Source organism: Leptodactylus fuscus, chromosome 5 (assembly GCF_031893055.1).
Source record: "Leptodactylus fuscus isolate aLepFus1 chromosome 5, aLepFus1.hap2, whole genome shotgun sequence".
Lineage (NCBI taxonomy): Eukaryota > Metazoa > Chordata > Amphibia > Anura > Leptodactylidae > Leptodactylus > Leptodactylus fuscus.
This window is the reverse complement of record NC_134269.1, coordinates 109,582,651-109,856,022: the sequence shown is the minus strand read 5'-3', so window position 1 is coordinate 109,856,022 and position 273,372 is coordinate 109,582,651. Positions and strand designations below refer to the sequence as shown.

The following is a 273,372-nucleotide window of genomic DNA, read 5'->3' as shown; positions in this document are numbered from 1 at the left end:
CAACTGATAGAGAGATTAAAGGCTATAGAATCCTTCAAATCCATTGTTTCACTTTAATTATATTTTTTATGCAGTAAAAAGTTTTTTGTTTTTTTTTATTTTTGATTATTTGCATGTATGTATTTTAAATCATATCAATCTTCAAAATTCCATTCTGTGTTAAATCTGTGTCCCTTCTCTCCTTTTCTGAACCAATATGGAGCAGACATTCTTTTTGAGTTAAGATTATTTTATTGTGTTCTAAGGATGTCAGGCTTGCCTAGATTTGCATTTAGTAGAGTAGAGAGAAGTGCTGGAGTCCAAACCATCAGAGAGCTCATCCAGCAGAACAGCAGCCTGCAGCTTGCAATGGATTGTACTAAATGCAAGTTGTAGAATACAAATGGTCCAAAATTTTAAATAAAAAACAATTACAAAATGTTAGCCCACAATACATGCAATTCCATAAAAATGATTAAATGGTGTCAATAGCCTTTAAGTAGCAGATATTAACACTTTCCATGCTTTTTGATGAACCGATACGCGCTGTGACTTTTACATCCATAAGGAAGAGTGTATCTCTGGATATACAGTAAAATCTTAGTCCTGTCAATATGTGAAGCAGGGTGTGGGCAGTGTCATTCTTTAACTGTAGATTTATTTAAAGGTATATATTTTTTTACCCACATGTCTATAAATAAATAGGTTTTTGTCTGTGACTTTATTCTGACGGTGCTGCTTATTTCATTAGTTTGAGCTAGATAGGTATTATGTAAATTTGAGCACTGGATACAGGACTTGTAGTGAAAATGTGTACAGTAATCTCCCAAACAGTTTGCTTTTCCAGTTGCCACAAATGAATCAAAAATTTTGTCTACATACAATATCTTAGATAAGACATAACTCACAAATGTCCCATAACTCACAAATGTTATAACTCTTGGACATAAAGTACAAGGAGTGGAGCTTGAGAAGAGAAAGGTGTGGTTACTTTAAGTGTGCAAGTGGCAGGTGCATAAGGGTATGCTATGCCTGGTTTCATCTCAGACTGGATGTATGTTCTTGTCCATTCTAGTGTTACAATTGTTATATTTAAGTATTACTATGGTATGTTTTATGTTCTGCTTTAGCGTATATCTAGAATACATCAAATCATTTCCCAGTCTCTGCGCCTAGCTTGCCACTTGTTTTTGTAGGTGGGCAGAGCAGAGGCCCACAAAATGACTATAACTCAAACCAGAAAACATGAATTATATCACAAATCCACACCAAATCCTGGCCAGAGCCCCTTAATTTAGCCTCTTCGTTAGCACCACAGGCCAGAGCCTCATCGTTAGCGCCACACATAATAAATTCCCATGAGTGTCTGTATAAAAAGCATATATTCTATTTATAATCAGAAACTTCAATTCTTTGAATAGCTGGGTAGCCAAATTCAGGCATTAACAATGTTTGTTATGGTATTAGGTACACAAAAACACACTGTACACTTTGTAGTGCTGACCCATAAAAAAAAATCCCAAAAAGAGAGCACATTAAACAGCACTTACACAACAGGACGTCTAAATCATTCTTTACCATGACATATATGCATCAAATCCAGGAGGTAGAAAAGGCCTGTTCAAAGTAAAACATCCACCCCTGAATTCAACTGTATAGGTCCAAAATGTTGTGCTGATTTATTTCTTAATTTATCTTTAGAACTGTCAGAGGTTTTTTTTGTTGTTGTTGTTTTTGTTTTGTTTTTTTATATATATACAGGGCTCCCTATGTCCTGTGTAGACATTAAAAAATACCTCAAGTGGAAATTTTGTCCAGCTTGTACTTCTTCTGTGCTGTGGCATCAATCCCATGGTGTCTTAACACAGCCTGACAAGAGCAGCTAGAGAAAGTACCGCCTCTGTCTGCTGGGGGGACCATGTAATTATCCTCCCCTCACATAAACTATCTTAGAGACCATAATGTTACATAAGACTGTGAGCTCGTTCATAATAACTGTGACCAGACCTATCTACACATGATCAGTAGTTGTGATAGTAGATCCTATATAGAACAATCCATGTACTTTTAACATACAAATTGCTCTGGTGGCTATATGAATGATACATAGAACCCTATAGATTCAAGTAGAGAGTGTCAGTGCAGACGTATTCACACAGTTGTAATGCAACCTTCTCAGTGTGATAGTTAAAAGCAGCAAGAAAATGAACAGGTAACACATGGAGTTACATAACATGAGAAATGTTAGTTTTGGCAGAATTGTTTCTTTTAAAGATAAAATATGAAAAACCCTTTGGATCTTATTTAACGTCACTGCAATTAGGGTTCATCTGAAACAAGATAGTTATTTTTTTTTTAATTAAAGGGTCTACACTTTCTGAATCATCTGGTAAAGATGACCTCTCACCACCTCCACAAGCTCCAACTTTTTGAATTCTTCAATAGATGCAATTTCACTAGATTTGACAGAGTTGGAATTTTTTTTCTCTAGCCTACAATCTTACTGAATAATCAGTTCTGTTAGTTTCAGCACCCAATATGCTAATACAGCTCTCTAAAGTCAGGTGGGTGGTCCTAGGCTGGAGAAGACAGACAGGGACCATCTATCTGACAGTACAATACATATTGTGTATAAATAAAATGTATTATTATTGTGGAGAAATGATTACTCAGGAATAGGTGGGGTAGAGAAAAAATCCAACTTTACTGGAATCGGTGCAATTGAACCCATTGAAGGATACAAAGAGTTGGAGTTGATAAGGTTGTGAAAGGTCCTCTATAAGGGGGTTTTCTGCACTAAAAATATTGATGGCCTATCCTAATTAGAGGTCACCAATATCCTAATTTGTCCCGTTGTTTGATGAATTTCTACATAAGGGATAATGCACTAGGTGCTGCGTGGTGCTGTTTTGTGTTTTTTCCTAATATCAGATTGGTGGCATCCCATAACCCTCACTGATCAGCTGTTCTCAATAGGTGAATATGGAGTTCCATTCTCTGTACGGTGGCTGAACCAAGCGACTGTAGCTTAGCTCCCATTCAAGTGAAGTAGTTACCTGGCCTGGCCACTATAGTATAAAGTGTAGCTGTCTGCTTCCTGCGTCATTCTCTGTATTCAATAATAAGCTAAACTCCTCTAGAGATATGCGCTGGCAGCCTGTATTTTATCTTTCTGCTTTATGATAATGCAGGAGATTTGGAACTGGAGCTCCATCAACTATAAATAAATATTAGGAAATGAAACAATATTAGGAAATGACCTAAACATGATATGGTGTTAATGGGCATTTACTTCTCAGATACTTATGGCATATCTACAGGATGTGCCTTAAATGTCCTGGATGGGAAAACTCCTATAAAATGGTGAATTTTTTACTTAAGCAAAGAATAAAATGATCAACATTCTTTAATTTAATGTAATACTTTCTGTCAGATCCGGTTAGATTTTATAGACACCACTTGTGCTCCTAGTACATGAAACATCCACATTTGCACTTTTATGTACTGTCTGTACCGTCTAGGTGTTTATGTCAGGTCTTAGTCATCACATTAAAAGGTGATATAAAAAAATATATATATATGACAAACCTGCATCTATGTTGAAAAGACTCTGATTTTCTTTATTGGGCGGATTTAAATTACCAATGACTACTGTTTTGAGTATTTCTTAAAATGCTGCATAAGGATTCTACTTGTTTAGATCATTCCGTATATACAGGGAGATGCTTTCATTTGATTTGTATATACAACTTTATTAATATGTAAATATATATGGATATTTTTAAATTCAGATTTTGTTTTTGGGATTTAGTTTTTTTTATAAAGAATAAACAATGGACATTTGTGACAATTGTGTCTAACACTGTATTGTGTCATAAGGTTACGGGGAGACTTTAATGTTAATTAGAAAACCACAATAATAAAATTTTAATTGAACCTGCATTGTGTTTATTGCTTTATTATATTATCTTAAAAAAGAATGCTGAAGTCTTAAATTAACCGGGTTCATGAATTTCTATACAAACAAAAGATATGATTTCTCTGGCTGTGTGCCCAAGACTAGCACTGCCATTAAGTTCCGAAAAAGGGCGAGAGATTTATTATGAAGGGAATTTAAGTCAGTTTTGCTAGATTCTGTTGCCATAATTTGCTTTAGATTTATCAAATATTGCATGATGTGTGATAAATTTGACACATCTGTATGTCTCTATTATTTACACCATCCTCTTACCCCTTGTTCACATCTGCGTTGATATTCCGTCCGGGGGAGTCCGCATGGGGACCCCCCGAACGGAGTGCCAAATGCAAGTGCTGTGCAGTGAAAGCACACGGACACGATAGACTATAATGGGGTCCGTGTGCTTGCCACGCGCTGAATCATGCCGACAGGAAGGTAGATTGTGAACTACTTTCCTGTCTGCATGTTCCGTTGCGTTTGGTATTCCGTTCGGGGCAGGGGTCCCCCATGCAGAATCCTCTGGACGGAATACAAGGGCAGATGTGAATCAACCCTTACTTCAGTGAACTTGAGACATTTTTTGTGCCTGCTTAAGGCTAAGGCCCCAGGTAGCGAATAACAGCAAGAAACGTTGCGAAAAAACAAACGTGATGGAAACGCAGCATTTTTCTTTGCATTTTTGCAGTTGTCCTCTGCGGGCTTTGTGCCCTTATTATACCTATACTAAAAATGCCAGCTGATTTATTTATTTTTTTCTGCGCGTTCACTTTGCAGGTAATGTAAAACACAGCGTTTTTGCAATGTGGGGCGTTTGCCTTAGACTAAGGCCCCACGTTGTGAAAAAGCTGCTTGTTTTTATACATTTCTTTTGAGTCAAAACCACGAGAGGCCACAAAAGGAATAGGAAATATAAATGAAGCACTTATACTTCTCCATTCTGCTCAATCCACCACAGCAAAATACGCAACAAAAAAATCCGTTTTTCCGCAACGTGGGGCCGTAGCCTTAAAAAAAAGTTGCAATTGATAAATCTGGGGTACATCAGACATGCTGCGATTTCCAACATTGATGTAGTTTTGTAAATCGTAGCATATCAATTATACCTACAGAAATGCCAGTGGTTTCCGTATAGGTATAATTCAAACAGTCCGTAGGGGAAACCTGTGTTGCCGCCGTGGTTTTTCCCGAAGCACTTTATTGCTGCAGCCCGCTATGCGGGGGCCATGCAGAAGATTGAGGCCCCATGTTGTGGAAACTCTTCTTTGTTTGTAACAGTTTTCGCTGTGATTTTTGAGCCAAAGCCAGGAGTGGATTGAGCAGAAGAGAGAAGTATAAGAGCTTCCTTTTATAGTTCTCATTCTTTCTGTAACCACTACTAGGTTTGTTTTAAAAAATGCAGCATTTCTTGGGGTCTTAGCCTTAATGATGTAAAAATGCAAAAAGTAGCCAAATATTTTTTGCAAATAACCTTCAAAAGACACAAAATCCTAATTTGGTGTCAAAATTCTGCAACACAAGTTGATGTGGGATGCCAGTGTCCTAACTGCAGCATGTCAATTTATGCTGTGGATTTTGTAATACAATGGTTGAAAGCACCATAGTACCCATAACAATTACCAGCCAGGGACCTGTGTTGTGTGTACCCATCCTAAGACTGTTTCCACTATACCTTCTAACTATTTTATCCTGCAAAACAAGTACTTTAACCCTCTAGTGATACTAAGTATGATGGACATAGCAAATGCTTTCATTAATTATCAAACTCTTTATGATTATATACAGAACTTTCCGAGATGTGTGTAAGAAGGAAAAATAAGTGGTGTCCTGTGAAAGTAGAAAATGGGATTCGTGTGAGGTCTGCACATATCTATAAATCCGGTAATAACAAATCTGCATTAAGTGCTGGTAGGAAAGGCTGATTTTAATTGAATTAGGTACTTTTATAATCTGCACTTAAAAGGTTAAGCTTTGCTTCTATGGAAACATCACACCAGGAAGACATTCACAATGAAAAGTAACTGCAGCAAAATGTGCTCTGGTAAATTGTTCTTTCAGCCTGTCTCATGTTATTTAATGTTGTAGAATAATGCCTGTGAAAACATGTTCGCAAATCTAATCCTTAATAAATTGCAGTGACCTACTGCAGTGAACCAGCAACTGAACCAAACCACACCTCTGTAGTCACAGGCAGGAGTCTGTGGTATGGAGAGCCGCTGCCAAAATCCTCTTTCATTCGTGTTTGATCGGATCAAATCAAATCTACTGTATTTATTTAAAATATTGAATATATTCCCAGTATCATGTTGACTGTAGCGCAGTTGTAGGATTGTCACGGGATTATGGATACAATCAAATCTTTGATGAAGAAATGGCTTCTTCAGAAAGCCTTTATACTGCGTCAACTAAGTAAAGAATGGGAAGGAGGTAAGACAACGAACATTATGGCCCATCCCCTGCTATAAAGCAAGAATGAATCACTTGATTATTATACGTTATATACCGCACAGTTAGGGGGCATTCACACGGAGTAACGCCTGGCTTGTATCACAGCCGTACACGCCGGCATTACGGCAGACTGCCGAACACTTCCCATTCACTTAAATGGGAGCGCTCGTAAACGCCGCTGTTACAAGCGCTCCCATTGAAGTGAATGGGAAGTGTCTGGCAGTCTGCCGTAACGCCGGCGTGTACGGCTGTGATACACGCCCGGCGTTACTCCATGTGAATGCCCCCTTAGGCCTTATACACACACAACTGTGCGAATGTCAAAGAAAAATCACTGTGTCGGTGCGTTAAAAGGTCTTATTCACATGACCGTCAATAACGGCTGTGTGATGGATGTTTTTGGAACAGTCATCACGGGTGTTTTAAAGGCCATGAATGTCTATGGGTCTATTTGCATGGCTATCTGTATGTTCATGAAAATGGGCAGAGAGTTGAGTTGTGAGTTGAGCCTGAGACTGCCAAGGTAGACGAGCTGAATGCAGGATGGGAGTGCTTAGTGATGACGCAGCTGTGCTCAGTAATAGAAGAAAACTCCTCGTGTTCTCCACGATCCTCTTTTGAATAAAGAATAAAAGTGCTTTTTCTCCACATCTCTGGGGCTCTGAAAAGTAAGAAAGGTATGGTTTCTATACTGCTCACATCTACAGCACTAAGAGAGGTTTAAAGCAGCTGGGGCAGTGATATACTCCCTTTAAGATTCAACCTTTTAATCATATGAATATATCTCATTCCATTTTTTTAATAAATGGTCTATTCCCTGGATTCTTAATGTACAGGTAGCTCGTATGTATCAAAGCAAATATAGCAAAAACTGTCAGTGTTAGAGAGCAAGTCTCCACCACAGAAGGAAGGGCATTAGCGACATCGATATACTCAGTAGACCCACATGCCCTATACATGCCAATCTCCCTTTTTAATATCACAATGTACAGAGTAACCTGAGATAAGGATCAAATACAGGGTTTAAGACCTCAATAAGTAGCATATATGTAAGTACATGGACCTTCAAATAGATGTTAAACATGGTAAGTAATTAAAGGGCAACAGTATCTACCAAAAAAAACAGGCATAATAAATTCCTTGTGGCATATTTTGCAACATTAGCTTTAATCTCATCTGACTAAAACCACACAGTCATTACAATCATTGGACCACCGGACATAAAACGTTATTATATATAAAGAGATATTTTAAAAAATAAATAATCTGGAATCCTTTAGGCATTCTGTGAGTAGTAAATTCCATGTTCAAGCCCTTTGGCCATCATGTGCCGAGGCAATCCACTCCAATTCTCGTATTTTGAGCATTATAGCCCAGTTACTCCCAATGGTGGAATATGGTTCATTATCCAAAACCTCAACTGTCTTTCTGGTGGAAGAACAATGCTGGTTTAACTTAGTCTTAAGGTTTAGGGTGGTCTGTTCTACATAGAGGAGATGACAATTGCATTACAAGATGTATATCTCATATAATCTGTATCACATGTCAGAAAATCACGAATGTCAAAGTTTTCTCATGTATGGGCATGTATGAAATATAAACCCTTATTATTGAGGGAACAGTTATCACTTCTAAAACACAGAAAACATCTGAGCTTGGGTTTGGACAGCTACGTCTGGGTAATTTTTTTATGTGGACCTACATTGGATCTGACCAATTTATAAGCTGATTGATCGTCAATATGAGAAAAGTGGAGGACATTGGAACTCAGGTGCATCTGGAATATAGTGGACTAGCATCGGCCAATACTTCTGAATTATACTGGCAATGTCTTTGCTCTGCTCATTAAAGGTGGAAATGAAAAGAGTGTTTCTCATCTTTTCACTGTGGGGGAAAACAGAGCCTATCTCTTTAGTCTCTACTTCCCTCCTATGTCTCCTTATAAAGTATCTTGGATAGCCTCTAGAGACAAATTTCTGTTCCATCTCGTCAAGTCCTTTATTCACATTACCAGGGTTATTTACTATCCTTTTAACTCTTCTTAATTGACCTACTGGAAAGTTATTTACCATACTCCTGGGAGGTTGCTCTTAAACAGAAGTCAATTATTAACATCAGTTGGCTTTACATATAGTGTCATAGAAAGTGTAGAACTAGTACAATGAACCAATACAACCAAAAAGTGGACATTCTCTTTAGAATGTACTAAAGTGAATTTGACTGTGGGATCAATAGAATTAAGGAATTAAACTAATCATTACATAAGGGAGTTCTCATCCCCCAACCAAATAAGGAAAATGTCGTCTATGTACCGCCACCACCTGAGTATCTGCATATACCAGTGCCATATTAGAACCTGATTGTCTGTATACCTCTTGTATGATCAATGGACATGTAGAGACTTGCCACATTAAAGGAAGCCAGAATTACAGTTCCATCTGTAGGTAATACAACTTCAGAATTTATTAAGGAAATCACTTGTGTCTTTAATGGATAAGGGGTATAATAAAAATGGTCTAAGCATTTTATCTAGAAAAATGGCTATGTTGCGGAAAACAGATATAGAACTCGAAACAATGGGATGACGGTGGATCAATTAATGATTTATGTATTTTTTGGAATACAGTATTTAGTATTGGTCGTGTAACCAAAAGAAAATCAAACAAATCATTGCCATTGATAATTCCAGCATTTCTTGACATATTGAGGAAAGGATGTCAGTTAAATTTTTTATTATCATAAATTTGGGATCTCCTGATATTTTTTTGGTATACTTGATTGTCTGACAGTTGTCAATGAATCTCCTTGATATATGAGCTCATATCCATGATGACAGTAGCTCCACCTTTGTCACTGGGCTTGATGGCTAAACTGTTGTCCCGGATGAGCTCTTTCAAGGCATCACTTTCTTTGGTCATATTTGGGTATATAAAGTCATTCCTTATAGTATTACCCTTCAACCTGTTAATGTCTTGATTAAACTGTCTTAAAGTCAATTCAGAATTCTTAACCCATGTCTCAGTGCATGATCTATAAACCAACATTTTAGCTTCAAATTTCTAAAAAGAACTGTAACAAAATCTCCAGTTTGAGCCAATTCACAGAGGGACAGAAAGATAAACCCCTATTAAGCAATGACAATTGTACAGGTGTTAATTGTTTACAGGAAATACCTACCATTATTTTTTCTTCTGTTTTGTTCCGCTCGTCATTATCGGTTGTTACTGTCTCAATCTGCCCCCTCTCTATGGATATTGATTGTGGACATAGCCTGTACCCTGTGGTTCACACCCATTGCTTGACTGGTGCAGTTTTTTTGTTAACCCTAATGTGGGGGCTATAAAAGTAGGTATTATACTGTGTAGGGTCCATAAAAGAGGGTAAAGTAACATGAAACCATAAAAGGCAGCATTATACTATGTAGGGGCCATAAAAGGGTTTATTTGTTTATTTTGCTTAGGGCGGGTTCATACCAGCGCCCGATCTCCGTTTTGCAGGTTTCCGTTTTCTGTCGGCAGAAGACGGAAACCCAGCATTCAGTGTCCGCTAGTGAGCACCCGTGAGCGTCTTCAGCTCTCTGCACCGAAATTGTTTTTTTTTTTTTTTAATTAACTTAAAATCATGCTGATAGAACCCCACATATGAGTGAACCCTAAAAAAGAATATGTTAAACTTATCTATCGTGCACGGTGGCCGGGCATTCAGGGTCCGACGTCATCTTCAGCCACGCCTCCTCTTCCCGCGATGTCGTCGGGTCTCGTCTTCCTCCAGTGCTCACGAACTGCCATTGATAAAAAATGGCGCGGGTGCATATGCAGTAGCATGCTGCTACTACTACTACTGCTGCTACTGCGCATGCACCCGCGCCATTGTTTATCAATGGCAGTTCATGAGTGCAGGAGGAAGACGGGACCCGAAAACATCACTGGAAGAAGAGTGTGGCAGAAGATGACGTCGGACCCTGAATGCCCACCTACCGTGCACATTAGATAAGTTTAACATATTCTTTTTTAGGGTTTTATTTTAAAATGAGGGGGGGGGGGTAGTTTAATATAACTTTAGCAGTGCCTGAATAGCCATTTTAAAGGCTATTCACACATATGTGGGGCTCGATCAGCATAATTTTTCTGATAGAGCCCCTTTTAGAAAATATAGCGGCAGTATCTATCTCTTTTGCGTGAAGCCAAACATGACAACAGAAACCAAGGGGATTTTGCCATCGTTGTTGGTACATGGTCTCCATACTTGGATAAATTATCTTATGTTATGTAGATTTGCAGAAAAGTAGCTTTTTTCGTTGCAGATTTTGCTGCGGTTTTTGAGCCAAAGCCAGGAGTAGATTTAGCAGAAGGGAAATGTATCAGTGCTTCCTGATATTTCTCATTCCTTTTCAAGCCACTCTTGACTATGGCTCAAAAAAAAAAAAAAAAAAAAGCAGGAAAATCAGCAACACAAAAAAAACTGCTTTTCAGCAACGTGGGGCCTCAGCCTTAGAGTGTATACAGTAAAAGGTCCCAAAATGCCTATCCAGTGACCCTAAGATAATAGCAAGAAGTATCCTTTGGTCTAACCTACTTAGATATATTTCATTGTTCTCTGTGTTAAATTTTTGTCCTCAAAAGAGTCAAAGACATGGCGAGATTAACCCGAGTATTCTCAGCAGGAGATCCTCACATAGCATACCCATACTCCTGCCCTAATGATAGCTTCCGTTACTATCTCTACTATATAATACATTACAGTGTGGAATAACTGGCTACCTACATTATAATAGCTTGTGAAGGTGCTTTATCCCTTTCATTTTTTATTTGTACACATGACCTAACTTTAACTCATTAAACTTTGCTGATGTCGGACCCAGAATTATTTTACCAGTTTGACCACTTTTCCTCAGATGATTCTATGGTTTAGACTTTTCAATAGCCGCTCCCTGTAAGATTATTCACGGTACAGGTATGTTTGATGTCATCAAGCAGTTTGACAAGTGATCACATACAATGTGTAGATACAAAAATACGGGAACTCCTTGCAGGGCATTCTGTAGAACAGGGTGGGGCCACAGCCTCAGTCCCACACCTTTAATCTTCACATTGCAGAAGCATATAAATTCAGTTACCCAGTATTAGAATGCTGATGATCCAGTCTATGGTACTGGATTACTAGTAGATGATGTCATGCTTTATGTTACGAAGCCCCCTAGTGGTTGCCCCCAGAGTAATTATAAATTGTAAAGCTTAATTAGTCTGTGCATTTATGGAGATGCCTGTTAAGTGTTCTCCATCTTTGCCTCACAACATTCTAAGAATTAAAACTTCTTGTACTACAAGGTGACTTTAACTTTTATATCAAATTTATTTTTATTTGATGTATTGAAATACTGATTTTTATTATAAAATATGTTGTTGGGAGCATTAAACAGTACAATAAGGCACAATCATCATATAAGATGATTATTATTATTGCTGGCTACCTAAAATAGCTGTAAAACCATATGGTAACATGTTCGAGGCAAGTAAAGCTGAAGAAAAAAAAAGTAGGAAAGTGGAAACAGAAAAGAAGAGACAGTGGCCAGAATAAGGAGGGGGTGTCAAAGGAATAGGGTGAGACTTACAGAATATGCCCCCTGAAGCCTATCTTAGTCTCATGGTGGTTCTTAAAGGGATCCTATCATTAAAACTAATTTTTTTTTCTGCCTAACATGTAGGAATAGCCTTAAGAAAGGCTAATCTTCTCCTACCTTTAGATGTCTTCTCCGTGCCACCATTCGGTATATAATCCGGTTTTCGGCGGTATGCAAATGAGTTATCTCGCAGCACTGGGGGCGGGCCCCAGCGCTCAAACAGCACTGGGGAAGTCCCCAATTCTGCAAGAGTACTTCAGCGCTGCCACCATCTTCTTCAGGAACGGCTCTTCTTTGCGTCTTCTTCTGGCGGAGGCTTCAAACTTCTAGGCCTCGGGCAGCCAACTGCAAATGCCTGCCAGCCACAAGAAAATGACCGCATACAGTACTGTGAAAGCGGCCATTCTCTTGTGGCCCGCAGGCATGCGCAGCTGGCTTTGCCCTAGGCCTGAGGCCTAGAAGTTTGAAGCCTCCGCCAGAAGAAGACGTGAAGAAGACCCGTTCCTGAAGAAGATGGAGGCGCCCCAGTGCTGCAAAAGAACTAATTTGCATACCAATAAAAACTGGTTTATATACTGAAAGGCGGTGCGGAGAAGACATCTAAAGGTAGGAGAAGAATAGCCTTTCTTAAGGCTATTCCTACGTGTTAGGCAGAAAAAAAATGAGTTATAAAGGGGTTGTCCCATCACAAGGATCCTATCTATACTGCTTGTTAATGTGAATGTAAGACTTTTCCTAAATACATTGCTTCAGCAAAACTGTTTTGTTTGTCCACTATCTTACTTTATTCTTTTTTTTTTTTTTTACACATCCCTTGACTTATCTGGTCATAAGTCAAGTGATGTATCTGCCTGCTGCCAGGGGGGAGGGAGGAGGGGCTAAGTGCACGGGAGCGAGCCTGGAGGGGAGTAGTTTACACTTTGGGAGGAGGGAAGGGGCCACCAATACAGACCTGGCATCCGCTGTAATAGAGAGGCGGATGCCGGGGAGTGTAGACGCCGGCATAGGTGAAGCCAGTAGCGGCAGGAGCGATGCTGCTATTTCTGAGGGGAGGGGGGGGCGGAGGAGCGGAATAGCAGCATCGGTCCTGCCGCTGCTGGCTTCACCTGTGCCGGCGTCTACACTCCCCGGCATCAGCCTCTCTATTACAGCGGATGCCGGGTCTGTATTACATTGTGAAGGCTGTACGTCCGATGCCTAGTGCATCGACAGCGCACACGCAGGGCCAGCGGCATAGAAGTGACGACTTCTCGCCGCTGGCTTTGCATATGTAACCCCGCCCACCAATGACGCAACAAAGCCGGAAGACAGAAGAATTTACTGCAGCGAAGACTAGCGAATATGCGACGTGGGACAACCTCTTTAATGATAGGATCCCTTTAAAGGAATTTACATACTACAGGACCGCTTTTTGTACATCATCCATAACGTACAAGGTGTGCCAATCTAACTGGAAAGAAATGGAAATGTGTCCGAGGTATAGACACTTGGTGTGTCTCCATCCTATTTTACAATGTTTGAGTTTAAATTTGTAAGATGCATTGGAAAAAAACAAGTCTGATCCATGGAAACGCTATCCTACACCTTACAGGACTTAATGGGGTTGTACAATAGAGCAGGGAATAACTTCATGATCAGTGAGGATCCAACCAACCAAGAACAGAGGTCCAGTTTCTCTGTCCTGATGAATCAGCAGGCCGTCCATTCATTCTCTGAGGGAGCCCTCGAAATGGCCGAGAACAGAGCAGAGGACACCTCCAGAGGACTTGCGGAGACCATACCTTGACTGCTCAAGCAGTTTTGGTGGCCCTAGGGGGGGGGCCTATTCATTATTAGGCAGATGTTTTATTGTTATTATTGAGTTGTCAATATCTATAGTAGTAAGCCTTGGAATAGTTGTGTAAACTTCTCTTTGTCTTTTTACTATTGAGTTTTATAACAGTGTTATTGTATTATTTATTTTATGTGACAGACATAGGATCCATATGACATATATGGGATTCAGAAGTAAAAAGCACAGGTAGTCATTGTACAAAAGGGAAGACTAATTTAGCTATATGCTGCCACCTCGTGTGTACAAGTGGCATTGCAGCAACTGTGTTTTTATTTAATGCTTGGTTCACACATCAGTACGCCATCCGTCCATTTGAATTCAGTTTGAGACTAAAAACGGACTGATGCACATACTGATTGTATACTGACACCTTTTTATGCTGATAGCAAACGCTGTGTACTCTAGAGGACAGATAAGGGGATTAAAAGTAGCAATTGTAAACGGATGGCATACTGATGTGTGAACCAAACCTTACCTCTCAAAGTTTGCAAATTAGCCAGGGTCCACAAATATGAATGACATGGCAGAATGGGAACTCAAAGCAAATTTTAACTAAAAGTTAAAATGGATTTCAACAAAAAAAAATCCAGCCAAGCAAAAATAACCAATGGCAGTCAGATATGCTACACTAAGCTATCCCTGGTCATCCTACAGAATGTTAGGGGAGTTCAATCGATCAGATTTATGATAAGATGCATATTGCTGTTCTTAGGACTTCAAAAATGCCATCAACCTGGAAAATATTTTTAAGATATGAAGTCTATAAAGTAATCTTTATTTTCTTTTTGACCTAGCGGCAAAACTACAAAGCAGTGTGATGTTGGATCGCACTGATGTCATAACAGTCTAGTGCTTATACACTGTCTACCAATAAGTATTTGGACACCTGTGGTAGAATAGAAAAACAACATTTCTTCCTATACAATAGATGGTAGAAGCCAGCAGATGCTTCCTTATGGATGGTATTGATAGACACAATACTCCCGGATGCCTGTTGAAACTCTTGGTGTACATGAGCCATCGGTTGGGTGCGGTTTCTCTGGCCAGCACTTGTCGATCTCTATCTACCAGTTTCGGGGGTCTGCCGACTCAGGGCACATTCACTGTTCAACTTCCACTTTGTAATCACATAGGCCACTTTCTCAAAATCGGACAACTCTGCACTTCGTGGCATCTTGCATGCGACTAATGCCAATGCACTAATGCCAATGCTGTTTCCTATTTAACAGAGGAAGTTCTGACGTACATCGTGACCACAGATATCTTCATTTGCACGGGTGTCCAAATACTTATTGGTAGACAGTATAGACTGTAGGCATGTCATCTACAGGGATACAAAGTCCTAATTCTATGGATGAATCATCACTGACCTAGTCTATGCACAGGAATGCAAAAGATTCTTAGTGGGCTAGCATGGGATTTTTAATTATAAGCCTATTACAAAGTTATTTATTGAAGGTATTGTGAAAAAAATGTTAAATAAATATGCTAAATAAAGGGGAAAATGTATTAGTGGCAGAGAGGAGTCCATGAATGGTATTGCCTGATAATCTGTCCACTACTGTAAAGCACAAATTAACTCTTAATATACAAATATTATATTTCTACGTGTTAAAGAAACAACATTCATTATTCGCTTTGAATACACTAGAAATATGTATGGCCGAATCTGTGGACTAAAATTAAAGAATTCCCTGCACTTAGAGGGTCCACGAAAGCTGCCGAATGGATGTGCACACCATACCTATATGAAAGTTGCAGCGTTTACCATTAGGCCGGGTTCACACGGAGTATTGTGGCTCGTCATTTGGTACATACACGCCGCGGGATCTTTTGCGGGCCGTATACGCTCCCATTGAAAATAGCACCGTGTGTACGGTACCAGCTCCCATTGAAAACAATGGGAGTGTATACGGCCCGCAAAAGATCCCGCGGCGTGTATGTACCAAATGACGAGCCACAATACTCCGTGTGAACCCGGCCTTAAATGAAATAGAACACATTTACCAGAAAGCTCCTGCAAGCTTTAATAAATGATCCTGTGTTACATATTTGTCATGGGGCTGCCTGACTATTCTGACAATTTTTTAATATTTGCTTGTACAGGGATGCATAAAATATCTACTTTACATGGACCAAATGTACTTTTGAGTTGTAGCATTGTAATGCATTGCTAATACTGGCACTGGTACTGGTATTACAGGCTGCACAGAGCCATTCATACAAATTAATGAGAGACAAGCCTTCAATAGGCTTCTGGCTGTCAAAGCAACTGATCACTGGGTCGGATCTTGTACAGTGCTGGCAATCTACACAGAAATGGCAGCGCCCATGTGCCTCCACAAAGGGTACATTCAGTGCGAGCACTCTGCAGGCATTAACACAAGATCTTTGCTATACAATACAGCAGAGACCTGGCAGCTATAGTGTCCACTATAGTGGCCGCCATATATAGATACCCGACATCCACTCTAATAGTACGGTGGATGTCAGAACGGGGTGAAACGTTGACTAACAACAAATATAGGAAAAACCGCTCCACCTAGTAATAATGAAAGGTTGCACGGACACTTACTCCGACTGCAGTGGAGTTACTAAGGTGCAACAATGTAAAAAATGTATCCAGCAAACCAAAAATTAAAATATAACTTTGACTTCATTTATAAAAAAAATAAAAAGACACTCTTACATTGTGTGTCCAGGATACAAGAGCATAGTCCAAAGCTTACGCGTTTCGGAACTCCTTTTGTTGTCCCTTACTCATGTAAGGGACAACAAAAGGAGTTCCGAAACGCGTAAGCTTTGGACTATGCTCTTGTATCCTGGACACACAATGTAAGAGTGTATTTTTATTTTTTATAAATGAAGTAAAAGTTATATTTGAATTTTTGGTTTGCTGGATACATTTTTCACATTGTTGAAACGTTGACTACCAGGTAAAAATAGATGCTTATGTGCCATGTACACACAGCAATGTCACTGAGCATTAACCCCACTGAGTATGCTCAGTGCAACATAATATTAAAGCGCTGAGCAGAAGGTTAAAGCATGCTGACTTTATTTGTATAGATCAATAATAGATATAAAATATAAAATAGTCAGCGATTGTTGCTGCTGGATGCTGCTGAGTCACTTTCTAGGATTAGAACACGAGCTTCTTGAGGATCTTGTATAGTGCAGGCAGCATATGGTGATAAAGTGGAGTTGCCCTCATCTGAGGTACAAAGGTGAAGTTGATCCTTGCACAGTAGAAAGCAGTACAAGCTATGTAATACAGGTTGAGAGTAATATTAGACATACAGTATATAGCACTGTTTTACTGCTAGACAGCCAATGAGTGCATGCACTTCAGTAATAGAGCACCCTCTTATTAGATTTGATTGGTTTTCCACTCTGCTCTGACCTCCTAAGACCTCCAGACAATCTCATGTGTCAAGCATTGGCCTTCGCTATGGTACTGTAAGTTGAATGAAATTTTAAGTTGTGATAGCCCTATTAATATTATTATAAGTTCAAAACATTGTGAACACTAAGCTATTTTAACTTGAACTTTTAATGTAGCTGGGGGTCATTGGGCCTGCTCGGACACCAGACATAGGTGTAAGTGCAACATTCACACACAACTGTCTATACATGTTTTCTGAACACACAGCTGAGCTAAATGATGCCACATTTTAATGGAAATCTGCCCAACAAATTGTATAGCCTTGGGTTAAGAATGTTAGTAACACAAATGAAAACATATAGGCACCAGGAATGAATTATCCAGAGCTAGCTATAAACCCCAGAATATATTTCAGTGCTTGAAAGAAATCATAATACAGGGATAGTGGATTCAAGCAGATCTCTGTGAAATTTTCATGCTTTTCTTTCTTTTTTTTCTTCTTTTTTTTTAAAGTAATTTTACAGATTCTCTTGTAACAGCAAGATTTCTTTAGCCAGACAAGCACTTACAGTATTTGCCCTAGGTAGAAGTCTTGAAAATCACTATGAAAGTATAATGCTGGAAATTTACAGCAAAAGCCTGCAAAGCCTGTTCCATGTCAGTTTGGAAACAGATTTTGCACCAAGCATGGCTATGGCTTTCAACCATAGCATTACGATGTTAGCAAGAATGTTATTATTTGTTTTAAATTACCATAAAATAGTCACTATCATTTCAATAAACGTTACACAAGTCAATTGTCCCAACAAATATATCTTCTCAGAGAAAAATGCTTCTTTCTCTACTTATCTGGCAGAGGCCTTTCTCTTTCCACTTAAATTTACTTTCATTCTGAGTTCTTTGCTTTATCTGTGGAGAAAGACTGTAGGTCATATATATCAGATGACAGATCTGGAAGAGATTATGGAGGGGGGGGGGAGAAGCAAGAGCGGAGGGAGCCAGAAGAAGAAACAGAGACTTAAATTGATACTGGAGCAAAAACGAAACATTCTATCTCACACAAGTGCTTTATTCCTGTTCACATCCAAACAGGCCATTACTACATATGTCCTGGGGCTGTTTCTAAGTGAGAAAGAGAATGTTATGGAGCAGAGTTTTCTCTGCTTACTGTGTGCAGTATATAGCAGGTAGTCTTGCAGTTCGCAGAGGAATGCAAACTACAGATGGAGCCTACAGAGGGGAACACAGCTAAATAATGCAAACCATAAGTCATACTATATAATGGCCAGAAATACTGTTACTTCAGTTAAGTTTTAAAACAACTAGCAAGTACAATAAAGCGGCAAAACAAATAAATTCAGACTGCTGACCAAATGACCTGTGCTACGATATACTAGTCATATATTAGTGCTAGTCTGTGCCCCTATAAAACCTTTATAATAATAAAGCAATACATACCCCAGCTATTGTAACATTGGGTCTCACAATCTAGGTCTAATTGAACCTATTAGTATTACAGTACATTACATTGTAGGATACCCAGATGAAACCCAACCAAATAGAGGGAGAGCATACCAACACCATGCATGGGTTTTCCATGGTTGCATTCAAACCCAGAACTGTAGGGTTAAGACAACAGTGTTAGCCACCAAATAAAGAGAAACAAACTATCGTGACATCAACAATATAAAAATACAACCTAGTAATGAAGAGAAATACTATGGTGACATCATAGGAATAGAACAAAGCTTATAAATGAATTCAGTCTATGATGACACTATATGAGCTCCATGCAGGAGAACAAATCCCACCCCATGTATGAGACCTTGACGGCACTTGGCAGCACTGTAAGTGACCGTCTGCTTCACCCCAAGTGTGAGAAGGAGCGCTATCGCAAGTCCTTCCTTCCAACCGCGATCAGGCTGTATAATCTACATCAGCAAAGATCACTCCGCACAGAGAGCTAAATGATCCTGAAGTCTTCCTTCTTTCTTTCTTGTCTTCCTTAGTTGCTATGGACTCCTATTATATCTTCTCTTCTCAGCATATGTGTGTCTACTTCTATAATATATTGCTGTTTATTATCCTGTATCTGTATTACTATGCTGCTTTAACATGCTGAAATTTCCCCACTGTGGGACTAGTAAATGATTATCTTACCTTATAAAACAATGGCCAGAAATAAAGACAAATACTGTTGTGACATCATAAGAAGAGAACAAAGCTTATAAATGAATTCACAGTCTATGGTGACACTATCAATGGAAAACGCAGGTCGTAAATGAGGATACAGACTATTGTGACATAACAGGATAGCTTAGCAAAGAAAATGAATTGTCTTGTGCACAGCCTAAGAATAAAAGCAAACTGTTTTATGCCATCGTATGCCACACAAGGGGAGATTTTATCATGTTCCCTACACAGGTTTTCTGGCATTAAAAAAAACAAAACACGAAGATATCCATTTTTGTGCAGCATGGTTTTCCTTTTTTGTACTAGATGTGGCTTGAAAATGGTTGAATATATATGATCTGAATAGGACTTTGTTTTTTTTTTATTCGGTGGACAGACTATGTAAGAACCTTATCCACAACTCTGACAATGTATTCAAGTTTTGGTACATCATCATTTACATAAACATCTTAATTTACTATAAACAGTGTGTGCCATGGTTAGACTGTCTTGGAAATTGGGTCAGAGAACCCTTCCATGTGCTCCCATTCCCCATACTCCAGTGCCTGCCAGCACAGTACAGTCCTTCCGGACCATTGTTGTCTTCCAATGAATCTGATTGGGTTGCATTATCTGTACAGCTTTCAAAAATATAGTGGTGCAAATATGCATATGTTTTTTTTGACAATGTTTGGATGGGATTAGCCAAAATCTCATTCAGTTTGCAGGTACTGTAAAATTCAGTGTTTTTTTCCAGGGCATTTCCACAATGCTGCTATTTCACAAAGTTGGGCTTTAGCCTTAAGGACCAGACCACATTTTTCAAACTGTACATGTGTCACATAACTGTATATGGCAATAATTTTAAGATGCTTTAACTTACACAAGTGATTTTAAGATAGTTTTTTTTTTTATATGGCACGTTGTCTGAGGACTTGAGAAGCAAAATTGTGAGGAAGCATGAGCAATCTCAAGGCTACAAGTCCATCTCCAAAGACCCGAATGTTCCTGTGTCTACCATGTGCAGTGTCATCAAGAAGTTTAAAGCCCATGGCACTGTGGCTAACCTCCCGAGATGTGAACGGAAAAGAAAAAATGACGAGAGATTTCAACGCAAGATTGTGCGGATGGTAGATAAAGAACCTCGACTAACAACCAAACAAAGTTCAACTGCCCTGCAGTCCGAGGGTACAACAGTGTCAACCCGTACTATCTGTCGGCATCTGAATGAAAAGGGACTGTATGGTAGGATACCCAGGAAGACCCCACTTCTTACCCAGAGACATAAAAAAGCCAGGCTGGAGTTTGCAAAACTTACCTGAGAAAGCCAAAAACGTTTTTGAAGAATGTTCTCTGGTCAGATGAGACAAAAGTAGAGCTTTTTGGAAAAAGGCATCAACATAGAGTTTACAGGGAAAAAAAGAGGCCTTCAAAGAAAAGAACACGGTCCCTACAGTCAAACATGGCGGAGGTACCCTGATGTTTTGGGGTTGCTTTGCTGCCTCTGGCACTGGACTGCTTGACCGTGTGCATGGCATTATGAAGTCTGAAGACTACCAAAAAATTTTGCAGCATAATGTAGGGCCCAGTGTGAGAAAGCTGGGTCTCCCTCAGAGGTCATGGGTCTTCCAGCAGGACAATGACCCAAAACACACTTCAAAAAGCACTAGAAAATGGTTTGAGAGAAAGCACTGGAGACTTCTAAAGTGGCCATCAATGAGTCCAGACCTGAATCCCATAGAACACCTGTGGAGAGATCTCTTGATGGCAGTTTGGAGAAGGCCCCCTTCACATCTCAGGGACATGGAGCAGTTTGTCAAAGAAGAATGGTCTAAAATTCCAGCAGAGCGTTGTAAGAAACTCATTGATGGTTACCGGAAGCGGTTGTTCGCAGTTATTTTGTCTAAAGGTTGTGCTACCAAGTTTTAGGCCGAGGGTGCCAATACTTTTGTTCGGCCCATTTTTGGAGTTTTGTGTAAAATGATCAATGATTTGACTTTTTTTTCATTCTCTTTTGTGTTTTTTCATTGCAAGCAAAATAAATGAAGATATTAATACCAAAGGGTTTGTGCTTGCAATCATTTTCTGGAAGAAAATGAGTATTATCTGACAGAATTGTTGTATATATATATATATATATATATATATATATATATATACACTCACTGGCCACTTTATTAGGTACACCATGCTAGTAACGGGTTGGACCCCCTTTTGCCTTCAGAACTGCCTCAATTCTTCGTGGCATAGATTCAACAAGGTGCTGGAAGCATTCCTCAGAGATTTTGGTCCATATTGACATGATGGCATCACACAGTTGCCGCAGATTTGTCGGCTGCACATCCATGATGCGAATCTCCCATTCTACCACATCCCAAAGATGCTCTATTGGATAGAGATCTGGTGACTTTGGAGGCCATTGGAGTACAGTGAACTCATTGTCATGTTCAAGAAACCAGTCTGAGATGATTCCAGCTTTATGACATGGCGCATTATCCTGCTGAAAGTAGCCATCAGATGTTGGGTACATTGTGGTCATAAAGGGATGGACATGGTCAGCAACAATACTCAGGTAGACTTTGACGTTGCAACGATGATCAATTGGTACCAAGGGGCCCAAAGAGTGCCAAGAAAATATTCCCCACACCATGACACCACCACCACCAGCCTGAACCGTTGATACAAAGCAGGATGGATCCATGCTTTCATGTTGTTGACGCCAAATTCTGACCCTACCATCCGAATGTCGCAGCAGAAATCGAGACTCATCAGACCAGGCAACGTTTTTCCAATCTTCAATTGTCCAATTTCGATGAGCTTGTGCAAATTGTAGCCTCAGTTTCCTTTTCTTAGCTGAAAGGAGTGGCACCCGGTGTGGTCTTCTGCTGCTGTAGCCCATCTGCCTCAAAGTTCGACGTACTGTGCGTTCAGAGATGCTCTTCTGGCTACCTTGGTTGTAACGGGTGGCTATTTGAGTCACTGTTGCCTTTCTATCAGCTCGAACCAGTCTGGCCATTCTCCTCTGACCTCTGGCATCAACAACGCATTTCCGCCCACAGAACTGCCGCTCACTGGATGTTTTTTCTTTTTCGGACCATTCTCTGTAAACCCTAGAGATGGTTGTGGGTGAAAATCCCAGTAGATCAGCAGTTTCTGAAATACTCAGACCAACCCTTCTGGCACCAACAACCATGCCACGTTCAAAGGCACTCAAATCACCTTTCTTCCCCATACTGATGCTCGGTTTGAACTGCAGGAGATTGTCTTGACCATGTCTACATGCCTAAATGCACTGAGTTGCCGCCATGTGATTGGCTGATTAGAAATTAAGTGTTAACGAGCAGTTGGACAGGTGTACCTAATAAAGTGGCCGGTGAGTGTAGGGTCAGGTGCGTGGAGAAGTAAGGAGTCAAAGATGTCTGTGTTGCAAAATTTACAGTCGAGTCACAGCTGGAAGAAGTGGTCATGGTGGTCCAAAGGGAAAAAATGGGAAATGTTGGAAGACGTCTCCTGTAAGTATTACTGCATTGTATTCACTAGCACCCCCCTTCCCCCGCTGCCTGAGGTGAACGATCAAAAGATGACCCCCCCCCCATCTCGTATTCAATTCGGGGGTGGGGGGGAGCAGAGAGGCTAGGCTCACCACTGCTGCAATGCCAACCCATCTAATTTTCACCATCTATAACCTCTTATCCGATGAGAAGGACAACCCTCCACTGATATTTATAGTTGGCTGGGAGAAGGAGTGGGACTACCTTTCCAACTGAAACGTGGCTCTCCTCCTTTTGCTCCTGTCACAAATTTTCTATCTCCTGAAAAGCACAGGAAACCAACTACAAAATCCTTTCAAGCTGGTACAGAGTTCCTTCTGTCCTTCATGAGATTTTTCCTTCCACTTCCATTTAGTGTTGCCACTGCTCTGCTGGTGGATGTATGATGCTACACGTTTGGTGGACCTGCCCAAGACTCCAGCCCTTTTGGCAAGAGATCCACAGAGTCATTAAGACAGTCACTGGTGTTGTAATGGAGGACAACCCAGACCCTCTTCTTCTTCTCATCTTCCCTCACAAAGTTCAGAAACATGTCAGTAGATGAGTTGGCTTCCTGTTGATAGCGGCCAGGTCCGTCATTCCCCGAGTCTTGAAATTTACTTCACCTCCGTCTGTGTCGGATTGACTTCAGGAAATCATGCACATTTCTCGCATTCTCTTAATTTTTTTTATGATACTGTGGTATTTTTCTTCAAAAACCTTAAGAAAGACTTTTATGTTTAATCAAGTTTTATTAAAGGATTTTTCAAATATGGAAAAAGGGATAAACAAGAATAAGAAACAACAAAAGAGCTGAGGCTCGCAGGCCTACCCTGTTTCCCCAAAAATAAGATACCCCCCTTCACCTCCTGGACCGCCTACAACCGGCAGTCATGCCGGCGCTCCGCTAAGGAAGCGCCAGCATGACTGCAGATTGTCCCCCGCTCCAGCCGCTGAATAAGACATCCCCCGAAAATAAGACAGGTCATATATTTCGGAAGAGAATTTAATATAAGACAGTTTTATTTTCGGGGAAACAGGGTAACAGTAGCAAAAGCCAATCGGGAACCCCCAATCGGCCAGGTACATCGCATTACAAAAGTATCTGTATCAGGCGAAACAAATGTGAAGTAAAAACTGAGAGGCAACCAAAAACATTAATGGACGGAAGGGACATAGGGTAAAGGACAACCATGGGGAGACGCAGGGACGAGACAGACAAAGAGTCGAAGACAGAAGAAACACGGGGGGAAAAAAGAGCAGGGGAAGAGGAGGACCAGATGGATGAGATCATGAGAAAGAGGAGGAAAATGCAGAGGATTCTTGAAAAACAACCCAGGGCTGCCAGACACTGTCAAACCAAGAAGGGACCGGGGAGTCCTCAGCAACCAGGACCTCTATTCTCCTAATAAGGAGAAGCTCCTGCAGAAATTCAAGCATAGAAGGCAGGGCAGTACTGCGCCAATGCCTAGGAATGACAGCCCTGGCGGCCGTAAGAAAATGCAGCAAGAGGTCCTGTTTGATCTCAGAAATCTTGACAGGAAGGACCAAGAGGAGGGCCACCTGGGGTGACGAAGCAAAAGGACAATCACATACATTATAATACAGAGAGAAAACCACATCCCAGAAGGCTCAGAGGACATCGCACTCCCACCATATATGGAGCATAGTGCCCCTCTCGGTGCCACAGCGCCAACACCTATCAGAGATGGCAAGAAGATCCTGTGAAGAAGGTCCGGACACCTGTACCAACCGGTGAGAATCTTGAAAATCCTCTCCTTCGCACTGCAGGGCAAGGCCATTTTTTGAGTTAGAAGGAAGGATTTACTCCAATCGGCAAGCGGCAGACTAGTGGCGAGATTAGAGTTCCAAGATGAAGCATAAAGAGGAAGCCCAGGAGTGGCATCGTTTGAGGAGAGCATCATACAAAAAGAGAGCGCACGCATAGTAGGATCCACACAAGAGAGAAGGGACTCCAGGGTGGACAAAAGAGAAGAAAGGAGGAGTGGTAATGAAAACTTCCTCAAAAAGGAGGACAGTTGGCCATATTCCAGCCAAGACAAGTGAAGATCTCGATTGGACAGGCATAGTTGAGCAAATGGAGAAAGGGGAGGGTCCCCAGCGACCTGACAGAGACGGATATCGTCGCCTCTACGCCAGCAAAGAAAGCAATCCACGGAGCAACCTGGGGGGAACAAAGGGTTATCAAAAAGAGGTGACAAAGGCCCGGGCACATGGCCAGCCTCCCGTTGGAACACACCAGTTCCCAGGTCCTAAGGAAATGCAGAGACAATACTGAATGACCCGAGGATTGTGGGTGATAGTGCGACGGGATCCACGGAAGTGTGGGGAGGGAGGACGTGATGAGATCGGACTCAATAGCTGCCCATTGTTTATCGCCGCTCCTATAGTGCCAGTCGAAGAGGCGAAGCAAGACCACCGATCGATAATACAAGTGGATGTCTGGTAAACACACACCCCCCCCCCCCGCGCGATGGCCACAATGGGTAAGAGTACGGAAACTAAGTCTACTCTGTGCCACACCCCAGATGAATTTCCCAAACAGGGACTGAATTCAGGAAAGAAGGCGAAAGGGGACAGCCCTGGCAGGTGCCGTTCTGCACCGGAAAGGTGTCAGATAACACCCCATTGTCCCTAACCCGCACCATTGCGTCGTCATATAGGGAAAACACCTTGTTTAAAAAGGTAGAACCTACCCCAGTCTGACGCAGGGTCTCTCTAAGGAAGCCCCAGTGGACCTGGTTGAACGCCTTTTCGGTGTCCACCGATAGAAGACACATGGGTGTGCAAGTGGAACGAGCTTAGGATATCACCAGGATAGTCTTAGAAAACATTGTTGCGTGCTTCACGCCCTCGAACAAACCTGACCTAGTCGGTATGGACCAAGGCCGGCATCAGGGGGGACAAACGGTTCGCGAGAAGTTTGGTGAACAACTTAACGTCGATATTAATGAGGGATATGGGGCGATAGCTGGTCGATCAAGCAGGGTCCTCACCGGGTTTAGGTAGCACCGTGATAAGAGCCAAGTGGGATTGTGGAGCAAAAGGCGCAGGATCGCCCACCCCATTAAATACCTGCGTCATCGCGGAAGAAAGGAGGGGGCAGAAAATCTTATAGAAGCGGGCGGTAAAACCATCCAGACCCGGTGATTTACCCGAGGGGGATGATTGAATAACTTGTGAAAACTCTTCAGCGGAGAAAGGCGCCTCCAGGGCAGTCCGCGCGGATGCCGTAAGGACAGGGAGGGGGGTGTCAGACACGTATTTCCGAATCTTGTCTGTCAGAGCGGACGGGGCCAAATCAGCATACGGCCCATGCAAGTTGTACAGACTATTATAGAAGGAGCAGAATTTCACAGCAATATCAGTGGGATTATAGACCATACGGCCCGAGCTGTTGCGCAGACAGAGGATATAGAAGCGGGCATCATGTGGGTGGAGACAGCGCGCCAGGGAACGACTGCATTTATCTGCAAATTCGTGATAGTGTTTCCGAACATGATTCCTGGTCCGCAAATACATTTTGTCGAGGAAGGAGCGAAGCTCCTCTCGCGCATTGAGGAGCTCAGTCAAAGCCTCCTGGGACCTGGTGCGTTTGTGAGTCAATTCCAAGGAGTGAATAAGCTCCAAGCATGCAGCAACCCAGGCAGCACGCTCTTTTTTCAGATGTGTACCGTGCTGGATGAGGACGCCACGCAAAACGCATTCAACGCTGAAATGGCAATGTCGACAGCCGCTTTACAGGTAGCATCCTTCAAAAGGTTTTCGTTTAAGCACCATGTAAATGGGTGGCGCGACAAGCCCGGAACCTCAAGAGACAGGTACACAGAGGCGTGATCCGGCCATAGAGCCGAGTCGACATGGACATCGGGAGACCAAGAAAGGGTGTGGTGACTCGTCAAGAAAAAATCTATACAGCTGTAAGAGTTATAAGCAGGTGGATGGAACGTGTAGTCCCTCTCTCGTGTGTGTAGGATACGCCAAATATCTACTATCTGGGAGGAATGGAGAGTAGACGGTAGGCGACGCATTTGTGAGGGGGCATGAGGGGAACGGGGGGGGGGAGTCCACCCCAGGGTCCATAACAAAATTAAAGTCGCCCCCGAGGATCACCACCCCCTTGCCAAAGTCGGACAACCTGCCAAACAGGGATCTACAGTAAGGGAGCTGACCTTGGTTAGGGATGTAGCAGCCAGCAACAGTAAGAATGGTGCCCGCAATGCGCAGTTTAAGAAACAAGAGCCTACCCTCATTCAGAACCTCGTGCTGTAGGAAGCGATGAAGAGCAATCGAGACGCCGTGGAACCAAAGAGGGTAGTAGCGACTGCGGATGTTGGGGACTTGCTCCTTCTTGAAGTGAGTCTCCTGTAAAATAATATGTGAGTGCTGCTTATGGAGCTGGTAAAGAATCTGGCTACACTTCTGAAGCACATTTAGACCACGGACATTCAGCGTACAGAATTTGAGGGAGGTCATGGTCCAAAAAGGAAAGGGAGAAGGGAACACAAGGGAAAAAACGAGTGGAAAAAAGGGGGAGACAAAGACCAGACAGCAAAAACAGAGAAAGACACCAGAGGCAAGGGAAAAAACAATAACAAAAACTAAGTGGGGTGGAGCAGTAAACTCCACTCAACAAAGGCGAAGAAAGGGCAAGAGAAAAATACTTGCCAAAACCCACACTACAACGTAGTGTGGAGGCATGGTGGGAAACAGGCTTTAACAGAGGAGCCATCGCCCCCCCCGGACCCCAAACCACATGAAAAGTAGGCAACAGTATAATAAACAACAACCGACTGAAAAGACCGTCATCGTCCCCCAGCAGCTGCCGGGAGTACGAGGGTGTAGAGGAGATGCAGGCCCGGGGGGTTGAGGGGTCGAAAAGCTGAAGTACGGCAGAAAGGCCGACAGAGCCCCCGGAGGTATACAAGAAAAGCAACAATAAGACAATCAAATGGCAAACACATTAGACAAGTCAAACAGTGTGAGAAGGGGCCACATCCATATGGTCCCGTGATGCAGAGGGAGGCTCTCGACGGCGATGTTTAGGGCGGCGCTGAGACCTGGCAGGGAGAGCAGCTGAAGGCTGAAGGAAGAGAACCAGTAAAGGAAGGCCAAGACAGGGCGGGAACCAATGGGAGTCCCAACGCAGCAGCAAAGGTCAGGAGCTCATCTGGATGGGATAGCGGCACAGTGCGCTCTCCATAGCGAACCTGAAGCCGGAAGGGAAAGCCCCAGGTGTATGGCACTTGGTTTCACAGCCCGCCACTTAGCCAGGGTAAGGTGAGACAGGTTAGGAAGAAGTTGAATGACAGTGTCCCGAAACATGACCTGGGGTGAGTTCCGGGCTTTCCGCATGTTTGCCTCTTTCAACTGAAACCTATGAACCCTGCAGATAACATCTCTAGGGTTTGCAGAATCCAGAGGACACGGGCCCAGAGACCTATGAGCAGTGGCGTAACTAGGAATGGCGGGGCCCCGTGGCGAACTTTTGACATGGGCCCCCCCCCCTTCCTGACCGACACCGAAGACCTTGACCGATCGACCCCCCCCATGCCGCATTCCTGCGTGCTCTATTATGTCCCTCAGTGGCCCCTGCACCCAGTATTATACCCTATTGTGGCCCCTGCACACACCATTATGCCCCATAATGAACACCCATGAACAATTATTATACTCTGGGGTATTTTCAGACCCCAGAGTATAATAATCGGAGACCGAGGGGAGATACAGACATAAAAAAAAAGTTACTTACCTGTCTCTGGCTCCACTGCAGTCTTTGGTGGTGTTGGCCATCTTTAATAACGCATGGATGTCACATGACACAGCAATTGCAGGCAAGTCTGAATACAAACAATGTGTAGATTACTGATCCATCTACTGACATTGACCTCCCCCTCCTCCTAATACACAGATATCAGGACACTGTCCTCTCCCCTCCTCCTAATACACAGATATCAGGATACTGTCCTCTCCCCTCCTCCTAATACACAGATATCAGGACACTGACCTCTCCCTCCTCCACACCACACATACATACACACTCACACACAGACACACACTCTCCATTCTGCATCTCACATTAATCCCTCCCCTTCATTACCTAGCAGCAGTCTCTCCTTCTCTTCATCTCTTCCAGGACTGACTGCACGGGCTATAAAGACACGCCCACCTAGTCATGTGACGGCTGACGTCACACAAGGTCCTACATCCACAGGTCCTGCAAGCTTTCCCTGCTCTTATCGCAGTTACAACAGTTTGTCTGTGATAAGAGCGACGGTAGCAGGGGTTGCTGTCACCAGGCCCCTAATGTCCCAGGCCCTGTGGCCAGGGCCGCCATCAGGAATTTTGGGGCCCCATACAGCCTAAGTGTCTGGGCCCCCCCCCTCCCCCGCCATTTTAAAACTACCTTATTTTGCGTCATACCAATTATGTATTACATTTCCCTTTATTTAGCAGCATTACAAGGCTTAATCAGATTCTATTTGCAGGTAAAATCTGCTACGTGTGACAGCGCCTATAGAGAGCCAACACCATCTATAAGAGCCCTCTTAATAAATCCTCAGGGCTTATTCACATTGCGTTTTTGGCCTCCCTTGCCGGGATATGTTGGTAACCAGTCAGAATCAGCTGTCAACTTATCCCTGCATGAAGAACTGGCCATGAAAAAAAGGGGGACCTGCAGTTCTCCGTGCAGGGATAAGTGGGGAGCTGATTGTGACTGGTTACCAACGTATCCCGTTAAGGGAGGCCAAAAACGCAATGTGAACACTCCTTTAAAGTGAAAGTCCCACCCCCAAACAGGCTGCTATGCTAGTAGCATAGCCTACATCATTATTATTCTCCAGCTAAAAACTTATATATTATTGCCCCAGTTCCCTCACCGCAGTGCCGCACACCCGATGTCCCAACAATCCCCCCCGTCCACCCTCTAACATCTTTCCATTGCCCCCTGTACCCATACCTCCCAACTTTTGAAGAACCAAAAGAGGGACAAAATGTGTGGCGTGGGAAATTTGGCCCCACCCACTGTTATGTTGACTCCGCCCACTCATTCATTTTTCATGTGCCCGCACACTGTATAATCCTCCTACAGTCACCCGTAAATTATATGTCCCCCCTCCGTCTCTCCCCCAGCTTCATATACACCCTTCATCTGCCCACAGATTCATATCCCCACATCTCTGCCCCCAGATTCATGTCCCTCCATCTCTGCCCCCAGATTAATGTCCCCTCCATCTCTGCCCCTAGATTAATGTCCCCTCCATCTCTGCCCTCAGATTCATGTCCCCTCCATCTCTGCCCCTAGATTAATGTCCCCTCCATCTCTGCCTTCAGATTCATGTCCCCTCCATCTCTGCCCCCAGATTAATGTCCCCTCCATCTCTGCCCCCAGATTCATATCCCCCCATCTCTGCCCCCAGATTCATGTCCCCGCATCTCTGCCCCCAGATTCATGTCCCCTCCATCTCTGCCCCCAGATTCATGTCCTCTCCATCTCTGCCCCCAGATCCATGTCCCCTCCATTTCTGCCCCCAGTGTCATGCTGTACCCCCATCTCTGCCCCCAGATTCATGTCCCCTCCATCTCTGCCCCAGATTCATGTCCCCATCTCTGCCCCCAGATTAATGTCCCCTCCATCTCTGCCCCCAGATTCATGTCCCCTCCATCTCTGCCCCCAGATTAATGACCCTCCATCTCTGCCCCCAGATTAATGTCCCCCCATCTCTTCCCCCAGATTCATGTCCCCACATCTCTGCCCCTAGATTCATGTCCCCTCCATCTCTGCCCCCAGATTCATGTCCCTCCATCTCTGCCCCCAGATTCATGTCCCTCCATCTCTGCCCCCAGTGTCATGTCCCTCCATCTCTGCCCCCAGTGTCATGCCGTCCTCTCCATCTCTGCCCCCAGATTCAAGTCCCTCCATCTCTGCCCTCAGTGTCATGCCGTCCTCTTCTTCATCTGCCCCCAGTTTTACATTCCACATTACACTTACCTTCTCCTTCGTTCCCCCGCTGCACTCTGCGCGCCTCTCTCTCTTACTGGCGCACAGTTGTAGACGCGATGTGACGTCATCACATCGCGTCTACATTGCCGGGTAGCCGGCGGCAGCGGCGAATCGAGGAGCTGACACAGGTCAGCTCCTCGCTTCGCCGCTGCCGCCTCTCTCGCTGACACATATATGCGGCTGAAGTGAGGAGCTGACCTGTGTCAGCTCCTTGCTTCAGCCGCATATGTGTTCAACTCAGATCTGCGTCCTCTGGACGCAGATCTGAGTTGAAACAAACAGGACATACAATGACTGCTGCCGGCGCCAGGGGGCCCGGGCCCCCCCATTTTTAAATTTGGCCGGGCCCCTGACGCCAGTAGCAGTAGTACTGGCCTATCGGCGGCCCTGCCTGTGGCAGCTGTCTCTGCTGCTATGGTGTTATGGTGAATTCAGCGCACTATCGGCTTTCCCGATCTGTGCCCGGTGTAAAGCGCTATCAGTCCCGGTGCAGTAGCGCTTTACAGTCAGAAGGGCGTTCCTGACACTTAGCCAGGGACGCCCTTCTGCCCAGAAGCGCCTATCACGCTGTACTGTGTGAGCCCCCTCCCTCTGCTCACACAGCTCGTCCATAGACGAGTATTATCAGGAGGGGGAGGGGGGAGTTCCTCCCCTCACACAGTACAGCGCGATAGGAGCTGCTGGGAAGAAGGACGATCCTGGCTAACTGTCAGAAACGCCCTTCTGACTATAAAGCGCTACGGTACCGGGACCGATAGTGCTTTACCCAGGGCACAGATCGGGAAAGCCGACAGTGCGCTGAATTCAGCGCACTGTCAGCTTTCCAGCAGTATATAGAACTACCTGTGCCCAATCTGGTGAAAGGTCCATTTTCAGATGGGGCCGTGGAGGTAGAGCACACGATGCCACCATAGGAAAGGGGCTCCGATGTAGCAAAGCTAGCCATGTGGAGTCCAGTGCCAGGAGGAACTACCTGTGGGACTTGGGAGCCAGGGACGGAGGTCGAGGATGGAGAAGCAGCAGGAGCAGAGAGCATAGAGGTCCCTGGTGAGAGAGCCAGTCCTGTGTCCCTGGAAATAGTCAGCATGCCAGGAGCACTGACAGTTCTGCCAGGAGAAGCAGTCAGAAGGGTCACCCCCTGAGTCCCAGGAGTAAAAGGAGAGGCAGCAGTTGCCCAAGCAGGGTGCCCAAGCACCCTGAGAGGAGTGAGAAGGCCTACCTCCATTACTGCAGGGTAGCAGGGAAGGGTCCATCTGGGTTACAGGTCCAGGTGAGGCCAGAGGGGCCGCAGGAGTTGGCGGCAGGGACGACCATGCGGTGTCTGAACCCCCAGCCGAGAGAGGGAAGGGGGAGGGAGAGCAGTAATGCAGGCCTCCCTGTGCCCAGGATGTCTGCGGGCTGGGAGCAATGCTGAGCTCACCGGAGGTCCCAGGAGTCACAGGGAGGTAGCCGGAGGCCCCCGGAGGATCGTGCAGGGCTCTCAGTAGAGGAGTCGGATGTCAGGCCGCGTGGAGTAGAAGCGGTGGAGGGTGCCATCTTGGATCCCGCGTCTATGCCGGCCACATCAGCAAGCGGTCCCCGAAGGAACCACTCAATGAAGGAGTCGTGAGAGGCCTCAGAGGGGGTTGAAGAGGAGCGGAGGTGTCAGTCGGTCCGATAAGCTGGCAGTTTTAGAGGCAGGGGAAGAGGCTCAGGCGACGTGCGTCCCTACTCCTCCATAGCCAGGCCACGCCCAAGAAAGACTTTTAATGTTAAAATTACAGTTTTGTCACATAGCAGTGCATAGGACAAGGTTGTAGTTACATTGCATGGCTGCTATGACGTAAATCATTCAATGTGAACAGAGAAGGGGCCACGGTGCTTGCACAAGTGTCGCAGACTTTTCAAACAGCTGATCGGTGTCTCATTCCACTGATTTTTATTGATGACCTGGAGAACCCCTTTATTTAGGAAACACAAGGGGCATTATTAATAAGAGCAATTATTTAAGGAGTCAAACGGACAATATTAATTTAAGCTGCAGGATGGAAAATTTGTGTAGGTGAAGACACTGTGGGTGAGATGGATGGGAAAGTGAGAAGCCATGGCTTCAAGATGTGGTCATGAGTGTCCTAACAGAAGAAACTGTGAATAACTACAGTCAGAGATGTCACCTGTAAATTACTAAATGTTTTCTGTGCTGTAGTCACCTAAATGGTCAGCCCCATGTAGAGCCAGTATCTACCACTATATAGTCACCATATAGTGATAATGTCAAGTCTCAGGTCATAAATCAATATTTTTATACTTTTATATTGTGTATGTTGTGTGTTGCAAATACTAATTTTTTAAACAAAGGAGTCTGGAATCGAAGATGCAGCTTACATCCTGTCTTTCATGCCTCGTGGCAGAAGTCTTCAGGTTACAGCAAGGAACCGGGTGGACAAAGGAAGGCTGGACATCAAAAGTCTGAAACCAATAGAAGCTGGACAACTCAGGATTTTGGACAAGCTTTGTTGAACTATGCATTAACCCCTCCTTTTCTTTGTTGTATAAGTATGTGAACTTTGAATAAACGTCAGCAGTGCTGCTTGGAAGGGCTGAGAGAGAGGAGCATCTAGCTGGTATTGAAACGGAACTTGGTGTCTGTGTCATTATTAGCAATTGTGCACAAACATGCTCATTAATTTGGACTGACTGATTGATCCAAGATATAGTCGATTACGACCACAACAATAATATTGGTGTAACTGAGTTGGGGACCTACTTGGATGTGTTTGGCTCACCTGTGCTGAACCCCTTGTTATGACTCTGGTCATAGTTTTAAGAAAGGGACAGGAAGGCATTATCTTTCTGATCGTTCTAGTACTGAAAACCTTATACAAAAAGTCTCATACATAAAAGCGCTGAAACTAAAGGCCCATTGACCATGGTGCAAAAGGTCAGTTTGGGCCCCATGGACAACTTTTCCTCAGAAATGTCAGCTACTCCTATATGTACACTTCAGGTTACATTTACCGTTCTTTCTCTATCTGAGCCCAGACCCCATAAAAACTTGTTCATAACACGTCTGTGCAAACAAGCTTTCCATCATTCTGATCCCATGTCCGTGCCCCCACACAGAAATTGTGCCACTCCTTGACTATATGCTGCTCATCTATGACTGTATTTGAAATTAAAATTAAAATTTTATCTTTTTTAGAAATTGATAAGTTTTGTATCATAAATCGTCTTCCCCTTTCTCACTTCAGTGCACCAAAGGGCAGGGGAAATACATATACAATGCACAGACTGCCAGCTATCAAAGGTAATCAAAAAGAAGACCAAAAAAGTTGTTTCAATCTTAGGGCCCATTCCCACGGAGTAACGCTGTGCTCATTCTGACACGTAAACACATGTCAGAGTGAGCGCTTCAAAACAGAATCCCATTGACTTCAATGGGTTCCGTCTTACGCACGCTACACATTGAAATCAATGGGACGCTTTTTAACCCATTGATTTCAATGTATTACATGCGTAAGACGGAATCCATTGACGTCCATGAGATTCTGTTTTGAAGCGCTCACTCTGACACGAGTTTACGTGTCAGAATGAGCGCAGCGTTACTCCGTGGGAATGGGCCCTTAGTGTGGTGGGGGTGAAAGGTGGGCCTCCCTGGTTTAAGGGTTCAGTCATAGCTGTGACCACTCCAGTAGTTAATGCAGTACATATAAGGCTCCTGTGCCCAGGTGTGACTTTACCCTCTGCACCCCCTCAAGATACTCCCCTGCCTCTGCCTTACAATATGTACACACATAAGACCTCAGTTATCAAATCTGTCTTCCCATAACAACAAATTTCAGTTCAAATGTTTCCACAGCAGTTTAAGAAATTAAATGTAAGCTTCACTGATTGCATGGGAAAATTGAGTTTTTGAGTTAGGCAGGTATGATAAATAAGGAACTAGTGTTTTACTTGCAGTGGTAATGCACAAGAGGACAGACACAGTATTTCATTGTAGTAAGGCTGGAATCACACATGTCATTTTGTAGGAGTTCTTGAACCAAAAGCAAGGAAGAGATCCAAAGAATATAGTATTAAGGAAATACTGGTTCTCCTCCTCTCTCTTGTTTGCATTCCTTTATTTAGTTCAAACATTTCTGCAAAAGTGTATGTGAATCCTTAAAGCAACCAATGGAAAAACCAACCTGCAGGAATATTTATGGTTTTCCTGCAGCTTTCAACCTTTGCATTCCATACGTTAAAAGTCGCTGGTAAAACCCTGAGCAATATCTGACATGCTGCCTTTTGCATTTTGGTTTTATTTTTCAGTAGCATGTGGTTGAGATTTGGAGAAATTATTATTATTTATTTATATAGCACCATTGATTCCATGGTGCTTTACATTTGGGGGTTACATACAATACACAGAATATACAGGTAGATATAATACTAACAGTGACCGACTGGCACAGTGGGGTAGAGGGCCCTGCCCGCGAGGGCTTACAATCTATGAGGGCTTACAATCTATTAGAGGGCTTCAATGCTGCTACTGTACATTGCAGAGAGTTAGCTGCAGCGAAAAACATGCAATGGTTAACCAATGCAAATACAGTATGCCCAGTGCCTCACTAGCCTGCAAAACACAAATGTGAAGGATAACTATGTGGTAGTGCAGAAAAAAAACATAACAAATAAGCGTGCTTTATTTATTGGTTTTATCCCTATTAGCTTTCATTCATTTGTACTGAGATTTGTTAGATAACTGATTAGAAACATTGTTGCTGTACAGTTTAGCAAATACAAGTGACATTACGTTCACGCTAGCATTTGGGTGTCCGTTCTTTGAGTCCACTTGAGGACTCCAAATACTGAAACCCTATGCACTTATAAAGCGGTTACCCACAGACCCCTTAAACTATAATTGGTCCACCAAGTTGCCACCCAAAATCGGCAGAGAGTAAAATTCTGCTTGCAAGACTTTTCTCTACGCATATTTTAAACGGAATGGGAGACAGAGTGTGACCACAGCCTGAATGAGGTTTTCTGTAAGATATTCGGCATGTGTATACAATGCAGATTTCCTTCACTGTAATGGGCAAAATCTTTGGCAAAACACCCATTACCATTTACAAACAGATTTTACTGGCTCCTGTTGTTTTTTTTTTTTTCTAAAAGAATATAACCATGTTTAGAGGTTGAAACATGTGCCACAAGAACACATTCTAGAATATGCACACCTTCATATGGCATACACCCACAAGTGTGGTGGGCCCTTGATTCAGAGGGCCTAATGGGCTTCTAGGCTCCCAACCCCTGCAAGAGTACATTCACTGCACTACATACAGATAAGTAGTATAAAGTATCTCACACAGTTTATGCTCAAGTATAATATTTAATAATATAACTACCCAGTTTATTACATATAGATATATTAGGTGTCTGAGATGCCTTCTAAGCATAGCGGTAGGTTAACCACTATCCTTCCATCTTGCTCACAGAGCTAAGGGGGGGCCATAGTCTAAGACAGGCATATCCAAAGTTCAGCCCGTGGACCAAATGCATTCCATGTTCAAATTTCCATGGGCCCACCAGCACTGATGCCTTTATGGGGCCCTACCATATTCTCACTGCTTTTTGAATAGGCAGGGGGAGCCCGGTAACTGCCGCTATTAACTTACCTATCCCTTCTCCTGCTTGTGGGCTCCTGTTCCCTCATCAGCCACCAATAGGCCCCCATGTGCGGCACACATTATGTCCTCACGACCTGATGTGCGGTGCACAGAGTCCCATTGAAGGTTGAAGAGGAGGCCGTGAGCAGGAACGGTAAGTGAATACAGCTTGGTTCTCCCCAGTTCTCCCAATCCGATTCTGGTAAAGCTTACAGGTAATACTTACCTATATGCTCTCCAGGACCTCCCACTTCTTTCTGCTTTGGGTACACATTACATCACAAGAGTGCACCCAAGCAGAGAGACAGAGTAATGGGAGCAGACAGGTAAGTAATAGGTAAACTAATACTGCTATAGGGGACACCGGAGAAGGGGCCACTGTATGGCCCATATAGTGACCCCTTCACTATCCCCCCCCCCCCATACAGTGGCCACTTCATTGGTCCGCCTCACACAGTGGCCCACGTAACTAAAACTGCCCCCCTTGGCAAAAAGTAAGGTACAAGCGACTCAGATAGCTACTGAGAGGGCCACAGGCCAGAAACGGTCCAAAGTTTGGGCTGGGCAACTGGCTAATAACGAAACCATGTTTGTCTGTGTAGTTTTATGGATATGTGAATAGGAGGAAGGCGATATTTGCATGTAGCTGTATAGTGGATATAAGTACACCAGTCTGACACTAGACATCAGGACAGTGGTCTGTAATTTGTAAAGCAAAGCCTTAAATGGAACATAAACAGGAAGATATCAGGGAAAGATTTCCATCTCTTCTGTCTCTTCCATATCTGGTGTTGGGCTTCCAACTACTGATACAATATACAGAAAGTGCTGGAAGAACCTCATGTTTAAAGCTAGACTACTGTAACTCAGCCACCAATCCAATCACTTCTTTCATTTTGTAAGGCAGGCTGTAAACCTGAAAGCCGCGATCTGATAGGCTGCCCATTATCAGCTATACAATGTACAGAGTACACGGATTCTCCAGTGCTGGTCAGGGTTGGGGGCCGAGCTCTTACACGTAATGTAAGAAGTGCAGGTACGACATGTTATATACACAGGGTGCCTGGCGGTGCAGCGTTCTGTCACGTCTAAAGTGACTGCTATAATAATAAAGTATAAGAGAGTGCATGTGTGCATGGGATCAGGCGGCGCAGTGCATTGTGGGTGTGCGGGAGCCTGCGGAGGGAGGCGGATGGAGAACCGGTAAGTGAGAGGGAGGGAGGAGGAGCGGAGGAATCACAGGGGAGGGCGCCCGCCACCGCCGCTTAAAGGGGAACCGTTAACTAAAGAATATAGATTTGGTGAGTAGGGTCTTGTCACCCTCACACGTGATCTGTGTGCCTGACCGGTGAGCAGTGGAGGGTGGGGAGCAGGCCGTGCCGCCTTAAGGGACGGGAGGACTGGCAGCGGCGGGGTTAATGGAAGCCAAGTGGCGACATTTTCACTCTCGGCAGCCCGCACCGTAGGCCTGATAGACGGGACGAGACAGTCCGGCCGACTTGGTGTCTCCCTGCGCCTTTAAGGCGGGTGGGGAGGAGGGAGCAGCCCGGGGCCTGGGGCCCTGAGCCATAACAAATGAATAGAGCGTCCAGGATATTGTCTGCATCTGTGTGCTGTCCAGTGTGCCCGGCCTGCGGCATCTGTGTGGCCAGCAGTGGCCTGCACACCTTCCAGCTGCAGGATCTGGCACCCACTGTACATAGACATGGCTGCTGGAGCCCCCTGTATCCATCTCCCCATGTCTGCACTCCTAGTAACCATTGCAGTGCCGGCCTCACATATCTGCAGAGTCCTATTGTGTCACCCTGGCTCTTTATGTCCCCCATTCTAATAATAAGGGGATATAGAAACTTACTGCTTTCATAAACTGTTGTGACCCCTTTACCTGCATCATAGGGCGCTGTATGGGGGTCAGTCGCTGGCTAGTGCTTGCTTTAATATAAGTGTCTGGAAAAGAATCTACTTATTGTGATCTGTACTGCGCCAGGCCTAAGTTTTTATAGCATTTGCACCTGATGAGTCTATAAAGTGTTATAAATACAAGGTTGGGGAGCTAAGTATCTTGTGCTGAGATGTCATGTGTCTGCCTGCTTCATCTTGTGACCTCAGGTAACCTTACTGTTGGGGTTAACATCAGGTCATGATTACTTGGAGGAAATTACCCTGGCGTACTGTTTACTTTGTGGTTATTGTGCAAAATAATGTTTCCTAACTATAGACCCTTTCTATTTTTAGTATGGAGAGGGAGGCGTTTCACTATATTTTGGAGGAAAAAAAAGGACACGAGTTAAAATGTATCTTCTCTCTATGTTACAATGTACTACACTATATTCCTTGTTATCAGCCATTGCATAGGTGTGAGATTTACTGACAGAAAGTCCTGGAAAATGCCAGTCTCATGAGCACTGCTATCTCTCATTCTCCAGGTCTGATAATCTGCTGAAACTCTTCCTTTTATACTACTGTAACTTGACCATTGATAGAAAAGACCTTTGTAGCCTCTTAAGGCTAAGGCCCCACAGGCCATAAACGCAGTGAAAAAGTGCTGCGGGAAGAACCGCTGAATGATCGCATTGCGGTTCTTTCTGCAGCGCTTTGAAGAGAAAGTTCACGGAGTTTTCCTCTGCGGACTTTCTCTTCCCATTATATCTACGGGAAAGCCGCCAGTGTTTCCATAGATATAATTGACATGCTGCGATTTGCAAAGCTGCATCGGCTTTGCAAATCGCAGCGTGTCCGCACTGCGATTTCTTCCGCAAAGTGGGGATGGGATTCGCATGAATCCCATCCACTTTGCCTGCACTGTACAACGCCGCGGGCAAATTGCGGCGTTTACGTCCCATGGGGCCCCGGCCTAAAAGGGTTTTCCCTCTCATCATATTTAAAATTGGAGACAAAAATTAAATGTTTCAAATGTACGATAAATAATTTACCAATTTTTATGGTGTGTTAAAGATTTTCTCTAACCTACTTAGTGATGACAGTTTGTTGTCTTGATGAGTTGCCAGTGTATACGACCATTAAAGGGGTTGTCCAGGCTAAAATGTTATTTTTTAATTAGGTCATGGGAGGTGGGAAAAAAAACTTGCCTGTGCTCTGGTGCCTCCCCATACAGTCCAGTCCTGCAGCTCCGTTGTTGTCTTCTGGCGGAAGTCCCTGTCACATGTGATCGCTGATTGGCCTCAGTGGTCACGTGTGGTGGGTACTTCTGGTGGAAGGGAACTGGGACGACACCGCCAGTGACAAATTCCACAGCAAGAAGCCAACCGAGCTGTAGGACCGGACCATCCTTGGAGGACATCGGAGCACTGGGGACAGATGAGTATGTTTGTTTTTGTTTTTTTTTTGTTTTGTTTTTTCACCTTCCCCTGCCTAATTAGAAAATTACCGTATGTTTAGCCAGGACAACCTCTTTAATGCAGTAACTTTGCTCTGGTATTTTACAGAAACCAAGCCATGATTTCCTTATTGTGGACAGGTTACCATGCAGGAACGCTACATGTATGAGAAGATAACCTGGTCACAATAAGGAAATCCTGGCTGGTGCCAGACCCTAGAAAGGTCCTTCATACATGATCGTATCCATTTGCAACTGATCAAGACAATAAATTGCCATGTAAAAAAGATTTGAGAAAATCTTTAGAACTATATTTTTAACTACCTATATTTGAAAAACTTTCAGTTGTCCCCAAAACTAAACATGGTTAACTTCATGAGAAGATCCCTTTAAGATAAGGCCCCACGTTGTGGAAATACAGCCTTTTTTTGTTGCAGATCTTGTTCCTTTTTTTCTTTTTTGAGCCAAAGCCAAGAATGGCTACAAGAGGAATGGAAAATTTTTAGGAAGTTCTTATAATTCTACCTTTTTCAATCCACTCCTGGCTTTGGCTAAAAAAAAATCGAAACAAAAAAAGCTGCGTTACCGCAATGTGGGGCTTTAGCCTAAAGTACGAAATTACATGCTAAGCAATTATCATGTAATTTATTCTAATTCCGAGTCTTTTTACTTAGTTGGATTAAGTTGGCTAATGGATTGGAGAGCGCCAATGGGCAAAAAGGAATTCTCGAGGGGGGGGGAGGGAGTTGCTCTACATTCTGTTTTGTTTATTGGTGAGTGACCTTGCTCTTACCCAGGCTAAACACTGCTAGTAAGATGAGCTGTTTGGTTGACAGTAGTAAGGAATTGCTTGTAGTGCAATTCCCTCAGTTATTATGGAGGACAGTGATGTCCTCTCTATCTAAAACGAGCGTGTGATTGATAAAGAGCTGCAGGGAGATTGGTAATTTATTATGATTGGTTTGCTATAAACTATTGACAGTGATCAGTACTGGAGTCTTTTCTTGGCGCTGTGCAGTGAGCCCACACTCACACACTTTCTATTTTTTTTTTTTTTTTTTTTGTCGTGCAGCATATGTATTATGATGGGTCCACTTTAAAGTTGCCTGCAGTTAAATTAAATAATAATATATATATTTGTGCTCTTTCCATTTGTGACATCTGGGCATGCAAATGTAGTTGTGTGATAAAATTGTCTTTGTTATGGGCGCAGTGGTATCAGCATGGTCACTAAAGAGTTATTAGCTGTATACCTAGCAGTGAGCAGATGCAGGTACCCGTGTGCTGTAGCTGGTGCACACAAAGCCTGGCACTCACACAATAAAGGCCTGTCTGTGCTGCATTAAAGGCATGGTCTGAAATTTAAGGTGTTCCTGATCCTGTCCACTCTCCTGCGAGCTGTTTCATGGCAGCATACATCCTTCTCTCCTGTCTCTTCTTAGTAATACATCTGAACTCTTTCTCCAAATCTGTTTCTAATCTTTGGTGAGATGGGGAGGGTCTGAGCTGGTATGGTTATCCAGTCAGTATGTGTGGTTTCTGCTTTTAAACTGCTTTTTTTTTGTTGTTTTTTTTTTCATGTAAAGTCCCTTATAGTATATATTTTTCATTTGTGCTGTTTTGAGCAAAGCCAGAGCCGGTTACTGGAATAACTTGGTCACATGTCAGGATCCCTTTCCTCACTTTGTGGGGATGATCAGGATTCAGGTATTGCAGGAAATGGAGGTGATCACATTACAACATACTCGTATTATACTCCACGGAACATCCTGCCATATTTAATTTTTTTCATTTTTTTTTTTGTTGTTGTGGAAGTGCTGCAGTTGTATATTTATTTTTTTATTTTTTTTTTAACAATTGTTCAGGATATTTATTTGATATACATAATTGTACAGTTCTTCAGTGATACTGGAATAAATAGAAAGTGGTTGTGGAATCTTTATACTACTTATGGATTGCATATGGATGTGTGTTAAGAATACAAATATTTCTGTAAACAATATGTATTTGCACTGGGTTTTTGAGCTCAATCAAAGCTGTGCTGGCTGTTAAAATGACAGTGACATATGCAAATTTCTTGGAGTAGAACATTGGTGCACGTTGCGAAGTGTAATGATGAATGCGGCTTTCAGGCAAAAGCCACATGTTGCAGATTTTGCTATGTTATCTGTTCCTTAAAGGGAGCCTGTCATCAGGGTCAAGTGTATTAAACCAGCAATAGTTAGGTAGGTCAGTCTCACCTGCATGTAATGTCATTTTTCCACATGAAAATTGATGTTAAGATATTAATTTATTTCACATTATTAAAATGAGTAGTTTGGAGCACCGTGGGTGGCTCCATTGCTCCAAACTGCTGTGTCCACACTTCTCTTAATATGCTGGCAAGACCAAATGCCAGGGGAGATTTCAGAATAGCTTGAAGGTAAGGAAGGTATACTAGAGCAGTGTGAACCATAGCATTTGGTAGCAATGGAGCCACCCTCACTTGTTTATTGTGAAATCTATGATTCTCAGCAACAGAGGCCTGATTTTTCAAGGGGGTAAAGGTTCTACATTATGATGAGTTTGACCTATTGAACTGTGTTGCTGGTTAAATTTGTTTCACCTTGGTGACTCGCTTTAATTCTGTGTCTCTCACTGGCCGACACATTTTACAGCAGTGATGATGTGAATAAAGCTAGGGTAAAAGCCGAAACTTTATGTATTGAGGCAGATTTATTTAAGATAAATTTGTCAGAATTCTGGATTAAGTGGTTAACGTGGTTTTTTTTTTGCACACCTATTTTGTGGTTTAAACATTTTATTCACCTTGTCTGACAAGGGTTGGGGCATGGCTTGCCAAAAGAGGCAATTTTGGGCCAAAATAGCTCCAAAATTGAGCTGCAAATTAAGCCAACAAATACACCAGATTTATCATGTATCATCTGTAGGTATAATTGACGTGCTTCAATTTCCAAAACCACAACGGTTTTGGAAATCACAATGTGTCCGCCTCACGTACTTTTCCGCAAAAATTTGCTGTGACTTTTTTTGTTTTTGTTTTTTTTTTCCACCACAGGCAAACCGTGACATTTATGCCACATGGAGTCCTGGCCTCAAAGAGAGCCTGTCAGATCCAAATTGTTTCTCAAATCAATAATACTGCCATTTAGGTGCCTTTCAACATATTTTTGCAGAACCATTCCTCTGTGGCCACTAACCAAGGACAAAAACAGGAGGTCGGCTGAATTCAGTGCACTGTCAGCTTTCTAATGGTGTATTACACCGCATGTGCCCAGGTGGTGAAAGGTCCTCTTTAAGGAGGTTGTCCAGGCTTACGTTTTATTTTTCAATTAGGCCAGGGAGGTGGGGTGTGGGGGAGATCATCATACTCTTCTGCCCCCAGTACTCCGGTGTCCTTCTAGTGCTGCTCAGCTGTTTTTTTGCAGTGGAATTCCTCACCGTCTGTGATGTCCCATGCCCTTCACTTAGGCCACTGATTGGCCTTAGCGGTCATCTGCTGCGGGGACTTCTGCCTGATGGGGAAAAGAAGACTGTGATTAATTAAATAAATATATTCGCCTGGACAATCTCTTTAAGTGCACTGGGGATTGGGCCTGATTTGCTTACAGACAGCTGTGATTGAGACAGGGGCCAAAACTGTCGTTCACAGCTAAAAGGAAGAAGTTGAGCACTGATTCTAGAGGAAAGCTACTTCAGCTGTCTGTAGGCAATTTAGGCCCCACCTCTTCTGCACTTCCAGGCACATTTACATATTTCTGCATGGTTTCATTAGTTTTTGGCCATAAAAGTATGTTTCTGCTCCCAGTAAAGGCTCCTATATGGCACAGTTATTAGTTCATTAAGTATTTTTAACCTTTAAAGGGATTGTCCACAGACTGGTAATTTACTTCCTTGTCCCTGGTTATTGCAGGTGATGGTTCTGGTCATGTAATCAAAATTGGCGCTCTACCCCCACATCCACTGATGTCACAAGTAATTTATCACCTTTGTTATGAGGGTTGGCTTTACTATAGTCAGCCCTATAGCACAGCTAATGAATTGCCTGTGAGATCAGGGAAGGCAGAAGAGGGTGAAATGACCTGGGATGCTGAATGCTGCTTCATGTCCATCATCTGCAATAACCCAGGACAGGTGATTAAGTAAATTACCATTCTCTGGACAACCCCTTTAAGCCCCCTAGTCCAATTTTTACACGGTCTTGCACTTCATCTTTCTCACTCAACTCCACCTCTGTAGACTTCTATGGGCCACATACAGGGTGTTCGGACAGTAAGTAGACAAAATGAAAGGGTGGACTTTAGCCGGTATATGAAACGTTTTTTATTAATAAACATGTGACCGGAAATGCACCGTTGTGGCGCTGCAGGTGGACCGTGATGTCGGTTTCCTATCTCTCGCTGCACCATGTGAAAGAAGAAACGAAGAAGAGAAAGCGCTTTAATGGGAAAGCAGTTTAATCACTGTTCCTTATTTACAAGAATTGCTCAGTGCTGGCCTCCCTCCTCAATGCAAGCAGTGCAATGCTGGGAGATGCATTGACGCACCCGTTTACTGACTCCTGGCATAGCCCTCACCGTGACAAATGCAGCCTGGATGCAGTTCACAAGCTCTTTGTGGGTTGGCACGGTTGTTGTGTACACAACGGACTTGACATGCCCCACAAGAATTACTGTTACATTGACAATTACATTTACATTCACAATTACAAGCTTACATTCACTGTGTCGGTCTACCTGCAGCGCCGCCATGGTACATTTCCGGTCACGTGTTCATTAATAAAAAATTAAAAAAAAGCTACATATACCGACTAAAGTCCACCCTTTCATTTTGTGTACTTACTTTCCAGACACCCTGTATAACCTTATCTTTAAAGAGGGAATTGACAGAAGATCCACATTGAATGAACAGTGATGATTGAAGAGAAAAAGAGCTTGATAAGTGGTGAAAGAAACATTTTATACTAAGATATGTATCTACTTATTAATGAAACGTTTGTTTCATATTTACCGTATAAGAAATTCCCCTGCATATGGAAATAAATCACAAAATACAAAGAATAGATACAAAGTCTTTGAGGGGAGAAGAATTAGAGACCTTAGTTGAAAAGGCATCAATATTGACTCAGGATATAAATTAAAAAATAAAAAAAACCTCTTCTCTGTTCTGTCTGCAAAGCATTCCTTATTTATGAGACCCTAGGAATCTGAGTAGAGATGACTAGTGCGGCTGCTATGAATCTTATATCCGTTACTTGTTATAATTCTTCACTGCTGTAAGGGTTAACTAGGACACAGGTCTACTATGCACAGGAAAAGCAATGTCTATTTTGTCCTGTTGCTTGAGTATTATATGCTTAAAACAAAAATTTTCATTAACTTTTCAACAAACTTTCTTTGAAACCTTGCTCTTCTTTGTTCTTCCCCCTTGTTCCTTTATCTGTACTCAACCTTCACTAGGAGTGCGAGTATATTGACCCTTATACTGTCTAATGCTGGGAAGCTGAGAGGAAGGGGTAATCTCAAACTATTGTATCTTGGCTATTATAAGACCTAGAACAGGTTCTCAGCTGTCATATGACAACAAGATTGCTGTCTTACTACTGTATATCATTGACAGCGTTATCACAAATTGAAAACACAGTCATGATTCGGAGTACCTTCAATAAATATGCCAATACCCTCCGCCCCCCCCAACCTTAGCTTCATGCATTATTAGGCTTTAAGGTGACAAGCAAGTGTGCTATCCGAGTATAAACCAACTTTCTAATGGGTCTGCATGTCCTTTCCAACAGATTTGAATAGGACCTGCTCTAAAAATAACAGAACGGAACAGCAGAAGACACTCGAATATCACACTCGGTTGTGTGCAAGAGCCCGTACAGCCCTACTTGAAAGCAGTGTACAGATGTCAGCTCTCAGTAGCAAAACCACGGAAGCAAAAGGAAGGAACCAAAATTTAATAAAGTATATTCCAATCTTTATTAATGACACAAATACAGCTAACGTTGTATTGAAAGTTTATTTAATGAAAACTTTTAACAAGCAGCTCATACAAATAAAAAGTTAAACCTTTCAATTAAAAGGAGTTTTCCAAGCAAAATGTTTTGATGAGTTATCGTTAGGATTGGTCACCACTATCACATTGGTAGGGCCACTGAGTGTCAGAACTCTGCTATTCAACTGATGTCAGCGGTGGTGCTGAAAGCGGACAACTCCATCCACTATGTAATGGCAGTGACACTGCAGCTCATGTCTATTGATAGAAATGGGACTTGAGCTGTCTGATTCCAGCTCTTTGCACTGTGTTTTAACAGTATGACTACTGATGCCCAGCAGCCCTACTGATTAGGTAATATCAGACCTCACCAATCTGATTGGATGGGATATCAATAACTTTTGCCTGGAAAGCCCTTTATTGGTGCAGACGACTTTTGTTGTTTACACCCCCCTCGTTCCTTTTGTGCGACTTAACTACAAGCTCATTTTTACGGCACTCACTGCATAGCAAAAATGAAATGTTACCTGTATTCTGCAGGTCAGCAGTGATTATGACCATAAGAAATCTATAGCTCTTGATTTAACACCTTAACTTGACCATAACTTTTTGTTCCCGTAAATGTTGTGGGTTGTTTTTTTTTTTTTTTTTTTTCCCTCCTGCTACAGAATTTACCATATGGGTAATATTTTTAGAAGTTTTTAGATCAGGGATAGCTAGTGTGTGTGTGTGTGTGTGTGTGTGCTTCCCTTTTACTTCTGATCTAGGGAAAGGGGGATGACTTTATTCTTTTAATACATTTATTTATAATGTATATATTTATCCTTTTTGGACCCCCCTAGTGGTCTTGAACCCCAGGAGGTCTAATCACTAATGCAGTACACCGCAATGCTAGTATAAATACATACACTTCTTGTTCAGGCTGCTTCAGTCGGCTCCCGGCTCCTTGGGACAGTGATCACAGGGAAAACGGCAGCGATCAAAATGGTGCCTCTGTTAGGTTTAACTGAGGCATCAGTAGGATTAATATTGACACAATCAGTGCGGGCCTCTGCTGTGTCATGCAGTGGAGAACTGGCGGCTTTGACAATCTTTCAACTTTTGAGCATGTGCCATGTTTATCCCCTTAAAGACCGGGCCAATTTTCGTTGGTTTTTTTATATGGTTTTTTTTTTTCTTCACACAGATTCACATGATGGCTCATTGTTTTTTGGACTTATACTAAAGTAATGGCACTATATAATATAAATATATATATATATATATTTTAGGGTGCTGGAAAGAAAATTTAGCATGAGGTGGAATTGGGGGGGGGGGGGGGAACACATTTGCGCCAATTTCATATGGATTTAATTTTTACGGTGTTCTCTATGTGGTAAAAAATAGTATGTTATCTGTATTCTGTGGCTCCGTATGATCATGGGGATGCCAAATTTATATAGTATTTGTAATATTTTGATAACATTTAAAAAAAAAAAAAAAAAAAAAAAAAAAAAAAACTCTTGTGTTGCTGTATTCTGACACCTGTAACATTTTCATATTTACAAGTATGGAGCTGGGAAAGTTGTCTTTTTCTGTGGTACAAGATGTAGTTTTTATTGATGCCATTTAGGGAAAGCACGCAGCTAAGAGGGACTTTAAAACTAGAGATTTCATAAATTGTCGATCTGAGGGAGTGGTCTACATCACCACGTGCTCATGCAATATCAATTACGTCGGCAAGACGAAGCGTGAATTCCGCAGGCGTATTTTAGAGCACGTAGGTGATGTAGTTCATAGGAGAGAGACCCCTGTCGCAAACCATATGTGGGCCTTCCATAATGGTGATCCCTTTGCACTAAAATTCCAAGGGATAGAAAAGGTGCCCAAGTCTGTGAGGAGAGGGGACTGGAATAAACTTATTTTGCAGAAAGAGGCCCAGTGGATTTTTAGGTGTAAATCTGTGAAACCACTGGGTCTGAATGACTATATCATTTTTACCTTTTCTGTAGATGCATAGTGGTCTAGTTGGTCCGACCCCCTCTTTTTCCTCTCAATCTAAATCCCCCCCCCCCCCTTCGTTTTTTCCTATGGAGGCTTTCCAATGTAGTGATGTAGAGGGATATTTAGTGGCATGTATAAATAACGTTGGAATGGATTGATGAAATAAGCAACACATTGTAACTGTTTATTCAATTTTATTTTGCTGCAATACTGTAAAATACGCATCAACTTCTTTTCTCAGTAACGCATTGTAAATAAGTTGGAAACCTTGATACTGCACGCGTGCGTTGGTAACTATTTCCACGGTGCGGTTTCATATTCCAGACTTAATGAATCTAGACGTGCCTGCAGGAAAAACCCTGTATCTGTTTCTGTTCAGGGAATAATGATACACAGAAATGGGTGTAAAAAATAGCTCAGCCCAGATAGGGTTAATTGGATGAAGTGGAGCATGTAATCGATACAGTATGCTACATCGGGGCATGATACCGAACTGTCCGGTGTATACAGATTATGACAGTATGAATAAGAGGGCTATTTATCCGAGCTTAGGTTCATCCTGATGCTGGATAAGAGATCTGTAACAATAAGGAAATTAGTTTTGATACTCAGAGTAGCATTGATAATAGATGTATCCATCTCTACTACCCCGGAGGCTACACGGAGGCGAGGAGTTTTTTGGCTGTATTGTATTAATGCTCCAATCTAATGAGTCGTTCATAGTATTGCACGATCCACCAACGATTAAAATTAAAACTAGTATATTGACATGACTTACCTTAGATACTTACCACTTGTCCCATGGTTTTCATCTTTTGTCTTTTGTGCTTTGGCTCCGTCCGTCCATCAGGAATGTAGCCAGCATCTCTCTTAACATAGCGCAGATGCGCTTTTGCTATACTGTATTGGCCCATGTACGACGTGGCCCCGCCTCCAAGAGGCCAGTCCACATTACACTGTGGACTGGTGGAATAGCTGTATGGGCGTGTCGAATGGGTGGAGCTGGGACGGCCTCAACACTATTTAAAGCCCGTCCCTACAACGCTCAGTGTCATACCTACACAAGTACTGGGGTCTACCACTGAGGCCCCAGGAAGTGCGGTTTTCACCGCAATACATCGTTTTTCTAGCAATAATCATCCTCCTGATGAGCCATAGCGGCGAAACGCGTAGAGGAAGTCAACTATTATGTTAAGTTATCGCTGCAGTAATAGGCAGGGCACCAGAGTATAGAAATTACTATACAGCTGAGTACATAGTGTGGTTACTTGGGGGAGTCATAAGATTAGCTATAGGTTGACCTGACTTATTATCTAACCCTAGTCTCCACTACTCACTATACACAATTGTATATACATATATACCTGCCTATTTACAATAAGAATCATTATTTAGTTGCTAGATAAGAGTTTTGCTGGGAAACCATCTGTTGTTATGCCGTTCATTAAAACTCCCCTAACAAACAATATATTGGAAGGGAGTGACACAGAAAGATACGGACGGTACCACCTAGCAATACATGGTGATTGTACCAACCATAAAATAGTATCAGTCATTTGTTTTTAGTCACTTTATTCACTTTATTTATTTTGGAATGATCACTGGGTGTAGATTTTTAACTATAGCCAATAAAAGTTAGGTTTTATTATTTTTGTGTCTAAAATGGAGTACCCTTGTGTGATTAGATGTTGAAATAGGACTCTAAACCCTGTGTATATACATTTAGGGAAAGCTCTGATGGTTTGATCACTTTTTATAAAATATTATTTTAAGAGGCAAAGATTTGGGAAAAAAAAATCGCCCCATTCAGATTTTGCAGTTTTTTGAGCCATAGCTAAAGTTGCTTCAAGAGGAATGGGATATATTAAGGAAGCACTTCTATTTCTATCCCATTTGTTAAATCTGGCTTTGGCTCAAAAAAAGGAAGCAACATCTACAACAAACAGCTTTCTGCAATGTGTGGTCTCAGATTATAGAGCAGTGGTTCTTAACCTTGTTTGAGGTACCAAACCCACCAGTTTCATATGCACATTCACCGAACCCTTCTTTAGTGATAAATCAAATATGATTTTTTTCCAAATTCAAGACATAGGTACAGTATATACTCGAGTATAAGCCGACTTTTTCAGCACCTTTTTCATGCTGAAAAAGCTCTCCTCGGCTTATACTAGAGTCAGGGTCCACGGAGCGCAGAAAACTGGAAGGAGAGGTCCTTTAGTGCTACTGCTCTGTGATTGGCTTGTCATGAGGTCATGTGACTGTGATGTCATCAAAGATCCTGTAGCCACTGGTATGTAACATCTGCAGCTAAGGTTGAGTCTAAATCCTAGTAGCTCCGCCCACACCAGAGTCCGATCACATGGTCATGATGTCATCAGAGGTCCTTTAGCACACTAGGATTTAGCATCTACCCTGCAGATGAGTGGCCAGGATTCATTGTGTCTTATGGAAGATGTCTGTTGTATGGAGGAGAGGAAGCTACAGTAAAGTGACACACACACAGGGACCTTCCTTTAGTTACTCTGCCTAGTAATGTCAGGCATTTGGGGGTATTAATTTAGTTTCAGTAACTCCATGTGCCTCACATTAATAACAGTTAACCCCATCATGTCCCTCATATTAACCCCTGTGTGCCCCATATAAGGGTTACTAATATGTGAGACACATGGGGGTACTAATGAAGGACCTTAATTATGAAGATACCTCATTATTACCTCCATATGTCCCACATATCAGTAACTCTTATGTGAGGCACACAGGGGGTTAATGTGAGGGAAATGATGGGGTTAACTGCTATTACTATGATCCCCATGGAGTTACTAAGCTGTAATGCACATGACCAGACTTTTTATCTGCAATGGTGGATTTCCCCTCCCCCTCGGCTTATACTCGAGTCAGTAAGTTTTCCCAGTTTTTTGTGGTAAAATTAGGGGTCTCGGCTTATATTCGGGTCGGCTTTTACTCGAGTATATACGATATATGTTTTTTACTGGTACACAAAATGAACCGTGCATATGGCCTAGGGTTCGATCGAACCCCGGTTAAGAACCACTGTTATAGAGATATTTCAGTTTTCTTGACTTTATTTGTTTAGAGGGCAGGATATTGCACACTTTTCTGATATACATGCATTTAAGCATTTGCTCATAAATCTTTTATTTCAAAGTTAAAAAAGGTGGTTTGTTCCTTCTTGGTCCTGGGAAATGGATCTGTAGGAGAACTGCATCAGACTAAATGTGGCAAAAATCATGTGACCCCTTACCACCCAGGAATGACGCTAAGCTGTGAGGAACACCCTCCACAGTATAAGACTATGGACGAGTACAGTCAGGAAGGGAGAGGGCGTTCCTTCCAGTTTAGCGTCATGTCTGGGTGGTAAAAACACGCCCTCTCTGACAGTATAGGGCTATGGAGGAGTACTGTCAGGGGGGTTGTTACTCACAGCCAAGCTAGACTGTCAGGAATGCCTTTCTGACAGTGGGCAGAGATCGGTAATTGCACCGATATCTCCAGCTCCAAGGCACATAATGAGAACGTGCACTGAATTCAACACACTGTCTTCTATCTGCTTTCTAGCAGTATATACAACTGCATGTGCTCGAGGACATGAAAGATTCTCTTTAACTGACTGAATATAATTAAAGGGAAACGAGATCCTGTACAACAGTGCCTGAACTAGACATGATGTTCATGGAATATGTACATACCAGAATACATTAAACTTATCAAATTACTTCCATATCACGTAAAGGTAGTACATATTAACCTTTAAAAAAAACAAAAACAGATGGCACACTCCTACCAATCCTTGTGCCAACTGCTTTGTTTTTACTGACCTGTGCACGTTGTGTACATGAAGCCTAACACACTCTTAAGGTGGTCTTAATTTATGTACAACCTAAGAAAACACACTTTGAGGCTGAAGCCCCACATTGTAGAAACTGGGTTTTTTGTTTGATTTTAGATTTTACTGTTTTTGGGGTTTTTTGGTTTTTTGAGCCAAAGCCAGGAGTAGATTGAGCAGAAGGTAAAAGTATAAGAGCTTCCTCGATATTTCCTATTCCTTTTGTAGCTATTCTTGGCATTGGCTCAAAAAAACGCTGTACAACCTGCAAAGAAAAACTGACCGACCTGTTCCTTTTGTCTGAATCCTAATCACTTGGCATGAGGAGTGTGAAAGTCATTTGCTTTATGTAGTTGGAATAATTCACTTTGCTAAAAGGTAGATCCCTCCCAAGTGTGAGGCAGCCCACAGATCCAGAAATCTGAAGAGCAGAGGCTACACTACATTTTTTCAAGAAGAGTAAAATTCCTCTGTCACAGAGGAGAGAAGAAAAGTTTGAAGTAATGAAAATGTGATATGCAGACCTAATAATGCTAAGAGCTCACTATTTAAAGAGGCCCTTTCACCATTTCCAACTCTAATTATTAGTTTCCGTTCAGAGGCGCTGCGCCACCGATTCTGGCACAGTTAACCTTTATCTCTAGCGTCCACCATACCTGAGCAACAAGCACAGTTGGTTTTGGTGCCTGATGTGTTGCTTGGGCTCCATAATGTTAGGTAGGCAAGAGCAGAAAGAAGTGCGAGTCCGTGCTCCAATTGGAGACAGCCAGTTTTACAGCTCAGGATACACCCCCCCCCCCCCCCGCCTTCTAATTGTGCCAGAATCAGTGGAGAAACGCCTATTAAATGATGCAATAGGTTAAACTTGGCAGAGGTAGTTGAAAGGTCCTCTTTAAGCATGGCAACCACTACTATAACTGCCTTCTATGTCTACATAATGAATTTAGAATTTTTTGTTTTACGGTGTATTCTCTGGGCATACGACTATGTGGAATTCTCACGCTCGCTATTCGTGAACTGACGAAATACCAAATTTGTATTGCTTTTGTTGTTTGGTTTTTTTTTATTATTATTTCTATTAAAATCCCAAATTTTGAAAAATGCTATGTTCGAACACCTGTAACTTTTTAATGTTTCCATGTATGGAGCTGTATAAGGCTTTTTTACTGCTATAGTGTTCGCTGTATTGTATAAATATTTTGTAGGAAAATATACAGTATTTTGTTAATTTAAAAAAAAAAAAGAAGACAATCTTAAAGTCTAAAAGTGCTGTGTGAACCTGTCCTTAGGCACTAATGGATCTATAGGTTCACATTTTATAAAGCCCTTGGATAGTGTGGAGACTGTCCTCTTCTAGTTTGATAATGTACACCTATAATCCGAGTGTTTTATTTGTATTAATACTAGAATATATGTGTCCATGACGTTTTTTTTAAATTTATTTATTTATTTTTTACTTTTTTGTTCTCGATTTTATAGTAATTTTATATAAAAATTTCTTCTGAATCTCTCTGCCTAGGTTAATCCACAAAGGAGCCAACAGAATTGTTCACTAAACAGAAACTGTGATTAATCTGTCTGTAAAACATGTCTGTCCGGGAGTCCTTCAATCCAGAGAGTTATGAGCTTGACAAAAACTTCCGCCTGACTCGCTTTGCAGAGCTTAAAGGCACCGGTTGCAAAGTCCCTCAAGATGTTTTGCAAAAACTGCTGGAGTCTTTGCAAGAGAATCACTTCCAGGAAGATGAGCAGTTTCTTGGGGCAGTTATGCCAAGATTGGGTAAGTGGAGATGATGTATTTGTGTTTTCCCTTCAAGTAACTGAAAAACCTATTTCATCTGATTTTGTATATTTTTGCATTATGTTATATGTATTGTATTATATCTTCTGTGTTGCAGTTTTATAGCAATACTCGAGATGAAATGTAAAAAATCAGAACTCTTTATTTTTCCAATCTCTTCCATCTACATGTCACCTTCAGTGGTCCTCGCATGAGACTCTTTTTGCTGCTTTCTCTATTTGGGAAAGGGCATTTATGTATCCAGTAGCTAAAGAAGCTCTCTGTTGTAAGGAACATATTAGCTAATTGGGGGAGATTTATCATCCATTTTACACCAGTGGGTGGGATTTGTAATATGGAATGTGGTGCAAATAATGGCTAAAATATGTTTCAGCCCCTAGGTGGTGGTAGATTTCATGTATCAACCAAGAAGCACCAATATTTTTAAAGAGGACCTTTCACCACCTGGGGCACATACAGTTTTTCGTTCTGTGTCCCTGGTGAAGAGTTATCAGTGCCGGTACCATGGCTCTTCACTGTCAGAAGGGCGTGACTGTCAGAAGCGCCCTTCCTCACAGCAGAGTCTATAGCGCTGTACTGCGAGAGGAGGCGTTGCTTACCACCCAGCGATGATGCTGAACGGTGAGGAACTCCCCCCTAGTGCTCGTCTATGGATGAGTACTATCAGGAGGGGAGGCAGGTGCTCCTCACCGCTCTCACAGTACAGTGCTATAGCCGCTGCTGGGAGGAAGGGTGTTGCTGACTGACTGTCAGAAACACCTTTCTGACCATGAAGAGCTACGGTACCGGCACCAATACCTTTTCACCGGGGGCACAGAACGTGAAAGCCAATAGTACGCTGAATTCAGCGCACTGTCGCCTTTCTAGCGGTTTATGAAACCACATGTGCCCTAGGAGGCAAAAGGTTCTCTTTAAGAGGTGTGCACCTCCTAATAATTTTGGCAAGTACCAGTCTTGATAAAGTCCCATTAGTACATCACATTTTTAGAGTCATAGGTTTATTAATAATTATAACCCTTTGAAGAGGGCCTTTCCCCACCTCCAGTCCAGCTATTTACATCAATTAATAGGTGCTGCTCTGCTGATTCTGGCACATTTCCCAAGTAATCAATGCTGTTAGTTTTGGTGTCTGTTGTGGTATTTAAGTTCTTACCGTCAGGAGGGTGGGGGCAGGCCAGGGGTGTGATTCTGAGCTCTGACCCTGGCTGCCTCTGATTGGAGCACAGCTTTCATATTCTCTTTTCACCTTCTGCTTTGCAGTCTAGTCTGGTAAACTAATGCTTTCTACACTCCATAAATTCTTTGACGGGTGCAGTTTTTGAAATGGGGCCACTTCTTAGGTAATTCCATTTTTCTGGTACCTTAGAGGCTCTGGAAAGATGACATGTCGTTGAGATACCCAACATCTAAATCTGCACTCCCAATGGCACATGGCACTCCTTCACATCTATGCCCGCTATGTTTGGTTTTTGGACGTGATGACACTTTTGCAAAGGTCCTGAAGTGCTAGTTTAGTGGAATTCTCTGACACTTGACCCCATTTTTGAAACTACACCACAGAAGGAATTTATCCACTCAGAATTTTTGACCCCCAAGTGTTGCTTTAATTTATTTTCCAGACATTAATATACAGCTAATGGAAAGAACAAAATGCCAGTTTTTCAAAGAATACGCAATTCCGGTGCTTACTATGTGATGTTGTATCAGAAACGAATGGACCAAAAGCTGTTGTGCCCAGGATACCTGCTTAACAGTTTTTGTAGTTTGTCTCTGCTGACTTAAGCTGGGCACAACGTATCAAGCACTGAAATGGCGAATCTCTGGAAAAATTGCAATTTTCACTTTTCATTATCGATTAGGTGATGCTAGTGTGAATCTAGTGTCAGCTTAGACACGTTTTTATCTGGGAGGTTGAGTATTATATCAGTAAGCTTTCTCACTGTTCTATCTGCGGAGGAGACCAGGCAAGACTTGCCCTTTTATTAAGATAAAACCTTTCCTTTCAATATAATCCTCACCTAAAGAGAAAAGGTATTGGGTTAGAAGGGCTTAATGTTTTGTTATTTTTTGTTCAGAGCTATGCAAGGCTATACATAGGAGTGTCCATAAATTCTTGCAGATTAAGAAACAAAGTGTTTTATTCTTTTTCTGTAAGAGAATAGAGGAATTGCAACCAAAGAACCATACCTCTGTAGTTATGCCTGATGTGCACATCTAAACCAGGAATTTCAGCACGCTTTATTCTGTCATTGTGTTATTGCTGGACTTTTTTTTAAACCATCATGCACTTCAATCTGCAGTCCCACTTCAAAGGAAGGGTAGTATATGCTGATGTTCATACACCAAAAACTACTGAAAGAGTAGCTGTCATTTGAAATATTTTGTAAATGAAAAGTTCAGGTGAATTAAAGCCCTTATGGGCAGGGCCGTCAATCCCGCTGTGCCAGTTGATCACTGTTAGTATTGTACTTGCTCTATAAATAATAATAATAATAATTATTATTGATTAATATTAATCATCACAGGAACGTGCGCCTGTCAACTGTTATCAACTTTTGGCGGCTCATTATGCCTTGAGGGCCATCATGGTAAAAACTGATAACTGATGCAACTGAGGCAGACAGTGTGCTGAATTCAGTACACTCTCAGCTTTCCCGTTATGTGCCTCCAGGCTGGAGATTTTGGTACCCTTAGTTTCAGTATACTGATCTCTGCCCAGTATCAGAAGAGTGTTCCTGACAGTCTAGCTGGACTGTGAGGAAGGCCCCTACTGACAGTACTCGTCCATAGACTTGTACCGCTAGACTGTCAGGAACACTCTTCTGATGGTGGGCAGAGATTGGTGCCAAAACTAAAGGCACCGATATCTCCATCCCAGGGACACATAACGGGAAAGCTGGCTTTCTAGTGGTGTATAAAACCACATGTGCAGGAGGACATCTTAAAGAACTCCTGCTATTTCTGTAGTGCCATAAGACACCTTTTGTGATCTTGTGAAGTCCATGCTTTCTGGGAGTCAAAGCTGTCAGAACAAGGGGGCCTAAACCATATAAAAGGTTATAGCAAGTAGGGGTGTGTGTAAGTATGTACACTGCATATAAATATTTTATGTCATTTGTTTCTAATGATGACATTTTATAATATTTATGTAAAATCAAGTATAGGATTATGATACATTTTTAACCAAGAATATTTTACCAATCTACAATAAAAATGTTTTTGTTTAACGGCTCCATCTTTCTGGTGCTTTTGGAGGATCTCCTTTTGTTTCTGACTGCCATGTTTGTCTTTGTCAGCAGAAATTAGAACCATCTGCCTGTGCAGGCACTTTGCGTGAGCCAGACCTTTCACTGAGGTATTTGCACAGTGATGCAAACAAAGTAAAGATTACTTATAAAGCAGTCTTGAAAAGAAACAGGATATGTGTGGCTTCATGCCAAGAGGTTAGAGCGGCCTGTTCATCCGTGTACAATATGCCCAGTACATAAAGAAGTTTTACAGCTAAATGTATTTTTACATCAATATGGTTACTACAATAGAGATTGGGCATATTTTAAAGGACTTTGAAAACATGGCTGCTTTCTTCTTCTCAGAAAGTGACATCATGTCTGTTGCTTTTCTTCAGCAGAAAAGCAGGCCCAAACCATGGTGATGCCACCACCATGTTTGACAGTGGGGATGGTGTGTTCAGGGTGGTGAGCTGTGTTGCATTTACGCCAAACATATTGTTTTGCATTGTGGCCAAAAAGTTGGATTTTGGTTTCATCTGAACAGAGCACCTTCTTCCACATGTTTGGTGTGTCTCCCAGGTGGCTTGTGGCAAACTTTAACCCCTTAAGGACCAGGCCATTTTTTGGTTTCGCATTTTCGTTTTTCCCTCCTCACATTTCAAGAGCCATAACTTTTTCATTTTTCAGTTCACAGAGTCACATGATGGCTTATTGTTTGCGGGACAAATTGTACTTTGTATTGGCATCATTCAATATGCTGTGCAATGTACTGGGAAGCTGGAAAAAAATTCAGAATGAGGTGCAATTGGAGAAAAAATGCATTTGCGCCATTTTCTTATGGGTTTAATTTTTACAGCGTTCACTGTTTGGTACAAATGACATGTTACCTGTGTTCTACGTGTCAGTACGAACGCGGTGATACCAAATTTATATAGTATTTGAAATGTTTTGATACTTTTAAAAAAATGATAAACTTTGAAAAATAGAAAAAAAATTTTGTGTCATCATGTTCTAACACCTGTAACTTTTTCATATTTCCATGTATGGAGCTGGTTGTGGTGTCTTTTTATGCGGGACAAGATGACGTTTCTATTGATACCATTTGGGGAAAGATCTGATGGTTTGATCACTTTTTATTCAATTTTTTTATAGGAGGCAAAGTGTTGAAAAAAACGCTTTTTGGCTGTTTTTATTTTTTTTGCCGCTACGCCGTTCGCAGTACGGGATAAATGTTTTAATATTCTAATAGTTCGGGCATTTTGGAGCGCGGGGATACCTAATATGTTTATGTTTAATGTTCTTTAATTACTTTTATAGCTAATCTAGGGAAAGGGGGGTGATTTGAACTTTTATATTTTTTTTTATTTTTTTAATACTTTTAAAAACTTTTTTTTTTCTTCTGTTACATTTATGATCAGACCCCTTAGGTACCTTGAAACCTAGGGGGTCTGATCGCCCATACTATTCACTGCAATACTACAGTACTGCAGTGAATAGCAGAATCCCAGCACTTCTATTAGACGATGCCTCTGGCATCGTCTAATAGATCTAGTGCAGAGACAAGCCTGGAAGCCTTCAATAGGCTTCCGGCTGTCATAGCAACCGATCACCGCCCTCATGTGACGTTCAGGAGGGCGGCGATCGGGGAAACATGGCGGCGCCCATGCCGCCTGCGCTGTTTACACGCTGCGGTCGCGTTTGACCGCAGTGTGTAAAGGGTTAACAGCAGCGATCGGCTCGGGCACCGACCGCTGCTGTTATTGGCAGGTCCTGGCTGTATTATACAGCCGGCATCTGCCGTGTATGGAGCGAGCTCAGCGTGTGAGCTCGCTCTATACATCCCCATGCGACCCATGACGTACAGTTACGTCAAGGGTCGCTAAGGGGTTAAAGAGACTTTTTATGGATATATTTGAGAAATGGCTTTCTTCTTGCCATTCTTCCATAAAGGCCAGATTTGTGCAGTGTATGACTGATTGTTGTCTTATGGACAGACTCTCCCACCTCAGCTATAGAACTGCAGTTCATCCAGAGTGATCATGGGCCTCTTGGCTGTATCTCTGATCAGTCTTCTCCTTGTTTGAAATGAAAGTTTAGAGGGACGGCCGGGTCTTGGTAGATTTGCAGTGGTCTGATACTCATTTCGTTTCAATATGATTGCTTGCACAGTGCTCCTTGGGATGTTTAAAGCTTAGGAAATCTTTTTGTATCCAAATCCAGCTTTAAACTTCTTCACAACAGTCTCTCGGACCTACCTGGTGTGTTCCTTGGTCTTCATGATGCTCTATGCACTTTAAACAGAACCCTGAGCCTATCACAGAGCAGGTGCATTTATAAAGAGACTTGGTTACACACAGGTGGATTCTATTTATCATCATCAGTCATTTAGGACAACATTGGATCATTCAGAGATCCTCACTGCAATTCTTAAAGGACATGAATTACAAGGGAATGCCTATCTTAGACATTTGACATATCCACAGGTCACCTCAGCTATTTTCAGAACCCCTGTAAAAAGTCAATGTAGAGCCCACTACCCATGCCGCTTTCCCTTTGGCACAGTTACAAGATGGGATAGATAAGCTATACTACATAATGTGTGGTTTTGGGAAGGGGGGTGGGGTTGTGTCTTTTTTTTGTTTTTTTGTTTTTATTTTAACTTTTGGGGGGGTGTAGATACAGCAATTCTGGTCTAGCATTCATGTATTCTAATTAATGAAAGATGTACAGCATAACAACAGGAAAAAATAGGAAAAGTTGTTTTAAAAGGAATAAAAAATATTTATATAATGTGTTTAAAAATAAATGAATGTAACCTCTTTTTTTCTGTATTTTTGTAGGTATTGGTATGGACACTTGCGTTATCCCCTTAAGACATGGTGGCCTTTCTCTGGTTCAGACTACAGATTACATTTATCCTATTGTAGATGATCCTTATATGATGGTAGGTTAATACATATATGCGTGTGTGTGTGTTAGCTTAAAGTTGGTTCAAAAAAACTGCAGCAAAATTTGCAAACAGTTGCAACATGGGGCTGCAATTCTGCAAGATGAGACCTTAGCCTAAAGAAACATTCTCCTTAGTAAGAGATACATACAGAAAGTCTTACATTTGAATCAGTCTTAAAGTAATTTATTTGTTAAAGGGGTTGTGCGTATTCCATATCCACCAGAGAAGGGATAAGTGTCTGATGACAGGAACCAAAATTCCCCTAAATCCTCCCTGTGAATGGAGTACCAGAGCACTTACGTGGATGGCATTCCATTCACTGCTATTGAGATGCCAGGACAGCAATACCGCATAGAGGTAAATGGAGTGCCAGTCGCAGGGGTGCACTGGCCAGCCATTCCCAAGTCTACTTTGGTGGGGCTTTCATTTCATTCTGATCAGGAAGGGATCTGCCAATCAAACACTTATTCCCTATCCACAGGACAACCCCTTTTAAGTATCCTGAGACTTCCATTTTTATTATAGCATTGAATGGAATTGTGACTGAAGTCTTCTATTTGTATCCATTATTAAGGGAGATATTTCTGTATGTGGCTCTTGTGGATCAAAACTGAGAAGAGGTGATGGCAATGTGAATGTAGCCTTAAATACATACTGCTAAATTTATGTTTGAAAATAATTGCTTTTGTAGTAACCTAACAGATGGAGTGTATTGTAAAGACATTAGGAGGGGAGGCTAATTGTGATGGGACTTTTAATGGCAGTTATGTGCCAAATTATTAAAGCATGCACAATATTTGTACGCCACAAAATGGCTAGTTCACATCTGCATTTGGTGCTCCGTTCGGAGGTGTCCAAACGCATTAAAAAGTGGTTAGCCAACAAACCACACGGACCCCATAGACTATAATAATCAGGTGGAGAGAAAAGTGGTGATGGCAGTACTTTTCTCTCCACATGATTTGTGCAGAAACCACACGGACCCCATTATAGTCTATGGGGTCCGTGTAGTTTCTCAGCTAAACACTTTTTAATGTGTTCAGTATTCCGTTGAGGGGGTCCCCAAGTGGACTCCCCGAACGGAATACCGAACGCAGATGTGAACTGGGCCTAAAAGTCAGACACTCAAAAAATGTTTTTCAACTTTTTGATGCTAGGATTCTGGAGTGCATTTGTTGATACATTTCCTCTATTGTTTTGTGAAATAAACACGCTTGCAAACTATATTTCTCACTAGTTCAGTGGGGTTTTATTCCCTTCCTAGGGAATATGATGTATAATAACTTGAGAAAATGTTTGTTTTGTACTCAATCTATAAATGTGCACAATAATTCCATATACATATATATTTTATTTTTTTAAAGGGACGAATAGCCTGTGCAAATGTATTGAGCGACCTGTATGCAATGGGAGTAACTGAATGTGACAACATGTTGATGCTTCTCGGTGTCAGTAACAAACTGACTGATCGGGTATGTATTATTTTCTTATAAACTAAACTAATGTGCAGCACCAACATTTGTCGCTTATTTTTCCTAAGTGAAATGACTAGGCAATATCAAAGCATCAAACACAGTGTAAGGGAGACCTGCATAAAGAAATTGATTACGTAAAGGGGTATTCCCAACTCGCCCGCTCACCAACCAGCAGGCGGTCTGCTTTATTTCCTGGTTTTCTCAGTAAACTTGTGGGTGGGGTTCCACTTGCTATCTCACAGACAAAGCCAGCTCTGTTATCTCTCTTTATAGCAGTACATGTTTGCAGTCAGTAATAAGGCATAGTTATAAATAAATTAGCACAGTATCACTGGAAGATGCACAAGGTGATGAGAATCCCAAATTTACAAGCTACAGGACCAAGAATCAGCTTGCAATAAACTCTGCTTTAGGTCTGTGTTTACATACAGAGGTAACAGACTTCCTGTCTCAGCCAAATTCAATTAGCAAACCCGATAACAGCTCAGAAATACATGCTGCTCCGGGGTCCCAAGCACTCAGCTCCCGCTCCCTCCTGAAAGCAGGGAGCTATGTCACTTGTCCTGGGTGGAGAGATAAGATCATCCCAGGTCTGTGGTTATGGAAATGCATGGTGTAAACAATAAAGTGAATAATCTCAGATAGCGGCCAAACAAAGCAGTTTTGATAAAAGTCTTAAATCCACATAAGCTAGCAGTATAGATAGGATCCTTGAGATGGGACAACCCCTTTAAGGCCTCCTGCACTCAGGGGAGCATGATCCCTGGCATGTAAAACAGGACAGTACAGCTAGAGGAGCCAGGGACTCGTAGCCTCATAGAGAAATCCAGACTGGGTTCTGGCTGAGAAAACTGACATGTCCCCTTCTGATTTGTCTCAGATGTTGAATATCGTGGGCAGCTAGCAAACCACCAAACACATCAGTATCGGTACAGATAGATTTTACACTCTTCTTTAGTTAGTATGTAAACAGAAACTTGAATCCACATAAGGCCCTTGTGAAAAACTTTGCTTCTGATAGGAAGTGGAAGAGGATGTCTTGCTGTATCTTCATTTGTTATCATATCTGCATTTGGGCTTATTTGTGTAGTTTTTACCAAAGCTGCAGGAGTATTAAACTTTTTGACAAAATTCCCAAAACAATGTTTCTTCGCTCATTTATTCATGCTTCCTCCTGAATGGGGGTTCCCCAAACGCATTAACGTCTGTGAGAGTTTCTAAACTAGCTGAGCATTTTCCTAGAGAGCCCTGCTTTAGCGATATAAAAAATCCCATATGTTGGACATTTATGAAATCTCCTGAGAAAATGCAATAGATATCCAAAATGGAAATACTCAAATTTTCTTTTGTACATCTAGGACACACTTTTCACTTTTGGTACTTTTTATTTTATACATTGTAATTATTTTATTTTGTTTCATTTTAAGGCAAAGTAGTAGTGGATTCTGGGGGGTGGGGGCAGGTAAAGAGGTTTTCAAACCCAATACAATTGGTTAACAAAGGATTGCAAATACTTTAAAAAATGATGCCAATGTGTGGCTATTAATATGTAGTAATTAACATCAGTTAGCAGAACACAACATTGATACATATCATCAGGCGTATATGCAGGCAAGTAATATAGCTAATCAAACATGTACGTAGAATGGCTACTCCAGCTAATGTGAAAATAAGAGGTGTTGGTGCCTGCCAGTGTTTATGTACCATTTCTTGCTGTGTCGTGGAGTGCAGATATCCCTTTCCAGAACTGCAGTTATAAACCTAAATCTATGTGATATCTGTACCCAAATTGATGCAAGAATCTTAAAGGGGCTCTATCACTAGGAAAAGTCATTTTTAACTAATTACATCCTTGCATAGCCTTTAGAAAGTCTATTCCACACCTACCTTTAGTATGTAAATTGCCTCAGTGGTTTCTGGATAAGTCCATATTTATTCATATGCTAATTAGTCTGGTGCATGATACATTGTGCACACCTCTCCCTGTTGTTTTCTATGGGAGACTGCTGCTGCTGCTGATGACTCAGCTTCCTGTTTGCACACACATATAGAAGATAAAAGCAGAGACGAGTGCTGCTGGGAACTTCCTGAGCTGGCTGGAAGCTCATTAGCATATGAATAAAAACAGACTTATTCAGAAACCACTGAGGCAATTTACATACTAAAGGTAGGTGTGAAGTAGCATTTCTAAAGGCTATGCAAGGATGTGTTTAGATAAAAATGACTTTTCCCAGTGATAGAGCCCCTTTAAACAACCATTCTACAAATTAACAAATATAAATTTTATTGTGTACAAATATGAGAAAAAAACAAGACGTATAATAAAATCCTTTAAAAACGCAAAACAAAAAGGAGTGTTGAGGTCGTAGGGCAGCATCAAAAACATGATTGTATATTCATGTACTGGAGCTCTGGATGTGTGAGTATATAGAGAACTGTAAATATCCCATATCAAACTCATGCATATAAGATGAAATAATCATGACTATGAGTAAGATCATGTGATACAAAAATATCAAATGGCATTCAAAAGATTGATAGATAGTGACCAATAGGCAATATTTAATCCTATTGTGAAGATAAATTAACCCATATATCTGCCAAAAAGAATAAAGCTAACACTACACATAAACCTCAATACAGGCATACTCGTGGACAGAAGGAATATAAGTCAGAAGCATAACTCCAATGTGGTAACAATAAATAGATGCTCACCACTGCGACCTCCACTCAGAGCCCCGACGCGCATTTTGCACCCTGCTTCGTCACGAGGCTTCCAAAATTTGTAGTTGGTAATTTGTACAATGGTTGTGTAAGATTATTGCATCAAACTGGGTACTGATATCAGATAGGTAGTTTGTAGGGTTTTGCATGGGTATTGGTACCAGTTATGGTCTAGTGTTTAGGTATTTTTGTAGGTCTAATAAACCTAAATCTACAGAGAGAATGAATATCCAGAGGAGACTTTTATTAAACTCTGGTCTCAATCTGTTTCCTACTGATGTCAGATATGCCAAAGTTGTTGTAAGGCAAATTAATATTTGTGGTGCTTCTAGAGTGTTGTGTGAGCCAGAAACTGAAATGAACACCACTAAGGGATTTGCATATATTTAATTATGTTACTCTTATGTTTTTTATTTGTTAGTCTTGATGGATATTGTATGATTGCTGTGTTTTTATACTAATACTAGAAATCAATTGTAGAAGAAGAGACTTTCTGTTGTATCATGTCATTAAATGGTCCCTTACTTTTCAGACAACTTCATTTAATTTTAGTAGAACTTGTGATTCTGGACCAAATTTAATGCACTTTAAATAAAAATGTTGCTGTTATCTGCCTGAAAAATCTCTCTAAAGTTGATGTCACTAGGTATATCCCTTGTGCCTAATTTACTCCCAGTTAGTAATTGACATGAGCCTCATGGGTTTTTTTTTTTGCCTTCCTCTGGATCAACACTGTAGGGGACTGTGGGGTTATAGGTTGGACTTGATGGTTTTCATCCAACCTCATCTACTATGTATATGTAACTAAGGAAGTTCTATCTTTAGTTATCTTCCAAATTGACTGGTTCACAGTGAGTGTAGGGGGGAGGATCTGGACTCTAATCACACAGTGAATGAAGAGGAGTTGGGCTGTTGCCTTTTCATAGCCTGTACATATCTGCACATGGCATTCTCTGTACACTGCACAGAAATGATTCTGCAGCATCTTATAGCCTGTAATGTGAGAAAAGTCTGTTTACTTCTGACCACTGCACTACCTAAACCAACCACTACATCCTGTATGGCAAGCAGCATAACTCCTGGAATTAACAGTACTTGTAGCTGCACTGTCCTCGAACATCTGATTTACTGAGTTCTTGGCTGTCGGACCACTGCAGATGTAATATTGACCTATCCTTCAATACAAGGAAGATGGATAAAGCTTTTAAAGAGATTGTACAGGAATTGGAGCAACCCATGTGGCAGGCAGAAGGTGTAAAATTAAAAAAATATATATATACATATATGGCGGGACCCCGTGGCGAACGTTTGACATCCCCCCCCCCCCCCCACTGACACTGAAGACCTCGACCGACCTCCGCCGCATTCCTGCGCGCTCTATTATGCCCCATAGTGGCCCCTGCACACACCACACATTATGCCCCATAATGAACACCCATGAACAATTATTATACTCGGAGGGGGTCTTTTCAGACCCCAGAGTATAATAATTGGAGACCCTGAAAGTAACCGCTTTTTAATGCGGTTTCTGTTTGGGGGGTCCCAAGCAGACTCCACGAACGGAAACCTCAACACAGATGTGAACCGGGCCTAAACATCACATTATAAAATACAATTCTAGTATGTATAATGGTAGACATGTATAGAAGCACATAGAGATGGAGAGAGAGATAGACAGACATTGATATGCTGTATATACTTACACATATACACATCTACTCACACACATACATTCATATACAACATATACACACACCTATCTACACACATACTGGACTCACACAATATATAAGACACATGATGTAAACACATATACACATCTATACATATTTTATCCAAAAATATACTTACATGTGGCTGTGCAGCTCTGTCTAGCAGTGAAGAGAGCAGATACATCGCACAGAATGTCTCCCCTCACACTCCGATACTGAGGAGGGGCGGCACAGGAAGCTGCTGTGTGCGGAAGCTTTTACAAAAGGCATCTGCAGCCCTGCATCTACTTATGGTAGGGAAGGTATGGGGCCCTTGAGGGTGTGGGGATATTAAGGAGCCTATTAAGGAAAAAAAAAACGCAGGGGTAGCGGCCCCTAATGTCCCAGGTCCTGTGGCAGCTGCTACCACTGCTGTTACGCCACTGTACATATATATATATTTGCCTGTCCCCATTTCTCAGTTGTCCACCTTCAATGTCCATTCAGTCTGGTGCATGCACCTCATGTGATCGCTGAGACCAATTGGGTACAGGATTTCTAGAAATGAGGTGTTACCAGTAGACTGAATGGACATTGGCAGGGGACAGCTGGATGCTGGCGACAGATAAGTGTTTGGGTTTTTTGTTTTTTGTTTTTTTGTTTTTATACCTTCCTTTCTGACTGATACAGGGTCACTCCAATCTAAGACCAAGCTCTTTAAAGGGGTTGTCAGTCTAATTTTCCCCTCCCCCATTGAGTGGCCCCTTCACTGGTCCAGTGATAAAGCCATTATATTGTGTGGGGAAATAATGGGAGGGGGGATGATATGAACGGGGTGAACTTTAAAGTGTGTGAGGCATTAGATGGGAATATAAAAAGGGCTTTTCCGGGCCTAATTTTCTTTATGGTCTATCCTTTGGCCCCATCAGCTGTACAGAGCTGCATCTGGCTTTTCTGTACACAACACAGGGCTGGAACCAGAAAGCTCCGTCCATTATATAGGGCCCAAGCACCTTCACTGCATCTCATCATTTATTGAAGTTGGTGGGAACTAAAAAAAAAAAAAAAAGCTTGGACAACCCTTTTTAATCCCATCTAATGTCCCATACACACTACTGTCCTCCTCTCACAGAATGTTAGCCCCCACACAATAGTGGCCATTGTACTGGAGGAAAGAACTAGTGAAGGGGCCACTGTATGGGACTGTGGCCTACAAATTGGGGAGTGTACAGGCTTCCTGCTGTACTAGTAGCAGACCCGGGTCGGATTGCCACTTTTTAACAATGGTATTGGCAAAACCAGGGAGAACTGGCTGCATTCACTTACCAATCCCTGCTTCTGCACAGCAGTGGGGCCTACTAGGGGATTCATCGGTACCCTAGTGGGCCAGTCCAGGCCTGGTCACTTCATCTTTTCTCAATCAATTGTGTGCTACTTTACAGGTACTTCTGGCAGAATTACCGTACATGTAAAGAAACCACCACTAGTAGTAGAAGTAATACTGCTCTGTATTATTCATACCCCTGCCTCAGGGAGAAGGGTAAAATGCACTCATAATGGGGCTATTAACGGCACAAAAACTAATAGGACATCATGTATGAAGGCTTACCCAGCATTAAAACGGACTGCCCAGTGAAACCCTGCAGATATTCCAACTAGTAATGAGATAAGATGTAGAAATATCACCTTGGCATTCAAAAAGGTAGTGTAAAAAAATAAATACCGTATATACTCGAGTATAAGCTGAGTTTTTCGGCACAGTTTTTGTGCTGAAAAATCCTCCCTCAGCTTACACTTGGGTCAAGCAAAAAAAAAAAAAAATATTATATATATATTTTGTCAGGGTCTATGACCAGCCGCAATAGTAATGTATAGTGTATAGAATAGAATCTCCCATAAAATAGTGGGAAAACAAGCTTTAAAAAAATAAAATAAAAGTTCTAAATCACGCCTTTCCCTAGAATACATATAAAAGTGGAAAATGACTGTGAAACACAAACACATTAGGTATCCCTGTGTATGAAAGTGCCCGGTCTACTGAATATAGGGTATCTGCAGTGCTCCTTTTCAGTCAGGAAGGGGTTAATAGGAGCACTGCAGATGCCCTATATTCAGCCAGACTGAATTCCAAGTGGGGGAAAAAAAACACAGTCCTCAAGCTCAGGGAAGGGGCAGACAGACAATCAAAACACCCCCTCCCCTTCCCCAGCAACTACTACACTCAAAAACTATGACCATTTTAATTTTTTTAATTTTCCAGTAGCTGCTGCATTTCCCCACTCGGCTTATACTCGAGTCAATAAGTTTTCCCAGGTTTTTGTGGTAAAATTAGGGGTCTCTGCTTATATTCGGGTCGGCTTATACTCGAGTATATACGGTAAATAAAAAAATTTGGTTTAATGATAAATTTTGGGGTAGAGTATAGAACCCAGAGAAGTGCATCAACTGACAAAGGAGAAAATTCTGCACACCGTGAATGTGAATATGCATGCAGTGTCTTAGAAGCTGTATATATTTTAGTAATCTGCATATATATATTTTGTACTTTAGGAAAGAGACAAGGTGATGCCTCTCATCATTCAGGGCTTCAAGGATGCTGCAGAAGAAGCGGGGACTTCTGTTACGGGAGGCCAAACTGTACTAAATCCTTGGGTAGTTCTAGGAGGAGTTGCCACAACTGTATGTCAGCCTAATGAGTTCATCATGTGAGTTGCTAAATGTATGGTATAACAAGACTACATTCACTACCTTGTATCATGAATAAGTCTGTTTTATTACCTGACTAGTAATTTTATAACAAAATACAAATAGGGTCAGGGAATAATCGTACACATCAGGGAGAGTGTGTGCCTACATAGGCAGTACGGAGACTTACAAGTCATTCCTGCTACGCTAGGGATTCTGGGTAAAAAATATTCAAATCTATTCTCCAGGATGTAATTAGGAGAACAGTGCACTCTGTACGCCGCCCTCTAGAGGGCAGCATCCTTAACATCATGCATGACTCAGTTAAAAAGTCTAATTAATCATGATGCGGATTTAACCCTTTCCCGCTGATGGCATTTTTTGATTTTCGTTTTTTGACTCCCCTCTTTCTAAACCCCATAACTTTTTTTTATTTCTCAGCTCCCAGAGCCATATGAGGTCTTAATTTTTGCGGGACAAATTTTTCTTCATGGTGCCACCATTAATTATTCTATATAATGTACTGGGAAGCAGGAAAAAATTCAGAATGGGGGGGATTTGAAGAAAAAATGCATTTCTGCAACTTTCTTACGGGCTTTGGTTTTTATGGCGTTCACTGTGCAACCAAAATGACATGTCCCCTGTATTCTGTGTTTTGGTACGGTTCCAGGGATACCAAGTTTATATGGTTTTATTTACATTTTGACCCCTTAAAAAAAATCCAAAACTGTGTTAATTTTTTTTTTCTAAAAGTCGCCATATTCCGACAGCCGTAACTTTTTTGTAAGTCAGTGTACGGGGATGCGTAGGGCGTCTTTTTTTGCGGGGCCGGGTGTACTTTTTATTTCTACCATTTTCGGGAAATGCTATTGCTTGATCACTTTTTATTCAAATTTTTATCAGAATCAAAACAGTGAAAAAACGGCAGTTTGGCACTTTTGACTATTTTCCCCGCTACGGCGTTTACCAAACAAGAAAAATATTTTTATAGATTTGTAGAGCGGGCGATTTCAGACACAGGGATACCTAACATGTATGTGTTTCACAGTTTTTAACTACTTTTATATGTGTTCTATGGAAAGGGGAGTGATTTGAATTTGTAATACTTTTTATATATTTTTTTTTTTTTTTTTTTTTTGCATTTATTAGACCCCCTAGGGGTGTTGAACCCCAGGGGGTCTGATCACTAATGCAATGCATTACAATGCTAATGCATTGCAAAAAATCATTCTTTCTTTTGCAGGCTGCATAGACCAGCCTGCAAAAGAGAGAATTTGCAGACAAGCCTGTCATGCCAACGTGACGTCGGCCCTGGAGCATGCTCCAGGAGCCGGCGATCACCGGCAAGATGGCGGCGCCCATGCGCCGCCGGGAAAATGGCGCCTCCGGCGCCTTTGAACGTGTCGCCGGAGGGGTTAATGCCTCCGATCAGTCCGGGGACCGATCGCAGGCATTAGAGCCGGTTGTCTACTACTTAAAGCAGTAGACACCCGGCGGCTATGGCGGCCGCCCGGCTCCAGGGCGGTTGCCATAGTTACAGACCCGACATGCGCCGTACTATTACGGCGCATGTCAGGAAGGGGTTAATTGCCAAATTAGTATTTCTATTCCAAAAGGAACAGATTCCCAGCTATGGACAGCACTGTTTCGGCCTATTGGGCCTCCTCAGCATAGCGCAGGGATACTGATTTGGCAGAGTGAGCGACTATAGACCAGGGTATTGCAAAATACAAATAGTAATTCATACCAGTTCTTGTCCTTAATGGGACATAATCTTATTTCTCTACTTTAACACATTGATTCTAGGACTTAGTGGAGGAACAAATAAGCATGTCCATCACCATTGTGTCGAGACCTGAGGTAAAAAGATATCATGATCTACTAGTGATTTTAGCATTTCACTCCCTCAGAATTACCTCATATAGTAGCCAGTAACTATTTTTTTTCCAGTGTTGGATTTTTCAATGTTGCTTTTCAGCATTGGGGCCCCAAGTTTTATGTCCAAATAAGGGCTTATGCATACAAACATGTGTATTGTCAGTGTGCTAGCCCTGTTTATCACAGCTAGCACACACTGACCCATTCATTTCTATGGCACAATACACATGGCTGTTTATTTTCACAGACCCAGGTATGGGTTAGTGAGCCCAGGGCAAAACTCAGGACAGGGTCCTATTCTTGTCCGTTTTTGCACCCGAGCTCAATGAGGTCAGTGATTGGAGCTGTAGTGGCATGCATGGCAAACTGATGTAATCCATGGCGCCATCTGAGCTGTTCAGTCATGCCCGGTTACATGCATATATATGGTCATGTGCATGTAGCCACATCTGCATGGAGTTTTAAGGACTTCCCATGTTTGCATGGGTTTCCACTAGGTAGTCTCCCACAGTCAAATAAGTTAGTGTGTCTTTCAAATGGAAACATTATTATTAGTATGAGCACTACTGGAGACAGGAACTGATGTGAGTTATGGCAATCACAGTGCAGAACAAAAGTGTAAAGTGTTCCCAGTGAGTAAAATAGTTTACAGAAATGTCTGAAAAAAAACATGCAACATTTTGTAATACAGCAATATAAACAGCTGTAAAGATTAGAGTGGAGGACAAAAAAGTTAGTACATTTAAAATGTCTTCAGACCCTTTTGTTTTTTTAACATTTCGTTACTTTAAGGCCTTGTATTTAAAATGTTAATCATACTTACACCATCAATCTTCCCTTTAATGCCCCATAATGAAAATGTGGAAACAGAATTTCTAATTACAAAAATTTCAAACAAAAATGACTAATTTAAAAAGGAAAAACTAAAATTTCACATGGGCATTTATATTCAGACCCTTTGCTATGATACTTGAACTTTAGCTCTGGGGGCCTCTCGTCTCTCTTGGACATCTTTTGGAAAGCAGAAATAAATTCAGTAGGACGTGATTTGGAAACTCACACCCCTTTCTATATAAGGTTGTATATACATGACAAGGAAAACCTGCCTGTAGACCATGGAGGCAAAGATCTGGAGAAGGGGACAAAAAAAAATAGTGTTTGTAACAATCAGCACTGTTCCTAGAACTGGTCACCTCTCCAAACTAAGTAATTGGGGGAGGAGCACCTTGGTAAGAGAGGTGGCAAAAAATCCAACTTCTCCAATATAGACTTTGTGGCAGAGTGACCAGTAAAAGACACTTGAATGGGAAAAAATATTCCTAAAGGACACTTGGACAGTGAGAAATAAAATTTGTCTGATAAAACCAAGATTGAGCTTTGTGGTCTCAATTCTAAGTGTCTAGAGGCAACCAGGCAATTCCCCTCACCTGTCCAATACCATCCCTACAGTGAAGCATGTTGGTGGCAGCCTCATGATGTATGTTTGTTTCAGTTGCTGAGACAGACAGCCTGGTCAAGGTTGCATGAAATGTAAGGGCTAGTTCACACGTGATTACGCGTGTGCATATTCCGTCACGGCTGCCGCGACGCGACCACAGCTTTCTGCTCTGGATTAGGCCCAAATGAATGGGCGTAGTCCAGAGGGTGCTGTCGCGAGGCGGACTGATTCAGCCGCGGAATCCACATGTAGAAAGGGCAGCTCGTTTCTTTGCCGCTAGCATTGTGGGAGGGCGGATTATGACGGGGATTCTGCGCCAAAATCCGCCCCCTCTTGCCCCGTGTGAACAGGGCCTAAGTGAAGCAAAGTATAGAAATATTCGCATTGAAAACCTGGTGAGTGCTCTAGACATCAGACTGGGCCAAAGGTTCAACAAGATTATGCCAAAATAATAATAAAATAAAATGTGTCTTAGGTACAACTCTGTGAATATCCTTGAGGCCCAGCCACAGCCCTGACTTGAACCCAACATCTCTGGAGAGACATAAAAATGACTATGCACAAGTGGCCCCCATCCAACCTGACAGAGCTTGAGAGTATCTGCATAGAAGAATGGTAGAAACTCCCCAGATCCATGTGGCCACAAACACTGGAGGCTGTAATTTCTGCTCAGTAACCTAGCTGAAGAACATTTTGGGAAAGGGTCTGAAAACAAATTCTTTATTTATAAAACACAAGAACAAACAAAAAAGGGAGAACAGTTTGAGGCGATGAACAAGCCAGCAGCAAAACAAGGATGGTCTACAAACAAAATAAGGGCCCAAAAGCTAAAAACAGAACAAGGAGCGCGGGGACCGAGCCTCTACTCCAGCAATAAAGTGAGAGAGGCACCGACACCGCCAAGGAACGCTAAAGAGGTAAAGGAGGGGTAGGAAGGGGAAAGCAGGAAAATAAAAAGGAGAGGCGGGAAAGGGCAGCAGGCACACGAAAGGGATGAGGGGGGGAGGGGGCTCCGGGGCCGAGCTGCCAAGTGGAACGCAGACCTAACCCACAAGATCTCTGTAAGACTGGGACCCCTGAAAAAGGATCCATAGGGTCTGAAAACTTTTATGTCAATAAAATTTTTTAGTTTTTCAAGAAACTAATTCATATTTCCTAAGTTTCTATTTTCACTTTCAGTATGGGGGGAAAACTTGAATTTTTTTTTCAGCACCACATAATGTAAATAGTGAATGCGTTGTAAGTTGTTCCAAAGTAGCTTTAACATGAAGTGATGGATTTAAAGAAATTTTCTCAAAGTTCCCTGTTGGTAGCACTCTGGTTGCAGTGTCAATTCACTTGTCAGCTTTAGTAAACTTGTGCACTGTTCCCACGCTGACTATTCCTACAATGTCTGTTGTCAGGAAGGTGTCTCTCTGAGCTCATATGAGATCCTTTATGTGGTACAAAGAGACTAATTTCTACAGTAGTCTCTACGGCAGCAACTTCAAAAATCTGCAGGTTAGAGTGGGGGTTGGTGGGGGGTATAAAATGGAACAAAGCTCACACTTTCTAAATAAAGTTGGTGGTAAGTGAATTAAGTATACCATCGCTGGCAACAGGGGCATTACCAGTGGAGCGAAGGAAAAAAACATGAGTCCTTGTTTAGGAGCAAATACAACAGTTATTCATTTAACTGCAAGCATATCCACCAACTCACCAGCAGGGGGCAGCCTACCACACAGTATGGAGAAAAAAGAGTTATGTGTTTCTCATGCAGTATACAGTAATTAGAAGTTGTAGATGTGTAATTTATATAATATTGTAAAATATAATCTTTTCTTTTTTTCTTTTATTACCAGTTACATTTTGGGTACAGAATGTAGTTCCTTTATCTTTGTTCCTCATACTTTTTTTTTTTTTTTTTTTTTATCTATTGTAGATGTACAAGGAGCACCCATAGGGCTCGTTCACACAGGGTAAGAGGGGCGGATTTTGGTGCTGAATCCTCCTCAAAATCCGCCCCGTCTATGCAGACCACTAGCATTCTTTTTTCCGCCAGCGGTTTCTTCCCGCTAGCGGAAAAAAGAAGCGAGCTGCCCTTTCTTGAGGCGGATTCCGCGGCTACTTCAGCCGCGGCATCCGCCTCGCGACAGCACCCTCCGGACTAGGCTCATTCATTTGAGCCTACTCCAGAGCGGGAAGCCACGACAGTTGTGGCAGGCACATTTTGATCCCATTATGAAGCGGCTTTCCGCATCAAAATCGGGACCAAAATACGCGGTCCGTGTGAATGGGGCCTTACAATCTGTATTTGTTAGGACTCCAGATAAACTGCAGTTAGAAGAAAATGATTTACTTCTGTGTATAAAGAGGGGAAAATGGTGTTGTGTAAGATGCTCACAAAGTTACCTTTAATATGTTCATATATTTAGATACTGGAGAGAAAGCAACCACTATAGAATATACACTTATAGAATTTTCTTGAAGGATATTCTAAGAATGTGGAATCATTTGTTTTAAATTCTCATTACTTGTCTTTTATGTACCAGTAGTTCTCAATAGAAGTATACAACACATTCTGTCTGTCATATAGTGGGTTAAAGTGCTTATATCTTAATCCCCCACCACTTCTCTTCTCATACTCACTTCTCCCAGCTTGTCTATGCTTCCTGGTCCTGTCTTCATAGATACGAAATGCCACGATCAGTGACTGACAGAGCCCACATTCTTTGTATATTCAGAGGGACCAGGATGTGGGCAGCAGCAGGGATGCTGAAACAAACAGTGGAGGGTTGGTGTGGTGTCTTCTTTCTATTTAACCCATGCTAGACATCTCCTTTCAAATAGGTTTTCCATTTCCAAATAGGGTTTTCACATTGCAAAATGCGGGAGCATGACACCTGAACCTCACACAGGTCAGCTTGAGAAACTGGATCAGTGAAAAGGGAGCTTACATAGGTTGCTTCAATGCAAGTAATAGTACCAGCGCCGTCCACTGTATAGCAGTCATTATTGGGTCTTGCAGCACCACTCCTATTATTTGAATAGGAGTCGCATCCCAACAGATCACATACTGATAACCTATCCTGTGGATAGCTCTTAGGTATGAAAACTCAATTTGGGGTTTGAAAACTTCTCATATTTTAATATATATGGAACCCCTTTAACATTAATAGGAACTTAGAGAGGACCTTTCGCCACCTCTGGTTGTTTGTATTCTTCAAATGGTGCATCTACACTCATTCTGTCTCTCTTGAACTTTTTCCTCTAGACCCCCACCATTCCTGAGCAATTGGTGCTGATAGTTTCAGAACCCAGGCGTTTGTTCTGTCAGGTTGATTGTCCTGAATTCTCTGCTTCAGCTCGGGATACCCCACCTTACACAAAGCTCACTTAGTATAGTAGGTGCTGAAACGCAGTTCTGACTGCTCAGGAATGGTGGGGCTAGAGAAAAAATTCTTACTGCATTGGAATCTTTGGAGCGGGGCTGATTGAATGAATCAAGGATGTGGAAATGGTGATAAGTCTCCTTTTTAATATTGCTTAGCTAAAGAAAGCTATGATTGTGAAAAATATATTTATATATGTGACATACTGTGTGTCCTTGTATCTATACAGGCCAGATAATGCAGTACCTGGGGATGTCCTTGTATTGACCAAGCCTTTGGGAACTCAAGTTGCAGTAGCAGTTCATCAGTGGCTAGATATTGTAAGTAAACTGCTGTATATCCTCATTCTACAGAAAATAACAATTCTTGGTACGGTAGTGAGCCAACAGTGTGTTCATTTCACTGCCCTTCTAGATGGGGGTTATTCTAATTTACATGTATTGTATCCACAGACGGGGTAAGTTTGATATGGGGAAAAGTAATAAACTGGTGTCTTACTAAACAAAAATGCCTAATAATATTCTCTCTACACTTCTGCTCAATGAGCTATGCTAAATTGAATTTAACACTAGATGAATAATGCAAATGCATCATAGCAATATGTCCCCAGACCTGGAGCACTAGTAAGCCCCATATTTAGCATGTAGGATAACACACTGCTGAAAAAAACAAAACAAAACACAAACTGCTAAAGTATCCGATATTTTGTGTAGAATTTCCAAGTAAAACTGAACCTTACAGCTCTTTATGTCGTGGTAAACTGATGAAGATTAAAGTGTGATATGTTTCGGGGTTTTTTAAGCTATAAAAATAAATGTGTATATATTATATACAATAATTTTGTATTTATTTTTTTCTGTCTATAGCCAGAAAAATGGAATAAAATTAAACTGGTGGTCACCCAGGAAGACGTCGAGTTGGCGTATCAGGAGGCAATGATGAACATGGCACGGCTAAACCGAACGGGTACTGTTATGTATGCTCAGAGTGTAGCTAGTTATTTATAACATGCTAAATTGTTAAAGGCTGCAAGTGTTGAACTTCTTAAATATAAAATTGATAGTTTGTTCAAAGTGAAAATACAGTCTTTACACAAGCACAGGAATTTTGTGATTTGCTTACCTCTACTGAAATGAATCTGAATTTTGTGTTACACTGGCCATTGATTTGATTTCTCATGCCATGATTGTATTGCAATTCTATATGAGGAAACTTCAAGTTGGTTGATGTCAAAATTGAAAGTTTAAATTTTTACTTGTCTGATCCTATATTAGAGATCATGTCCACTTAACCCCTTATAGGGGTTGTCCAGGCAAAAAGCTGGGGGAGTGAAAAAAAAAAAAAAAATGTATACTCGTCTGTCCCTCTTACTCCAGCACCTTTTTTTTTTTTTTAAAGGGAGTCAAAAAACCAAAACTCTTTATTGTAGCCATTAGAAAGGCTATTCAAACAGTACCTTTTAGTTTTAGGATGCAGAAGGTAGACTTTGAATAAATCTCTTTTTCCTCTGTATCTAAATCCTCTCTTGATGGCACAGGGAGCGTTTTCTTTATTCATAGAGCAGATCCACGTCCTTGCTGAATCCTGCCTATTTTTCATTAGATGCCATCCTCTACTTAGTTTAGAGCCAGAGCCTTCCCCCTTTGTCTTCATGCTAGCTGTGTCACTAGCATCTCTGAGTCACTCTGACATCCACCTTGCATGAAATCTTACACATGGGCAGTAAGCTCAGCCACTTCAAGTCTTGGTAGACCATACTGTGCTTCGTGCGCCATCTTTGATTTCAGAAGGAAAGTGTGAACTAAGCATGCGGACGAAAAAAGTCAGAGCGGCTCAGAAATGCGAGCGACTCTAGATACTGAGGAAAAGGCTATTTTATTCAAAATCTACCTACTGCATCTGAAAACTAATGGTACTGCGGGAATAATGTTTATAAAGGCTACAATACAGAGTGAATAAAGAGGACCTTTTATGTCCTCATGAAAGTGCGGTTTTAGATGCTGCCAGAAAGCTGACAGTGCGCTGAATTCAGTGGTGGTGATGGAGAGATTGGTACTGTTAGTTTCAGTACCAATATCTCCCCACTGTCAGAAGGGCGTTCCGCATAGATCAGCGTCAGCGCTGTGAGGAACGCCCCCTCTGACTGTACTCTAACATAGCCTTGTACTGTCAGAGGGGGTGTTCCTCACAGCGATGACGCTGATCTATGAGGAACGCCCTTCTGACAGTGGGAGATATTGGTACTGAAACTAACGGGGCCGATATCTCCACCACTGGGGCACATACCGGCAAAGCCGACAGTGCGCTGAATTGCATTTTTGCAATGATAGACTCCCTTTAACGTCTTGCTACTGTCACTTAAAAACTTTAGTACTCTAGTGTACTTTCAATATAAAGTATATATATATAATATATAAATTTTTGGTTAGTCTTAAGGCCTTTTAAAGGGAAAAATGTTTTGGGGCTTTTTTTTTTTTTTTTCCTTCTGAAAACCTATATAATTTTTTTTTGTATACATATTTTTCTGGACCTATAATTCTGTTAATCAGAGTTAGCAGCTGTTTATTTAATGGTTTAGGTATTAAGTCCTTTTATAATATTGTATGTATAAAGATAATTTTAATAGCTGACCTTTACTCTAGTTACGTGATATAATAAAGATACTTAATCTTATCATTGCTTTGGGTTGGGATGATACACGTAGCTGATTCTGTTTCTGAATACAGCTTTTATGCATTTTTTTTTTATTGCATAAGTTAATATAATGTCTTGCTGTAGTGGATGGATGTTTACACATTTGCGTTGCACAGAAAATGGAAATACACACGAAGGGCCGTGTCCATACTTTGGCAGAGGAATTTGAGGTGCACAATTGCCTCCTTTTCATTTTCCACTCCCCAAGTGTGTGTTTTTTGTTTTTTTTTGTTTTTGTTTTTTTTCGTGGATTTTTTTTCCCCCTCAAAATCAGTTCTGCCTGAGGACTCCGAATGAATGGGAAGCAGAAAAACACTGCCTAATCTGCACACAATTTGGCAAACAATTTGCAAATTCCCCTGCACATTCTGTGGTAGATTCTGCTGCGGATTTGGTAAAGCGCTGAAACCTGCAGTGAACCACAGAAAGCTCTACATGTAACATGCAGACTTTCTGTGGATTTGTGGTGAGATCATGGTGGAAAGATTATCTACGTGTGCCCTAATGGCCCTTTCACTCAACTGTTTGGGTCAAGAAATACAGTCTCTGATACAGACGTATTTCCTGGGTTGATCTTGGTGTTCTGATCTGAACTCCAAACATCATACTGAATAATGATGCTGTGAGCCTCAGAACTCGTATTTCTTGAATACTGTGTGACAGGGCTCTTAGGCCCTGGACCCAAATTTTCAATGGTAAACTGCAAGCCAATAGAAGTCAAGCATTTGTTTTTATGTAACAAGGTTTTTCCATGCTAAAAATATGCCCTATGCTAAGGGTAGGTAATTAATATCCAAATAGTGGTGATCCAAAATCAGAGTCAACCAATGAACATTTGTTCTGAGTTCTGATACACAGGGAATGAAGTAAGAAACAGACAACTGTTCACTTTGTAGTGCTTGAAACAAGTCACTGAAGCTTAGCTCCTATTCAAGTGAATGAAAGTCGATCTGAAGCAAGCTGTTCTGGCCACTACTGGCCTGCTTCCAGCTCCATTCTCTGTGTATAAGATTCTGAGAACAGCTGATCAGTGGGGGTGCCTGGTGTTGGAACCTCACTGATCTGATAATGATAACCTATCCTTAAGACGAGTCACTAGTATTTTTAGCCTGGGAAACGCTGGTAATCTTAAAGCCCTGCTGTAGGCTACACTTTAATACATAAATACATTTGGATATGGCTAATCCTTTACCCTTATCACTGTCATGGTTCCGATAGTTGTACATAAAAATGAGCAGATATTGCTGATCTACATTTTAATTGATTTGGCTCTTGATTCACATTTGGTTTAATACAGTGTGTTCCTTCTCTTTCTAGCTGCCGGTCTCATGCACACGTTTAATGCACATGCTGCTACTGATATAACAGGTTTTGGGATTTTAGGACATGCACAAAACTTGGCGAAACAGCAACGGAATGAGGTTTCTTTTGTCATCCATAACCTTCCTGTGTTAGCCAAAATGGCTGCTGTTAGCAAGGCCTGTGGAAATATGTTTGGCCTTATGCATGGATCATGCCCTGAAACCTCCGGTAAGTCCCTGAAAAACTTTCCACTCAATATGAGAACCGTCATCTTTGTATCTATTTGCTTCACCCTGTCTCTTCAACTACAATAATTTGTGTGTGCATGTGTATATAATATCACAAATACCAGGGTTTTAACCCCTTCCTGACATCTGCCGTAATAGTAGGGCAAATGCTGGGTCTTTTAAATGTGGCTGCTCTGAAGCAGAATGGCTGCCATGACAGCTGGATCTCTGCTGTTCTATGCAGTGTATGTGACAAGCACTGTTCTATGCAGAGGCTAATAAAACAGCAGAAATATACATATATATAACATTATATCATTTTGTTAGTAAAATAGTTATTAGCTATTCACTGAGAAATGCTGATCTGTTGTATGTGCCCTTTAAGAACCTACAAACAGGTAAATGGTAAGCTTGCTACATTTACAGTTTCTGGTCTTTGCAGGAGGACTTCTAATTTGTCTACCGCGAGAACAGGCTGCACGGTTTTGTGCTGAAATCAAGTCCCCGAAGTATGGAGAAGGTCATCAAGCATGGATCATTGGAATTGTAGAAAAGGGCAACCGCACTGCCAGAATCATAGATAAGCCACGAATCATAGAAGTTGCCCCCCAAGTTGCTACTCAAAATGTAAACCCAACACCTGGCGCCACCTCTTAATTTAGGCTTACCTATCTTTTTTGTTTTGTTTTTAAATAGACCCTATTCTTTACCATCATGCAATTTAAATAATTGTAAAGAAAATATATATATATAAATATATATCATTGTGTCTGCCCATGTCGTGGCCTTGGGTCAGTTATGCGAATGGGTAGGATTTAAGAAGTAAAAAAAAAAAAAGTCCATTGCCTTTTGTTCTGTTTTATTTTTTTATCTGTCTGTTTTTCCCTCTTTCCTGTTACATTAACTGAAGATGCACCTAATATTGAGGCAGCTTCTAAGTTGAAGAAATGTTATCCGATACAGTTGATTCATTTTGAATCTATAGACACTTATCTCTTGCCGCATAGGCTCTTTTTTTAAAGGTGCTTTCACTCAGCACAGACATTGCCATTAGTAGTGTCAAACAAGCAGTTAGTGTCTTCATTTATATATGTGTATTTATCATTATTGATCTGACAATGTTGGATGACTTTGGAAGTTATTATGGAGAGGCAATAAATAAATTGGCTGTGGATCATGGCAGGAGGGTGCATGATTGTTTGTTTTTATTTTGCCTTTTTTTTTTTTGTTGTTAAAAAATGAAACAGACTAGACTTATTTAGGCTTGTGCTCTTATAGCCTTGTACCCTCCACTCCTTCTCAATGTAGTGTTCTCTTACCATTTCTATGCTAGGTACATATTTTACTGTGGCATTGAAGGGTCCTAAGGGTGCACCATTAGCTTAAAGCACTTCTGTTTAAGAAGATTTTTTTTCTTCCTCTGTAATTCTCATATGTACCATATTAACAAAGCTCTTTCTTACTAGTAGCACATGAAACTGCAGCGTGGTTAGATCTGTTTAAGTACAACGTAATTGCAGGCCACATGCAAATAAATCTAAAGATAAGATAACTTAAGTCACTTCAATTCAGTAATTCTAAATGTGCGCACACATAAGTACAAAACACTTTAAGTATAATCAATAACTTTTCTGTTCTGTGGTTGATAGTGTTTCATACATTTTTATATTTTGTATAGTGATTACATGCCTTTATATTTTTTCTTTATAAATCAGCAGCTGTTAAGTAGTTGGTAGCTCTTTCCTTCTCCAATTTGGTGCATGAGTTTGTGATCTAATAAAGAGAAAATTGACATTGCCAACATTGCAGCTTAAACTCCAAACTTGTTATTCAAATAAATATTTAATTTTTTTTATTGCTCTTGTACATCCTGTATTTGTTTCTTTTATTGCAGTCAATGGTATGTCTGAAGAAATGGAAAAAATAGTCCTGCTCATACTATAATCATGACTTTTGTTCTTAAGGTAGCCGCGACTGGTATGACAGATCTGTTTAAGGCTAAGTAAGGTCCCATGCAGCGAATCATTGCAAAAAAAAGTTGTTTTTTTTCCAAACCATTTTTCGCAGAAAGTCTACAGAGTCTTCCTCTGCAGACTTTCTGCCTCTATTATACTTATACGGAAACCACCAGCATTTCTATAGGTATCACTGACTTACTGTAATTTACAAAAATGTGAGCATTTCTGCAATGATTCTAGCTAATCCCATCCACTCTGGAGGTAATGTAAAATGCAGCATTTTTTTTGCAGCAATTTCCGTGTCGGCCAAAAGATGACTTTTTTGCAATGTGGGGCCCTAGCCTAAAATTATTTATAATGGAAGCTGAGGTTTTAGTATTTTCTAGGCTAGTTTTGCAGACCATACCATTCTTGCTGTCAGGTTCTGGTGATGTTCTCCAGAATTTCTAAGGGTCCTTTTACATGGAAAGCTCTTCTATCCAAAACGAGCGTCAACAATATTGGCAAGTAGATTATGTAGATATTTACATTAGGCAGTGATAGAACCTTCCTATTAACTTTCTTTCAGTCCGTACTTACTGGAAATGGAAAGAATTATTCACATTTGGTGTATCATGGTGATAATTGTTCATATCCATTCACGCTACTTCAGTCACTTAACAAGTGACCCCTCTAATCTCTGTAACAGAAGTGTATTTTGATCATGCTTGATAAACCAGAGCGTAAAATTAATAAGTGCAAAAAGTTACTTTTTAGCTTTGCCTATTATCACTATGATGTTATGTTTTATGTCGGAAGGCATTACATCACTGGCTCTCTTTCTCGTTTCCCCCCACGAACACTCACAAGAGACGCGGCTAAGTGTGCATGTTAATTCTCATCAGGAGAGCGGATTAAACTGCTGACGGACACCTCTGGAGAGAAGCAAAGAACCTCCCCCTACTTGAATTTGTATGGCTGGCTTTAAGCTAATGTTATATATTAAAAGGCTAAGGGCACTTTTTAATTTTTTTTCAGTGTTTTCTAAAATAATTAAAAAAAAAAAACTCAGATAGATAGTACTGACTAAAAGTCACTCACACCCCAACCATTCATGTTTAGATGCTTGGAACAATAATTACACATGATGGCATAAGATGTCAATCATGCTGATTTACAGCCTATTGACCATGGCCATAATTTTACATCTGTGATTTTTGCATTAAATTTTTTTATTGAAGTTTTACAAGAGGAGTGAAACAACATGAACCACAGTTGAAAAGGGGGATACAGAGGAACACCGGGAAGAACAACAACATGGTAGCTGAGGGAGGGCTGAGGGGATGAGTAAATATTCTGACGCAGTGGAATGAAGCAGCAAAATGTAACAAAATAAGCATAACATAAAAAAAAAAAAGTAATAAAAGGTATACCAGAGGAGCCACATCTGCTGATGGGCCCTCTTATTCTGCTTCAGTTCAGGTAGCAGGTTTTCCATACTATGTATATGGAGTAGCTCCTGCAACCAAGACGTCAGAAGGACGGGGACAGCCTGGGTATGAAAGTTTGAGCAACCAGAATGAAGGGAAGTGACCTGTAGGTATGCTTTTTGAACTTCCTGGAGACAATTGGAAGGAAGAGAGGAGCAAGGTCATCCTCCAGTGCGATACCGGTTATTGTCTGAATGACGCAACAGACATTGGTCCAGAATGGGCACAGGAGTAAACTTCCCCCATCAAATGTGTGTCATCGTACCCTGAACAATTTTGCATCGACAGCATCAATCTGAGATGAGGGATAGATCTCATCAAGGACAGAGAGGACTCTGTTCTTGATGAAACGCGAGAGAATTTTAGAATTGGTTACCTGTGCCTTACAAGAAATGGAAAATTTGTGACACGCCTGAAAGGCAGAAGACCGCACATCCAGCAGAAACAAAACCCCCATTCCCCATATATGCTGGCAATTGATCAGTAGAATCCTCCAGTAACATGCTATAGACAAATGCGATGGGAGTAGGGATGAGATACAAAGACTTTCAAAGGGTATACAAATTATGCAGTTTCTTAAGAGAGGTGTAGAATTGGGTGTACTGCCAATGAGTGGTAGTATTGTGAGTGGGGTAGGAGCGAAGAGGTCAAGTTAACCCAGTGGAAGCAGAGAGGCAGCAAGTCCGGAGTACGGTGAAGAAAAGTGGAGCGCTAGGCAGCAGGGAAGTCTGGGTTGTCCCAAGATAGGGGTCATAGGGTCATCATTTTCAAATAAAACTATAGAGTCAACAGCGTGAGACAGGCTGTCCGACTAATGGCGATTATGGAGCCAAGGAGGAGCGGACTCAGTAATTGCAGATTATAGTAATCTGTAATCACTATAATAGCAGTCATTGTCAGTACATATGGATCACAATGTCAATTAAAGTAAACGCATGGACATTCAAGTGCACATTGTAAAGATTCAGTACAAAAGGAAAGTGATGAGTTTGCATATATACTAGGTATGGTTATGTGTCAGGTAATTGTATCCAGTGTAGTATTTCCTATCAATAATGTTGCATCCCCATAGACAGTTACACAGGTCTGCTTTAAAGAGGACCTTTCACCTCGTAGGGCACATGCGGTGTAATACACCGCTAGAAAGCCGACAGTGCGCTAAATTCAGCGTACTATTGGCTTTCACGTTCTGTGCCACCGGTGAAGAGCTATCGGTGCCGGTACCGTAGCTCTTCACTGTCAGAAGGGCGTTTCTGACAGTTAGTCAGGAACACCCTTGCTCACAGTCGCATCTATTGCTCTGTACTGTGAGAGGGGGCGTGGCTTACCGCCCAGCATTGATGCTGAACTGTGAGGAGATATGGATGAGCACTATCAGGAGGTGAGGGAGGCGTTCCTCACCACTCTCACAGTACAGCGCTATAGGCGCTGCTGTGAGGAAGGGCGTTCCTGACTGACTGTGGGATATACATTCTAATTCTCAGGCTATATACGCTTCATCCAGGTTGTCACGGTGTGTACCCACCAAACCATCAAAACCATCTAAAAATGCAGAAGGCTACCGGTAAGGGATGTGGACAAGGCCAGGGGCGTGGAAATGCTGCTGGGGAGCAAGGTCGTGGTGAAGCCACAGCGCATTCCGTGCCTACTCCTCAGGGGCAGCAAGCATTGCGCTTCTCCACAGTCCCCAGCTTGCTGGCCACATTAAGTAGGGTGCAGGGCACAAAACTAACTAGGCCCGAGCACCAGGAACATGTATTACAATGACTGGCGGATAATGATTCCACCACATTATCCACAAGCCAGTCAGCCTCTACCTCAACTCCTCCTCCTACACAACATTCTGGTCAGCCTTCTTCCCAAAATGCCCAATCTTCCCAGCAGAGTAATCCCAACTTTCCCTGCTCCCAGGAGCTGTTCTCTGGTCCTTTAACTATCCCTCTCCCTGTGCCTCCATTTCCCGATTCCACGGAGCTACCAGACGACTTTCTGTGTCCAGACGCCCAAGCACCGGAGTCTCCTCCATCTCCTGTTGATTTTGTGGTGGTTGACCAGCGAACCCACCCTCAGTGACGATGACGAAACACAGTTGCCATCATGACAGCCTGTTGCCATGTGCGGTGTGCAGGAGGAGGAGGCAACAGAGGAATTGGCAGAGGAGGTGGTGGAGGACGAGGACAATTACCCGACCTGGACAGGGGGGATGTCAATCGGGGAAAGCAGTGTCGATGTTGAGAGAGGTGCAGCACCAAAGAGGGTAGCTAGAGGCAGAGGCATGTCCAGAGGCAGAGGTCAGCTGCTTCGCCGAAGCCGGGCCACACCCAGAATGGCCCAAGATGTTCCCCATCATAGCCAGCCCAGAAAAACTCCCCCATCGAAGGCATGTTCCTCGATGGTGTGGAGATTTTTCAAGGAATGCGCGGAGGACAAATATAGTGCGGTTTGCACAATTTGCCACTCAAAACTGAGTAGGGGCTCTGAAAAGAGCAACGTTTCGATCACTTCCTTGCGCTGTCATTTGGAATCCAAGCACTGGGCTCAGTGGGAGAGAGCAAACACAGGACAATCGTCGTCCGGCGTTGCCGCAACTGCCTGTCCCACTGTTGCCAGTGCTGGCGCTGCAATCCAGAGCACCAGCCAGGACACCGCAACATCTGGCTCCGCCACTTTGGGGACTTCTCCCTCATCCTCCCCTGTTCCTGTCTCAGCTCCTTCTCCTGCACCATCATGCGCCTCCTCCAAGCAACCCACCATCTCTCAGACATTTCAGCACAGGGAAAAATACAGCGCTAACCATCCACATGCACAAGCCTTGAACGTGCACATCTCCAAACTCCTGGCCCAGGAGATGTTGCCGTTCCAGCTTATGGAAAATCCGGCCTTCCGGGACCTGATGGCAAGTGCGGTACCTCGCTATGCCGTCCCTACTTCTCCTGGTGTGTCGTCCCTGCCTTGCACCAGCACATGTCACTCAACATCAGGCGGGCCCTAAGTTCCGCGCTTTGCACAAAGGTCCACTTAACCACCGACGTGTGGACAAGTGCATGTGGACAGGGACGCTACATTTCACTGACGGCACACTGGGTGAATGTAGTTGAGGCTGGGACTGGGTCACAAAATGGGTCGGTGTACCTCGTCTCCCTGCCTATCATTCCTTGCAGGGGCTCTGAAACAACACCCTCCGCTAAATTGACTCCAGCTACAAGTTGGAAACGTTGCAGCACTGGCATGGGTAGATGTTAGCAGGCCGTGCTGAAGCTCATCAGCTTGGGGGACAGACAGCACACTGCCTCCGAGGTGAGGGATGCCCTCCTCAATGAGACAGCAATATGGTTTGAACCGCTGCACCTGGGCCCAGGCATGGTCGTGTCTGATAACGGCAGGAACCTGGTAGCAGCTCTGGAGCTTGCCAGCCTCCAACATGTTCCATGCCTGGCCCACGTCTTCAACCTAGTGGTGCAACGTTTTTTAAAGGCATACCCAAATGTGCACGAGCTACTGATAAAAGTCTACAGTGGCCGCAAGTCTACAGTGGCCGCTGCTAGCCTAAAAAAACTCCAGCAACGCCTACATCTGCCAGAACACCGGCTGTTGTACGACGTCCCCACACGCTGAAACTCAACATATCATATGTTGATCAGAGTGGTTGAGCAGCAGAGACGTTTGATGGAGTACCATCTCCAAAAACCTAGGGTGCCACAAAGAAAGCTCCCTCAGTTTCTCAACCATGAGTGGCCATGGATGGGAGACCTATGTGAAATCCTACGGGTGTTTGAGGAGTCCACCAAGAGGGTCAGCTGTGACGACGCACTAGTGTGTGATCCGAGAATCCCTCATTGCCATCAGGGATAACGCAGATCACACTGAGGAGTAAGGGATAGCAGCAGAACCGTCACAGCAGGAGAGTAGTTCCACACACCTGTCCGCTTCACAGCGTTTAATGACGGAGGAGGAGGAGGATGAAGACATGGCAGATGATATGATTGTGACACAGGAGGCTACCAGGGAAGTTCAATGCGTCCCATTCTTGCAACGCAGATGGGGCGAAAGGGAGGAGGAGGAGGAAATGGAGAGTGATCTTTCCAGTGGGGGCAGCTAAGTCATGCCAAGTAACACTCTGGCACACATGGCTGATTTCATGTTGGGGTGCTTTTTAAGTGACAAGCACGTAGTCAAAATAATGGAGAGCAACTAGTACTGGATATTTGCAATCCTTGACTCCCGGTATAAAAATAACATCTCGTCTTTTATTCCGGTAGAGGGGAGGGCCAATCGCATTAATGACTGCCACAAGCAATTGGTGCAGAACATGATGGAGATGTTTCCATCAAGTGTCATTGGTGGCAGAGAGGACAGTTCCTCCATGAGGCGAACAAGTGCCGTCCGGTCCACACTGTCTAAGCTCTGGGACACGTTAATGGCACCCCCTCGCCAAACTCCCGGCACTGAGGGATCTAGTGTCACCTGGCGGGAAAAGTATAGGTGCATGTTGTGTGAATACCTGTCCGACCACAGCCCTGTCCTCTCCTCTGCGCCCTACACGTATTGGGTGTTGAAGTTGTACCTGTGGCTTGAACTTGCCCTATACATCTTGGAGGTGCTGTTCTGTCCTGTCGCCAGCGTGCTATCTGAAAGGGTTTTCAGCGCAGCCAGTGGTATCATCATGGATAAGCGCAGCCGGCTGTCAGCTGAGAGTGCCGACCGGCTGACTTTCATCAAAATGCCACTGGATAGACCCATCATTTTCGTGCCCACCAGTGTCAAGCACCCCAACATGAATTGTCATGTCTGCGCTCTACCTTTAAAATTTCCTCCTCATATTCCTCCACCATCTGCGTTGCACAATTCTGATCCTTCTAGCCTCAATCCACCCTGATTTCCCCAAACTCTGCTGGTTAGAGGCTGAATCCACCATGATTTCACCAAACTCTACTGGTTAGAGGCTGAATCCACCCTGATTTCACCCAACTCTGCTGGTTAGAGGCTGAATCCACCCTGATTTCACCCAACTCTGCTGGTTAGAGGCTAAACTCACTCCAAGGGCCAAAAACACTGCTGGTGCAAGGCTCAACTAAGTTAAAGGGCCTCAATCTCTGCTGGTAACTCAGCTTATGGGCCTCTAACTTAATTTGGAAGGGCTCACGTTAAGGGCCAAGAAAGCGAATTACCACATCGCACACACACACACATTTACAATGACAGTTAAGGGTGGGTACTGTTGGATTTCCCATTGCCTATTCCATCTGTGGTTGTCATGGGCAACGTGATTTAAAGGGGTGCTTGTTAAGGTTTCATTAGAGTAAAATTTGGGTTTCTGTTCATCCAATGGGGAGGAAAAAAGGTTTCCAGGTATTTTTCCACTTTCATAGTGGGTTTTTTTGAGTGTGGAAAGTGTGTAGTTGATGGGCTGTGATGTTGGGGTAAAACTGTGACTTGGGCTTGTTAGATGCCCCCAGACATGCTTCCCCTGCTGTCCCAGTTGCATTGCAGAGGTGTTGGCATCATTTGCTGAGGTATCATAGTGGACTTGGTGACCCTCCTGAGTCGAACATTGGTTTCCCCCTAAACAAGTATTTTTCCCTATAGACTATAATGGGGTTCAATGTTCGATCGAACAGTTGCGTATTGATCGGCTACTCGAATCGAACTTGGAACATTTCACTGTTCGCTCATCTCTAGTGACGTGTCATTTTGGCTGCAGAGTGAACAGCGTAGAAATGAAGCCTGTAAGAAAGTTGCACAAATGTACTTTTTCACCAATTTTACCCCATTTTGAATTGTTTTTCCAAGTGTATTGAATTCTATTGCAAAGTTCCTATGCATCTATTGACGCTTGCTACAGGTAACCTCGATACATACTGTTACTTTGACAGGTCGGGAAGGATTCATAAGACTCCTAGCTGTCATGGAAGTTGGGTAGCTCCTGTGATCTCACCACCAGGGACTTGTCTTACATAATGACAGGAAAGTAACGGGAAAAGCATCCAGGAGGGGGATCAGCTGGGATTTTGGCCCCTCATGAAAAAGATTAATTCCTCTCAAACGGGAGTCACAGCATTACCGCCAGTTCTCTGTTGTATAGGACTAGGACATGATAAATGGTGACCTGGAAATATTTGGATGAAGACAAAATGACTGGGTAACCCTGATCTAAAATAGCGTAGACCTGGGTCGATCTATTTGTGCTTTCAAGTCACAACAAGCTCAAGTCACTGTGCCATTCTGTTACCTTAGTAAATGAGTTGCAGGGAGACACAGCCAACATTGGTCATGTGACAGGAGTCAAAGCCAAACTTACCATAGGCTCTTGCCCAAAGTTTCCAATCACTGCCAACAAGATTTTTTTTTAGGTATCTTGACTTGATGTGAGTAAGGACAAGGGTAATGATGCCAGGTTGTTGGAGGATATGGCCTAGTGTGAGGTAAAGCACAGGGAGGTGACAGCACAGTAATATCTATCATTAGGGCGTGTTGTGATACCTGCAGGGAGCTGGTGCATCCAGGGGCGCCATGTAGTGTCATTGTCAGGCGGCCTACATAACTTCCATATCATGTCTAAGGCCGCCCTGTAAGCACTTTGTCCAGGGCGGCGCAGACTATCTGGGAGGAGGTGAGCCCTGTATGAGCTTTATCAGCCCGGACTCCGAGGCCTTCGGTGCACAGTGACGGCCGGAACCCTCGTAGTGGAAGAAGGCACAGACTCCGCTAGAAGTATGCAGGCCCGGGGCTCTGGTGTTACTGCAGGAGGCCGCCTGTCAGTCCTCCAGCGCCATCTCGTATCCTTTCATTTGTCCGGGCCTGAGGACGTGCAGGCTGGGTGTGCACTAGGAAGTGTCTGGTATACAGGGTTACTGGGAACCGGCGGCATCCCCTGGCACTACAGGGCACTGACGTATACCAGGTGGTAATAGTCACGTCAGGTATACTAGTAGTATATTACCCGCGCTGTAGAGCTCACATATACCGCGGCAACCTGCAGACGTGACCTTCCTATTTACTGTTACACCTACTGTATATGGAACTGTATTTACATGGGTTACATAAGACAATGAATATAGAATTGTATATGGGCTACATAGGACACAGTATATGGAACTGTATGTGGTTTATATAGGGCACAGTATCAAGGACTGTACATAGGACATAGTATATGGAACTGTATTTACATGGGTTACATAAGACAAAGAATATAGAACTGTACATGAGCTACATAGGACACAGTATATGGAACTGTATGTGGTTTATAAAGGGCACAGTATACAGAACTGTACATGGGCTACATAGGACACAGTATATGGAACTGTATGTGGTTTATATAGGGCACAGTATACAGAACTGTACATGGGCTACATAGGACACAGTATATGGAACTGTATGTGGTTTATATAGGGCACAGTATACAGAACTGTACATGGGCTACATAGGACACAGTATATGGAACCGTATTTACATGGGCTACATAAGGAAAAATACGAAAAAACAACTAAAGGCAAACAAATTTTAGATGATAATCCAAAAAAATTAATATAGAACATGGACAATGAAGTCATCATACGTAAAAAAAATGATTTATTTGAAAATATTAAAAAACATTGATACAACACGGTGCAGAGACATAAACATATACATATAAGAGGACCAATGCTACCTGTCAAAGAACATACATGGTAGTTGAAAAAATGTGTAAATATGTAACAAAAATGTAATCCAGCAGTGGAGTATGGTGATAAATGATAGCCTATAGCAGAGAAATCAGCATAAGTGAGTGTTTATATGTAGTGAAGTCATAGTGACAGCTTTCATATGGGAGTGGATATAGTTAGCTCTGCATAAGGAAAAGTGTAAAAAAATACTGTGGATGCTGGAAAACAGTGAAGTAAATAAAGTCAGATCATAAGGGATAGTACATACCACGATAAGAACGCGCCCCATTTCATGGATCAATTAAAAAAACGGACACACTAGCATCAGTTACTGTCAGTTAGTGTCTTTTTTATACTGTCTGTTTTTTTGTCTTGTTTCTGCTTTCTGAGGGCACAGAAAACAACAGACACAAAATAACGGACATTAATTGATGGCTATATTGTTCATAGTTAAAAAAAAATAGCGGACACTTGCCGACCGTCAATAATTCCGTTTTTTTCAAACGAACACAAAAGTCCTACATGTAGGATTTTTTGTCCGCTAGGAAAAAACAGCCTTCTGACACATTGTGTGTAAATGGACAATAATGGACACAATATAAAATTCCATTGAATTGAATGGAATTGCTAAAATCTTGTAACAGACAATAGCTAGACATTGCTCACTGTCACCAACGGTAGTGTGAACACCCCCTTAAGATTATTATTAAATGGGACTGCACAAGTAAAAAATACACAGTTAGGTTTTATATACCTCTAGAAAGCCAACAGTGCGCTGAATTCAGCACATTGTCGTTTATCCCAGTATGTGCCCTGCTGGTGGAGATATTGGTGTCGTTAGGTCCGGCACCGATATTTCCTCACTGTCAGAAGGGCGTTCCTTATAGCTCAGCGTCGTCACTGGGCTGTGAGGAATGCCCCTTCCTGACAGTACTCTAACATAACCTTGTACTGCCAGAGGGGGTGTTTCTTAGCGCTGATGCTGAGCTATGAGGCATGCTCTTCTGACAGTGGGGAGATATCAGTGCCGAAATTAACAACACCGATCTCTCCACCAGCAGGGCACATACTGGGAAAGCCGACAGTTCGAAGGGATTTCATAATTTAGAGCAGTCTACCATATTGACTTTTTGGATTGCTCTTTTGGTGGCGAAGCAGGATGACCAAAATACCAACTATTGATACCAATAAAAACTACAATGTGACCCTGCAAATAAAGAGCTAAACAAACTACCCTATGTCCTTAAAGTGTTATACTGGTTTTCATTTGCTCCAAATGTGCCTTTTTCTACTTTTCATGTTCCTTTGGACATACATATGATGTAGTATGTAAAGAATATGCCATTTATTTCTTCACTATACATCACATCTATATTCTACATCAACATTTCCAAAACAAAGTCTCTCCCCATATACCTTATATCTATTGTCTATGGCCAACTGTATCCAAGAGCCAGAGCATTACCATGGTGAACTCACTATCTTGATGTAAATGGCAGTCTGTCATGTCTTCACAACCAAGTAAATGGAATGGATTGTACAGAAAGTTGATACACAATAGCAATTTCATATTTGTCTGTAATTAGTTTGTATTTCACTGTTTTGAAGCCTTTAGTAACTTTCTTGTAACCACTTTATCTCTGTTACTAAATGTGAAAACAATGAACTTCAGTCGCTGAATGTTCATATTGCACTTTACACAGCCAAGGTTGCAGCTTGTTATTTCCATGTACAGACAGAGCCTGATTTATATTCTTGATAAGATACAGTATGTTGTCTTACAAACAAGTCTGACATCTTAGTCCACAGTACACCAGAGTAAAAATGCACCAAACAAAAGGCCCAGCTCTCTTAAAATTCTGAATTATCTGTCAGGAGAACAGAAATTCAAATCTACACCAGTTTGTGGCATAAATTCTAGTAAACCTACAGGAGACAAGCGTGGTGTAAACTCACAATAATATGCTCTTGTAAAGTGTGGCAGATTCTGGTATGCTTTGTGTAAAGATGACTATGTAAATCCCTAGTAGCCTGCACTATTTTATTTTATTTCCGTCATGATCTTATCTTATATTTGCCTTACATAGAGATTCAGACAGCTGTTCCTGTGTCAGGACAGGTTTCAACAGCCACCTATCTACCAAAATTCCAGTAAGTTTTTTTTTATTACTTTGAATGCAACATTTTATATGTGGATACTCCATTTTTCTCTATTTCTATCCTATTGGTTTTTGCACAGCATTATTATCTTTTGACTTTGTTAGGGTTCGTTCACATCAGCGTTTGGATTCTGTCCAAGGGAGTCTGCATGAGGACCCCCCCACGAACAGAATACCAAACGCAAGTGCAAGCGCTGGTGCAGTAGAAGCACACAGACCCCATAGACTATAATGGGGTCCGTGTGCTTACTGTCAGATCTCCGCAGGAAACATGCGGACAGGAAAGTAATTTATCATCTACTTTCCTGTCCGCATGATTCACGCGGGCAGTGCGTGGCAAGCTCACTGATTCCATTATAGTCTATGGGATTTGTGTGCTTTTACAGCACAGTGCTTGCAATTGCGTTTGTATTCCGGTCGGGGGGGGGGGGGGGGGTCTCCATGCAGACTCTCTCTGGATGGAATACAAAAGCAGATGTGAACAGGGCATTAGGATATGTTCATATGGTGTAATTTGGCACTGATTTTAAGGTGGAATCCATCTCAATATGGGCTAGTTCACACGTGGGCAAAGGGGAGGTTTTTGACAGCGGAATTCGCTTCAAAAACCTCTCCTTTAACATGGTGGTCTATGTAGACCACTAGCTTTTTTTTTCCTCCTAGCGTTTTCCGCCTGAAGAAGCGACATGACCTTTCTTCAGGCGGAAAACGCCTGAAGAATTGCATAGAAGTGAATGGGAGGCGAAAACCGCGCGGTAAAAAACCGCGCGGTTTTTTGCACACAAAACCGCGCGGTTTTTTGCAAAAAAACGCGCGGTTTTCGCCTGCAGTTTCTATAGCACATATAGGAAAAAAAAACCCTAGCGAAAACCGCTAGCGAAAACCGCGTCAAAAACCTCGTCAAAAACCGCGTGGAATGCAAAAAACAGCGTCAAAAAAACTCCTCGAGGTTTTTTACCTCGCACAAATAAGCTAGGCGGTTTTCACGTGTGAACTGACCCTATCAGTGCTAAATTTCACCCTGAATCTTCCTCCTCTTACTGTCTTATCAATTTTGTTAGGGTATTTTCACACAGCATTATTTGGGGATGATTTGGGGCTTATTTACTTCTTAAAGTCAGCACCATGTTTTTTGTTCCTGGATAACCCTTTTAATTCTATATAAAATAGTTTTATTTGCTTTTTAAAATAAGGAAAATAAAAGGAAATATAATAAAGTAAAATGACGAAGACTTATGTAGGTGACAGGTTAATTGGATTAGGACTGGGTCATTGGCAATAAAGTTCCTTACAGTACATGCACATAAACAGAGATAACTTGGATTCATAAACAGGTCAAGTATATGGCCTATTTCTTCTGAGCACAATAACATAACTACAAAGATTATTATAGATAACCTGTTACCTATAAACCTATTACCCATATTTTCTTCTATCTCTGTTTGCATTTTAAAACATCTGACATTGATTTAAGTTCTGTGCTTACTCCCCACAGGTACACCCTGGACAATGATCTCCTGACTACAGAACAGAGACAGTTCTATGAGGAGAATGGATTTCTTGTCATCAAAAACCTGGTGTCGCACAAGGACATAGATGAATTTAGGTACACAGAATCAGTTATTTTTCTTCTGTTTAAGTAGATTTCCCTTCTACACAATTCATCACTTTGCTACTATTTAGACAGAATTTACATCAGTCTTTTTAATTATTAAATGGTGATAATGATTCTTTTCAGAGACGTGTTTGAGAAAGTTTGCAAGAAAGAATTGCCAGTACCACCTGGAATGGTTGTAATGCGAGATGTGGCCATTGCCAAGTCAGAATATGTCCCAGATCAAAAAGCTATCACAAAAGTTCAGGACTTCCAGGAACTTCCTGGACTATTCCGATATTGCAGCCTACCACAGGTACAGTTATAGAGATGAGTGAATTAGATCCCCTGCTTATTATTTAAGTTATATTACATCAGTTCACTCAGGGTGTTTCCACATACATGTACATGATATTGCACTTTTCATGTTTTAAAGACTACGGACATTGTTGCAATTAAATTTTGTGTTATTTTTCATTTCTTTTCTGAATAAATAATGGGAACTCAACTTTTATTTTATTAAGCAACTTTGTTATATTTTATGGTCTCCATGAGGTTGACAGAGAGAGGAGGAGTTGGTGGTCAATAGTGTCAAATGCTGCTGAGAGATCCAGTAGAATAAGAAGAGAATACTCCCCCATTAGATTTAGCCGTCAGAAGATCGTTTATATCCTACTTAGGCGTACCTCAATATTGCAATATTATGATTATTACTGAATGAAGGAATATGTGCCCTTGTTGTCTTTGCAGCCTCAATATCTTCTTTTAAAGATTTATATTTAAGATATTAATATAGCACACACGTATTAAAAGCTCGTTCTTGTCTCTTAGATTCTACAATATGTGGAGTGTTTTACTGGCCCCAACATCATGTCTATGCACACTATGCTGATCAATAAGCCTCCTGATGCAGGCAAGTGTCTTCTCAAATACTAGTAAACTGAGAGCCATAGTGAATGTTTCATGGGTTTCTTAATAATGTTGGTTCTTATCCTTTTTTTCTTTTATGTGCCACATAGTATTCAATAGAATAAGAGGAAGGAGATGACAACTAAGTTGCTTGTTTGTAGCATGGTGTTGATAAATTCACAATTAAAGCAGCTAAATATTCTGGTTAATCTCTTATTCAATAGCTATTGGCAATATACTGATTTTTGATTCCAGTTCATAATATAGCTGTGCCATTTTATGTACTGTTTAAAGACATTTAAAAAGACCTAACATAAATCTTTTGCTGTACATTTGGAATGTGACATAGCCAACATACTATACAGCTTTTTAAAACACACTTAATTATAGGTTAAAAAGCCTTTCTCAAGGATATTATGAATATTTCTAGCAGAACAATAGATAGTAAAGAATAAATTCTCCCCACCGCATCATTTCTGTCTAGAAATAGTTCTTAGGAAAGCTGTATAATAGGCAGTAGTGGCCTGTGTAAGCAATGCTAGGATCAACAGTTTATTGTTTGTTGGTGATCTTTTTCAGCAGTGACAGTGGGCAAATATATGCTGAAGACCTGGTTTAAAGAAAACCTACCACTTGAACAAAATGGAGTTTGCTACTTTTAAAGAGTACACCTAGGTGTAGGTGTTTTGTGTCTACTAAAGATGCTGTTAGAGATACTATTGTTGCATCGGCATCCCGTCGCGGCTAGCTACACAGAAAGTTCAAACAGTGGAAAAGGTTTCCGCGACCTTTTCCTCTGTGTGAACATACTGTAAGAATTTTGGATAAGGAATATGCAGATAAAGACTGCCATTTGGAAGGTAGCTCCCTATAGATTAATGCATGTGTTAATTATTATTATTATTATTATTATTATTATTTTTTTTTTTTAAGAAATACCTGCAGACAGATATTTCAAAGTTAATGGTTCTCTTCAGTGCAGAGTAGTGTACTGTCTGAACAGTGTGTCTCATCAGGGAGAGATGGTAAAAGGACTTATTAGACCCTGCTGAGAATTCTGGGTAAAAAAAGATATGAATAAATGGCAAGCAATACTGGATCTTTTCTCACAAAACTATACATTAGTCTGCTCAGCTCCTCCTCTATAACATGCTGCCTGCAGATTAAACTGCATTTTCATGGGAGACAGGTTCCCTTTAGCACAACAGAGTATCACATGACCGGTCGTTTATTTGAATGGGCTCCATGTAATACTACATTTTTCATGCATTATTATTCACTTGGTTGTTGGAGATTGGAGGAACCAGACTCTTTGCATTCAGCTGATCTAAAGCGACTTAATCCCAGATAGGAATACGACTTTAAATATATTAGGAATTATAATTTGGTGAGTGGAGAAAATAGACCATACACAGAAGTCTTATGGAGATCTAGTCATCAATTATTATTTGCTTTATCACTACTTAAATATTTTAACATTCAAATTTTTGAGTGTGGAAAGATCAGGGGAAGTGATAAATGCAATTTCAGTCTTTCTGTATATCACTTTTATTCCAGGTAAAAAGACCTCTCGGCATCCAATGCATCAGGATCTGCACTATTTCCCATTCAGGCCTGCAGACCGCATTGTTTGTGCTTGGACAGCGATGGAGCGTATTGACCGAAGCAATGGATGCCTTGTGGTTCTTCCGGGAACTCACAAAGGAGAGCTCAAACAGCATGATTATCCAGAATGGGAGGTAAGGGGCACTGTTATTTCTGCAAAATCAAAAAGAAGTATTGTAACATTTACTTAAAAGGTAACTAACTTTTCAACAAACTTTGAATAAATTGATAGTACATGCAAATATGAAAAATTTGCCATACATTTTTTCAGAGAAAAATGCCTCCGCTTCAATTATCTTGCTGTGACTGAATTTTACTCTTAAGAAGCATTCAAACGATGTTACGCTCCGCTCATTCTGAACGTAAAATTCATTCACAATGAGCGCGTAAAAAGCAGCTCCCATTGATTTGAATACGCGTGCTACCCATTCAAATCAACGGGAGCAATTGCTTTCAACGTAATACGCGTGCATCACATTGAAAGCAATAGGGAAAAAAGCCTCCCATTGATTTGAATGGGTAGCGCGCGTATGCCTGCACGCTGGCACCCATTCAAATCAATGGGAGCTGCTTTTTAAGCGCTCATTCTTAACGAATTTTACGTTCAGAATGAGTGGAGTGTAACATCGTGTGAATGCTCCCTTAATGTTAAAGAAGAGATTTCACATGCTACGAACTGGAATTGGTGGAGGTGGTGAAAGGACCTCTTTTCATACCTACTAAAGTCCGTCTTGCTATAGCAAGTTGTACAAAAGATCATCGAGTTGTCATATATTGTTCACAATAAAAGTCTATGGAGAAGGAGAAATCAGTAGGAGCCCAGAATGCAAACAGAGAATGCAAACAGCTAAATAAAAAGTTACTATCTCACCAAAAGTGTTTTATTCCTTCTTATACTTTCCATGTATAAGCCTGCAAAGGGGAAAATTGCTATAAAAAATGAAGAATGCGAGTCATATTATAGCCAGAAATAGTGTTTTTTTTTGATCATGTACTATTATTTTATGCAAAGTTTACTAAAAGATTACATAATACATAAATATATCGAAGTAATGTTTTAGATGGTAGCTATACTGTCATTGGGTCGGATTTATCAAAATTGGCATTTCTAGTAATGAACTTCCCTGTGCCTAATTTAAGAGGCTCATACTTTTTAAAGGGGTTGTCCAGTTTCAGCCAGATATTGAGAGATAAATGTTATTTGTATAAGCTAAACAATTTTTCGATATACTTTCTGTATCAAATCTGTAACTGTATCCTAACAGTTTTCTAGATCTCTGTTTGCTGTCATTCTTTCTGCTTACGTCCTGTGGAAAAATAATCAGTCCATGGTCATGTAATGAACACACAGGTGCACGGCTCGTTATGCTTAGTTCACACGTAAATTACATGTGGCTTATTTTGGCACTGGAAAAAAACGCTTCCTAATGTATCATGCACAGTGTGTAATGAAGTAATATGAGTTTTTAATGTTTTTAGGGTGGGGTCAATAAGATGTACCATGGAGTTCGTGATTATGATCCAAGCATTCCTAGAGTGCATTTGACCATGGAAAAGGGAGATACAGTGTTCTTTCACCCCATTCTTATCCATGGATCTGGAATGAACAAGACAGCTGGGTTCAGGAAGGTAAGAGACTGTACCACATGTTATAAATAATCTTGAAAAGACACCTAACATTACAATAATGTACAGGACCTTGCTTCTGTCTAAAATTGCAAAAGCTATGACATTACTATGTTATATTATTTGTAAAATATTTTTTTACAGAGGCTAATAAAGTGCACAATAAAAACACCCTGGCACAATGCTGTCCTTGAGCAAAGATCTTTAAACCATAAGCATTGGCAATAAAACTCCAGCATGTTAATAGTATTTCATTGTTGTTCATTTGTTATTATGAAAACTGCAGGATTTATTAGGCTGCACAAGTTATAGGGAAAATATGAAGTTCCAACAAGATCAAGTCAGGTGATCCTGTCCTTCCATATGTATTTATTTAGAAAAATAGGTTAATACGGCAAACAAAGTCTTGAAAATAAATTCCAAATATTTTACCTTGCTGACTACAAAAGTGGCATTTGTATTTGGTGTTTTATATTTAATATAATTTTTATTATCCATGTGAAAATTAGTTATTATTTTCATGCTTTATAATTTCAGGCAATTTCTTGCCATTATGCCAGCTCGGATTGCCATTATATAGATGTCAAGGGAACGACTCAGGAAAACATTGAGAAAGAGGTCATAGAGCTTGCAACAAAACGCTATGGGATAGAATCTGAATTTACATTAAAGGTATTACTATACTATTTATAAGATAGATGTTTGATTACAGAGGTTGATAAAGTGCAAAAAAAGGAACAAATATCCTGGCACAATGCTGTCCCCGAGCAAAGATCTTGACAAGGCATATTTACTAATGAAATTGCACTGTAAATTTGGGTGTAATATGGCCTTACTGCACATTGATTAATTATTGTGCCTTGCCTGACAAGATTGGGTCATGCTTAAGTGACAACATTGTGTGCCAAAATGTTGCGACATTTCAGTAATAGAACAATTATACCAATGTAATAGGCTGTCGTCCATGTAATAGTTCAAGGGAATACTACACTGTGTATTGAAAGCTGTCATGTAAGGACATCTGAATGGTCAAAAGTCTCGTGTGAATCACTGTGTGCCAAGATTGAGAGAAAGTTTTTGTCATCATGTTTTTACACAGCATAGTATTAAGTCAGTTCATGTGGAACAAATGCTCCACCTTCAAAATGATCAGTGTAAGAGACACAGGGACTGGGTTTTCCCAGTGCTTGTGAATGCGAATTTATTGGTCACACTGGCCCACTTCACAAACATAGACTTATTAGATTTAGAGAGTAGGCTATTGTCACTGACAAGATATTGAAGATCACCCACTTAGGAGTCAGAGCAATATGGTTTTGAAAAGACACCAACCAAGGCCCAAAATATCTGCATCTGAATACAGCTCTAAAAGTTATCATGAACATCAGAGTTTAACGGCTGACATTTAGCCCATGAAAAAGTAATTTGAGGCAGATGCAAGAAGGTAGTCACGTACACTCACCGGCCACTTTATTAGGTACACCTGTCCAACTGCTCGTTAACACTTAATTTCTAATCAGCCAATCACATGGCGGCAACTCAGTGCATTTAGGCATGTAGACATGGTCAAGACAATCTCCTGCAGTTCAAACCGAGCATCAGTATGGGGAAGAAAGGTGATTTGAGTGCCTTTGAACGTGGCATGGTTGTTGGTGCCAGAAGGGCTGGTCTGAGTATTTCAGAAACTGCTGATCTACTGGGATTTTCACGCACAACCATCTCTAGGGTTTACAGAGAATGGTCCGAAAAAGAAAAAACATCCAGTGAGCGGCAGTTCTGTGGGCGGAAATGCGTTGTTGATGCCAGAGGTCAGAGGAGAATGGCCAGACTGGTTCGAGCTGATAGAAAGGCAACAGTGACTCAAATAGCCACCCGTTACAACCAAGGTAGCCAGAAGAGCATCTCTGAACGCACAGTACGTCAAACTTTGAGGCAGATGGGCTACAGCAGCAGAAGACCACACCGGGTGCCACTCCTTTCAGCTATGAACAGGAAACTGAGGCTACAATGTGCACAAGCTCATCGAAATTGGACAATTGAAGATTGGAAAAACGTTGCCTGGTCTGATGAGTCTCGATTTCTGCTGCGACATTCGGATGGTAGGGTCAGAATTTGGTGTCAACAACATGAAAGCATGGATCCATCCTGCCTTGTATCAACGGTTCAGGCTGGTGGTGGTGTCATGGTGTGGGGAATATTTTCTTGGCACTCTTTGGGCCCCTTGGTACCAATTGAGCATTGTTGCAACGCCAAAGCCTACCTGAGTATTGTTGCTGACCATGTCCATCCCTTTATGACCACAATGTACCCAACATCTGATGGCTACTTTCAGCAGGATAATGCGCCATGTCATAAAGCTGGAATCATCTCAGACTGGTTTCTTGAACATGACAATGAGTTCACTGTACTCCAATGGCCTCCACAGTCACCAGATCTCAATCCAATAGAGCATCTTTGGGATGTGGTGGAACGGGAGATTCGCATCATGGATGTGCAGCCGACAAATCTGCGGCAACTGTGTGATGCCATCATGTCAATATGGACCAAAATCTCTGAGGAATGCTTCCAGCACCTTGTTGAATCTATGCCACGAAGAATTGAGGCAGTTCTGAAGGCAAAAGGGGGTCCAACCCGTTACTAGCATGGTGTACCTAATAAAGTGGCCGGTGAGTGTATGTACTATGAAAAATTAGCCAGGCCGTATCTGTAGATGTACCGACCGGGTGCACTTTTTCAGTCAAAGCGTGGCTTCCAGGATGTCTTTAGTGGTGTGGGTGAAAGTTGAGTTGCCCACCTGGCAGCCCCATCTCCATTACAGTCCAGTTGATACAAGATTGGATGGTTTTATATATGCTGCTTGTGGAGGGTATGAAGGAACGTGACCGTTTAAAAATACAAAGATACAATGCTACGAATCTGCAAATATGGAAACTGTTGTCTATCTTGCAATCCTACAAGGAAATTTAAAACATTGGCCAAAAGATCACTGTCCTGTTGTTGCAGGCGATATAGTGAATGGGGGCTTATGTTTGTTGTAGCAATTTGATGTGCAGACCAAATTCTGCTGAATACCTTCTGTAAAAACCTAATTAATAAAACCAACATAGATCACAGGTCCGGGAGACAGTCATACAACCTAATGTTATACACTTGTCCCATTTTATTGTAATTCAGTCCAGCGATTTACACCTTTTTACAGATAAGACAACACAATAAAAACAATACATTGACCAGATTTTCAAGGTTGTGCAAAGTCTACAGTGGGAAAACCAGAATCGCTAAACTAGAGCTTATTTTAGGGGCAAATTATAAACATTTGGTCTTTCATATAATACTATTGTGTAACCCTTCATTAACACTTGTCTGTAAAAGGGATTTATGGGGAGTAATGGGGTGACAACCTGGTCACCTGTACGCCTTCCTCACTTCGCCCCATCCCTGGATAGTAGTCCACAATAAGAGAATTCTCTCTAACCTCAAGTGGAACATGTTCAGGGCTGAGATAAAGGTAGGGTAGGAGCATTTATAATCCTGCATCATATTAGTGTAATGTGAAGCACACCTAAACCAATCAGCAACCAAGGGTAGATGCGAAGCCAAGGAATAGATCTTTAAATTGGGGAGAGTAACCCCACCATCTGCCATATGAATAGTGCTGCTAGAGCTGAATGTAGAAGACCAATATTAGAATCAAGAAAATAAAGCCTAAGAGACCATAATATGCTTGCTGTGTATGACTAATATCCTATCAACACTTACACATGCAGCAGAATCAGAAATAAATTCTCTCACTTTGACCTGTGAGAAGATGGGAAATCTGTGTGGAAACCTGCAACATTATAGAGGATGAGAAGCGGGACCTGCCCCTCCCCTCTCTATTCACTGTGCGTAGAGAGCCCAGCGCCTTCCTCTTCCAATCATTAAAGGGGTTGGCCGCTTTCAGACCAATATTGACAAACAAATGTACAATATAAAGATATACAATTTTCCAATATACTTTCTGTATCAATCCCTCACAGTTTTCTAGATCTCGGCTTGCTGTCATTCATTCTGTTACTTCTAGTGGATAAAAGTCTGACGATGGTCATGTGATTTACTGTCCATGGTCATGTGATGCGCACACAGGTGCCGCTCGTTACAGTCACAGCACAATAATCAGACATCTGCCTGGTAATCAGCTGTGCACCTGTGTCCTCATCACATGACCATGGACAGTAAATCACATGACCATGGTCAGAGTTTTATCCTCTAGAAGTAACAGAATGAATGACAGCAAGCAGAGATCTAGAAAACCATGAGGAATTGTTACAGAAAGTATACTGGAAAATTGTATATCTTTTTATTGTACATTTGTTTGTCAATATTGGTCTGAAAGTGACCAACCCCTTTAAGGATAGAACTTCCTTACTAACAGGGAGTGATTAACAAATTGAAGAAGGGAGACTCCTAATGGCAGGGGCTTTGCGGAACCACAACGTTATTGGGTTTTTTTTTTGCTATGGTTTTTTTTAGCTCAAGCCAGGAGTGGATTGAGCAGAAGGCAGAATTATAAGTAATATATATATATATATATATATATATATATATATATATATATATATCCCAATCTTTTTCTAGCCATTCTTTACTTTGGCTCAGAAAACCAAAGCAAAATCAGCTTTTATTTCTAATTTGCAGCATTCTTATGAGCTGTTTTTACAACGTTCACTGTGCAGCCAAAATTACATGTTACCTTTATTTTGCGTGTTGGTACAATTATGGCAATATCATTTATATAGTTTTAAAAAAAAATTTCTCTCAGATCTCAGGTTTGTCTGCTATATCAGGTCTCTGCTGTGTAATACAGAAAGCCATCAGTTATGGCAGCTACATATTTCTGGCATCCGTCGTAATAGTACAAGACAAGGTTTCGTGAGACTGCACTATAGGTGCAAATGTATTTCTAGAGTTGTCATTTGTGTTCTATTGTACTGTGTCACACCAGCATTTTGTTTATCTTCATGGTATTTTCTGTGCCATAGGATGCGTGGATTGCAAAAGGGCGTTCTGTACAAGGAGAGAGAACCAACCTGTAACGAATGGTAATGACTTCATTGTGCCTCAGAGAAGAATGCAAGTCCTCCATTGTTCTCCTGCTCCTGCTGTGTGTTATTCAAGAACAGAATTTATTTAGTGATTCGATTAAAATGGCTAATACTCAATGGAAAGAAATACATTGTTCCTCTTAATGGCTGCCTGTGATGTGAGGAGTGGATTTGTTAGAGGACTAAACCTCAGGGCTTAATATTGGGTTTATTAATGTGCAATACAACTGATTCCCTACTAGAGTTATCATTGAATATATTCATATTTAGCATCACTTCACAGTAATTGTATTTACAATGTCTTTTAGAGATTGGTGCCCAGTAAGTTGAACCTAGTAAGGCAAACAATGTAGACATAAACACCATATTACACCATCTCAGTGTTGCACTGTCTTTCATGATCGTCTCCGCTTACTGGTTTTAGTGAGAAGTTGGTGGGATCGTAGTTTGTGTGATGTACAGCCCAGGCCAGCAATTCTTCAATACTACATAGATAATAGATGCACTGATTTTAGCACCATTTTAGCTCTTTTTTGGGCTCAGCAGCTGAGTGTATTTTTCCAGGGCTGTTAGTTGTTAATCAAAGTGTAGAGAAGAGAATACAGGTGGCTGGGAAGAGACTAACGCTAGATTCACACTAGCGTCATGGTCTCCAACGTTTGGGTCGGCTGGGGGACTCGTACCACTAAAACAGCGGTTATGTATGTACACTGGTGGACCCCATTCCACCTTTTTAAAACTGAGAGCAGTGCAGCGAGGTAACTGGATAGTGGTCTGAAACCTAGGCAACAAGCTTTAAACACTGAGAACACATATTAAAGGGGTTGTCCCATCTCAAGGATCCTATCTATACTGGTAGTTTATGTGAATTGAAGCCTTTTCCTAAATATATTGCTTTAAAAATTCTGCTTTGTTTGCCTGGTGTGTGAATGTATTCCCCCTCCCCCCATTGTTTACACAGCATTGCTATAACCACAGACCTGGGAGACAGGACAAGTGATGTCACTTACTCAAGTCACAGCAGGACAATACTTTCAGCTAATTGCAGTTTGCTGATAAAGTCTGTTATCTCTCTAAGTAAACACGTAGATAACGCAGAGTCTGTTCTGTACATGAATCTGCAGATTATCTGACCAGCAGAAGTGTTGTTTGTACCATTCAATGGGAGGGAGGGGAAGAGAGAGAAATACAGGAAGTGAGAAGCAGATACTGCATACAGCCTGGCTGAAAGACTGAGATGGGAGAATCCCTTTAAGCTGTATCTGACAAACAAAGCAAGACATAAAAAGCAATATCCTGAATAAAACACTTCAGTTGGTTTAAGTTACGCTAGGTTTACACTAGCGCCCGGAGTCCATTCTCAGCTTTCTGACTTTTGCATGCAGAAGATGGAAAGCTGTCAGACCGGGTCCAGCCGTGAGCGCCGGTGAGCGTTTTATGCTCTCCGCCGCAAAACTGTTTTTTTAAAAACCGGACACAGAGTACTGCATGTCCGACTTAAAAAAAACGGTTTCGCGGCGGAGAGCATAAAACGCTCACCGGCGCACATCTTTCAAACCCATTCAAATGAATGGGTATGAAAGAGTCCTGCAGGTTTCTGTCTCCTGCTCAGTTTTGTGCAGAAAACGGAAACCTGCAGAACGGAGACCGGGTGCAGATGTGAACGAGCCCTTACAAGTTTAAATATGATCTTGGAGATGGGAATACCCCTTCCCTACTAATATTCTACTTACTTAATATAAACATTTGCTAGAAACTTAAGCACACTTAATATCCTTCACAATTTTATAACCACTGATAATGTCTCTGACATTGCTATGTGACTTGATTAAAGAGAATATGTTGGCAAATAAGCTGATGTTTGTCCTTTGTTGCTCTTTTATAAATATTGCAACCAACATTTCGTATGTTGCATGTTCCCCATGGATGTATGTGGTATTGGACAAGTTTTTCTAAGGTTCTGTTAAAATATGTTTATTTTTTATATTAAATGGTTTATCCAGGAAAAAAAAATCAGTGAATAGTTAATAAGTGCACCAAATACCTTTAGCAGTGTTTTAAGTGATTTCTGGGTTTATCTGGGAGCGCCTAGCATCCTCTGCATTTGTTTACATGAGTAGCTTCCTATTCGTTTTTCCTACAACTACCATAATGCATTGCATTTCACTAAGAGCTGACTCGCACGAGTTCCCCCTCACACTCTCCTCCCTCTTTCTCTAGCCAGCCCGCACAAGTGATGTCCTGTGCCCAGAAAAAGAAAACAGGGAAGTATGATTGGGTGAAGGGGGTACTATGAGGAAATGGTACAGAAAGTATATTAGAAAATCAGATAATTTTTCATTATGAAAACAATAACATTTATTTGCTGAAACTACCCAACCCCTTTAATAAACCTGCCCTATTGTCTTTAAGGCTAAGGCCCCACGTTGCAGTTTTCTTTTTGTTGCAGATTTTGTTGTGGGTTTTTTGAACCAAAGCAAAGCATGGCTACAATAGGAATTGGAAATATATAGGAAGCTCTTATACTTCTCCCTTCTGCTTAATCCGCTCCTTGGTTTGGCTCAAAAAACTGCAACAAAATATGCAACAAAAAAAGCTGCGTTTCTGCAACATGGGGCCTTCTTTCCACAGCGCTTTGAACAGAAAGTTCACAGAGTTTTCCTTTGCGGACTTTCTGCTACAATTATATCTACAGGAAAGCCGCCGACTTTGCAGTTACTGTACATTGCCGCGGGCAAATCACGGCGTTTACAGCCCTTGAGGCTAGTTCTAATGGCAATTAATCCTAACATGAGACTCGACTTAACTCGAGAAGGGAGCACTAAGAAGGCAATAACAAAACAGCACACTTGAATGAAACTTTACTCCAGCAGGGTGTTCAGTGCTCTCTGGCAGACAGACAGCTTAATGGTTGCAGTGTAACAGACCATAAAAGATACAACACCAATATGTCAGGCCAATATGTCACAAACAGTACAGAACCTCTTTTAAGCCTTCCAGTTGAGGGACTCTTCAGGACAAGACCTATTGAGCCACAGTTCATCACTCACAAGGTAACAGGCTCAAGTATTGTGTAACATTCTGCATGTGTTGTTGCTCTCTCGCCTAACAAATGCAGCTACCGGCTTGCCTTGAGTTCACTGCATTCTGACACTTCCACTCCTGTGTATTCAGTTCTGTGTAGCACCTGGTCTAGCCCAAAAGGCCTAACAAATCGCCTGTGTGTACGCCTCACTTAGTTCCAAGCAGCATATGCTTATATTAGTCTGCTCAGCTTTCTGAACCATGTCCAAGCAATATTGAATATGTTGCTTTTGAATCTTACACTTTTGAACTATTTGGCATGAGTCTCATGTTTGTTTGTTTTTTTGCCTTCCTCTGGATCAACACTGTAGGGATTGTAGGGTTATAGGTTGGACTTGATGGACTAATGTCTTTATCCAACCTCATCTACTATCCTGCTGTGGTATTATCATTTCTTGACCTCGGCTTGTATATTGCCTACCTGTATCTCAGTCTATCCTGGACTACTGATCCTGAGCTTCCCACCCTGACCTATTGGCTTATCTAAGACCTTGTTTGTCTGCCACTGAACCTTAGCTTGTTCCCAACTATCCTACCTGTACCCTCGCCCATCAGGTCCCTGGTCAGCAGCCACCTATTCCAGTACCCCTCTGTTACCTGGCACAGCGGATCCACTTCTCATTACATGTTACTCTCTCACTGGATCCAACTCCATTCTCAGACCAGGCTTGTTTTGTACAGGCTGGCTTTGGTTATTCCTGTGCAGCTTTTCTAACACTATATGATATATGCATAAATTAACATAACATAGTATCATGACTGAACTCACATCCTAATGGCTGCATTGAAATCTATACCATCTAGCAGCTGGTGTAATATTCATCCATCATTTATAGAAGTAAAATAGCAAGGGCAACATAAAACCGCTACTTGTAACAAAATTTGTTGCAAGTTGCCTTTGAAAAGTCCTAATCGACTGGTTTGTGACTGTTAATGTCACCAAATTGGCGTCGATGATTAATAACTTTATAATTTGCACAATGGGGGGGGGGGGGGGAGTTATTATTTCATGTATGCCACATCTCCGTGACACTTTTCATTCATTTAAATGGTGATCAGGTGCGTTCTTTTGCACTCCGTGCCTGTCCTTAACTGTCCGTTTGTAGGATGCAAAGGGAAAAAAAAAAGGGAAAGGTGTGTGTGTGTGTGTGTGTGTGTGTGTGTGTGTGTGTGTGTGTGTGTGTGTGACGTAGTAGCATACAGAAATATCAATTAATGGTAGAGCATGAGGGAGGGAAAGGGGGGCAGAAAAGGGCAAATGGGCAAGAAATCAACAAACGCTCTGGCATAGCAGAGCCTACAAACATAACATATACAAAACCCCCGAAACATACGGGTATGAATCGTCATATGAAGTGAAGGAGAAATTGGACAAACAAGACGCATAGAGCGACGTCACACAGGGGACACAGTAGGAAAGAGGGAACGGAAATCGGCGGAATAATAGAAGTGGTTCCAAAGGAGCCACGTCTGTCAATGCCTAACATCATCCTGTCAGAGCTCAGCTACCAGGGTCTCCATAGTGCGCAAGGCAAGAACCTCATTCAACCAGCAAATAAGCGAGGGAGGGGCCGTAGACTTCCATAGCCTGGGAATAACTGAGCGAGCTGCCACTAACAGAAATCCGAGAAGTCTACGGATGGATTTGCGAAACTTCCAGGAAAACAGGGAAAGCAGCAGCGGGGCAGGATCATCTTCTAAATCTATCCCTGTCACTCGTAAGATTACCTGTCAGACCCCAGTCAAAAAGTCGAAAATCTTTAAAAACGGACAGTTAAGGACGGGCACGGAGTGCAAAAGAACGCACCCGATCGCCATTTAAATGAATGAAAAGCGTCACGGACACAGCTAGTGTCCGCTCCTAATGTCCGTGCGAGATTTTGAACGGACACTAGGAGCAGACACTACCTGTCAGACAATGATGGTAGTGTGAACGCTCCCTTAGTGTATATCTGGTACACATGAGAGCGCTTATTTTATTAACAGGCCAGAACTTCTTGATAATTCAGAGTACGAGTTAGACCCTTTTCTCTGCCAGTCTTAGTAAATTCCCCTCATATCTTTCTACGAAATTCTTTACAAAACAGATTACACATGAAGATCTAAGGCAGTGGCTGGTCATAGCATTTTTGATAGATGTCAATATATAAAAGTCCTTGAATTCCCAAGTCACCTGTAGTTAAGTTAACATTACGATATTAGGCTTCCAGATCATGAAATCTGTTTTTGGAACAAGCTTTCTTTATACATATGCACAGTAAAATGGAACAAAAATATGTTCTTCATGTTCTGATTTAGAAACTCCTCAAGTGAACTTTGGGAGATGTAGCTCCTTACAGATATTAATGATTTGTTTTTTATGTTAAGGTCCTGAGACAGAGACGATATGTCCGCTTTCAGATGGATGAGTGATTCTTCAGTCTCACGTTCTTTGCTCAACAGTTCTGCCAACATTTGGAATACAGACCATACATTCAGAGCAGTGAAAGCCGGCCTGGGAGGAGAAGTGCGTACAAATGAAGTATTAAGTCTGTTCATATAAATACACTTATTGATATTCCAATGCTTAACCCTGTGATACGGAACATCACTTTAGCTTTCTTCTTAGAAACTATATTACATAGATTAAAATAAGACTATTGAGTAGGTGTGTTAGTATGTGAAACTTGGAGAAATACAGTACACACTACTAAACAATGCCAGGTTTCATATGCCAAAAAAAGTAGCGCAAGACTTCAATGAATAAAAAGGACTCTATGGCCATTGCGATCGAGGCACCTACACGTCAGCGATGCATGGGTGTGCCTCATTGGTCCCAATCACTGCCCCCAGAAACGTCAGAGTGCAGCAATAGATTGAAGGCCTACCATTGCTGAGGTTTACAATATACTGAATACAGGCTGCGTTCACACAGAGATTTTTTGTTCAGGAATCTGGTCAGGAAACTGACTCAAATTCCTCCTCCAAAAAACGCCTCACCATACAGTCCTATGGTGAGGTGTTTTTAGGAGGAGGAATTTGAGTCAGTATCCTGACCAAAAATCTCCGTGTGAACGCTGCGTTCACACAGAGTTTTTTGGTCAGGAAAAATCCGCTTCAGGAAAATTCATGAGGTGTTTTTTTGAGGTGTTTTTTGAGGTGTTTTTCAGGCATTTCCGCCTGAAAAAAATCAATGCAAGTCAATTGGAGGTGAAAAATATGCCAGGCCTCCCATTGAGTTGTTTTGATTTCCAGAGGCGGAATCCGCCTGAAGAATGGACATGAGGAATATCCACTAGCAGATTTTTTTCTGCTAGTGAAGAATCTGTTAGCAGAAAAAAAAAAAAAAAAAGATTACATAGGACTGTATGGGGAGGTGTTTTTTGGTCAGGATTTTGAGGCAGATTCCTGACCAAAAAACTCAGTGTGAACTTAGCCCTAAGGAAGCTTCTCAGGCACCTTAAGTAATCTGGCAACACGCTACTACAACCAAACTCTGCTTTTTTTTTTTTTTTTTTTTTAATAGGGACCCTAGTAACTAGTGTTCTGTGTAACACACAGGGTCACAATTCTTGCCAGGGTTCTGCATGGGTCAGGGCTGATGCCTGGCAGTGCTATCTAAATTATTTCCAGTGATATTACTGGTTGGAAACAGTTGGGATTGGGATATTTATATCCTATATATGCAGCTACATATAAATATCCCAATCTCAACTGTGTTTTCAACTAGTGATATCTCTGGAAATAATATAAATAGCACTGCAACCTTAGTGTCATATGAAAGAAGAAAATCTCCTCTTTCACATGACACCAAAAGAATTTTATGGGCAGGGCCCCAAGGGCCGTAAACGCCGCGATTTGCCCGCAGCGGACACGCTGCGATTTGCAAAGCCATTGCGGCTTTGCAAATCGCAGCATGTCAATTATATCTATGGAAACGCCGGTAGCTTTCCCGTAGATATAATGGGAAGAGAAAGTCTGCGGAGGAAAACTCTGTGAACTTTCTCTTCAAAGTGCTGCAGAAAGAACTGCAATGCGTTCACGCCGCAGTTCTTTCCGCAGCACTTTAGCGCTGCGATTACGGCCCGTGGGGCCTTAGCCTATAAGTGTTTTAATAGCATTCTCCCCTACCCTGCCCTACCTTCATTTTCTCTACATGTTACACAGACCTTACTCCTTACACAGTAAAATTCAGTAAGGGGCAGGATCAGTTCTCAATACAGAAACAAGGAAAGAGTAAAGAGTTTAAGGAAATCACAGAAAGAAGGAAAAATGTGTTAATAAAGTATATTACAAAATATTAATTACATTATTAATGACACAAATACTGACAGAAAAACAAAAGTCTGAAAGTTTAGTTATGCTTTAAGTACACACAGAGTATGACAAAGGATTATGAATAAAAAAAAAAATAAACTACACAAATGTTATGCTACATACCCAAATCTTTCTTATGCAGACCACTTTAACTGAGATTTAAAGAGGACCTTTCAAGTCCTCATGAACGTAAGGTTTTATATAAGGCAAAAAAGTCAACAGTGCGCTGAATTCAGTTTCCTGGTATGTGCCTTGATGGTGGAGATATCAGTGCTGTTACTTTTGGCACCGATATCTCCCCACTGTCAGAAGGGCATTCCTCATAGTTCAGCGTCATCGCTGGCCGATAAGGAATGCAGTTTTTGACAGTACAAGGCTATGTTACAGTACAATCAGAGGGGGCGTTTCTCACAGTGATGATGCTGATCTATGAAGAACGCCCTTCTGACAGTGGGGAGAGATTGGTGCCAAAACTAACAGCACTGATCTCTCCACCACAGGAGCACATAACGGGAAAGCCAACCGTGCACTGAATTCATGAGGACATGAAAGGTCCTCTTTAAGGCTGAGGCCTCATGTTGCAGAAAACCAGCTTTATTTGTTGCAGATTTTGTTGCGGTTTATTGAGCCAAAGCCAAGAATGGCTACAAAAGGAATTAAACTGCAGCAAAATCTGCAACAAAGAAAAGCTGTATTTCCACAACGTGGGGCTTTAGCCTAAAGAGGACCCTTCATAACTTCCCAGAAGTTTAGTTCTTGACATCATTGAATAAGTGCTGACCCACTGATTCTGGCACAGTTGAAATTTCTCTAGCCCCACTGTTCCTGAGCAATCAATGCTGTTAGTTTTGGTGTTGAATATAGTATTTATACTCTGTAGTGTCAGGAAGGCTGTGTCAGGCAGGAGAATGTGATTTTGAGCTCTGACTATGGCTGTCCCTGATTTAAGCTTTGAATCATTCCCTCTTCCTGACACTGTCCTTCTGATATTATAGAGCCTAAAAAGCATTAGGCACCAAAACTAACTGTACTTGTTGCTCAGGAAAGGTGGGGGCTAGAGAAAAGATTCCAATTATGCCTGAATCAGTGGAGCAGTGCCTATTAACAGATGCTAAAAACTAAAGTTAGTGGAGGTGGTAAAAGGTTCTCTTTAATATCACAAACTATTAGTGTAACGAATATATATTACAAGACCCCTATGGCGAAATATTTAATTCAAATAATTGATTTGGATAAGATCTTTTGGAACTTTTTGTGTTGTAATTTTCCACATATTATACACTGCATTATTCACATACAAGTATGAATGAACCAGTCACCATGAACGTGATATACTAGCATAAAAATAACACAAATGCTATATACTATATACTTTTTGTAAAATAATTAACTGTAATTTACAAAAATGTTATTCCATTGCTAGTTGATGGCTTACAGGGTCCATAGGCATTCAGTGACTATGCCCCTCCTCCCCAGACTCCAGCTGCCTGCCTCACCTTCCTATCTGACCCATGAGGAATTTGTAACTTTTTCTCAGTCCCTTGCAGCCCATAGGCAAGACAAGAAATCTCTACAAAAATGAACTGGAAACAAGGTTTAATTCTGGCAGCTGCATCAACACTGGTGCTTTTTGCAGGTAAAAACTATGCGCTAAATCTAGAGTCTGGAATACATTGAATGCATATTACCTGGATGTAAGGGGTCTGGTACTCTGTGTGGTTTTGTTGTTTATCAGTACTATAAGTAGAAATCTATCTGACACGTTAGGTTTCTGTACATGGGGGTCTATCTGATATTTACTGTGTACTGGTTTTGCATATATGTGATTATTTGTAGAACAGCTTATGTGATATACTGTGTAATTTGGGGTCTATGTGAAACCTTTCAGACACATCAGTCTGCACTAAGTGCTATTCCTGCATATGAGGGGTCCGACACCTTGTATGTTATTCCTAGATGTGTTTGATATAATGTAAGATGTTAATTTACTTAAGAATTTACTCCATCCAATACAGTGTATGGTGATCCTGGTCTATCTGATACATTGTGATCATTCTGCATCTGAGAGGTCTGTCTGATATTTTGTGGAGTATCTGTTGTATGATATGCAAAATATCTGTTGATGTATCTGTTGATGTTGTATGATATTCCTGCATAATGAAGTTTATCAGATAGATTGGACTCTATTGAATACATTAAGCACTGATTCCTGCATATCAGGGCTATATATGACACATTGTGTGATTCTGTAGTAAGGCAGTAGCTGATATATGATGTATCTGCATATAAGGGTTCTATCTGATACACTGTGTGACAGTCCTGAATAAGAGGGGTCTATATGATACAATGTGAGATGGTTCTTTATATGAGAGGTCCATTGTATGATGTTATTACATATGAGGTGCCAATGCCATCTAGGTTACCCATATAGAATGGTACTTCAGATACACACTTGGTAAATATCTAGGTTACGTAAGCTTTATTCAGGTAAGTTTACTGCTAAATGTTTTTGGTTGATGTGCTACTTCAAGGAATCACTGTATGCATTATGCATCATAGTACATATGTAATGGATGAATATGTCTTTACAACACAGCATTATTAATGCATCGTAACAGCCATATTAATAAAGATAATACAACCTTATGTAAACCATCAATAATTTACTTTGTATATATGAATATAGTGACGGAGGCTATAAATCCATACTTCATTTCTAATAACACGTTTATAGTTTTACAGCTATTGCATATTGTTGTCAGGAATAAATGTATGAACTTACTGCATATGAAAGTGTCATGGTTTATTTCTCCGGTCTGATCTCTCTCTTTGCCTTCTAGTGTTCCAGGTAAGTGAAGGTGCTGCAGTAAGAAACAGTGATGATGGGGCAGCAGACAGGAAAGAAAGTAAGTAATATAATACGCAAACCATTTCTAAAACTATAATATGCACTGAAAATAAAATGTCCTTAAAAGCTAGGAACAGAAACGAATAGAACAGAACCAAATAAACATTTGGTTTATTACATACTTGTGCCTAATTCTTAAACTACAAATATTTATAGGCAGAAAGAGAACATATAACATGTACAAGTTGATCAGTACCAGAATATATCTGTCAGAGTCTGATAATATAGTAAGATTTTGTTTTGCAGACCTCGCTATAAACCTGAAAACCCCATTAAACACACTATATCCACAGGCTTGAAGAAGATTTTCATGCAGGAATCCGAAGCATCAAACTTCTTCAAGAAACGTGGCAAGAGATCAACTAAATCCCAGGATGAAATAAATGGTGAGGGTGTTTGCTTTGTGGATACATGTTTATTTTTCTGCTTCATGGTTTCCTTGAAATTGTTCAGGATTCCTGCTGTCACCATAATGGTATACAAGACCGGACTGTATTTGTTTGTTGCCTTTGGATTTCAGGATACTTGTAAGTGATCCTGGTTTAGGACTAAAGTACTGGCAGGATTTATTCTAATACCAATAACTGAACGTGTCACCCACTGAAGATTTACTGCATAGACTGTCACTAGTTTAGCTGTAATAGTTTTCCATTCATTGGTTTACAAATATGTGTAACAGTTACAGTTTAACAGTGCGATGTTCCAGGTACCTGCAGACATAGTACTACACATTATTTATTTTGATGCTAAAATCATATTCACACAGCAGATCCATGTGCGTGGAGACAATATAAAGGCACATCGGGTCCCTGCTGCCTTATGGTGCCTCTATGCACATGGAGGCATCATGGGAGAAGCTTCTACAAGAATACCTCTATAATACCACATTCAGTGGCACAGAGTGGTTGATTCATATAGAAACTAATATGAAAATCTTTCTTTGTTTCCATTTACAAGGAGGGATACGGGGGTAGAATAGTGCCAAATATTGTATGTGCTGAATTATGGCAGTGCTAGTAAGTGTTATAAATGCATATTTCATTCTAAACTGATTGACATAGTATTACTGTATAACCTGGGTAATTGATAACAGCGGGATTAGCTCACATTAATATACTGAATGTCCATATTTCATTACTGATTACTTAGGAAGTATACAAGTCTGCCCATAGTTTATTTAGACATGTTGTAAATGGTCCTATACGCATACACAGACTTTTTCCTATAACTGTCAGGTATTCCATCTCCGGGCTGTTTTCATTACGGTGTATAATGAAGGGCTCTCTTTACTTATGCAGTATGTGTGTACTAGACAGAGCGGCACAAGTGTCTGGTATGTGCTGGGCAGCACCAAGTGGCTGCAGGAGGTGCAGGGCAGCATGGAGAACACACTGAGGCTTCTAGTATTCTCACCTACAGCTCACATTACATGTCTCATAGGAACAGCTGGCTGGAGATGGCTGACTGCAGTTTCTGTCCTCCTCTGCCTAGCTCAGCACAAGAACCTTTATGTGAAAGTTCTACTTTACATTTGTTAAGCTTTATGACTTTTTAACATGGTTAACAGGAATGTTAGTACTATTTCTGAAACATATAAAATACACATTCACATGTTCCAAAAAGATACTTCTTATAGTCATCCTAAACAGTAGTGATGAGTATGGTGGCATCAAAGCAAATCTAGATCTATAAATTCTGGTTATAGTGAAGTAAAGAATCATCCTAAAGTAGCTCAGTGTACTAGAGAGCGGCACACATAATGGTATTCAATCCACACCCTATCATGTGGCCCCTCCTCTATTCAGGCAGCTTTCCTAAACCATCCCAATCATTGGACAACATTATAATAGACTATATATACATATATGTTCTACCTTTACCCAGAAGCCCCTGCCCACATCCCATAGGCAATAAAATACAACCTTTCTGGCTTCTGGGTTTTTTTTTTCCTATTTAGAAAAGTAGTAATATTTTCCCAAAACTGGATCAGGTAATGGAGCCAGGCATGGGTTAGGTTGTTTCTTTCATTGGCTTAAAACACAAGAGCAGGAATCCGTATTTCTGTGCTTTGCAGTTCCACCCCATCTGTTTTTGGTTTTTATTAATGTTTACCATTAAAGTCAAAAAGAGGATCTGTTATGTCTGTGATTTATACCCTTAGGATAGGGTGAACAGACCCTAAAAGCTATATGCACATGATGGTGAATAATGGCCGTGTGATGTTGGACACCACATAGAAGAATTAAAGGGATTCTACCATTAAGCTACCTTTTTTTTTCTAATGAACACGTCGGAATAGCCTTAAGAAAGGCTATTCGTCTCCTACCTTTAGACGTGGTCTCCGCCGCTCCGTAGAAATATTGGTTTTAACTGGTATGCAAATGAGCTCTCCGCAGCAATGAGGGCAGGCCCCAGCACTGAAACACCGATGACCGCGTCCCCATTGCTGCCCAGAGCTCTTTCCTGTAGCCTGAGGATCTTTGCACATGACCAAGCCCTGTACATGGGCAACAGTGTGGGTGGTAGGATCCGGCCTAAACTGGGACATGTGCATAGCAGTCACTACATCATAGTCAATTATCATGCAGTCACCTCCCAACATGTCCTATTGTTAAACAGCTGTTTTTCAGAGTCAATTATAAAGAATTGAAGAGTATGTACTTATTGTTCTAATAATGGACATGTTTATATGGGGCCTTAGAGTCCAGATGCAACAGACAAAAACATCTGCAGATTTTCCCTTAAATCTATTGCAAATCTGCATGTACGTGTCGGCTATTGGCCTTGGCTCATGCAATAGCAAATCTACAACATAATAGACATAAGAAAATCTGCAGTATGTATTCAAATCCACTAGGAGTTTTGAAAACTCCTTCCATAAATAACTTGCATATTGTTTCAAATTTTCAATGAAAAAAAATCTTCAAAATACTGACTGTGGCCTTAGGATCCAAAATATTATTTTATCTCCTCTTTCTTGTTCCCTTGACAATGGGCCTTGACAACAGAAATATCTGCATGACCATAACTATATTATTGCAGACAGACCATAACATTACTTTTCAGTGATGGATGGATTGGCACTAGAGATGAGAGAGTGCTATTCGAAACCGCAGTTTCGAATAGCACGCACCCATAAGAATGAATGGAAACGGCCGGCCGTTTTACCTCCTGCGTCCATTCATTCTTATGGATGCGTGCGATTTGAAACGGGAGTTTCGAATACTCGCTTATCTCTAATTGGCACTAAAATATGGCTTTCCAAACTAGTGCAGTTACATGTGCCACAAATACCCAATAAACAAGCAAGAAAACAGAGTGGACTATAGTACCCATGTAATTGTAGTAAAATTAATACTTTTATGTTTATATATCAACCAACAGTTCTTGTAAGTGCCTTAGAAATAGTTAAAAGGTTTATGCAGCTTCCAAAAATTATCTGCAAATACTCTCCAGCAGTTCTAAGTATTCGCTGTTTCCTTGTGCAGCCTTTGCTTGGCTTTATTTTACTTGGTGCTCCTTGTATGACTGTTCAATACATGAAGTGAATCTGTGGACAAACTACATTTCCCATGATTCATTCTGCCTGCTCTCTCTATGTTTGCTGCTCATTATGGGGGAGGGGGGAGGAGTGGTCACAAACCAAACATCACAACAACATGTGACCTTGGATGTGATGCCCTGTTCACATCTGTGTGTGTATTCCATCCGGTTAGCGTCCATATGGAGACCCCCCCCCCCCCGAACGGAATATAAATGCAATTGCAAGTGCTGTTAAAGCACACGGACCCCATTATAGTCTATAGGGTCCATGTGCTTTTACAGTACAGCACTTGCAATTGCATTCCATTCGGGGGGTCTCTATTCGGGCGCTAACCGTACCGAATACATACGCAGATGTGAACCAACCCTGAGAGTGATTTATTACCTGTGATTTCATTGCAGAGGAGCGTGAAGAAGGGAGGGGAGAGAGCAGGCAGATGAATCATGAGAAATCAAGTTTATTAAATTTTTTAATTTTACTTATTTTTAAAAAGGGATCAAAACAGTACAAATACTATTTAAGGCGAAGGCCCTAAGTAGCAGGCCATAGCAAAAAAACAAAAAAAACAAAAAAACTGTTGCGTGAAAAACCACAGCAGCAACACATCATGGTTTCCCCACCCAGCGCTTTTGACAGAAAGTCCGTAGCGGTTTCCTCTGCGGACCATCACCCATATGGAAATCACCAGCGTTTACGTAGATATAATTGGCATGCTGCAATTTCCAAAACCGCAACGTGGAGGCTTCGCCTTACATTTTGCATCAGCATGATCATACTGACCCACAGAATACAGGTACCACACCGTGAACGCCATAAAAATTAAACCCATATGAAATTGGCACAAATGCATTTTTCAATCCACCTCATTCTGGGTTTTTTTTCCAGCTCCAAGTACATCTATAAAGGTTATTGAATGGTGCCATTAAAAAAAGTATACCGCATATACTCGAGTATAAGCCGAGCCGAATATAAGCAGAGGCCCCTAATTTTACCACAAAAAACTGGGAAAACTTATTGAATCGAGTATAAGCCGAGGGAGGGGGGGGGGGGGGGTAGTGCAGCAGCTACTGGAAAATTTCAAAAATTAAAATGGTAGGAGTTTTTGGGTGCAGTAGGTGCTGGGTGTTGGGGAAGGGGAGGGGGTGTTTTGGTTGTCTGTCTGCCCCTTCCCTGAGCTTGAGGACTGTTTTTTCTTCCCCCACTTGGAATTCAGTCTGGCTGAATACAGGGTATCTGCAGTGCTCCTATTAAACCCTTCCCGACAGGATAGGAGCACTGCAAATATTCTAGGGAACGGAGTGATTTAGAACTTTTATTTTTAAAATCTTTTTTGTTGTTCTCACTATTTTATGGGAGATTCTATACATTGATATTGTGGCTGGTTATAGACCCCCCCCCCCCCCCCCCCCCACTAAAAAAAAAAAGAAAAATTTTTTTTTTGCTGACTCGAGTATAAGCCGAGGGGGGCTTTTTCAGCACAAAAACTGGGCTGAAAAATTCGGCTTATACGCGAGTATATACGGTAATTTGTCCCACAAACAAAAAAAATTATATATAGGATGGTGTAAAAATATGCATAAAATAGGCTGGTGGAAACATATGCAAAAAAATAGGCTTGGTCCTTAAGGGGTTAAATAAAATGACCATGTGATCATATTCAGCAATACAATGTAATACTCTGAAATGTAAGTTATTTTGTATGTACTTTTTTTTTTTTTAAGGTTTAAAATTTAGAGGAATTGGAGCTGAGATTTTAGTTTTTCTTTTTTTTTTTTGCTGGGGCTTTGAACCCTGCTATCACAAGCCCCATGTGAATAAAATTGCATTAGCTTAATCACTGATACATTCACACTTATGGGGCTTGAGCACTGGCTGATTCACATGGGGCTCTTGTGGGGCCTCATTCTCCTGATACCTGGTGAATCCCTATCCTGTAGGTAAGTATATACTTCCAGCATACAATTGGAATCAAATGAACCTAGATGTAGTCAGTTTTTTATTGTTCGTTTCTTTCATTGAATGCTGTTTTATGAGGAACTGGAGATTTAAATTTTTCAGAAAAATGAAGCTATGACCTCTAGAACAATACAGTAGATAAAGTACATAGGTTTGGATATTTTAATAAAAATAATACAGAGTTGATCAAAGGTAGATACTTTTTCTTTCCTGTTACTGTGAATTAACATTATAAGAAAGAAATCAAAATTTATTTGATCCATACTTCATCATTTCAGCTGAGAACCGCCAAAGACTGGCAGCAGATGAACGCCGAAGAGAGTACTATGAGGAACAGAGGAATGAGTATGAAAACTTTGTCGAAGAAGAACAGGATGGTGAGTTTCACATATTAGAGAGTTATGCAAGTGGATTTTTTAATCCAAAACCTAGCCCTAAAATATGGGTGTGTGCACATTCTTGTCACTGAATTGTAATAAATTCCTCCCATAGTTTAAAGTCCTAGCTAACGGATTATGCATCAATCTAGAGAGATTCTTTAGGGAAACAAAAAGGAGGTTTTATCAAGATCTGTACTCCAAAATTCTGGAATTAAAATATTGCAAAGTAAATTTGTAAGACATTTTGAGCTCATTTGCGAAAGAATTGTGACATTTTGCAGTTACATCAAATACTCAACTTTTAAAATGTGGGTGTAAATGTGATTTTTGATAAATTTGGCAAATTACAGCAACTCAGATTTGGACAAAACCAACCTAAAGAAAAAACATCTCATTAAGATACATCTCCCCCTGATGAGACTATATAATACAAAGTAAAAATTTCCAAACATTTATCATCAGGGCTCTGTTGACATCTGACCATATTCACAATTCCCAACTCAGGTTTTATAGGGTATTTTGGTGGCATGGCACCTCAAGTTTGCACAATATAAAGACTGAAAAAAAATGTACAGGATGCAATGCACTATGTATTAAATCCATAATTCTAGTTGCATATATGCTGCTGAAAAAAGGGTGTGTATGGAGTAGAGAGTAATGTGACCTCACAACGATATGCCAGGTGGCAAATTAGGACTGTGTAATGGTGGTGGCTAGGGTGTTAGGGGTAGAGAAATTTTAACCCATAGAGACCTACATGTACTCCAGAGTCTGCAACTAGTACTTTGGTGTGGATAATGTACAAACACCAGGACCACAATAGAGCATGGGTAGCAGGCTCACTAATACCCCAAATAAATATGAATACCCAAGAAATATACACACACCAAACACACTAATGACACAGCATGTCCATTAAATTACTGCCACACACTAGCTAGAGTCCAGTTACTCTCAAAATTCTATATGCCACATACACACTGGATAGCACAAAAGCCTGATGCATTTCTGCTGTATTAAACAGCTCATCAGAGGCATAAAGGCTAGCAACAGCCTTAAATCACATTATGACAAGGTGGTGCCCTTAACGAGCAGTAGTGTGATCTGCCCAGTCAGCCATAGTGTATGGCCGCAGCGAGTACCACGCACAGCCAGAACTAAATATCACCTGGAAGGGGCATAGCTACGGATGTTCCAGGGGGTGTGACCGATACCCAAATCAGCCACACTTCCCTGCAACGTAGCGCCAGTAACCAGAGTGACGCTCAGAGAGTGTAATATCTAGCACAACAAACACCCCTACCAGCTGCACCCATCAATCGTAGCTGCATGAATTGTGGAGCAGGAAGGTTACCTCCTTGACAATTGTATCCTGAGATGGAGTTAAACCATCCTTCACACTGGAATTTTCTGACATCCTGGTTGGGAATTGCTGACATACATTGCACAACCTAATGTAAATGGGTCCCAAACTACATACAGATTAATCTCAAAATGTATACCTATAGGAGAGAGAAGTTTTTCTGTTACAGCTTAAAATATCTGACTGTCTTTGACAACTTCCCTTTCTCATGATTAAGATGAAGCTAAAAATATTAAATTTGCCAATGTAGTAGAAAATCTACACTCAACCCAATTTCCCCATTTGTCTACAGAGCAAGAAGAACGCACCCGTGAACAAGTTGAACAATGGCGCCAGTGGCATTATGATGGACTGTCTCCTTCCTACCTATACCAGCGTCAAAACATTTAAGATCTATTGAATTAATGTATATAGAATTTTCAATCAATAACTCACCAAAGTTCTGCCATAGCTCAGCAGTACTAGTAGCCCAAAAAACATAGGTTGTATAAGCTATACCGGTTTATTTGCAGAATGTTTGTTGCTTAAATGCAGACTGTCTTGTTGTAAAATTTGTTTCTTCTCCAAAGCTCTCTCGCAAGAAAACATTTGGTAACTGTTAAAAGCTTTTGGCGTATTATAACAGAACATAGTAGGGGGAAAACATAGTATGTGTGTGGGTGGGGAGTTTAGAAGCAATGTTCAAGTGTAAAATGTAAAAATGTTCAACCCAAATAAAAAGGTGGAAATGCCTAATGATATGCTACTATATTATTCCCATTTACAATAATGTTCCCAGATGTTAATATTAATGAACTGTCAGGTCATCAATATCTGATCTGTGGAGGTACAACTGCCCCACTGACCAGCCATTTGCAGTCGCTCTGGTAGAAGTCAAACACTCACCATTCTAATATTTGTAACCTATCCTATGTATAACTCCAGAAACTCACAATCCAAAATCACTTTGTGGACAACTGCATTTTTTAAAATATGAAATCTGTCACTTTATGTGGTAATAACTTTGGAACCCTTTAAAGAGTCCAGTTCTTTATATCATTTAAATAGGCACTGCACCAGTGATTCTGGAGCAGTTGAATTTTTTTCTCTCTGACCCATACTATTCCTGAGCAATCAATGTTATTAGTTTTGGTGCCTGATATGCCATTTAGTCTCTGTACGATCAGGAAGGGTGTGTCAGGTAGGGGCAGACAAGGGGTGTGATTGTGAGCTCTGACACTGGCTGCCTCTGGTTGGAGCTCTGAATCACACCCCCTGCCTGACACTGCCCTTCTGACATTACAGAGCTTAAACAGCACATCCTGCACCAAAACTAACGCCGCTTGTTCTTCTGAATGGTGGAAGCTAGAGAGGAAATTCCAACTGTGCTGAAATCAGTAGAGCGGAGACTATTAACAGATAAGAACTTGAATTGGTGGAGGTAGTGAAAGGTCCTCTTTAACTTAACTGATTTTAAGGTTGTCTATTCGTGCTACTTTATGCTCCTGGTAAACTTGACAATATTTTTTGCATGTATGAGGGGGGGGGGGGGGGAATATATAGGACATTTGATGTAAATCAGGAAAATTTCGTTTTCAAAAGGGACCACATCAGTTCTAAAAGACTTTAAAAACCTATATATTAGAAACCTCACAGATCACTCCATGTTCAAAACTTCTCCTGTCAAATAATTCAAAATAGTATTTAGGAAGTTTAACCGTAAGCATTTTACAGGAATTAGAACAAAATGAAGTATAAGGCCCCATTAGTGCTGCCCAGACAGTATAATGCTAGCTAATGACCACTCTACTCCACTTCACCATCAGGGAAGGTTAAATGAATATGAAATAGTTTTCCTAACTTGTCTAAACCCATGGAGGGTTCCGTGGGTAACCACTTTTTAAGTGGAAAGGTTCTCCATCTTCGGGTCCCCATGTGGATGAAAATGTTAGTGTGAACCTAGCGTCAGCTGCAAGAAAGTAAATGTTACAACTCCTATTTTTATCTGTTGATCCTCACAAGAATCTTAGATAGATATGCTGAATACATCAATTAAAAAGATTTATTTTACACATACATAAATGTTCAGTTGCATTCAAAATTGTATAAAACTCAATCAGTTAATGCAGACACTCTGTGTGACATATAAATATTTACATGGAAGTTTGTACATGCTGAGAGTAGAGGCTGGAGACCACTACAATCAACAAAATACACATTTTGGGAAATTACTTCAAAATAGACATTAAAAAAAAAATTCTGGGTGAGAAATGATCCATTTCATTTTTCAAGCGGTGGAATTTGTATAATATATTTTAGCAAATCACATGATATTCAGACCATGAAAAGTTCCATAAAATACCATCCAACTCTGTAAAGGCACAATATGAGCTAGTGTTAAAGTTGTATCTGAGCCATAAAGGTTAAGAAATATAATGCCATAGAGAACCATGTATTACTTAAGGCTATTAAGAAATTTTCCGTGCTCCTCTCCCCTTGGCAGCAGTGTTTCACCTCCAATTTTCGGTCCACTTTTTTCCTGTTTAGTTAAAACAAAAGCAGAGTAGTAAATTAATACAAAAGCACAAACATTAACAAACCTCCAGGCCAGCAAAGTGCTACCAAGCACATATTACCTGCCACCCCTCTGGTTAAAGTGTATCATTTGCCACCCATTACATACATATTCTCTCCCAAACTGACATGTGCCACATATTCGTCTCAGATTTGCAGTCTGAAAACAAGCCATAACCATTTCATGCCCTTGCCCCACTTACTTATGTGGGCAACCTATGTATAAGACTGTAGAATTAGTAACTAATAGAGATGAGCGAGTACTGTTCGGATCAGCCGATCCGAACAGCACGCTCCATAGAAATGAATGGATGCACCTGGTACTTCCGCTTTGACGTCGGCCGGCCGCTTAAAGAGGACCTTTCTCCACTTTTCGGCACATGCAGTGTTATATACTGCTGGAAAGTAGAGATGAGCGAACAGTGTTCTAACGAACTCATGTTCGATCGGATATTAGGCTGTTCGAATCGAACACCGCGTGGTAAAGTGCGCCATTACTCGATTCCCCTCCCACCTTCCCTGGCGCCTTTTTTGCTCCAATAACAGCGTAGGGTAGGTGGGACAGGAACTACGACACCGGTGACGTTGAAAAAAGTAGGCAAAACCCATTGGCTGCCGAAAACATGTGACCTCTAATCATTCTGAGCTTGCAATTCACCGGAGACGGAGGTTTCCGTCCAGTTAGCTAGGGCTTAGATTCTGGGTAGGCAGGGACAGGCTAGGATAGGAAGGAGAAGACAACCAACAGCTCTTATAAGAGCTAAATTCCAGGGAGAAGCTTGTCAGTGTAACGTGGCACTGACAGGCTCAATCGCCGCAACCCAGCTTTCCCAGGATCCTGAATGGAATACACTGACAGTGTATTCCCGTATACCCCATATATACACCCCAAATCCCCGTTCCAACGGTGTGCCCCCCCACCTTCGCCCCAGAAATACCCTGCAAGTCCCCTAGCAATAGAATTGGGGCTATATACACCCACTATTTTTGCTACTGCCATATAGTGCCATTGTCTGACTGGGAATTCAAAGAATATATTGGGGTTACAAATACCCTCATTTCTTGCTACTGCCATATAGTGCCAGTTTCTGACTGGTAATACAAAGAATATATTGGGGTTACAAATACCCTCATTTCTTGCTACTGGTATATAGTGCCAGTTTCTGACTGGTAATTCAAAGAATATATTGGGGTTATAAATACCCTCATTTCTTGCTACTGGTATATAGTGCCATTGTCTGACTGGGAATTCAAAGAATATATTGGGGTTACAAATACCCTCATTTCTTGCTACTGGTATATAGTGCCATTGTCTGACTGGGAATTCAAAGAATATATTGGGGTTACAAATACCCTCATTTCTTGCTACTGGTATATAGTGCCAGTTTCTGACTGGTAATTCAAAGAATATATTGGGGTTATGAATACCCTCATTTCTTGCTACTGGTATATAGTGCCATTGTCTGACTGGGAATTCAAAGAATATATTGGGGTTATAAATACCCTCATTTCTTGCTACTGGTATATAGTGCCATTGTCTGACTGGGAATTCAAAGAATATATTGGGGTTACAAATACCCTCATTTCTTGCTACTGGTATATAGTGCCATTGTCTGACTGGGAATTCAAAGAATATATTGGGGTTACAAATACCCTCATTTCTTGCTACTGGTATATAGTGCCATTGTCTGACTGGGAATTCAAAGAATATATTGGGGTTACAAATACCCTCATTTCTTGCTACTGGTATATAGTGCCAGTTTCTGACTGGTAATTCAAAGAATATATTGGGGTTATGAATACCCTCATTTCTTGCTACTGGTATATAGTGCCATTGTCTGACTGGGAATTCAAAGAATATATTGGGGTTATAAATACCCTCATTTCTTGCTACTGGTATATAGTGCCATTGTCTGACTGGGAATTCAAAGAATATATTGGGGTTACAAATACCCTCATTTCTTGCTACTGGTATATAGTGCCATTGTCTGACTGGGAATTCAAAGAATATATTGGGGTTACAAATACCCTCATTTCTTGCTACTGCCATATAGTGCCATTGTCTGACTGGGAATTCAAAGAATATATTGGGGTTACAAATACCCTCATTTCTTGCTACTGGTATATAGTGCCAGTTTCTGACTGGTAATTCAAAGAATATATTGGGGTTACGTGCACCCACAATTTTTGCTACTGGTATATAGTGCCAGTTTCTAACTGGGAATTCAAAATGCGCAAGGCTCCCGGAAAGGGACGTGGACGAGGCCGTGGGCGAGGTCGGGGGAATGGTTCTGGGGAGCAAGGTAGCAGTGAAGCCACAGGGCGTCCCGTGCCTACTCCTGTGGGGCAGCAAGCATTGCGCCACTCCACAGTGCCAGGGTTGCTTGCCACATTAACTAAACTGCAGGGTACAAACCTTAGTAGGCCCGAGAACCAGGAACAGGTCTTGCAATGGCTGTCAGAGAACGCTTACAGCACATTGTCCAGCAGCCAGTCAGACTCTGCCTCCTCTCCTCCTATTACCCAACAGTCTTGTCCTCCTTCCTCCCAAAATTCCCAAGCTTCACAGAACAATAACCCCAACTGTCCCTGCTCCCCAGAGCTGTTCTCCGCTCCTTTCATTGTCCCTGAACCTGCCCCTCCACGTCACGATTCCACGAACCTAACAGAGGAGCATCTGTGTCCAGATGCTCAAACACTAGAGTCTCCTCCATCTCCGTTCGATTTGGTGGTGGATGACCAGCAACCCACCCTCATCGACGGTGATGTGACGCAGTTGCCGTCAGGGCATCCAGTTGACCGGCGCATTGTGCGGGAGGAGGAGATGAGACAGGAGTTGGAAGAGGAAGTGGTGGATGATGAGGACACTGACCCGACCTGGACAGGGGGGATGTCAAGCGGGGAAAGTAGTGTGGATGTTGAGGCAGGTGCAGCACCAAAAAGGGTAGCTAGAGGCAGAGGTCAGCAGCTTAGGCGAAGCCAGGCCACACCCGGAATCTCCCAAGATGTTCCAGTTCGTACCCAGCCCCGAAAAACTCCCACCTCGAGGGCACGTTTCTCAAAGGTGTGGAGTTTTTTCAAGGAATGCGCCGAGGACAGATATAGTGTTGTCTGCACAATTTGCCTCTCGAAATTGATTAGGGGCTCTGAGAAGAGCAACCTGTCCACCACTTCAATGCGCCGTCATTTGGAATCCAAGCACTGGAATCAGTGGCAGGCAGCAACGGCAGGACAAAGGCCACCTGCCGTTCACGCCACTGCCACTGCCTCTGCCGACTGTGCTGGCGATGCACTCCAGAGGACGAGCCAGGACACCACTTCATCTGCCTCCGCCACTTTGTTGACTTCTTCCTCATCCTCCCCTGTTCCTGTCTTATCTCCTTCTCCTGCACCATCAAAGGCACCATCAGGCGCTTCTTTACAACAACCCACCATCTCTCAGACATTGGAGCGGCGGCAGAAATACACTGCTAACCACCCACACGCGCAAGCCTTGAACGCCAACATCGCTAAACTGCTGGCCCAGGAGATGTTGGCGTTCCGGCTTGTTGAAACTCCCGCCTTCCTGGACCTGATGGCAACTGCGGCACCTCGCTATGCCGTCCCTAGCCGTCACTACTTCTCCCGGTGTGCCGTCCCCGCCTTGCACCAGCACGTGTCACTCAACATCAGGCGGGCCCTTAGTTCCGCCCTTTGCACAAAGGTCCACTTGACCACCGACGCGTGGACAAGTGCATGCGGACAGGGACGCTACATTTCACTGACGGCACACTGGGTGAATGTAGTTGAGGCTGGGACTGCTTCCCAAACTGGCCCGGTGTACCTCGTCTCCCCGCCTAACATTCCTGGCAGGGACACGAGAAGAACACCCCCCTCCTCCTCTACCGCCTCCTCCTCCGCCACCGCCTCCTCCTCCGCTGTTAGATTGACCGCAGCTACGAGTTGGAAACGTTGCAGCACTGGCGTTGGTAGACGTCAGCAGGCCGTGCTGAAGCTGATCAGCTTGGGGGACAGACAGCACACTGCCTCCGAGGTGAGGGATGCCCTCCTCGATGAGACGGCAATATGGTTTGAGCCGCTGCACCTGGGCCCAGGCATGGTCGTTTGTGATAACGGCCGGAACCTGGTAGCAGCTCTGGAGCTTGCCGGACTCCAACATGTTCCATGCCTGGCCCACGTCTTCAACCTAGTGGTGCAACGTTTCCTAAAGAGCTACCCCAATGTTCCAGAGCTACTGGTGAAAGTGTGGCGCATGTGCGCCCACTTTCGCAAGTCGACAGTAGCCGCTGCTAGCTTAAAATCTCTCCAGCAACGCCTGCATGTGCCACAACACCGGCTTTTGTGCGACGTCCCCACACGCTGGAACTCAACGTTTCAGATGTTGAATAGAGTGGTTGAGCAGCAGAGACCTTTGATGGAATACCAGCTACAAAACCCTAGGGTGCCACAAAGTCAGCTGCCTCAGTTTCTCATCCATGAGTGGCCATGGATGAGAGACTTTTGTGACATCCTACGGGTGTTTGAGGAGTCCACAAGGAGAGTGAGCTCTGAGTATGCGATGGTGAGCCTTACAATCCCGCTCTTGTGTGTTCTGAGAGAATCCCTGATTGACATCAGGGATAACTCAGATCACACAGAGGAGTCAGGGATAGCATCCGATCCGTCACAGCTGGAGAGTAGGTCCACACATCTGTCCGCTTCATCGCGTTTAATGGAGGAGGAGGAGGAGGGGGAGGAGGAAGAAGAGTTGTCCGATGATGTGATGGTGATACAGGAGGCTTCCGGGCAACTTCGAATCGTCCCATTGTTGCAGCGCGGATGGGTAGACATGGAGGATGAGGAGGAAATGGAGATTGAACTTTCCGGTGGGGCCAGAGGAGTCATGCCAACTAACACTGTGGCAGACATGGCTGAGTTCACGTTGGGGTGCTTTACAACCGACAAGCGTATTGTCAAAATCATGGAGGACAACCAGTACTGGATCTTTGCTATCCTTGACCCCCGGTATAAAAACAACATCTCGTCTTTTATTCCGGTAGAGGGGAGGGCCAATCGCATCAATGCTTGCCACAGGCAATTGGTGCAGAATATGATGGAGATGTTTCCAGCATGTGACGTTGGCGGCAGGGAGGGCAGTTCCTCCAGTAGGCGACCAAGTTCTCACCGGTCCACACAAACGAGGGGCACACTGTCTAAGGTCTGGGACACCTTGATGGCACCCCCTCGCCAAAGTGCCGCCACGGAGGGTCCTAGTGTCACCAGGCGTGAGAAGTATAAACGCATGTTGCGGGAATACCTTTCAGACCACAGCCCTGTCCTCTCCGACCCCTCTGCGCCCTACACGTATTGGGTGTCGAAGTTGGATCTGTGGCTTGAACTTGCCCTATATGCCTTGGAGGTGCTGTCCTGTCCTGCTGCCAGCGTCCTATCTGAGAGGGTGTTCAGTGCAGCCGGTGGCATCATCACTGACAAGCGCACCCGTCTGTCAGCTGAGAGTGCCGACCGGCTCACTTTGATAAAAATGAACCACCACTGGATAGAGCCTTCATTTTTGTGCCCACCTGTGTAAAGCACCCCAATATGAAACTCCATGTCTGTACTCAACCTCTCCAATTCCTCCGCATCCTCATACTCATCCACCATAAGCGTTGCACAATTCTGCTAATACTAGGCTCCCTCCACCCCGATTTCCCCCAACTATGCTGGTTAGAGGCTCCCTCCACCCTGCTTTCCCACAACTCTGCTGGTTAGAGGCTCCCTCCACCCTGATTTCCACCAACTCTGCTGGTTAGAGGCTCCCTCCACCCTGCTTTCCCACAACTCTGCTGGTTAGAGGCTCCCTCCACCATGAATTGGTCCAAACTGGGCTGTTTAGAGGCTCCCTCCACCATGAATTTGCCCAAACTGGGGTTTTTAGAGGCTCCCTCCACCATGAATTTGCCCAAACTGGGGTTTTTAGAGGCTCCCTCCACCATGAATTTGCCCAAACTGGGCTGTTTAGAGGCTCCCTCCACCATGAATTGGTCCAAACTGGGCTGGTTAGAGGCTCCCTCCACCATGAATTGGTCCAAACTGGGTTTTTTAGAGACTCCCTCCACCATGAATTTGCCCAAACTGGGCTGGTTAGAGGCTCCCTCCACCATGAATTTGCCCAAACTGGGCTGTTTAGAGGCTCCCTCCATCATGAATTGGTCCAAACTGGGGTTTTTAGAGGCTCCCTCCACCATGAATTTGCCCAAACTGGGCTGGTTAGAGGCTCCCTCCACCATGAATTGGTCCAAACTGGGCTGGTTAGAGGCTCCCTCCACCATGAATTGGTCCAAACTGGGCTGGTTAGAGGCTCCCTCCACCATGAATTGGTCCAAACTGGGTTTTTTAGAGACTCCCTCCACCATGAATTTGCCCAAACTGGGCTGGTTAGAGGCTCCCTCCACCATGAATTTGCCCAAACTGGGCTGGTTAGAGGCTCCCTCCACCATGAATTGGTCCAAACTGGGGTTTTTAGAGGCTCCCTCCACCATGAATTTGCCCAAACTGGGCTGGTTAGAGGCTCCCTCCACCATGAATTGGTCCAAACTGGGCTGGTTAGAGGCTCCCTCCACCATGAATTGGTCCAAACTGGGCTGGTTAGAGGCTCCCTCCACCATGAATTTGCCCAAACTGGGCTGGTTAGAGGCTCCCTCCACCATGAATTTGCCCAAACTGGGCTGGTTAGAGGCTCCCTCCACCATGAATTTGCCCAAACTGGGCTGTTTAGAGGCTCCCTCCATCATGAATTGGTCCAAACTGGGGTTTTAGAGGCTCCCTCCACCATGAATTGGTCCAAACTGGGTTTTTTAGAGACTCCCTCCACCATGAATTTGCCCAAACTGGGGTTTTTAGAGGCTCCCTCCACCATGAATTGGTCCAAATTGGGGTTTTTAGAGGCTCCCTCCAGCATGAATTTGCCCAAACTCTGCTGGTTAGAGGCTCAATCCACCCTGATTTTCAAAACAAATGTTGGTGCCAACCTCAACTTACTACAAGGGCCAAATTCACTGCTGGTGACAAGCTCTCCTCACTGCAAGTGCCAAATACACATGTTTCAAGGTGTTTTCCTACTGTCAGAGAGGTGGTATTGAGTGTGTAAAGTGTGTAGTTGTTAGGCTGTGATGTTGGGGTAATAGAGGGTCTTTGGTGTGTTAGATGCCCCCAGACATGCTTCCCCTGCTGTCCCAGTGTCATTCCAGAGGTGTTGGCATCATTTCCTGGGGTGTCATAGTGGACTTGGTGACCCTCCAGACACGGATTTGGGTTTCCCCCTTAACGAGTATCTGTTCCCCATAGACTATAATGGGGTTCGAAACCCGTTCGAACACACGAACATTGAGCGGCTGTTCGAATCGAATTTCGAACCTCGAACATTTTAGTGTTCGCTCATCTCTACTGGAAAGCTGACAGTGCGCTGAGTTCAGCGCACTGTCGGCTTTCCCGATCCGTGCCCGGTGTAAAGAGCTTACGGTGCCGGTACCGTAGTGCTCTATGGTCAGAAGGGCGTTTCTGACCATTAGCCAGAGACGTCCTTCTGCCTCGCGGCGCCAATCGCGCTGTGCTGTGGAGCCGAGAGGAACGCCCTCTCCCTCTGCTCACACAGCTCGTCCATAGACGAGCATTATCAGGAGAGGGAGGGGGGAGTTCCTCCCCGCTCCACAGCACAGCGCGATTGGCACCGCAAGGCAGAAGGATGTCTCTGGCTAATGGTCAGAAACGCCCTTCTGACCATAGAGCACTACGGTACCGGCACCGTAAGCTCTTTACACCGGGCACGGATCGGGAAAGCCGACAGTGCGCTGAACTCAGCGCACTGTCAGCTTTCCGGCAGTATATAACACTGTATGTGCCCAAAAGTGGTGAAAGGTCCTCTTTAACCCCCCGCGTGCCGGCTACGTCCATTCATTTCTATGCGAACGTGCTGTTCGGATCGGCTGATCCGAACAGTACTCGCTCATCTCTAATAAATAATAAAGGAAAGCTCAATATAATGTAGTATCACTGTAAAGGCAATTGACAAGTCTCGCTTGCTTATAACTAAAAGAAAAAAAAAATACACAAAAAAAAAAGCCCCACTATAAAAACGTTATTTAAAAACTTAAGAAAGCTGTTCAAACCATACCTTAAGCATGCCATCACGTTCCCATTTGAACACGCCACATGTACTATAAAGAAAACAAAAACAGGACATTTACTTAAAGCCTTGATAGTAATCCCAGAAAATGCATCCTTTTAGGCTTTAACTGTTAAAGCACAGCCTAGTTTTGGCTTTATGGCTCAACCTCTTTTTTAAATTTGAAGTGTCATTTTTTTATTTTTTTTTTAGCTTTTTTTTCCCCCTTTCAAAGCCTTAGGAGCCATTCTCATCACATTTGATTAAGAGTTTGATAGATCAGTTTTGTGAACACCAGAAACTGATGCTAAAAATGGATCCGTTTGTCCGTTTCTGGGCCCAAAAACCAAACCTAAATGTAGAAAACTATTGCTTTTGAAATTTTTACCAAAGAATAAAAGGTTTCAGTTCACCGCCAAGGAGTGCAAGGCTAAAAAGAATACATATTCTGAAAGTCAACACCAGGAACGTAGTGAAAATGTCACCCAGCAAGCAAATACCGTACTCAAACTTCAACACATTCATAGAAATTCACACAAAATTCATAGAAACTCAAGCTTAAAGCATATACGTATGGTCAAAGCAAAGGTGAGATGTACCTCCTAAAAATAAAACTATAATATTCTCTGATAACGGCTGATAACAGAGGCCAACAGTGACCGAGTGCGGAATATATAGAATCCTCTGAAAATAGGTGATATAAACAGTGAGTGCCGCAACTCACCGATTATGGCTAGTGAGGCCAAGCATGAAGAACCTGCAAGCTTCCAATGGCCAGTCCGGGATATATTATGTGAGGAAGGTCCTTGATATGGAAGCCAGTGGTGATATATTTGCATTTGTGCATATGTCAAATATGTTGCTGTCTTCTGATAATGGTGTGTTTGCGAAGAATATACTATCCTGTGATAACGGCTGATAACAGAACAAGTGCTGCAATCCTGTGATAAAGGAGTATACTAATGAGGCTAAGAATGAAGAACGTGCAAGCTTCTATTGGTCAATACGGATCATGTGATATCCTTTGTGTGGAATCCAGTGGTGCCATATTGCTTTTTTGTGAATGTGTGGAGAACGTTAGGCCATAGAGGTGAAACCAGGTCTAAAATGTTGACAAGTGCCTGATTTATCGATGTGCCATATTCGGTGCAGATTGGTTCAGTCATTTGGCCATGCATAAGAACAGACAATAGAAATTCATTTTATACCGCATCTATCAGACATAGATATCTAATCGCATACCTGCAGGGTTTCTTAGGGAGCCGATCTAGTGCAATGGTCCTGTTACCACATGGACACTTGAAAAAGCGCTTCACAGCATCATGCCAGTGGAAGTCATGGTTTTCGCTAACACACTTGTCCAGTGGCTTGTAATGTGTGTACTTACACTGTTAAGAGAAACCCACAACAGGTCAGTCATTATACATATTCATAGGACTAACAACTAGAACACATTATTGATTTGGGGTTGTGTTACAGTACCTCTTACATATGCTACATTTCACCTCCCCCTAACTGCAATGTGTAATTTAGTGCATATAAGAGATACCCCACATTACACAAATACATTACATAAAAATACCAATAGCTCTTGGCCTACCAAGTACGGTAATACATGTAGGTCGTCAGTAGTAACATTGATGTGGATGTGCTTTACAGGATACAGCCACATACACTGTAATAAAATGCTTGCAGGCCAATAAAAGCAAAACTAAGACTTTATTTCCTATTTTACAGAATTGTCACTCAGTGTGCATACACAAGGTTAACATACTCACCGTTTTACAGGTCACCACGCGGCATTTCTGTTCCCTTATACTTTTCATCTTCTCTTCCATCTGTTCTTTTTTCACAAGTGGTTCAAAATATCTTTCTTGAATTTCTGCTTCAGCCTAAAGGACCACAATTGTATGTGTGTGTGTGTGTGGGGGAAATATGATAAGTTTAATTTTGTTTTCAGAAGCTATACAAAAGGTAGTCTCAGCAATTGGTGATGCTGTCACCCATATCTAGTACCTGTACCTATGTTGATTTCCTGTTTGTTCTACAGGAGATAGCCACCTACAAAACAATAGTGTTGCTGACTGACCCTCTGAAGGGCTGAGCTTTCTGGTGCCTCAGTCAATATAGCCTTTAAATAGGGGAATTCAGATAAACAGGGTATGTGGTGTCAATTACATGACTTCAACCACCGCAGGCTAAGAGAGTCCACACATTACAGATTTCTTACTGCTTGGGTGAAAGGTCAGATTTTTCTCTCATATTTCCAAGGGGTTTCTGAAGCAAACTGGGAATGCAAATATTCTCAGGTGCGCTGCTTCCTTGCAAAGAGAGAAGTGGACCAATTAACCAGAATGGAGCTGGCAGGTAAAACTCACCTAATTCCCCAACCCTTCCCACACAAAACCTCTCTCACACAGATGGGGCCATTGAGGAATCCTCTGATGTCAGAGTTTGTACAGCTAGTGTGTAGGTCTACGCTCTTACATTGGGGTCCCAGATATTCAACCCTTGATAGTCCTTGACAGTGACCCAGCTTTGGAATCTATTACAGGGTCCACATACCAACCGGACACTATCTCCAATATAAGTAGGCAGTGGGTTCCTTATTATTTGTGATATCTAAGGCCCCGAACAGGAAGGAGTTGTCTCTTCGCAAACTCAAGAGCCCAGTTATCCCCCGATAGGGCACTCTTAAAAGGCAGCTAGTAGAGTTGTTATGATAGGGCAGGATTTTAACCATGCCACGAAGAGCGAAGTAGCTTAGCACAGCAAAAATGGCACTTATAGCATATATGAGTTTACTAATCAATTCATCAAATCATTATAGCCTACAGTTTATACATGAGGTTAAGATCAAATAGATCAACATGTGGGGCTTATATGGACAGATGGACAGCTGGACACCATGGATCCTCTTCCAGGGCACTCAGACATACAGAGACCTGATTGGCTGATGTTATTCCACAGGTTGCACGTCGATGGATGGGAGCCAGGGCCACCTGCTTTGCTTCCCTTTTCTGTCTTCTCCCCCCCCCTCCCCCTCTGATTTTCTGTTTTTTGTTTGTTTTTGTTTTTTTAGATTCTGTCACTCACAGTTGAAGTGTACCTACAATAAAATATTACAGACCTCTCCACTCTCTGAAGGTGGTGAAACATGCAAAAAGGGTATCAAATACTTATTTTGCCCACTGTATGCATGTATGTAATATATTATATATATATTTTATACATACACACAATAATTGCTATGGTCAACACCAAAAAAATCCTCATTTAAAATGATATCGATTTATATCATTCTGTACCTCCTTGAGAACACCGGTGTGCTTTGATTTGGCTTTCAGGATCTTCTGAAATTCTTCAGACTGCATGTAAGCAAGTTGCTCTTTTTGTCGTTTCATTGCTGGTTCACTGTCAGCTATGGAAACAAGAATAAGATACCGGTACATAATTTTATTTTATTTTTTAAAAGGGGTTATTCCATTTTTCAGGATTATATTTAAACTTTTAGCTTAAGCTAAATGGAAATATTTTACCCCATAACATTTACAGCTGGTTCCATAGGTTTCAGACAACCTTCTCTTTATATAGCTCTAGTGGTCATGCTGATGACTAAGTCTCTGTTCCCAGCCCATTATATTCTCTTCTTACTCTGCAAAGAGCTCTAAACTGTTAAGCTCTGATAAGTGCCATTTATCTGAAAGTACCTACCGTATTTTTCGGACTATAAGACGCACTCCCCCCCCCCCCCCCCCCCCCCAAATTTGGGGGGAAAAGAAGGGTGCGTCTTATAGTCCGAATGTGGCGCCTGGCATCCGCTGTAATAGAGAGGCGGAAGCCGGCAAGTGATAGACGCCATTACAGGTGCCGGGGCCTGCGACATCGCTGCGCTCCTCTGCCCTGCATGAAGCCAGCAGCGGGAGGAGTGATGCTGCTATTCCGCTCCTCCGTCCCCCCGCCGCTGGCTTCATGCAGGGCAGGGCAGCGATGTCTCAGGCCCCGGCGTCTATCCCTCCCCAGCATCCGCCTCTCTAGTACAGCGGATGCCGGGTCAGTATCAGTGGCCCCTTCTCCCCCGGGACTGGTCCCCACCGGCCCCGTACCTGTAAAGTTGCAGGCCGGCTCCTGCGCGACGATATCGCAGGAGCCGACCTGTTCGGGTGACAGCCGGGAGCCTAATGAGGCTCCCAGGCCTGTCACTGCTGTATTAGTATTGCGGCTTGTCTCTATGAAATAAAATAGTAAAAAAAAAAAAAAGCTTTAAAAATATATAATAACAATATGAAATAAAAGTTCTAAATCACCTCCTGTCCCTAGAATGAATGAAATATATATATATATATATATAATGTAAAAGTAGAAAATCATATATCATAAACCACCGGGTTTTTTTTCAATAAAAGGTGATCTAAGAAATAAATATTCCCCAAAATGGTATAACTAAAAAGTACTTCTGGCCCCGCAAAAAAAAACACTCTATGCATCCCCGTACAGCTGCAGGGTCACCTGTCAATGTGGCCTTGCAGCTGTTGCAAAACTACAACTCCCATATATTAAATATTTTACCAGTTTTTGCTTCAAAATTTTTTTTCCCTATTTTCCTCCTCTAAAACCTAGGTGCGTCTTATAGTCCGAAAAATACGGTATTTATCTGAATGTGTAACATCAGATTTGAAAGATTCCAATAGAGTGGCTACTCTTAAGTGTTCAAAAGTGCACATCAACATAACAGGCATGGACTATAAATAGGAGATATGGCAGATTTAGGGGCAGGCAGCTGACCTTTCCATTGCCATCTGGTCATTCCATATTGCAATATGTGTTCCTCCTTAGCAGCTTGATCTTTAGATGGTATTCATATTTTAATAGGCTACAAGTAAGTTTTTAACATTCCCATATCAGGCAGTGACAACTTTCTGGATTACTTTATTTATTGTCCTTTTTGTTATTATTTAGAGGGTTTGCCTCACAATTACATTTTTATAAACAATCAAAAATAAAATATCCAAATAAAATGGGCAGCGCTCCACAAATCAAGATAAGCAACTTGATTTGAACTATCTTTAGGTGAAAATAAAAGCTACCGTATATACTCAAGTATAAGCCGACCCGAATATAAGCCGACCCCCCTAATTTTACCACAAAAAACTGGGAAAACTTATTGACTCGAGTATAAGCCTAGGGGGAAATGCAGCAGCTACTGGAAAATTTCAAAAATTAAAATGGCCGAGTTCTTGGGTGCAGTAAGTGCTGGGAAAGGGGAGGGGGTGTTTTGGCTGTCTGTCTGCCCCTTCCCTGAGCTTGAGGACTGGGTTTTTTACCCCCACTTGGAATTCAGCCTGGCTGAATATAGGGGATCTGCAGTGCTCCTATTAACCCCTTCCCGACGGAATAGAAGCACTGCAGATCACCTATATTCAGTAGACCGGGCACTGTCAGACACAGGGATACCTAATGTGTTTGTGTTTCACAGTCATTTTCTACTTTGAGGGCAGGTTCACACCAGCGCCCAATCTCAGTTATGCAGGTTTCTGTTTCCAGCCCGAGAAACATTCATGGGTTTGAAAAGTGTCCGCCGGTGAGCGTCTTCTGCTCTCTGCATTGAAACCATAATTTTTTTTTTTTTTTTTATTAGTCGGACATGCAGGACTTTGTGTCCAGTAAAAAACAAAACGGTTTCGCCATGGGCAGCAGAAGACGGCTCACCCACAGACACTGAATGACGGTTTCTGTCTTCTGCTGACAGAAAACGGAAACCTGCATAACTGAGATCAGGTGCTGGTGTGAACCCGCTGTGAACTTTTATTTATTTTTTTTAAACTTTTTTTTAGCCCCCCCTGGGGGACTTGAACCTGCAGTCATTTGATTGCAAGTTCCATAGACGGCAATACAAGTGTATTGCCGTCTATGGGAGATTCTCCACATTACTATTATGGATGGTCATAGACCAGCCGTAATAGTAATATAGCGATGACAGGCCTGTGAGCCTTCATTAGGCTCCCGGCTGTCGTCGGAACAGGTCGGCTCCTGCGGCCTCGCTGCGCAGGAGCCGGCCTGCAACTTTAAAGGTATGGGGCCGGTGGGCACCAGCCCCGGGGGCTAATTTTGAACTAGGAGGGGGGAGGGCATCTCCGAAAGGCACCTCCGCTGTAACGCTTACAGCGGAGATGCCACAGCTTATGCCTACAATCAGAGATCGCAGGCATAAGCTTCAGCATCTCTGCTGTAAGCGTTACAGCGGAGGTGCTGGTTTCTATGGCGACCGCTCTGCAGAGCGGCGCCATTACGTTTACAGCCTGGCATCCCGACCCGGCATCCAGACACCGCGGCGGGTGCCGGGGCCCACAGCATCGCCACGCTCCTGCCAGGAGCGCGGCGATGCTGTACATTAAAATCTGCAGAAGTACTTACGGTACTTCTGCTAGCAGGGCAGGAAGCAGACATGCCGGGTGCGGGCCTGAGTTTACGTGGCTACGTCACCTGGCGTGTGATGGAGCGGTGGGGGGGCGGAGTCTGCTATCCTGGCCTGCTAGCAGAAAATTACCGTAATGACCCGAATATAAGCCGAGGAGCACTTTTTCAGCACAAAAACTGTGCTGAAAAACTCGGCTTATACTCGAGTATATACGGTATATAATTGGGGTTTATCCAGGAAATAATAAAAGCTCACCAGTGGATTCTCTGTATTGGTTTAGCTTTAATATCAACATGCAACCAGGACCGGAGTTTACTTTTGCAGAGGGTAGCAGGGGAGGCTAGGACTTGTAGCGTCAGCCAGAAGAGCCAGTCACATGATCAACATTATTCTACTAAGCAGACCCAAAGCACAAATAGAAGGGAGCTTGTGACATCAGTGAGTTGCAGGCTCTGCAGGACTCAGATAGTTCCAGGTTAACCCCTTTAATAAAACATTCTAATGAGTAAATACACTGCATATGAGCTTGCTATGCCAGTGGCCAAAGCAGAAAATAAATGAAATGTAAAGCCTATAAGAGTCTAATCTAGTAGAGTAGAGCATTACCTTCAGGAGATGACACCTCTCTTTCCACTCTATGAACCACCTGATCGATATCTGTGGTGCTGCATCTTTTCCTCTTGATACTGTTAGGATCTTCTTTTATGAGACTCTGCCCTCTAGCTTGTAGCTTCCGTACAGCAGCCAGCTATTAAAGAATAGCCATGATATAAGGGGATGCAAAATTATACAGAAACATGCATACTACAGCATTAGGCAGTATAGTGTGGTTAGAGCTCCTTCACACTTTCTTGTGAAAATATAGATGAGCAATATGGATTTTAGAATTTGTTTCCATATTGAAGGTTTTTCATCCTTATTCAGTTTTATCATTAAAGTATTTTTTTTGCCGTTTTTTCCTCTAATTTTGCTTTGAAAAAAAAAATACAGCCGATAAAAACAGAATATATGCACTAGAGATGAGCGAGTAGTACACGATCGAGTAGGTATTCAATGAAATGTTACGGTATTTGAAATATTTGTGCTCAGTCGAATACCACGCAGTAAACTCAGTAAAAATTTTATTCCCCTCCCACCTTCCCTGGCACTTTTTTTTTTTTTTTTTTTTTTTTACACCAATAACTATGCAGGGGAGGAGGGACAGGAACTAAGACAACATAGGCATGGGGGAAAAAAAAGACGTATACAGTCAATGGCTGGCTAAATCAGGTGACCTCGAATCTATAAGAATAGTGGTTTTCAGATTCGGGTCAGATGCGACTGTGAAGTAGACAGGGATAGACGTTCTGCCAGGGTTAGCTAGCAACTAGAATTATTTAGGTAGGAATCTTACACTAACAACTCTTATAAGAGCTAAACTTAAATCTACCCCTGCTTGAAGATTGTATATACACCATCTGTATATACAATCTTTTTGCAACTAATTTCCCCAAAAGCCCTTGTTAGGGCTCCAATTCCGTACCACCTTTTCTCCCAATCTACCCTTCCCATCTCCTGTCCAATACCTGTTGTAAGCTAGGTGAATACTTTCTATACAGTACGCTTGTATACATCCAACATACAGAGGATTTTGGGCTCTTGCCCATCTCCAGTTATATACGTGTTTTAAGCTCAGTATACACTTCTAACATACAGAGGTATTTGGGCGCCATACTTTGGGAGGGCTCACCCCAAGGGCCACAAAAGTAATTTTTGGAGGTCTCATCACATCACATATACAATGACAGTTAAGGGTGGGGGCTGTTGGATTTCCCCCTTGCCAATGCCATCTGTGGTTGGCATGGGCAACGTGATTTAAAGAGGTGCATGCTAATGTTTCTTCAGCTTAAAATTTGTCTCTCCATACTAATGTAGAAGACAGAAGGTTTCCAAGTATTTTTCCACTTTCCATAGAGGTTATATTGAGTTTTGTAAAGTGTCTAGTTGAATACTGGGACTTGGGCATGTTAGATGCCCCCAGACATGCTTCCCCTGCTGTCCCAGTTGCATTCCAGAGGTGTTGGCATCATCTCCTGAGGTGTCATAGTGGACTTGGTGACTCCAATTGGTCGAATTTTGGTTTCCCTGAAACGAACATTTTTTCCCATAGACTATAATGGGATTTGATATTCGATCGAATATTGAGATCTACTCGAATCGAATAGTCGAATATTTCACTACCCGCTCATCTCTAATATGCATATATTAATGTTAAAGCATGCATTTAAAGAAATAAAACGGCGCTGCGGAGACCACGTCTAAATGTAAGAGACGAATAGCCTTTCTAAAGGCTATTCCGACGTCTAAAGCAGAAAAAAAATAGCTATTTAGTGGTAGAATCCCTTTAACCGGTTAAGGACCGCCGTACGTAAAATTACGGCCTGCGGTCCAGGTACCTAAAGACCGGACTATTGTAAAAATACGTCCTGTCTTTAGGTACCTATTTCGCGGGGGGATGGGTGCGGGGAGGACGGGGGTTAGGTGTTACTAACACCTAACCCCTTCCTCAATAACGTCCAGTCGGAACTGAGTCCGACTGGACGTTTTAACCCTTTCGATCGCGCCGTGAAACATCACGGCGCGATCGAAAGGCATCCGCCGACAATTAAATCAGATCGGCACCCCCCGCGGCGAGATCGGAGGGTGCCGATAGCAGTAAAAGGTAGTCTGGGGTCTGGCCAGTGACCCCAGACTGCCCGAAGCCCCCACATACCTGGTGATCCTGCCAGGACCTTCTGATGTCAGGCTGTGCGTCTACACAGCCTGACATCCTGCTACGGAATGCCATGTGGGACACCTGCAGGCTGTGTCTCACATGGCATTCTATATCAGCAAAGTATTGCTGATTGAAGTGTCCTAAATGGACACATGAAAAAGTAAAAAAAAAATGTAAAAAAAATAAAATGAAGTGTATGAAAAAAATTAATAAAGTTATAAAGCCCAAAAATCCCTTTTTCTCAATAGAAAATGAATTATATAAAAAAAGAACTAAAAAGTAATAAAAACAATGCATATTTGGTATTGTCGCGTCCGTAACAATCTGTACAATAAAACTGAAATAATATTTAATGTACACGGCGAACGCCGGAAAAAAAAAACGGAAAAAACTCGCCGGAAGTAATGATTTTTCGCCATCTCACCATACAAAATATGCTATAAAAAGTGATCAAAAAGTCATATGCATCCGACAACAGTACCAATAAAAAGCGCAGGTTGTCCCGCAAAAAATAAGCCCTCAACCAACTCTGTCAACCGAAAAATAAAAATGTTACGCCTCTTAGAAGATGCGATGCAAAAAACATTGATTTATGTCCCCAAATGTGTTTTTCCTCTGCAGAACTAGTAACACATAAAAAAATACTATAAATGAGGTATCGCCGTAACCGTACCGACCCGCAGAATAAAGGGAACATGTTACTTATACTGTACGCTGCATGGCGCAAAATTAAAAAAGTAAAACTCAATGCCAGGATTGATTTTTTTTTTTTAAAATCCAGCAAAAAAGGGTTAATAAAATGTATTCAATAAGATGTAGACACCCAAAAATGGTGTCATTACGAAATGCATCTCATCCCGCAAAGAATAAGCCCTTATATGGCCGCGTCACCAGAAACATAAAGAAAATATAGCATCTCACAATGTGAAGACAAAAACCCTCAAAAATCGCCAAATTATTAGAACACAACTGGGTGCGTCATGTAGGGAATATATAAGCTGTGTGAGCGGATATCAGAGGACACCCCAGATTTACAGCTTATGAGGGAACAGACACCAGAAGTGACCCCTAAAGTGACCCCCAGAGTGACTCCCCCAATCATAGGAGCTACGGGGACATAGTAGGGAATTTGGTGTTTGCAATGTCCTCCGCACAGCTTATACATTCCCTCTTCGCCATCCGCTGTGCAGTCACGTCCGGGATACTAATACTCACTACACCCCCTGATAAATTCTTTGAGGGGTGCAGTTTTCAAAATGGGGTCACTCCTGGTACCCCATGGAATCCACTTTTCTGGTACCTTACAGGCTCTACAAACATGACATGGCGTCCAGATACCAAACATCTGAATCTGTGCTCCAAAAGCCGCATAGCGCTCCTTCCCTTCTGCACCCTGCTGTACGTCCAAACTGCAGTTTATGACACATGTATGACACATGTATGACACTGGTGTACCCCCGGATAACGGACATAATGTCATATGTGGGTATAAACTGATACTAGGGCACAGCCGGACACAGAAGGGAAGAAGGGTCATTTGGTTTTTGGAGCACAGACGGTTTGGTTTTTGGATGCCATGACACTTTTGTAGAGCTGAAACGCCAGTAATTTGGAATCCCCTGATAAATTACCTTATTTTGGAAACTACACCCCTGAAGGATTTATCCAGGGGTACAGACAGCATTTTTAACCCCCAAGTGTTGCTATAACTTTATATATATAACTATAACTGTAGTGGATTGTGAGAGGTGAAAATGACCATTTTTCCAGGAATACGTCCTTTCAGTGCCTAATATATTGTGCCCGACTTGTATCAGAGATGAACGCTCTAAAAGCTGTTGTGCCTGGGATACCCGTTTAACAGTTTTTGGAGTGTCTCTGCTGACATAAGTCGGGCACAACATGTTGCACACTGAAATGGCAAATCTGTAAAATTTTCATTTCTAACTTCTCTATCAGTTGCGATTTCATTTCTGGAAACTAAATAAATGCAACACTCAAGGGTTAAAAATTCTCGCTACACCACTTGATAAATCCCATCAGTGGGGTAGTGTCCAAAATAGGGTGACATGTCTGCGGATTCCACTTTATTGGCAATTCAGGGGCTTTGCAAAAGTGGCAAAAAAAACCAAACTGTGCTCCAAAAACCAAAATAGCGCTCCTTCCCTTCTGTCCCCGGTTGTGCCCAAACAGCCGATTCTACCCACATATGGCATTAAGTACGTTATCCGGGGTACACCAGTGTCATACATGTGGGCATACACTGCTATTTGGGTACCCAGCAGGGTGCAGATGTGAAGGAGCAATATGTGCTTTTGGAGTGCAGATTTAGATTCTTCGTTTTTGGACACCACGTCATATTTGCAGAGACCCTAAAATTGCCCCTACAAAATGGGGTCACTTCTTGGTGAATTCCAGTTTACTGGAACCTCCAGGGCTCTGCAAAAACATCATGGCGCCCAGAGGGTCCCTCTAAATCTGTATCCCAAAAGCTAAAACGCACAGTGGTCCTTCCCTTCTGAGCCCTGCTGTGTGCCCAAGCAGCAGTTTACACCCACATATATAATTTTTTGACCCCCGGGATGGCCCACTTAATAGTTTTAGGAGTGCAGGTCTCTGACAACACAAAGTGGGTGCAACGTATTGGGCACCGAAATGGCATATTTTTAAAAATTTCAATTTTCATTTTGTACATTAATTTTTGGGAAGCATTTTAGGCTCAAAATGATAATACCCCTTGAAACATTCCTTGACAGGTGTAGTTTCTAAAATGGGGTCACTTTTGAGGGGTTTCCATTGTATTGATACTTTAGGGGCTCTGCAAATGCGACATGGCACCTGAAAACTATTCCAGCAACATCTGCCCTCCAAAATCCAAATAGCGCTCTTTCCATTCTGAGCCCCAGCATGTACCCATACAGCAGATTTTGGCCACATATGGGGTATTGCCGTGTTCAGAAGAAATTGTGTAACAAACTGTGGGGGGCTTTTAATTCTTAAACTATTTGCAAAATTAAAACTATGGCGCTAAATGGACAATTTATTGAGAAAAAAAGTAATTTTTCATTTTCACGTCCCAATGTTAATAAAATCTGTGAAACACCTGTGAGGCCAAAATACTCACTCTACCCCTAGACAAATTCTATGAGGGGTGTAGTTTCCAAAATGGGGTCACTTATAGGGGGTTTCCACTGTATTGGTACTTTAGGGGCTCTGCAAATGCGACATGGGACCTGAAAAATATTCCAGCAAAATCTGCCCTCCAAAAGCCAAATAGCCCTCTTTCCATTCTGAGCCCCGCCATGTTCCCATACAGCAGATTATGACCACATATGGGGCATTTCTGTGTTCAGCAGAATTTGTGTAACAAACTTTATGGAGCTTTTTCTCCTTTATCCTCTTGTGAAAATTAAAAATTTGGGGCTAAATTGACAGTTTGTTGAAAAAAAAGTAATTTTTCATTTTCATGGCCCAATGTTAATAAAATCTGTGAAACAGCTGTAGGGTCAAAATGCTCACTCTACCCTTTAATATGTTCTGTGGGGGGTATAGTTTCCCAAATGGGGTCACTTTTAGGGGGTTTCCACTGTATTGGTACTCTAGGGGCTCTGCTAATGCGACATGGCACCTAAAATTATTCCAGCAAAATCTGCCATCCAAAAGCCAAATAGCGCTCCTTCCATTCTGAGCCCCGCCATGTTCCCATACAGCAGATTATAGCCACATATGGGGTATTGCCGTGTTCAGGAGAAATTGTTTAACAAACTGTGGGGGGCTTTTACTCCTTTAACCCTTTGTGAAAATGAAAACTTTGGAGATAAAGTGACATTTTAGTAATTTTTCATTTACACATCCCAATGTTAGTAAAATCTGTGAAACAACTGTAGGGTCTAAATGCTGACTATACCCCTTGATGAATTCTGTGAGGGGTGTGGATTCTAAAATGGGGTCACTTTTGGGGGGTTTCCATTGTTTTGGTACTCTAGGGTCTCTGCAAATAAGGCATGGCGCTGAAAATTATTCCAGCAAAATCTGCTGTTCAAACACCCAGTGTCGCTCCTTCCCTTCCATGCACTGCCGTGTGCCCAAAAATCAGTTTACACCCACATGTGGGGTATTTCTGTGCATGGGAGAAATTGCACAATAAACTGTCAGATGCATTTTCTCCTTCAACCCTTTGTGAATGTGTTAATTTTGGGTCTAAATGAATGTATTAGTGAAAAAAAATGAAATGTCTAAATTTCACTGCCATATTATTTTTATTCTTATGAAATGCTTAAAGGGTTAACAAACATCCCAAATGCTGTTTTGAATAATTTGAGGGGTGCAGTTTTGAAAATGGGGTAATTTATGGGGGTTTCTATTATACAGGCCTTTATAATTACTTTCAGAACTGAAGTGGTCCCTAAAAAATTGGTTTGGAGAATTTTCTTGTAAATCTGGAAAATTGCTGTTACACTTGTAAGCCTTGTAGCGTCCAAAATAAATTAAAATACAATCAAAAGATGATGCCAATATAAAGCAGAGATATGGGAGATAATATTTATTCATGTATTTGGATGGTATGACTATCTGCCTGAAAAGCAGAGAATTTCACATTTTGAAAATTGCAATTTTTTTCAAATTTCCATCAAATTTCCTAGTTTTTTTTATAAATAAATGCAAAAATATTGATTAGTGTTTACCACTAACATGAAGTATAATGTGTTACGAGAAAACCATCTCAAATTCATTTGTGTAAGTTAAAGCGTCTCAAAGTTATTGCCATTTAAAGTGACACATGTCAGTTTTGAAAAAAGAGGCCTGGTCTTTAACATACTTTTGGGCCTGGTCCTTAACCGGTTAAAAATGCAAGACTTTACAACTTTACATACATCTTTATAAGAATTCTGCAAGGTTCTCTTTACCTTTTTAGCTTCAGAAAAAGGACTTAAGATTCTCACAGGAGGAGGGGAAGAAGAATCAAAAAACAGAACGTCTTCTCCGTCAGCAAAACCACGAGCCAGCTTTGGTGCTGAAAATATCTGACCAACTGGGAACTCAGACGCTTGCTTTGGAGATTGAAAAGTCGCTTGTCTTACACAGGTAGCGGTGCTAGACACTTCCGAATTACCAGTACTCTCAAGAAATCTAAAAATGTAAGCATGAAATCAACCTTGTGGACAAGTAATGGACATCATTGCTTCATCTATCAGTTTCACAAATTGTTCTTAAAAAAAAAAAAAAAAAAAAAAAAAAAAAAAAAAAATAGAACTGCTCAGTGCTAAACACTTAAAAAGCATGTTCAAAAAGCATGTTCACATGGTGGAATTCTGTGCTAATTTTGAGGCAGTTTCTAATGGTCCTGCTCAATCTTATCACAGAAACTGAGCAAGGTTTTGCTGGTTCAGCAAATGAAGTGGAGGTGGAAGTCTTCCCCAGATTCCTTGTCCACTTATTTCTATATGGTTCCTCAACAACCTAAAAGAGCCAGCCTCAGGCTATGTTCACACAGGGATTCTTGGACTGGGATTCTTGGACTGGGATTCTTGGACTGGGATTCTTGGACTGGGATTCTTGGACTGGGATTCTTGGACTGGGATTCTTGGACTGGGATTCTTGGACTGGGATTCTTGGACTGGGATTCTTGGACTGGGATTCTTGGACTGGGATTCTTGGACTGGGATTCTTGGACTGGGATTCTTGGACTGGGATTCTTGGACTGGGATTCTTGGACTGGGATTCTTGGACTGGGATTCTTGGACTGGGATTCTTGGACTGGGATTCTTGGACTGGGATTCTTGGACTGGGATTCTTGGACTGGGATTCTTGGACTGGGATTCTTGGACTGGGATTCTTGGACTGGGATTCTTGGACTGGGATTCTTGGACTGGGATTCTTGGACTGGGATTCTTGGACTGGGATTCTTGGACTGGGATTCTTGGACTGGGATTCTTGGACTGGGATTCTTGGACTGGGATTCTTGGACTGGGATTCTTGGACTGGGATTCTTGGACTGGGATTCTTGGACTGGGATTCTTGGACTGGGATTCTTGGACTGGGATTCTTGGACTGGGATTCTTGGACTGGGATTCTTGGACTGGGATTCTTGGACTGGGATTCTTGGACTGGGATTCTTGGACTGGGATTCTTGGACTGGGATTCTTGGACTGGGATTCTTGGACTGGGATTCTTGGACTGGGATTCTTGGACTGGGATTCTTGGACTGGGATTCTTGGACTGGGATTCTTGGACTGGGATTCTTGGACTGGGATTCTTGGACTGGGATTCTTGGACTGGGATTCTTGGACTGGGATTCTTGGACTGGGATTCTTGGACTGGGATTCTTGGACTGGGATTCTTGGACTGGGATTCTTGGACTGGGATTCTTGGACTGGGATTCTTGGACTGGGATTCTTGGACTGGGATTCTTGGACTGGGATTCTTGGACTGGGATTCTTGGACTGGGATTCTTGGACTGGGATTCTTGGACTGGGATTCTTGGACTGGGATTCTTGGACTGGGATTCTTGGACTGGGATTCTTGGACTGGGATTCTTGGACTGGGATTCTTGGACTGGGATTCTTGGACTGGGATTCTTGGACTGGGATTCTTGGACTGGGATTCTTGGACTGGGATTCTTGGACTGGGATTCTTGGACTGGGATTCTTGGACTGGGATTCTTGGACTGGGATTCTTGGACTGGGATTCTTGGACTGGGATTCTTGGACTGGGATTCTTGGACTGGGATTCTTGGACTGGGATTCTTGGACTGGGATTCTTGGACTGGGATTCTTGGACTGGGATTCTTGGACTGGGATTCTTGGACTGGGATTCTTGGACTGGGATTCTTGGACTGGGATTTGACACGGAGGCCGCCTCAGAATCCGGTCTAAAAAATGGCTAGCCGAGACTGGATGCCGATGCAGTGCATTCCGCTCCAGATTAGGCCCAAGTAAATGGGCTCGTCGGAAGGGACGTGTCGCACCACAGACGCTGCATCGGATTCCGCGGCAAGAAAGGGCAGGTTGCTTCTTTTTTCCCGCGAGTGGCACAAAACTGCTAGCGGAGAAAAGAAGTGAACGGCTACCAAAAATCCATGTGTGAACCCAGCCTTACTGAACAAGATTTATTAACAACTGAGAGATGGATAAAATTTTAGAGTACGGAATAAAGGAATTACTTCGTTTATGCCTTCCCACATTCAGCCAACTATAAAATGTTTTATGTTAATGTAGTGGAGTGAGGCAATGCAAGTTTCTTTGACAGGAAGTTTACCTAGGGAAAATGCCAGGTTATGATTTATGGCTGTTTTTTTTTTATGCACCTACCCATTTAAAAATCTTTAACCGCTACAGAAGTTATGCTCAATAAGCAGGTATTTCTTGTTTTCTGCAGATCACTTTTCCATCTTTCTATGTAGACTGGTACAGGGTCAGAAAGACCAAGTGTGTGAGCTGTGTGATCTTTACAATGAATTAAAATCGAGAGAAAAATGTACAACACAGAAGAGGAAACCGCAGGTAAGGGTTCATTCACATCTGCGCCCGGTCTCAGTTATGCAGGTTTCCGCATCCTGCCCAAAACTGGACAGGAAACTGAAACCTGCAGGCATTATTCAAACCCATTCATTAGAGCGTTTTGTGCTCTCTGTGACAAAACCGTTTTTTTTTTTTTTTTTTTTAATCAGATACAAAGTCGAACATGCAGGACTTTGTGTCCGGCTTTAAAAAAAAAAAAAAAAAAAAAAGGTTTCGCCGCGGAGAGCACAAAACGCTCACCGGCGCTCATAGCTGGATACGGTCTGACAGGTTTCCGTCTTCTGTCTGCAGAAGACAGAAACCTGAGAACGGAGACACAGGAGCAGGTGTGAACCCAGCGTAAGTAAGTCTCTGTATACCTCTCCCCTGTAGCTTTTAGGGAGGGACTACTTTCCATCTCCTCCTGAAGATTGTGATAGAAAAATACCAGACTTATCAATTCCCGTTCATTGCAACAATCATACAGCTTTCACACTATTCTAAATGGTCGCCTACAAAGAAATCACACTGTGGAGATTATAACTTGTTTTAAAGAGCACAAGTGCTAACCATTGAGCCACTGTGTTGCCCCGGTTAAGTAGTAACATTCTGTGACCAATATGCTACATCCACCTTGCAAAAATTATATACAGATTATATGGTCTATATATTTTCAATAAACTGCCTGTACACAAGAGTTTTTACACAGTACTGTAGAAGGGCATGGCTTCAGATAGAGGACTTAATACACAGTTATTATATGAATTTCAGGTATAAATTTAGAAATCAGATTTAAGTTACTTGCTTCACTATTAGTTTAATGCATAAGGCACACTGTCACAAAACATGTGCAGTATGTATAGCCATAACTAGTGCAGTTTTATAAAAGCTACCTTTTTTGGATCTCTTCTGTCCTTTTCTTTCTTGCATCTAACATCTGTTGTTTTTGTTGTTTCAAAAGCTCTGATGCAGAAATAGACTGAATAGGGGAGCCAGCCTTGGCAGAGTCTACAATAAAATTTTGACAATTTGACAAATCTGTTTTAATTAAAGGTGAAAAAACAAAACAAAAAAACAAAACAAAAAACAAACAAACTTTAGAATGACAGATTAAATTGTCTAAGTGAACTTACTTTGTGTACTGACACCAGATAAATGTTTCTTTAGGTTAAGTGCTCCAGGAGATGGCACAGACAGCAACTCTTTAAACTCCTCTGAACACTGCATAGTGCCCTTCCTGGCAGCAGCTGCAAACAACATAATAGCCATTTACCACTGACTGCAGACAGAAGATTTGTGAGATCACAATCAAAAGCCTATACAACAAATGCTTAACGCCTATGTGCACCAGGACAGATATGCATAATCTGAGTTATGTGGAAATGTATGGTGTCCACTACTGCAGGGACCCAGCGGCAGTGTCCATTCATGGACTATTAACACCCCCCAGGGGGGGTCTGATCACTAATTCAATGCATTACAATGTTAATGCATTGCAATACAATTTCAAAAAAGTGTTATTTCTTTTGCAGATTAAATAGAGCTGCCTGCAAAAGAAAATCACCGCAGACAGGCCGGGGAGCCTTAGAAGACTCCCGGCTGTCATGCCAACGTGACGTTAGCCTTGGATCTTGCTCCAGGTGCCGACAATCACCAGCAAAATAGCGGCACCCCTGCGCCGCCAGGAAAATGGCGCCTCGGTCAGCTTTGACCGAGACGCCAGAGGGGTTAATACCCACGGATCGGTGTGGGCACTGACGGTGGGCATTAGTATCATACAGCAGACACCAGGCGGTTATGGTGGCCGCCCAACTCCCAGGCGGTCACCATACTTAAACACCCGGCATCCACCGTACTAGTACAGCGGATGTCGGGAACGGGTTAAAAACAAATTCAACCCCATTCTGATTTTTTTCCTGGCTTCCCAGGACAACATACAGAATACTAAAGGGTACAAATAAGAAGTTCTTTTTCTTCAGGGGTGTTCACACTACCACCACTGTCCACCCTGGGGTTTCCCTCCTAAACCCTGGAGAAACTGGATGGCTTGCCGGCGGTCAGCTTTAAAACCTATTCATTTCATGCAGCCTTTCCACTCGGAAACCTTTTATTTATTTTTTTTGCATGGACACAAAGTCATGCATTACGGTAGTTTGAACAGCCCCTAACATTAAAAAGAATTTGAAAGACAGGGAGTGAAAACCAAAAATAGAAAGGCAAAACAATAGTGTGCTCTGTAGGGGTTAAATACCTATTTTCTTTCTCATTTCCAGTGTAATAGCACCTGCTCCTTTGACTACCATATTAGAAAGTGTTGTCTGAACAGTTTTCTTTGGTGCTGAAGCTGCTGCACTGTAAACACATTTGCAGACAAAGAAAAATGATCAATTCGTGCACAATGCAAAAACATTTAGAAAATACAGCTACATGTATGACAAAACCATATAAAAGTGAATGCAATACTTAATACTGAAGCTACTACACATACTTGGCATGTAAAGGAGGCTGCAATGTAGCAGTGATACTGGTGGGGGAGCTTATTTCCTAGCAAGGTTTTTGGGGTCATGTACAGTATTTTCATTTCTCCTTGCTGCTTTAGACTAATGGCACACGATTGTGTGCGGACCACGATTAAACGGCAAAGCCAGTGCACGGGTGGCACATGGGTGTCATCTGGGTTCCGGTCTACTCTTCAATGAATAGGAGCCACGGAAGTAAATTACATTTTGGTCCAGAATCACATGCGCTATGTAATGAGACTAAATTAGTGACCATTTAAATGTTTTTTAAGATCTTTGTTTATATTGCTGTATGTCACGTTTTTGGCATTTCAAATGAAAAGATATGCTGTTTTTTCAGTTTGTTTGCGTTTTACTGCATTCCTTTTTGGTAAGACTTCTCATGAAATAAAAAAATGCTTTCCTTTGTTTCTCATGTCTTACTAACAATATAATTGGCCTTTTAAGAAGCCATGCATAAGAAAAAAGGATTGTCCACCTATACTTGGAATAGAACAACTGTAAACAGGGGGCATCAAACACTTGGGACTCCCAAATCAGATGCTTGAAGGGGATGTAGGGCATGTGTCCAGGACCTTCTCTGTTTATATCACACACTGTTCATTTTACAGCAGCCATATGATGTAACTATAGCCCTGCTTCCATGGGACAAGACTGTTACATTGCGCAACTGCTATGAAACAAATGTTTTGCAACAGAGAGAAGGGTTTACGACACTCGCATGAGCACCGTGCCCCTTCAAACCACTCAAAGGAACCACAGTGGTCCCAGGTGTCGGACACTCACTGATCTCTTATTGATGATCTATTCTGAGGATATGTCATAATAAAAATGAGCTGAACAAGTCCATTAAGCTCATCAACGCAATACTTACATGGAAGCGGCATATGCCATAGATGATACACCACCATAGTGGAAACCATCCTGGCAAAGTTTTTCTTTCAGACCATTTCTGCCCCTTGCCATCTTCTTAGGAACATGACCAGAGTAGCTGGATTGCAGATCTGCTCGTTTGGCGCTCACCTTCTTGTACTGGGCTTGTACGTGATACTGGCAGTATTCACAGTCATTCTTTTTATCAAAACAAAAAAAAAATAAATAAGAGATGTGTATATGTGTATATATATATATATATATATACATACATACATATACATACACACACACACACATTTGTAACCATACTTTATTACTACTCAATACTCAATATTTCGCTCTCATGACAAGCACTTGTTAGTTAAAGGGAGTCTTTCAATACTAGATATATTAAACCAGCCTCAGTTACTAATTGTGCTCAGAGCCATGGAAAAAGTAGCTTTCTAGTCATATGCATAATAGTTTTTATAGTCCTCGCTGTGAAGTATAAATGACATGCAAACTGCTGTTTAGACCCATAGCAGGGCACATATGTGAAAGAACACTGTATGGCTTTTGGTGTGCAGATTAAGATTGTTTGGTTTTGGACACATTGTCCCATTTGCAGAGCCCCTGAGGTGCCAGTAAAATGGAATCCCCACTAGGTGGTGACCCCAATTTGAAAACTACACCCATCAAAAAATGTATCAAGGGGTTTAGCGAGCATTCATTTTCCCAGCTGTGAATGCACAGTGGATGGTGAAGGCCGAATATGTAAGCTAAGCTAAGAACATGGGGTGTAGCTAATTCCCTATTTTACCAGTAGCTCCTACGATTAAGGGGGAGGAGCAGTGATTGGGAGGTCACTTCTGGTGTCTTTTCCTTATAAGCTTCAAATCTGGGGTGTATCCCATTTGAAATCCCACAATTGTACATACATCCTGTTACAAGCAGTTTGGGGTTTTTGTTGTTTTGTATAAAGCTAGAATTATAATAATTTTTCTGGTGATGTAGCCATATGACTTTTTTGTTTTTGCAGGATAGTACGCATTTTACAATGACAATATTCTAGGGCGTAACTTGACAAATTTTATTTACGGTTTCTGGCTGATTGGAGGGAAAAAAAAAAAATATTAAAATAAAAATAAAATCTATTTTGGTATTGCTTTAACATTTTGAATTTTTTTGCCCTTCACAATACATCAAATGTGTTATCTTTATTCAATACCCAATATTCAATTTATATAACTTTGAAAAGCATTTCCAATTTTGCTGAATTAAAACCCAATTTGGGAAATAGAGATCTATCTATTTATCTATGACATTTACCATGCAGAATAACTAATGGTTTAGGTTTATTGTACAGATAGTTTCAGATGCATTGACACCAAATACATGCAGTTTTATACTACTTTTTATGTTTTTCCTTTTTTTTTTTTTTTGTTATAATCACAATAGAAAAGTGGCATGGAGGGTTTTACTTTAACTGGCTTTTCTGTGATTTATAACTACAGATCATCTATTTTAGGTTGGCCTTCAATATCAGACGTGTGTGTGTGTATATATATATATATATATATATATATATATATATATATATATATATATATATACACACACACACACACACACACACACACGTGTGTCACTGCAGCCCCTCTAATCAGCTGTTTGAGGCAGTGAGCATTGATACAGTACTTACCTACAGTGCATTAATCAGACACATACGTAATACCCAGGACAAACATATGTGTATGCTGAGCTAAGTGTACACAGTGCTGTAAACAAAGAAAAGGCTTCAGCACTCAGGATAGGTCATGAACATTAATCACAGAAAACCCCTTTAAGATTATAGATACTTTTACATTACTCTAAAAAGGTTTATTCAAGAAAGGAATTTATTACGTGGTCACTAACCAAGTTAACCATTTGTGTGCATGGATCTCCATTTTTCTTCCGAGCCTTACATGTTCCCAAATCCACTGCTTCTCCCATTAGTAAAATCTTTTGTGGATTGTCAACAGATAGGCACACCTATTTAAAGAGCAGAACAGTTCAATAAATTTTAGCCAAGTGTTCAGATAGGTTCAAATACAAGTCCAGAATTATTAATCTTCTCTAATTTGAAGACAGAGCAATTTTAGATAAACAGTATTCATTAAATAAGATAATCCTTTAATAGTCCCACCATGGGGAAATTTCAGTGTCACAGCAGCATGATAATACAGATACAGGATAATAACAGTAATATATTACAGAAGGAGACAAAAACTCAGAATAGCAGATAGGAGAAAAATACTCGGAGTCATAGCAGCTGAAGAAAAAAAAAAAAATGACTTCAGGACCATTTAGTTCTCTATGCGGACTGCTCTTTGCTTGGCCGGATGTAGATTATGTAGCCTGACCATGATTCTTAATGGTGCCACTTTCCAATAGTCCAGACTAACTATTGATATATGATGGATTAATGATCTGATCAAGGGACACTGCTGCAGGGTTCCTTCTATTTAAAACAGCAGGTACAAAGACTACATGGGGGAAGGGGGGGGGTCAATTTCTGCAGTATTTTGATCTAGAAAGAGATAAAAGTAATTCTTTAGGTGGTGTATGGGACAAATGAAGCAGTTAGCTCAAAATTCAAGGAGCAATAAACCTGGCACTCAATTCATGGAAAAACTTTGATTGGAGCAGCGGCTTAACACCTTAAAGGGTGAAACCTCAATATTAAATAATGGACCATCCCTATAAGGACATGGCCTAATCCGTTACATAAGGATTCAGTGTCTTTTTCCCCCTACTGCCACATCACTGACAATTAAAAAATTTTTTTGGTTGACATAGGCTAATGAAGGGCTTGCTATTTGCAGGAACTTGCATGTTTTTGGGCAATAGTAAGTCACGGAGTATGTTAAAGGAAGTATATATGCCAGGCGTGGGATCAATAGTACAACTGAAGCTGCAAAGTTTTGTGGTTTGAGTTAAGTTCGGTGTTTTGAGGGGTTCTTATTGTTTGTGTTGTATAAAATCCTCCCCCCCCCCTAAAAAAAGAACATTTTAAAGAGGGTTTTTGTAGTAAGTAAGAGAAAGTGAAGGCACAGACTAGGATAGGAACTAGCATCTTCCTTACTAGACATCAACAGTCATTAATAGAGATGAGCGAGTACTATTTGAAACGGTAGTTTCGAATAGCATGCTCCCATAGGAATGAATGGACGCAGCTGGGGCCGGCATCCTGCCACTTCACCCCTTGTGCGCCAGTTGCGCCCATTCATTCCTATGGGAGCGTGCTATTCGAAACTAACGTTTCGAATAGTACTCGCTCATCTCTACTTATTAAATAAAGAGAACGTCTAAAAAATAAATGTTTATTAAGATTCAGCATCGCCTACCAATAGTAAAATGATCTTGACATGTCTATGCTGCCTCAATCAATTATATAACAGAAATTGTAACTCACATCATCTGATCCCTCTTTCGGCTTCATTGGGTTGGCGTTTAAGATACCAATAACAGTTCCTTGGTCTGTTTTCCAATGTTCCTTGTGTACATCACCGAATAAAAACAATGACACGCAAGTATCCAAATTCCTTAAGTCGTTCAGTCTCCAAATACTAAAAGTTTTCCCCTAGGATGGATACAAGATTATGTAGGTGAAATATAAAAGGTGCAAAATATGTATTAACACATCAGTGGAATACATGATAAGATACTTTTTCCCAAATTGTGGCTTGAGATTAAGTATTAGTCATCAGTATCAGCTCGGTGGGAGTTTGATACCCCCATTAAACAGCTGTTCTTAGAAGATGCATACAGAATTTAGTAGAATGCAAAGAGCTGCATTCTCTGAGTAGTGGTTTAACCCAGTCACGGCATCTTAGGTCCCAATTCAAGTGATTAGGAACTGTTCTGTAGTAACATGGTCTAGCCCTTAGGGTACGTTCACACAGTATTTTGGTCAGGATTTTGAGGCCATATCCGCCTCAAAATCCTGACCAAAAAGACGGCTCCCATTGAAATCAATGGGAGCAGGTCAGTTCTTTTTTCCGGAAGACGTTTGTTCAGGCTTCGGGAAAAAAAAGCGACATGCTCATTCTTTCAGGCGGATTCGCCTCGCGACATCCACCTGAAGACACTCCTTTCCGACTACTCCCATTCATTCGGGCCTAATACGGAGCAGACTGTGCAATTGGATGCCGCTGCACTGCACCGGCATCCAGTTGCAGATACCCATATTTTGGACCAGAATCTGAGGCGGCCTCCGCCCCAGGTTCGGGTCCAAAAAAACCCTGTGTGAACTTACCCTTACAAAGAATAAAGCTATTTTCTCTGATTCTTTCTGTATTTATCAGATGTTGAGAACAGCTGGTCAATAGAGGAGCTATCAATTTCTCACATTTCCAAAAGATCATAGCAGCAGCAAAAACAGTCTGCACAGGGTACCTCAGCTTGCACACATGAGCAGTGATGTCAACAGAAGCGTACACATCTACAGATAAGAGACACAATAGTTTTATGTTCTTCTATTTTTATCATTCTTAGGATATTTCATTTATTTAAAAGTGGCCAAGCATGGTAGTAGGGACCCCTAAACAAAAGTCACATCCAAACGTAGGCAGATGAAGGCAAAACAACAACACTTACATTATTAGAACTTTGTGGAGTCATCTTCTTTACAATTACACCAAAGGTCACCCAGTCTTGATCCTCAAGCTTTTCTGAAGCAATTTTTTGCTTTAGTTGAAAGAGTCTGATCAGCTTGCGCCCGCTCATTTTCCTTTCCATTTCAGAGGATGAAACCCTAGGTTTTCTGTAATGCAAAGTAAATTATTTAATCACTTTGAAATAGAATGGCTGAGCCACTATGATAATGTAAACAATAGGGGATTTTATGCACTGAATACTACAATAAAGATTTAAATCTTTCGTTTGACCTGAAAACACACAGTTTAAGCAATAGCAAGAAGTGGATTTAGAAAAAAGCAGCATTGCATCAACGTCGCTTACATTCCCCATTTCTCTTTTAATCATTCCTGTCTTTGTTCAAACTGCACAGACGGCTCCAGCCTTTTACCTTTCCTTCTTTATTGATCGATTGCTATCTTTGGCTTAAACCAACTGCACCAAAAAACTACAAGTTAACCAGGACTAAACATTTCCTACTGAAAATTACTAATAACTTGATGTATATGTAGTTCCCAACAAGTTTTGTATTAGCACCCAATATGAATGTTACCTGAGCCGTAGACCAGAGAACTTCTCAAGAGAAGGTTGATGATTGGAAGGAGATCCACCAGAATTCACCAGAGATGAAGAAATAGGATTCTGCTTAGTAGATTTTAATGCTTGGGATGAAAAAGCGGGCACTTGTTTAAGAGGTGGAACTTTATTTTCTGTAAATAAATTACAAAAGTTAGTGAGTACTTAAGTGGTACGGTTTTGTTCGATAACATATTGCTCCTCGAGATTTGAACTGAAGTTAAAGAACTTATGGATGAAGCTACTGGCTAAACTGTTAATGATTTTAAAGTGTAACATGTAAAGATTCTATATATGTTTGTATTTAATGAGTACTTTACATGACATAATGAGATGTACATTTTGAGACAGACTCTGCCTCAATATCAGGCTGAGGCTCCACATTGTGGAAATGCAGCTTTGTTTTAGCCAAATCCAGCAAAGGTAGAAGTATATTTTTATTTTAATCTATCTATCTATCTCATTCCTGCTGTAGCCATTCTTGGCTTTGGCTGGAAGCGCAACAAAAAAGCTATGTTTCCACAACGTTTAGCCTTAGCCTCAGAGACAAATTCCTCCTTGAACATGCCTCCCATTGTAATCAAAGGGAAGAGCAGAGACTCAAAACAGGATGCTTCCAACTTGATCTTGCTGTGGATTTCACAGCCGATCCGGCCCATTAATCTGAGGCAAAATAGTGAGTGGAAGCCACGGCCGAAGTCTGCCTCAAATTTCTCTTCCATTTCCGCAGAGTGAACATCCTCTTACAACCTTTGTTTATGAACTAGACCTTAATAGGAGTCATTGTCTTTACCAGACATAGGCAGCTTTCTTTTAGCAGCTTCCTGGGGTTTTCCACTTGAGGTCTGTAGGTTTCCAAGCTGAGCTGCAAAGTCACTGGACTCGAGCAGCAGTGGAAGGTTCCTCTCCTTTAAAGGACTGCATTGCGATTTTGCTGATAAAGACAAATAGGAAAAACAAAAAATGTAAAGTGTAAAGACATTAGAGATTGGATACGAATTGCAGTTTTTCCCACAACGCTTTTCAAAGAGACTTTCTGCTTCAATTATACCTGTATATAAAATGCCAGCGTTTCCGTAGGTATAATTGACATGATGCAACAGCTTTTGAAATTGCAGCATGTCTGCTGTGGATAATTTTTTGCTAGAATCCCATCCACTCTAAAATACCACGCAAAGCTTTTAACCAAAGGCCTACACCAAATAATACAACCTATTACTCCCCAAGAGGAAGGTCAAATACCACCTCGTAACTACTCCAAGATTTTCACCCACAATGACAATTTTTAAACATACTGCAGTGCTGCCCATTAATAGCCTATGACTCTCTGGCGCTGCCTTGCTATCAGTGATCTGCAGGTTTCGGACACCTGGAGAGCTACCGTGTTTGTCCAAAAATAAGCTGGCTCTTTTTTTTTTTTTCTCTGACATAAAGAGCTAAGTCTTCTATTCGGGGAAGGTCTTAATTTTTTTCCATGAACAGCAGTCATACACTTGACCACTTTTTATTTAAATTTTTATCAGAGGCGATACAGTGAAAAAACAGCGGTTTGGCACTTTTGATTTTTTTCCCCCCCTGCTATGGTGTTCAATATACAGGAAACATATTTTTAAAAGTTTGTAGCACGGGCAATTTTGGACACAGGAATACCTAATGACCACAGGAGATGTCAGGAAGGGGTTAAACTAGCTAGGGCCTATTTTGGAGTAGGGCTTATATTTCAAGCTCTCCAAAAAACCCCAAAAACCTAGAAAATCTAGCTCCGGCTTATTATCGGGGTAGATCTTATTTTAGGAGAAACAAAGATATTCTTTCAGCCAAAAGAACGAGGGACTCAAAGTGAGAACATACAATTATGAGATTGTTGCCATAGTGAATGTATGAAAAACATCTTACCGGATGTCATAGTCTTATTGTTGGGAGATTTCCGTTGTGGTACAGAGCTTGGTGACAAGGCAATACCAGTCTGCTGAAGCTTTTCCTGCAGTTTCCTCATTTGCTCTTGCATTTTCCTCAGTTCATCTAGTAAGCAATAAGAGACTAAGTGACCTGTTAAATGCTGGCCATCTGTAACACGCATATAGCCTGGGAGGAAGGAAAAAAACCCAAAACAAACCACACACCTTACCTGTGTTCACACTATTACCAGCTGCACGCCCATAGAGTAGAGCAGAGACTTGTGGCCTCCCCTGCTACACTCGGCTAAAGCAAGAATCAGTGCTCTGCGAGACCTGCCCATATTTTAAAAATAAAGCTTATCCAGTGTAGGGAATGCCATGGTAAACTTTATTGCACCATGCATAACCCCTTTAAATGGCCAACACAGGTAATGTGCAGATGTACCTTAATTTATTAAAAAAATAAATAAAGATCTATAAAATTTGAAGATCCAATCTTAGGCTGTTTTTATTCGGTAGTGTATAGTCAATGATTTTGTTCAGTGATTATCAGCCAAAATTAGGAGTGGAAACTACACAAAGATCAGGTATACTAGAAATATTTGTACCTGTTGTGTTTTTAACCCACTCCTAGTTTTGGCTCACAATCACTAATGAAAATCACTGACTGTGTGAAAGTAGCCTTAAGAAAATCTGACCCCACAACTATCTACATATGAGCAGCACAAAGTAGTGACAGGCCTAGTTTTGGTGAATATTTTTTCCTTGCAATGGTTTTCATAAAATCACACACTGAGGAGCAGTTGAGCACTGTAGATTTCCCAGTGTGTGTGCGTTGCATCTCATCAACAAGACAAAACATTTAGAGTTTTACATTATTTCAAATTATAGCTCATAGGAGATGGAGTTTCTTCATGTATATTCATTAGAATATTAGGTAATATTATGTGACATATACATGTAGGACAAGTACCATTCTTATAGAGCAGGGGTAAGGAACCTTCAGCTCTCCAGCTGCTGTGAAACTACAACTCCCAACATGCTCCATTCACTTCCATGGGAGTTCCAAGAACAGCAGAGCAAGTATGCATGCTGGGAGTTGTAGTTTTGCAACAGCTGGAGAGCCGTACGTTCTCTACCCGTTATAGAGAATGTAGTCTAACACAACTTTCACAACTAAGCAAAAACCTATTACACCAAGCCATCCCTTGCTCGTACCTAATGCACATTAACATTCATCTGGGTCAACTTTGTATATCTGCCCAGCAGACCTGTGACACGTGAAAAGACTATTCTGTGAACCAAGCATATAAACAGTATGCCTAATGCAGGCCGTATATTACCTTCGAGGTCTTCTTTAGATTTATCATGGCTTGAGGATGGCGACTTCTTTTTTGATTCAAGTACAAGTGTTTCATCTTCCAGATCATCGACATCTCCAAACAATGTTTCAAAGTCTTCTTGCACCTCTTCAATATCCTGTCCTTCAGCTGCACTGTCACTTTCATGGTAAGATCCTGTTTCATCTGCTTCAAAAATTTCATCATATGCATCAGGTTCACTTGTGGAGTCGGGATATCCTGCACCACTGCTTTCAGCACCTTCATTTTCTTCTAGCAGAGAGGTCAGAAGCTCCAAGTCAGGATCACCTGATGAAGCAGAATTACATTACTGACAATTGCTCGAATAGATAAAAAAATTGAAGTGATTTACCAGTTTTATTTAGATACTAGCTTTTTACCCGCGACTTCGTCTGCGGTGATTTGAGAATTGGGCGGACACAGACATGTGAAACTGTAAAAGTGCTTTAAAAAGTTTGGTGGGCTAGCAAATGTGATGTGTTATATTGTGTATGTCATGGTACAGACAATGTGATGTGTTGTATTGTGTATGTCGTGGTACAGACAACGTGATGTGTTGTACTGTGTATGTAGTGATACAGACAACGTGATGTGTTGTATTGTGCATGTAGTGATACAGGCAATGTGATGTGTTGTATTGTGTATGTAGTGATACAGGCAATGTGTTGTATTGTGTATGTAGTGATACAGGCAATGAGATGTGTTGTATTGTGTATGTAGTGATACAGACAATGTGATGTGTTATATAGTGGAAAGCTATATGTAAATGTGAGTGAGTAGAGTGAGGGCTACTCCTGAGGTGACAGTAAGGAGTGTGCAGGCAGGTTGAGGCAGGAAATGCCAGGCAGTGTGTGAGAGTCTATAGCTGGGGCTAGGAGTCCTGCTTTTGTGAGTCTCTTGCTAGGAAGCCATGTTGTTTAGTGGCACCAAAAGTAGCCTGTGACTCAATCCTAAGGGAAAACTATGTTTGTGGAAAATTGCACGCAAGTCTGTCCAGGCGTTTTAGCGTGATTGAGGAACAAACATCCAAACACACAAACTTTCACACTTATAATATTAGTAGGATTATGATATTCAACTTTATAAAGTACTTTTCATTCCTCATCATTTACGCACCACTAGAGTTGACTAACCATGGTTCTGGTCTGTTGGAGGACAAGAACAATGGATAGCCAGACCACAAAAACCAGGTACACTTTAAGTCAGATGGGCCCCATTGACTATAATGGAGTCCGTCATTTTAAAACTGAAACCAGATGAAGAAAAAGTCTTCCATACAGGACTTCTTCCTCCAACGATTTTCAGTCAGACACTGCGAGGGAGTCTACAATGGAGACTCCAGCATAGATGTAAATATAACCTTACCAGTATAACAATATTAGTGTATGATGCTGATTATCTGTATGGCCACTTACCTTCCATACTGAGTGGCAGTGATTTTAAGGGTAACCAACTTGAATCTGTAATAATCCAAAAAATACAATTAATATTGTATAAGCAGACAGTCATTGTTAAACAAGATCAATGTAAGAATGATAGAGAGCATTGTAACAGGTAAAATGGGAGCCATGTGGGGTCGGGGTAGTACCAACCTTTTATCATAGCTTTCTGAAGCATAACTCAGAAGTGACAGTACTTACAGCTCTGCCATAACACTCTGAGCAACCCAGACAGAATACCAGTATAGAGGATCATTTGATCCTCCGACAAGCAACAGAAGCTCCTATAGTTTCCTTGCCCAAAATCCAAACACAGGTGACATTTTTATTACACAACCTCATCTCTCCTTAGACTATTTCTAGGCACATAGCAGAGGGAAATTTGGTGTCAAGGCACCCATTAAATGTTTTGCCACTGTCGCCTTTGTTTTGCAGTGGAGATATAAACAAGAAACTCTGACTGCTATGGACGAACAGTTCAATCATTAACAATACATCCAGGTTCTGCTAGGGATTCAATGACTATTGTGTTTGAGTATGGAGGCCTTGTGGTCCTTTGCTGTAGAGTAACACAATAACCCAAATGCTTTTCTGATGATCTGGGAAACCACTGCATATGACAGTCACGTCTAGTAGTGATAAGATATGCAGGACATCCAGTGGCCACATGAGTTACCTCTCATGGCACAATGCAATTCAGTCCTAAGTGAGATTGAAAGACAAGTGTTTTTAAGCTGCAGCTAGACAGGACAGAGGACAGATCATCCGTCATAGGATGTTAACTACGGACATTAAACTGTCTAAGAAAATGTCATAGAATGACTGCAACGGACTTTAGCTGTCACCGGACTGATTCTGTGTCAGCTACCATTGACACTAATGTAGTAATGTAAGCATGACCATCTTCAGTTACCAAAGTAAGCAAACATGACAGAAGATAGCTTCTGTGATGCTGTTTACATTAGTGCTAGAAAAAAAAAAACCCACACCACTCCTATTATGTTGATTGGTGCGCTTAATAGGGTTTCACCCCCAATATCCACAGAGACAATATCAGGCACTCAAAATAAAGCAAAGATAATTTTTGTTGTGCAAAAAATAATTTAACTTTATTGTAGTAATATGCAATCCAAAAATATAATAGGGGTAAACATATTTCGGTCTCCGTTAGACCTTCATCAAGCAGCTTTTCTGCTAGGAGTCTTCATACTCACCGGGAGATTAGTCTCCTATCTACTGCTATACTGACGCTCTGCTTCTTCTTTATGGCTTCCTTTCATGAAAAGTGTCACGGACACAACTAGTGTCCGCCTCCTAATGTCTGTGCGAGATTTTGAACAGACACTGACAGTAGTGTGAACACTCCCTAACAGTCACCTTATGACATTCTCTTAATATTCATTATCATCCTATAATGGAAAACAGCAACGGATATTAAAGTAGTAGAAATTGCACCAAATTACAACACTTGCTTGACCTGCCCAAATGCCAGATTTAACGCCAATTGAACATTTATGGTTACAGATGGGATGCCAGATTAAGCCATCTACAGGTGTGCAGGATCCACTGGTCAAACTGCAACATCAACTATGGGCAAGTCTTCTGCAGCATACCATATGGAACCTTTATGCCTGGAGGCTTTTTTTAGTTGATTTCGCTCTAATTGTAATCATTCACACACAAAGTTTCATTTGATCCCAACAACTCCTTCTTTGTTTGATTTAATTTTTTTTGCTAAGGAGCGTTAGTCCCAGATCATTTTATATATAAAATAGTGAACTCAGAGAAAAAAGATAGTTTTTATTACTTAGGTCCTATTTATAGATGCATTCAGGATTCAGTTTGAGGAGTCCTTTGGGGATCCCAAAACATAAACCTATACGTATAAAAAACAACCACCTAAGGGAATCTGCGGACCTCATATGATATAATAGGGTCCGTGTAGTTTCCACACAAAACATGTGGAGAGAAATGTGCTGCTGCACGCTGCGGTTTTGAAAATCGCAGCATGTCAATTATACCCACAGAAACACTGGCGGTTTCCCCATAAGTATAATTTTAACAAAAAATCCATATAGGAAAACGCTGCAAACTGTTTAAAGCGCTGCAGGAAGAACCACAATGCGTTACCGAGATGCACTGCCATCACGTTTTTTTCCCGCAGCGCTTTTTTTTTGCTGCAGAACATCACCATGGGGCCTTAGCCTAAGGTGGATACTAAAAACATTTCCGCACATAGAGGCCTGTAAGGCAAGCCCTGTACATATTCATACTTTATCTATGCACTATATACTGTATATAGAGCACTAAAGAAGCTGACACAGCACGGCATATACCGTAGATAAGAAATAATGCACCTGCAAGGATCACAGCTATGTCGTTCAGGTGATTCTGTAAAGCAACATACCGGTTTGAAGGCTGCCTAGGGTCGGCTGAGATAGTGTGTACGGTGCCCTGGACGACTGCACACTGACGAACCATACACAGAAAACGCGCCAAGACTTCAACCCAAGTTCCACCCCCTATAGAGAACGTCATCGCGCTTGGCGCCAGTTCTCAAAATACGCATGCGCGCCAGACAACTATCCGGCGGAAGCAGAGAACGTCGATGGAGAATTCTATGGTCCAGTGTCTTCATTCCGTCACTTCCCATTGGTCCAAATTATTGACGTCACGAGTGCCATATTTAGTACTGGAAGGAAATGGCAATAGCATCTGTGTTTGGTATTGGGAAGTTTGCCCTCTTTGTATGTGTTGTGTGGCGGCCATCTTTTGGTTGGTAAACGGTGGAACATCTTCTGTAAGGTTTGTGGTGAAGTTTGTATTCGTTATTTGGCTGGCATGTACTCCATTGTAGAATGCGATTCCTTGGTGTGATATCGCAGGGTTGTGAGGATTCTTCTAGCTGGAATTATCAGCTTATTGACAGGTAGCTGCACCGCCATACTGTCATATGTGGAGCAAAGTGACTACTGGAAACTAATGTAGTGATGAGGGATTTCTTCCAGCATCTGTGCTAATACAGTAGTGTGGTGAGGTGTGTGTCAGCTATGGCGAGAATCCAGCAGTCTGCAGTGACAAGCTATTATAAGGGAAGATGTGAGAGCCCATCTAAAGTGAATGGAAGAGGATTAGCTAATCTCATGTGAAGTCTTAATAAACAGGCAGTGTTTCAACATGCAACAGATCAAATCCCTGGAAAATGTCATATATTTGACATAATATTATATACAGTTACATTTCTAAATTTCCATACACCTCAACCACATTCATTAAATCTCAATTTTCTCATTTTCTGGCATTTCATCCTAGTGCACATGCCTTCTCCTAGGTCAGTAACATCACTGCTATGGTTCAGGAACGTGATGATAGACTGTTTGATGGACACTGTCCTAGTAGCATGGGGTAGACACAATGAAAGATTCTCAACTGCTGAGCAAAGATTACATTTCTGAAAAAAAGGTGCTCATAACACTTGATTTCCAGTGTGTGTGTTTATATATATACAAACACATAATCTATCGCAGGAAAATGATGAAACTAGGGATTTGATCAAATCCTGGAACATGTTAAAATAATAACTCTGTTGGGTCATTTCCCTAAAGAAAGTAAGTGATTTGATCAAATCCCTGAACTGTTTTAGTGAAATGATGAAATAACACAAGTCAGGACTCGCACAGCTCTATGTTTCGCTTGTTACCACTCCCCCTTTACCTCACTGCTCCCCTCTGGCATCCGTGCCGGCCACGGACCGCATTTCTGACATGACGTACACGAAAAATGGGTTCATATATACTGTAGAAAACAAAATCAAACTCTGACCGAATTGTTGTCCACTGAATAGGGGACAACTGGATGATCAGTAGTGGTCCATCCACAGGGATGAGCATCCAGGACTCTTACACTGCCATATGAATGGAGTGGTGGTTGGCATGTGTGCCCACTGTATCCTGGAAATACTGCTGGCTGAGTAAATGACTTGGTGATCACTTGCAGTCCTGTACAGAATGACTAGAGTAGGAGAGCCAAGAAAAGCCCTTTGATAACACTTGCATAATATATCTCATGTATTTTTATTAAGAACTAGAGGGAGGACCCGGCTTCGCACGGGTATATTACAATTTATGTTTGTGTACTGGCCCCATAAGAATTGTCCAATTTTGCACTGGTGTATTTTGTATGTGGTTTGTGTGTATGTCCATAAGCGTAATGTGATTATGTGTATCTCATTTTGGATGTCAGTGAAAAACCTGTGATCAGTTGTTATGGATACCTGGAGTAAAGCTGTATCTAATCCTTCCCCGTGTAGTACTGTGTTTAGATGCAAGTGTCTAATTCTTGTTGGTGTGGTACTTTGTGCAGATGCACATATCTAATCCTCCCCATGTGATATTGTGTGAAGAGGCGCGTATCTAATCCTCCAGTAAGTGAAACTGTGTGCAGACGAGCGTATCTAATGACTCTGGCGTGTGGTACTGTGTGCAGATGCGCATATCTAATCCTCCCCCATGTGGAACTGTGTGCTGAGACGCGTATCTAATTCTCTGGCATGTGGTACTGTATGCAGAGGCCTGTATCTAATCCTCCCTTGTGGTACTGTGTTCAGATGCACGTATCTAATCCTCCCCTGTTTGGTATTGTGTGAAGAGGCGCGTATCTAATCCTCCTCCGTGTGATACTGTGTGCTGAGACGCGTATCTAATTCTCTGGCTTGTGGTACTGTGTGCAGAGGCATGTATCTAATCCTCCAAAGTGTGATACTGTGTGCACACGTATCTAATCCTCCCCTGTGTGGTACTGTGTGAAGAGTCGCGTATCTAATCCTACTGCATGTGGTACTGTGTGCAGACGCGTGTATCTAATCCTCCCCCATGTGGTACTGTGTGTAGACGCACGTATCTAATCCTACGGCATGTGGTACTGTGTGCAGACGCGTGTATCTAATCCTATGGCGTGTACAACTGTGTGAAGACACGTGTATCTAATCCTCCCCTGTGTGGTATTGTGTGAAGAGGTGTGTATCTAATCCTACAGTGTGTGGAACTGTGTGTAGACTCATGTATCCAATCCCCCAGCATGTGGTACTGTGTGCAGACGCGCGTATATAATCCTATGGCATGTGGTACTGTGTGTAGACGCGCGTATCTAATCCTCCCCCATGTGGTACTGTGTGCTGAGACGCGTATCTAATTCTCTGGCTTGTGGTACTGTGTGCAGAGGCATGTATCTAATCCTCCAAAGTGAGGTACTGTGTGCACACACACGTATCTAATCTTTCCCTGTGTGGTATTGTGTGAAGAGGTGCGTATCTAATCCTTCGGCGTGTGGAACTGTGTGTAGACGCGCGTATCTAATCCTACTGCATGTGGTACTGTGTGAAGACGCGTGTATCTAATCCTATGGCGTGTACAAATGTGTGCAGACGCGCGTATCTAATCCTCTGGAGTGTGGAACTGTGTGTAGACCCCTGTATCTAATCCTTTGGTATGTGGAACCGTGTGCAGATGTACGTATCAAATCCTTCAGTGTGTGGAACTGTGTGCAGAAGCGCGTATTTAATTCTCTGGTTTGTGGGACTGTGTGCAGACCCGTGTATCTAATCCTCTGGCATGTGATACTGTGTGCTGATCTGTGTATCTAATCCTCTGATGTGTGTATCTCAGTTTGGATATCAGTGTTGTATTGTGCATGTGGAGTGACCATGTGTATTGCAGTTGGAATATGAGTGAAAGTCTTGCAGGTTTGTATTGGCTAAGGGGGGGGGCACTGTGTTTGGAATGCTGTATCTCAGCAACAGTACGTCCGAGCGAGTTGGAGTCTCGTCTTAAACCTTCCCGGATATCTGAAGTATCTCTGTACCAAATTTGGTGAAGATCGGTCCAGTCGTTTGGTTCGCATTAGAGCACAGACAGACAGACAGAAATTCATTTTTATAATATAGGGAGATATTTTGCCATAGAACGTGGAAACAGAACAGTAAAAAGTAAGGTCACATTCTAGAAAAACACTGTCTAATAATAAGCAGATATGTGGGTAAGTGAAGAGACTTCCTTTACAGCGATAAGTAGCAGAAAGTGCAGGAAATACGGGTACCGCATAAGTGCTAGGAAAGGGTGATATAACACAGTGAGACAAGAAGCAGTTCATAGCCCCATAGACCCACACCCATAAAAACTTGTATAGGTTGTTCGACAATTGACAGTTATATGTTATATTTCTTAGGACGCCCCTACGATGCCAGTGTCATGTGCCGCCTCAGGCTGCAAATCAAGGTATACTCTGGAGGCCAGAGAGAAAGGAATAACATTTCACAGGTAACTGGGATTTTCTGCAGAGCCTTAAAATCAGGAATAGTGCCCAATAGCAAACATGGAATTGATCCCAATGCCACCAGGAACACCAACCTCAGAGAGAGTTCAGCAGATAGGGGGCTTGTCAAAAATTGGGCAATTAATTATGGGGTCCCATTCCACCACTAACCCCTTCCAGCAGCAAGTGAGTTTAGGTCATGAAATGGTTGTGAATGTTCTGGTTTCCAATCAACAACTATGTCTTTTCCTCAATTCCATGGCCTTTCTATGATCTTCCTCCAAATTGCATTCTTCTCTTTCATCGTGCAAAGTAATGAGCAACTGCAGGCGCCAATAAGTGGAAGGGGAACTGACTGTTTAAACCCATAGGAAGTGCAAATCCTGCTACCCTTATAGTAACACTCTGTGGTGGTCAATTCCAATAGGCTTTGTGGGTGCATCCTTTGAGTAGCTGGATGCTCTATTTCATAGGTATATACAACATCATAAATGCGTTTGGCTATTATGTGTCCTCAATAATATGCAACATGCTGTCCCACAGTTTACACGTGCTCGGCACATTATGTAAATGCAAAGCACCAGAATTATATACTATAGCCTCTCTGCCTCAGCCTGGATGAGCTTTGGGGAGTGTAGCAGCAGGGAAAAACATGACATTGGTCAGAGCACATCACATAGCTCTTCAGGTCCACCATAGGAAGAGCTTGCCCACTTAAAGAGAAAATGAACATTTACAAAAATCATAAAGAAGGGCTGGGCCTAAAAAGCAAGTGAGACCGAATGTTCCTGGCTCTACTACAGCTAATACAGGCTTCAGCTGCTAGGATCTTCATTTTAGTATTTTTTTGAAAACTAATAATTTAAAAAAATAAAGAAATTTCTTTGTTGTAGCATGTTATTTTGTCTGTGATCTATTAAAGGTTTCCCAGATCAAATCCTGCCTTGCTGGATAAATGGTGTCGTGCTATGAAAAGAGCAACAAGCACGGGTGAGTTATGGATGCCTTCAAGATACCAGCGACTGTGTAGCCTTCACTTTCAGCAAAGTTGCTTTGACACTACCGGGCAGACAAAACGCTTAAGGGATGATGTCATACCCAGCATATTTAATTTTCCAGAAGACACACAGGTAAATGCGCCTTTCTTCGATTTGGGGCACAATCATTTTAAATTGTTTTCTTGTTACATTATCTGCACCATTAACAATAATATTCTTTTATCTAAAGCATTTCCGGCATGAACAGCGGGATTCTGAGTTATACAGAAAACAATAGTAGGATACAATCCAACAGCCTATTCTGTCCCTATTCTTAGAATATGCTGGCATAAATGGTATCTCTATTATGATTTCCTAAATTTAATCACGTTACACGACCCATAAAAGGTGCAGCTTTGGGCAACAGAAATATAGTAGAAGTTATACTAGAAAATTTCCATAACAATGTATTTCCATAATGTATAAGAAACAGTGGCTGCAAATGCTTCATTTTAAAGAATACCAATTATATATTAAAGGGATCCTATCATTTAAACACTATTTTTTCTAGGTGCCACGTCGAAATAGCCTTAAGAAAGGCTATTCGTCTCCTACCTTTCGTTGTCTTCTCCGTGCCGCCGTTTGCCTACAATCCCTGTTCTTGTCGGTATACAAATTAGCTCTCTCGCAGCACTGGGGGCGTCCCCAATGTTGTAAGAGAACTCTCTCCAGCGCCGCCTCCATCTTTTTCAGGAGCGTCCTCTTCAGCCTCTTCTTCCAGCGGTGGCTTGTAACTTCTAGGCCCCGGGCCTTGGGCAGAGCAGACTGCGCATGCCCACAGGCCACGAGGAAATGGCCTCTTACGATACTGTGCAAGCCGCCATTTCCTCGTGGCCTGTGGGCCTGCGCAGTCTGCTCTGTCCAAGGCCCGAGGCCTAGAAGTTACAAGCCACCGCTGGAAGAAGAGGCTGAATATGACGCTCTTGACGAAGATGGAGGCGGCGCTGGAGAGAGTTCTCTCACAGCATTGGGGACGCCCCCAGTTCTGTTTGAGCTTTGGGGACCGTCCCCAGTGCTGCGAGAGAGCTAATTTGCATACCAACAAGAACCGGGATTGTAGGCGAAGGGCGGCGCGGAGAAGACGACAAAAGGTAGGAGACGAATAGCCTTTCTTAAGGCTATTCCGACGTGGTACCTAGAAAAAATAGTGTGTGAATGATCGGATCCCTTTAAATTATGAGTTAACCATTGATGCAGCTTTCATATTTTTCCATTTTAAATGTAATTATTGTTTTATTAGAAGGCTGAAGTGTCTGAAAATAAAATTTTAGAGACATCTGCACCACCAAGCAATGATGTTCTTATAGTAACTGAAGTTGAAAATGGAGCACCAGATGTGGTTAATATTCCTTTTAACACAGATGCTAGTGTGTACTACCAAGCACAGTTACAGGTATGTGAATATTAGTTGGCTTCTGAAATACGGGAATATTAAGATTTTTCCATTGTACATCTATTTGGCATCAAGAAAATCTGTCACTAAACCATCCCTTTTAAAGGGGTTCTCCCATCTCAGAGTATAAGCCAGATAAGCCAGGCTGTATGCAGTGTCTGCTTCTCACTTCCTGTATTTCTTCTCCCCCTTCTGAACCTGATATAGAATACTTAAGCAGAGCAGATAATATGCAGATTCTTGTACAGAACAGACTCTGTGTTGTCTGTGCGTTTACTTACAGACTACCAGTATAAGCCTTGTAAGCTACCAGTATAGATAGGATCCTTGAGACGGGACAACCCTTTTAATAAAGGTGACAATTCCATCCCCAGATAACGGTGAACAGGTAAGTGCTTTTATACTTGGGGCTTAAAACATCCCCCTATATCCAAGTTGGAGATCAGTCACAAAGTATGAGGTGTGTGTGCATAAAGTTGAATCATTGTATAAGTGAAAAGATCCTCAACTTCCCAACATACTTTACCTTTTCAATATCTCATTATTTCCAGATTTATTTTGTGGTCAATGAATGAGAACACGTGCCCATTCAGGCTGTAAACCTGTACATAACTATTCGTGTATAAAGTATTAATCAGTTTTTTGCCTGTTATGTCAAAGTAAAGTATAATAGCTCTTGATGGATTCTCTAGTATTTTTGCTCCATTGATAAACATATTTTCATATATGTTATTTTCAGACGAATAATTAATTATTTTTTTTAAATATTTTAGCATTTATGTTGTTTTCTAGGATCATCTGTACTTTATTCCGGATATTGATACCCTAAAAAAGAAGCTTCAAGCTTCAGAAGATTCAAGAGTGCAAAAAGAGAAGGAACTTAGGAATGCAAAAGACAGAGAAAAGCGATTACGACAGACGTGCCTTAGTATATATCGGGAGCTTATCAAAAGAAACTTGCTGAGCTCTGAGCTTCTTGATATTCTTCAACCTTATGAAGGTAACAGCCAACATCTGAAAAAGTTATCATTAAAAAAAAATAATACACTAAACCTAACATAACCTCCTGTTGAAATTATTTAAAATAGTGTTGGTTAGAAATTGTAAACCTGTAAAACTGTTTTGCTTTGAGTTGCACTGATATATTTCTTTTGTAGTGGTCTCTCTGAGCTCAGTTTTAAAGGAAATTTGCTTATGGATACTAAGTTAAATAACAGCATAGGGCTCGTTCACATCTGCGCCCGATCTCCGTCTGTCGGATTTCCGTCTTCTGCAGAAAGAAGACGGAAACCCGACAGACCTTGTCAAGCCGTCAGCGCCGGTGAGCGTTTTGTGCTCTCCGCAGCGAAACCGTTTTTTTTTTTTTAACCGGACACAAAGTCCTGCATGTCCGACTTTGTGTCCGATTTTAAAAAATGGTCTCACCGCGGGGAGCATAAGACGCTGACCGGCGCTCACGGCCGGACACTTTTCAAACCCATTCAAATGAATGGGCTTGAAAAATTACTGCAGGTTTCCGACTCCTGTCCAGTTTCAGACAGGAAACAGAAACCTGCATAACGGAGACCCGGGCACAGGTGTGAACACACCCATATAAAGGATTTAGAAGCAATTTTGGTGACTCCCTCTAAGAAGCAAATTAAAATATTACTCTAGTTCCTATTGTCACTGTGGGGGAGATTTATTTAGCAAAATGCTCACAAATTTTGACATACAAGCCACAATAAATCATCAAAAGATTCACACATAAATTGTTACGTTTCTTGACTAGACATCCCGTTGGAACTTTTCAAAAAGCCTGAATCAGAATACTCTGCCCAGCAGCGCATGTTTTCTTTGACTTTGCAATTGAATGATCCTCTGGCGTATAAGTACCTGAGGAAGGAAACTAAACTACCACTGCCAGGGCCAAGAAGAATTAGACAGTAAGTACAAAATAAAAAGGCACTGTTCATACTATTGTAGTATATAGTATTACAAGAGAACTACAAGATCTGCACTAATCTATTATGCGACATATCCCTCTGCATTTGATTTATAACATTGAATTGCAACATTCTGTGGTATTCTTTTCAACAAGCAATACAAACTGGAAAAATAGCAGTGTGAGCTCCCCCTTAAAGCCACCTTTGGGTCACAGTCTCGCATCTCGAGAATGGGGCCACTCTTATGCCCTTCGTATAGCCAAAAATACTAAGATGAGAATACACTTTTAAGTTTGTGATACTCATATGTTACCTTTAGCCAACTGGTAGATGATGCATGAGCAAATTCAGTGGGTGTGGTGCAGAATGTTGCCTCTTCATACAACATGATGACCATTTGCATTACGTAACATTGTTATGCTATTACTGTCTGACTGACTGCTGTATATGCATATAATTTTAGGTGGTTGAAGTCCAATCAGGGAGGCCCTGGAATTAATTCTCTAGTCCTGAAAGCATTAATACAGAAGAAACAAACTCACCCGCAGTTGTACAGCCAGGTGTCTCTTGCTTTGGGTACGTTTTCGATTCAGCAAAGTGTTGCTTATGACTCACATAAAAATGAACCTGTGGGTTTTGTGAACTTTGGCAAAGTAGGGGCTGGAAGTGGAAGCCACGATGTGGCTAATGAAGTCCTGATGTTCACTCTAAGTGGAGTAGTTGGTCACTGGAACATCCCTATCGCTTATTTTTGTGTTAAAACATTGACCTCACAAGCACAAAAACAACTTCTTGTTCATGTTTTGCACGAATTGTGTGAGAACAGTTTTGAAGTGGTTGCTGTGTCAATGGATAGACATCCTCTTAATGAAGAAATGTGCACTATACTTGGCTGTGCATTTACAGATCCCTGGGAGCTTCAGACTCACTTCTCCTTGCCCAATAGAGATTATAGGCACTATGTTGTGTTTGATGTGGGCAATGAAATGCAGACAATCACCCATATGATAGAAGAGCTTGGTTCCATCTTGAGCCCAGAAGGAATAATTACTTGGCAGTATATCACAGACTTAATGAACCTACCCAGAATAATTCCTCTAATGGGAGATCTGAAGCTTGTGAAGATGACACTGCTGTGTAACAAGCTGAGTGAAACTGTTGCAAATGCACTGCAGTTTATTCAGGAATTAAATGCTGAAAATGTTCATGGTACTCAGGCCATCATCAACTTTATTCAGGTATGTCTGGTAATACTTTATTCATTATTTTTCTTAAAAGAATTGTAATTTCTCACCTATTTCACTGGGGACACAGCACCATGGGTATTAGCCTGACCGTTAGGAGACTGACACTAGGAGATGAAAATAAACCTGTTGGCTCTGCTTCTAGGCTATATCCCTCTCACAGACCCTGTGCTTACTCAGTTTTAACCTAGTGTCCGTAGGAGGCAGACACAAACTGACTCTGGTCTTTCACCATTTTTATTTTTCTTTCAGGTGCAGGGGGGTCTTCACTGTGTATGCCCCTGTGGGCGCAGCGCTCACTTACAGCATCTGGCCTTACACAGGGGTCTCCTTTTAGAGGATGACACCCCCCCATCCTCTAACGGCGCCCTGGTTCTTTCTTGCCACGTTGGAACTATTGTAGGGACCGTCCACTCCCTGGGGGATCCATGGGACCCCCTCTTCTGGCTCTCTGTACTTTTTTTTAAGCCCACCACAATTCTACTCTAGTCTCCAGTCCCGTCATTTACCAGGATTTTCTGGCTTTTGGCTATGCCTGGGGCCATCCAGTTGGCCAGGGGGCTGCCATGGTAAACATCCCGCCCACCCTGAAGTCCTGAGCCTGCCAATTTCTGAAGGGAGGGTCTTTGCTATCCTCAGAATCACTTTTTTTTTCTCATGATGGGACAGTTTCCTGACAGTTTTCTCTGCTCCTTGGAAAGCACCTCTGTGCAGCTGTTTCTGTAGCAGTTGATGAGCCGCAATATTCCAATGGTCTGGAAGGCTAACCCTCCGGGTTATCCCTAATTTCCCTGAGTCTCCTCCGCCATGTCCTCCTGTGAAGATCCAACTCGCCCCTTGATGCCCTTTTCGTTCCGTCACATTTTTTTATGTGTGCCTGCTGAAATAAAAATTTGTCATGCAGACAGCCTGAGCTCATATGCTCTCTCTGCCTTAGTTAGTTCAGAAACCTCCTGGCCTGTCTGCTGTTCAGCAATTCCTGGATTGGGCAATCTCCCTCTCCCAGGTTATAGGTGACCTTGCCAGACTTAACCAGTCTGTGGTGGAAACTTTGGAATGGATGCTGTCCCAGGTGGCCGTTTAGTCAACGGTTTTAGGCATCTCCCCCAGGCACCCTTGTATTTCCCGTTCAAGCTTCAGGAGCCGTCCTTTCAAAAGTTTTACCAGATCCATTCTGTGGACTCTGCCGATGCCAGCTTAGCTTGTAAGGTTCTGCAAAAGGCTGTGCGCTATGTGATTCACATGGCCATGTAATTCCCACCTTCTAGAACTGCTTTAGGACATCCCATGTTGCTGTGTCCCCCAGTGAAATAGGTGAGAAAGAGGGAGTTTTGTAATTCCTGTAAACTCCTTTTCTTGTTGCTTTCACTGGGAGACAGATTGTGTTTTTTTTTCTGTTGTTTCTGCCTGAGCTGTTTTGCTTCTTTTCGGATTCATGACATTTTGGTGACTGTTGGTTCCATGATCTTATTTTTTTTTTTTCTCTCTCTCTCTCCTACTCCTGTGGTACAAACTGAGTAAGCACAGTGTCTGTGAGAGAGTTATGATCCAGAGGTGAAGCCAACAGGTTTTTTTTTTTTTTTTTTTTTTTTTATTTCCTAATGTCAGTCTCCTAGTAGCCAGGCTAATACCTATGGTGCTCTGTCCCCCAGTGAAAACAACAAGAAAAGGATTATGTGGCAGGTACACAACTCTCTCTTTTTCCAACGTTAAGGGGCATTCGCATCTTAGACATTTATGGATATATCGTCACACCATATGTGTCTAGAATAAGAATATACCTTTAAGGAAGACCTTTCACCACCTCCATCAATTTCACTTCTTAGCATCTGTTAATAGGTGCTGCTCCACTGATTCTAATGCAGATGGAATTTTTTCTCTAGCCTCCACTGTTTCCAATCAATCAATTGCAAACGTGTTTGAAAAAAACAAGAAAGGACATAAGGCTGTCCTTTATCCAAAGTCTTTGGCAAGTGCAGTACATTGCCTGATGGCATCACAGTGCACACAGAAGTGCTGCTTATACTAGTAACATGTACAGGTAGTCCTCGGGTTACGACGTTTCATGGTTACGACTAGAGATGAGCGAGTAGTATTCGATCAAGTACTATCGCTATTCTCAGTAAAGAGTCGATTCAGAACCAGTGTTGATTTGCCGAATGCTATACAGTGTATAGCATTCGGCAAATCAATACTGGTTCTGCAGCAGGCTCGTCCTTGCTAGTCAGGAGAGCTGGCAGCTTGCGGTTACGAGGGAGCGGACTTAGAAATGCATTGACCAGCATTGATTGGCCAGTGTACAGCATTTGGTCAATCAACGCTGGTTCTGCCGGAGGCTTGTCTGTGAGGAGGCAGAGTCTAAGATCGGATCACAGCAGTCTCCATTGTGGTCCGATATTAGACTCTGCCTCCTCACAGATGCCGCGTAGGAACGGATCAACATCGTAAGTTGAGGACTACCTGTATTGTGCTTCCAGATACACTGTGTACAGCATGTACAATGTACAACATTTGCTAAAAACTTTCGGAAACATGAGCAAGGACAGAGGGCTGTCTTTCATCTTGTGGTAGGTGGACATAGGCTGGAATTGGGGTCAGTTCATTTTATATTTATAAAACTCAGAATATCCCAGCAACAGGGCAGTAATCTGCAATAAAAAAAAAACTATTTGTATAACCTGGTCTCAAGTCATGCAAGGTACTGTCTTTATCTTTGTGTGCAATTTTGGCCTGACAGACTCCCTTTAAGTAGAACATCAGGCACCAAAACTGCGCCTGTTGCACAGGAATGGTGGGGGTTTAGAGAAACAAATAAAATCCAACTTCGCTATAATCAGTGAAGCAAGGTCTATTAAAATATTCTATGAATTTGAACTGGTGTAGGAGGTGAAAGGTCCTCTTTAACGGAAACCTGCCAGGTGTGTTTTCCACCCAGCACATCCTGCATCAAGTAATGACCTGCCCTATGATGCCCCTTATAAGGCTTTCTGCTGCTGAAAAGTCAGGTAATAAGCTTTTAGAACTTACTTTATGCAGTCATTGCTCTAAATCATACCCTATGCAGCATGCCTGACATGTCCCTCATTGTCGGAGGTCAGCCTGATATCCCACCTAACTGTCAGCCCTCTCGGGGTATGACTTAGCGTAATGACTGCATGACTTGGTGAAGCCGTTTCCTTTATCCTATGACTAGTTAAGGTAAATTTGCATTCTAGAGTTATAAAAGAGACTTTTCAGCAGCTAACACCCTAATGAGGGGTACCATAGAAAAAGTCATTACTTGTTGATACATATGCTGGGGTCAGCTTTGGGTGGAAAAACTACCTATCTACCCAAAGTCACGCCTTATAACTGTAAGCCTTGATACTTTAATATGGAGCCCTTTATAGAGATTGAATTTTACAACTGTTCGATGGTGACTGTGTTCTCTGGCCTGGCCTACTCTTTGTTAGAATTTACTTATTAGTATGTTTCCTAAGGTACTATTTTATGTTTTTATTTGTAGGTTATAGGTAGACTATTTGATATCTACAATAGCAGCAGTGTAAGACTGCAAAATGACAAAGGCCCCATAAACCACAATAACTTAGAGCAAAAACTGCAAGTCCTGCAAGAAACTCGCGAGTACTTATTGACTCTTACAACATGCGACAATGACTTCCTTTTCCAAACCTCGAGGTAAAAACATTCAAGTAAGATAATATTTTGAATTAAATTTCAGTTTTATTTTCTGTTGATGTAACATGAAAAGTTGAAATAAAATGCACGTTGATGTCCTTGTCTCAAAGATTTAATTGGCGCAAAGAGAAGTAGTAAATCCAGTTGTGTGTGTCCTTAGCTTGATGCTTCTTTATCCTCATAGGGCTGGGTGTATTGTCGGTCTCCTGGTGAATATTGCTTCGCTCAGTGAGTTGTTACCTCGCCTACTCATGGATCATGACTACATCACTACTTATAGGTTCAGGACCACTTACCTCAGAGAGTGCATTGACTGTATTAGAAGCACAGGTAATGTTTCATACTTGGTTTGTCTGGTCAAAGCTAAAGCTGAGCTGTGGTACAGCCTTAACTGTTGCCAAAGTCGCTATACAGATAGGGCATACAATGCCCATGCAGATGAGATTTTTCTAAATCCAAATTGCTGCAGTGGCATTATTATATTTTCATGCTCTTATGGGCATCAGTTTCATCTAATTTAAGATAAATGCAATAATTTTATTTTAAAACCACAAATTGCCATTTGCAAAGTGGAGTTGTCTGAGGATTAGGGTAAGAACTATCTTATCTTTACTAAATGTTTCTAGGAGTATTCCCCTCTTATTTTTGCTAATAGATACTATAACTTTATGTTCATTTATGATCCAACCTCTGGCACCCCCAACAGGGCCGCCGATAGGCCAGTACTACTGCTACTGGCGTCAGGGGCCCGGCCAAATTTAAAAATGGGGGGGCCCGGTTTTGGCCCGCCACCGTGTGCCGGCCCCCTGGCGCCGACAGCAGTCATTGTATGTCCTGTTTCACATACGCTCCTCGCTTTGCCGCTGCCGCCTCTCTCGCTGACACAGCCTCTCTCGCTGACACAGATGCGGCTGAGCCGGAACCCGGCTCAGCCGCATATGTGTCAGCAAGAGAGGCGGCAAAGCGAGGAGCTGACACAGGTCAGCTCCTCACTTCAGCCGCATATGCGTCAGCGGCGAAGTGAGGAGCTGACACAGGTGAGCTCCTCGCTTCACCGCTGCCGCCGGCTACCCGGCAGTGTAGACGCGATGTGATGACGTCACATCGCGTCTACAACTGTGCGCCAGTAAGAGAGATAGGCGCGCAGAGAGCAGCGGGGAAACGAAGGAGAAGGTAAGTGTAATGTGGAACGTGAAACTGGGGGCAGATGAAGGAGAGGACGGCATGACACTGGGGGCAGAGATGGAGGGGACATGAATCTGGGGGCAGAGATGGAGGGACATGACACTGGGGGCAGAGATGGAGGGGACATGAATCTGGGGGCAGAGATGGAGGGGACATGAATCTGGGGGCAGAGATGGAGGGGACATGAATCTGGGGGCAGAGATGGAGGGACATGACACTGGGGGCAGAGATGGAGGGGACATGAATCTGGGGGCAGAGATGGAGGGGACATGAATCTGGGGGCAGAGATGGAGGGCACATGAATCTGGGGGCAGAGATGGGGGGACATGAATCTGGGGGCAGAGATGGAGGGGACATGAATCTGGGGGCAGAGATGGAGGGGACATTAATCTGGGGGCAGAGATGGGGGGACATGAATCTGGGGGAAGAGATGTGGGGACCTGAATCTGTGGGCAGAAATGGAGGGGACATGAATCTGGGGGCAGATGAAGGGTGTATATGAAGCTGGGGGAGAGACGGAGGGGGGACATATAATTTACGGGTGACTGTAGGAGGATTATACAGTGTGCGGGCAAATGGAAAATTAATGAGTGGGCGGAGTTAACATAACAGTGGGTGGGGCTAAATTTCGCGCCGCACATTTTGTCCCTCTTTTGGTTCTTCAAAAGTTGGGAGGTATGGGTACAGGGGGCAATGGGAAGATGTTAGAAGGGGGGGGGGTTGTTGCAGCACTGCGGAGAGGGAATTGGGGCAATAATATATGTTTAGCTGGAGAACTACAAGGCACACAATACCTCCAAAGGTATGTGTGCTTTGTATTAATAATGATGTAGGCTGCTATGCTACTAGCATAGCAGCCTGTTTGGGGGTGGGACTTTCACTTTAAAGGAGTATTCACGTTGCGTTTTTGGCCTCCCTTGCCGGGATACGTTGGTAACCAGTCACAATCAGCTCCCCACTTATCCCTGCACGGAGAACTGCAGGCCCCCCTTTTTTTTTAATGGCCAGTTCTTCGTGCAGAGATAAGTTGACAGCTGATTCTGACTGGTTACCAACGTATCCCGGCAAGGGAGGCCAAAAACACAATGTGAAAAAGCCGAGGATTTATTAGGAGGGCTCTTATAGATGGTGTTGGCTCTCTATAGGCGCTGTCACACGTAGCAGATTTTACCTGCAAATAGAATCTGATTAAGCCTTGTAATGCTGCTAAATAAAGGGAAATGTAATACAGAATTGGTATGTCGCAAAATAAGGTAGTTTTAAAATGGCGGGATGGGGGGGCCCAGACACTTAGGCTGTATGGGGCCCCAAAATTCCTGATGGCGGCCCTGACCCCCAATAATTTTTCCTCCGTTTAGGTTCAGCTTTGCCAACACATGGCAAAATCTACTTGGGTTGGTGACCCACACTTTAGTTCTTTGTTGTACAATGAGAGGGTATGCCAAGGTGAAACACTTCTTAGGCCTTAGAATTTATTCTTATTCTTTTTTCCCAACTTTCATTTTAGGTGATTCATATGGAAGACCTACAGCGCTTGACGTAAATGATAAAATAGAGAAGCTGTTGTCACAATGTGGATTTCTTGATTCGAATATGGAGAATAACCTGAGCTTTCTACAAACAAGCACAGGCCATAGTTTGACTGGTTCCCTGCAGCATATTTCTTATCCATTTGAAGATAACAGTATTAAACTTTCCTGTCATGTCTACCAATCCCGCTTGTTGGACGTGACACTTCAGAATTCTGAAATGTACATGGCAGGCTGGGTTGTAAGAGAAGTCTTTAAGCAACTGTCCTGTAATAAGTGCAGATGGGCTCTAGTAAGCAGCAATGCCCCACAGGATTTTACAAGTGCTTATCACTTATTACAAGTTAATGGAGGTATTGCTCATTTTGTACCGTCAAATGGAACAGTCCGAACCATTCAAACAGCAGAAAAGGAACTGTGTTATATACTGAAATATAGTAGATGTAAACGCAGGATATCTGCTCTGAGACTGCAACACCATATACTGTCTACACTGGGACCAATGGATATTTTTGACCTGGAGGAACACATAACACAGACTGAGCTGGGCATTGACAATCATCACTTTCAGCTATTGCGTTTGTTGACATCTGTATATTATGCACTAAGAGAACCCTATATTAATAGTATAAAACAGGCTTATCAACAGAGACAACTTGTGAACCAGACTCTAACCAGACCGTTTGAGCTTTACTTCACTTCATATTTGGTGTCCACATGACATTGTCAGACAGCAGCTTGAGCCTCTTTATTCTAGTGTCAAGAATATTGCCACCCTTTTGGGCATAGTCCTGATACCTAGAGAATTTAGTGCAGCAAAAGATGTATTTCACCATACCCCATTGATTTGAAGAAAAACATATACGTGACTGGATGTGTAGGCTCTGTAACAGGATGTACCGCACATTGTCTCTTTGATGGGTGCCAGTGAGAAGGCCCTTGACAGCCATCGAAAGAATTGTAGAAAAACTACAAAAGTTTTATTCAAGTATCAAATAGGTAGAATCCAGGCAATAAGTTTATAATAATAACAGATTCTGTCTCCTAAGGGATAGTTCACACTACTGTTACTAATATCCGTTGTTGTCTTCTGTCATACAATGACAGCAATGGACATTAGCTGTCACATAGAATGTTTACAGACTGATTCTTTGTCCGTTCACATTGACAATATTGTAAAACAAGCTAGAAACGTCATATTTGTTTACTTTTGTAATGGAAGATAAAGTTGTGTATGCAGTACTACATTAGTGTCAATGGGAACGGACACAGAATCAGTCTGTGATCACTAAAGTCAGTTGCTATCTTGCTATGATGGAAGACAGCAACGGACATTAATAATGGTAGTGTGACCTCTCCTTAAACATTTCAGTCTAACCAACATTTGTCAATAGCGACTCTGTAGAGAAACAAAACTGGACCTGGGCCAGAGTAGTGTCTAAGACTCCAATTTTGCTTTTCTACAGAGCTCCGATTAACAGAGGATGGTTAGACTGAAACATTTGGGAGTCAGACTCAGTTATTATGTTAAAATTATCGCTTACTTATGTGATACTTGAATAAAACTTGGTATCTTTTTGCAACATATTTGAATGCCGTGTAGGCTCTGTAAAAATATGTAACTACAAAATAAATTGCTATTAATGTTTTTTTTAAGTAATGTTTCCAACCTAACTGAGGAAACAATAATGTGTCATTTATGTAGTAAACTGTTATTTGTAGTAAATGGTGAGGCTTTGGATTTTGTACTTTTTTTATTTCTGTAGTGGCAGAATATTCTCTAATTTTTCACCTATTATTTTTAATAGGATTCCTATGTGCATAATAAAATAATTGTAGTTGATAACATGGAACCACAATATATTTTCTTAGAGGTATTTAGGAATTTAGATTTTTATTTATTTTTAAATCCCCATTTAAAAAAAGCAACAATTTAGTTTTGTTTTTCTACAGGACTGTTGTAAGGGTGTGGCTGCATATAAAGTAACTCTGCTGAATGCACGCTGTCTAACCGCAGTCTCCTCACAACTTCCTCATAAAGCCAAATACACATAAATGTATTCTATTCGGCAAACATAGTTCTTGTACGGGCAGTATTTCCCTTAAAGGGGTTATCCCACCTCAAGGATCCTGTCTATGCTTGTAGCTTATGTAAATTGAAGACTTTTCCTAAATATATTGCTGTAGAAATTCTGCTTTGTTTCCCTGGTATGTGAACTTATTCCTCCCAGCATTGCTTAACCCAGGACCTATAGGACAAGTGACACTACCTACTCACTGCTAATCGTTCAGCAAATTGCAGTTTGCTAATAAACCAGAGTCTGTCATCTCTCTCCGTAAAGCTGCAGGAAAATCTGTAACAACAAAAAAAGCTGCATTTCCGCAATGTGGGGCCCTAGCCTAAGGCCCCACACTGCAGAAATGCACCTTTTTTTTGTTGCGGATTTTGTTACGTTTTTTTAAGTCAACGCCAAGAATGGCTATGAAAGGAATAGGATATATAGAGGAAATTCTTATACTTCATCAACCTTCTACTCAGTCCACTCCTGGCTTTGACTCAAAAAACTGCAACAAAAAAAAAGCTGCGTTTCTGCAACGTGGGGCTTTAGGCTAAAGGTGCCAATCTCATTTGATGAAATATGAAAGGGCAAGATCCAGAGCTGTTAATATAAATTATAAGGGTCAGTGCGCACAGAGTTTTTTGACGCTGAATCCGCCTCAAAATCAGCCTCCAAAAAAAGCCTCCCAATAGAGTTCTGGTTATTAAAAAAAAATAATTGCCAGCCCTAGTATAGTATATACCGTATTTTGCGGACTATAAGAGGCACTGGACTATAAGACGCACCCAGGTTTTAGAGGAGAAAAATAGGGAAAAAAAAATTTCAGGCAAAAAATGGTAAAATATTTAATATATGGGAGTTGTAGTTTTGGAACAGCTGCAAGGCCACATTGACAGGTGACCCTGCAGCTGTACGGGGATGTATAGGGCGTTTTTTTTGTGGGGCCAGGTGTACTTTTTAGATATACCATTTTGGGAAATGTTTATTGCTTAGATCACCTTTTATTTAATTCAGAGGCAAAACAGAGAGAAAAACCCGGCAGTTTAGCACTTTTGATTTTGACGTTCACTGTACATAAAAATATTAGTAGACCGGGCATTTTCAGACACAGGGATACCTAAAGTGTATGTTTCACAGTAATGTTATACTTTTATATGTATTCTAGGGAAAGGAGGTGAACTTTTATTTATTTTATTTTTTATTATATTTTTTTGTGTTTTTTTTTTTTTTTTTACTATTTTAATATCTCCCGCCTAGGGGGCTTGAACCTGCAATCATTTGATTGCAAGTCCCATAGACGGTAATACAAGTGTATTGCCGTCTATAGGAGATTCTATACATTACTATCGCGGAGGGTCATAGACCAGCCGCGATAGTAATATATATCTATGACAAGCCTCGGAGCCTTCATTAGGCTCCCGGCTGTCATCGGAACAGGTCGGCTCCTGCGGCCTCGCCGTGCAGGAGCCGGCCTGCATCACTAAAGGTATGGGGCCGGTGGGGGGGGCTAACTGACTGCCGGGACCTGTGGAGGAGGAGCGGATTTGCAACATGGCCGCGCTACTGCCACCGCTGGTTTTCTTCAGCGGCAGTAGCGCGGCAATCTGCAGGCCCCGGCAGCTAAGACAGTCCCCGGCATCTGCTGTAATAGACCGGCGGATGCCAGGGAGTGTCTTAGCTGCCGGGGCCTGCAGTATTGTCACGCTCCTGCCGCTGAAGAAAACCAGCGGTGGCAGTAGCGTGGCAATCTGCAGGCCCCGGCAGCTAAGACACTCCCCGGCATCCGCCGGTCTATTACAGCAGATGCCGGGGACTGTCTTAGCTGCCGGGGCCTGCAGATTGTCACGCTCCTGCCGCTGAAGAAAACCAGCGGTGGCAGTAGCGCGGCCATGCTGCAAACCCACATTCAGACTATAAGACGCACCCTCATTTTCCTCCGAAATTTGGGGGGAAAAAAGTGCGTCTTATAGTCCGAAAAATACGGTAATACTGAACCAGCGATCAAAAGATCAGTTAAAGTCTCCTATTTGGTCAACAACAAAAAGTAAACACAAACTTTAAAAAATAAAAAAAATGTACATTTAAACTAAAAACATTATTTAACCCACAAGGTGAAAGGTCAGAAAAAAGGAACAAAACACCAGAAATAACATTTTTTTTGCAATCTTGCCTCACAAATTTTGAAATGAAAGGTGACCAAAAAAATCATATGTAGCCAAAAACGTACCAATATAAAGTAGAGATTGTCCCTTCAAAAAAGAAAAAAAAAAAAAGCCCTTAACCAAAAGAAACAGTCAACAGAAAAATACAATCATTATGCTTCCCAGAAGATGATAAAGTCAGCTTCACATTAATTTCTGGAAAATAAATTAATGCAGCACTCAAGGAGTAAAAATGCTCCCTATGTCCCTTGATAAATTCATTTAGGAGTGTATTTTACAAAATGGTCATATTTTGGAGGACAGTATTTTTTAATTTTACTTCAGAAATTCCACTTTATTGACACCACCGGGGCTATGCAAAACAACATAGTGTCTTTTCTAAGCCCTGTGATGTCCCCAAATAGCAGTTTACGCCTACATACACAACTTTTTTTTGTACCTGGGGTAACCTGCTCAAAATTGTAGGAGTTCATGTGTCTGTTGATACAAAGTGGGCACAATGGCATATTTTTAAACCCAATTTTAATTATTACTTTGCACACTAATTTTTGGGAAGCACTCTTGGGCTCAAAAGGCTCATTTTACCCTTTGATAAAGTCTTTAGCGGTGTAGTTTCTAAAATAGAGGTCATATTTTGGGGGACAGTTCTTTTTAACTTTACCTCAGAGCCTCTGAAATTGCCAGCTAATGCAGTGTGAATAACCAAATTAGGCCTCAAGTGGACATGGTGGTCTTTTGTTTCTGAGCTATTTTAAGGCAAAAGATTAGGACTGCATGTAATGAGTTTCCATAATTAGGAAGCCAAGCATAATAAATGGAGAGCTGACTTTTTAGTATGCCACAAGCTGGCCATGACATATTGGACACAGAAATAGCATATCTGGGAATATTTCAATTTAAACTTTGCATCATCTGTTTCACATTTCTTTTATAAAGCAATATCTGGGGTCAAATGATCATTACACCCCTTGATTTATTTTATTTAGGTCACTTCTCGGTACTACCCATTGCACTGGCACCTTAGGGGCTCTACAAATGGCAATTGAAAATGATGCTGCCCTCCAAAAACTTAATGGTGTTCCTCATCTTTTGTGACCTGCCTTGTGCTTAAACAGCAGTTCTCATCTGCTTTTGAGGTATTTCTCATATGCTTGTGAGGTTGTGCATTTTCTCCTTTGACACCTTCAGAAAACGAAAAAATTTTGGCTAAAGTGAATTTTTATTGGGGAAAAATAAAAAATTTTCATTTTCATGTCCCAATGTTAATAAAATCTGTGAAACAGCTGTGGTCAAAATGCTAACTATGCCCCCTTGATTTGATGTAATTCCCAAAATTATCAGTTTGGGGGGGGGTTTCCATTGTACTGCAAATGAGACATGGCACCTGAAAACTAGCGCTCCTTCCCTTCAGCATGTGTTGTGTGCGTCCCTGTTTAAGTTATAGGATTAAATGTCTGTATTACTGGAATTCTAATCTAAAAAGTTTTTTAAATCCCCTTCAGAACTGATGTGGTCCCTATAAAATTAATTTGGGAAATGTTCTTATAAATTTGGGCCTGTATGGCAACAGGCTGCTACTGCTACCATAAGGCTTTGGGCCTGTATGATAATGCCCCATACGTCTAGGCCATGTGACGTCTGGGATATTAGCATATAGGCCCGAAGCTGGCTAGGATTAACATCGGATCCCGGAGAGGTGAGTAAAACTGTTTATTATTTTCTCTCACCTCCCCTGGAGCTCCGATTATTATACTCGGGGGTCTGAAAAGAGCCCCCCCCCCGAGAGTATAATAATAGCGGCAGTGGGATCGCGGCTGGGGCTCGTTAGTTTTGAAAAATGGAGCCATCTCCTTAAGGGGTTAAAGATTGAATGTTTGATATAGTTTCTCAGTGGTGGCTGGCTCCCAAGTTCAACAAAGCTGCTACCAAATGTGTATGTAATAATACTAGGAAAACTGTAAGAGCTCCAGGAAGGCATATGGCCACGTCTTCTTCCTTTTTTCAGAGACTGCAAATTGACTATTAGTTACAGATGGAGGGACAGTATAAATACGTTTTTTTCTGTGGGATCTCTTTTCAGGATGGCCCAAAGCCTGGCTTGTAGGAAAGGCTGCAGCTGCGAAAATACTAGCAGAGATGGTGGGTCGATAAGGGGTCCCAGAAACATTGTGAACGATTGAGGAAATCCAATAGGGCAGGGATATAAGGTATGGAAAGAGTCGTTTACACTCCCTTTGAAACTAAAAATTGGGGGAAGGTGAAACGATTAAATTGTTGTTGAGGTTGTCCCATTATGCTTATCCCCCTTTCCTTGAAGAAAACTTAAAGGGGTTGTCCCGTCACAAGGATCCTATCTATAATGCTTGTAAATGTGAATGTAAGACTTTTCCTAAATACATTGCTTCAGCAAATCTGCTTTGTTTGGCCACTATCTCACTTTATTCATTTTTTTTGTGGCCACAGCCCTGACCTGAGTCAAGTGATGTGTCTGCCTGCTCTCAGGGGGGAGGGAGGAGGGGCTAAGTACACGGGAGCGAGCCTGGAGGGGGGGGGGGGTAGTTTACCCTTTGGGGGACAGGTGAAGCCAGCAACATCGCTATGCTTCTGCCCTGCATGAAGCCAGCAGCGGCAGAGGCGATGCTGCTATTCGGGGGGGGGGGGGCGGAAGAGCGGAATAACAGCATCGCTTCTGCCGCTGCTGGCTTCATGCAGGGCAGAAGCATAGCGATGTTGCTGGCTTCACCTGTGCCGGCATCTAACTCCCCGGCATCCGCTGTAATAGGCGGATGCTGGGGACTGTTAGACGCCGGCACAGGCACATCGCTATGCTTCTGTCCTGCATGAAGACAGCAGCGGCAGAAGCGATGCTGTTACGCTCCGGGGTCACATATGCAAAGCCAAGCGGCGAGATGCCGCCGGCCCTGCGTGCAAGCTCATACACCAGTCTAGCCTTCACAATGCGAATACAGACCCGCAGGGTGTCGGGTCTGTATTTGCATTGTGAAGGGTAGACTGGTGTATGAGCGAGCGCGCACGCAGGGCCGGCGGCATCTCGCCGCTTGGCTTTGCATATGTGACCCCGCCCACCAATGACGAGACAAAGCCGGAAGACAGAAGATTTTAGAGGAACGAAGACGGGTGAGTATGCGACGTGGGAGTACCCCTTTAAGAATAGGAAGTTTACAGGATAGTAACCAAATTTTACTACTACAGTACATCTTGCGTGACATCACACTTTTGTCTTTACACCACCTATTGGTTATTTTTGTTTGCACCAAAATTTTGAATAGTTTGGAAAACGCTGTTGCATTTCAAGATACCTTATGTGCCAAGCGTCTAAAGCATGTAATAAATCTGGTGAAAGCGTGTTACTGTTCGGGCATATTTAGTATACTAAAGTTTCCCTGCAGTACAAGGAAGGAGTACTTCTCTTTCTAAATCCATACACATATACATAGTATATACATTTAGTTTTAGGCTCTTTGGCCTTTACCCTATGGTACATTGTCAAAGGCTCAATTTACACAAGTATGGGATGTTATAGAACAAATTCATTACATTGCCTATTCTCTTTTAAATTATCCACTTTTCAAGCATTCAAGCTGTGATTGTTCTCAGTGTCCTTTGGCCATATTTCTCCCATAGTCCAGCCTAAAATACTGAAAAATAAGCAGACACCACAAAAACAAATCTACATTTGCCATGCAGAATATATATTCACTTTCACATGAGGTCAGATTGGAGGGTATTACATAATTTTATTCACATAATCCCAGCTATTCACCTTCTAAATTTTACAGGATGGGGAAATACTACATTTAATAAATAATATACAGCAGTCAACAAACCAAAAATATATTTTCTTAGGCTCCTCTCCCAATATACGGATTTGTTTTATGTTAATAGAAAAATACATTCCAAAAAATCACTAAATGATACCCACTGCCAGCCCCTATTTTCCAATATGATCATCATATAACAGCTTGATTAAACCTGAAAATCTCTGTAGGAAAAAAATAGTCATGAAATCGTACTACACCAGAAGCCATGTTGTAAAAACTCCGTGTTTGGTTTATGCATGTCTAGCATGTGCATGTTTGCATTAATGTTCATATACTGTATACATGGTGTTGAAGAAAAAAAAAACAAAAAAAAACAGCAGTCTATAAGACCGGGCGGCTGTGGGGAACTAATAATAAATTGATTTCTGAGAAAGTACATGTTTCAGTGTCTTGTAGAAAAATTTGCCTCAAAGCAAGAACAGAAATGGAAAAGATTCATGTCTAGTTACTACAGTAAAATAGTTTGCCATGAATGGCTCTACACATTAGACTAATGATGGCCAAACCTGCTGTCACGAGCAAGACTTCCCAACCAACTAATATGAATGGGAGCTCCCAGGTCTCTTTTCGATTTTAGCATGCTCTTTAGTTCTTAACAGGAGATAAGCCACTGCCAGGGGTGTCTGGCAGTGGCTTAATCTCTATAGACAATGAATGAGCACTTGGCTTAGCTAAGCATGCATGTGGATGGGGAAATCAGGAGAGAGCGCTCTTTGATCAACAGTGAACTAATGTGTGCAGCCAGCCTTAGTAAGCGGAGCAGATTGGTAAAATACCCTTTGATTTCTAGTACCACAGTGGTACCTAAAGAAGTGGTGTCTACAGTGGTATAACACAGAAACCTTGTCTTTTCATTTCTTAAAGTTCATTTATTTTTAGTATACGTGTAGCTTGTTGCTCAGATGCAGTTGCACCTGGATTAATGAAACTATATAGTCTAAAATCAATGCTCTAATTTAAGAAAAAAAAAATATAGTACCAATTCAGAGTTTCCCATCCAGTGCAAAGTACTATTTGGTAATCTCATGAGAAAAAGCTTAACCGTTCCAAGAATTTATGTTAAAAGTATAAATCATTGTGTTTAGGTGATACAGTCCATCACATGAATCTGTAGGGTATCCATGTCAGGTACCATCAGCTGACACTTAGGGCACGTGTGTACTGTACGGCTGGGCTGCTGTATGTTCTCTGCTCCTAAAAGTAAAAACAAAAAAGTTTATATTACAGTATTACTGAATAAACGTAAAAACGTATGTACATTAATGGAGAACTGTCACGTTGAGCATGGTGTGTAATCTACAGGCAATATGGTATAGAGTAGGAAGAATGGAACAAACTGGTATTTTACATTCACACAGCTACACAAAGCTTCTGCAGGACAACTTGTACTTTATAATGGCATCCTTTAGGATAGGTCATCGATATTAGATCTGCGTGGGTCCTACACCAAATACAGCTGCACATCACCGGTACCCAGACTACATGACTCTTGGCATTGTTTAGATTTAAATTCACATAAAGAAAAAAAAATAAAAATGAATGTAGCAGTAAAATTTACCTCTCGATGCAAGAGTGGCACTTTCATTACCATCTGTAGATCTCATGGAGCTATGCCTCCTTTGAAGCTGTTCTATGGATTGCCTATAGAGAAAGCCACATAATTTATTGAATCAGAACAAATGAATTACTTTATCTTTTTAATGTTATAGTGAATGCTGCATGTTAATATGTTTTATGCCTTCTGTTGTATATCTTTAGAATGGTGAAAGCTGCATTTTTGGTAGTTAAAGAGGACCTTTTCCCACCTCCAACACGTCCAGCTCTATACATCATTTAATAACGGCTGCTCCATTGATTCCAACAGAATTGGATTTTTTTCTCTAGCCCCCACCATTTCCAATCAATAAATACTGTTAGTTTTGGTGCCTGATATGCTATTTAGGTTCTGTACGGTCAGGAGGGTAGGAGCAGGTAAGGGGTGTGGTTCTGACCTGACACCAACTGCTTCTGATTGGAGCTCTGAATCACGCCCCCTGCCTGACACTGCCCTTCTGACATTACAGAGCTTAAATAGTTCATCAGACACCAAAATTAATTGTGGTTGTTGCTCAAGAACATTGATGACTGTGCTGGAATCAGTGGAGCAACGATACTAAGAACTTGAATTTGTGGAGGTGGTGAAAGGTCCAATTTAAATTATTAAGTCTGGCTGCCTGCACTAGACAATATAGGGGGCTAAATAAATACAGTTTTATTATAAAATGCCGAACCTTAGTTACGCATACCTTCACCTGAACAAAGTTTTGTGCCCTTATTCTATATCCTAAGCCTGCGTTCACACAGAGTTTTTTGGTCAGGAATTTGGTTAGGAAACTGACTCAAATTCCTCCTCCAAAAAACACCTCACCATACAGTCCTAGGGTGAGGCGTTTTTAGGAGGAGGAATTTAAGTCAGTTTCCTGACCAAAAAACTCTGTGTGAACGCAGTCTAATACATAAAAGTGGCTTGTTGTCCCCCATCCCTTGAAATAATACAGGTAGAACTGCAATTGTAATGTCATATGAGAGCTGAGAACATTATCTTTCATATGACACCACTGTTTACAGAAGCCAAAATTTGTTAATAAAAATATATTGCAACATTTATTAATGACAAATCCTGCCAGAAAATCTTTAAAAAAAAAAAAGTTTTTTCGAAAGTTTAGGTGTGCTTTAAACATAAGTACAGTAATAAAATCAATTCTTCAGAGTAAGGCTCTGGTTACATCTGCTTCCTCATTTCCATGATAAACAAACTATAATGTAATACCGGATTTGTCACATGATGAAAACTACCAATGCACCTCCGACACAGATATGAATATAGCCAAAGCAAGTATGAAGAAAGAACAAGAAGAAAACCTTAACTCAAACACATAATAATGATTTATATACACAATATATACCTTCCTTGTTCCTCCTTCAGCTTCTCATTCTCTTGGCATACGTATGCCAAACGTGCTGCCAACTGCTCCTTCTCTTGGTGAATATTTTGTCTGGCCTCTCTCTCCGCATGAAAATCGCTATAGTAAATGTCAATCTGGGCATAATTTAGAAAAAAACAAGGCCATGAATATCAGAACAATAAGGAAGTTCAAATTATAAATTCTCAGTTTCTTATGTGTTAGTGTTCAAAATGGCTGCTGAGGATTATTAAAATTATAGAGGACCTTTCATGTCCTCATGAAAGTGCGGTGTTATATACCGCTAGAAAGCAGACAGAATGATTTCCCATTATGTGCCCTGGTGGTGGAGATGCTGCTAGTTTTGGCACCAATTTCTCCCACTGTCAAAAAGGTGTTGGGCTGCTGGGCTGTGAGGAACGCCCCCTTCCCCACCAGTACTCTAAGGGTGCATGCACACTACGTAACGCCGGGCGTGTATGAGAGCCGTACACGCCGGCGTTACAGCAGGGCTGCCGAACACTTCCCATTCACTTCAATGGGAGCGCTCGTAAACGCCGCTGTTACGAGCGCTCCCATTGAAGTGAATGGGAAGTGTTCGGCAGTCTGCTGTAATGCCGGCGTGTACGGCTCTCATACACGCCCGGCGTTACTCAGTGTGCATGCACTCTAACATAGCTTTGTACTGTCATAGGAGGCGTTCCTTACTGCCCAGCAATGACACTGAGCTGTGAGGACCACCCTTTTGACAGTGGGGAGATATCTCCAGCACCGTGGCACATACCAGGAAAGCCAACATTGTGCTGAATTCATCACACTGTCAGCTTTCTAACATTATATAAAACCGCATGTGCCCGAGGACATGAAAGGTCCTCTTTAAAGAGAGTGTCAGCAGATAGAGGTAATAATGCAGCTTCTAAATATGCCCGTTATTCAGCATTGGAGCCCCATTTTTATACCCACATCCTTTTGTACATGGTGGTGAAGGGTCCTCTTTAAATGCATGCAGCAGGAGAGGGTGAGTAAATGAAAAAACACTGACACTTACCTACATCCTCCCCCTATGTTCCTGTGCGGGGCTGCAGACAACACCATCACTTTGCATACAGAGCAGCTGCAATGGTGACGTCATGACAATGAGACCTCTGAAGTCAATCACCGCTTTAAGCTGTATTATTTTGATTATAGCTGCATTTTAGCTGTATATTTTTAGCTGGCCTTGCAGCTGTTCGATATACAGAAAGAGCAGGGTCAGTTACAGCCAGCACAGGAACAGAGGGGAGAATGCCAGTAAGTGCTTTTTTTTTTATTTTCTAGCCCACCCCTGCTGCATGAATTTCATGTTAATGATCCTGGACTACTTCTTTAAAAAGTGTTATGGCTTCATTTAACTTCTGATCATGGAATCCCCAATTCTACACAAAATTTTCCTCACTACACTTGCAGGACAGAAATAAATTACAAATCTTTCTAACTTAAACACTCTTAATTTATGTATAAAACCTAATTTGACACCAAATACATACAGCGTTAGGAGGTTAAGACCAGGACCCCACATGGCGAAAACGCCTTGGTTTGGTCACAGAGGGGAAAACATGTCTTTGTACAGTCTCTGCAAGTTAAATGAGCTTCTAGTGAATCACATCCCCACGTATCGGAAAAAAAAACAAAAAACGCGTAGAGGACATGCTGTGGTTCCAAAACCGTTGTGGTTTTAGAAATCACATCATATCAATTATACCTATGGAAACGCCGGTGGCTTCCCTATAAGTATAATGGAAGCAGCAAGTCCACAGAAGAGAACTCTGTTGACTTTTTGTGAAAAACTGCAAGAAATACTGCGATGCCTTGCCACCACAAGTTTTTCCTGCAATGCTTTTTTGCTGCGGATGCTACTTGGGCCCTAGGCCTTTAGAGTTTTTACAGCCTGTGCTAACAGCTTCCTGAGATAGGAAATAAAGTAAACATGGACGGCAGGATCATAGGACAAATAAAATGGCGTTAACACTTGACCCGTGTCCACCCTGTGTCATTCAGTTGGGTTTCCATCCTCAGCCCCAGAGAAACTGGACAAGGAACGACTTCCCAGCAGTCAGTTTTAAAACTCATTCATTTGAATGGATTTTAAAAGCAAACAGTCGGTATCTGCCTGCCGCCTCTCCACGGGGAAACCGTTTTTTGGGGGGCCAGACACAAAGTCCTGCATGTCCGACTTTGTGTCTGGTCAAAATAAAAAAAAACTGTTTCCCCACGGAGAGGCTGCAGGCAGACCCTATCCGGGAAGCTGTTCTCGATCCAGTTTCTCCAGGTCTGAGGACGGAAACCCGGCAGAATGACACAGGCACAAGTGTGAAAACGCCCAAGTTAAAGCATATTAACCTATATAAGAAAATGTTACATATACTGTACTATGTCAATATGCAGGTCAGATCGCCATTCAAATCAACACATTGTAACATTAACTGCCTTGGAACTTTGGGGCAATATTTTTCAAAAACTGTACCTGAGCTGAAACCCTCTATGAAAGCTTTGTGTGTAGAAATAGATTTTATATTATTATTATCATCAATATTATTATCGGAATATAGAGTATTGGTCTTACCTGAGCACGAAGAACATCAATTGTCTCTGAATCTTCCTGGCATTTGTCAGCCACCTCTTTCATTTCATCAATCTCTAACTGCTTCTTAGCTAATGCTTTCTCACAGGCTTCCAGTTTTTTTTGCACCTCAAGTAACTGTGTTTTCGGCACCTTTTCAGACTGCAGACAAAAGAATGAAGCTGAAGTAATATAGTGAAAATGTAACTGAAAACAAACTAAAAAACAAACTCAATATATTCCTTATCCTTTCCACAATGACTTTCACAAACTGAAAATACTCTACAGGGTTATTCTGTTCACAACCCTTTTCATAATACAGGCACCATTATAGTCCGCTGTGGGACCTGCACCCCTGGAAAACAGCTGATTTTTCATGGGTAAGCTACAGATGGTTAGGCCTTTCCATTGCTGGTTTTCTTTTGAGTCTATGAATTGAATGAATACATGTATGTATGCATTTATGTATATACGTAGGAATACTCTTCTTGTACATGGCTGTTCAGTTCAGGTACTTCAGTTTACTTTCTCACAGCAAAAACATAGTGGTAGGTCAACACACTTCATATGAAAATATTCCAAGTGTGTGTATGTGTGATATAATACTAGATGAACAGACCCTAATGGTGAATTTTGTCAAATGCTGGGAGATGTTGTACGAGCTTTCCTTCTTTAGTCTGATATCATGTTTTATCAAAGTGATGTGGATTATGCACTTGAAATCCTCTTATTGGGTGGGGAGAGAATTAGCATCCAACAAATGAGAGGCAAGAAAGGGTGGTGATAATGAACTTATGGTCTGCTACACAACCCATGTCCCAAAGGAGGTTGTCGCTGAGCTTCCCCTTCATAGGTGTCTCATTCACTGGGGGGTGTTAAGGTTTCGAACACTAGGACATAGTCAGAAGACAGGATGTTGCCAATGGGGGCAGTGGGGGACCACGGCAGTACCTCCTGACTAACTAGGAGCCTGCCTGTGGCTTTTAAGCTACAAACTACATTCATTTTAATTTAGCTGCTCACACCTTCCCTTAGACATAGATCCATTGCTTCCAGTCAGCTACTTGAATTTTGGAGTGTTAACCCTATGCAGGCTAATACAGGGGCTGTCTTATAGATGTTGCTGCATGCTTTTACTGACAGCTGTAAGGAAATTTGACAGAAACTATATGCTACTAACCATTGTACAGTGCAGTTCAAAGACTGGAGTGAGGTTTATGGCCAGTTCACACATAAGAAAAAGTGGGGGAGAAGAAATTTAGAAGCTGAAGCGCTATGGACAAGTTGTGGTATATAAAAAGTAGCAAAGGATTTATTTCTTCTAAGGCTAGGTTGTGCCTGCTCTCCGGCTGGGGGGTTCCATTCCCCATTCCACTTTAAAAATGCAGAGAGAAAATTTGTTCAAGCAACCCTTTTCTCTCGGTATTTTTCACCCTTTTCATGCAAAACCCGGGTGGAAACCCTTGCGGACCCCATTATAGTCTATGGAGTCCACGGTTAACTGCTTTTTTTTTATTTTTTAAGCGGATTAGGTTTCCACTGGGGGTAGGAGGGCCCCCAAGCCTACCCCTGAATGGAAACCTGAACGCAGGCGTGCACCTAGTGAAATACCAGTAGCAGCAAGAGACTTATCCACTTCCAGTGAGCTATCTCCCTGACTCTGCTGCTACACAGAGATCTCATTCGACAATAGGCAGTGGATAGAAAAGTAGAGGGAAGGGAGATACCTAGTGAGCAGAACTTTGGAGAGATTTTTATGGCAGTAAACATCCTTTTCAGTGTATAAGTCATGTGGCAGTGACCATTTATAAATGATAATTATTAGTATCATAGCTAGTAAACAAAGACATAACCCCTTTTCCGCCAAACATTCTACATGGGCTCACCTCAGCTCCTCTTAATAACTCATAGTCACTCTTGTGCTTGTCCAACGTTTCCTCCAGGACACAGATCAGTTTCCTATAAGAACAAATAAAGCAATTAGCAAAACATCAAAGAAACAAATATAAAAATAGTCAAAGCAACTTTCTCAAGTGCTGGAAAAGCTGACTGTGGTTATGACTTGTACAGTGACGTCATCTGAAGAAGCTTATTGAACAAATTATCTCAAAGATATTGAGCTTTGCTCCCAATTTTGTTTGCAGCATATTAAATAAGCTATAACACAGAGAACATACAGAATACAGACAACTGTTAATTCATCGTACATAGTCGTAGATATGAGTCAGTGTGCACTTACTGCTGCTCCTCGGTTTTGCTTTGCTCCATTTTCATCTCTGACTGCAGGCTTTCCACTTGAAGCTCTAACTTCTGCATAGAATACAGAAGGTTTTGTCTCTCATCCAGATCAACCTGGTTATCTGCAAGTTTTTTATCTAGAGATGAGCATCTAATACCAAGAAACGAGAGGTATAAGACATATTTAAGAGATAATATGATAGCATTTCAGGGTTCTCCTACAGTATCTTGTCAATGTAAAAATAAATTCAATTACATCAGTTTATGATTTTGTCATCATGATTTTACTGCACTGCAGGTTCTAGGGAAGATGATGGTGCTATTTTCTATTATTATTTATATAGTGCCACTAACTATATTACCTGTCCTCTAGCTTGTTTTTTAGGAGTTGTGCTTCGGTTAGCCTTTCACTTGTTTCATAAAGCTCTTTATTCAGCGCCTCAATCTTCTGTTTCAGGTTATCCACTTCCAAAGAAAGCTGCATAAAAAAAATAATGTGTAAGGATGATTGTGTTTTTTTGTGTCTTTAGAAGCGCTTTTTACCTGAGGCGGCATTCACATTTGCAGTCCACCGTGTTTCCATCCTAAGCCCCGGAAAAACTGGATAGGGGACACCTTGCTGGCGGTCAGTTTTAAAACCCTATCATTTGAATGGGTTTTTAAAGTATACCACCAGTGTCCGTATGCAGCCTCTCTGCCTGGAAACTGTTTGGTTTTTTTTGGACGGACACATAGTCCTGCATGTCCAGCTTTGTGTATTATTAATAATATCTATGAAATGTAGATAAAAAGTGCAACTTTAAAATCTAACATAATTCTCTGTTTACCAGGGTTTGAAACCTGTTCTCACACATGATGGTACTAGGGTATATAGCCTTCTGTGACAGCACAATAGCAGTGGCTCTTCATTCCCCTTCATAAATGCATCTTATTCCTTTTCCACTACCGCCACCAACGGCATCCGCCCGGGGCCACGCCAGGGGGGACAACAGCACAGCAGACCTAGAGGCTATCCCAGCAGCTGACCACAACCACATACCAGCCATCCACGCCAGTGGGGACAACAGCACGGCAGACCTAGAGGCTATCCCAGCAGCTGACCACAACCCCACACCAGCCATCCACGGCTGACAGGCTACACCAGTGCAACTTCTAACAAAGGGCCATTCCGATCTATGGAAAGAGTATCCACTTCCTATCATATGCCTGTTACAAGGAACCGCATACGGTAGACTAGACCCAGCTGTACCTTAAAAAAACCCTGACTGGAATACAGAGTACCGTTGACACAACCGCGGTCACAGACCAGGTCTAACATAACAGGACACAGATAGGAAGGGATCTAATACTTACCTGTCTGATATTTGCACTGGACTGCTATCTACGCAACGAGCTTGAGAAAGGCAGATAGTGCCGAAACGTTGCTCATTTGTACTCTGCAAAGCCACGTGTGGCACAGTACAATTTAAATTATAATAAAAATACTTTTGATACCAAAATCTACTCTACTAGGATTTTTTTACTCTCATTAATAATATATAAGGATGCACAGCATATGTCAGATAATGGACCTTAAAATATGCCAACAGAAAATAGGAGTGTCTACCATTTTTTTCTGTTTATTATTATTAGTCAACTTCAAATATATTGTTTTAGAAACAGCAATCCTCAAATCTAATGCAACAATACAACATTTTACTAAGGCAGTACTTCTATTTAAGAAAACATTACCAATTATAGTCTCAAACAGTACCAATAAAAAGCACAGCTCCCTCTGCAAAAAATAACCCTGGATTTGGCTTAAAAAAAAAAAAAAAAAAAAAAAAAGCAACAAAAAAAGCTGTGGGCATGGGGCCTCAGACTAAAAGACGATTAAACGATGATGCCAATATAAAGCAGAGATATGGTAGATAATATGTATTAATATATTTGGGCAGTATGACTGTCTGGAAACCAGAGTATTTGCCATTTTGAAAATTGCCAATTTTTCCAAATTTCCATCCATTTTTTTTTTTATAAATACAAAAATATTGATTGCCTTTTGCAACTAACATGAAGTGCAATGTGTCACGAAAAAACTATTTCAAAACCAGTTGTGTAAGTTAAAGTGTCTCAAAGTTATTGCCATATAAAGTCAATTTTGAGGAACATAGGAAGTGGAAAACCTGGTATGCCCTGAGGGTATCTTTTGGTGGTGGTCAGGAATGGATAATGAACTAAGCTTTAGTGATCCGTCTTTTTTTGACTAGCATTATCAATTATTTTGTCAAGTTGGAAAACAATTATTAAAACAGCTTCTTATTGTTTGTTCAAACGAGAATGAATAAAAAAAATAAAAATTATAAATATATATATATATATATATATATATATATATATATATATATATATATATATATATCACTGCCAACTAGGAGCAGACAGGCTCCATTTACTTCCATGTTGCTGTAGGCACTGTCAGAGATTACAGTTCTGACAGCTCCATAGAAGTGAATGGAGCACTGGTCATGTAGAGAATTGGTGCTCCATTCTCAAGGAGTCTTAGGAGGACTTTGAGTCCCTTTTTCTCTTGATCACTGGGGGACCCTGACTTTCAGACCCCCAGCAATCAGACACTTATCTCCTGTCCTGTGGATAAGGGATACGTGTCCTTAACAATACAAACCCTTTAACAGCAAATCAGACCTTATGTATAAAAGCCAAAGCAAGTGTCTCATAGCAATAAATAAATAAATCATATCTATTCTTTCACTTTCACTGCAAATATGAAGATCACAGTATGACTGGTTGTGTTGATACTTATTTACACTACTGCAGCTGTTATCTAGAAGATCTATTGGCTATAAAATCACCTCACCTTCTCGGCAAACTCTGCACCTTCCTTATCACTCTGCTCCTCGGCTGGTTCTGTTTCAGTTTCTTTGTCTGATACTTCACAGTTCTTTTCCAGTTGTAACAATCTAGAGAAAAAAAAAAAGTGTTTTAATGATAGAATCCCTTTAAAACAATTACCAGAATGTCCAGTATAAAGTCTTATAAACACTAGAGATGAGCGAGTACTATTCAAAATGGCCGTTTCAAATAGCACACACCCATAAGAATGAATGGAAGTGGCCAGCACGCAGACTTTGTCGGCGGCCGGCCGCTTAACCCCCTGCATCCATTCATTCCTATGGGTGCGTGCTATTCGAAACGGGAGTTTCGAATAGTACTCGCTCATCTCTAATAAACACCTCTGGACTTAAAGGGAGTCTGTAACCAGAACTGGATCTATGAAACCAGCAGCAAAATAACCTCAATAAAAAATTACCTCATCTTTATTCTATTCAAATGAGCTTTGTGGAGCAATGGGCATGTGACAATTGCTCTAAAATGCCAATACGTAATACCTTCCAGTACCCAGAAACTCCTTCCATCCCTGCACCAATTGACAGGGCAAGAGGAGAAATAATTCTGCCTGACACACTCGGGATATATGTGCATATGTGAACTTGCCAGGAATGGGATTAACTGTACTCTGTGCGCACCAATATTCAGAGAAAACCAGCCTGGTCAATCAAAGTAGGGAGGAAGAGAGGGAAGGAGTTTGTGGGTGCTGGGGAACAGGTCTTTTGGCTTATGACAGCAAAGGTGACATGGTCACTGTTCAAAATAGTTTATTTGCATATTAAGAATAAAGAGCAAATCTGAGGAAAAAATGTACCAATCTGGAAGGGAGGGAAGCAAAGTCTACTATTTAACTGTCCCTCTCATTTAATAGGTCCATTTCTGGTGACAGACTCCCTTTAACAGAGTTTTCCTACAAATGACATTTGCCACGTATCTCTGGTATATGCAATAAACATACCGTACTATTACTGGGATCAGCTGTTAGCCGACATAGATTTCAGGCATTATTTAATTCAGTTTTCTGGTGTAAAAATGAGAAATCTGACAGGGTTAATGGCACCATCACTAACATGCCCCTACCGCATTCCCTTTGAGAACACAGGCATGAATAGCACAAAACTTAAGTCACTCTGCCTACAGCATGCCCTTGCCATGACCAGTTTTCAGGAAACGGTGAAGTCTCAGCAAAAACATGAACTGTTGTTGCAAACCCAAGGTTTTTTAAACCACAAAAGTGGCACAGGCCATTAATCTCTTCCACAATGCTGTACCACAGACATCCCTCCTTTGAGTTACAGTACACTTGCCTCTCACTTGCACTTGCTAATTTCTTTTGCAGTTGTTCTACTTTGTCTGTCTCTTCCCGTAAGCTGCGAAGGAGTTTGCTCACTGCCAGCTCTTCCGATTCCATTGCAAGGTTCTCATCATTAGGACACCTTGTTCTAAAATGTACAATATTAACATTCAACTTCTTTATAAACAACAGAATGTGACATATAATAACAATAGGACTCGGGGTAGAGTGCTTTTGCAACCATAGTTTTCCATTCATTTCTTAAACCTCTCATTGAAATAAGAGACAAAATGTGTGCTTGACACCACTAACACAATTTCTTTGATATAGGATTCCAATATAAGGTATTATGAACACATTCAATCACCGACCGTAATTCCAACAGTCAATATGATGTTTTTAGTTTAGTACTAAAATAAATGTAATAAAGTGATAATTTAAGGGCTCTGAACATGTTTACAGTAATACAACTTACATTCCTTTTCTGCAAGGTCCTCTTATTCATAGGCAAGTGTCAAAACAAAATCAAAAGTGTCAATGAAAAATTTCCCATGAAAATCATAAGTTCCTTGGTTCTTAATGACCCTTTATTTTTCCCTTGCACTATTTTTTTTAAATCTTCACTTGTACAGCTAAATTTAGAAACTGGATAACCTGTCTATAAATAATTATATGCAATGCATATTAAGGAGTTAAAGTATAAGTTACAATATTATATATATTACCACATATTTACATTAGCAAGCGAGTCACCATGGAACCGCTAATGTTATTTCATAATTAAAAGTTACATCTTCTTGTTAAATTACACTTGACAACTTTTCAATCAGTTATGGTTTCTAAAATATCTCTGAATCTTGATCTATGCTGCTTACTTGTTACGATGACCCTTGTTTTTGGTTCCTTGAGAGAGCTCCACTTAAAGAGGTTGTCCAGGCAAATAAGCTGGGGGCAGTAAATAAAACAATATATACTCACCTGTCCTGTTGCTCCAGTATCCTCTGGTGTCCTCCCATGTCATCTGTTCCCAGCGTTATGCTGAAACCACTGATTGGCTTCAGTGGTCACGTGACCACTGAAGCCAATTAGCGATGGGCCTGAATGTCACTACCTGTGATATTACGGGTCCTTTTCCGCTAATTAGCTTCAGCGGTCACGTAACCACTGAGGCCCATCATCGGTTTCAGCACAACACCGGAAGAAACCCGGGAGAGCAGACAAACCAGGACCCGCAGGACGACAACAGAGCAACTGGGACAGGTTGCCCCCAACGTATTTAAACTTTAAAAATTTAGCCTGGACAACCCTTTTAATGTTTTCAGTGCCGGTCAGAAGAAGTTGCTTCTAGTAATCCCACTTCTATTGGCTAACCTGCATATTAGCAATTATCACAAGTACAAGTTCAAGAGGGGTCTAGTTGACTTTCTTAAAATAATTTGTGTCTTTATTCCACCATATCTACTATGTTAATACATTACTATTACTTCACCACCATGTACGAAAGGATGTGGACATGAAAATGGGGCTCCAAAGCTGAACAGAGGTATATTTAGAAGCTGTAGAATTACCTCTATCTGCTGACAGACTCTCTTTAATCCAGAGGAGTTTTCTCCCAAAGATCAGACTGAATTAGTAACGTGTCACTGTGTGGTGTATCATACCTACTACATGTTCTGTATTAATAGCTATATATGACAAATATACACATTAAAAGCTAATAGGCATTTAACCACTTCTCGACTATGTGCTGTCCACTTAGAAGTAGCATCATGATGGGGATCTAGGATGCTGTTAAAATAGGACAATACACCAGGTGTTCTACTGTAATTATTAACAATAATACGGATAATATCACAAGATATCTTTATGATTGAAGCCTTACTAGGTTTACTTTCAATAGTTTTATTACTATTTTCCAGGAAACTCCTTAGACACTGATTTTTCAATTTAGTTTTAGGCCAGTAAAAAGAATTAAGAACAGTTAAAAACTGCATAAAGCATAGTAATTTACATGAAAATAACAAGCAGTTTTGCTGCATACTTTTTACCCCAGGGTAAACTACTAGTATCTATGACTGAAGTTATTCATATAATACCAACAAATGATATTGTATTACAAGTATTCTAGATTATCTATAATATTTATGGGAAAATAGAAGAATGATGAACAAATTATACACTTGATCATACCTGTATGAAATAATATCATGATCTGACACGCTGTTATTTAGTTTGTCCTCTTTGGTCTCTGCACCAATATCCATTCCCTATGGCAGAAACACAATAATATTTAATATCAAATAATTGCTAAGACTTCACATCACATCACATAATACATAAATCACAAAACAAAGATTGTTGGATTTACGATTAAATGTAACCCCGTGCACTTCTCATTGAGTTGTGACAACCTCTTATTGTCCGACATTGACTCTTAAGGACAGAATAGTTTGTAACCATAAAAACAGATGTACCCTTACCGCAATTCTGATTTCAACAAATGAATCTTCAGATGTGCAACTACTGAGTTTTACTTGAAGCTCTGATATTATGCCAAGAAGATCGGCCTTCTCTGCTTGAAGACGTACAAGCTGAGCCTTCAGGTGTTTGTTCTCGTCTTCATTTTCAAGAGTGGAAGAAGCAGATGTCTATAAATTAATAAAATTACACAAAAAACATGAATTTTCCAGTTCATGAATATTAAATGAACATGGCACGAGGCCAATAATTTCATGCCATGCCAAGACAGAAAACTTCATTAAACAGGTTGTGTCTCCCTCTTTTGCGATAGCAACTTTGATGAATAGGCTTTATGTCCCATAGCAAAATATTATAATGATAATGATGCAGATCTCGCTACCAATCAAGCCAGTAATGAGAAATAGCTTGGAATTAATCTGTGTTTCAATTATTGGTGATGGCACCAGTGACCCCAGAACTGACTGCATTAGGTACATAATGTGTCATGACTTACTTTCTCCTACTGGCAGGGTGCATGCACTCCTACAAACATGGCTCCACCGCTACACGTACTTTCTCCACATAACAGAGTGGGCTTGAGAAAGGCCTTTTGACTCTCTAATACTGCACACTGTGGATAATGTTTGGTGGACAGTCTTGTAAATCTATGTTATTTGCAACAATAAAAACCTTTCTCACTACATCAAAGAAGAGAGTGCCACGACTTTACTACATTTGTAACTGGATTGGAGAATCCTGCCGCGCAGCACTACGCTATAAGAGGAGAGTGCGGTACTTCTATCTTTCTCAAAATACCCACCCTATAACCCTTGTGACATATTAAGATGTTAGTAATAGGCACCTGAGCGCAGAGGTTAATTTTTTCCTTTAATTGCTCTATTTCCTTCCTCAATTGTTCATTCTCATTATTCAGTTCAGCCAAACGTTGCTTTGCTTCTATATATCCAGGATCAGATTGTCCTTGTTCCTCCCTCAGTTTTTCTCTCTTTAAGAGTTCTTCAAGGCGCTCCTTCATTTCTTGATTCTTTTGCTTCATGGTTTCTATATACAATAATATTTAAATAATCTCAATGTAGAGATACACAAAATAAGATTAAGGGTGCATTCACACTACTGATACGCTGCCTGATTCTGCCTGATTCTGAACATTAAAATACGTTCAGAATCAGCGCGTATAAAGCAGTTCCCATTCATTTCAATGGGAGCCGGCATACGAGCGCTCCCCATTGAAATGAATGGGCTGCTTTTTTCACTACGAGCGCTCCCATTGAAGTGAATGTGAAGTGCTCGCGTGTACGGAATGAGCAGAGCTAGCCGTACACGCGAGCACTTCACATTCACTTCAATGGGAGCACTCGTAGTGAAAAAAGCGGCCCATTTCCATGAATGGGAACTGCTTTATACGCGCTGATTCTGAACGTGTTTTAACGTTCAGAATCAGGCAGCGTATCAGTAGTGTGAATGCATCCTAAACATGCAAGTCTGGAATATGGGAAAACAGGTTATAGCAAGATAAATCTTTTTTCCAGAAGGAAAGAGAAGTGCATAAGAAAGCATACAGGAAATGTAAAAAACTGGAAATTCTTTGCGGCAGCATATGCCAGGTCTCTTACAGAGGTTGTAAACAATACGCTGATAAAGTACAACAGTGGCTAAAAAGTAAAATTAAACAATTTTGCATCTAATAGAAGATTCTCTATTTTTTTTTAGTTTTAGGTTTCATCTATTCCTGCTCTGCCCAGTACTATTACTTCATACTGAATAGTTAATGCTCAGCGCCTTTATAATACAGTGCATTCATGCCACAGGCACAAGACCTGTACCTGAGTTATAACTGACCTCATTAATAGGTAAACTTTACAGTCAGTAATGAGAAATAGCCTGGAATTAATCAGTGCAACACTTACTTATTAGTGATGGCACCTATGGCTCCAGAACTGACTACAGGTAGAACTACATCCAGGTACATAGTGTGTCATCCACCTCAGGAATGAGAACTATCCTGGCATTAATCATTATGTCACTTATATATCAGTGATGCTACCTATGGCCCCAGAACTGAGCGCAGTTATAACTACATCCAGATACATAGTGTGTCACCCCCTCAGTAATGAGGAATAGCCTGGAATTAATCAGTGTGTTACTTACTTATTAGTGACGATTCCTGTAACATGAGAACTGAGTGCAGTTATAACTACATCCACGTACATAGTGTGTCACCCCCTCGGTAAGAGAGAGAGCCTAGGAATTGATCATTGTGTCACTTATTAGTGACAGTACCTATGGCCCCAGAACTGAGTGCAGTTATAACTACATCCAGGTACATAGTGTGTCACCCCCTCAGTAATAAGAAATAGCCTAGGAATGAATCTGTGTGTCACTTACTTATAAGGGAACACACATGACCCCAGAACTGTTTACAGTTATAACTATTTCTAATTAGGAGGGTGACACACTATATACTTGGATGTACAGGTATATAATGAGTCACCCCCAATGAGAACTAGCCTGCAATTAATGTGTTTCACTTACGCTGGGTTCACACCTGCGTCTGGGGTCTCCGTTATATGGTTTCCGTCTTCTGCATGCCAGAAGACGGAAACCATAGACCGGGTCCGGCCGTGCGCGGCGGTGAGCGTTTTGCGCTCTCCGCCGCGAAACCGGATTTTTTTATCCGGACACAGAGTAGTGCATGTCCGACTCTGTGTCCGGATTATAAAACCCGGTTTCGCGGCGGAGAGCGCAAAACGCTCACTGCCGCGCACGGCCGGACAGCTTTCTCACCCATTCAAATGAATGGGTGAGAAAGTCTCCTGCAGGCTTCCGTATCCTGCCTGTGTTTTAGGCAGGAAACGGAAACCTAAGTACGGAGACCGGGCCGCAGATGTGAACGAGCCCTTACTTACAAGAGAAAGCATCTAAAACCCCACAACTAACGCTAGGTTCACACCAGCATTCAGCTCTCTTTCATTTGGGTCCACAGGGAACCCGAAATGATGGAAAGCCCTTCCACAAAAAAAAAAAAAAAAAAAAGCGTCTACCTGCATACCCCAAAGGCTAAATGGGGTCTGCCATGTGTCCTCCATGCACGACTTTTCTTTCCAACGATTTTAGACGGAATCTGCGACGGAGTCTTCTACAGAGACTCCAATGCAGAGGCAAACCTATCTTTAGTGCAGTTATAACTACCACCAAGTACATGGGCAGAATTTATCAATCCCATTTTGATGCTTTTCAGGCATAGAGAGAATGGTATTGTGGCACACATTTGGTGCAAGGTCTTTTCTTACGCCAAACATCCTCAACAACCACGGATTATGGATCACTCACCACATCCTATTCATATTGAAAGGCATGTTAAAAGGAGTTTTTTGGCCCCAAATTGAATGATAACCTATCCACAGTATCCATCACTATATGATCTGTCGGGGTCATTTGTTCTAATAGGAGCAGTGCAGCACACTTCCTGTAGATAGGTAATCAGAATTAAAATTCAATTTGGGGCCGGAAGACCACTTTAAAAGATGGACATTAACTTGTAGGCTAGCTCCTTTTCAAGACGTACAGCTTTCTTTTCTTTTATTGACAGAGCTAAATTGCACACCTTTTTTCCTGGTAAATTTCATGAATTAGATATCAGCCTAATCTAAACTTAAAAAGATAATAATAAATTTTATTTATATAGCGCCAACATATTCCGCAGCGCTGTACAATTTGTAGGGTTCAAATACAGACAGATACATAAACTTAAAAAGATAAAATCGGTAATAAAAAATACAATTTATTGGTTACCTTTCAGTTTATTGTTTTCTACAAGCAGCTGCTTAATCTGTTCCAGCATGTCAGAGTCACTTTTATTACCAATGGTACTCTGAGATGGGTCTGAGTGTCCATTCACCATTGCCATGTCAGGAGACTGGTTAAAGTACTGGTCAGCCATTATTACAGCATCTAAAACAGAAGAAACAACGTTTAGTTCATGTTTATAACCGGGCGAACATTAATCCACTTGTACTTCTAAATGATGATGATGATAGTATATAAAAACAGCCAATTTAGAAGGTCTTGAATTCAAGGAGGGTCACAGAGCATAGACATCTTTAATACAAAAATGTTGTTCTTGCAAGACTCTTTTATGCTCAATTTTAGATTTTTTTTCAAATTGACCCCTGACAGAGATGTGAACCTAACTGAACGGAGTCACCAGAACCCAACCTTGCAGATAGACAAGTCACCTGAATCAGTGGTGTTTTCCTTTCCTGAATTGGTGTCTTCGAGATATTGTTTCTGTTAATATGCAAATGAGTTTTTCCGTGCAAAGCAACACCATCATTACTGCAAAGAGCTAATAAGCGTATTCACAAAAAAGGGCTTGTCTTAGCAATTGAAGCACCAACTCGCATTGTGAAATACCCTAATCTGTGGAGCTGGATTGATACGCTGTGTTCTGGCGACAAAACTTCTTTTATGGCTCAGAACTGCAAGATAATCTCAATAAATTTAGGTGAAGACATAGCAGTAAACACATCAAGTCACTCAAGGGTCATGGTAAAATTAAGGAATAACCAATACTGTATTGCATCCTGGTCTAGTTTTCTTGAACTGTTATAAGGAAGGTCAATAAGTTGAACTTGAAGGACTGATGTTTTTTTCCAAGTTTATGATATAGGTTACTATATACTACATCAAATTTTTCCCACTATCCATTTTCTCACTTAAAATAATAATACATTTTATTTATATAGCTCCAACATATTCTGCAGCACTTTACAATTTGTAGGGTCCAGGTACAGACAAAATGAGACATTATAGGGTAGTAAGTCAATTCACACAACGCGACTGAGGGTCCTGGTAGAGGGGGTGACACAAGAGGTAGCAGGGAGTGACATATGAGGTAGCATTGCTTATATAGTAGTCCAGCCATTTTTGTGATAGAGGTTACTTTCACTGTGCATGTAAATTATGCTGTATGAACCGTCCTCCTATACACATTAATAAATGCATACAAAGTAAATGTTTTTTTGTTTTGTTTTTTTAAACAACCATCACCGGCCAACAAAGTCAAGGTTGCAAGACTTTTTCATCCAGGATTTCTGGCAGATGCTGCATCAAAAGCTCCAAATGGAGACTCTGGTACAGATACTACCGTAATGTATCCTTACTGCAGCATTTTCCAACCATGCTTTAAAATGACAATGGTAATCTGACTAATTCTCATGGACAACCCTGTTAATATCTATGCCCACAAAACCATTCTCTTGTATGCAGGAAATGTCTCATAAGGCACAACAATAAATCCATAAAATCTGTTATCTACACCAATAAGGAAAGAAAGGCCATTACTGCAGTGTCACAAACAGGTGTATGAGTCATTTGCATGTGATACAGTAGCTAGGGCTGTACTGGTATGAGATGTGCAGGAACTACTATTAGATGTCTTATGTGGTCACTTATTAGTATTAGCTAACCATAGTATTATGTGAAAATCTGCCTATGTTTACTGCTTGAGTCATAACGCAACCATAGTAAACAAAAAACTTGCAGATAGATCACAACTTCCTGGATCCCCATTTACTTCTGCTGTCATGCAGTGATTCTGATTCCTATGGAGGCCAGTACAGTATTCCTGCAGATACTGATAGGAGGATAAAGACAGATTATATTTGGTACAGGTGCGTATGCAGGGGAGGATGACAGCCGGTGTGTGGATACAATGTAATAGAGGAGTTTACTAACCTCATATGATATAATAGAGAGGAAAGCAGATACATATTATATACCTGATGACTTGTAGACAGGTTACAGTTAGTATAGATCCTGGTGAGGAGGATGACAGAAGGTGTGTGGATACAATGTAATAGAGGAGTTTACTAACCTCATATGATATAATAGAGAGGAAGGGAGATACATATCATATACCTGATGACTTGTAGACAGGTTACAGTTAGTATACATCCTGGTGAGGAGAATGACAGATGTATGGATACAAGGTAATAGAGGCTATTACTAACCTCATATGATATAATAGGCAGGAAGCCTCGGTATAGTATACTTATAGATAGTGGAAGGGAGATACAGATTATATACCTGATGACTTGTAGACAGGTTACAGGGGAGGATGACAGGAGAGGTATGGGATAGAAGGTAGAGTAGTTTACCAGGGTCATATCATATAACAGACGGCTAAGGTCAGTAGAAGTATATTATAGCACATAGATAATACAGGTGACTAGACAGGCTGCACAGCACAGTATATAGTACAGGGGAGCGGGCCAGCACGGCGGACTCTGAGGAGTGAAGCGCTCACCTGACCTCTGTAAACTGTCATCCGCTTCACTGCACTTTCCGTCACCCACCACAGTGTGTACCCGCAGATCCGCCCACCATGTGACGGGAGTCATGTGACAGCGCAGGGGGCAGGATCAAGGGAATTTCCCATCAAGGAGCATGTGACTGTCTGGTCACGTGATATAAGGAAAGTTTTAGTATATCTTGTGCTGTGATTGGCTGAATGCGGAGTGACGAAGATTGTTGACGCTGGGAGTTGTCGCGTCAACGCCTAGAAGCCGGGCGGTGTGTACTGTAGTGATCGGCATATGATGAGGCATAGTGCTCTCTTCACCCCAGTGAGCTCATCTGCGATTAGATAGCGGACTCTCCCATGTCTATAGGACAAAACAGACCTCACCAAATAATGCCAGCAATGATATAGCTGGACGCACCCGTATAAGGAAGACACCGGCATAGGAGGCTGCAATCCTATATATAGCATCACACAGGAAACTGACCCAGCTGTGCTAAAGAATCCCCCCCCCCTTGTCCATTTACTTTCCTTGTGATGGATTGGAACTGAACAAATTGTAACATTATTTGGCCTGTAGTACACATAGCAGATTATCCTGCCCGGCCATAACCGCATACAATTTACTGCGAATTGCAGCTATTACATGAAACACTTGGTGATACATCAAGATGGGAAAATGTCTTAATTTCTAAATATTCCCTACTTAGCCTAATTTATGATAGGGCGCCTTCTCTGGGGTCTATAGGCCTAAACAAAAATCTATGCCAGATACCTTCTGATGGAGACTTCTGGCATCATTTATACACCAGAGAACTATAAGGGCTCGTTCACACGGGGCAAGAGGGGGTGGATTTTGCTGCCGAATCCACCTCAAAAGCCGCCCCTTCACAACAGAGGTCTATGTAGATCACTAGCGTTTTTTTTTTTATGTAAGCGGTTCGTTCCCGCTCACAGAAAAAATAAGTGAACTGCCCTTTCTTCAGGCGGATTCTGTGGCTGATTCAGCCGCGGCGTCCGCCTCGAGACAGCACCCTCCAGTCTAGGCCCATTCATTTGGGCCTACTCCGGAACGGGAAGCCACGACTGTCGGAACCCGCGACGGTAGCTTCAGGCACATTTTGGTCCTATTCTTCCTGCATCAAAATCAAGACCAAAATACGTGGTCACAACCCCCATGTGAACTAGCTCTAAGCCTGCTTCTGTTACCATCTTTATGTAGGAAACTTTATTCCAGTGCTGTAGCTATGGAGTCAGTTTGATTCTGTTATTAAATAGTTTTTTCAAAATTTTGTTCTTTTTACCAATTTATGTAGTATGTTTCTGATCATTTTAATAGCCACCTTAACTGTTAGAATGGATTCACACGAAGGAAAATGGCGCGGATTCACACAGAAAAAATTCCTCCCCATAGAGTTCTAGATGCACAGATTGTTACATATTTATTTCTTAGGAATACAATCACAGTTTTTTTTCCATTAATTAGAGGATTTTTACTGTTTCCAACTCACCATGGCTGTGAGCCATTTATGAAGGAGTCAGAACAAAAGACTGGAAAAAAGTAAGAGTCTGTAGTTTAGCCCTGCTTTTAACACTGCTCTGTTTCAAGGTTAGACTCTACCACTGTATGAAATAAGTCTCCTTATGTCTTGTCAGTGCGCTTGCTGTATTTTTAATGGCTAGCACACTGACCCGTTATTCACTTAAGAAACCCATACACATCCTCTGTATTATTATTCCTGTGAGCCCTACGTTAAAACTCAGGACTGGTCCTATTCTTGTCCGTTTTATGGTTCAGACTTATTATTAAAATGAGTGGGTCATTGGAGGGCACTGGCAGCATCTGTGCTGCTTTTTCATGCACCTGTGTACATGTAGGCTATGGCAATAAATAAATTAACATCCTCATCCCCCTCCATGCATGGGACAGAAGAACAACTCCCGTTCCCATGCATGAGACCTGGGCAGCACTGTCAATGACTGACTGCTTCACCCCAAGTGTGAGAAGGAACGTTATCGGAGGAATCTTCCTCCCAACTGCAGTCAGGCTGTATAATCAACATCAGGCTAAGCAGAGATCACTCCGCACAGAGAACTAAATGATCCTGAGTCTTTCTTTTTCTTCTTAGCTGCTATGACTCCTAGTATCTTTTGCTATCTGCTATGAGCCTGTATGTGATCTTTCTTGAATATATTACTGTATTGTCCATGCTGCTGTAACACACTGAATTTCCCCATGGTGGGACTATTAAAGGATTATCTTATCTCCAAAGACTTCTGTGTGTGCAGTGAATATTAAGTGTCTCTATATAAGTAAACAGTTTGAAGGAAGCGAAGGAGAACAACCTAATAAGCAGAGAAGGAAACATATTCCTTTAATAAGACATATTACAAAGCTTGTTATATTCACATGTAGTATTCATTTATGAAATGTTGTTTTATAATTGGAGGTATAGTTTAAGGGAGTTGTTCAGTATCTGGAAATATTTCATACTGATGATCTACCCATTTGAATAACACAAATAAAATATTATAGCCTTCAAAACCAGCGCTGTGAAATCAGTAGGCCAAATCCTTGACTTTGACTATTCTTCCATAGCCCACCTCTGACTCCACCTCTTTCTGAAGGGTTAAGTGGATACCGACAATTGTAAGGAGACAAGACAAAATGCTTTTTCAAGGTCTGGGAGAGTTTTATTTAGGCACTACTAGATAGAATGCAATTCAAGACATGGCAATAATTGAGACTGACGACCTGGTACCTAGAAAGGGAACTGCTGGAAGATCGTCTTGTAAGTGTGTGAGTCCTCAGTCTTGCTGATTTCCATGAGGTGGCAGTAGTAGGACCTGCCAGCATCTTTTTCTCCTACAACCACTGAATACTTCATCTAAAATATAAAAAATTTGAACCCTTCTTTCCCCAGAATACTTATAAAAGTAAAATTAAAAGACTGTGAACCACATACACATTAGATATACCAGTGTCTGAAAACTCCTGGTCTATAAACTTATAAAAATACTTTTCCCAAATGGTGATCACTATAGTGGGAAAGGAAAATCAAGAGTGCCTAACCGCCATTCTTTTGCTGTTTTACCTCTGATAAAAATTTGAATAAAGAGTGAGCAAAGCAATATAACAAAATAGTACATCTGACCATGCAAAAAAAAAAAAAAAAAGATGCCCTATGCATCCCCATATACAGAAATATAAAAAAGCTATGACGATTCTAAGAAAAAAAAAATTGAATTTTTTTTTTTAAGAGGTTAAAATGTACATAAAACAATATAAATTTGGTATCTCTGGAATCCTACCAAAACATAGAATATGAGTGACACATCACTTTGGCTGCACAGTGAATACTATAAAAACGAAACTGTAATAAAGAAAATGCCTTCCTGACCCCTTCTGGCAAACATTCAGCTCTCAGCATGAACATTCAACATTTTAAGCCCTTAAGACCAAGGACGTAATAGTACATCATTGGTCGCATGGAGATGGATGGAGAGGACTCAGGAGCTGAGCTCTCTCCATACACATCAGATGCTGGCTGTATAATAAAGCCAGCACCTGCCAGCTGCGATCAGTGTCGACACCAATTGTAGAAGTGAATGGATTTTTACATTAGTATTAGGGGGCGTTCACACTACCGTCGGTGTCCGACATGCAGTATCCGCTCCTAGTGTCCGCTCAAAATCTGTCACGGACACTAGGAGCGGACACTGGCTGTGTCCGTGACACCTGTCATTCACTTGAATGGGCATCAGGTGCGTTCTTTTGCACTCCGTGCCCGTCCTTTCCTGTCCGCAAGAGAAGATGCATGCCGGGTTCTTCTGTCCGCTTGAGAAGTCGGACATCTTCTCTTGCAGACAGGAAAGGACGGGCACGGAGTGCAAAAGAACGCACCCGATGCCCATTCAAGTGAATGACAGGTGTCACGGACACAGCCAGTGTCCGCTCCTAGTGTCCGTGACAGATTTTGCGCGGACACTAGGAGCGGACACTGCATGTCGGACACCGACGGTAGTGTGAACGCTCCCTTACAGTGAATATTATGAGCGATCAGACCCCTAGGGTTAAAGGTCCCTAAATTTATAAAAATTGATCAAACCATCGGACCTTCCTCCAAATGGTACCACGAAAATTTTAATCTTGTCTTGCCTAAATTGACACCATACCCAGCTCCATACTTGTAAATATGAAAAAGTTACAGTAGTCAGAATATGGTGACACAAACTGTATTTCCATTTGTCAAAGTTTTTCATTTTTTAAAGGTATGTAAACGTTACAAATATTATATAAATTTGGTATCACCGTCATCAAACTGACACATAGAATACAGGTAAGGGCTCATTCACCTCTGCGCCCCGGTCTCCGTTTTGCAGGTTTCCGTTTCCTACCCGAAATTGGACAGGAAATGGAAGCCTGCAGTCATTTTACAAACCCATTCATTTGAATGGGTTTGGAAAGTGCCCGGCCGTGAGTGTTTTGTGCTGTCTGTGCTGAAACCATTTTTTTTTAACTGGACACAAAGTGGCACATGCAGGAAAAAAAAAGGTTTCGCCGCAGAGAGCACAAAACACTCACTGGCGCTCATGGACGAACACAGTTCTGTCGGCAGAAGTCGGAACCCTGGAAACGGAGATCGGGCACTGGTATGAACCCAGCGTCACACGTCATTTTTACCACACAGTAAACATCGTAAAAATAAAACCCATATGAAATTGGCACAAATGCATTTTTTTCCAATTCCTCCTCATTCAGAATTTTTTCCAGCTGCCGAGTACATTGTACAGGTTATTGAATGGTGCCATTACAAAGTACAATTTGTTCCACCAACAGTAAGCCATCACGTGACTCTGTGGACACAAGAAAAAAAAAAGAGCTCTTGGAAGGCAGGGAGGAAAAAACATATACACAAAAACGTAAATTGTCTTTAAGGGGTTTAATAAGAAATACAGCAAATATATACAAAAAATATGCACTCCTTACAAGGGAATAAATTATTCCCATAAATGGGTGCCAAAAAGTATTTGAGGCGGGATTGGACATCCTCTACTGTGTCTGCCATACTACAAAGCTCTCTCTCTCTATATAAAACAAAGTTCCTTTTTCCCCATGTTTATGAAATGTTTGATGAAATAAGATGTGCCTGTGCCTTCCCTTGAGACTGTTCTGGATGTGTGAACCCCAAGATTCGAGTAAAATATCTATATGTGCTTTTAGGAAAGACATGTTTACCAATAAGACAAGCTATTCTCCCAGAATTCTTATTGCTTCTATATATAAATTTTCCCACAGAGAAAATTAAATTTGCCTAGATCTGTTTATCCAGATGCAAAGTAGACTTTGATTAGGCAGCAATATTTGTGGAATAATGAACATTTAGTAGGCTGGAATCCAGTCGAAGACAACATATCTTTAGTCTGTGGGAAATTGTTTCCTAAACAGCAGTCGCAGTGGGATGCTAACTGGAGACAAAAGAAGTTCACAAGTCAATTAAAGTCTATTTGGAAGCAACTAAAAACTAAACAAAGTTTTCGCATTTACTCAAATTCCTTAAGTTTAATATATGAACTCCTGACTACCATGAAAACTTAGATCTCTAACGGAATATACACTGTATACAAATGTAATTTTGTGCACAGCTACAGCATTCACATGTAACTCAATGATTATGTGATTATTCCTATTTTAATCAGAGAAGCTGCTATATGGGTTTTCACTTTTGTTAGTATAAATCTTTTTGGTTACTCTTATGTCTGTAGAGTATATAATACATATTTAATGAATTATGAATTAATAATTTCATTGGTAGACAATGAAAGGAATTTATAAATAATAATGCAAGAAAAAAAATGAACGTTCCTTTTGTAATATCTAGTTAGGTTCTGTCCATCTAATCTCATTTAAAGGGATCCTATCATTAAAACTCAATTTTTTTGTCCCTAACACGTAGGAATAGCCTTAAGAAAGGCTATTCTTCTCCCACCTTTAGATGTCTTCTCCGCGTCGCCGTTCCGTAGAAATCTTGGTTTTCATTGGTATGCAAATGAGTTCTCTCGCAGCACTGAGGGCAGGCTCCAGCGCTCAAACAGCACTAGGGGTGTCCTCAATCCATCTTCTTCAGGAGCGGGCTCTCTTCGTGTCTTCTTCTGGCGGTGGCTTCAAATTTGTAGGCCTCGGGCAGCCGACTGCGCGTGCCCATCGGGCCACAAGAAAATGGCCAATTACAATACTGTGTAAGCGGCCTTTTTCTTGTGGCTGGCGGGCATGCGCAGTTGGCTTTGCCCTAGGCAATTGAGAGTTATCAATTGCAGACCAATTGCGGATACATTATATTCAGTGCAGCCTCTTACACCACCAGATATTTTATCCGTGGTGTGCCGGGCCGTAACCGAGGTCCACCCTGAATAGAGCAGGTCTGCAAAGGCTGTGAATTCACGGCACTGCACAGACTCGCCCATAGAACTCTATGTGCGAGTGCGGCAGGACACGGGCGTTTGCGATGTCTATGTTGCTGATCAGCAACTTCTGGACCATAAAATCAATACAGTCATGTAAGACCAGCCTTAGGGGTAGTTCACAAGGAGTAAACTGGCGTGTATTTTGGTTTGTAATTTTACACGTGTAAAATAAGACTCCCATCGACTTCAATGACATTTTACACGTGTATTTTGACGTGTATTTTGGCGTGTTTCTTTACACGTGTAAAAAAATGTAATTGAAGTCAATGGGAGTCTTATTTTACACGTGTAAAATTACATGCCAAAATACACGCCAGTTTACTCCAAGTGAACTACCGCTTATACTGAACTAAAATGCAGTTGCCTGTTACAATTCAGGTAGGGGAAAAAAAAACAGTTGTTAAGTTAGAACATTATGGTTTGCAATTTATTCAACACCCTTTATTCCTTTTCCTGAATGACAAAAGAGGTTGTTTCCCATTTCTGTTTCCTACCTGGTCTATCTGGATTAGCCTCTAGTATTACATCCAGATTAACAAAGCTTGTGCAAAGGAGCCATATTTTAACCCTGTGGGCACATACAGGTTTTATGTACAATTTTGAAAAAGTTGTTCTTCAGCCAACTCCTTGGTTTTCCTGGGATTCTGCAAACACCACATCCAACCACAGCTGCCTGACATCTCCAGCAAGTAGAGGGAATCATTGAGTTAAGGGAGTGAAGGAGGGCTGGGGTGTGATACCACTGCTTCTACATTTTGTACCTAGTCTCTCTAAGGGTCACACACATGGAGGGACTTAGATGCTCTTGACCACACAATCTGTCACTATGCTGGTGACATTGTGAGATCCACAGCCTCCTCCCATTTACTCATGTATCTAAAAACAGGTGACTATCTTTGGAGAGTAGAGAATTTGGTAGATACCAGAAATCAGGCCCAACACTATAGAGCTTTTCAAAGGTGGTTGGAAGTGATACCCTCCTGGATCCAAGCAACGAGAACATCTAGAGTAAAATTTGTTTGTATTGCAGCCAATCTGTAACAGGTGCAAGGATGCTGTGAAATAATCAAAGGTTAGAGTTCACATCTCACTGGATCAACCAAGTCAGCCAAGCAAAATAAGTCCCCCCTTGACCATGTAGAAATATTGCAGCTATGAATCCCACCAGGAGGAGTGATATATATATATATATATATATATATATATATATATATATATATATATACAGTATATATATATAATCATGGAAGAATTCAGAGAGGCAAGAATGAACAAACTGCTGAAGGTGGCCTAAATGGCTTTAGTAAAATGAATGGGACACAGGAGATAAACAGAGGGGGAAGGGGGGTGACGGGCCCACAATAAAGCATTCGGGTGCACTGGGGCAAGCCACAGCTTTTCAATCTCCTCACACTTAGTATAGGCCTATAATGCCGCCAAGAAAGGTATGCTACAAACATATGTAGCCCAATAATAATGAAGAATTAGCTCACCAATCTAGGGATCCGGTGACAACGTGCGTTCTAAATTAAATGGAATATAGCTTTCGGCAAACCATGAAGGTCTGAGAAGGTGACAGCTGCTGGGAGGGTCTCAAAATAATACATGGAAGAGTCATGTTGACTGCTGATATCCTCCTGAGGAGACACAACTGTTGGGGTCACCATTTGTTTAGCGAAGTTCTCAGTTCATGAAATGACCGATGGTAGTTAGTGGAATACAGGGAGAAATAACTGAGAGTGAAGTTGATCCCTAAACAGCGAAGAAAGTGGAAACGCCATTGGAAATCAAAATTACTGTGGAGGAGTTGTACCAAAGTCTGTGGGATGTTAAGGGAGAGGGCCTCCAATTTCGACAAGTTAATTTTCTCTTTAACTAAAATAAGGAAGAGGGTAGGAAGAGAATGGTGTTTAGCCAGCTCAATTAAATCCACTCTCCTTCTGGTATTGTACCCTCCATGATGGCAAAGGATGAAACCTGGGTCTGTATTAGGTATAGGGACAAGGGTTATATGTGAGTGGAGCATCATTGGTGGGATCGGGTAGCCTTCCAGAGAGGAATTAAATAGGCTTCCCAAATGGGGAATCAGATCCTCTTTAAAGGTCTTATAATATAAGTAGGTGAGTCCAGGGCCCAGCACTTGTCCATTAGGTAGATCCTTCAGGGCTCCCAAGATTTCCTCGTCAGTGAAAGGAGTATTAAGGAAAGTTAAATCCTCACGGGAAGGTGAGGGCAGGTGACAGTCTGCCAGATAACTCTTTGAAGAATGGTAGTCAAACACTGAACTAGCAGGGATGTCCAGGGGGAAATTGCACAGGTTAGTATAGTAAGCTTAAAAGGCTGCCACAATATCATCAAAGTGGTGCTGAAGGCATCCAGCCGAGTCACGAACTACATGCGGAGTAGAAGAGGTGTAAATATCATTCAGGATCTTAGCCAGAAGGGTATGGGCTTCATTGCCCGACTGTTAGTAATGTTGGCATGTATATAGGTGGAGGAGCTATATGTTATGAATCACTAGGTCCCTTCATTCCACACAGTCCGCAACTAGTTGCTGAAGAACCGCCATGGTGGGCCATTCCGTTAACCAAAAGGGCACTTACTCGGGCCGGTAACGCATTGCTGCGTGTTTTACAGTGTTTTTTAAGTTTTATATGTATTCTAGGGAAAGGGTGTTGATTTGAACTTTTTTGCTTTTTTTTTCTATTTTGTTTAAAACTCTTATTCATTTTTTACTATTTCATTAGCCCCCCCCTGAGGGGCTTGAGCCTCCAATTGTATTGCAGTCTGTGACAGACTTGGTACATTACTTTTGAGGCTAGTCATAGATAAGCCGCAATAGTAATGTTCCTATGACAAACCTGGGAACCTTCATAAGGCTCCAGGCTGCCATAGGATCAGGTCAGCTGCCATGATCTCGCTACACAGGAATTGGCCTGCAATGGCAAAGAGGAATACCACGAGGCATAGCTCCCAGGCCTGTCAATATTAGGTATGTATTGAAGTCTGCCTTGAATTTAATACAAATCCTAACAATTTTCCAATATTCTGCATATAGTGGTATTGTAATCTATGGTATAAGCAGTCTAATCATTGCTTGTTCAATCCCTCTGGAGGGTGCTAAGAAAGGGGAAAAAATAAGTTAATAAAAATATAAAAATTCAAGTTACCTTCCTTTCCCTAAATTTATTGTTATTATTATTTTTTACTATTGTTATTATTATGATAATAAAAATAAACATTAGGTTTTTATGGCACCAGCTGGGACACCAGCCTTGGCAGGATCTACAGGCCCAGCTGCAATATCTGTGGGCAAATATGCCAAGGACACCACACAAAACCTGGATGCCTCCATGCCCAGCCATATCTTATCTTTTATCCAGGCTAAAGATGGCACACAGTTGTACAGTATTCCCCAATTAACCTATCCTAATTGTAATCTATAATATGTACTCTCTTACACATATCACCATTACATTGATTTGATTCAGACAACTCATTATTGGTGCATTTTTGAGTGCATATTGTTATTTCTTTGTACATAGAGAAGAGAATTCTTTTGTAGCTTATACTTCACAGTTGTTATGGAAATTAGAAAATAAATGAGATACAGGCCCAGTTCCAGTTTTTTTTCTGGGTAATATTGATGTGTTTAAAGAGGACCACCATGTCTGTGAGAAGTCTAAGGACATTTACACCCTTTGTCTTGCTAGCCAAATTGCCATACCAACCTGGCATTCTTTACAATAGCAGTATCTTTAAATGCATCTGATGCCAGGCTGAATAATGGATCTTTGTGGAACCATTCTGTTCTTCCAAAGGACATTGCAAAATGCAAAGATCAACTATCAAAACAAATAGTCCTTCATATTAACAAATTGCCACTTAAAATTATATAGCACTATCCAAAAAGGAAAAAAAATACTCAACATATATCCAAAATATAATTTTTTTTTTATTTAAGGTTAAAATACATAACATTACACATAGGTTAAAAAGACATTTGCTAGATGTAAAAAATAGTCCTCAACACAAGGTGCACAAACTGAGGACAACTGCAGTACATACACTCAATCATATGATATTTCTAAGTATAAAGCATCAAAAATGGATGAAACAAAGTTCATGTTAAAGTGCTGGAGACAGTGCACAAATATGCAAATAATCACAAAAAAATGAGCACCCTACACAATTAGTGGGCGGGAAGTTACCCCTATGTATATAACCATAGCATACCAAACTAGAGATTATATATCATGTGTTAAAGATGGATATCAGAAAACTTAATACACAAATCAAACTATGACAATAATGGGTAACTCTTATGGTTGATAACCCCCACTCACTATAAATGTACCTGACCTAGCTGGCTCCAAAGCATGCAAATAAATACAGAATCTAGTAAGAATTATATTATAAACAGCAAAAGCCTGTATCTGTAGCCATGGTATGATGTACCAGTAGTCCCCAGAAAGAACAGCCCCAGTGTTGAGGAACCACTTCAACACGGGTCACCCTACAGGCTTACATAAGAGGGGTGCCCCATTGCCATACTGAAAGGTTTTTATATACTATGTGGGAGACTGGATAGAACTCACCTGGGATGAAACTATACCTTTTTAATATTTCTTCTGATTATTTGTATATTTATGCACTGTCACCAGAACTTTAACTTTGTTACATCCATTTTTGATACTTCATACTTAGAGATATCATATGATTGACTGCAGTTGTCCTAGTTTATGTGCCTTGAGTTGAGGGCTGTTTTTTACATCTGGCCCATGTCTTTTTAAGCCATGTTATGTGTTATTACCTTAAATAAAATATTTTATATTTTGGATATATATTGAGTATTTTTTTCCTGACCACCTTCCTTTTTGGGTAGTGTTATGTGTACAAGTATTAGACATGGTAACAGACCACACACTAATAGCTCATTTTGAAATGGTTTCAATGACTCTCTAAGGGTGCATTCACACGGAGTAACGTGCCACTTGATGTGGCACGTATACGGCGTGTGAGATTTTGCTCGCTGTAAAAGCTCCCATTGATTTCAATGGGAGCCTGGATCGTACATGCTGCATTATTTTGCGGCCGTGATTTTGTGGCCGCAAATTCACGGCCACAAAATAAAGCGGTGTATACGATCCAGGCTCCCATTGAAATCAATGGGAGCTTTTACGACGAGCAAAATCTCACACGCTGTATACGTGCCACATCACGCGGCACGTTACTCCGTATGAATGCACCCTAACATAGCTATATACAGTAGGTGAAATAAGTATTCAACATGTCACCAATTTTCTAAGTAATTATATTTCTAAAGCTGCTATTGACATGAAATTGTCACCAGACGTCGGTAACAATCCATCCAATCCACACAGACAAAGAAATCAAACCAAATTAAGTTATATGTAATAATGAGAAATGACACAGTATTGAACAAGCTTACTAAAATGTATTTAATACTTTGTAAAAAAAAAAAAGCCTTTGTTGGTGATTTTCTTTCTCTGAAACCAATAGAGTTTCCTATTTCACCCATTGTATGATGCTTTAATTTACAGTTCACTGATTAATCAATACTGATTGGTCAAACCTCTTAAACTGACCATATACGTGAGATAAATGTCAACCTAAAATGGCTGTTTTTGGTGATTTTTTTAAAACTGGGATTGCTGATAGCAGACAATGATCCCTCCTGTTGGAAAATCCCAGCCGTTGTCGGCCAAAAACACAAATGCATGGCATAATTGGCTTGTTCATTTGGCTGTTCATTTGCCTTTTTGTGCTAGCCCAGTGTATTTTTTGACTCCTTGATCAAATAGTTTAGTTGCATATTTGTATAAACAAGCCCACTGATCATCATCAGCATCACAACCAACTTCTAATCCAAGTGTTTGGTCAGATTTATCATACAGATGGGTTCCATGCTTAAGACCTCTCTACAGAAAGTTTTTCTCTCTCTGGAAGATTCAGTGCATTAGTGAATTATATTTATGTAAAGAAGCACTCCACCACGTTTTTTTTCTATAAAGTGCAACATAGGCTACATGTAAATACAATGTATATATTATGTATTCCAATAATATGCCATAGATATACCTGTATGTTTACCAAGACTGTGGTAAACATACTAAGACTATTTTGTGGCAGAAATTATTCAATCAACTCTTGATATGTGGATGAACATGGAGAGTAAAGCTGGGTGGGGAAGGAGGGAGTCTGAGAGCTTATAGGAGGGGTTTAATAGTTGATGTAATTCTATGTGGTTTACCTATCATGTAGGCAGACCACGCAGCTGCTGTGGGGCCAGTGGGGAGGAGTAATAAGGAGCCCGGCATTGAACTCCTCCTTTGTTGCCTAAACATATATCCATAGTATTCCAACCGCCGCTAGGTGAAGTTTAGTGCAAAGAAATTTTTGAGATTTATTTTGAGTTTATTGATAGCTTCATTAATTTCTGTATATTATGCTGTTGTACTGTATTGACTGCAGGCAGACCATGTTATCAATTGCTATCTAAAAGAAAGCAGGAAACTCATAGCTGTATAGACAAGAGTTATCCAGGAAAAGTGAAGTAAAAAATTATATATTGAATTACAGTAATAAGAAAAATCTCTTGTAATAGGGTGTTGTACAAATTTTTGCTATCTGGCCCTATATGGATATAGCAAACAGTTTTGTAGTTTACAGGATGTCAGCCACAAAGAGTATGATATCCTGTCTGCACATCAGATCAAATGACTGAAGCATCAAGTGGGACACATGGCAAGATTACGACAAGGAGTTGAAAGAAGTGCTGGTCGAACATGCATGCTGTTGTTCCAGGAGCAGCATGTATGTGTTACCAACAACCTACTCCTCGCTTGGGTCTTGATATTTGGGCAAACCCCCATTGCTGGGGTATCAGGGGCTGCGTGAAAAATTCTTTCACCTGTGTATAATAACAAACAATACTATAGATATACTTTTGATTTTGACAGCAGATGTGTTAAAGGGGTTATCAAGTTTCTAATAACGATGGCCGGCTCCTCCTAATGTACATACCAGGAGCTGGGCTGCTCACTTGCCATACAAAGTGTAGAGGCTGCTTTAGGTAATGCAGCACTGCACCACTGAAGTCTATGTGACAGCATTGTAGTACCTGAAGATATTGTACCTAGACATTGTACAGTGAGTGAGCAGTATAGCTACCTAGATATTGTGCGGCGAGTGAGCAGTGTGGCTACCTAGACATTATACGGTGAGTGAGCAGTATGGCTACCTAGACATTATACGGTGAGTGAGCAGTATGGCTACCTAGATATTGTGCGGTGAGTGAGCAGTGTGGCTACCTAGACATTATACGGTGAGGGAGAGGTATGGCTACTTAGACATTGTACGGTGAGTGAGCAGTGTGGCTACTTAGACATTATACGGTGAGTGAGCAGTATGGCTACCTAGACATTATACGGTGAGTGAGCAGTATGGCTACCTAGATATTGTGCGGTGAGTGAGCAGTGTGGCTACCTAGACATTATACGGTGAGGGAGAGGTATGGCTACTTAGACATTGTACGGTGAGTGAGCAGTGTGGCTACTTAGACATTATACGGTGAGTGAGCAGTATGTCTACCTAGACATTGTGTGGCAAGTGAGCAGTGTGGCTACCTAGACATTATATGGTGATTGGGCAGTATGGCTACCTAGACATTGTGCGGCGAGTGAGCAGTGTGGCTACCTAGACATTGTATGGCGAGTGAGCAGTGTGGCTACCTAAACATTGTATGGCGAGTGAGCAGTGTGGCTACCTAGACATTGTGGGGCGAGTGAGCAATGTGGCTACCTAGACATTGTCCGAGGAGTGAGCCATGTGGCTACCTTGACATTGTGGGGCGAGTGAGCAGTGTAGCTACCCAGACATTGTCCGGCAAGTGAGCCGTGTGGCTTCATAGACATTGTCCGGCAAGTGAGCAGTGTGGCTACCTAGACATTGTGCGGAAAGTTAGCAGTGTGGCTCCTGGAATGTAAGCCTTACCATGATCTACGCTGCCCTGGAACAGTTTGTTTGCGGGGTCTTAGCAGTCATACGTTAAGGATAGGCTGATCTGGAAACCTGTAACATCTCCTCAATACTGAGTTTGCAGACTTCATTTACAGTAGACAGAGATACAGTAGGACAAAAACAGTTAACTCAAAGCTTTTCGCTTGGTTTTATTGCACAAATCCTCCTAAGCACATTTTTATTATCCTAATAAATAATGATTCAGTATTCAGACACTTGTAAACTTGTAATTTATTGCTGTAAATCCTCTAGTGCAGTTCCTCCTTCTGGAGGGTGTCTTGTCTGCTCTTATAAGACAGGGGGCGTGGTGAGTATCTCTAGAGTCCTTTAAAACCATGTGCTGTGTGTTTCTTAACCAGTGCTGATCCGGGAGGCTGGCACTGCTGCAGTGGGTGTCCTGTGTGAACCAGTGCACAGAACTGATGAGCAAGAGTGCAAGCAGTGCCCAGCACAATGGAGTGTGAGTACTCTGTATAAGCCTGTCTCCAAGCTTGTGCATTCTGCTGGGATCCTTCCAGGATGCTTTACTTTGTGGTCACTGCTCTGGTTGTTTGGAGCTCTGCCCTGGGCTGTCAGCTGTCCTCTGAATGGAGACACCTAAGTGAGGGCTGCAGAGCAGAGCTGGCACAGATTATTGTCTATGCCAAGGTGCTGGCAGTCCACGAGGAGACACACAGCAGCATCTTCAGCACCATATACAATTACTTGCCTTGGCAATATGAGGCAGGGGACAGCACCTTCTTCTATTCAGCAGAGATAGAGCTGCTGTGTGACCAGGCATGGGGCAGTATGCTGGAGGTACCTGCAGGATCCAGACTGAACATCACTGGACTGGGATACTTTGACTGTCACTCATACACAGTAGTGGAGGGTCACTCCTACTTCTTCTTTCTCAGGTGAGCTCACTTACATGTGAATGGATCTTATAGAAGATTATAGTAGAGAAATATAGGTCACCAGGTTCCTACAGCACTGCCCAAGACCTGACATACAGTAGTAGTATAGCAGGTATAGAATAGTAATAGATTTTTATTTGAGTAGATCAATACAAATGTTCAGTGAGATCATAAATCTTTTTTCCCCATGTGCACATAACCATTGCTTCTGCTGGACGCCTTTCAGATGTTGTACTAACCAGGAGGAAGCATTTCATCTGCAGTGGATAGTCTGAACAGACAGGGAAAAGTTAGAATTTGTTGATCCACTGCAGTTTGGATAGGCAGTACATATTGGTTACTGCACATTTACACTGGTTTCAGAAAGTTCATATTTTAGTGTAAAGGTAGCAAATACATAGCAACATTGATAATATTAGCTAGAAATAGATATGAACTATTTGTTTGGTGCTTATTAGAATAGATTTTGTTTCTATATAGACTTGCTTTATATATCAGCAGTGCTCTGACATTGTTAACCCCACAATGTCTAGTGTTAGTTATATAAATAAAAGAAATTCATAATTTTCCCTTTTAGTGCCTGAATAATAGTTCAAGATGAAAAAGATAAAGTATGTCCGTCATAATGGCCAAGTAGTTAGACAGTTCCTCATAAAGTTCAACCAGTGACTTAAGTCCATGCAGAGCTCTGATCTACCTATATACTGTAATATTCACCTTATACATACAGCCTATACCTAAGGTGGCCATACATATTACATAGAAATAGGTTGATGACCGAACAGCCAGTAAATGAATGATCTTATATTTTTAATTACATTGGTCAAAGGAAGCAAGATTTATCTGAGAATATCAGTCTTTCAATGAAGGAATGTTCATGGAAAACTCATCTTTCTTAAAGAAGTAGTCCGGAATACAATTTAAAAAAAAATAAATTAGGCTGGGGGAGGGTATAAAAACCCCCAAACCATACGGACCTGTCCCCAGTGATAGATCTGCCTTTTCTGTGATTTTGGTGATTATTTGTCATTGTACACTTGACTATGTGTTAGCATTCAGTAGGCATTACTAATGTTATAGAGCAGCCCATACACTTTATCGATTGCTGCCAGTCAAGCACTCATTTAGCTGACCACTACCTTGCCTGACTTCCCTATACACATGCATGCTTGGCTTGGCTGAACAGTACATGTGCGCTGAATTGGGAGAGAGGAGAAAGCTGCTGTCAAACTCTTGTGACAACAGCCTTGCTTTCCAATAAGAAATGGACGGGTTTGATTTAATTTGTCCAAAACTCTTGTTCTTTGAAAGATAACCATGTCAACCTTATATTTCATTGGGAGAGTGTAAAGAGGCCACATAATCATTAAATGGGCAAGCTAATCTATTGAAATCAGTTGGTTTGTCTAGTATACATCTAATGCATATGGCTAGTGTAAGGCTATGTTTCACATCTCCATTGGATTTTTTTCTGACAGGAATGGATTCATCCTATGGTGGACAATATTGAATCCCAATGGACCTCACTGACTATAATGGGGTCTGTTGCTAATTTGCTATAGTGTTTGTCATTTTGCTGAGTATTAAAATTCTGCAAGCAGGAATTTTTCATTTGTGATTTTTACAGAATCTGCTAAGGCAGGGGTCAGCAACCTTTGACACTCCAGCTGCTGTGAAACTACAATTCCCAGCATGCTCTATTCACTTCCAATGGAGTTCCAAGAACAGTAGCACAAGTATTCATGGTGGGAGTTGTAGTTTTACAACAGCTGGAGTGCTGAAAGTTGTCTACTCCTGTGCAAGGGGAACCTCTGACACAGATGTGTCAGCTAAAATGTAAGCTAAAATGTCCATATGCTTATGAATCCATTGCTATGAAAGCTGTAGTGGATACTGTCCTCTATCATCAGCCTTGTAGTCTGTTCATTACAACTTGACATTCATAGTGTCATTTTACACTCTGGTTTTTGTTGTTTTTTTTGTTTTTTTTTACTATTTCCAGCAACTTATATATGTGAAGCTGATGACATACACCACAATAAAGTGATATTTTGTGGAAAGAGTCCGAATTTTGCTAGTCCATTAACTAAAGACTTGGTAGTTTCTAGAGACTAGGCAAATTAAATAAAATGACTGCCTTCACTTGTATGGTGGAGATATCTACTTTTTCGTATTTGCATTTTGTGACCATTGGAGACATTCTTATTTGTTTAGTTGTCATTTTGTGACATTTATTTATTTTTTACTACATTACTGAGCTATGACTGAATCATTTTATTGTCTTTTAGAATGGATGAGAACTACAGTTTGCTCCCACATGGTGTGAATTTTCAAGATGCAATATTTGCAGATACACAAGACAACTGGAGACTCTTCTCTAGTCTCTTCCAATACTCCAACTGTTCTCAAGGAGAACAAGCAATAAATCAGTTGGAAAGCCAAGAAGACAGTAGGGTAAGATTTGTTTGGAATTACATGTTTTATCAGTTATAACCTAAAGTCTTAGGACCTCTGTTTAGATGAGCTGACCAAGGTTTTATTCTAACAATTTCAAAGGCATAAAACCCTACTAGGTAGGGGGTAGGGGCGTAACCAACAACGACTGGTTCCAATAGCAAACCTCTGACTTGGGTTCCCCATCCCCTCATGGCACAGTGCCCCCTTTCCTGGCCCCCACACGGTAAAATGCTCCCTTTGCTGGCCCCCACATGATATAATGGCCCATTTACATATAATATAATGTCCCTCAGTGGCCCCTCATGCAGTATTAATATCTTATAGTGGCCTTCATACAATATAATGTCCCACAGGGGCCTCTCCACATGTTAGTATGTCCCATAGTGGCCTCCACACATTATAATGTCCCATAGTGGCCCCTTCACACCATACAACATCCCTAGTAGCCCCTACGTTGTCCATTGCAAATATTGCAAAAATTTTGGGCTTGGCACAACCCAAAATTTTTTGGGTTCACCAACCATGAACTATTACTATCTATTCAGACCCCAGAGTATTATGTTCAGAGGACCAGGGGAGGTGATCAAAATAAAAAACAGTGGTACTCACCTCTTTTGTGCTCCAGCGTGGGTCTTCAGACCTCTTCAATGACGTCACCGACCATTGAGGCCTGTTATTTGGTGTCAGCAGGCTCATGGTTTACGCTAGTGTCTTTATGTGTTGAGACACCAGTATGACCCAGGTTACTGCTGAGGCCCCTAAAGTCATGGGTGCCTTGCAACCGCCACTGCTAATAGGGGATGTTTTCAACATTTTTTTCAGTTCTCTATGTGATTATATAATCTGGTGCACTCTATGCTTTGGTAGGACTGGTTGAAACCAGGGTATGGTAGTAATGTTTGGTGCTGTATGGTGTCTCTATGATGTGCCATATTCTCTTCTAGAAGGATTGTAATTTAATACACTCATTGACAAAAAAAGAAAACAGTACCAAGAAGTTGTTGGAATTGAACAAATGAATGAAACTTTATGTGTGATATAAGTGATTATAATATTACAACCAAAGGATATGTTTATTGGGGAACCTGTACAGTTGATAGGAAGCTCTAGCACCCTATTTCGGCGCCTCATGTTTAAAAGGGGCCTTTACAGTTCTACCTTGCCTAGACCTCTAGCAGTTCAATGTGACTTTCATTATCTAATTCCCTCTAATTCCCTCAGTAATGATTATGACATTACACTGTTTATCTCATGTCAGTCTGTATAACAAATGAAATAATATGTCATATATACGTTTCTGATGATACAGTACATTATTACATTATGGTTAAAGGGATTCTGTTACCACTCCAGACATATCTGCTTTAAATTTGTATTTCTGCAATAACAATTCTGGTGTTATTTGTCATGATTTCTAATTATATTGATTTCTGAGTGTTACCCATGGGAGTGTTCCTACATACTCTGACACTATCCTATCATTACATACAGTGCCTGGCTGTAATGGGAGGCTACTCTTTGACAACGGGAATGGTATCACCCAGTTGCCAAAATATTCAGAAATTTCTAGGAGAAATAACATGGAAGTGGCGTAGCAAAATGCAGAGTTATTAAAAAGGCTGTTGCAGGATTGTTATCATGTATCACAAATATGTCAGCAGTGGTGACAAGTCCTCTTTATATACCAGTTTAGTTGTTTATTTTAAAAATGCCTGCACTTGCATATGATATCATACATTTAGCATGTTTGTTCATGTCAATGTCATGTGGCTGTTTGGTTGTTCTATGTTCCTGAGCTTGGAATAATTCTCTTAGATTCTACAGTGCGTTTGCCATGATATCATGTAATGCAAATGGATTGTACAATAATACTATCATATCTAAATTGAATTGAATAGCACTGATAATAAAATGGTCTTAAGCTCCAGACTTGAACAGTTGATGAATGTAATAGTTAATTTCCCTAATATGCTAAATGGGCTTTACCAGTTTCAATAATGCAGAGTATTTTTCTCATAGGAAGTGTCAGGAAAAACTTTACTTAACCCTTGAAAAAGAGTGAGGGATAAATGAATGCTGGAGTTTTATGAAATAACAAATTCAGTGTGACAGTCGCACATAAACCAGCAATGAAATACTGGCATGTAATGCACAAAGGAATGTAACTAGTTTCCCTGAAGAGGAAATATCATGGACTGAAACATGAATGGACTTCCTGAGACATAGACAAGTAATATCACATAATACTGTATAATGTTCACACCTGAAGCTGACCTTTGTATGCCGCCACATGTCTGGAGCATGATACTCAAGGTCAAGCACTGTCTGTGGTTGTCTCTGCAATTTATAGGAACATGAGATTTGGGAAAGATAGATAAGGTATGGTTTTATTGTTTTTTGTCTAAGGAATTCTATCAGATAAAGCCAAATCTTGAACCTTACTAACCTCTAATTGTCAGGCAACTTCCTAAACCATCTGTTGGACAATTTTTCTTTGCCCTCTAGTCGGATCTGTCATCAATTTGAAATATTATAGAGTGAAACTGTAGGGGGTTGGCCCATGGGAATGCTGGTTACTTTGTGTTTATATTAATTATTTAGGTTATTTTTCATTTCCCTGTCAACATCCTCCTTCCTTGTGACTTTCTTTTGTTCATTTCTTGCTTCTTGGTCACTTCCTATGTAATTCTAATTTACACTGTATACATATGGCTTAAAATTTCACTCATGGAAAGATCTTGAGGCATTTACAAATGTGCAATAAAGTTTTTCTTGTCATTGTAAGACACAATGACCCAGATTTAATATGCCTTGTACGCCATTTTTCTATCATACAAGGTAAAAAAAAAGTTGCAATTTTTTGGCACAAAACCATGTTGCAACTTTTTCAAATCTGCCACATTTGTCACTTTCCAGAAAAGAAGATTTACAATAATTTACGCCAGAAATTTGGCATACATTTCCACCCTCCCAGTGTAGTTCTGCTTCATTTATGAGGAGAAATGCATTTTTTCATACATGAGGCCACCCTCCATCGGCCCCAGGGCTATGAGCACTGGCATAAGTAACGCCAGTCTTTATAAATCTACCCAATGTATATGCATAATAGCAAAAGCAGAAGAAAACAATTTTATACCTTGTTGATTTATTTATGTGTGTATTGGTATTTATATATAGAATACATTGTAACTAATAATTGTACTAAAAACTAAACTAATAATTGTACTAATTAATCTGGGTAACCCAATATCTATAACAAGCTTTGCCAGAGGTCCAGCTACTCAAACCCATGGCATCCAACCAGCGGCATAACTAGGAACGGCAGGGACCCGTGGCGAACTCTTGAGATGGGGCCCCCCTGACCGACGACTGCTGAAGACGCCAACCGACCCCAACACAGTATTATGCCCCATAGTGGCCCCTGCACACAGTATTATGCCCCATAGTGGCCCCTGCACACAGTATTATGCCCATAGTGGCCCCTGCACATACTATTATGCCCCATAGTGGCCCCTGCACACAGTATTATTCCCCACTTTGGACACCCATGAGCAATTATTATACTCTGGGGTCTTTTCAGACCCCAGAGTATAATAATCAGAGACCGATTGGGGATACAAACATAAAAACAATGTTACTTACCTATCTACGGCTCCGCTGTAGTCCTTGGTGGTGTTGGCCTTCTTCAATGGCGTCCGGGACGTCACATGACCCATGACGTCCCGGGTCATGTGACGTCAGGGAGTGTCCAGAAGTAGGCCCGAACCTGCCCACAGCGTGGAAAGGTAAGTAACAGTGTTTTTTATGTTCTCTTACCTTTCTCATCATTATACTCGGGGGTCTGACCTCTGAGTATAATAATAGTGCTTGTGGGGCCCGCGGCATTACTTACCGATCCCGGCCCCCTGGAGTAACTCCAGCTGGTAACGGGGAAAAAAACGCAGCGGTAGCGGCTATCGCCAGGCCTCTAATGTCCCGGACCCTGTGGCTGCCGCTACCCCTGCTACCCCGGTAGTTATGCCACTGCATCCAACTGTTGTGTGATGTTTGTTTGTGCATGTTATGATTTCATTAAATTTAGACCAAGAGTGATCAAGACTGTCAATATGAGACTAACTTTTCTAGAGCCCTAGCCGAGGGAGCTACTAGGTGACCAGTGACAGAAAGAACATGCTCAACGGTAAGTCCTTTTCTGACGTCTACAGGAGAACAACATAGCTGCCTAGTGCCATGATCTACCTGTTCTCTCTGTATGGGCGGGTGCAACCAGCAGTCCATTCCCTTCTATAGAAATTCCAGACCAATCTCTAGTCTATGAATGGATCAGTATTGAGTATACACACCACTGCTGCATTTACATAAAGTTGCTACAGAAATACACACTTCCAAGTAATATAAATGGGAACTTAACACAATAAATCCCAAAATTGTGCTAAGTACTATACTATACAATGATATACAGATATGCATGTTACGGCAGTGACCTCCACCTCAGGTCCTGACCCACATTTCATTCCATGCTTTTTCTGGGATATAAGCATACTGCTACCTCACAGTCCTGTACATAATAATAATAGGTTATTGGTTTTGCAGTTTCCTAAAAGACAGGCTCATGATCTGATGGAAGGTGCGCCTGAATTACGTGCACCCTCGGCTGTTGCAGGGGATAGCTGAAAATGCCATTATTCATAAACCGCCCTCATTCTGTTTAGATTGATCTGTGTAATATGGGAATACTTCTCATGTATAATGTATTTTAGGTAGCACCAGTCAGCTCAATGTCTATTAACCTTCTTCATTAGTTGTACAATTAAGTGTATACATGGATATGCGAACACTCTGGTGTGATACAAGTGTTTGAAAAACATGACCTTCAACATGACAACTGTGGGAACTAGTTCAGATGACTCTAACTTACCAGGCAAAATCATTTTTCTGTCTTACTCTAAAAATTTCACATCCGTTCAAGACATTGGCGGACATTTGAGCTAGAATAGTGAAGAAAATATTTTATCTTCAGCATCTTCCTTCAGATTGAGAAGCACAAATAAGAAGCTATCTACAGTTAGAGGAAATATAAGCAGCCCCCAGCGTTTGTCTGTGCATTATCCTATGCCTAACATCACATCTTGTGATCTCGCTCTTTGCTTGTATGAAAAAAATATTTGCCTTTTTTCTTCTATTCAACAGTATGCAACACATCAGTCGGACACACAATAAGATTTATTCAAGGGATCCAGGTGCTTTTAGGCTCTAGTTACCCCATATTCTCCACTTCCTAGCTCCCGGGGGGGTAATTTTATGCTGTTGCTTGTGCATTATTGGAAGATACATTTAGGGAATTGCAAAAAAATTCAGGTTATACAAGTTACGGATTTCAACTATTCCCACTTTATTACCTTGTAATTACTAGTAATAGTATAGAGTAATACCTAGTGCATCTTGCACACTTTCTCAGTTTGCCTTTGTTTTTCGACATGGCAGCTCCATTATTAACAAAATTGCTGTTTTATGCATATGCAAACTAGATGAAAGGGCTTTTGTGGGTGTTTCTTATAGTTTACTAGCATCTGCCCGCGACTTCGTCTGTGGGTTGGCGGTGGCGCTGAGCCGCTTATATTTAGCCAATCTCTGTTGCTTCTGATTCGTCGTGCGCACACGTGCCTACCCCTGTGCGCCCCTGGCCCCCATTGCCCCTCGCTTGGCACCGCGGTCTCTCTACCTACCACCTACCTCTGACACCCCGTCCGCGTACCTGCACCCTTCAACTCCCGGGCTGATGCCCCTTCCCTCCCTGGCGCCCCCGTCCTCCCTCTGTCTTGCATGGTCCGGGCCCCCTCCCACCGCAGCACCCCCATGGTGACCCCAACCTCGGAGGGCCCACCGTCTCTCCTGCTGCACTCTGGCTCTCCCTCCCCAGCCCCTCTCTCCCGTGGCACCCCCCTTACTCTCCAACGGCCCCCACCCGACTGCCAACCCCACCTCCCCAAACAATCCCCTCCTTCCCAAACCCCCCTCACCAGCTGGCACCCCCAACCACCCCCCTCTCTCCAGCAACCCTCCCTCCCCCCACAAAATCCCCTGCCGTAACAACCCCTTTCCTCCCGTGACAGTGTGTGCGACTGCAGACAGAGGCTGCATGGTCGGTACATACTGGAGTGTCTGGCAGACTGTATAGGCTGCAGCCACTGCAGTACAGCCGGCCGAAGCGAGGTTCCTCGCAGCGGCGCAGGCGAACCCTTCCTCAGCCGCGGTGGACCACGTCTGTTCTTACACGTGCGCACACAGCCAACACCACCGAACCTCCTCCTGCGGCTCCACAGTACGGCCGCTTGTCCGGAGCGTTGAGAGATGCCATGTTATTTTTCTTGCTGGCCGGCCAATCACTCCACCCACACAGTTGCGCCAGCCAACCGAGGAGTGCGGCTCAAGGGCTTGTGATGACATCATCTAAGGTCCTTGAGCGAATTCCAGAGTGAAAATCGCCGTTAGCGCCCGTGAACTCTGGTGGTCTACGGCGATATTAAGTAGCCTATGTTTCAATCCGGTACCCAAGGTATGTATGTGTGAAATTTGAGGCAAATCTGTTCAGGCGTTTAGTTGTGATTGAGGAACAAACATCCAAACGTCCAAACACACAAACATCCAAACACACAAACTTAGATTACCTCCGGTAATTGCTGCTTGACTCAAACCACCATACCTTGATTGACAGCAGTCCCATGGGCACAAGTTAGGGGAGGTAATCTAAAACACAGAGCAAAGATAAGAAATGGAGCTGCTATGCTAAAATAACAAAGGCATATTTGCAAAGTGTGTAAGGAGCGCTAAGAGGGCCTTGGATTTCTATGATCACAATTTTGCTCCTGGCAGATTCTCTTTAATAGGATATCCACAGAATTTTATCAGACTTTTAGCAAACATCTGGTGACACTGGGGAACTCAGAGTGTCATATGGCTCTTTAGCAAGGATCCATATGAAAGTATTTTACATGCATACAGGGGTGATCCTAGCCTCTCTACTGTCTGAGCTACACTATAGAAAAGTGTTCCAATAAAACCAAACCTGGCTATCTTTGTTTGTATGATGAGGCCCCCCTAATTAAATTTGTGGGACAAGTACCCCCATTTGCAGATATAAAAATACCTTAATTCCCCCCACACACACACTGCATAGCATAATACCCCTTTTTTTTGCATCCACAGGATATTCACCCCTCTTTTTTTTGTCTTCCACAAGGTATACAACCCCCTTTTTTTTACCCCCCCCCCCCCCCACACACACACACAGAGAAAAGCGGTGTTCCTGAAAAACAGTAGAAACGAAATTACAGTACCAGCAAAGTGAAAAAGATTCTGGCTAATCCCTTGCACACATTGTGGATAAAAAAAGCAATTCAGAAAAGCAAAAGGGCAGCATGTCAATTTTGGCCGCAAAAATGTGTTTTCCCTATAGATTTATCCTGGGAAGAAAAAACACAGAAAAATGCTGCAAATTGCAATGAGAAATGCTGTAGAGAAAGAATGCAAGACATTTTTGCTGCAGTTTTCAGCAGCATATTGCTACGTGGGGCACATTATCCTTATGATCTTTTTTCTTGTCCTTTTCTATATTGGACAGGTATGCTATTTTACTGAATGAGATTTTAAAAAATCTCATTCCCATAAGCAGGTAAGGGTGTATTGTTTTCCAGAGTATACTTTTCGTCTTACGGTAGTACAACATGCCATATAATCCCTGTATTTTTCCTATTAATTTAAAGGGATTTTCCAGGCCAACTGGTGTCTGGTTCCTTGTTCTATTTGTTGCAGGACCCAGCCAGCAGTCACTGACCTCAGCAGTCATATGTGCAAGACTGGTGATGTCTTAGCAGTGATGTCATCTGTCTTGCACATATGACCACTGAGGACATTGATTGGCTTCAGTGATCACAGAAACCCCACCACTTCTGGTCTGGCCTGGAAGGAGGATGGGCCTCCAGAACATACACTGGGGGTTGGTAGGTTTGTTTTCCATATTTATTTTACACCATCTCTGGCCATCAGTTATTTTTTAGGTTATCTTAGAAACCCGTTAAATTGAGAAAACTACATGTGAAAACCACAACATTAAATCAGTAATAATGGCACTTTGTTATTGTAAGGTTTTATGCAGTGTGTTAGGTTATTTGCTGGATGTCAATGTCGTAAATCAATAAAGTGAATTGTAGGATATAATGGTAGAATGTGGATACTTGCTAATCACCATTTACACAAACGTTCAACAAAGAGAAGTGGTTTTATGGCTTGTGTTTCATTATTTTGTGCCTCTTTCCTTGTATTCTTTTAACCTGCTATGAACACATTATGGTTCGCCTTCACGGTCTATTTGAAGGTATTCCTTGCTATCCACAGCTGTGCTTTTACTGCCTTTAGGTTTCTGTACAGTTGCCTTTTACTAATACCCTGGTAATTATATGTCTGCTGATAGTTGGGGAGAGGGATTAAACACATAGGGCTATGACAACTGGGGTATTTCCCACACCAGTCATTTAGATTACTTAAAAGGTAAACTACTTCTGTCTCTGAATAGCAAAAGAATGTTGGATTATAGAGCAAAAGGAAAAACACTCTTGTATCCGCTGTGGTTATCTAGGCCCCCCAACATTGCAGTTACAGATTAGTAACCACAGTTATTAACCTCTAGAGTATAAGGGTGGTCACAATACTGTTATTATAGTCTGCAACTATGCTCTCATCTGTCATAGGATTAGAGCAGCAGACTTTAAAGGCAATAGAGTGACAAATGCAGACAGAGCAACGGACGGAGATGGAGACAGAGCAACTGACTTTAATGGCGATACAATGACCTGCAGAACATTTTCCTCTGCTAGAAAAGTAAACAAATATATCAGAAAAAAGCTTCTGTCATTTTTTTTTTTTTTTTTACAGCAGAGTGAATGTGAATGGATGCAGACGGAGGGGGCTCTGTATGTATCTGCCACTCTGTTACTGTTAAAGCTTTCTGCTCTCATCTCGTATTTTACCACACTGTGGGGATGGGATTCGCTAAAATCCCTTCCACTACACAGTGACTGCAAAATGAGGAAAGGTACGTTCACAGGAAATCTGCCACAGATTTGGGAGCGGATTTTGCTCAGAATCTGCCTCTCACTGTTTTTATTGGGAGACGGAGATCATTGCAAGGTACACATAAAGTCAGCGTTTTGCTTGATCTTTCTACAGACTCCACAGTTCGGGAGTCCCTGCCAAGAAATCCCATTCATCCAGCATCCCATTCACTCAGCAGGTGAAAGTCACAACAGAATGCCCATGTAGGTGCAGGGGATAATAACACTCCTTGAGAAGTTGGCACCTTTGTAGGCGTATGGAGACTCACAAAGTCATTTTCGCTCCACTAGGGGATTATGGGGAATATGCAAATCTGTTAACCAGGATGTAATTAGGAAAACAGTGACTCTCACCCAGCCAAACCAGTTTCTTTATGCTGTACTTTTGAGATTGAACCAGATAGAAACTGTGCCACAGCTGGGATTCTGTTCCTTTTGGAGTGGATATACTGGTTTGACAATAACCCTGCATCATGTTATTAGGCTTATTAAAAAAGTCATGCATGATGTTAAGGGGGCTGTCCTAAGAGGCAGCGTAGCGGCATTCATGGAAATACTGCAGCCGAATACAGGAGCGGAAAATGAAAAGGAATATCTCTTCACTTTCCACCTTGTGAACCTAGCCTATGAGTGAGTTTACACGGCTTCTATGGAGCTGTTTTTGAGATTTTTTTTACCTCAAAAATAACTACAAAAACATCTGAAAATTCATCCATTGAATTTCAATGGCAGTGAGATAGTTTGCAGAGTTTTCCTCTGCAGACTTTCTGTTACAACTATACCTATGGGAAACCGCCAGTGTTTCTGTAGGTATAATTGACATGCTATGAGTTCCAAAACAGTGCTGATTTTGGAAATCGCAGTGTGTGTGCAAAGTGGTTTTTACTGCAAAGTGGAAATGCAAAGGCTTATTTGGAAAGTGTGCAAAGAGCACTACAAGGTACTGTCATGTCATAACTTTCATTACGATTTTCCTGCTGACAGACTCGCTTTAAGCTTAAAGTGTGAACTTACCCCAAGACTGAAAAGACAAGTCTCTTGTTTTAGTACAGATTTGTGATTATTCTCCATTGTCTGGTATTGTATTATTTTAATTTGTACTACTTTGTAGTTCTTTTTACTTGAAAGTGGTCAAGAAACAACATCAAGGACAACCCATGGTTAAAAATGACAGAGTTTCTTAAAAAAGCAGATGTCTAACTTCTATTCCCAGATATCCCCTTTAATTCAGAACACAGGAGTCTTTTCATATGATCCAAACATTCACTTGAATATAGGAGCTCACTTTTTAGGTGCCATAAATCTTATACTATTACAAATCGATGTTTGGCTTTAAGTTCAAAGCGCTACTTAGTGTTAGCATGATGGCATGATCAGGATATGACTAAAACATTACTATCTAGTTTGTTAGGAGTGAAGGGAGATTTGTGTTGGCTCCACTTACAGTATTTGGCTGCAGCTCACACTAATGATATCTAGAACCTTTCAGGTCTGCTTTTGAGACATTTGTTTAATGATGACAGACCCAGCACTTCCTCAGCACAGATAAGTACATTTGTCAGTGTTCTTATACATTGCTTTCCAATTCTTTTGGATGTCAGGCCCTGTCTTTTCTATAGCTTATGTTGGCTAATGTATTCAGCTAGCATTAATAATAACCAGGTACAGTATGTAAGTATAATAAAGCTGTATATTTATTCAGTATAAATGATAGTTTAACTAAAAGGAATGATAAAACACAACAAACAGCACTAAAAAAAAACGTAGTATGTGCAACTCATATAAGTATGTATATTTAAGTCTAAAGCCTTGTGTAGCGAGCAACAGCCAATAAACACTGCGGAAAAGACCAGGGGGGAAATGCATTGCGTTTTTTTTTCCGCAGCGTTTTTCACAGAAAGTCCGCAGAATTTTCCAGCGTCTCCATACATATAATTGACATACTGCAAGCATTTTTGAAATTACAGGTTTTTTTTTTACTGCAGATGTTTTTTCTGCAATATGTGGATGGAATTAGCCAAAATCCCATCCACTTTGCAGGCACTGTAAAACACCACGTTTTTTTGCCACATTTCTACTGCAGTCAAAAGACCTGCTTTTACACAATATGGGGCCGCAGCCTAAAGTGGTATTCCTGAGCTAACATATTGATGACCTATCCATAGATCAACTTTTGTGACACAAGCTACAAGGCAGTAACCTTTTGATTTTCTCAGAGAAACTTTTTAATAACAAAAAAAAACCAAAATTGTTTGTGGGCACAGCAACAATCAAATGATGTATAGTAGGTCATTTAGCATTGTGTACTTGGTGACAGGTCCTCTTTAACCCCTTCCTAACATCCACAGTACTATTACAGCGGATGTCAGGTGTTTAAATATGGCAGCCCGATACCCTGATGTCATGAATATGTTGGGGGGGCTTGATATGTTTTTAGTTAATTGTGTCTGAGAGTATAGATAATCTGGGGGGGTATTGCAGTCTTTCCCAGTTTTCTATGTGTGCAGTGAAGCGAACTGCTAGGCCTGGTTCACACCTAGGTAATCTGTTCGAGGAGTTCGCATGGGGATCCCCCGAACGGAATACCGAATGCATTGGCAAGCGGTGAGCAGTAAAAGCACACGGATGCCATAGACTATAATGTGTCCACATGAGTCATGCGGACAAGAAAATATTTCATGAAGTACTTTTCTGTCCACATGTTCCGTGCGGACACCGCGTGGAAAGCACACGGATCCCATTATAGTCTTAGTTAGTTATAGTTAAATCTTAAATGTACATAATATCTATAATAGAATACAAGGATTAGAAATAAAAGGTGGGATTTTTTTACCTTTGGTATATGGTATTTTAAATATGGCGCCACTAGGTTTCTACTGTATTACACAGCGGTGCCTCGATGTATAGAGAAGTGCATTAACATTTCCGATGCCTCGGTCAAAGCAGTTTCGAGGGTGATCCATTGCTATGACAGCTGGCAGCCTATTGAAGGCTCCCAGACTTGTCCACTGTCTATTACAAAAAAAATACAAAAGAATGAAAAAGAATCAAAAATTCAAATAACCCCCCCTTTCCCTAGACCACAGTAAATGTACATAAACAACGTAAAAAACATACGCATTGGGTATCCCTGTTTCTAAAGAAGCCTAATGTTTCCCCGTAAACTGAAATATAAAAAAGTAACTAGTCTCAAATTATGACAACATATGGCAAAATTATTATTATTTTTTAATTTTGTGTTTTTTAAGGTGTTAAAACATGACAAAAACTATATTGATTTAAAGGGCATGGATTGCAGTGAAATGGAACAGGCTTTAAAATATCACATTGTGTGCAAAAAAGGAGTTTGGATCAACATTGAATGTTGTATATATACACACACACATATATATATATATATATATATATATATATATATATATATACACCACATACAAAGGTTTGTTTGGTAACATACACTAAACCTATGGTTATGTTCAGCTGAAGTAGGTTCACTGAAGCTCTAAGGCAGAGTTCACATGGGTTATTTTGGTCAGGATTTTGAGGCGGAATCCTCCTCAAATTCCTGACCAAAAAAATGGCTCCCATTGAAATCAATCAATCTGAACCCTGGGTTCAATCAATCAATCAATGGGAGCCGGTCAGTTCTTTTTTCCAGGAGCCGGCTCCGGCTCCCGGAAAAAAGAAGCGACATGCTCATTCTTCAGGCGGATTCTCCTTGTGACATCCGCCTGAAGACACTCCCCCCTCCCGACTAGGCCCATTCATTTGGGCCTAATCCGGAATGGAGTGCCGTGACTGTATGCCGGTGTACTGCACTGGCATCCAGTCGCGGCTACCCGGTTTTTGAACAGGAATCTGCGGCGGCCTCCACGTCAAATTCTTTTTTTTTTTTTTTTTTTAATTAAATGTAGATTGTGAGCTCCATATAGGGATCACAATGTACTTTTTTCATTTAAGTAAGTTTTTTATCACGGCCTAACTATACACTTGTAGCAGAGTTAACCCGAACTTCTTGAATTGGTTAAACTGCTGCAACACAATCTCTTATCACAGAAAACATCTTAATCACTGAAAAGTTATTGGTAAAACATTTTCAATGCTTTCTCATTGGTTTTTGTCGTCTCTTATAATAAGATATCATTCTTCAAGTTCATGTTTGATCTGCTACAGCTGTATATAAAACCTTTTTGTAGTACAGCTATAAGGATCATGCTTTGAAGTAGACTGAAGAATAAAATATTTCTGATATGAAATATAATTTTAATAGATCATTTTAACATTTGGAAAGTGTTATGGTTCATGCCCAAGACAAGTTATCGTATGAAAGCAGATTTATGCAATAATAAATACAATCTATGCATTGTAATTAATTGTGTTGATTAGTAGCATCTGCCCTCTCCTTTGAAAGTGTATAGGAGGAAATGGATTGCTGACAGCACAATTTTACTCAAGCTTTAATGTTCTCCCCGTTCTGTCACACGCTGGAATGTTTCCCAAGAGATTAAAAAGAAGGGCTAAAAAAAGCTGCTCTGCAGATGGCAAGTCTCCTTATCTAGATTGTTTAATAATTACACACATTCAAAACCAATACATTCTGGATCTGCACAAGAAAGGATTTATGTTCATAGTTGGCTCTTAAGGGAGTGTGTTATCAGAAAACCACCTATTGTTTATGTTAAATGCATTTTTTTTTTTTTTTTTTTTTTTTAGAATTTATGTTTTCTACTCTCTATGTCACTGTCTATGACCCCCCCCCCCCCCGCCCCGCCTGAAATCTTGCAATCTTCACTGAGCCTTATAGTAGGCTGACACTTCCTGTTCCTCTGCCTCCCTGTACAGTGACCGCTGCACGTCACAAAGCATTTCTAGGACTCTCTCATGAGTCAATGTATGGAATTTCTTAAGCCCTGCATCCAAGAATTTTGGTGATTAAAATGTCACAGAATAGAGGTTATATGTGCAAAACTTTGAGGCATTTGACATTTCACATGATTCACTCCACTTTTGAAACATAGATGGGAAAATGAGCATCTGATCTGTACACCGGATTTATCAACGACAACTTTTTAAAAAGTCTCAAAATTGTCACAATCTAATTTCAGTTAGGGTCCATTCACACGGAGTAAACACTTGCTTATTTTGGCAAAATACACGTGTAAAGAATACACGTGTAAAAATAAGACTCCCTTTGACTTCAATGACATGACGTGTTGACGTGTTTTTTGACGTGTATTTTGATGTGTTTTTTATGTGTTTTTTTTACACGTGTAACAAAATGTCATTGAAGTCAATGGGACTCTTATTTTTACACGTGTATTTTGCGCGCGTTTACTCCGTGTGAATGGACCCTAAGGGTTGCCATAGAAAGCGACAAAACAGATACTCTGTGTTACTGCTGTAAAGCATATTGCGGAGTTCTGTTAAAAGGATTGTTCAAGAGAACTCTGTCCTTGGGGGGGTGGGGGGGTCATCAATTTCAGATTGTTGAGTTCAACCCCCGGCACTCCCACTGATCAGCTACTGTGGCAGCTGGTACTGCACAGTGTACAGAGCCAGAAGCACTTAAATGGGACCAGAGTGGCAATACTCTCGCAAGGACTACACAGTAATTGGAGCCGCCTACTTCAAGCTCCATACACTGTGTAGATCCAGGGGCTGTATCTGACCAGATCAGGAATAAAGTGTCAGCCCCCCATCAATCTGATATTGATAAACTATCTGAAGTACTACTCATCATTATTTACTGCAGTGCATTTTTTGATATATGCTCAAACACTGTATTTGTCTTTCCTTTATATCTGTGCCTCTGTTTGAGTCCCTTTGTTTGGCTCCAGAAAAACTATTAGAAAAAAATAGAAATATGATTACTGTCTGAGGCTTAGGTCAGAGGTTGCAGTGTTCTTTTTTGCAGATAGAGGAAGGGGGTGTTGTTACCCTGGGTTGGCCTTAGAGCCTAACAAGAACACAACTCTACAAGACAAAGGAAGAAAATTCACCTTTCCAAGATAAAGATGAGTTGTTGATTTGCCACCCCAGGGAGTAGGAGGAGGGGGCACTCTGGCAGAGAGGTGTGGCTTAACAATCCTTAAGAGACTATGATACCTTACAACTGATGTCACATCTGTGGAAGTCAGATAACAAAGCTGGGTATCCAGTTCCATCAGGAGATCCTCCAAGATTCCTGGGACCAAAGACTCTCTAGTATTATTCAGTTTTTCTCACATTATGTTCAGGTTGTTTTCATTTTGTGTATATGTTATCTTTTCTTGTATATATAGTATTGAACCCTTTAGATATTAAATTGTTAAATTCAAGTTTATTTTGAGTGTGCTCTATGAACCCATTACCGTTTTGAGGTGTGCTTGTATCTGACTAATGGAGACACATGTATCTGCTGAGTCGGTGAATCAGTAGTGGGGGCAGCATGTATTAGGGGTGCCTGGATTGTGTTGAGGTGCGATTTGTGCTCAGTTGGCAGCCTGTGTGCAAGATTGAGTGCGTGGAGTGAGCTGACCCCTGACAGCCACACCTGCATCATGTGATAGGACCGCCCGTATGGGACACTAAAGTTATTTAGTTATCCTTGTCTTTTGTCTTTACCCATATTTATATAATCTTTCATTTTGCACTTCTTGGCCTCCAGTTTGGTAGTTTATATAGTAACACACAAACCTAATTCTAGACTAGGAATTAAAGGGAGTCTGTTACCAGGAGACTCATTGTCAAACCAACGACAGTGCATCACATTGAGCACCATCACACCTTTAGATAGTTCAGTAGATGCACCATATCTTTGGAAAAGCCATCTTTAAAAATATGCAAATGAGGCTCGATGAGCTAGTGCTAATCAGATTGAAAATCCTATTGAACCACATTTGTATATTTATAAAAATTGCTTTTTCTGGGAAATGGTACATCTACTGTGACTGGTTTGATATTGTTTCCTGGTGACAACCTTCCTTTAAATAATTTGGTCAAACACATTAATCCTGTTCTTTGTATTCTGAGTAAAATAGATAAGCCCATATATGGTAACTTTGACAAATCTGTGAGATGTCTGACATATCTTTGTTCACTGATTTTATGGGGAAAGCAGTAATATATGTACATTTTATTACAACCAGGTGGCAGCTATTTTTACTCACAACAGAAAATGTTGTCCAGTATAAATGCTTTATGAGTTCATAATGGAAAGCATTTACTGAAAGAGTTTCATTTACCGTGCAGTGGAAATCCTTGTATTCCTGGAAGTATTCCCCTTTGTTATGCAACTACTAAATGTATCACTGAATGCAGAGCTCAGGAGCAGATCTGACACTCACATTAGATAGGAGATATATTACCTACTACTGCAAGATCTAGAAATATTATAAGTTACCGTGGAGCTTTTTGACCAGTTATAGTGAGTGTACCCTAAACAGTTCCAGCCACAGTTATCACCTAATAATAGCCATAATGCCTTCTGCATTGTCAGCCTGTGTTCCCCTAGAAGTCATCCACTATGTATTCATCACCAACCACAATGTACTTCCACTGCCAGCAAGAGCCCCCAACCACAAGAAATCTTTAGCTTGTCCAGGGCGGTCATGCTCTTATACATATTACATGCAAGTATCAAGTCCTCTGTGTCTAACTTTCTATTTTGTACTTGAGAAAGTAAATTGATCATATAAGTACAATTTATATACTGTACATGTTGATAGATAAATTGCACGTATCATACAAAAATAATTTTCATTTACTTTTACCCTGGTTATACACTTTGGACATTAGATAAAATTCAGTTGAACCCCATAATTTTAGCAGGATTGGACATTGATAGGATGTGCATGGCAGTCTCCCGACTCCCTTCCCCTAATGGCAAATGCCGGATTGGGCATGTTAGATTGGGCATGACATTGTGTAGCTTCATATTATGTTACTGTTTAATTTCTCTTAACTATTAGTAACTTTACAAGTACAGTCACTATCTATTCTGACATGTGACCTTCCCGTAATCCTTTGTTATCACACCCACACCCATTTTTAAGTCGATCATCCTTAAAAATAAAATTGGAGACTACATTCTTTATAGAACGCAAATGTTAGTAAAATAAACTTTGGAAATATTGGAAATTGTTACCTTGTACCATTCTTCTGAAGTGTAAGTGTGCATGTTTCTACCTGCCAGAACAGCAGTGTGTGCACACATCTATTTCTTGTCATGTTTGATGTGTGAATGTGTTATGTAGTAAACAGCCTTGAGTTTTAATAGTTTTAACTGCATTCCATAGTTTGTTATATTTTGTTCTATATGTATACAGTATATACAGTAATATGCATGGCCATTTTATTAATCACATATTTTCAGCAAGGTTGTATATGGAATGTATTAAGAGATACTCTTCTAGATACAGATGTTTTAAAGCAGTTTTTTTTTTTTTTTAAATGTCCTCTTGTCTGTTCCACATAGTCTGGTCAAGTACAGAGGTAGAAGTCATTACCAGGCCCTGGAACCTGAGGAGGCCGTTTTAGCCAAGTACAGCACTGTATATTTGAATAGAGGCTGTGCTTGGTATTGCATGTGAGCCCATCCACTTGAATGAGACTGAGCAGCAACCAGGCTATGTGACTGATGAAGGTGACGTCACACAGACTGATAATTGAAAGACCCCCAAATATTTTTAATGGATGAGCCTAAGGATAGATAATCAATTTAAAATTCCTGGAAAACCCTCTTAAGAGTAAGAGGGAGGGAGAAGGGTTATCCAAAAATAAATCAGTCTAATTCTCTAACTTTGAGGAACAACAAAGTGCCTATAGATACTAGAAGGGGCACCCACACCTTGTTGGTTAGTGAAGAATTAAAAGGTTTTAAGAGTTACTCTAGGTTTTATTGTAGTCCACTTGAGATCTGAAAGAATCAGCAGAGACATTTCTCCCTTTTGCTACGCTCATATTAAGCTGGTAAATACAAGTACCAATAGTATATTAGGAATCTGTTACTACAATTGAATTGATATCTGGAGGTGCACTTTAGGTTGCATAGTTGTAAGAAATTATCCATTATCACTGGCAAAGAGGATGTAGCTTTTATTTAATGTAGTCCAATCTTTTAAACCTACCTATGTTCTAGGTTGAAACCTGGATAAAGGGTCTCTTTGGCTATAAACAAAAGTATACATTGTATTCTAAACAATTGTTTCAGTTTGTAGTTGAACAATTATAGTGAAATTGATGGATGTATGACAGCGTGGAACAGCCAGGCTAGAAGAGACATGCAGCTGGGCTGTAAAAATGCCTGATCCTCAGTGAGGCGCACACTTTTCAGCTGTCTGTCTGCATATTTCACTGTTCTTGATGGTCACTGGTGTTTTTTAGGTTATGACCCATAATAGTTACTTAACCACAAATGCATTCATTTACTTATAGTATCATAGCCTGCAAAGCTGTATCCCAGCAGAATGTGCAAAATGTGTTAGTAAAACTAGGTCCATGTATTACATACATTTATGATGTGGTCCACGCCTAAGATCTAGTAAGTGTTGTCCAGAATTACCTAAAGACCATTAGGCTTTATAAACATATGTAGATCTTCTACTGACGGGTGCATATGAATATTTGTTATCGCATATACTAGTGATTGGTTACAATAATTTGGTCAGGGAAATCTATTCAATTAATTTTATATTACTGTACCATAGTTCCTGCCTTTTGTGCAAAGCAACCTAACGTCCATTCCAGTGGTAGTCTGTGGCCAGTCTGGAATGTGGGCACTGGTATAAAACACATTCCTAAGAAATGTTTTTGGTGCCTCAGCTTGTGCAATGTTTCGGAAATTCTTCACTATTACTCTGAGGAGTGCTACTTGAGGTGTATGTCTTCATGCACAGTCACTGTGAGATGACTGGGTGCTACAAGCATCTCATGAATTCTCGTAAACATAGCAGAGAGGCAGCGGCATTTGGAATCTAGACTTACATTTCATCATGAGTAGACCTTGCTATTTTGATCTTAAACTTTAGGTTAAAACATGGCAATTGGCTCATGCTGACATTTTAATTACTGGATTTTGTTACAAATGAAAAAAAGAAATTCACAATTCCTTCTTTGGCATCTGTAGATTCTGATGTCTTAGAGGAAGTTCAGCCACAATGTTGTGTATAACCTGCATAGTCTTGGTCTCCCTTAACGATTTCTGTATATATACAGGTACATTTTCTCTTTCCATATTTCCATATTATGGTGGACTATTCTGTGTGCTTTGAGGGAATTTAATGTTCCTTTGCTGTTTCCCTAGTGCCAGAATGGAGATACTTCAGCGCTACCATAGGAAGTAATTGAATATCCACCCTCTATGTTCAGTACGTTTAATTTTGTTAGAGGTGTTCCCTCTAAAGACACAAGTGCCCGGTTGGTGGTGAGTCTGACCCCAATGATCAGGAGAACGGGGTTCCTCAAGCATGCAGAATGGAGATATGGTATACAAGTGTGTCCACCACTCTATTCACCCTTATTAATTATGCAAATATATAATGTACTGTATAGTTAACCATCCATATAGTGGTTGTCCTGCAGTTTTAAGCAGTTACATGAAAATTATGCAGCTGCAGAAATGGGGAGTCAGCTGTATCTATAGCCAGAGCTTCCCTAGAGAAGGCAGGGAAGGTTTAGTGTTGTTCCTGCCTCCAGATCACTGCGCACACAGCGCTCAATGAGCGCTGTTTATACAGCTATGGACGCAGCCATAATGCGGCTCCCCTCTGACCTGATGGACACGTCATCTGCCAGGATCAGAGGCTGTCAGAGCTGCTGGGTACTAAATGACCCCGATCAGCTCTGTATTTATGGACAGGAGGCTGTATGTTGTATGATGGTGACAACACACATGTCAGATCATGTACAGTATGTCATTGTGCTGGTGACAGGTCATCTTTAATTGGTGTGTTGTGCCAGTGTACTAAACAGAAAATGAAATATTTGGATCCGTTATGTTGCTAAAACTGGCCTAGTACTTGGATGCCGGATAAGTCATTAAATTATGGAATAAAGTGTCTTTCTGGCAATGTCTACCTCTACCCACAAATATTAAAGAGAACCTGTCACAAGGAAAATGCAATGAAATCTGCAAGCATTCTGTTATACAGCAGGAGCATCCAATCAGATTAATATATAGGTTTGTGGGAAAAGTTTCAGTATAACTTATTTATCCATTGAAATCTCTGGTTTTTCTGTGCTGAGAAGTCAACAAGGCGGTCGCATCAGTGCTTGACAGCCTTTCCTCTGTGACTGTACATATAGAGATATATTAGGGCCACCACTGAGATGTGTCAGCATAGAAGTAGCAGAGATATCAGACGATAGTTATATAAGTTATATGAATCTTTTCCTAAAAAACTATAAATACACCTGTTCAGCTCCTGTTCTGTAGCATGCCAATGACAGATTAGACGGGTTTTTTTTTTCAATGTGACAGCTGTTCTTTCATTTTCTGTGGGTAATGTGACGAGGTTTTCTTTGCAGCAGTCTCCTCATTTACATCACATGCTGGATTAAAATCTAACACCTCTATTGTTAACACCACTCACTCATTACTGCAGCCACTCAGGGGAGCGCCTATAATGAGGTGACGTGAAGTGGCCGCCTCATGTGGTGCTATCTGTAACAAGCGGGGGGGGGGGGGGCATTTTGCAATTTATTTAACTTCAAGAGGACCTTTCATCAGATTGGGCACAGGCAGTTCTATATACTGCTGGAAAGCTGACAGTGCGCTGAATTCAGCACACTGTCGGCTTTCCCAATCTGTGCCCGGTGTAAAGCGCTATCGGTCCCGGTACCGTAGCGCTTTACAGTCAGAAGAGCGTTTCTGACAGTTAGCCAGGGACGCCCTTCTGCCCAGCAGCGCCTATCGCACTGTGCTGTGGAGCGTGGAGGAACTCCCCCCTCCCTCTCCTGATAATACTCGTCTATGGATGAGCACTGTGAGCAGAGGGAGGGGGCGTTCCTCCCCGCTCACACTCTGCAGCGCGATAGGCGCTGCTGGGCAGAAGGGCGTCCCTGGCTAACTGTCAGAAACGCCCTTCTGACTGTAAAGCGCTACAGTACCGGGACCGATAGCGCTTTACCCGGGGCACAGATCGGGAAAGCCGATAGTGCGCTGAATTCAGTGCACTGTCAGCTTTCCAGCAGTATATAGAACTGCCTGTGCCCAATCTGATGAAAGGTCCTCTTTAAATAAACCCAAGACATGCCGCTTTAAAAAAACACATTGAGTGGGACCTTTCCTGGGCTTGCTTAGAAGGCAGAGGAGGAGAGCGGTTGGCCAGAAGGAAGTTCTGGAAGGGCGTGTGGAGACTGCGCCTGCAGCTGGCGATAATGTTTACTCACCTGTCCACGCTCCTGTCCTGGCAGCCCCCTGCTGCCACCTCCAGGATGCACTGCAGCTGCCATCGCTATACTTACGTCACAACGCTGAAGAATGCCGAGATGCTGTACATACTGTCCTATACTATATGATGGGCCAGAAAAAGGTGGTTATATACCATGTGCTAGACCAGAAAAAGGGGATTGGGTATCTTTTTTTTGTGGGGTGGGGGGGGGATGTCTTTATATGGTTCGCCACAAGCATCAGAAAGTGTAGGCCCACCCCTTCAGCTACTTCTAAAAATACATGACATATATCTATATTTATTTATTTATTTGTAACTATTTTTTTTAAATCCATTTGGAGGCATAAATCAATCATTTTTGTATTCGTCATTTTCTGAGAGGCATTTTGTTTAACACTTTTATGTTGACAGAGTTGGTTGAGAGCTTATTTCTTATGGGACGAGGTGTGCTTTTTATTGGTACTGTTTAGGGATACATATGACTTTTTGATAATTTTTTATACCATATTTTTGAAGCAAGATGTTGAAAAATCATTGCCTCTGATGCAACATAGCTAATTTTATGGGGGCTTTTTTTTTTTTTTTTTTTAAATTTTTACTCCACTTCTGATTGTTGGTTCAATAGTTGTATGCAGGAAGTTAGCATATGCAAACGCTTAGGTGGACTTCCCCACTTAGGGGCAGGATTCATCAGGTATGTAACTTTGGCAGCCCGGGCTGATAAAAAAATAATATAAGACTCTGGGCTGATGAAAATACATATCAGCACTCTCTGAACATGCCAGGTTAGGCATTGAGAGACAGAATAACCACCATAAAAATCCTAAGATGCTGCAGTCCTGTTTGTTACAGCTAACACCTGCACCAGAGGCTGCTCACTCAGTGTGTGAGTGGCCAGAATGCATTTGCTGTGTCGTTAAGGGGTTAAATCAGAAAGTTTGTATGTTATCTTTTACCAACTCTTTACATACCTTTTTTGGCGCACCAAATTTATTATAATGTTGTAGTGTTCACAGGTGTGGATTAAGGGTACAATGGGCCCTGGACTGTTCAGAAAGCATAAAGCATGCACAACTACAACTTCCCCGTTTGTGCCAAAGATGACAGTACCAATCAGATCCACTAACAGGTAACACAGGAAAAATCCATACATCCTTAGTGCCCTCATATAGTGTAATGCATCTTGAGTGCCCACCCACACAGTATAATGTCAACTTATGTAAGGAGGAAAAAAATAAAAATTACATATTCACATTACTACCATTCCAACGACCCTCTGCGATGCAAGCCTCAGGCCTTTTCTGATGTTTGACCTGAGCTGTTGCAGCTTGTCTCTGGTGGCAAAGTCGTTGTGATGCCTCCATCACTGATCCACTCTCTCATAGGCTGAAGGACTAAAGCGACCTGTAGCTTATGAGGGAAAACGGCCGGGAAGGTGGGAGCAATAGACTTGGGTGCCCCACCATGGTAGTCAACTGTATGATTGGACAATAGAACAGCTGATTATAAGGACAAATTATAACAGGGGCTACTACTCTTTGCCAATTGGTCCCATCGCAGCCTTAGGCCCCAGAAAGTAAATTGCCCTTATTATAATGCTCAGCACTCTGAAGTAGTCTGCTATGTCCCCACTTATGTTCTCCTCCTCACAGCATATAGTTTCACATACTGTACATACAAAGAGAGTATCCTCCCCTCCTCTCAACTTTCCCAGCCTATATTGTTTTTACTGTATTATACTTTATAATTTTGTGGTCTGAATATTTACTGAAAATATACAGGCAAAGGAAGGAGAACTTCAGCTGTCTTGAGGTTAAGGAGAATGTCACTAATAAGATATATTACAAAACTACATACATGCATATGAGCTCTTGATTTAAAGCAAACAATTATAATGAGAAAACTGGGAGAATCTGACCTGGAATTTGTGTCCTAGTACATATATTGTTGCACCAGCATTATTGTTGCACTTTGTGTATTTCTCCCATTTCATAATATAACATTAATGTCTAAAAAATCTACACTAGTATTTCAAGTGTTACTACTTTGTTTACAAACTATAACATATTAATACGTTCTGGTCTGTTCATCTATAAGTATGTATGATTCTGTCGTTTATGCCAGATAAAAGATGTGTAGCATTTTACTGAAGCTCTATTAATATATCATAGAAGAGTCTTCAGTAAGTAAAATGAAATTTACTGTTGCATTGCTGAAATATTTTCTGCATTGATAGAAGAAGAGGCGTGAGACATGACAAGACATAGTAGTATTATACTTCTTCAGCCCACTGACAAATTAATTTAGCTTGGTAAGTATTGCCTTAAAAATGTAAATGGAGCTGACGTAATTTAGAAAGCAGGAGATTCTGATCTCTAACGCTTTCACTTATTGCAAGAAAGGAAAGAAAGAACATCACGGAGCGCTACTTAAGATATTACTTCTATATCTAGAGATAGTTGCAATGGTCAATGCTGTTGTAATAACTCACAGCAACAATAAGCACAAAAGATATTTTACAGAGGTTTGGCATCCAAAGTTGCAGGAACCACCACATGACAAGACTGATGTGTGTCTACAAAGAATGAAAGTTTGGCTGTGAAATAAGCCAAAACAAAATCCTGCACCATTGTTTGCCAAATGAATGAAAATCTAATTTTATTAGATAAAACAGCCATTATGTAACACCTATGTGAAATGTCCATGCTTATCTGAGGAAGATACTAGTCCCCTCTGTGCATTATGTTGATGTTTAATCTAATAAAGCTTGACTGTCATTGATTTGGCATACACTGGTGCAGGATTTTGATACAAATTTCTAATGAGTCTACAAGTAAAACGGTGTGCTCATCAGCAACAGTACCCTGAAAAGATGACATATTGCAGCTTATAGCTCTGGTTAAAAGAGCGATAAACAATAAAAAAGAGGCATTAAAAAATATAAATCCGAAGAGTCAGCTGTAGCCTTTGGGAATTATAAAGTGTTTAATACAATCTGTAAAAGGGAAATAAAATCAGCCTAATATACATAATGGTGGCTAAGGAAAGTGAAACTAACCCTCCCAAATACCAAGGCCAGAACAAATAGGTACCCTGGAGAATTGGTCACCAAGGGCCATGAAAGAGCAGAGCCACAGCTATGGAGGAGATTGTGAAACAGCTGATACTGGCTAACCAGCAGCAGCAGATACATGCAGAGGCTAACAGGATGTTGCAGCAGAGACATGCAGAGGCCTGTCAGCAGCAGCAGCAGCAAGCTAATGCAGCGCAACAGGAGACCAACCATATTTTGGCAAAGCAGATATCCATGTTGCTGACTGCTCAGCAAAAGGCCGACCCAGCAAAGCCAGAGCGGAATGCCAGAAAAGAGGTCTGTGAAGCGCTGACCAAGATGACGTCAGAGGACGACGTAGAGGCCTATCTGACTGGGTTTGAAAGAGTGGCCACCCATGAGAGGCTTCCACCGCAGCTCTGGACAGAGGTGTTGGCTCCTGTCTTAGTTGCTGAGCCCCAGCAAGCTTATTTTGACCTGAGTGAACAGGATGCATGTGATTACCAGTGTGTGAAGGCAGAGATCCTGGCCCGACTGGGTGTGGACCAGAATGTCCTGGCTCAAAGAGTCCATGATTGGGAATACCAGGAGGCGTTACCACCAAGGTTACAAATGCACCATCTTGTACAACTTGTCCGGAAGTGGCTCCAGCCAGATACATTGACCCCAGCGCAGATTGTGGAGCGGGTTGTCGTAGACCGGTATCTGAGGTCTTTACCGGGCAAGATCCAGAGGTCGGTGGGGCATGGTGACCCAAGAAACGCCAATGCATTGGTGGGGTTGGTGGAGCAATACTGCGCTACACAGTCCTTTGGGAAGGGGCGCCCCCAAATCCCACAAGCTCCCAAGGCCCAGAGGGCCAATTTATCACGGAGCCCACTGTCGGCTTCATGCCGATTGGCTGAGATACTATGATAAGCGCTAACTAAGTTTATGAACAACATAAGAAAGGTTTTATAATTTTCTTTCATAATTTTTTTTTTTAAAGATTTCATGTCTTTAATAATGCACAATTAAATATTGGAACAAAATAGATCTTGAATGGACTTTTATAGTCCGGTCACATAAAAAAATTTTTTATGAAGGTGTTTCTTCTGTTTGAACTTGTCAGTTTTTATAAAGTTGTGAAATGGTTAAACATTGATTGCCAGAACTGACCTTTACCTGTTCAACTATAAATAGAAGCAGACACGCCTGATAACTATGTTGAGCTTGAACAAGTGCTACCAGCACGAAACGGCTGTCGCTCTCCTCTCCCAGGCGTGCCTCCTCCTGTATTGTATTTTACATGGATGTTTGAAATAAAGGTTTGAAATATTTTTATACTCTTCCATCAGTGAGTGCCCAGCTTTTTCTATTTTCTGGACTGTATATGGACTTTTTTACTTGCTGTGAGCACCACCAGTGAAGTGTATGGAATTTACCCCTGACCTTCCATAGCATAGTTTGTATGCATGCAGTAGTGCCACCTCATCCTTTACATTTGAAGTTTTAGAGATTGGGAGGGGCCCGGTACTTCTCCACGCTTGATCTCACTAAGGGATATTGGCAGGTACCCCTGACAGATAGCGCCAAAGAAAAGACTGCCTTTATCACTCCTGAGGGACTTTTTCACTATGTCATGTTACCGTTCGGGCTCCATGGGGCCCCAGCTACATTCCAACGGTTAATGGACATAGTGTTCGAAACCTCATAGAAAATATGCCTCAGCGTATCTGGATGACATCATCATTTTTAGCAATGACTGGGAGAGTCATTTGGCCAAGGTACAAGTTGTAGTGGATTCATTGAGAGCAGCTGGCCTGACTACCAACCCCAAAAAGGGTGGTTTGCGGATGGAGGAGATTTGGGGTATGTGATCGGCCGTGGCATAATCAAGGTCCAGGGCAACAAGGTCGACACTATCCGGGAATGGCCTCGACCTCTGAGCACCAAACAAGTTAAGTCATTCCTGGGCATAGTTGGGTATTACAGTGGGTTAATACCCAACTTTGTCACGGTATCTGTTCCCTGACGGACCTCCTAAAGGGTAAAAAGTCTGTTATGGTGCAGTGGAATGACCAGGCTGAAAATGTTTTTCAGGCGCTAAAGGTGGCCTTGTGTGGATCGCCTGTCCTCATTACACCCAACTTTAGGAGGGAATTTGTGGTCCAGACGGATGCGTCAGATGTAGGGCTGGGAGTTGTCCTGTCTCAGGAGGTGAATGGAAAAGAGCATTCAGTCACCTACCTGAGCAGGAAACTCACGCCAGCAGAAAAGAATTACAGCATATTGGAGAAAGAGTGGATGGCCATAAAATGGGCATTAGAAGCCCTGATGTACTATCTGCTTGGGAGGCAGTTCCGTCTGGTGACCGACCACTCACCCTTCCCTTGGATGAGCAGGACAAGGACAAGAATGGCAGGGTTACTAGGTGGTTCTTGTCAGTACAGAACTTTAAATTCACAGTGGAGCACAGAGCCGGATAACTGCAAGGCAATGCGGATGCCTTGTCCCGATCTTATTGTTTGGTGGCTGGAGTTCACCCCGAGGGGTCAGAACTGGGGGGGTGGGGGGGGTGGTGGTATGTGAGAGAGTGAAGGGTGTGGTCTGGGAAGGCAAGTATATTCCAGCCAGGCACGTAAGGGGTGTGTGGTGAGACCCACACCAGGGAGTTCAGCTGACTAATCAGGCTCTAATAACAGTCTGTTTGTGAAGACTAGCAGGGTGGCACCACACTGATAGAGTTGAACTGTCCAGACCGGACCTTCAAAGCAGGTACTGTGGCACCCATTGTTGTTGCCAAGGTGGAAGACTGGTAGCCAGTCTCCTGTATAGTCAGGGAAAAGTTTCCTTACGTTTAAGTTAGTTTCTCAGCCAAGAAGGGTTTTGTTTTGTTTATCCTGTGGCTTTGCAAAAGCAGTGTATGCGTTACATGTGAATAAAGCCCGAACTTGTGTGCAATCCAGTGTCTGTGTCCCTGTTTCCTGCACTGCTACAAGCATCTACCTGAGCGATTCCCGATTCCATATATATATATATATATATATATATATATATATATATATATATATATACACACACACCATATAAGACTTCTGATGCTTACATGGTGCTCTCCTAAAGAAAAACAATGTCTCCTCAAATAGGTAACCCCTATTGAATTTTATTACTTAATCCTAATCCAAGTCCTTTCCTTCTTCTGAAAAATAATCTGTGTTCTGGGTGTGCTTTTTTTTCCTCATAGGACAAATTGTTTATTACAGTTGCTAATACATGAAAAATGTGTCTTGTAAATTGAACTAAAACATTCATGTCAAGTAGTTTTGAAAACTGTGGTGACTTTTTTTTCTTTGCCGACAGTAAGGACAAATTGAGACCCATATTTGGTCAAAAATTATTGGGTAAGACATACTGACTGTCATGCCTTAGATGGAAAGTTCACTGAACCCTAAATAAAGAAGCTTAATTTAGTCTTCCGTAAGAAATTTGCGCACAATTTAAAAACAATCACAGCTGAGTTGTCTTGGATTTCAGATCTTTAAGTCATTATACCCCCTCCTAGGTTCCCATTAGTCTTCTATTGTTGTATGTTGCTGCTAGAAATATGCAGCTACAAATGGCAGACAACGCTAAGTATTTTCCTCCTGAAATAGCAAATAACATTTTCTATAATTATTCAGGTATTTAGTGTAATTGTAACTGCGAAATATTTAGCTCTGCTTTTCATAAAACGTACAATTTTTGGTAGTTTATATTTTGCTGAATAACTTCATATATTATGTGATAAATGTGGGGTTAATTTAGGGCTCCAGCCCAATAGAAGTCTATAGGACCTAACTGGATCTCCATTTTTTTTTAGATTTCTTACAGAGTCATGTGGACATATTTTTTTGGTGGTTTCATATGTAGTGTTGTCAAATGTTGAATTATGGAGGTATTCTCCCCTAGAAATGTTGTTCTAGTAGAGGATAACTCAGTAATACATTGCTCTATTGGGGAAACAGCGCCAGGCTCCAAGTGACTGTAGTGGGCATTATGTGTTCATTGACTTGTCATATTTTCATTGTCTATTTTTTTTGGTCCACAGCTTATGTGCTCATCTATTCAGAGTGCATTGTTTGAAGAAGAGGAGAGAGTGAAGAAACTTCAACAGAAAGTTGCATCACTTGAAACTCGCAACAAACAGTTAAAAGATCGCATGAAAAAAGTCAAGAAATCTTTAAGACAAGCGAAAAAGAACGCAAAAACTATGGAAATGATGAATCGGAAACTTAACGGAAAACTGGCTTCTATGACGGGACAGAATATACATGTAAATTCATTAAAGCAAAAAAGTTCCCATTCAACATATTTGAAAGTATGATCCACATACAGAGACTACAAGTTATTTGTATGACTTGTGTGGTAAGCCAAATTTATCATGTAAAACAGAATTTGTGCCTGGAGAAATCTCTGACCTGTTCAGCATAAATTATATTAGGTGTTTAATTCCAGGGTGCATTCCAATAATCCTGAATACTGGACACTGAGATTATTTTCTGAGGATTGTATTCTAGTGGATTATCGAATAATAATGGTACAAACGTATCATCTGACATGTCTAAAGAATAAAATACAATGTTTATAGTTATGGAATTCGGAAATTTCCCACAAGAATTCCATATTATAGGTCAGAGATGTTAGTGCTTGAAGGGGTTTTCTATAATAGACCAAGTAACAAATATCCACAGGATATGTAATAAATGTTTGCTCAATGTAGATTCAAGTGCTTGGTCCACCACCAGCCACCGTTATGGGGTGCCTTTGTCCATTGCTCCATCCTCATTAATACATACATATCAAGGAGGAGATTCCTAGAGTGTTGTACAAGCATGTAATCTGCCGTTCCAGCTCTATGACACATACATAAGCAGTTATTTGAACACTCTCAGCATTCTTCATATTTCTCATTTGTGGTGTTACATTGAGAGACAATAATCATGCTTAAGTATGGCGATGGCAGATGTGGTAGAATGCGAACATTTATCATCCACCCTATGTAACATGCTGAGAATACTTAGATTTTATCATCAATATTAGCCTATGTGGGAGTTGCAGGGCAGCTCCAATTTATTATCCTTAAACTATTCGTATATTATATTTTTTTAACCTACAGAACATATCGTGTGTGTTTCATAACCATATAAAAATACTTACACAGTCAATAGAAAATGTGTATTTTGTACATATAAACATATTCAATAACACTGTAAAAATATTTCTACTCACTAAATTTCATTGTGTCCCGGAAAAACTGCAATAAATCAGCAATAGCATAGTAGATGCCAATTCATCAGCCTCGTATATACACTTCCTTTCTGAACAGCCTTATACATGAAAAAGACGACAAATACTATTGATGGTGATTTATAAAATCCTCGAATAGAATAATAGATGGGGCAGTGGGCCTTTATATGATATTAAGAGAAGTCCCACATGTCATCAGATCAACTCTTAGCCCTCCATACTAACGTGGATGACTTGTTACATGCATTGATGGTCCTTGGTATGGACAGCTGACCATTATGAATAAAAAAAGATCACATTTCTGCATATAGTGGATATTTTCGATCACATTACTATTCAGAAGATTCTTTGTACTACTTTTGATTTATCCTTTTTTTTTTCTCTTCTGTTTTGCACTATGTCAATTTATTTTGCATTAATAAAGAAAACACAATCTTATTTTTGGTTCCTTGAAAGTTTCATTTTTAACAATAATATTTGTAAATGAGCAGTAATATAATAAGATAAGATAATCATAGTTTATCTATGAAGGTTTTGCTCAGGGATATTCCAATATGCAGCTCTTTTCTAATTATGAAATTGGTGAATTAGTGGGGTTTACTGGGCACCGAAGGTACCAATATATTTGGCACTGCATTGTGGCTTTGTTATAAACAGAATCCAAAACTTAAATGTGAACAGAGCCTAAACATTATTACAGTGACATGTGGGACATACTCACTAACAACTCAACTCAATGTAGAACATGTTCCCCCTCATCAGGGTTCTACCTCCTGAAGTGGTCCCAATTTGGTTACAGCTGACCAGGCAGAAATGTGATCCAGAGCACCAAAGAAACAGGATAAGAAACGGATCAGGTGTACACAGATTCAAGGTAGAAGAGTTACCCCAGCATGCCACTTTAAAAAATAACTTTTAATTCAAAAGGTTAAAAATACATGAACATGCGTCCCACACATGTACAAAAAGGAGCTTATGCGTTTCGGGACTATACGATATGTCCCTTAGTCATAGCTTGTCTCACACAGTGGAAAAGCTAAACTTATATACCACTAAGAGCTCCACCTAGGTAATCATAAAAAATTAAAATCATCTGATTGAATTGTGCTACCACTTTGCACTAAGAAAGTATCTACTTAGAAGCAAATGTTTCATATACAAACAGATCAACTACATACCTCCCAACCGTCCCGATTTCCGCGGGACAGTCACGATTTGGGTGACATGTCCCGCGGTCCTGGTTGGAGGGAGGTATGTCCCGATTTCAACTCAGATCTGCGTCCAGAGGACGCAGATCTGAGTTGAACACATATGCGGCTGAAGGAAGGAGCTGACACAGGTCAGCTCCTCGCTTCGCCGCTGCCCGCCTCTCTCCCTGACACATGCGGCTGAAGCTGCTCGCGTGCTCGCTTCGCCGCTGCGTCTCTCTCTCACTGACACATATGCGGCTGAAGCGAGGAGCTGACCTGTGTCAGCTCCTCGCTTCGCTGCTGCCGCCGGCTCCTGGCTTGTACATCGCGTCTACAAGCCAGGAGCCGGCGGCAGCAGCAAAGCGAGGAGCTGACACAGGTCAGCTCCTCGCTTCAGCCGCATATGTGTCAGCGAGAGAGAGACGCAGCGGCGAAGCGAGCACGCGAGCAGCTTCAGCCGCATGTGTCAGGGAAAGAGGCGGGCAGCGGCGAAGCGAGGAGCTGACCTGTGTCAGCTCCTTCCTTCAGCCGCATGTGTCAGCGAGAGAGGCGGGCAGAGAGCGGCGAGGGAGCGGAGGAGAAGGTAAGTTTAATGTGGAGGTGGAACGTGAATCTGGGGGCAGATGAAGGAGAGGACGGCATGACACTGGGGGCAGAGATGGAGAGGACGGCATGACACTGGGGGCAGAGATGGAGAGGACGGCATGACACTGGGGGCAGAGATGGAGAGGACATGAATCTGCGGGCAGAGATGGGGACATGAATCTGGGGGCAGAGATGGGGACATGAATCTGGGAGCAGAGATGGAGGGACAGGAATCTGGGGGCAGAGATGTGGGACATGAATCTGGGGGCAGAGATGTGGGACATGAATCTGGGGGCAGAGATGGAATGGACATGAATCTGGGGGCAGAGATGGAGTGGACATGAAACTGGGGGCAGAGATGGAGGGACATGAATCTGGGGGCAGAGATGGAGAGGACATGAATCTGGGGGCAGAGATGGAGGGACATGAATCTGGGGGCAGAGATGGAAGAGGGACATGAAACTGGGGGCAGATGAAGGGTGTATTTGAAACTGGGGGAGAGATAGAGGGGGGACATATAATTTACGGGTGACTGTAGGAGGATTATACTGTGTGCGGGCACATGAAAAATTAATGAGTGGGCGGAGTCAACACAAAAGTGGGTGGGGCTAAATTTGCGCGCCGCACATTTTATCCCTCTTTCGGTTCTTCAAAAGTTGGGAGGTATGTCAACAATACTCCAACCACAGAAAATAGCATCAGTACGTGCGTATTACATTGAAAGCAATAGGGAAAAAAGCCTCCTATTGATTCGAATGAGTAGCGCACATATGACGGCATTGTATGAATACTCTTTTATGTTGTAAAATAAAGTGCTTGGATGCATTGGAAATACTATCATTAATGGTTTTGTTACAATCGGATATGTGTTCCGAAATTCTAGTTTTAACCGTACGGATAATACATCCCATATACAATAAGTTGCATTCTGAGCAGTGAATATTATAAATAAAAAATCTGCTATTGCAGTTGCAAAACTGTTTGATTTCATACATAACTGTGCGATCATGGTTATAGAACTGAGATTTTTTTTTTTAGCAAATTTACAGCGTGTTTACAATTTTCTACTTTTAATCCCCTTATCTGTCCTCTAGGGGACGGACAGCGTTTGCCAACAGTATGTGCATCAGTACATTTTAAAGTCTGAAACTGAATTCAAACGGACGGATGGCATACTGATGTGTGAACCAAGCCTAAGGTTTATTGTGTTGCTGACACCTAATGACCAAAATGACACATTGATTTGTCTGCATAAATATTGGTTTATTCGGTACTATTCCGTTATCGGGCCAGCAGCAGCGCAGTTCAGCAGCAGCTTTCGGGACAGCAGTTCAGCAGCGGGAATTACAATGACATCCGAGGACTGCTGGCCCGATGCTTGTGCCCAGTAACCAGTACATCGATGACCCCCCTCCCCCATCCTTCTCCTCCTGCCAGTGCTGCCCCCCAGCTCTCCTTACATCTTCCCCGTACCCTCTCCCCGCCACACGACTAGGCCTCACCTCAGCGCTAGTACCGAGACCGAAAGGAAAGACACCGGGGCTCAATCCAGGCCCTGACAAGAAACACGCCGACTATAGGAACGGTGAGCTACAGCGAGCCGGAGGGACAAACTTTCTGCAGCGTCCGGCGGCTATCTAGTAGCATTCATTGCTCAAGATTTACGGTGAGGCCTATTACAGGGAGAGGGTACGGGGCAGATGTAAGAAGAGCTGGGGGGCAGCACTGGAAGGAAGAGGAGGATGAGGGCATCGATCGATGTACTGCCTACTACACACAAGCACGGCCTCTATCATCGGGCCAGCATCGGCTTAGTCATGTGGCGGGGAGAGGGTACGGGGTAGATGTAAGGAGAGCTGGGGGGCAGCACTGGAAGGAGGAGGAGATGGAGGGGGGGTCATTGATGTACTGGCTACTGGGCACAAGCATCGGGCCAGCAGTCCTCGGATGTCATTGTAATTCCCGCTGCTGAACTGAACTGCTGTCCCGAAAGCTGGTGCTGAAATGCGCTGCTGCTGGCCCGATAACGGAATAGTACCGTTTATTCCTTGCTTGTAATGGTATGTGCCAAAAGTCTGTCACATGATCCTTCCAGCCAATGGCATCTGCTGATGCCTCTGAAGGTTTTAGAATCTGCTAGATTTGCTCCCCTCCCTCCTAGGAGAGTGTGTGGTTCCTTCAGTAGTGGGTTGGGGCCTGTGCTAAGACAGAACAGCATCACCTCATCATCTCTCCCATTCGGGGATACACCCCTCAGACTTTTACTCTGCACCTCCAGCTGCCAAGTCTTCTCCAGTAGCCCTAGCTGAGGTGTTTTATAAAGAGGTTGTATCCAGGTGTCAAGTTTAGCCAAATCTGCTAACCACTGATCCTGAGGATGACCTGTGCTGGATTGCTGCTGTGTACAGAAGTCCTTTGTGATGTAAGGCTTGGACAAGCTTCTCGCCTGTCATCCAGTCCACACCAGAAGAGCATCTTCCTACAGGTATTTCTGAGCCAGAGGGGATAATCCTAAGATTAGAACTGTTACCTGGTTTACTATAACCTTGTGTCCAGAAGTCTTTTGCCTGCACATTGCACACGGGTATTACAGAGGAATCTAGGGTTGTGGGACACCAGGAACACTAGGGCTGCATGTATTTTGCCACGTGACCTTGCATACCCAGCCAGCCTAAACAGTGTTACCCCTGGTTACCACACAGTGACAGAAAACTGGAGCCAAGCCTGAGGCAGTGTATGCTGGTGAGCATAACAACAGGTACAGACTGTTACACATTGTTACAGGATTCTTTCCATTTCAGAAGATATTCTAACTCTTTCATCTGGCAGGCCAGGCATGCTAGTACTGTGCCACAAATTTTCATACAATGTTTAAAGGGGCTCTATCAGCAAAATCATGCTGATAGAGCCCCACATATGCGTGAATAGCCTTTAAAAAGGCTATTCAGGCACCGTAAATGTTATATTAAAATACCTCCCAGTTTTAAAATAATACCCTAAAAAAGAATGTGCTCTACTTACTGAACGTGCACGCTGGGCGGGCATTCAGGGTGTGTCTTCATTTTCATCCCCGCCTCTTCTTCCTCCGATGTCCTCCTCCGGCGCTCGCGAACTGACACTGATATAAAAAAATGGCCTGGGCGCCTGCGCAGTAGCATGCGGCTTCTACTACGGCTACTGCGCAGGCGCCCAGGCCATTTTTTTTTATTAGTGTCAGTTCACGAGTGCCGGAGGAGGACGGAACCGGAGGACATCGGAGGAAGAAGAGGCATGGATGAAGAAGAAGGATGAAGAAGACGGCGCACCCTGAATGCCCACCCAGCGTGCACGATGCGTAAGTAGAGCACATTCTTTTTTAGGGTTTTATTTTAAAAGGGGGGGGGGGTATTTTAATATAACTTTTACGGTGCCTGAATAGCCTTTTTAAAGGCTATTCACGCATATGTGGAGCTCTATCAGCATGATTTTGCTGATAGAGCCCCTTTAACAATGCAAAGTAGCTGGAAGGTAGCTTCAAAAATTGCATAAAAAACATAAATGAAATAGACCGGTCTTTCCTATGCAATACTAATGACATTCTTAGGCTGAGGCCCCACGTTGCGGAAACGCAGCTTTTTTTTTTGTTCAGATTTTGTTGCGGTTCTTTAAGCCAAAGCCAAGAATGGCTACAAAAAGAATGGGATATATAGAGGAGGTTCTTATACTTCTACCTTCTGCTCAATCTACTTCTGACCTTGGCTCAAAAAATTGCAACAAAATCTACAACAAAAAAAGCTGTGTTTCCACAATGTGGGGCTTTAGCCTTACCTGGTTTTCCTAAATAACTACTGGTAATTCTACTGACAATGATTTGCCATAACTTGCTAGCATATGCCATGATACTTTTTGTTCCATTCTGTTCTCCTTTCAAGTGAATTGGGTAATGAAATCCTGTACAGTAAGCAGCCAGCTATAGGTAATGTATACACCTTAGGCATATTTACCCCAGTGTGTTATAAATCAGCACAGAGGGGAAATGGCATAGTCCACTAATCTCGCTACTAATCCAAGTCAGGAGGATACAACATCTTCAGAAAAGCCCTTTCCACTGACCCTTATTATTTTGGATGCTTTCTGTTCTTTTTCAGCCCAATTAAAATTAATGTAATTATTGCTACTTCCCTACTTTTCAGTCAGTCAAGCCAAAACAATAAATATACACGAGGCGGATGCATTGTCTTAAGAAAAAAGTAATGTATTCAAGATGAATTTGTGTTTAAAACTTGCCATAACTAAGTGGAATTTATTTTTATGTAGACAATATATACAAAGTATATTCCAATTAGGTTCACAATGTTGGGCTTGATCATACAGTCAAATGCAATGCCTTGAATGTACAAGATATAGGAGACCATAAAGCAAGCTTAAAGCAAAAAAGTTATATAACATACAATCCCTGTAAAATATTTCTGGAATCAAATTTAACCCCTTAAAGATTGTAGCTTTGTTCGGTACACAAGATTTTTTCATTGCAGCGTATTTAACTTTTTAAATTTTTTGTTCACATAACTGTATAAGGCCTTATTCTTCCATGTATGCTACAGTCAATGGTAATTCTTCTACTGTATCTTTATCTTTCCCTGAATAGCTTATTTGAGATAGTTCTGGCAGCTGATATTGAGTAGTTTATTTAGGTAGTAGTTCCTGATCGGCTAACCTTCTATTAAGAATCTTAAGAGGTCTGTATCGGTTACTTTGCAGCTCATGACTTCCCCATGTTATCCTGGCATATTCTAGTATGTTGTTCCTTGTCTAGTCTGTTTTATTACTGTCTAATCTGACTTGTAGACTATCTGGGTTTGTTTCCTGTTTGCAGTTTGGCTTGCTTCAGTTCTGCTGTGCAGTGTTCATAGATCTTGTGCTACTTGTGGTCAGGGTTTGCTCATTGGTTTGTCATCATTCATCTGCTCCATTGCCTACTGTGACTGCCATTATCCATGTGAAACATCATCCACTATTCTCATCCACAGGGTCCAGGGGCGTAACTACCATAGAGGCAGCGGAGGCAGCTGCCACAGGGCCCAGGCCATTAGGGGGCCCAGTTACAGCCGCTACCGCTGCGTTTTTTTCTTTAATAGGCTGTTACGGGCCCTATTTACTTGCCAATCCTGGCTGGGCCGGGATCGGCAAGTGACACCGCGGGCCCCACAAATACTATCATTATACTCAGGGGTCTTTACAGACCCCCGAGTATAATGATCGGCGGACCGGGAGAGGTAAGGGAACATAACAAACACTGTTACTTACCTCTCCACGATCCTGCCAGGCCTCCTTCCTGACGTCCTTTCTGATGTCTCTGACGTCACATGAACCCCGCCTGCGTTCCGGGTCATGTGACGTCTGACGTCATTTCAGAAGGACGGCAGCGGAGAAGACAGCATAGGAGCCAGGGACAGGTAAGAAACAGCAATTTTTTATGTTTTTATTCCCCTGGGTCTCCGATTATTATACTCTGGGGTCTGAAAAGACCCCAGAGTATAATAATTGTTTATGGGTGTCCACTATGTGGTATAATAGTGTGTGCAGGGGCCAGTAAGGGACAATATACTGTATGCAGGGGCCAGTAAGGGACATAATACTGTGTACTGGGGTCACTATTGGGGATAATACTGTGTGCAGGGGCTACTATGGGGGAAAATACTGTGTGCAGGGGCCACTAAGAAACATAAGAGTGCGGAGGAGGGGGCGGTCGAGGTCATTCCTAGTTACGCCACTGACAGGGTCCCAGTCTAATGGTGAGCTCCCGTTTCCTTGCATTATCTGTTATTTACTGTGCTGATATGTGGTTCACGTATTTCCCTTTTTGGCTCATTTGGCCCTACTTGAGTCCTGGAGGTATCTGAGTAAGAGGAGACACTTTTAGTACCTAGGAAGAGCAACTGCTATAGATGAAGTCCAATTTTCATGTGTACAGTCATGGCCAAAAGTTTTGAGAATGATACAAATATTAATTTTTACAAAGTCTACTGCTTCAGTTTTTCTAATGGCAATTTGCATATACTCCAGAATGTTATAAATAGTGATCAGCTTAACAGCAATTACTTGCAAAGTCAATATTTGCCTAGAAAATGTACTTTATCCCCCAAAACACATTTCAACATCATTGCAGCCCTGCCTTAAAAGGACCAGCTAACATCGTTTCAGTGATTGCTCCATTAACACAGGTGTGGGTGTTGATGAGGACAGGGCTGGAGATCAATCTGTCATGATTAAGTAAGAATGACACCACTGGACACTTTAAAAGGAGGCTGGTGCTTGGCATCATTGTTTCTCTTCTTCTTAACCATGGTTATCTCTAAAGAAACACGTGTCATCATTGCACTGCACAAAAATGGCCTAACAGGGAAGAGTATTGCAGCTAGAAAGATTGCACCTCAGTCAACAATCTATCGCATCATCAAGAACTTCAAGGAGAGAGTTTCCATTGTTGGCAAAAAGGCTCCAGGGTGCCCAAGAAAGGCCAGCAAGCGCCAGGACCGTCTCTTAAAAGTGTTTCAGCTGCGGGATCGGGCTATCAGCAGTGCAGAGCTTGCTCAGGAATGGCAGCAGGCAGGTGTGAGTGCATCTGCACGCACTGTGAGGCGGAGACTCTTGAAGCAAGGCCTGGTCTCAAGGAGGGCAGCAAAGAAGCCACTTCTCTCCAGAAAAAACATCAGGGACAGACTGATATTCTGCAAAAGGTACAGAGAGTGGACTGCTGAGGACTGGGGTAAAGTCATTTTCTCTGATGAATCCCCTTTTCGATTGTTTGGGACATCTGGAAAACAGCTTATAAGACGAGGTGAGCGCTACCACCAGTCTTTTCTCATGCCAACTGTAAAGCATCCTGAAACCATTCATGTGTGGGGTTGCTTCTCAGCCAAGGGAATCGGCTCTCTCACAGTCTTGCCTAAAAACACAGCCATGAATAAAGAATGGTACCAGAATGTCCTCCAAGATCAACTTCTCCCAACCGTCCAGAGCAGTTTGGCGATCAACAATGCCTTTTCCAGCATGATGGCGCACCTTGCCATAAAGCAAAGGTGATAACTAAATGGCTCAGGGAACAAAACATAGAGATTTTGGGTCCATGGCCTGGAAACTCCTCAGATCTTAATCCCATTGAGAACTTGTGGTCAATCATCAAGAGACGGGTGGACAAACAAAAACCTACAAATTCTGACAAAATGCAAGCATTGATTGTGCAAGAATGGACTGCTATCAGTCAGGATTTGATCCAGAAGTTGATTGAGTGCATGCCAGGGAGAATTGCAGAGGTCCTGAAGAAGAAGGGTCAACACTGCAAATATTGACTTGCTGCATTAACTCATTCTAACTGTCAATATAAGCTTTTGTTACTCATAATATGATTGCAATTATATTTCTGTATGTGATAAAAACATCTGACAAACACACATAAAAACCAGAGGGCAGCAGATCATGTGAAAATATAAGATTTGTGTCATTCTCAAAACTTTTGGCCATGACTGTAGTGTCAAGCTGGTGTTTTTACAGTGATAAATTATACTTTTCAATTACACCATTTTGGGGTATGTGTAATTTATTGATTGAAATTTATGAATTCTTTCTGGGGGAGTTGATTGTTCGGAGGCTCCATTATTCTACTTAGAATATGCGGAAAGAAAAATCCTGCAAGCCAGACTTTTCTCTAGGTAGATCTAAAGAAGTCTCTTTTTCAAATGGCACAGTTTGTGCTGAAATCTCCAAGGTTTTGTGGATTTGTGATAAAGACAGAGGCGCATTGTATAATGAATCATCTAGGTCACCAGTGAAAGATGTGTCACTGTTGCTCAGATAGATTACATTTTTAATTGGATGAACACTAAGCTCTGTAATTATATTTGCGCTCTCACTAATGTTGGGTTTGGATATACCTAGTTGTGAGGAACTGAAATGGTTTATCACAATTCCATACCTAGTTGAAGTTTTGGCCCTACTTACACAGGGAGGAGGCTCTGGGATTTGGGGGTTATCGTTTGCCTCTTATGTTTCCGCTGATTGAGGCCCTGTAATGCAATCAGTCCTTTCTGTAGTACTGAATCAACAAGCTAGGACCAACCTCTTCAGAGGAAATGGCAAGAAGAAGCGCTCACCCAAATAGATACAACGATAAGTTTAATAAGCACAACGCATTTTGGGCTCCTCAGGCCCTTTCTCAAGTGCAATACAATCACTGCGTGACATCCAGCTGGAAAGAGCTTTTGACAAGGAGCAGCATGGACAGTGACACTGATATACATGGATTTCTGCAAGCCTCATTTAGATGAATGACAGTCACAGAAATTTTTGCAAAAAGTTTGCAACATGTGAACACACAGTTGCCAACATATCAGAATTGCTTTCAAGGACAGTGGGTGTAGTCCTCAGGGGTTCACAAAATATTTAATTTATATAGAGAAGAAATGGAGCATGCAATGTCACACATTTTTTAGGCCGTGCCCCTTTTTAAACACCACACCCACTATTTTCAACTGAAATATGAACACGTTAGTGCAGTGTGCTTTGCTGTTGTGCCTGGTAAAATATTGTACCCCTCCATATTTTAGATACACGTAGTATGATGCCCTGCACCCTAGCACTGAATAGCATAATACCCTCCTCATTACCCCCTCAGCCCCCATATAGTATAATGCTCCCTCAGTGCCCCCACACAAAATAATGCTCCTTTAGAGACTTCAACAGTATTATACCCCCACACAGTATAGTGCTCCCATATAGTATATTTTCCCCTAGAGTCCCAGCACAGCATAATGCCTCCACACAATCTTATGCCCCTCAGTTCCCTCCCCCCCTCCCCCCTCCACAATATAATTTCACCCTTGGGTCCCCAGACAGTATAAAGCCCCCTCAGTTCCACTATGTAAGATAATGTCCCCTCAGTGGCTGCACACAACATAATGCCACCAGACTCCTGAGACTGAACAGTGAATTTGTATTCATTACTCTCTGTTCCTGGCCCACTCCTTCTCTTTTTGTGCTGTGTGCTCCAAGAGCCAGAACACAACATAACACAGTGGTGCCTGTACAAGAAGCAGGGATCAAAGCCCTGAGTAATGAACACATGTTTACTAGAGATGAGCGAACAGTGTTCTATCGAACTCATGTTCGATCGGATATTAGGCTGTTCGGCATGTTCGAATCGAATCGAACACCGCGTGGTAAAGTGCGCCATTACTCGATTCCCCTCCCACCTTCCCTGGCGCCTTTTTTGCTCCAATAACAGCGCAGGGTAGGTGGGACAGGAACTACGACACCGGTGACGTTGAGAAAAGTAGGCAAAACCCATTGGCTGCCGAAAACATGTGACCTCTAATTTAAAAGAACAGCGACGCCCAGCTTCGCGTCATTCTGAGCTTGCAATTCACCGAGGACGGAGGTTTCCGTCCAGCTAGCTAGGGCTTAGATTCTGGGTAGGCAGGGACAGGCTAGGATAGGAAGGAGAAGACAACCAACAGCTCTTATAAGAGCTAAATTCCAGGGAGAAGCTTGTCAGTGTAACGTGGCACTGACGGGCTCAATCGCCGCAACCCAGCTTTCCCAGGATCCTGAATGGAATACACTGTCAGTGTATTCCCGTATACCCGATATATACCCCGATACCCGTTCCAACGGTGTGCCCCCCCACCTTCACCCCAGAAATACCCTGCAAGTCCCCTAGCAATAGAATTGGGGCTATATACACCCACAATTTTTACTACTGGTATACAGTGCCATTGTCTGACTGGGAATTCAAAGAATATATTGGGAATACAAATACCCTCATTTCTTGCTACTGCCATATAGTGCCAGTGTCTGACTGGGAATTCAAAGAATATATTGGGGTTACGTGCACCCACAATTTTTACTACTGGTATACAGTGCCATTGTCTGACTGGGAATTCAAAGAATATATTGGGAATACAAATACCCTCATTTCTTGCTACTGCCATATAGTGCCAGTGTCTGACTGGGAATTCAAAGAATATATTGGGGTTACGTGCACCCACAATTTTTACTACTGGTATACAGTGCCATTGTCTGACTGGGAATTCAAAGAATATATTGGGGTTATAAATACCCTCATTTCTTGCTACTGCCATATAGTGCCAGTTTCTGACTGGTAATTCAAAGAATATATTGGGGTTACGTGCACCCACAATTTTTACTACTGGTATACAGTGCCATTGTCTGACTGGGAATTCAAAGAATATATTGGGGTTATAAATACCCTCATTTCTTGCTACTGCCATATAGTGCCAGTTTCTGACTGGTAATTCAAAGAATATATTGGGGTTACGTGCACCCACAATTTTTACTACTGGTATACAGTGCCATTGTCTGACTGGGAATTCAAAGAATATATTGGGGTTATAAATACCCTCATTTCTTGCTACTGCCATATAGTGCCATTGTCTGACTGGGAATTCAAAGAATATATTGGGGTTACGTGCACCCACAATTTTTACTACTGGTATACAGTGCCATTGTCTGACTGGGAATTCAAAGAGTATATTGGGAATACAAATACCCTCATTTCTTGCTACTGCCATATAGTGCCAGTGTCTGACTGGTAATTCAAAGAATATATTGGGGTTACGTGCACCCACAATTTTTACTACTGGTATACAGTGCCATTGTCTGACTGGGAATTCAAAGAGTATATTGGGAATACAAATACCCTCATTTCTTGCTACTGCCATATAGTGCCAGTTTCTGACTGGTAATTCAAAGAATATATTGGGGTTACGTGCACCCACAATTTTTACTACTGGTATACAGTGCCATTGTCTGACTGGGAATTCAAAGAATATATTGGGGTTATAAATACCCTCATTTCTTGCTACTGCCATATAGTGCCAGTTTCTGACTGGTAATTCAAAGAATATATTGGGGTTACGTGCACCCACAATTTTTACTACTGGTATACAGTGCCATTGTCTGACTGGGAATTCAAAGAGTATATTGGGAATACAAATACCCTCATTTCTTGCTACTGCCATATAGTGCCAGTTTCTGACTGGGAATTCAAAGAATATATTGGGGTTACGTGCACCCACAATTTTTACTACTGGTATACAGTGCCATTGTCTGACTGGGAATTCAAAGAATATATTGGGGTTATAAATACCCTCATTTCTTGCTACTGCCATATAGTGCCAGTGTCTGACTGGGAATTCAAAGAATATATTGGGGTTACGTGCACCCACAATTTTTACTACTGGTATACAGTGCCATTGTCTGACTGGGAATTCAAAGAATATATTGGGGTTATAAATACCCTCATTTCTTGCTACTGCCATATAGTGCCAGTTTCTGACTGGTAATTCAAAGAATATATTGGGGTTACGTGCACCCACAATTTTTACTACTGGTATACAGTGCCATTGTCTGACTGGGAATTCAAAGAATATATTGGGGTTATAAATACCCTCATTTCTTGCTACTGCCATATAGTGCCAGTTTCTGACTGGTAATTCAAAGAATATATTGGGGTTACGTGCACCCACAATTTTTACTACTGGTATACAGTGCCATTGTCTGACTGGGAATTCAAAGAATATATTGGGGTTATAAATACCCTCATTTCTTGCTACTGCCATATAGTGCCATTGTCTGACTGGGAATTCAAAGAATATATTGGGGTTACGTGCACCCACAATTTTTACTACTGGTATACAGTGCCATTGTCTGACTGGGAATTCAAAGAGTATATTGGGAATACAAATACCCTCATTTCTTGCTACTGCCATATAGTGCCAGTGTCTGACTGGTAATTCAAAGAATATATTGGGGTTACGTGCACCCACAATTTTTACTACTGGTATACAGTGCCATTGTCTGACTGGGAATTCAAAGAGTATATTGGGAATACAAATACCCTCATTTCTTGCTACTGCCATATAGTGCCAGTTTCTGACTGGTAATTCAAAGAATATATTGGGGTTACGTGCACCCACAATTTTTACTACTGGTATACAGTGCCATTGTCTGACTGGGAATTCAAAGAATATATTGGGGTTATAAATACCCTCATTTCTTGCTACTGCCATATAGTGCCAGTTTCTGACTGGTAATTCAAAGAATATATTGGGGTTACGTGCACCCACAATTTTTACTACTGGTATACAGTGCCATTGTCTGACTGGGAATTCAAAGAGTATATTGGGAATACAAATACCCTCATTTCTTGCTACTGCCATATAGTGCCAGTTTCTGACTGGGAATTCAAAGAATATATTGGGGTTACGTGCACCCACAATTTTTACTACTGGTATACAGTGCCATTGTCTGACTGGGAATTCAAAGAGTATATTGGGAATACAAATACCCTCATTTCTTGCTACTGCCATATAGTGCCAGTTTCTGACTGGGAATTCAAAGAATATATTGGGGTTACGTGCACCCACAATTTTTACTACTGGTATACAGTGCCATTGTCTGACTGGGAATTCAAAGAATATATTGGGGTTACGTGCACCCACAATTTTTACTACTGGTATACAGTGCCATTGTCTGACTGGGAATTCAAAGAGTATATTGGGAATACAAATACTCTCATTTCTTGCTACTGCCATATAGTGCCAGTTTCTGACTGGGAATTCAAAGAATATATTGGGGTTACGTGCACCCACAATTTTTACTACTGGTATACAGTGCCATTGTCTGACTGGGAATTCAAAGAATATATTGGGGTTATAAATACCCTCATTTCTTGCTACTGCCATATAGTGCCAGTTTCTGACTGGTAATTCAAAGAATATATTGGGGTTACGTGCACCCACAATTTTTACTACTGGTATACAGTGCCATTGTCTGACTGGGAATTCAAAGAGTATATTGGGAATACAAATACCCTCATTTCTTGCTACTGCCATATAGTGCCAGTTTCTGACTGGGAATTCAAAGAATATATTGGGGTTACGTGCACCCACAATTTTTACTACTGGTATACAGTGCCATTGTCTGACTGGGAATTCAAAGAGTATATTGGGAATACAAATACCCTCATTTCTTGCTACTGCCATATAGTGCCAGTTTCTGACTGGGAATTCAAAGAATATATTGGGGTTACGTGCACCCACAATTTTTACTACTGGTATACAGTGCCATTGTCTGACTGGGAATTCAAAGAGTATATTGGGAATACAAATACCCTCATTTCTTGCTACTGCCATATAGTGCCAGTGTCTGACTGGGAATTCAAAGAATATATTGGGGTTACGTGCACCCACAATTTTTACTACTGGTATACAGTGCCAATTTCTAACTAGGAATTCAAAATGCGCAAGGCTCCCGGAAAGGGACGTGGACGAGGCCGTGGGCGAGGTCGGGGGAATGGTTCTGGGGAGCAAGGTAGCAGTGAAGCCACAGGGCGTCCCGTGCCTACTCCTGTGGGGCAGCAAGCATTGCGCCACTCCACAGTGCCAGGGTTGCTTGCCACATTAACTAAACTGCAGGGTACAAACCTTAGTAGGCCCGAGAACCAGGAACAGGTCTTGCAATGGCTGTCAGAGAACGCTTACAGCACATTGTCCAGCAGCCAGTCAGACTCTGCCTCCTCTCCTCCTATTACCCAACAGTCTTGTCTTCCTTCCTCCCAAAATTCCGAAGCTTTACAGAACAATAACCCAAACTGTCCCTGCTCCCCAGAGCTGTTCTCCGCTCCTTTCATTGTCCCTCAACCTGCCTCTCCACGTCACGATTCCACGAACCTAACAGAGGAGCATCTGTGTCCAGATGCTCAAACACTAGAGTCTCCTCCATCTCCGTTCGATTTGGTGGTGGATGACCAGCAACCCACCCTCATCGACGATGATGTGACGCAGTTGCCGTCAGGGCATCCAGTTGACCGGCGCATTGTGCGGGAGGAGGAGATGAGACAGGAGTTGGAAGAGGAAGTGGTGGATGATGAGGACACTGACCCGACCTGGACAGGGGGGATGTCAAGCGGGGAAAGTAGTGTGGATGTTGAGGCAGGTGCAGCACCAAAAAGGGTAGCTAGAGGCAGAGGCAGAGGTCAGCAGCTTAGGCGAAGCCAGGCCACACCCGGAATCTCCCAAGATGTTCCAGTTCGTACCCAGCCCCGAAAAACTCCCACCTCGAGGGCACGTTTCTCGAAGGTGTGGAGTTTTTTCAAGGAATGCGCCGAGGACAGATATAGTGTTGTCTGCACAATTTGCCTCTCGAAATTGATTAGGGGCTCTGAGAAGAGCAACCTGTCCACCACTTCAATGCGCCGTCATTTGGAATCCAAGCACTGGAATCAGTGGCAGGCAGCAACGGCAGGACAAAGGCCGCCTGCCGTTCACGCCACTGCCACTGCCTCTGCCACTGCCTCTGCCACTGCCACTGCTGACTGTGCTGGCGATGCACTCCAGAGGACGAGCCAGGACACCACTTCATCTGCCTCCGCCACTTTGTTGACTTCTACCTCATCCTCCCCTGGTCCTGTCTTATCTCCTTCTCCTGCACCATCAAAGGCACCATCAGGCGTTTCTTTACAACAACCCACCATCTCTCAGACATTGGAGCGGCGGCAGAAATACACTGCTAACCACCCACACGCGCAAGCCTTGAACGCCAACATCGCTAAACTGCTGGCCCAGGAGATGTTGGCGTTCTGGCTTGTTGAAACTCCCGCCTTCCTGGACCTGATGGCAACTGCGGCACCTCGCTATGCCGTCCCTAGCCGTCACTACTTCTCCCGGTGTGCCGTCCCCGCCTTGCACCAGCACGTGTCACTCAACATCAGGCGGGCCCTTAGTTCCGCGCTTTGCACAAAGGTCCACTTGACCACCGACGCGTGGACAAGTGCATGCGGACAGGGACGCTACATTTCACTGACGGCACACTGGGTGAATGTAGTTGAGGCTGGGACTGCTTCCCAAACTGGCCCGGTGTACCTCGTCTCCCCGCCTAACATTCCTGGCAGGGACACGAGAAGAACACCCCCCTCCTCCTCTACCGCCTCCTCCTCCGCCACCGCCTCCTCCTCCGCCACCGCCTCCTCCTCCGCTGTTAGATTGACCCCAGCTACGAGTTGGAAACGTTGCAGCACTGGCGTTGGTAGACGTCAGCAGGCTGTGCTGAAGCTGATCAGCTTGGGGGACAGACAGCACACTGCCTCCGAGGTGAGGGATGCCCTCCTCGATGAGACGGCAATATGGTTTGAGCCGCTGCACCTGGGCCCAGGCATGGTCGTTTGTGATAACGGCCGGAACCTGGTAGCAGCTCTGGAGCTTGCCGGACTCCAACATGTTCCATGCCTGGCCCACGTCTTCAACCTAGTGGTGCAACGTTTCCTAAAGAGCTACCCCAATGTTCCAGAG

The 273,372-nt window shown here is 41.7% G+C and overlaps 7 protein-coding genes across 9 annotated transcripts; 5 read left to right on the top strand and 2 right to left on the bottom strand.

Moving 5' to 3' along the window:
- The first annotated feature begins 37,726 nt into the window (after positions 1 to 37,726).
- SEPHS1 (selenophosphate synthetase 1) lies at positions 37,727 to 81,072 on the top strand. Of its 2 annotated transcripts, none has more exons than XM_075274018.1 (9): positions 37,727 to 37,782; positions 53,260 to 53,520; positions 59,612 to 59,715; positions 61,086 to 61,193; positions 68,162 to 68,316; positions 75,213 to 75,303; positions 75,850 to 75,949; positions 78,995 to 79,207; positions 79,649 to 81,072. In XM_075274018.1, exons 2-9 carry the CDS (start codon positions 53,328 to 53,330, stop codon positions 79,861 to 79,863), a joined length of 1,179 nt encoding a protein of 392 aa, XP_075130119.1. In that variant the 5' UTR covers positions 37,727 to 37,782; positions 53,260 to 53,327; the 3' UTR covers positions 79,864 to 81,072. The 2 variants fall into 2 exon arrangements, with proteins under 2 accessions (XP_075130119.1, XP_075130118.1); XM_075274017.1 differs by having other exon boundaries at positions 37,781 to 37,880.
- Positions 81,073 to 89,128: 8,056 nt separating this feature from the next.
- On the top strand, positions 89,129 to 105,106 carry PHYH (phytanoyl-CoA 2-hydroxylase). The gene is made up of 9 exons (XM_075273973.1): positions 89,129 to 89,409; positions 92,372 to 92,427; positions 93,931 to 94,041; positions 94,174 to 94,345; positions 94,861 to 94,942; positions 96,496 to 96,677; positions 98,023 to 98,172; positions 98,707 to 98,841; positions 103,191 to 105,106. The coding sequence occupies exons 1-9, from the start codon at positions 89,347 to 89,349 to the stop codon at positions 103,242 to 103,244; spliced, it is 1,005 nt and encodes a 334-aa protein (XP_075130074.1). The 5' UTR covers positions 89,129 to 89,346; the 3' UTR covers positions 103,245 to 105,106.
- Positions 105,107 to 112,151: 7,045 nt separating this feature from the next.
- Positions 112,152 to 121,514, top strand: UCMA (upper zone of growth plate and cartilage matrix associated). The gene is made up of 5 exons (XM_075276275.1): positions 112,152 to 112,269; positions 113,474 to 113,539; positions 113,835 to 113,927; positions 119,320 to 119,418; positions 121,077 to 121,514. Exons 1-5 carry the CDS (start codon positions 112,212 to 112,214, stop codon positions 121,172 to 121,174), a joined length of 414 nt encoding a protein of 137 aa, XP_075132376.1. The 5' UTR covers positions 112,152 to 112,211; the 3' UTR covers positions 121,175 to 121,514.
- Positions 121,515 to 123,129: 1,615 nt separating this feature from the next.
- On the bottom strand, positions 123,130 to 160,308 carry MCM10 (minichromosome maintenance 10 replication initiation factor). Its single transcript, XM_075274027.1, has 18 exons — positions 160,024 to 160,308; positions 158,679 to 158,804; positions 157,576 to 157,716; positions 156,760 to 156,916; positions 156,168 to 156,333; positions 154,984 to 155,151; positions 153,444 to 153,560; positions 151,546 to 151,742; positions 150,404 to 150,504; positions 149,286 to 149,399; positions 149,046 to 149,160; positions 145,561 to 145,783; positions 138,505 to 138,646; positions 134,789 to 134,901; positions 133,259 to 133,372; positions 132,723 to 132,868; positions 131,490 to 131,532; positions 123,130 to 123,302 (listed from the first exon to the last, which is right to left on the bottom strand). The coding sequence occupies exons 2-18, from the start codon at positions 158,788 to 158,790 to the stop codon at positions 123,219 to 123,221; spliced, it is 2,253 nt and encodes a 750-aa protein (XP_075130128.1). The 5' UTR covers positions 158,791 to 158,804; positions 160,024 to 160,308; the 3' UTR covers positions 123,130 to 123,218.
- A 3,933-nt stretch (positions 160,309 to 164,241) lies between these two features.
- Positions 164,242 to 181,466, top strand: THAP9 (THAP domain containing 9). The gene is made up of 10 exons (XM_075274026.1): positions 164,242 to 164,285; positions 167,703 to 167,794; positions 168,712 to 168,919; positions 170,067 to 170,219; positions 171,012 to 171,219; positions 171,991 to 172,144; positions 172,608 to 173,382; positions 176,894 to 177,066; positions 177,251 to 177,396; positions 179,759 to 181,466. The coding sequence occupies exons 2-10, from the start codon at positions 167,715 to 167,717 to the stop codon at positions 180,499 to 180,501; spliced, it is 2,640 nt and encodes an 879-aa protein (XP_075130127.1). The 5' UTR covers positions 164,242 to 164,285; positions 167,703 to 167,714; the 3' UTR covers positions 180,502 to 181,466.
- A 6,274-nt stretch (positions 181,467 to 187,740) lies between these two features.
- Positions 187,741 to 208,674, bottom strand: OPTN (optineurin). Of its 2 annotated transcripts, none has more exons than XM_075273990.1 (14): positions 208,595 to 208,674; positions 206,080 to 206,238; positions 203,129 to 203,328; positions 202,287 to 202,454; positions 201,997 to 202,073; positions 199,820 to 199,954; positions 198,481 to 198,583; positions 195,986 to 196,101; positions 195,625 to 195,774; positions 195,272 to 195,344; positions 193,389 to 193,547; positions 190,790 to 190,923; positions 189,403 to 189,485; positions 187,741 to 189,038 (listed from the first exon to the last, which is right to left on the bottom strand). In XM_075273990.1, exons 2-14 carry the CDS (start codon positions 206,225 to 206,227, stop codon positions 188,926 to 188,928), a joined length of 1,659 nt encoding a protein of 552 aa, XP_075130091.1. In that variant the 5' UTR covers positions 206,228 to 206,238; positions 208,595 to 208,674; the 3' UTR covers positions 187,741 to 188,925. The 2 variants fall into 2 exon arrangements, with proteins under 2 accessions (XP_075130091.1, XP_075130090.1); XM_075273989.1 differs by having other exon boundaries at positions 208,600 to 208,661.
- Positions 208,675 to 223,584: 14,910 nt separating this feature from the next.
- On the top strand, positions 223,585 to 255,551 carry CCDC3 (coiled-coil domain containing 3). Its single transcript, XM_075274024.1, has 3 exons — positions 223,585 to 223,992; positions 226,281 to 226,446; positions 255,052 to 255,551. The coding sequence occupies exons 1-3, from the start codon at positions 223,616 to 223,618 to the stop codon at positions 255,325 to 255,327; spliced, it is 819 nt and encodes a 272-aa protein (XP_075130125.1). The 5' UTR covers positions 223,585 to 223,615; the 3' UTR covers positions 255,328 to 255,551.
- The last annotated feature ends 17,821 nt before the right edge of the window (positions 255,552 to 273,372 follow it).

Excerpts from the sequence above, each read along its gene's own strand:
- SEPHS1 (XM_075274018.1), top strand. The coding sequence starts at position 53,328 with ATGTCTGTCCGGGAGTCCTTCAATCCAGAGAGTTATGAGCTTGACAAA. Across the intron at positions 53,521-59,611 it reads GGCAGTTATGCCAAGATTGG|GTATTGGTATGGACACTTGC; the intron begins GTAAGTGGAGAT and ends GTATTTTTGTAG. Across the intron at positions 61,194-68,161 it reads GTAACAAACTGACTGATCGG|GAAAGAGACAAGGTGATGCC; the intron begins GTATGTATTATT and ends TTTGTACTTTAG.
- PHYH (XM_075273973.1), top strand. The coding sequence starts at position 89,347 with ATGCAGGCCCGGGGCTCTGGTGTTACTGCAGGAGGCCGCCTGTCAGTC. Across the intron at positions 89,410-92,371 it reads CAGTCCTCCAGCGCCATCTC|ACAGCTGTTCCTGTGTCAGG; the intron begins GTATCCTTTCAT and ends ATAGAGATTCAG. Across the intron at positions 92,428-93,930 it reads ACCTATCTACCAAAATTCCA|GTACACCCTGGACAATGATC; the intron begins GTAAGTTTTTTT and ends TACTCCCCACAG.
- UCMA (XM_075276275.1), top strand. The coding sequence starts at position 112,212 with ATGAACTGGAAACAAGGTTTAATTCTGGCAGCTGCATCAACACTGGTG. Across the intron at positions 112,270-113,473 it reads AACACTGGTGCTTTTTGCAG|TGTTCCAGGTAAGTGAAGGT; the intron begins GTAAAAACTATG and ends TTTGCCTTCTAG. Across the intron at positions 119,419-121,076 it reads TGTCGAAGAAGAACAGGATG|AGCAAGAAGAACGCACCCGT; the intron begins GTGAGTTTCACA and ends ATTTGTCTACAG.
- MCM10 (XM_075274027.1), bottom strand. The coding sequence starts at position 158,790 with ATGCAAGAGCAAATGAGGAAACTGCAGGAAAAGCTTCAGCAGACTGGT. Across the intron at positions 156,334-156,759 it reads TTCTCTGGTCTACGGCTCAG|AAAACCTAGGGTTTCATCCT; the intron begins GTAACATTCATA and ends TTTGCATTACAG. Across the intron at positions 131,533-132,722 it reads CTCCCTAAGAAACCCTGCAG|TACATGTGGCGTGTTCAAAT; the intron begins GTATGCGATTAG and ends TTTTCTTTATAG.
- THAP9 (XM_075274026.1), top strand. The coding sequence starts at position 167,715 with ATGCCAGTGTCATGTGCCGCCTCAGGCTGCAAATCAAGGTATACTCTG. Across the intron at positions 170,220-171,011 it reads ACTACCAAGCACAGTTACAG|GATCATCTGTACTTTATTCC; the intron begins GTATGTGAATAT and ends GTTGTTTTCTAG. Across the intron at positions 173,383-176,893 it reads CCATCATCAACTTTATTCAG|GTTATAGGTAGACTATTTGA; the intron begins GTATGTCTGGTA and ends TTTTATTTGTAG.
- OPTN (XM_075273989.1), bottom strand. Across the intron at positions 193,548-195,271 it reads AGTTATTAAGAGGAGCTGAG|TCTGAAAAGGTGCCGAAAAC; the intron begins GTGAGCCCATGT and ends TTTTGTCTGCAG. Across the intron at positions 189,486-190,789 it reads CTGAAGGAGGAACAAGGAAG|GCAATCCATAGAACAGCTTC; the intron begins GTATATATTGTG and ends CTTTCTCTATAG.
- CCDC3 (XM_075274024.1), top strand. The coding sequence starts at position 223,616 with ATGCTTTACTTTGTGGTCACTGCTCTGGTTGTTTGGAGCTCTGCCCTG. Across the intron at positions 223,993-226,280 it reads TCCTACTTCTTCTTTCTCAG|AATGGATGAGAACTACAGTT; the intron begins GTGAGCTCACTT and ends ATTGTCTTTTAG. Across the intron at positions 226,447-255,051 it reads AAAGCCAAGAAGACAGTAGG|CTTATGTGCTCATCTATTCA; the intron begins GTAAGATTTGTT and ends TTTGGTCCACAG.